We start from the raw sequence: 243967 nt of genomic DNA, 5'->3' as shown, positions 1-243967 counted from the left end.
AGTAACATCCAATAAATAGTGTGGAAATACTGATATCCCGTGTGAAGCCGGAGCGGGTCGCTAGTATACTATAAATGCGAATATCAGTCTGTCTGTCTGTCTAGCTTCGTGCTTGGCGATCGAAATAAAATTGGTAGGTATGCAGGTAGTCTACAGCCTGATCCGCCTGATGACTTTATCCGGAGTGGGAAGAAGTTCCCTCGGGACCAACCAAACCAATGAAATTTCAGAAAATTGATGATTTTAACACTCATATTACTAAATCATTATGAGTTAAAGAGAGAAATTGATTTGAGAGAAATTATGAATTTTATTATGAAATGTTAACTCTGTATTAAATAATATCATCAAAGGCAATTTTCATTTTATTTAAAAGATCTAAAGCTAAACTAAAAATACATTAACACAATTTGATGTGTCTTCAAACTGAAATAGAAGTCGAGCAATAAAATGATATAATGATAGTAATACAACGTCTGCGTGTTGAAACACTGAGCATCAATCACTAGCCTGATGAGCTGACTTCCGACGTCCTTTCACTGAACTATAGCACTTCATCGAAACATAAGTCGTATACATGTGACTGACTACTAACACCCTACTAATATTATAAATGCAAAAGTAACTCTGTCTGTTTGTCTGTCTGTTGTGCTTTCACGTCTAAACCACTGGACTGATTTTAATAAAATATGGTACAGAGATAGAGTTGTCCTTGAGAAAGAACATAGGATAGTTTTTATCCCGTTCTTTTGGAGAATTCTCTTGGAAACGCGATATAACCGAACTCGCGGGCGGAAGCTAGTAGCATATTTATTAAACTTTTTGTAAGCTTCTTAGTAGTGTCTGTCTACATGTGTTTGTATGTAATTTCTCTTTTCACGAGTTTCAAATGTTTGTCCACAGAGGCAGCATATTTTTAGTAGTAGGCACATAATATGTACTCATCTTATGTTCTCCTCTTATACATATATGTATTTCCCTTATGTAGTCTCTTATGAACTCATCTTATGAATCCTTTATAACTTGGTGGGAGAAATTAACAAAATGATTAATTTAATCTAACCCTTTCCATGATTTGATAAGCAATTTACGAATCGATTGTTTCAACATTATTATTTTTTTCTTTCTCATTAATAACATATTAAAATATGTCTTTACATAACACGCCTTCAAAAACTGTTAAAAAATTAATTGTTAGACATTTTGTAAGGCGCCTAGGCTAGACTGCAACTCTACTACATACTTAGTTGCACAACACGCTTGCAAGCAATTTGCCACACTTACACGATAAATAAATATATAACTTTTAGCAGATATAAAAACAGAAAGTTCAGTAAGTGTTACAGCATTTGGACATTTCATAAGGATTGAATTTTTAATTTCAGCACGCGATTTTGTTTGCTCATTTATAATTGTTTGGTTTAATTGGCTTTCAGCGTTCGAGTATGTTTTTGTGTTAAGTGTTTTCAAATGCGTTTTATACAAGTTCTTTCTAATCCTGTTTTTTTGTTACCTATTTGGATTTACGAACTCTGCAGAATTATTTACATGTGTAATTATAAGAATGTTCTAATTATTGGACTACCTACTAATTAAAGACATGGTAGACTCAAGTTTGAAGTCATAGGTAGGTAGTATTATTTGCATTAACAATACTGTATTTTCTTATTAATAAAATCAAGATTTATCATTTGAATCAAGATTTAAAAAATCCAACCAACGTACATATTTAGAGAGGATTACTGAAATAATTCACATCTACAATTATTTAAAAAGCTCTCCACATAAGCTTTACGAATCCACTATAAATCTTAATTAAGTGATTTCCATATTGTTTTGGTTTGCTAAAAATAAACCTGAGTTGCAGTTGCCGGTTGCTATCGGGAACCAATAAGTAAAATATATTGCTTGACATTTTTCAGAGAAACTGGAATTCCCATATACGGTATCAAGGGATTGTTTCCTGTAGTACCTATATGAATAAAGTTATAAATATTATTTTAATTTAATGTTTTTTTATTCAATAAACCTTTAATAATTCAGGTAATTAAAACATTTAAATAAAAAGTTCATTTATATGCTCAATAAATACCTCCTTGTTTTCACTATGTAGTAATCTAGCTATTTATCTACCGTCTATATCTTAACATTGCAGTGCGTATAGTTTAATTACTGTTGAGATAAAGCAGTTTGAAGTTGATATTATCATTAAATTCTCATCAAGACTGAACTTTTTATTCAATACAAACGAAAGAATACTGTATTAATAATGTTTTTAAATGTTGTACGACTGGGTTCCGTTAACCAAAATATTTTGTTTAGATTCAATTTTTCCTTTGCGAAACAAAATTCTAAAATTTTATCAAAACATAACTCTAGCTTATCATAACCTGCCTAGCCTTTTCCCAACTGTAATGGCATCTATCCAGCTGAGCGAATGCTTATCTGATCTCTTCAATCGAGTTACCCGGGCAACACGATACCTCCTTGTTAGACTAGTCGACGGACGTAGACTGCTAGCTAAAGGTTTTACTCCATTTCTCGAGAACCCTGACTGCAAATCGCAGTAACCAGAGGTCTTCCAGTTTACAAGGTAAGTGTTTTGGAGGTCACAAAAAAAGAAATACCTGAGTTTAGATTGGAACATTTTACTGCGGTTGTCGACCTTTTAAACAGCTTTAAAGGATATGAAAGGGAACTTCAGAAGTTGTATTTTTTCTTGTAATAATGATAAATGTTTTACTTGAAATCTTGGTGTATTTTCCATTTGTATTAGATTTTATATCAGAAAATATTGCTCTCATTTTAAGGATCTTCAATAGAGTAAGCTTGTTCGGTAAGTTTCTTAGATTTTAACAAAAGAAATGGCTCTAAAAACTTACTCACACAGTTTTTTATTCTATCATAGTTAAATTATTGGCGAGCTTTTATATACTTTGAGGCATATCTATTACTAAAGATACCGTAGTGCCTGTTCCGATAGAAACCAAATTACCTTTACACATAACTACTTCTACATAAACGCATTCACGTTGACGATAGCTAAAGGTCATGTAAATGTCAGATGAGAGTCAAATGCATGAGAAGACACGCATGTCAAATGCCAACTATACTCTTCCTTGGAGTGAAGAAATAACGAATATCATGGTAATTTAATACCAAGTATGGAAATTTTAAGCAGTATAAGTTTGCTTTTATAATTATAATTTGTATCGTGGATTGACAGTTGACAATCGGCTAGTTAGTGGGAAAGGAGACGTTCCATTTTGGTCGATTTTGATTCTAGGACACTAGTGAATTGAACAATTAATTGATATATCTCTCTCTATATATATATATATATATATCTCTCTATAGATATATATCTCTTATATTAATTGATATTTCTCTACAAATTACAGAGGCATTCGATATGGCATAGGTAACGGAGTGACTACGCTAAGCCCCATATGACCTTTGAACAAACTAGTTCATCTGTTGTCTATAAACGAACTTTAAGTGGACGGTCTACTTGTAAACACTACGAAGGTCTACTGTAAATCAAGCGGATTTAGGAACTTCAAACTCAAAACCTCTTGACCATCAAAATTTACAAAAGTCAGCCCCCAAAACGCCCAATTTTTATCTCTTGTAACAAAATGTTTACAAAATTATTTCAATTTTGACTCCCAGGTAAATCAAACTACACAAACTATGTATCAATCAAAAATTAAAAAGTCCAATATAACGTTATTTCAACTTAAAAATTCATAGTAGGCCTAACTTCATTACACGCTACACATACACAATTCTTTCTCACCTCGTTAAGCTACAAGTAGGGTGGCCAGTTCCCCGTAATATGCGACACATACTCACATACACATTGTGTTTAGTACATTACATTATAAAATATATCCTACGTGTAGTGAGAACTAATTTTTGAAAGTTCATTGTTCTAAGTTTGACACAGTTCCAAGTCGGTTCAAAACTAGTGAGAGGATGGGACTGTGACTAATTTAATAATTGTCTAGTAACATATTATGATGCATTTAATTAAGATGTATGTATGTTAATTAGGATTTTGTTTTCTCTTTGTCATTGTATGCGTGAGGTTGCGTAATCACAATAAAGAATGGCTAATTATTTACGTGTCTAGTTACTGAAAATAGTCATACTTAAGCACTAATTAGTCATTATGCATTTAAACAATTTTTTACTTTCCATATCTCCAATATCAAATTTAGTTGCAGTCTTATTGTCAGTTACTACATAAACTGGGCCCCGATTCTCCTAAGTTAATAATGTCAAAATCGAATAGAAATCGAATCGCAATATGATCGTAATAGCAGTTTTAACCATATCGGGCATTCTGCTACTAATAAAAGACCAATCGTATTCGATTGACATTTGATTGGTGTGCGATTGGTCTGCTATTTTGATGATTTTGGTCTATACGGTAGTTTGCTGTACAATCATTTTGCAATCGTAAATCATTTGCAGACAAAATGATTCATTATTGAATGACAGAAAAGGATAAAAACGTTTATTTCAAAGAAAAAATAGCGGAATGCCACATACGCTTCAATCGTAATCGAGTCGGGATTGGATCTCAGTCGAATCGAGTCGAACGTCAATCGAAGGTCGCTTAAGTAAAATTAGGAGAATCGGGCCCCAGATCTTAAAACTTCTACCGAAGTGTCTAGTGACGCGGTGGTTGACTGAAAGCTTAATCTGCAATTTCAGTGGCTCCTGTTTCTTCAATAATCAATATGAATATCACGTACAACGTCTGAGTTGCCCATGCTTTCAGAAACATGGAGGAACTCATCGTGACGAAGATGGTCACCTATCCATGGACCAACCGCGCCAAACATTGCTTTACTTTATAATTAGCGTTCGACCCGTGAGGCCGACAGCCAAGAATATCTGAATATACGTCTTCATGATCAGTTAAATACTCACTGTTATTTAAACAATCACACTTATGTGGTGACCCTAGTCCTGTTACGTAGACTTAGCTACGAAAGTTCTAGACTTATTAGACTAGAGATATTTACAGCTGGTTATCAACCTTTAGTTGTACATGATTAAGTGTTTACATTGGAATCGTCAAGGGAAGGTGACCCGTTGACGACCGTGTGAATACATTTTTCTTTATTATTATGTCAGAGGTTATAATTGTCTTATCAGTATATAATAAATGTAAAAGAAGCCGCTTGGCATTCACAGCTACAGCAATATCTATTTTCAGAAGATCTGGTATTATTAAGATCCCGAAAAGTATTGAAACTGTTTCTCAGAAAGTAGGTAGGTACATCTAGTTTTCTTCTCTATAAGTACAAGTACTTAAAGCATGGCCAGATATCTTTATTACAGTAAATTATTGCCCAGTGGGCAATTTACTTCTTGTCGGAAAAGAAATTACTCATTCCACGCACTTCTGTGATACGAACAGGAAAAGGTTATTTGCCATCATTGCAGTTTTAAGGGTCAAAATTAGCATGCAAGTCCATCGCCCTTTTAAAGGTTATTGCACTTCGAATTGTCTTATTAATAGCTTTATTAGCAGCCTATAACTGTATGTTGCGGATATGAGGGAAGATGATAATTTTTGCCGTAACAATTAGATACTTATCGATATTTAATTAAATTTGAGAATATATGCTCCTCCCATTGAGAGTGCCGCAAGGCAATATTCTTTGTCCAGTTCAATACCAAGTTTGTCACTGTTAAGGTAAACCAGTGTTAAAATTCTATCATTAATTTGTCAATTTGTCTACTTGAAGACTGAACCTATTTGAATAATACCTACCAATTAATACAGGCAGTTACTAGAGTATTCAGTAAAGTAAGTACATACTTTAAGAATAAGAGAAGATATTTTCACAGCTTATTGCATTGATAAAAAGCTAGGGTTTGCTGTTAGTGTATGAGCTTGCTGACGCCGCAAGTATGTATCCAAAGATGTTAGGTACTTAAAATTACATCAGGGAAGACAGAAAATAAAATCCAGTAGTTTTACTTAAAATGTATTTAACTTATTAAGTCTTAACGTACAACTATATTAGAATATCACTAGTTCTTAAGATCTCGCTTTGGGTGCGGGCGCCTCCTCGGAGTCCTTGTACCAGTCCTCACTGTTAACAAACAATAATACATTAGAATCAGATATATGTAGATAAGTATATTGCAATAATGAACCTCGCTTTACAGGAGTGGTTAAATTGTCTAACAACCTCAGACTCTGGCAAGAACTTGTAAGTAGCGTAATGAAAAAATATCACCGATTACCAACTGGAATGATGCATATCTAAATTACAATCGGAAATAGAACTACAAAATATAATAGTTTTTCTTATTTCATTTGAGTTATGTAGTAATAGGAATAAGTCTGGTTTATTACGTTTATCTTTATAACATCGAATTTCTAGAATACATATAGGAGAAAAATGAGTAGAGTACACTAATCAATGACATTATTGACAACCAGTATCAACCGCTCTCAAAATAAGTCACCAGCAAAACAAATGACAGTCAACTCACCATCCGCGCACGTTCTCAGGCGCGTCACATTTCTGCGACTCCTCATTGTAGACCTCACCAGTCTGGCAGCCAAGGTCACGGGGCTCCACGCCGTTCAGGCACACGTAGAACCTCTGGCAGTCGGTAGGGTGGGGGAACTTGGGGTGAGCGACGGCCTGGCCTTGAGCGTCGACTTGCTGCTGGACGGGGCATTGGAAGCCGTCCTTGGTCTTCTCTGTAATAGATGGGTGTAGGTTAGGATTTGGATAGATAGATCATTAAACATGAAACATGGCCGTGGCTATGGTCTAACTGGTCTTTATAACCAAGTTATGTTCTTTAGACTGGTAGACGAATTATTACCAACGCGTAGGTCAGTCGTTTGTAAGTTAAAGACAAGAAGAAAAAGATAGAGAGTTTGGAGAAAATTAAAATTTTTGATACTATCACTAGAAAGTTTAATTATTGTTAATGCAATACTTTGACTGAATCATTTTCGATCAAGCAGCCAAAAGGAGCAAATAATTTCCAACAATGTATTATTATCTCCCGATAGCAACGTCATAACTATCTCCAACTATTCTCTCACTACACCTAAATATACACCCAAAAAATCTTCTAGAATTTTTCAACTAGGTCAAGATACTCACTCTCCTGCTCCTGGCACCCTTGCCTGCCAGCAGAGTCGGGCCACACACAGGTGCCGGAGTACTCGTCGAAGTGCAGACCAGCGGTGCACTTGACCTCAGTGGCTTCACCCTCGATGCAGTTGAAGAAGATGTTGCAGACTGAGGGGTCGGGGTGAGCGAAGAAGCCGTTGCGGCGGGGGCACTGGCTGTTGGGCTTGGCGGGTTCTGTAATGAGAAAGGGGGATGAGTATGCGAATATAGGAAAAAGGAAGATGAGTATTAAAGGAATCTGTGTCTTTGAGACTAAAGTGTATCTTTCTAAATGTGGTCCTGGAGTTTCATGACGGTTATTGCTCATCAGATCTGATGCTTGAACCCTAAGAGCTTGAGAAACATTGTCTTCGAATTGCAGTTCAACATATTTGGATTTTAGAAAGAAATAGCCGTATCTGTGTTTCAAATGAATGTAAAAAGTGTTGAAGGCAGTCACATTTCACATGACCTATTGCATTTTAACTTATTCAGCAATAAATCATAGTTGCACATCCACATATAAAATTAAGAAAGATGCAGACAGATTGCTTAAGCCCAATGTTAACTACTTTTTGAAATTCGAATAATTTAAATAACTTGTATTATAATGTCTCTTTGAAAACGAATGAGTCGCTCTGTTGGTGATATTACAAAGTGGATATTGTGATCTGCAGAGTAACATAGCCCAAGAAAATTGTTACTGTATGCAATTATATCACTTTCTGTCTCAAAAATATTTTGGAAGTTACAAAAACGTAACTGCAGAAAATTTCATGCATACCACAAACCATATTGTAGGTTCCTATATCTCTTGAGAAAATATGTCAGCTCATTACCTAGTAAACGTCAAAGCGTCGGCCTTGAGTTCATAATAAAATGGTCATTTAACCTAGGAAATGACAATGGCATTACGTAGTGCAGGAAGTCGATTGGTTTTGGTCTTTCACTCGTTATGTCAAGAGTTCTACCGTTTGCAGCTATTTTTAATTATTTACGCTTATTATGTGAGTTAGGTACGGATTAATGTTTAGGTTTTTTAGTGTTTTTGCTGGCGATACTTTTCTTCGTAATTATTTATACTACAACTTTCTTGAACGATATTTTTATGGCATCGTTTTAAACAGAATATGGTTTTGTTGATGATTTAATTTATAATAAAACGAATTAATAATAAACTGTCTTCTTCGATCTAAGTCTAAATTAAATAATTTGCCATGGATAGCGAAAATGAAGTCTACTTTCACAATTTTAGACGTTCTCATTGTTTGCCTATTGTCGCAATTTTATCATAATTGATGAAATCTTAGACTTTTCGATATTTTAGGCACTTTCTATCTTCGTAATTTATATTTGTAAGAATACAATATAACTAAAGTTTAGTCTGATATTTATAAGAATAACAGTCTGTCGCCAAAGTTACTTAACATGACAGTCACGGACGTGTATGTTGCATTCCACCCATTTGAGTGAACTTTAAAACACATTCCTATGTAAATGTTATTACTTAGAATATGAGGAAAATCATTCAAATGTTACTACAGAATTTTAAAGAATAACGATGCTCTCGTCTACAAGGTTTTTATACTTTCTAGTTACTAAAGTAAAAACTTCTGATGGTTTTATCCATTTTAATATTAATAAGTTTTATGAACAAATGTACCAATTATTTACACTACGAAAGGTACACAATATAAAGGCATTAATATAATAAATAACAGCCAATCAACCAGCACATGATATTGAAATACCTTCTTATCAAACCCGGAGCTATTGCCTCATACCACAGACATATGAATGTCTAGAATAGTCTACCAGTTGGCCTAGAAAGTCAGCGGCGTGTCGCCACGACCTACCCGGTCAAAGGTAGACAGGTACCTTCACTTCATGAGAATTGTCGCAAGTGACCTCTTACTGACATTTGATCTAACATGCAGTTGGTTCACGTCTTTGGTTGTCATTTTTTCACTCTGTGGCTTTTGTGATTGATTTCCTAGAATATTTATAATATAGGTTCCGAGGATATTGGTCTTGCGGGTTGACTTCTATGAATGCAAAATAAGTAGGAATTTCATATTGCTTTTACATCCAGCCAATAAGTAGACAGCTTGGAAAACTTGATCCTTATCCTTATTTATTTTCACTCAGACCATTGTATTTGGTAATAATGTTGTTTCTGAGATAACGATAAATAGAAAACTATTGAAGAAGAACACATTTTTCTCCGACCACAAATAAAAATTGGGATAAGAGCCAGAGGGGGATGATTTATGGAAATATTTACGTGTTTCACGAGCACCACTGCTCTATAGACTATTAGATTACTTACGCAGCTCAGTCCTATCACCACAGTCTACATTGAAGGGCTGGTCGCACTTGTTAATCTTCCTGATGGTGGGATCGAACACGAGGCCATCGGGACACAGCTTGGTGGTGGCCACGCCGTCGACGCACTCGTAGAACTTGTCGCACTGAGTAGGGTCCTCATACTGTCCGTCCTTGTTGGGACATTTGAATTGTGCACCTGATGAGAAGGTGGGAATTAGTGGGGTCAAAATTTTGGCTGCATAAGTAGATGTTCAATTGTTTTTTTTTGTGGACGAAAAAATATCAATTTATAGCAAGTTTAAGTTTGAACATAGATATTGCATTTGTTTTAAAATTAATGTGCTCTGATATTAGGCGTGATTAATTAATTTAGCTATAAATTACTCAAACAGTAATCAAACTGTTATAAGGTAAGTTACCAGCTACTAAGTGTGTTTAATATTCCAAATAAACCTAGTAATTAGACTAAACGTGTAAAATTGCATCAGAAAAAACCGCTGACCCAGAACAATTAAAAAGTACTACGTCCATCACTATTAATACCTATATTACTTATTACTCGAAGCTATAATTTCATACTCATTAGCTGCTTAATTGCATTAGTTACAGAATCGTTCGGCCGAATCGATTAAACGATCCAGTTTAACAGGTTTTGCCGAAAAACGGACTACTTTATCAGTGAAAGCCGATTTAGGTAAAAAACGTGTTTTTCTTCTCAAGAGATACAGATCGATTTTTTTTCCTACTTATGTAATAAGTAGGTATACAATGTTATATAAGACGTGACACACATTCGACTGTTCTCGACACTTGTCCGATATGTAACGGCTACTGTTGTGATTGGTTTCTCGCTAGAGTTGTGCAAAACCTTTTTGCGGAGGTGTATCGATGTTTTTTTCTGGCCACTTTCATTTGTTATGATGTTAGCGAATACTTGAACGTTGAAGAGTTGTGAAATGTGGTAAATGAAATATCGAGCACGTGACTTTTATAAGACTTATTATGAAATTATTCATATAAATTACGTGAGTCTTATAAAATTCGAGTTTATAAAGACTAAGTCAGTAAAATAAATTAAAGGATGAGCAATGATTTCACATCACTAACTAGAAAAACATTAAGATTGACATTTTAGGAATATCAAGTTTTTTTGCAATTTAAATTAACTAAATGGTCAAGGCCGTAATACATTAACATAAGTTGTAATTTTGAATAGTTTTATTGGTACTATTTTACGGATTTTATAAGAATTAGAATTAATTACTAATTCAAGATAATGTGTCTAGGTCATCAAAAAATGGGAGGCAATGAATTTGTGGTAACTACGCTGAAATTAGAATTGACCTTTTCATCGAGTGTAGACTCGGCAGATCAAATACCGATTACCATAAGTTTTATTTCATCCATATTATCTCGGTAAAGAGTATTCTCAAAGAAAACCATATTTTTTATCTATTTTCACACACGTTATTATGAACAGGAATTTCGTCTTCAAAAAAAGCGGTTCCTCTCGGTAATTTGACTGCCGTTATTTTTCAAGTAATTTCTATTGTCTAAGTGATATTAAAGTAATTTCTATTGCTTAGACAAGGTGTAAATTCTCATGCTAAATCTTCTTTTCTTAGATCTTTCTCCCTGCTTTTACAGCATGTACCAATAAGTGTGTCACCAAGTGACCCAAGTCGCAAGTATTTTATAACAGCCTCCACGACCCGTGATCATGTAACGTGCACGACGCAATGTAAGTAATTGCATACTTACATGGGTAAACTAAGCACGGGATGCAAAACTCGTCTTTACTTAGTAGTAAAAGAGTTAGTGTATGACCCATTAAAAATGATATACGAGAAAAAAGGAAAATATTGTATAAAGTGGCCATCAGGAATTGAGACAACGAATTTAAGTTACATACGGGCAGGACTAAGGCAAAATTTATATTTACCAATTTAGAAGTACAACTACGTAACCTTTCTCATAAACTTTAAAATTTTCATTAGTTAGATTAAAATTGTCTTTTTACAGTATGAATTAAATATGTCTTATTTACGTGCCTTAGCAGTGGTACACACTACGCAACATGCTTCAAACAATAACTACAAAAGTGGCTCAATTATGAAGTACTCCATCTCTTTGAACCCTCTGACTACAACAAAATAATCTTACGCTAACCTTTATCAAACAAAATGGCATCCAATCTATCAATAGACGAACAAAAGCTCGCGTAATGTAACACATGATTATCGGCCGCGGCTGACGCAACGAGTGAAAGTCAGCCGCGACTTACGACATAGCTGCAGCGAGTGATGCAGCGGGGTCGCTATCATACTGACCCGATGGTGATGATTTTGTGCTGTCATAGATACATGTTGATTTTAACCGAGTTCCCAAATAGTAGTATGTTTAGTTATTTTTATTTTTGTTCGCACATGACTCTAATTATTTTAAGTTTGGATTTAGAGATGACTCTCTTGCTGAAAAGTATGTTTACTGCGACTTTATTTTGAGTTTAGTACGTGAGGTTGCAGATATATGAGGTTATAAAATGATTTCAGTTTCATTGCAGCTGAATATAAGCTTTTGCACTTGACCCAATTAAAAAGTAAAATAATAATATTTTATCACAAGGAAAGCTAAAATTTGAATGGCAAAATACAAACTAAAAGTTACCTACTTACATAGCAGATAAACAACTGACATTTGATAAGATTAAAGAATTATCGAAACAAGTTTTCCGTACCTATCCATCGAATTAACATTATTAATTGTATCAGTTGCTATGACAACTAATTTTGTTATTATTAATTTAAAAAACAATCAGTTCAAATAAATCTAAAGGCCCAATACCATTATTTATATTCCCTTTATTCATAAAGCCCTACAGCTAATTATAAGTCTTCGAAGATCCAAAAGAAAAGAGTAAAAGGAAAAACATAATAAATCTAAAAAACAGGTTCAGATTACATCGCGAGACCTAACCACGAATATAAATGATTTGTTATCCAATAAGAAAAAAAACAAGCGAAAATATATTTAAAATTGAAACACGGACGTAAGGAATCACGTTTTTCACAAGAAGTGACAGGCATACGAAAATAACTTGAGGCATATACTTATGTACCTACAAAAGTGGTATTATAAAGACATTCCGTTGAACAGGTTTGACTTTTATTTGCTCTTGCTTTATGGCCGTTTCCACTTTTATTAATCTTTGCTTTTCCATGTCAGTATTTTACTAGGTGATGAAAAAGATACTTTTGAACTTTAAATTAATTTCAAGTTAGGAGACATGATGATGATTTTGAAACATACATTTTCTTGTCATTCATACTTTTTTAAATGCATTTTTTTTTGCCTTTTGAATTATAAAATATTAGAATAGTTTTGTACAATATCATTAGAAATGGCACTACTACTGCTTAACATTAAACAATGATAATGACACAATTCACAATATTTCACTACAAATCATTATCATAATGAAGTCAATTCCGAAATATTATAATTATAAATGTATGTCTCTTTTTGACCTCGGGACTACAGAGTCCCGGATTTTTGGGAGGCGAACGTGGGGCCGAAGCCAACACGCTGAAGCCCTTTTGAGACAACTTTAATGAAATGATGACACAAAACCGACGATTATCCCTGTATACACTATAGAAATGTACCCAAGGACAATCCTCGGTTCTGTGCTAAACTATTGCTAACTATGGATGAAAACTACTTGGGCTATTATGATGGGATGCTAGTGGACTAGGAATGGGGAAACTACGGGAACTATGGCACCTGCCGATAACAATGTAATAAATACACGTAAAAATGGCAGGTGGAGACTCGCCAACTCACTTACTGGGCCCCCGGGAATCAGTCGCTAAATCGCAACAAGAGGGCAACAGGTACATGAGCGGCTGAGAAGGGTGAGGATACCTCGGCGGACTTTAAACGCAGATCACGCGCTCCCTGTGGGTCCAGCATCACCGGCCCACTCGCCACTTACCACGAGGCACCTACCCTCCGAGCATTGCTCTAGCGACTCCACTCTGACCGGCCGGTGAAGGCAAGCCAAGAGGCGGGAGACCTATCCCCCGTCATGCTTCACTCCGGCAAGCCGGAGATGGGGGACAGTATACTCTCCCTGGAGCACTCGGATATATAGCCCCGCGGGGTCGCTACTCCCCGTCATCCGCCTCAGATGCCCTGCGGTTATTATTATTAATCATGTGTATTAATTAATTACTTGAATAATTTGCTTTCACTAGCATTTATTTGATTTATTGCAATATTCATTCGCTAATAAACTTGGCAATAGGCATTAGATTCATGGTTCTATAATTTAATAGGCGATTCAATAAAGCCTTCATTAATAGATTTAAAGATGCGTTAAATTGGTTAACACATATTTGCAAATTCATAATTCCTTAACGTACTATAATCCGAAAGCTATGTATTAGGTACATTAAAAGGCATAACTAACTTACATTCAATTACTGAACCAAGTGGCATATAAATATGTTTTAACGATTAATCCTTCTCCGTGTGAGAGGAGGCCTGTGCCTAGCAGTGGGACGATAAAAAAAGGCTGTAACAGTACCTAACCAACAACATACCTAAGTAACAAAAGTTATTAAAACATAAAAAGTTTCAGTAGGTATACTCATATAAATTGAAACATAAATCCGCACTCTCTCCGCAATGTCGGTTACAAAACTCGATATTTGCGTAAATTTTAATATCTCCGGTGTCAACACAAGTCCATGCAATACTTTGTGGAAATTTCGCATAAACTTATTTTTACATCACGACTTTTTTGAAGTCGGTTAGATGAAGTGAATGTCAATGTCAAACACGAAACCATTGAATAGTTTATGTTAACGCAATTTTGTGTTTATTTTCATTTCGTTTTTTTTATTTCTGTTGAGTTTTCTTTGAATCCAAGGTTTTTTTATTGTTGATACTCATTAAAAGGTTATTGTGCTGAAAATTGTGACTTAAGTTATTGTAGTTAGGACTAAAATAACTCTGTAGCGCTTTTAAATAGTTATTGCTATTGTCTAGCATTTTCATTACACTTGAGGACAACAAAAGTTTTCTTTACCTTCATAAGATCGTCTAACATTAACATCAAGACAATGCAATCACCATTCAAAAAAAATTGCAACATTACCAAAAAAATTGGTTATCTATATGAGAGAAAATCTCTAAGATTAAAAAAAATAGAATCAGCAATCAATGATTTTTTTAGTTTATATTTAAATTATATTGAACCGAAAAACTACGATAAGAAAACGAATAGGTATGTACATTTCAAGGTCGTGGAAATTCGCCCTAATTACCAATAAGGAGAAATAGCAATTAATATTGACGTGTAAGTGATTGCAAGGCCTTAACGGACGACTTACTAATTGATTGCACATATCTTATGAATGCAGGCGGTTCGGCTAGCGGTATAACTAAACGGCTAGACGAATAGTGAGCCCGAAACTATGTACGTGATGTGAAATGTATTTGAATATTTTAATTTTAATGGGTTGTGGTATCTTATTATGGATTTGGTATTTGATGTGTAGAATATTAAAGTTGGGAGGCTATTTTATTGGTATTTAAAGGCCAGTTTTAAATGCTGTGGTCTCGTCTTGAAGATTTGCATTCTCATAGAATTAGTTCTGTTTAAGAAAATTTTAGTTGATGTAACATTAAAGTACTTAGAAAAAAGTATGTTTGGTTAAATTTATAAAAAATATCTTTGAAGTAGCAAAATATTTTTGAAAGAGTCTTAAAGAATATTTCATTCAAAAACATTATAAAATATTCTCATATAAATAAAAAATATCTCTCTGACCCAATCTGATTACGAACATTTTTATACCTATACATACTCTTTTCACAATACTCTAAATGGCAAAAACGTTTCAGTAACATAATAACGCTTACAATTAGCCGGGTCAACAGCTATTGGGTAATATCAATGCAATAGTTACATAGCTTTACTCAGTATTGTTACGTACACAAGGGACCTTAATTGCAGTATGTCAAGTAAATAGCTACTGTTACCAAGCCAATAATAGTAGAAAATTAGGTACTAGTCAATGTAGGGAACGCCGCTGAAATTATCGTTGAGAAACTACTGATAGAGATCGCTATTTCATTTCTAATTGCACTGAAATTTTGTTTGTAAGCTTGTGAAAAGGATGCAATAAACTGCTTTAAAAAGAAATAATTATTTTTTGTAGAATTGTAAAAAAATAATTAAAGTAGTGCGTCTAACAAAATGTGCAGTCGTTGATGTCTTTTGTATGGGTTGAAAGCGAAATATTTTTACAAAGCTTTTTGTCTTGACTACGTGGCTTTTAGGTTTGTGCTAGTTCCACATCCCTGATTAATCAGGTAATAAATAATATGAAAATAGTTTTAATTAGAATATTCACTCAATATTTTTATCACATTTTCATAATCAAACCAAGCTGCAATTTCTATTAATTCCAATAAAATAATTTAAACTTTTTTCACTGAAGCAAATTAATATTTTTTCTTCCACAATGAATATTTTACAAAGTCAACATATTGTCACATATATTTAAAACTTATAACTATTATACTTACTCGCTAGCGCGGTGACTGCTGTTAGTACGATGAACACTTTCATGATGGCCTTTTGATTACAAAATTATAAAAATACAATTATAAAAAAAAGTTTTTAATGACTAGATTGTGGTCCGACCCTAGCGGCGACCCTGGCGAGACTGACGAACTCGGGCGTCGCGCGCGCCTTTTCTTCGCGTGCTCACGCGCATGGAACCGGTAAGACTTAGGCGTGATTTAACAAATTCTTCTATTAGTGAAACAATAATAATTTGTTATAGCATTACGCGGTTGCATAGCCCCATCATCAGCTGATTATGTTGACTTAATTTCCGATGGAACCTATGGAATCTGCGGAATTGCAATGGTGCAACTCGGTCAAGCCTGGTAGTTTAATAATTATTTCTTTTTTATTCGCTGCTTGAAAAGAGTCCTTGAATGCACACTTATTACTTTTTCGCTCCTTTTAAATTCCAAAGAAGCCTTTGAAATGTATATAAAATCGTAAAAGGACTGGGTGCATGTCCATATTCAAGGTCTCGAGCAGATAGTTTGTACACCTATTAATCAGAAACTTATTATGTATGCTAAATACTTGCTTTATAGAATAAATTAATTATTTGCTAATTTCTATCTGTTCCAAGAATATAGATTTAGTATCCAAATATCGATTGATGGAGATATGAGAAGTGATTTTTATGGAATTATTGCAGACAGGACTATTCATAACTCTATCTTTCACCGTCAGTTAGTCCCCTACTCCTTATTTGCGAATATGGAATACCTATACTATTATGGTAGTTTTCGGGTATGGTAAATTCTTGGTTTAATAGTTTTAGAAATGTTGATATATTTTTAATGGTCATGAATTTGATTTGCTGATCGAGATAAAAGTGTTGTAAGTTCTCTGAATCATTCGGCAAAACATTTAACTGTGAGTTTTCCTTATTTTGTCCCCTACATAACCTTCAGATCTTTCATCAATGTAGTTAATATAATTTAAATAATATCTTTTTATGATTTAACTATTTTAATCTTGCCTCGGATCATCATTTTTACTTTTTATACACTTAGCCATAAGGTCAAAATGACATTAAGTATAGATATCTTATAGGCATATCCTCCTATATGAAACTTATTTTACTGGGCAGGATACCAAATGACAGAGAAACATTTGCGTTCTTATTATTTCTTGAATTGTAATTTTTATGAAGCAATTAGGCCAGGTTAAAGTTTAGGCTCCTTTAACCGCCAAGAAACGAGAATTGATTAAAGTTAATACCATAATACTACGTTCAAATATACCCTAACTTTTTACATAATAAAATTAATCTCTACTAATATTATAAATGCGAAAGTAACTCTGTATGTCTGTCTTAAGCTTTCACATCTAAACCACTGAACTGATTTTAATTAAACTTGGTACAGAGATAGAGTTAACCTTGAGAAAGAACATAGGGTAATACCGGACTTTTGAAGAGTTCTCTTGGAAACGCGATATAACAGAACGCGACGCGGGCGAAGCCGCGGGCTGAAGCTAGTATAACATAAATGCAATGTTTCAATAACCGCCATCGGCAAAATATAAGCTTTCATTTGCTATCAGTTAGATAAGTCTGCGTTTATGTAAATGTACCTACCTATATACCTACTGCGAGTATAGCCTGGGTGGAGTGACTCAGTCTTTATACAATGCTTTATTGTTTGCTATGCGTAATCGTAAATTACAAAATAGAACCAATGTCCTCTGATCTGGGGTTTAACCTCGTGATATAAACTTCAGGTTAAAGATATCGAAAACTTTATTTACGTAGGTATTCATAGGTAGGCACACAGATATAACTTACTGTGCATTTTAATGTTGAGATATTGTGCAGGGTTTTTTGAAGTTTCCTTTAGGATTACTTAAAAAATCAATCCAGTTTCACATAGGTCTTGAAAAAGGGTTTTTTGCTCAATGTGGTGAACACCATGAATACTTACAGTAAGAAACAACATAATCTTGGATCCTTACGGTCTTTTTTGTGACCCACATTTTACAAAGACATCCTTGGTAAACCAACTGATTCGAATGCATCAATAACCCAACTAAAATAGTTCAAAGTAAGCCGCTATTTAGTCTATTACATTACTATTCAGCTCATACAAAACTTACCCATGTTTCGGTAGTCTGACATTGTTTATACTCGTAATTATTAAAACTACCACGTCATCACGACCTGTGAAGTTACATGATATTTACGAGGTCTCCTTAGGTAGATTTAATATTCATGGTTGCTATTTGAGGTGTAGGCCATTATGTGCTTAGGCTGAGGATATTTTATCTATTTTATAAAAGAACCTATGCCGCATGCCGTTCGTCTAAGCTGCAATAACATGGCCCTCTACCACATTCACGGTACCCGGCGCACTTAGTGCGGTGTGTCCAATACATATCAGATATATTTCCCTTTTATTATTCTTCATGTTGTTCGAAATCTTATAAAAAAAATTAGTTACGTATTCAGGAAATGGCACGGTAGCCTTTGATCTGGTGACCTAATCATCTGTAGGTATCTATATAAACGACATCATGCAAGCATGCACAACATCAAATTCGTTGCAGAAAGCGCACCGATATCTTACCATACAATCATATACACGCAGCATAAAAGTATCAATAAATACATTATTCTTTGCAATACCTCGTACCACTTACGCCATACAGGAACATAATTAATATATAAAGTAATTCGAAAGAACTAGAGCACCTTTCGGCAAGTAACTGTTCAAGCCAAAAATCATTCTGCATGTTGATACGACACGCATTTCAATATGTTACCCTATTTTATTGACGTATGCAAGTTGCGTATGTGCTTTGTGTCAAGACGTACTGTCTTCTGTCAGTATTATAAAAGAGAAAATCTGTGGATAGAAATGGAGTTGTATTTGGAATCTTAAGAGATTTGAAGAGAAAACTTGTACAAAATCTTCAGATTGCAATTGTGTTGGTAGGTATATAATGGTATGCAAATAAATTACAGTGTAACCATTTATTTGATACACCACATCAAAAGGAATGTTATCAAAAATTTGTTATATGTGGATCTGTCTTTATTTTAGGCTTTAAGGAAAACCTCATCCAGAGCACGCTTTTAGAACATTTCCTATTTAAACGTGAGTCTTTTACTTCTTACGAATGAAGCATAACTACGAATACCTACCTAGCTAAACACCAAAGACTGTGCTTACATTACCTACTTTATGATAAGTAGTTAGGATCCTTTGTATCAATCAATGATTACAAAATCGTTCAGTAGACATGTTACAAGGCGAAAGTCTAAAAATATTTGCCTGGCTATAAATTCACGTGGCTAAAATCATTACATAATGCAGCTGACTTTTATGCTGCAGGCTCATTATCAGACAAAAATTAAATATCTCTCTCGATAGGCTTTCGGTTTCTGACTTCTAGATAGCTGTGTTTCTCTCGAAGTAATAAAAATACGTGTTCGTATATCCTGTCGTGCTCAGCATCAGATCTTGTGATTGAGTTATTTAAGATCCTAAAAATAATGTTAGACGTTCAAACTTAAATATTGACTGACCCAGCACAAATCAATAATTACCTTTGTGTCTGAAAAATAACAAATACTTACCTACTAGATTTAATATTGACCCGCCAAACTTACCTACCTATACATAGGTACGAATCGTTTCAGCCCTTTACCTACTATGTAGGCAAATTAGCAATAGTCTTCTAACAAATTAACATTAATAGCAGGAAACATTAAAAAACACTTCTGTAGTGTCCGTTTACATAACGAATACCCGTTTATTTTCGTGTCCATCCGTCCACTAAAACGTTACTAAATAATTAAGATGATAGAAACATCCGGGAACTATCGTAGTCACGATAATCGGCTACAGATACCTACAGTAGGTACCTAAGCTACATAATCAAAATGGCCCACGTTACGCGCTCTTGTACAAAAACAGTGGCTTGTATGCGTGCGCGCACTTTCGCACAATCTCCGACACGGTCCTAGAAGATCGCGTGACCTCGTAATGCCAGATTTTTGCTATCAGCTTGTTCCGATCATGAGGTGATAAGTGATCGGAGCTTGTTTTAGTCGAGTTAAGAAGGGGGGGAAGGGGGAAATGATGGTTGCAGCTGCGTGATTCTATTATAGTGATAATGACATGAGACAAATGTTTTTTTTGTGAAGCTACCATAATAGCTTCCTTCCTTAATATACAAGAATAGCATCGTCTAGATTAATCGCCAAGACAGTATACCTACTAAAAGGTTATAAAAATTTACGTTAGCGGAAGATGAAGAGGCGAGAAAGGAATTACGATTTATTTTTTAATTAAAATCCACCAGAGCAAAGGCGAGACAATTCATTCATTTGCCGCGTTGTCTTATTGTACAAGACGACAATTTGAATCGCTTTCTGAGATTATGACCATGCTTTATTTAAATTAGACGATTTGACCGATCAAACGCTAAGTTATCGTGATAGTTTGAACCTATCTCTTGAATATTAATGGATACCTATCCATCTATTATTTTATGAACCGGTCACTCTGTTAGGTAACAGATCGATTTTATCCGAGAAGAAAACCAGACAAACAGTGATGTATAGGTATCTTAGGAAGCTCCGCTCGAAAATAGTTAAGGTATTTGGAATTATAGGTACTAAAACTTTAAACGACACCGATGGCAATTCAAAAATATTTTGACATAACCAGAATACCATAATTACCTTTTAATGATCAATAGATACCTATTAGGTATAATCCATAATTCCTAATCACGTAAAAGAAACGACAATTACGCTGGAATTTCTGCTGACAATTAACCCTGCTGACACACACAATACAGGCCATACCATTGACATATTCTAGATATCACAGCTCGCACTAATACGGAACAAGCAATGTCGACAATCCAGATTGATAATTTCATCAGAACAACTTATTTGCATAAACGAAACCGGTCGTTCGACACGCAGATCGCGAGATAGATCTCAGACAATACGTGTGACAGACAATAGTTTTAAACTTTCACATTGTGACGTATCATAGTGGCATAGCAGTGCAATCGAATAATTACACGTTAGTCTCGCGTAGGTACAGGGCGTAGGCTGTGTGTGCCCATCTTAGAATTCCTGACTCAAGAATATGTGAGTAGGTATTGCCTGCACTTACGAGGTGTGGTAGGTATATACCTTATCTGATCTGCGCAATGAAAAGTTATTTGCATGTTATTCTAGTTCATCTGTATACAGGCAATAGCTGCATTTTTCTACCCTTCCTCGACGAGTAGGTACACAATGCTATATTTAAAAAAAAATGATAAAGCTCCCTACTCCGTTAATAAAATATCCAAAGAGAATGTCTATTAACTAATTCTAGCAAGTCTGTCATTTAGGTACCAAACGCAGATGAGTCTAGAGACGTTGCATAACCACGCATAACATCGACGGAGACGATTACCGAAAGGTCACAGCAAGCGCGGGAGTCGCACGAAACGGCGATAAAAATTAAACAAACAACGCTTTAAAATTCTCTAGTATTATTTTTATTATAAGATTCTGTAAAATTAAAACTCTGTAAGCATCGCAACATTGCACAAGATGTTTAAAAACAACATCGACTTATCTGTTCCCATTTGGTTTAAAAATTTGTACTTTTCATTTCTGGTTTGATCCATTGCTAGATATACGATACTCGACGAGCCAGTTCTCAGTTTGTTCAAGTCCACTTATTGATTAACATTCTATCTTTTATTTATCTATTAGAGATACCAACCATCTCAAAATACATACCTTCAACTCGCGCCGTGGAGTAAAAGTAACTAATAAAGTAGGCAGAGCGATAATTTGAAGACACCAAATTTTTTCGTGTGCTCGCATGCCTCATCTTTCAGCAAGTGTATTAGGTATATTTTAGACATTCCACGTCCACATAAAAGAGAAGTAGCTCTAACCTAATTCTGGCAGTTTTGATTTCACGAAATAAGTACCTATAATTTCTAAAATACACTACTTTATAGTAACTTACATACCTACTTGTGTGTGTTTTTAATAAAGCCTTCGATTGTGTAAAACATGACTCATGATGGCACGGAATAAGAAAAAAACAAGTGCGAATGATTGTCTTTCAACCAACTTCGCTTATGTAGGAGGCAAATATTGCTTAAAAGCTTAAATTGGCGGTGGGAGTGGAGCAAGATTGTATCTGACTGTTTTCTTAAAAGAGGTATGCCACAGGGTTGTGTGCTTGGCCCATTTTAAGGCATTTTTTTCTGTCCAGAGAACAGCACTACTCTAGTTAAGTATAAGGTTTGATATATTGCATTGTAACCCAACCCGACAAGGAATAGAACAACATTTGAGTAACTCTTATAATATTAAAGTCCTCTCGAATGTAAAAATATAAGGTAACAATATTCTAGCTATTAATTAATCTCTGACAGAAGCATAACTAACAACATCATCCCGCACCAGCCTTAAAGCTACTTCTTCTAATTGCTTATTCTTTATTATTAATTCACTGTTCTTTTTCTTCAGGTATCGTAACTTTTCCTTCAATAAAAATATACATTGCAGATTCTGTCCCAACTTCTCTTTATGAGTTTCATCTTGTCTTTGTTTCTTTGTTCGATGCGTATCTTTTATGTACCATATTCTTGTGTTCCCTTCTTTACCTTTCTGTGTCGTAGTAATTTTAAACATTGCTTTCTCGTTATATATGTTCGTGAACATTTGTAGTACGTCCATGTAGGTTTCTTTTGCAAGGGTTTCAATGTATTTTGGGAAGTGGGGCTGCACCATGTATTTGTCTATGTTGTATTTATGTACGTATTCGTGTTTGGTGTATATGTCACCAGATTTAGTTTGAGTAAGATCTGGGATAACTTGGCCTTCGCCATCAGCTTTACCGGCTTCTTGTGAGTTACTGCAATAAAAATAAAGTAGACTTCGTAAAATATGTTTCAGTTATTATTGGAGAAAAAAAAATCAAAATGTATGTATGTATTTTCAACTTACCCAGCCAACTCTTCCGCAGAAGTTTGAATTTCTTTATGCACACCTTCTTTAAGCCCAGCAATCAAATTATCATTCACAAGAAAACCCGTAACATTACCATCTTTCATATACACATCGAAAACCGGTAGCAATGAATGAGTAGTTCCAGAATTTTCTGCTGCCTGCACTGTAATATTTTGAGTACCATCATCATTTACTTCACCAGACACGTATTGTACATTTTCATTATTTTCTACAACTCCAGCAATATACTGTACTTGATTTTCTAATTCACCATCATGAACTTGACTTTCGTCTTCTACAGCTTGTTCCTGAGCTATTATTTGCATTTCAGTAAACTCCTCCATAGTTTGTTCGTCTTCTAAATACTCAGGCACTTCAGACTGACTTTCCTCTACCGCATCAGAAACAACTGTTTCATAAGCAATGTTATCAATATCATTTTCCTGGACTTCAGTCACTTGGCTGTCGTCAATACCTTCGCCGAACTCATTAGTAACGACTTCTTCATTGTTACTTTCGTCTGGGAAATATTCTATAGTATAACTATAATTTTCGTTATCACTTTGTACCAGTAATAGAGCGTCTTCTGGTAAATTCTCTATTGCTTCAATGTGCATAGTTTCTTCATTTTCAGTCCTGCTGATAAAACAATAAGAATAGAATTTACATTAAATTCATACGAGTTTGGTCATCAGATGCTTCGTGCATACGCAAGTGTTTTTATCATACGTTTTGACTGTTGCGCCACTAATGGCTATTTCAGACCAGAGATTATTTTTATATTTTCTTTATTTATGTCATGCATCAAGGCCTATAGAAAATATTACAATTTATCCATACTTTCTATAAACCTACCTGTTAGGTACACATTGATCTGCAATCCAGGTGCTTTCTTCTTCTTCAACAGACTCCTGCAAATGCTTTACACTCTCCATTGTTTCGTTACTGTCTGAATGTTCTTCTGTTTTAATTCTTTTCGATTTATCTTCATTTGTTTTTGATCCTGCAATTTAACAAAAAAATATATTATAAATCTGCACTAATAAAACTAAGGAGGAAAGACTTGATTGGTTTTTCTTTGACATGAATAGGTTCCCTAACTACTTGATCGATTTGAAAAATTCAGTCACAAATTATTCTTGAAAGCTACGTTTTCCCTGGTAAGCATAGGCTGTATTTTAACTGGGTTGCGGGAAGTAGTTCCCCTGAGACCCCGAGCGAAACCACAGTATACAATACATATAGAGAAGCACAATACAATGTTTTCTTTGTGAATGTTTTAAACATTAGTTCTGAGAAATATCTGATTGTGCTGTCACTTACGCCTTTTTAATGACGGAGTTCGCATAGCCTTTTCTGCGTTCTTTAACAGTAATTGATGCTTTTTCTTGCTTGTTCCCATTTCGTCCTCTCCATCTGAGATTATAATTCAAATATATATTAAAATTTGATTAATATAAAAACTACAAACGCTTATTTTATTCTTTCAGAATATGTTTTAATCTATTCTTCTAACAGAGTCTAACCACTTGTCTGAAGTGCACCATTAGGATAAAGGTATATAACAGTTTTACGAAATTAAATTGCATATTACTTACTATCTTCCTCTTCAATATACTCCTCATTATAGCCATACATTTCGTCAACAGCTGCAAAAATAATAATAATAAAATAATTGTTATTAAAAAAAATCATAATCAAATAATCCAAAATTGATCCATAAGTAATTAGTCTTACCTGCAATCTTTTGTTTCAACATATTCAACCTCTGTTCGGAAATATGTCTCTTTATATTTCTACTTTTCAGGTTCTTTTCCAAAGTATAGAAAAACGGGCGACTCATCGTGAAACCTGTCTCCATTTCGACGTACGATCTGATCTTCATTATGTCGACTTTCAGTTGAAGGAAATCTTTTATCTGAAGAACAAATAAATGTATGAAAATGATAAATAAGAATGAATGCAAGATTAAAGGCATTACTTCAGGCATTTGAGGGTCGAACAGTGTGGTTGCACCCAAAACAAATAATCTTAGGCCCAAGTTCACTGACAATATAAACATTTGTTTTTCTCCTAACAACTGTTTACTTTGAAAATTGAAGGTAAAAGTTGTTGGTGCACTTGGGCCTTAGATTATTTATGATAAAAACTTTACATTTCGTTAATGAATTTGGTGGTCAATTTTTTTTCGACATATACAGAAACAGGTCATAAAGAATCTTAAATATAAATTACCTCTTCCTTTACGTATGGTGGTAACCGACGACCATGCTGGAGCTTATAGAAATTGTCTAAAGACAATTCATGATCATGATGATTACATACATAGACTACAGTTAGTTCATCTTCATTGGGGAGGTGCCTTAATTTTATTTTGCAAGGACAATCAGTCTTCATGTTATTGCTGTTTCTAGAAATAAAGAAATGTAGTTAAACATGTTTCATGAATTTTTATGCAAAATTTGGATGCGATTTGGACTATGTAACTAAGTATTGGTAACAATTTATTTTTGATTATCTTTTTTCTTACAATTACTAGCATACAAGCGGTTATAGTTACCGGCACGAATCTTGAGCTCTGACCTACATCTTAGAAGTGATTTATTAGCAAAGAACTAATCCCGAGTGAGGGCTATGACGCGATCCACTGCGGGCCAATCACCGCTTTAGCCCCACCCCTGCGCCTCTTTTCATACCACAAAAGGGACCCAATAAATTACTTTTGCGCAGGTGAAGGTCAGGGCTCATGATTCGTGCAGATAACTATAAGATACTTATAATTTTTTGCAAGTTTTGATTTATTGAATTTCAACTGTGGATCCTTAGTGAAATACAAAATACCAGTACACAAACCTCTTTCTCAAACCCTTCTTCTTATACTTCTCCTTATTTCTTAAGTAAACACAATTGTACGTATAAGATTCCTGATCCGTGTTGGGCCTGCGTGAATCCGTACATCTATAGTAAAAGCACCATCTCTTAGCGTGCTCGTTCAAGTATTGAACAAAGTCATCGTGGGATTTGAACTTGTCACCCGGCTTCACTAGTTTATCATCTTCATGTAAAAATAAATCTTTGTGGTCCGTACAATATTCACTGTACGGCAGAAATACTACCGCTGAAAAGAGAAAATTGGGTTTATTTAATTTGTATAATAAACTCTGATCTAAAAATTCCATTGTAAGTAATAATTTTTTAAATTTAATTTTAAATTACCTTTCTTAGAATGAATTTTTGAAGAATCTTCATAACATCTAAAGCTACTGCTATTGGAGGACCCCGACATTTCTAAAAATCTGAAAACAAAATAAGTCCATATTAAAAAACTACACCAATTCAAACTCTTATGAGATTATAATTCTAACAAAATGTACAGCTAAGTGCTCAGTCGATTCTTTATGATTTTTTTACTCACACACTCGCACATTTTGTACAATGACAGACTAAACGCCTTAGAGGTTTCCTCACAGTCTACCTTTGGGTGGTGGAGAAATCACAGTTTAGGTGTTCATTTTAAAAATTATTCTATACCCTTGTTCTAGCAAAACCAAAACAACAAACATTGGACTAGAACGTTTTTAGAGATTAATACCTTCATAAACATTGTAAGAAAATACAACTTATAAACCTGACTTTGTGAAATAAATCTGCAATTTTTACAACCACATTCCAGAATGCGTCATTTAAGACTTAACTTTGCCTTCCATTGAATATTCCTACCCATTATATCTGGTACTTTACATGTATACTTACTTTATAATGATAATTACCTGGTGACAGGTTTCTCAAGGACAATAGTATTTTCAGCAGCTGAATAATTCCCTCCCTCAATAAAATCCACATTCATCGCGACAGCATCTGCAGGATCATCAAATAACAAGAAACTTAGTTAAAATGTTTATCATAACCCATTAACTAGAAATACTAAACATTGCATACTAATTTGGTACTTGAAACATCTAGCGTGCATAAGAAATTAAGATGGCCAAGGCCGCAAGATACGATTCCATTTAGAAAATACATTTCGTAAAAATACTATTTTGTAAACAATAAACAACTACTATAGCCGCCAATAACAAATAAATAAGAAACGATTGTGATCGAACTACTTGTGGAATTGGAAAGGTTACTTTTGCTCCCAAGATAAACTGCGTATGTCCACGCCCGACACCTACCCGAAAAAAGTCAATACCATTGACTGCTTTTCCTATAGTTGTATAATACAAAATACAAATGTAATTTAAATGCAAACTTAATCTAGTACACAATCACAGTGTTTTCTTTCACGCACTTTTGCTTTTCATCAATATTTTTTGACATCAGACATGAAAATGAAAGAGACGCGAATGATGACTTTGATTGGATTGACATGGGCTTGACAACACTTGACGTGCATGAGAATGCCAATAATTTGAATATTGAATACAAAAATATAAAAAAACTAGAAAACGGAGGTAGAGTTGGTATGCACGAGCTTTTTTTAGAATCTTATTGTGTGAATTATGATCTTGTGTGCTAACAGCTGCCATATGTAACATTATTTACGTAATATGTTTATTCATATATAGTCTGTTTTTTAATCTCGTAGACTAAATTGACACTTGCAAAATGTCAAACTTTCTAATAATTTTGCTAGCTCTGTGGTGCAGTGTTGTACTTACGATACCGGTTCGTTGAATCGTAACTTTTTACAATAAGTCATCCTGAAATAATGGGCTTATCCTTGATGATTACGCATGGCTTTGCGTGGTCAGATATCCCTGGCAGTTTGTAGCACGTCGTACAGCCATGTGTACGTACGTGAATTTTAAATATAAAACTTTGAATGAATATTAAATTCGTCTATTATAGATAAAAAGTTACGATTCAACGAACCGGTATCGTAAGTACAACACTGCACCACAGAGCTAGCAAAATTATTAGAAAGTTTGACATTTTGCAAGTGTCAATTTAGTCTACGAGATTAAAAAACAGACTATAGGTTAGGTGATGCCCACACGATGCGATAAAATCATTAGTAATGGCAAGACGTACTAGAACTACTTGCAAATGATAACAGCGAGATTTTTTACGCTCAGCTGTGAAAGCATGAAAATAAATTAGTGTATATTTGAAGAAAGCCTCAAATATATACCTAGTACATTTTGTTGCGTAACATGGCAATACAACACCTCAACATGTCTCGCAACATTTTTAATGAGATCATTTTATGTTAAAGTCTTTTTTATCGTCCCACTGCTGGGCCTGACTCCTCTCAAACGGAGAAGGAATATATGTACTTAAAGAAGAACAGACAAAAATGTGTGTTTTGTTAACGCTGTTTGTTGTGGAATTTTGCTGGGTAGGCACGCAATTCAGCCTATGTTAAAGCTTCAAAAAAATGTTCCTTTTGTGTTGGGGATATGAATTTTGAATCGCTAATAGCCGGATTAATAGAAACATTACACTATTTATACTGGTCAATCTGGCAAATTGTTTCATGATTTATTTTGAAGGTAAGCTAACATATTGAACCATAGTTGGAAGTTGCTATAACGCCCCATATTCATGGTAAACTATGTTAAGCAACATTGATGATGCATGAGCAATAAAGCTGTTGTTGGAAATTGATAGATACTATGCCCTGTATTATCAACTCCAACATGCAGTTGCTAGCATTGTGTTGATGTTTGTTAATAACAATTAATTTTTGGGTTTAATTTTATTGTATTTATGAGGTTTTCGACTAACCTTCGAACTCAATGTACGAACCATCGAACTCAGTCACCAGCTTGGGTAATTCAGGGCAACACCTAATCAAAAAGTCTATGAATGTCTATGAATTTTCCAAAGACCTCCGAAGATAAACGTCAAAATAACTGTCATCCAAAGTCAAAACAAGAAAAAAGAAAATAAACATGTGAACATCATGGCATTGTCGGCCACTTTCGTTGGGAGATAAATACTTAAGTCACAACATTTTGAAATCTCCAGTCCTAACCGTGAATCATGATAGTAGCTCTTCAGACTTTGGTTTTTTTCCGTGAATCGTTGCTGACTGCTTTAGACCGTATATTTCGGCCTTATTATAAGCACTTTACTTATGCCTTTACTGGAAGTGGGAATGGCGAGGAAGATGAGGATGGTGATGACCAGGTGTTCGCGGAGTTCGATGAGGAGAAGGGAGTTACATTTTTCCCGCCGATGTACGCACAGCGGTACGCCGCTGTAAGCGATTGTCTCATGGACGAACGGTGGTGTGGAAGGCTTGAGAAGGTATCACCGGGTTTTCTTTTACTGCTATTTAAAAGGTCTACTTCGCTGTTTTGTTCGCAGTAAAATTAAGATTAAATTATGGGGAATATAAAGCACCTTTTATGCTTGAAGAAGTTTCCCTGTCATTTATGTTTTACTAGAACTGGCTATGGTTCCTACATTTATACACTTTTTCAATTGGTTGTCTTAGGGCTTAAGTAAGATCTTGTCTACAGACAATAACAACCTTAGTTTTAGGGATTTTTCCTAAAATCGTAAGTTTGTTATGGGACCTTATATAGCCGAGCAAGTACTTCACATATTTTATAAAATAACAATAAAATAAAATATTTATTTACTAGCGAAAATTACAGATAGGTATATTTTAATTTGCTACTTTTGTTTATCTAAACTGGCAGTTACGTAGGTCCATAAAAAATCTGTTTCCAGGTAGTGGACTTTGGACACCATGACATGAGCTTCATCAAATACCTGAAGGAGGTGCCTGGCATTCGCTGCATTCTTGGAGTAGACATTGAGACTATTCCTCTTAGATGCTCCTCCGATCTGCTCGGAAGTGATGAGTATTCTCCGAAGAGGGAAAGTCCATTACAAGTTACCGTAAGATATTGTTTTAATATATTTTTTATTATTAAAGGGAAATTTTTGTCTGCTTTCTACAAGCCAATATAAGAAAATAGACATAGTACAGTTTAATTTTGATTAGATATGAAAGTCACCATCATCCCTTATCTCAATTTTGTCACTCGCAAATATGGATTGATAACTTAATTCCTCTTTTATACTTACACATTTTGCAACAATGAAACATTGTCAATGGATAAAAAAAAATACATGTTTCTAATTCCAGTTGTTCCAAGGAAACGCAGCAGATCCAGACTACAGGCTCATCGGCTGTGATGCAGTCATTGCCATTGAGATGATAGAACACATGCTTCCTCATGACCTCGATAGACTCGTCCACACAGTATTTGGTTTCATAAAACCCTGGATTGTTGTGTTCACTACACCCAATGCTGATTTCAATGTCCTGTTCAAAGCATTGGAGAAGAACGGACTAAGACGTTGGGATCATCTGTTTGAGTGGACTAGGGAACAGTTTCATGATTGGTAATATTTTATTAGTAGTTTAAATAACAGGCAAATACAATCATTGATTGTCTTGAACTCAAAAGGCAATTGTATTCAAGAGATCCCTTGTAACTTTGTTGCTGCAATATTATGAATGCTAGTTGTACACACAGAGGGTACAATATGGTAATTAAGAACAAAGTATTGTATTATGAAGGCAATTTTTTACAATGTCACATACAACTGCCTACAGTGATCAGTTAAGGCCCTATATTCATAGTAACCTTTTCTTTAGAAACAAAGTTGCACCTGTATGTTGCAGAGTTGATAAAGACTGTTAGCATGTTCTCTTTGAATGCAACATTCATCAACAATGTTGATCAACTGTTGCTATACAAAGGTTGTATTTGTATCCACAGGTGCAGCAACATAGTAGTGAGGTATCCTAACTACACGGTGACGTGCCAGGGTGTGGGTCCCGGCCCACCTGGGACTAAGCACTATGGCTGCTGCAGCCAGTTGTCGCTGTTCATATCCAAGAATTACCTTAAGCAGGCTGATTTACACCTTAACAGCTTGGCTTTAGTTACTAGTGAGTATATTTTAAATAAAAACCTAAACCTAGATAGTCTTATAAATATTAGCTTATGATAGGATGGCATGCCTGATGTAATAACAATCAAAATATGGAAATGTATGGCATTGGTTGCAAATGTTTAGACTTTTTATTTGCATGTGGTAAGTAAGCATAAGCTCACTCTGGATGCTGGTGACACTAATCGGGGCTAGTCAAGTAATCAACAATATTTATTTATTTAGTTTTAAAGAAAGCTTACAGACTAATTACACCAATTATTTAACAAAGTATATAAAATAATTGCTAATGACAAGCTTCCACATGTTAACATAATTATATTAAGTTCATATTTTTAACAAACGTGTTTCACTTGCTTCACTTTTACACTTAATTCAAGTAGGAATAGGAGAGGATATCATTATAGCTTTTAAGTTGTTGTAACATAAACAAATCAATTTTTGTTTACAGCTCCTACACCAAGTCCAAACAACTTCAGTGAAGTGTTTGGCGGCTGGGAAAGCTCGGAATCGACACGACATGATGTTGACTGTGGAACGGATCCAATGCCACAGAATGAGTAAGTGCTCTTTTACAATACACAGGCCCCTTCCCAAGTCTCAATTAAGTCCTTGTAGAACAAATTCCGATGCCATTCTCTTTAAATATTTTGGATTAATTGGAAGTAAGTTTCTAATGAATTCAAAATAAATACACTGAATTAAAGACATGTGTGTGACAGGTAGACATAAAGTGACTTTTAAAAAAGTTCCAGTGCCCAATCCCTGACCGAGATCATATACCCTGAAAAGCGATCCCACTTGACGTTAGTAATATCGTCTACTCTATCCAACTCTATGCCGTATTCCGAGCCTACATACTCTGTGGAGTCCTACACTTACCGTGATCAGACTCTGCAATGCAACCTCGATACAGAGATGGGGAAGAGTTTCATGATGTTCGATCATGAAAATTACTATGATGTGTTGGTGCCAAGGAGACGAGTCAGTCATAAGGTGTATGATATCGAAGACGTTTGTAGCAGGTTCTGACTGATTTTGTTGCTGTATGTCATCTTGGGTAGTGTAACTTTAGGTTTTGTGTAGATTTTTTAAACTGATTGTGGAGACTATGGTCTTTGAGTTCATCTGTATATTGTGTGTTGTTTATCGTCAATGCGATTATATTATCATCTGTTCATCATATACCTACATAAAATTAAAGTAGGTACGCAGTAAAATAGGTTTTCTCAGTTCACAGAATTCATGAACATCCTCAATAATCGTATTTCTTAGCTATAAGTTTCTATAATTTTTGGTACGCCCGCCCTTTGCCACTTCTATGCGTCTTGTTGGGAACAAGAAATGGTGAAATATCTCCCCATCCAATCCTGTTTTTTTTTTTTTATAATTAACACCAAGACCTATGTTCCAGGTTAAACTGCTCAACGATGCATATCAAAAAATTCTCAAAAACTACACAAAACTTGATGGCCAAGAACAGGTTCGACTCTTTGGTCCACACCCGGGAAGTGGTGAATGAGATCCGTCACCTCACCAAGGCTTTGAACTTCAATAAGTTCAGCCAAGCCGAGGACGGGTCTAATCTATGGTGTAACATCAATTGGGGAGATAATGCACCATATTGGAATGAGTATTACAAGACTGTTAGAGAGTATATCTATCCTTTTGAGGTAATTATTCTAGTCTATTTTTTTTATTAAGTCTGAAAGTGGCACTTTAACATTGATATATGTTTTTTTTTGCGAAGGGGAAATCCTTTTGGGGGGTATACTTTGAAGATGCTTAAATAGTTTTTTTACTATTTAAAATGAACGAGTTTCTCTTTTTTCGTGTTCTTGGCCCCTAAAGTAGGAGAGGTTCTAAACCCTGTTAAATTCTGTGGACTCTCTTACACATTTGGACCAAACAGATTTTTACCTATACGTTTGAATTTAGTTATATTCTTGAACAATGACTTGCAAATTCTATTAAAACTACTTTTACAAATAAAAAGGTCGACTACATAACAGCTAAACCTCTTTACAGACAAAATCCGAAGAGGTCCGCATCCTGGACTTGATATCGGAAGAGATCAACCGTATGATCGACACGCAGTATGACGAGGAGTTCTCAGTAGACGTCAACCGGCTCGAGATACCGATGTCGCATCTCATGAACGTTGTGCAGCACATCACTGATGATGTCGATAAGGTTCGGTGAGTATCGATATACTTAGCATTGAAATATACTAAGAAATGTTTATAACTTGGAATTTAATTTAGTGATTACTGAAAAGATAAAGATAGATAAAAATGTGAAAGTTCGTGCTGTTTTCGCAATAGCTTTCCTAATTTGTCTTCTCCAATTCGCTCTATCTGTGACATTGTTTATATACCTACTTTAGAACAAAATACATGCTAGTTTTTATCGTGGTGCCGTGGTGGTAAGTATGTATAACATTTAGGTGATAATAGAGGGCGCTAGGCAGCGTTACAAATGTACCTACGCCATTCTGTAAATTTTTCCCAATTGGACATTGAACCTTATACTTTAGAGATAAAGTTGAAAATCTATTAACTGGACAGATTGTAGTAGCTTGATGTACTTAACTTTTGTTCCAGGGACCTCCTCGAGTGGAACGGCTACGAGATAGTGAACGACGTGGTGATACACTCCCGCCTGGTCGTCGACACTACCTCCGTCGTCACACACGACGAGGACTGGCAGGACAACGATACCGCCTTCTCTGATGTAAATGAACCTGATTGAACTTTGTACTGTAGTCTTGTAACTATCATTGGTTCTTAGCAACTGAACCTAACACTCAGAGACATTTAATAGTTACTTAAGTCAGTGAAGGATGTCACTAAGGAGTGACTAAGTAATCATTAAATGTTTCTGAGTGCGGGGGTGATTGTAATGATTGATGAAACTGACCCTAGTCTTATTTTGTAAGTTGTTGGCATTTCATTGGTTCTTAGTAAGTGGGTGTACCTATAGCGATGAACCTGATTGGTCGATGTCCGGTAGTCTTGTATCTTTGCCAGCCTTTGATTCGTTCTTAGCACATTTTGTTTACATTGTTTTGTTCTCCATGGTTCTTAGCAACTGTGTGTTCTTACCAACTGTGTGTTCTTACATTGATGAACCTGATTAGAGTATGTAACTATATAAGACTACCAGTTCTCGTGGTCACTACGTTCGTGGTTATGACGAGGACTGGCAGGCCAACGATACCGCAACGATTTCTCTGATGTAAATGAACCTGATTGAACTATGTCATCTGCCATCTTAGTCTCATATTGTATGTTGACCTTTCATTGGTTCTACAGACCCACATTGTAGTACCATGAGACTGTCTGCCACATGACGGTCTGTCAACTGCATAAGTATTGTTTTGATGTATGTACTTTCATATATTCAATTTATACTGGAATTTTATTCCATTGCAGCCTTTACTTTTCCTTTAATGTGATTCCAATTGTTTTCTTCTTATAAACCCACCTTTAATTTTTTTTGAAGAGTTGATGTCATTTATCGTTGTAAGTCCAATTAGTTTATCAAATTAATATATGGTTTAGAGCTTATAACTGTTAAAATGATGATTTTGCGTTTACCTATGAATGATTAGTTTTAGTTACGGTAACATCTTAATTCTTAAGAATACACTTGATATTTAGTTTAGGTCTTACTTAATTACTTTAGGTTGTAAACATACCTTATATATTAAACTTTTATATTCATTCCAGCTTTTTATTAATCTCACATCCCAAAAAACGTGCGTGTAGGTAAAAACTTCTGTATTTATCCGAATATTTGCGTTAGGGTCAATCCCCACTGAAAGAGCAGCGGCCGGCAGCGGCCGTAAATGCAAGTGATTGAGCGCGAGCGCGGCGCCGCGCCGCGCCGCGCTCTTACATTTTCCGTGCTCTTACGGCCGCTGCCGGCCGCTGCTCTTTCAGTGGGAATTGACCCTTAGGGTCAACTTTCTGTTTATTTTTGCGATGTCTTATCATAATTTTATTTTACACTGGTGCATTATTTTGTATGTATAAGCTTGTATTTTCCATTCACAGTGGGATAACACAGAAGTTCATTCCACGTCAATGTCGGAAGGCAGCACAGTCGTACCGGATATTCCTGGTTTGAATTGTATTTTGTATTTCAATGTTAATTGCAATTCGACCGTTCCCTGTATTCTATCTATAGATAAGAATTTGATATTACTTGTATGGCGCAAAATTATGTCTCTAGTAAGCAAAATAACAGATATATAGAATAATGTATTTCGTAATTTCAGAATCATTCGTAAGTATATTTATTTTATTATCGATAATTTCATTGGTCATTTTCACGTGAAAAATCAGTCTCACGAATTTCTACATTTGGCAAAACGTAGAGAAGTCTACTTTGTTACATTATAGTTTATCATCACATTTGTTTGCCAAGTTATGTAGTGTTAAAGTAATTTATGTAATATCGCCATTGACCCTAAGCACCTTCGCTACCCAAAGGTCGCTGTCTCCGCCGCGCTCTCGACCAAAAAGTTCGTCACTTGCGCACAATGATATCAGGCGATGAAGACATTACCACAGAGTTGGACAGAGTTGTGTGCCGACTCATGAGATTGGCCTTACAGTCGAGTAGGGGGCGTCAGTCTGCCCCCCCTACTCGGTGGATGCAGTGCAAACTATTGGATTTGCTTACCCTTACTGAGAAGGCCATTGGACGACGGAAGAAGAGTATTATTGAGAGCAACCCTGTGAAGGCTATTAAGTTTGGTATGTGCTAGCCTTGGTAGTTAATCCTGCAGAGTAGACAGAAGTGTATATGTTATGTCTTGTGCTTTGTTTTCAGATAGCAAATCCCAAAGCATTCAGCTTGAGCAAGACAGTAGAGTGTGAGTCTTGATTGTAACTAATATATTGTGTTTTTTTTTAGTGCAATTGTTAGATAATGAAGTAATGAGCTTTAGTAGGTATCACACAAGCATATTTTTCTAATTCCAGAAACGAAATTGTTGGAAAATATCTTCATCTTATTCAGCCAATAGGTGAGTAATAAGAATTTGTTATACGTATAAGCTGTCTGTGCTTTTATTGTATAGGTAATTTGATAATTGAAGTAGTATTAAAATTATTGAGTGATGATTATTTTGCCAGAGAAAACGACGAACACTGAAGAGACTAACGGTCCACTGACAGATGTGGACATGGAAGACGAATTCTTGAGTACAACCAGTAATGAATTTTTGAAAGGCACGTACAAACAAATAAAATTTCGACTCTGAAAATGTTACTTGGTTATTCATTTTAGTAAAATTTTCTAGATTACGAATTAGTGGAAAGAATTTCACCGAGCTTAGTAATTCCTCAACCTGTACTGAGTACAGAGGATTTCCAAAATGCAGAGCCGCCAGTAGACGAAAACCCATTGGAAAGGACAAAAGCATGGCTAAATGAGGAGGTCGAAGAGGTTCCATACCCCAAACACGAAGTGAATTACGAGCACATTAGCTCTGGAGATACGGACCATAGCGTGGCCAATGCTAGACACAACCACAAGAAATCTGGCAAGAAACACAAAAAGAACATCAACAAAGATAGCAAAGAATCCGATATATTCAAGAAAACTCTAAGCAAAACTTCGAATAAGCTTAAAATTAAAGGTGATGATAAAAAGAAGAAAAATTCTAACACTCGAGTTACGAAAAAACTGCCGAAGAAGAAACCTAGTTTTAACAGTCTGGCTAAAAATACTGGCATTAAATATTCATCAGCAGACTGCGATAACTATGTTGGTTCGAAAATGAATAAGGAACAAAACTCCTTCAATGTGACGGCATCTAAACCGGTAACCATTGCCGACTTTAAAAGCTAGCTTTACACTTTCCTTTATACACCCTTTTTACCATACGTGATTGATTATGTTTGTAATTTTAGATTCCCAAAAGTTTAATAGAACTCTGTCATCCAGAGTTAAAAGCGGAGAAATGTATTGAGCCGTCACAAGTAACAAGTCCTGAGTCAGACAATGTTATAGTATCTACCATACCCAGTTGCAATATATCTGCCACTGAGGAGAGTTTCCTCGTCGACATCGTCATGCAAGACTTTGAGGAAACTATAGCTCTGCGTAGAACTATAGGAACCGACGCAGAAGACACCCCAGAAAATATCATATATAGTAAACTTGATACTCTGAGTAACGAACTTGACGTAAACTTATTTACGAAACATCAAGTAAGCACGGAAAATGTGCAGTCGCAAACAATTTTTCTTAACGGTACCTACAATTTATATTAAATAACTTTGTACTTGCCTTTGTATTCCAGACAGTTCTAAAGTGTAATAAAATTTATTGTTTAGATATTAATGAACCCAGTACATCAAAAGGAATTCGTCACAATATGAGCACTGATGTACAATGCGGTCCCGATACTCTTGTTGCTTATCCAATGCTGTCTGCCTCTACATCTTTAGTTAAGATGCCTCAGGTATTTTCAACAGGCATTAAAATACATGATGTAAGCGCTGAAACAAAAGTACAAGGAACTGATTTTGGTACTTCCACACAAGATAACAATAACGTTACAACTTTAACACCCAGATTAAGATCTGTTGGGATCAAGATAAAAGATTCTGACGTCAATATTTGCAGTCAAACAGAATGTTCTACGATGACTGCTACAGAGCCCGCGCCCCCAGTATCCCGAACTGCTACCCCAACACCAGAGAATAGTTGCAGCTCAGCTGTGAACAGTTTTGTGTCATCTCCTGAAACGAAACTATTAAAGCCGATATCGAGTACTTTGAAAATGGAAGATTCTGGGTCAGAATTGTACATGCCAAGTCTCGCCAGCTCGTCAAAAACGCTTTCACATTTCGTGACTACATCTAAAAACGATGTTTTATTGGAAACTTCTACCAGCAAGAAACTCGTGACTGATAAAATGAATACTGCTCCGAGTAAATCTGCTAAATGTGTTCGGCCCAAACTGTGCTGCGGAGGCGTTCATGTTCATAGTTTTAGAGATAAACAAGTATCAGAGGATATTGTCTATCAAGGAGAGTGGCAGCGACATAGGCCTAAGGCTTTTACACGAAAGAAGAGTTATAATTTTGCGTCGGTAAGGAAAGCCAATGAAGCAGCTATCAGAAAAGTTATAGTGAATTCAAAGGAGAAAAGAGTTTCATCCAAAGAAAAGATTTTCAAAAAAAGACAAGAAAAACAAATTGACTCAGACTCTACAGAAACGCAAACTACTAAGCCTTATAAAGTAAAACTAGAGAAAAATGTGGAGCAAATGAAGAAACCACATTCTTATAATGCGATCAACATTGAAAACAATGCTATGCGTATACCTAGGCCAATTAAAACAGTCACTAAGGTAATTAACGACCACAATATTTATGTAAGCAGTGTTATAATTCCTGATCAACTGTTTTGAAATGTTACAGGTCTCATCAAAAATCGTAATGAGGTAATATGTCTCCTTATTAGTGTGTCTTTTTAAAGTAACAAACAATGTAAAAATTACTTTTTTTTTTAGTTCGAAAAATGTAAAATCAACATATACGGTAAAAAAACCGGTAATAATACCTAACATTACAACAAAAAAGGATCACGATAAACCTCAAAAACTAAAGAAAAGTTATATACCTCTTTATTTAAAGAAGAATTCACAGATAGAAAAAGACAAACTCAATAAAAGCTTAGATTCCGCTTCAGAAGCTGTTAAAGCTGGTATAAAAAATATTCCTAGTAAAATTGCTCCTCTAGTAAGATCCAAAACAGAAGAGATTAGAAAGGATTTACTAAAATTTAGCGATGAAGTGCGCGAGAATATAAGTTACGTGGTTTTTCGTAATGATTTAGAAAATAAGATCGGGACACCAAATGAAAATAAAATTGGAACTCCTAGTGAACAGCCCAGCCATACTAAAAGTACATCTAAGCCGATAGACATTCCTAGACGTTCACGTAGTCCTCAGTCTTTAAACAGTTCTACTTGCTCTTCTCCAAACAGTATTGCTACTGTCAGGGCAGCCTCCACGCGATCTAAAAACCTGTCTAATAGGAGGCACTCTGCATCATCATCTTTTAAAAGCAATATGACTAATAGTGAGTCAGACAACCCCACACCTACCAAGACTAAGAAAATTATCAAAAGATGTAAAACTGTGAAAAAGTCTGAAAACAAAGATGTAGACAATAAAGAAAATATTCCAGAGACAACAAAAAACTTTATTAGTAGAGTTAAAGACAAATTATGTAAGTCACCGTTCTTAGGTAGGCACAAAAGTGCCTATATAGCAGAAATTAAAACTGAATGTTCGTCACCACAAAGCGCTTTCTCCCGAAAGTCACAACTACCCAACAAATCTAATGTCAAGATTTCTGTCCGGAAAGACGGAGAGGAGAGGCGAAGAACAAGTAGTCCAACAGTCTCGAAGAAGAAGTCGTTGAAATCTAACACGTCTTTAGCTCATGAATATCTTAACCAAAGCTTAGCACAATCCTACGATAGCTTGGATTCTACTAATTTGGTTCTAGTACTGGAACCTCAGCAAAACAGTGAAGATCTTGTTGGAACACAACACGTCTCTCAAATATTATCCACTGAGTGCACTATGACAAGCGATAAAATTGTTAAGGCTGAGTGGGCAAAAAGTTCGAGTTTACACAGCCATGCTAGCAGTGTTATTAATTCCATGAGGCAGATACTAGAAGACACGGTAGATCTCGTTGTCAGTCCGCGTGAAAGTGACACGCGACGTATAGATTCCAAAACAGTGATTTTAAGTAGAAATGATATTCATAGAGCTCATCTGGAGCAAATTGCAATACTAGAAGGTAAAGCAGCAGGGAAAACTGTCGAAACTTTAAACAGAAGTTTTCTGGAGAACGACATAGAAAATGCTTTGAATCGTACCTTCGATAATATCCTTGGCGACGAGTCCATGATCAGTTTAAAAGACACTAGGAGGACAGTTACAGATTTGGATTTACTTTCATTCAAATCTGTCACATCCGTGTCAAAGTTTTCAGAATACTATTTGGCTGATAACGAATTCAATACATCTCCATCGGTAGAGGAATTGCAACCGCAAAACTCTACTTCTGTACGGGATATTTTTGAACGGAAGGAACAGCATTTGACTCAGGTATGATGTGGTAATATTTCTTAGTTTTTAGTAGTATTGCAGTATATAAAATGCCGTGCTGATTTTCAGACTATTGCTGGTGCACTTGCAGTGCAAGCATTCAGTGGGTTTTCGCTTGACGTTGAGCCTGTGGCTGGCGATCAACCAGACCCAGTAGCTCTGATCGACTCTGAGACCGGTAGTCTTTGTCTGGATATAAATAGACAAGCCGTAAGTATTTTCAACGCATCCCGTCCTGCAAGTGAAATAATAAGCATGCCTGCATGCCATTTTATTATATCCGTTTCAGACATCAGAAGAATTATTTATATCTGGTAGATCATCTGACAGTTATGAGTCCTGTCTTATAGATGATGATGCCGTTGTACCTAATTGGTTATTTCAACTTATCAGTCAGCAACAGTCGGTATGTATTTCTATCAAATGCGTTTAAGCTTTTTTACCTCCATCCCTTATACCCTTTAAATTGTATGCTGAATGGAGTGCCTAGAACGTTCTCGTTTTTTTTTCAGGTACTCCATAAAGCATAACGAAATCTATAGCGTCTTGGCGACATCAGTTTCGGTCCTATCACATTTTATACTTGCTGTTACTATGTAGTATTTACTTTGCGTTAGAGCACTGTACACTACATTTTTTAGCTTTAATTAGGTGGAGGAAGATTCGCCGATCCTTGGGCCTGGAGCCGCACCGCCCGATGAGCCGATATATGATGCGAATGGGAACATCATAGAGCCATCCATTATCGGTGTCGGCGCCGGCGCAGGAGACGGCCGAGGCATACACAGTGACCACTCTCAGGATAGTTCGGGAAGAGGCACTTCGCTAAGTTCCAGTGACACCTCATCGGGACCGCAGAGTGAGGTCAGCGTAAGTAGCACGTTTGCTGTAAGTATTTTATAAGTTTAGTTATGTAGTAACCTACCTTACATATTTTTACGGTCCAATTTTGTTACTCAATTTAAATTCAACGATTATTATTATATTCTCATTTAATTTAATATTATAGGTATTATATCAAGTCAACATACAAAATTTCAGCCGGACAGACCTATTTAATTTCGAGGGCGCTTTCGTTCGCTGCGCTGTCATACATATATTCAATTCCTTTCAAACAAAAATCTATTCATCGTTATAGGAGCTATGAAGCTAAACACACGTATTTGTATACGACAAATACATCCCGTAATTTTCGTAGGAGGTTAATCGGTTAGGTACCAAGTGTTAAGATTTTCACGTAAGTATAACATTTTCTGGGCAGGCTATATTGATCGATCCTTCGGCGTTCACGGCCCAGTTCGAGCTGCTTGGGGATCCTATGGCCAGTTCTGCGATTGTGCAAGACGAAGCTCACCACTCTGCTCACTCGCATACCCATTACAGAATTGATGGTAAAGTATATTTTTGTAAATATACGATACTCGCATTATAATAACTGTAGATTTAGGATCCCACTACCGTTTGGTAGATTGCAGATGCGTGATAACTATAATCCTAAAAACGAATGCTACAGGCCTGTATTGCCCCCTTATGTATAAAATGCAAGTAGCAGTAAAACCTGCGATATTTTGCAAACACTTTTTAACGTTCTATGGTCTGTATTAAAAACCCATAAATAGTGATTTTAGACTTGAGGACAGCAGCACAATATTTACTCACACATTAAAAGGTCACATAACTGATGTATTTAATTTTTGACTTCACTAAAATCACATGATTGCCGATGTATCTTCTATGCTATATTCAAGCTACTAACACTTTGTTTGGGAGCGTAGTATTTTCTTCATTATGGCAAAACAAATACGTTGCGCGTATTGGACTGGAAGCCGATCCCATCATAGTGGGGAAAAGGTCTCGGAGGATGGAAATACATTGCGTTCTATTTTTTCCCACTGTCGTCGATATATATTATATGAATATTTCTCTTTCAGAAGACACCGGGACGTTGATCCCCACACGCGAAGTCCGGACAAGAACAAGGAACGGCGCTAGTGATGTAGACGCAGACGTGAGCTCCATCGATACGGACGTCCCGGATTCCTCTGATAACTGAACTCCTTACACTGTATGACATCGCTACGTAGAACAACCCTAGTTCAGATAAGAAATAATCTGGATCGGGTTTTGGGCAAGATGGTTTGGACTGGGTCAGAGAAAGTTAGCCTTATTTATTCGAAGTTCGAAGCCTGTTAGAAAGTCACCTCAACAAAATTCTCTATTTTATTCTATTTCTTCGATGACCATGTTTCGGATCATTTTGCACAGTTAGCACGTGCGAAATATCGTACAGTGTGTAGGGAATTAACTTGAAAGTTAGTGGTACTGGTTCATTTTGAGGCAACGGCCGAAATTTTACGTCATCTCGGAAATTATAGTTGAAATTGCCGCCTCGGCGCGTTGTAGATATTGGTGCTCTAATAAATTATTTGTAAACTCTATACTAGGTTTTTGATTTATTTGGTTTTTTTAACAACTATTAATGATAGACAATCGACGTTAGTTGATAGTGAACCACATCACACCGAATCCAACTATAAAAAGTCCGGCTAATATTTTACAGCTGCTAGACAGGTTCCGATGGGGCTTTCATTGATAGCTTGTTATGAGTAGTAAATTGAAGAATAAAATACTCAAAAAATATAAGCTACTGCATAATAAGGAACGACAGCAAATGTGTTAACAGCGCACGAATGCGTTCACGTAGTCGCTACAGGCTACGGACGTAGCGCGAAGCTACAGCGTAGTCAGTGCTACGGCGTAGCAAAAGTTTTGTAAAATACAAGTAATTTTTTAATTAAAATTTTGACAGTTTATCGTAGAATATGGAAGTGAGACTGAATTCTATGTTCAGAAACTATGTTAGATGGTTAAGTTTGACTTTAGAAAAGTATTTGGAAGGCAAATACATTCTAAAATCCCACTAGTAAAACACACATAATCGAGGAAATGTCTTTTTTGCATTTATTCATATTGTACAATCTTATAATATGATTCATTCTGCAAAATTTTACAGGCGAGCAAGAATTCATATATAAAACAGTAGCTCTTTCATATTGTACATAACCATTTTACCAGTATAGTGAAAACATGCGTATAGTTTTTTAGTTTTAGGATAATAAATTACTTAAATACTAATTTAAGTTTGGTTCTTTATTAATACAATATCATTAGGATTGCACTATCCTGTAAAGTTATTGGAACGTACCAAAAACATTCTATGGTGCTTCTCTCGACGCCGATGAACTTTCTATGCTAAATATACAATTATAATTATAACTTTTAATATAAAACATGATGTTCGTGAAGCGATTACACAGATACAAGGCAGGCATGACATCTTGGCTCAGACTTTCTCATCTCACTTCAGTAGTTGAATTGTTCGATAGATATAGGCGACGCGCACACGAGCTTATCATTAATATTCCGTCCAGGCTCAACACGTAATATTGCAAGTGACCGCTCGTCTGCCACGGCCTGCGCGAGGGAAGTGAGCTAAGAGAGTGTTTATATTAGTTACAATTTATTTATTAACAATTTTATTACACTTTGTTTATTATAGCTGCTGCTGTCATGTTAGTTCGTACATTATTTGTCTCTATTCGTTATGCTAATAGTTTGAACGTAAACCGCAGTGTTTGTCATTGAACTAGTCGTGAACACGGAACAATGGAACCCATTAGAACAATCGAAATGCCACTTATTTGTAGTAGTTTAGTAAGTATTACATCGAATATTCTCATTATTACTTTAAGGCAGTGAAACACCCAACTTAAATTCAAGGACAGTTGGGGACGAGATTACCTAGCTAACATTAACTAGTAACATATCACTAGACATTTTCACAGGCGACCTCTACACAACGGTCGCTTTATATTTTACAATATTTACACATCTTATACATGTATGTTAGTGTAACATCGTCGTAGAAATACGAGGGAGTCACAAACACCAAAGCGGGACGCACTCGGTACTAAATACCACTCAGTCATCGAAAGTCCATCGGCTTATTGTAGATATCATCCTAACACCCCGATTACAAATGACAAAACGAAAATACCCATACGTCTATACAATAACAATATAAATATTTCTCATGAGTCAATCTTGTCAAATAATAAAACTACATAGAAGAAATCTAACACTCTGAAATCGAGGGCAACAAGTTTATATTTTGTGAGACACGCATTCTTCGCGAACACTTTTTAAAAAACAATTTTTATTTATTTATTTGTTTTATTACGACTAGATTAGCATTGTAATTATAACATTAATAATATCAATTGTTCAAAACGATCGATTCACATATATATGTGTAGTTTTAAACGGAATTATGAAAACAGGCGTATTTATTAACAAAGTATAGGTATACTATAATAATGGACAATACTGCACAAAAATGACACGATTCCGCGTACCAGCGTAGACACTTTGTACTAGTAACTTTAACAGAGGTAAAATATAAAAGCTATCTTATAACCCGTTCCTGCCCTTCGCAACAAACAACAACGATCAAAATATTGAGGGTAGTAATATCCGATTCGACTAAAGGTATCTACTGTCAGACGTGCCGCGTGTTTGGAAACAACTTGCTTGTCCCGTCTTCGACATTGCCTTATTAACATTCCAACATTAGGTAGAAACACAATACAACTGTGGGTAAGTGCAAAAGTACTATCACTAACAAAACTGAAAAACATTAGAATATTATTTTATGCTTGCTTTTTAATATTCCATTTATTATGTAAACACTATTATTAAATGTCGCGCTAATCCCTCTAAACCGACTATCCTTAACAATAAACTGTTTATGCCAAACACGCGTCGTCCCTTAGAGAAATGAACAACACCCCTATGCAATCACACAGTTCTAATAATAATTCTCATTTTAACCTCATGTTATCACAGAAAATCATGTATTTACAATTTTGTCGTACTAAAGTAACCTACATCATGCTTTGCAACAAATGTGTTTGATGGTGTTGAACGATTTTCTCTCTGCTACCACTCTTGTACTGTTTTCAGTGACGACGTCACAAGTCTTTTAAAGTGAATTTTAAATTATTTGAACCGTATTAAAAGAGTTGTCGAATTATGTTTTCTAATTGTAAATACACCCTTGTGTATTTTTATATATTTTTCGATGTTTCAAGTACAACAGTCGCAGCAAAGATTACAGCTAACAAGTGACTAGTATGACAATGGCATGAAGTAGTATTAAGTGGGATTAGGACGAATATCGGATTTATAATATAAGGTACAGTCGTCGGCAGAATTGGTTTCACCGCTTTTGCATAGGTGTTGATCAAATGAACATGATACTTAATAAGTCAAATCTTTTTCTTAGCAATAGTTACTGTTTATTTATAATGTGTGTACACTAAAGTTGTAAACCAATTCTGATGTAGAGTGTACAAAATATATTTAGATTTTGTGCCTGGTGACAGTGTTTTGTTTCGCTCGAAATAACCGGCCATCGACAAGAGATTCCTTAAACTTATTAGGGACCGCTTATGCCGTGTCATGTGTTTCTCAATGAATATTTTAATCTATGAATAACCTACTTTTAACTCTTTAATTGAAAGTCACTCATATTTGAACTGTTGAGACTTACTTAGTTATAACTCATAACCTACTTTAATATCGCTAAAGTTAAAGGCAATTCATCAAAATGTCGATGACTGTATCATTTCTCAGTGGGAGTATCCTGTTTTTCCTTAGTATAATAATAATTATAGTCAACAAAACTTTGGCTCGTGTTTAATTTACATCCTAAATGTTACTTTGAGGTATATTCGAGAGTTAACTCACAAAGCAATAGGATACTCCCCCTGGGTACAAAACTGCGCGTCGATACTCGATACGATGCGAGTGCGTAGCTCTAGTGTCCCGTCGTAAAGCTTACTAACCAGGCGACAAAATCTTTAAACAATACTCAGTACACGATTTAACAATTTGGGTAATCATTTAATGCAGAAATATATTTTCAAAGTTTACACACAATTCATCTTTATTTAGTTTAATCGTATTTAAATTTAAATAACGTAGGTATAAAGCACTTGGGGGAAGGACAGCAAATTCAATAAAAAAATGTTTAATTATTTATTTAGTATATATTAACTAAGTAAAAATTATTCGCTATGTAAATATTTTATACAATACTAGTATTAATTTGTCTGACGATGAATCGCTAGTGTTCTCCCAACGTGTAAGTTGAATACGAAACGGCGTCGGGCGGGGTCGGGCCGCGGCGGCCCGCCCTCTCACCACGCGATATAACGTAGACAACACGTAGTGCAAATTTAATATAGAAAGTTTACTTTTACAATACAGACTAGTAATTTCATTTTATGTAAAAATCCTAGCGCAAACGAGTCGTCCGGCACCGTCTCATACCTCGATCGCCCTAACCGTAATACAAATCAAGGAGTAAAATTTTAGCGAATTAAAAATTAAATTTTCCAAAACTTCGTAAATACTAGAATTCGGAGGCGGGCCGCGGCGGGCCGGGAGCGACGTCCGAACCGCTGAGCAACGGGAGTCGTCTATGTACACACGGTCGCCGAGTATAAAACGAGATCGTTCGAGGCGCGGGGCGCTCGCGGGCGCGTCAGAAGGAGTGCGCGGAGGGCAGGCGGGGCGAGCGTCAGCACCAGTCGTCCTCGTCCGAGTCCGAGTGGCGCGCGCGCGGCTTGTAGCCGTTGGGCAGGCGCGGCGCCGGCGACGGCAGCGCGCGCGCGCCGCGGCCCAGCGCCAGCGCCGCCTCGTAGCTCAGCGGCGCCGGGCCCCACTCCGCGTCGTAGCCGCGCCCGCGTCTGCACACGCCCAGCGTTAAGCCATCCTCACACAGCACTTGTTTCGATGCTATATTGCATGCGGGGACGCCACAATACAGTCAAAACAAAACAACTACAATTTACTGAAAATTTATTAGCGTAAGCGGGAAGCGCTAAATACTCAGTTATTCTCTACATCACCCTTACCTGCGAGCTAGTGGTTAATTCCAGGTACTAATTGCCTAGATCAATCGGTCTGCGAAATCAACTCACGATGCAAACGAGCAACTGTTGCCACTGGTTGCTGGCTAAGGGTAATGCGAGATAGCTGCGATTTTAAATTATTTGGCAAAATATCTTTAGTAAATCTAAATCATCAATTAGGTTATTGAGTCTGTCGAAATGCGCCATCTAGCGTTAGTAGCAGAACTAATTAATTTACTTTAATTAACTAATAAAAATTCAAGCAACATAGCAGAGAAACAAGTCTTGTGTTTGGCTGGCGCTTTAAATAACTGCTCATAACTGGCAAAAATATCTGTGGACCTCGTTTCACCTATAGACTTATCTCCACTTTTCAGGTAGTCAGATATTTCCCCCGGGTTATTTCAAAATACGTACCTTTCTCTAGATCTATAATCTCGGTGTATCAGTCTTTCAACTTCTCGGCCGTACTCGTACTCATCGTGCTGGGGCTCCACCGGTTCTCTGACGGTGTGCCTTAGCGATAACTGGAACAATCACACCACATTCTATGTAATTAACCGTTAAGAGGAGTACCTTTGGTAATGTTAATTCTTCCCCAGTTGCATAGTCAGAGCGCCCACAATATCCTACCTAATGGGAAGAATACTTGATCATATTGCCATTGGAGTGTGAAATATTGATGAAAATATACTCACGTGTGAGGGGCTGTGGCTGATTCTGGTGAAGGGTGGCTGCTGCTTGACCTGTAGCGTGGACGGCTTGGTGGGCGTGGGGGGCAGCTGCCGGCCGCGGCCGCGCCGCGCGCCCTCGCGCTCCCACGACCGGTCGCGCCACTCCCGCCACTCGCGGTCCCGCTCCCGCTCACCTATCGGGGCCCAAACTGCTCTCTGAATCATTTGGCATTCTTCATCCCCATCAACGACCAATTACAAACAACCATAAATACAATCCAAAATAACAGGACGTTCGAATCAAATCAAGGAAAATAACAGGGGTCATAATCAAAGTATATACCTATTCAGATGAATAAACAGATGTGCAAACAATTTTCTCGTGGATTTCCACCATGCTCTCCGTCTACACTCGCGCCGCTTTCATACATCTACAGACGTGCAAAGCCGGATCGCATCAACACCAATTAACTAAATTTTGACACATTGCTATGCCAGCAAAGGGTCTTATGGGTCTAACAATTTTCAGTGTAAGCCAATAGTAATTTTGATTCAGACCCTTTGCTTTACAATCGATAACATTGAATATAAATATTGCGTAAGACTTGAAAACAGTTAAAGTAGAATGTTGATATTCTGTACTGTTTTCCATTTTCGAGTTTGAATAGATGTTACCTACATCTCCTAATTGGTGAAGCAAGTCTTGTAATGTTAACAATTTTAGTCGAGTTAAGAGCTTATTGATATAAGGTAGCATTACCGTGACGCTGTTCTTATGCCTAAGTAGTGTATGTCGGTACTCGCGGTACTGATAGGTGATGTTAGTGTGTGGTGTGAGGTCGCGAGTGTGGCGAGTGGCTCTCACCGTAGGTGTGGTGTGGCGGGCTGGGCGACCGCGAGGGCTGGCTCAGGCTGGTCGTGGGGTGCGGCGCCCTCCACTCCTTCCCTGCTGTCAGGAATACCTTCATGTACCTTCCACCACGGTTTACCCTAAGCCCGTCGGACTACCGACCTTATTTCCTTACTCACAAAGGTGACTCTAAAAGTTTTGGGTGTCTGTCAAACGTGGTTCAAAAATGTAAAGGTAGAATGGACACGGACTTGGATAGACAAGGATAGGTTGCTAGGTAGATTAGCTGTGTGTCCAAAGTTGTTAACTACAGTTGTAGGAGACTATAGCATAATACTTTGATACAATAGGTAAAGTTGTTCATTACAATATGAGAGAAACCTCTTTGATGTGACTATAGCACGCTACTGCAGAGAATACAAAAATAAATACAAAACCATTGTTAAGCCTTTGCATGCTGCATGATTTGTGATATCATTGAGTGCATGCGTCCGGCGCCTCCACTGCGAGGCGGCCATGATCAAAGCAGTTTATGTGCAAGGAGCAAATATGTTTTGGTTGGGCACCAATATTTTAGCATGCAGCAGGCAAATTAGTTTCAATCGTCATTTTTATACAGGCCAATTTATTTAAATTTAACATTATATAATGCTTCATTAGTGTACGTGGCGGCTCAATCTAATGCCAATCTGTAATGTACTTACATCTAATATTATGGCCTGGAGGATAAAATATTAATAATACCGCTAACAATTAGTTATGAGCATAATAAGGAGCAGTTATTAAATCATAGCTAATTAGCTACAGATATAATGTTACAACACTAGCCTTGTGAGAATATATAGCTAGATTTTACAATCTAATTATCTAATTTCATGAACTTATCAATTGGCAGTGTAACTGCTCGCTGATATCTTATAACTACAACTACGAAAAACATGATTAACTACAACTACTGTTTAAGCTAGACTTCCCATCTTCTCACAAAACTTTCAGAGTACCTTCATGAGAAGAAAAATGTTTGCAAAACTGTTTCAATCGGTTAATTGAAGCTAAATAAAAATATATTTGGATATTAACGTTAAATGTATTTGTATGAATAAATAATACTACAGGAGGAACATAAGAATAAATAGTTAATAGCATAATGTAGCTCGTTTGAATGCTGAATAATTATACAAGTAGGTAATATGATAAATATTTTTAAACGCCGAATTTACCTTAAGATTGCAATAGCGTTAAGGAATAAATAGTTGGCGATGGCAAATCTGTTGATATGCTACCAAATAAGTAGATAAACACACACTGTTAACTAAAATGAACATCTAAATAGCTAAGTTATCTAATTATATAAACACTTGAAGGTGTATCACCAGATTTGCCTGCATTACATACACAGGTCTGTAAGAATAAGTAGGTTACAGGGGCTTGTGTAGCGGAATACTGGAATGATCGCTTACCATGTGGGTGGTAGTAGTGGGGAGCTCTGTGCGTTCGCCCGTGTCTCTGGTGTTCATGCTTTACTATCTCGACGACGTTGCTGACGGTGTCTGAGAATCCGATATCGTGATGATAACCTCCGTAGTGGCCTCGTCTTCTTGGACTGGGCGTTCGTCTGTGAAATAACAACCTATTAGCAAAGTAAATTCAATAATGACAGGTTACCCATGCATGTTACTCATGCAACACCGAGAAAATCGGGGAGTGAAGTGGTTAGTCCTGAAGAATGTACATTCGGTTAGTAGAATATGCGTATGATAGCACATACCATTGTTCACTACGATAACTTTGAGATCAATGGACTCTTCTTCGATGACACTATAAACATAAAAAGGAAATAACAAACTGAACAGTAAAATAAACAAAAAATAACATAAGATGTTGGTGTTTATGTACCTTAAACTGGATGATCTCCCGTGGTGGTGACCATTCTGGTATGTGTGAGGAGCTTGTAACCGCCCCTCGTCCAACGACTCCATTGAGGCATGGTGTGATCCTTGTAGTTCCAGTACCTACAATTAATACTCCATCAAAATCCTTACTAGTGAAATAATCAAGCATTCAATCTTCAAGCTAATTTAATTTACGTATTGTTAGACTTACTGTCCCATATTTACAAAATTTTCTGATTGTTACAAAATATCAATGCATGCACACAAATGTGATAAACTTTGCATTCCATGCAACAGTCCGTGCTTGTGCAATATTATACTTTACTCTACTTACCCGTACTTTTTAATATCTAGTTGTTATTATATCTAGAAACATGCTAGGTTCAGTAATGCATGCAGAATGTAATCCGACAAGAGAAACGACATGTCCTGGTGTCATGTTAGATATTATGACTGTTATGTATGTTCATGTATTGATAGTGAAAGTGCTATGTCTAAGAAAACTTTGTAATAGTCATCCCTAATAAAAGAAGAGTCGTTAAAAACCATTCCCTATGAATTTCGAAGAAATAGAAAAGACAAAAGTACTACAAGATCGACATAAAACAATCATCTATTACTGAAATCGTTTACCTAAACATCAACAACCATCTGTAAACTTTAAATAGTACGATTAATACTTTCGAATGTACATCACATAAATTGATTAACTATGAGCCTAAGGCCCTAAGTTACTTTGTTACGACAATAATACCTAGAAAAACAGTTAATATTAATGGCTAATTTGTAACAACAAACATTATTATCGTATGGTTATTATCATGTTAGTAAACACCCAAAACAAAGCTCTCAACATAAAATTACAACATCGACTATCTATGACATAAGAAAATGCATCGATGTATAGTTGTACTAAAAGGGGGGTTCCCGTTTAGCGGATACACATATAACATCACATTTTCGACCAACATCACGTCTGGGTATAAGTCCAATTGTCACTTTAATCATAAATCGTTACAAAAATTTTGGTTTGTGATAATGATATTGGTGGGAACATCGATTGCACTAGACAATGGCTATCATGGCTCTGGCTGATCAGGTTTACAACAGTAATGATCGAGTCAATATAATCACCGTTTCACATAAGGTATTCACCTTTTTATTGTTCCTGTAACAAAAGAGAATCGTGATAAAGATAAGGTGATATTTGGATAAGTGACACTTTACTACTGGAACCTTTTTTAATTTAGTTCTACGTAGGTTCAAGATAAAAGTACTTGTAACTTTAATTGGCAATGGAAAATGATCGATTCTGAAAGTTACAATGACCTGGGGCCCGATTCTCCTAATTTTACTTAAGCGACCTTCGATTGACGTTCGACTCGATTCGACTGAGATCCAATCCCGACTCGATTACGATTGAACCGTATGTGGCATTCCGCTATTTTTTCTTTGAAATAAACGTGTTTATCCTTTTCTGTCATTCAATAATGAATCATTATGTCTGCAAATGATTTACGATTGCAAAATGATTGTACAGCAAACTACCGTAGGTATAGACCAAAATCATCAAAATAGCAGACCAATCGCACACCAATCAAATGTCAATCGAATACGATTGGTCTTTTATTAGTAGCAGAATGCCCGATATGGTTAAAACTGCTATTACGATCATATTGCGATTCGATTTCTATTAGATTTTGACATTATTAACTTAGGAGAATCGGGGCCCTGAAACATCAAGGGTCATGATGATAACGAAGGATCGGAGTAAAATTTTGACTTCCCCTTTTTCCGTGGCTGAGGATTTTATAAAGCAAAAACGAACTACTTTATTTAACAGGGGACCAGATAATTTATAAATAGGTACTAAGATCGAATGAAATCACTCTTTTTTGTTAGGATGAGGTCGATTTTTTGGGTATTAATTCTGACTTTCATAAAGTAACTAAGTACAACAGGCACTCACTTGAGCGATTTTCGGTTGCCGCGTCTGGCGAGGTTGGCCAGCAGATGCGGGTCGTCCGGATGGCCGTCAGCGTTGACGGGCCCTTCATGGCTGAGCGAGCCGGCCCGCGAGCCGGGCCCCAGCCCCGCCGCCACGTCCATCAAGCAGTTAAACAGTGACGCCTTCTACACACGCACCCCACGTCACGCATCCCCCCCACACACGCACACTTGCGCATGCTCATGTCACACAGCGACAAGCGCATAGGACTCAAGAGTCACTAACGGCTAAAGCCTACATGAGTTTGCGCAAACATCCCATACATCATGTCCATGCTGGAGTTCTCTTTAATAGTGTCATGTGTGTATCGTCTGTGTAAGAGATCCAACGAATGGACATACAACCGAATTGAGAATGTATATATTGTAGTGTAAGTGAGGTATTCGGCTACAGGTATCTGAGAAAACAACTATCACACGTTAGTTGTATTTGTAAGAGTAAATTTTGTTCAGTCCATGTCGGTAAAACCGTGAAAGAGCTGAAATTACAAAGCATCTTGTTTGGATATACGGGTGCTATATATAAAATCATGTGCGACAAAGTTGAAGCCAGAGGCAGAGGTTGCGAGTTCACGTTTGCATTTTATATTTCAGAAAAACGATACAATAGTCGAGTGACTAAGTATATTTTGTTCTCCAGCATGCGCAGACTTGAGAATAATGATTTTTATTTGAACAAATTCTTATGCTATAGTATAAAAATTACAGGAGGCAAATAAGAGCGTAGGTAGCAAGAAAGCGCAATATCTTAACGTTTCTTATATCACCAGGCTTCTAAGATGGTAAATATCGATTGAGCCAAAATGTAATCGAAAATCTTACGATATCAAAAGCGAAGAATGAAATAAATATCTGTCGAATAGTTTGAAACAGTTCACCATGCAGGCTACCGAAAACTGTATAAAATAAATGGATCACAGTAGACTAAAAATGCAATGTGAATATATTTAATATTTGTTTATAGGATGTAGCGAGAGGCAAAGGGGACGATATGACACACATTGGTAAGACAAACAGACTACGAACAGAGGATATTCTATCTACGAGACACGGTATCAAACATTGTAACACACACATTCGTTACACTACTACATATTTTGCAACTATAGGACAGGTTCATGTTGTGGTTTACAAAGCCCTGACGGACACTTGACAGACAAACGTGCCACATCTGCACAGGTTTGCCAAACTAATGTGTTATCAAGTGCGTCACTAGTACTAATTCTAAATTCTTTAATTAGTTCAATCTCTAAACTACAGTTTTTATTTGTTTGTTTATTTCTTGACCATCCATTTAGTCTATAGGCCATCGTGTATTATTTAATGTTCTTTATTAAAATATGTAAATTTATTTAAACACAATGCGAGAAGAAATTTATGATAAAGAAAAATATCTAGAATAGTGCAAGAAAAAAGTATTCAAAGTTTCGTTCCGTAAAATATTTTAATACTACCGGCTGAATGGCCGTAGGGCTATTCTCGTTGAATGCCTGAAAAGTAAACCACCAATGTAGTCGACTCGTTAAGAGTCGATTTCAACTAAAGTGTTTCTGTATTGTTGTACTCTTTGTTATACAGATATCTGTTTGTATGGGAGCCAATCACAAGTTATGTACTGAACACAGGAACAGAAGGTTACCGATACAATCGAAAAGTTTTTTTTATCTGGTTCTGTAAATGTTCACAACAATACAACCACAGGTAGACAACACAACCAACTCTATTGATCTAACTATAATGTTCCAAATTGTAATCTAATGTGGGGAATTATAGGGGGCCATCAACAAACACTACTTGTTAACGTGTAGTACCTACCCACTTAATAGTTACATTTGGCTCAAAGTGTACATATATACATACTGGCACAAGCCACACGAATTTACTCTGGCTTCATTTGGATCTACTAAAGTTACTATAGTTATATATTCATCAAAATTTTCATTATTATACATAAATACAAGTGTTGAAAACAAATTTACTCAGAGGTGCGTTACAGTGGTGGTTGTACTTACCGGCACACCGTTCTGCTTGAACCTTGTAGATCTCCAACTCTCGAGGATTAGAAGACCAGCGTATATCTTCCCGACGGTCAGTTTTCCAGCGTTGAGTACATCGTTTCGAGGCACCAGCAAGTCGAGCATCTTCTTCGCTTGTAATGGCCAAATGTGGGTTATTGTTTCCCTTAATTCCTCATCTGCTTGGTCCATTTCCTCGGCTACAAAAGATAAAAGTTTTAGCATAACGGTTTTTCTTTTGCTTTAAAATGACGCGACTCTCGGTTTATTCAGTAGGCGTATACTGGTGGCTTCGTTGTTAAAATGAAAATAGTTTTTAGGTAGTAATACTTACGAGATCTCATTTTGATGTTCAAGTTTTCTCGTATTAAGGCAAATAGTGTTGTTGTAAAATTAACTTTCCCCTCATCGTCTAGCGGCATATTCATTCTAATAAGCTTCTTATATGCTAGTCTATTTGGACATTTGTTACCAAACCCCAGAGGCGGATCCATATTCTTCAACATATCATACATTTCTGTATAATGGATCTTGCCCCTGAAATATGAAAAAGAGTCCTCAGTAATATAAGCCAACATATTTGTATGTTATTCACAGCTTTTGAAAAAGTATACTGACGTGGCGTTTGGGTCGTATTCTGCCCATATTCTAACAAATTCATCAAGATGATGTGCGCCGAGGATGGACGAATCCCTCGTTAGATAGTCAAAGTTATCCATAATAACGGCAACGAACAAATTCAACATCTGAAAACGAATCACAAGTTCAAAGACACATCAGTACTAGATGAGACATGTTGAAGAATTGATGGGTACTTACAAGAAACGAACAGAAGAATATAAAAGATACGAAGTAGGCGTAGGCGAGCGTACTTCCACATTCTTCGTTGGAGGCCTTTCCAGCTGCTATGTCGCACTTGGCGGGTTTGCGGCAAGCCAACATTATGTTGGGCCACGACTCGCCCGTAGCGCATCTAAACATACAGTGGCTCACAGAAACCGTGTCACGGGCGACAACCAATTAGAAAAATCTTATAAATGCAATGAAGAATACTATAGAAAGAACAGCATTTCCAGAATTAGTAGTATTAGTTGATTTTGTAATGATCAATTTATTGGAAAACAAAACATTCGATTTGCAACAAACTGTTCTACACGTTTCCACAACTAACAGTGAGAATGTGAGTGATGAAGTAACTCTTGAAAGTTGAAAGTGCATGCATGAGACGTGCTGATGATACACAAATGAAACTGTTCTAAAATACTCCCAGAACTCCATTGAGAAGCGTATTTGTGACTCTACGGGTTTTATTATTGTAACTAGATTGCTTTTGATTTCAATTGATTGGAGCAGTCTAAATGGTGTTTTGATAATGTTTGTATTTTCCTATGTTTGGGTATGTTTACGGTGGTATATCCTCAGGCTGGAGTAACTTGTATTCAATGTTCCTTACCTGAACAGTAGCATGAGTGCTTGAATGAAGCTTCGAAAATTGTTGTGTCTGTTCATGTCAGACTCTGGTGTTAATTCTATATTGCCAAACACCTGTGTCCAAGCAGATACAACACAGAAGGTCAGCTTTGTATGCAAATAATAACAGTAGCCCGAGTCCTATGCTTTCCCACAAAAATAAACACTCTACCTAATGACGTGTCTATCTATTACTAGCACTAGGGATACGACAAACGATATCAAACAAGGGTACCAAACTATCTAGAGATACAAACATAAGAAGCAATCTCAAAGTCAAGGACATCAATCAGGATATTGTCACCACTAAGGATCTTCTAAATCTACGTTCTGAATTTATGAATATACATATTGATGATGTTAGTATTGCCAATGAAATGATAGTAAGTACATATGTAACACTGATAGTAGAGACAGATTTTCGGCAGTGGCCGCAAGACTGAGTAACAGCTACGTCTTTGTACTCTCACCGAAATAGTAGCAAGAGTGCCGCCACGAAAGATTGGAAGTTGTTATGCCTGTTGATGGCATCATCTGGATCATATTGTATGTTTCCGAAAACCTGTCATTAGAAACTTATCAATACTGTTCTGTTTTTGTTCTTAATCCAATCTTATAATGTACTCACTACTCATAAGTATTATGAGTCTGTCTAAGATGAATTTTGTTAATTCATTTTAGACTGGCTTATCATAAGTAATTTTGAATTTGAGAAATTGTTCTACAGTACTAGATACGATTACATTTTGGAACATTTGGATTTAGGCATAAGGTTGACAATACTCGGAGTATCTAGAATTATTGTAATGTTTAACTATTTATTTATAACTAGGATTATTAAATGGACTAATTTACTCTAAACTTGACTATGTTGTTCTAGGTATGTAAAAAGAGGAATGCTAACAATTATCTGATACTAAACTGATATTGTACTAGCCCCTTATTAAATTATACTATTCTATATCAGGGGTGGAAAGACGACATTAACACAAAGGAAAAGGACTTGCGACATCATAATCGGGAGTCCAGTTCTAGCATTTACGCTAATGATACCAATACCTATGGCTATCTGACCCTAACTCTACTAACTATATGGAAAATAACTATAAAACTGTATCATGATCAAAACTAGATTCTCAAAATTTAATTACGTACTGTTAACAAAATCTATAAAATCTATTTTCAAGTAAAATACTGTAATACCCCCAAAAGTACCTATCGAACACATTATGTATATTATTATTATTCCTGTTGAGATTTAACATTAGAATCATTATTTAAAAATCAATTAATTAATAAAGATTAAGGAATTTCAAGTGAAGGATCAGGAGGATTCGCAACAGACCTGCATCCCAATGATGGCGTAGATGAAGAATAGCATCGCGATGAGAAGGCACACGTAGGGTAAGGCTTTGAAACTCTGCACGAAGGTCCAGAGTAGTATCCGAATAGTGTAGCCCTGTCGGAGCAGCTTGATCAGTCGCGCGGCTCGAAACAGGCGAAGGAAACCGACGTTGAATGTGTTCTCCTGTAATCGACACATACACATATACATACATGTCCCTATATTGTAAGACACGAACAAATTCATTCGATAACATCACACAATCAAAATGAATTGGTATTCCAAAACATGTTGGTACAAGCTGATAGTTTCAGCCAGGCATACTCGAACTAGTGTATGTATGTTAGGTTTATTAAGAACTAAAGACAACTTTTAAGTATAAATAAAATCTAGTCCATGATATAAGTTAGCTAGATAAACACGAAAACAAGGAACATAATTTATGTATAAATAATGAAGAGTACAAAAATATAAATGTAATGAATATAATAATTTTGTAAGCTACGTTTTTGTAAAGTTTTGAATTAGATTCAATACTTTTTCGCAATATAATAAATATGAAAAATCTAGCAGTATAAACGAGAAAAATCCAAATTATCTAAGGTTTTATGGAAATTAACACACAAAATGTACCTACATAAAATGAATTATTGTCATAATATCTAAAACAACCCCAAAAACAATTGGTCCCTAGCGAACAACGGTACGTAAGTTGTAACTACAAAACTTCTATAAATCCTAATTTTCTAAGAATATTGTCTAGCACTACTGATATTGGACCACTGTCCAATGTATGTACACACTTTGTCTAAACCATCGACCAAACCGTTACAAAAATCTAAGATTCCTAGCAATCAAATAGTTGATATGTTACCTGCTGACAGGATATGTCAGCACAGTTTTCAGCAAGGTCGGTCTGTAATCAGGATAGATCCTTTATCTTCACTTTCATCAAATCAAAAAAATACAAAAATTGCCAGCAGCAAAGAAGGATTCAGTAGGCAAAATGAAATTAGTAAGTGTAAGTATAGAAGCTGAGAAAGATATTAAAGACAGTTCACACGTTGATAATACTTACGCCAAACTCCATAATGAGGGCGTCAATAATACTTCCAATGACCGTAATGAAATCGAATGTATTCCAAGGGTCTTTGAAAAAATTCTGGAAACAGATCAACATGTGAGCATCAATCCTGCAGAAGTTCTAACAAAATTCATCAAAAGAATACAAAAGGGAAATTAGTATACAAATGTACACTTTCCATTCTGAGACTGTTTTAAGATCAAAGGACTTTATGAATAAGGAAAGGAATCAGGATATCTCTCTTGATTTTTTTAATCTATGCAAATACATAAAAATATGTTATTCATAAATCTAAGAAAAGTTAATGCATTTAAAAACCTATGTCATATTAAAAAAGCGTAATCTCTTAAATTCTCTATAAAAATGAATTCTAAATTGAAATACGTATATTCAAGTCAATATTGAATATTAATAGCTAGGCTAAATATTTATAAAATAATGATAGTGTATTGTGTTAGGCGCACACGATTATATTGCACATTCCATAATGCATTCGTATTATTTTAATACAGCACAAAGTTATACAATAATCTTACATGATTATAAGTACATTAGTTGCTCATTTTCACCTACAATTATTATCATTACATACCCATGGCTTCTAGCATATTAATAGAAATAAAGCTATCATCTTATCAAATGATAAAACAAGTTTTAGATTAATTAGTTAATATAAAAATTGAAAGTGTGTCAAATTCTTACCGTACACCCGAAGGCGATCAGCTTCAATACGGTCTCGAGAAGGAAGAAGGTCGTAAAGACGAGGTTCATGAATGTTAATATGTCCATGAGTAGTGGTGGAGCCTCGTGAAACTACCACAAAATCAATACCATTTTTTTAAACCTTAACTCAAAACATTATCAATTTAGTGAAAGCTAAATGCTAGATGAATAAACCCTCTCAAAATTTAAATTATTTTCACAAATATTTTCTAAAGTTTTCAATTTCTAGCATTTAACTTTGAATGATTAAAAATATTTTTATCTAGCCGATATTATCATCTAATAAAATGTTCTGTTATGTAACATCTTTTCATGTAGACGTGAGTGTGTCAGTATTTGTGTTATGTTTCTTTATTGTTGATGAGTATCATGTTCTTGAGATGTATTTGCGAAACATGTGGCAGAGAGGGTGCACGTGCTTCATGCTGTTCCCAATGTACATACATGCGATCAGGTGTTATGACGGACAACATTTAGTACAGGAAAATATCGTACAAAGAGTATACTGACCTCCGAAACCGCAGATCTCCGCCAAAGTAAAATAGTAGGTACTTACCTCAAGGTAACGATCGGCAAGTATTGTTAGTAAGTTCGGGAGAAAAACAACATTAGAACGCGTGTATTCACATACATTAGTGCCACATGCAGCAGGAGAAGAAGCCATGCTATACAATTATTGCAAATAAACCTTTACAATCATCATCGTCGTCAGAGAGAAACTAGTACTGGATACTTGGGAAGGGATAATAATTACACGGCTGGAAATAATCCCATACAGTCATGTAAATAGATAAAACAATCAAATTAATAGCAGAAAGAGTACATTTGTACCTATATCGTATTTATTTATATTCCATTTATGTAGTTGTACTATGTGTCGGTCGATACTTTGTGTTTGTGTACTTACTTTGACACCATAAGCGATGATTTTCAACACGGTTTCCACAGAAAACATTCCAGTAAACCCCATATTCGAATACTTGAGGACATCCGCGTAGATGTCATTTTGATTATAGTACTGCCATATTGTGATGAAGTGCCGGACGTTATGGATAAACCCATGGCAATGAAAATACATAATTGTTACTTTATAAATTACCTCATTTCAAGCAAGAATTAGTATTCTGTGATGTACAACATTGTATGGAATCAATGTAAGTTGTTAGATAAGTTATGTTACGGTTCATGTAACGGTCAACAGTTAGATATAGAAGGATAAATATATCAAGGGGATAAGTGACAAGAGTTTGGTGAGGATATGTGCAAAGATCATAGAAAACTGGATAAACATAAAATTAGAAAGGGTCATAGTGAAAATAAAGCTAATAATAACAGTTTAAAAATATTTAACCAAAACAATAATTTAGAACAAAACATAATAAAAACAAATAAAACTTAGTTGGGTAGAATAAATAAAAAATAGTGTTATAATTTAGACCACGTAATATAACCTCAGTATCTTTATAAAATTTTGTCTCAATTTGAAAAATGATCAATTTTGTCAATTTTCCAATAAATATACAAAGCAGCCCATAGCCACCAACAGATCACGCCTGGCAGTAGGCCATTCCACCAAGCATGCACAATATCCACATAAAGACAATTAGGAATAGGTCTTAAATAAGATCATGCAACACGAACAACATATATGGCCCATGCCACGTCCTATCTGTACCCAGAGATTGTTGTGCATTCACAAGCACGAATAACCGAATAAAATGTTTGGTGTATCTGTGCCATAAATGTGCTGGAAGGACAGGTATATCGTGCAGTAAACACCGATACATACATATTTAAGTAATAGCAAGCGAGGAGTAACAAAGGATTATCCAACGAAACACAGGACAAAATAAAATGATATTTGGCGGTAGGTACATTTGACGGGATAGGCTCGGTAATAATTTTAAATACGGCGCATTCCGATGCAGTGTATACTGACGCCGAATAAGTACAGTGATATCGTAAACACTTTGTATGTTGTGTGTATGTGTGTGTTGTGGTTTTTGATCGTCCTAAACTAGTAGGCAGTACTAATGTTGTGCCAATGATGTAGTTGTATCATGACGTCATCCAGGTATAGTTACGATTGTTTAACACTTAAGACAGACGTTTCACAACTAACAAATTAATAACTAAGGAGCTATCAGGTGCCAACAAATATTAGACGCTTAACGACAAGGTTATGTCTTAGTATATTTTGCCAAACTAGAGAGCTTGACTTATGATGAGCCCTCTAGAATGGTATGTGCAGGCTTCAGTGAACTCAGGAAGGATTGGTTGCTAATCTATGTCGTCACTTTCAGTGCCTCGTGAATCAGGCTAGGTTCTTCAGCAACTACCTTAATTAAGTGATCATTGTCTACTTTTCACATTTAGTGCTTCTTTTGTTACGTATGTTTTTGTATGATCACTTTTTGATAGTGTTTTGTACTTAAATATATTGTTACATTCTTTGAAATTATTAGTATTAAATTAGAACTTATATAACTTATGCTAGGACATTGAGAAGCGTCGGATACATACCTTCATCATGAGCAACAATGTGTTGAGGACGATGAGCGTCATGATGAAGTACTCGAAGGGCGTAGAGACAACTATTCTCCACACTTTGTACTTAAAACTCGCCCTTTTGCTTGGCATATACCTCTCGAGAGGTCGCGCTTCTATCGTGAAGTCTATACACGATTTCTGTGGACAAAAGTAATTCATTCCTACTGTATTTTTGTAGTATATGGTAGGTAAGTGTACTCTAGTAGGAATAACTCTTATAGTCAAGCTTTTTTTAAATCTTTACTTTTGGACTTTTTTATAAAGGGACTCTCAATAATTAGAGTCAAATTTGATTTAAAGTATGTATATTGAATGACAGTTAACTCACCTGATTCTTATCAATTTCACCATCCTGGAGCTCAGCTTCGCCCTGCTCTTGAAATGTGATAATTATCAGAGCTACGAATATGTTAACAAAGAAGAAAGGAAACACCACGAAGTAAACTATATAAAATATGGACATTTCTATTCGAAAATTTTGTATGGGTCCCCTGTCTTCGTAGGTGGCGGCCATTGAATTTTGTAATACTCTGCAAACAAACAATTGTGTTAATGTTAGGTTTTCTAATAAGCCAAAAAATATTGTCAAACTCAAATTCTAGTTGGAAAGTTCTAGTCAAAAAAGTATAAGAGTCTTGTTAGACGTATGCTTCTCTACCTGTCTCCGAGTTGGATTATTTTAAATTACAATACTGGAATATCTTATTTTGATAAAAACGTAATCACTTGTGGATATTTAATTTTTATTTATCTATGTCTAAAGGTAAATTTAAGTTAGAAAACATATTATTATCAGGTTATTGGGCTTAACAGATTAAGCTAAATTACTGTCAAGAGCTGCTTATATGCAGATATTTTTCAACGTATCACAATTAATCAGGATTATCAAGGCTAGTGGTCTTTCAAGCCTTAGTCTTGAACAAATATAAGAATTTAATCAAGTAAACTCACTGTGGCCACCCCTCCCCGGTCTGCACAGCGAACAGCGTAAGCATGGCCACGGCGACGTTGTCGTAATGGAAGGATTGCGTCGTCCACGTGCGCTGGTTGACTTTCGGCAGCAAGCTGTTTGACTCGTACACGAAATACGACCCTCTGAGAACATAATAAGGATTGTATTAGAATGTTTACTTTGAAGAGTGTGTGTAATGTGAAGTAAGTAAACAATGAGGGCGGACACATATGTTAAGACAGTTAAAATCATTATTGTAGTTTTTTCAAAGTAACTAATAGGGATATTGTATATTAAGGTAAAATAACTGACGGGTTGAAAATAATGGCAGAAATGAAAATGATTTAAAGATGAATGCTTATGTAGAAGAAGATGACACAGATATATGAAAGGAACATAAAATACTCAAAAACAATGATAATAATAAAACTTAATACTCACTGGCAGTCTTCAAAAGTATTCTTACTGATATCGTTGCAGTGAAAAAATTTACCATTAAAAAGTTGAACTGCAATTACAGCGAATATGAATTGAAACAATATGTACACAATGAGAATGTTGATGACATTTTTCAAAGAGTTCACAACACAGTCAAACACTGCTTTTAACTTTGGAACTCGTTTTATAGTTTTCAAAGGTCTGAGCACTCGTAACACTCTTAACGATTTTATTGTGGACAGATTCTGCCCCGCGCCCTTTTTCACGCCTCTGTAACAAGGAAAAATTATAATCAGTCATTGTTTATATGGTTTAAGAAAACTTAACTCTGGTAACAATGAAAACAATACTAATAGTAGTGTAAGTAATGAAGAAGTGTCCAGACATCGCTTAATTGGAACATCGAATGGCAAAGTTGACGTGGACAATGAAGTGTTCTAGACATCAATCGGAGCATCTAAAGACAACATCGATCTGCGAAAGGTTAGTAAATAAAAGGAGATGCAGCTGACGACGAAAAACCAGAAGAAGTGGCATATAGACTTGTTTGTTGTATGACTAACAAATATGACAATACTGACAAAAGAAAAGTTAACAAAACTACAGCTACAGTTCCAAACGTACCCGATCTCAAATCCGAAGCTGACAAGGGCGCATATAACGACGGCGGCATCCATGATGTTCCACAGGTCGCGCAGATAAGCGCCGGGGTGGAACAGGATGCCGAGGTCCACGATCTTCAGCAGCATCTCCACCGTGAACACGCCCGTGAACGCGTAATCGAAGTAGTTCAGGATTTTGTTCCTAGGGGTAGAATAAGAAAAGGATTAGAAGGAAAATTAGGAGTATTAGATGGTAGAATGGCAGTTGAAAAAAAAATATACAAAGAAAGGGTAAGAAGTCAAAAGAATGCTAAGTCAAGTAAAGAGAATTCGCTTCAAATTGTTGCGGGACTGATGAAATGGGATCTTCATGAAGCTAAGTCAGTCAAAAATAAAGTCTGATAGTTCTTAAGTAACAGATAAGCAAATAATAAAGTAGAACGTACCTGTCACTCTCTTCCACTACGGGGTCTTCAGCCGCTAAAGCCGCAGAACTCATACATATAACTACCATGATAAAAAAATCAAAATATCTTAAATTTACAACCCAGTGTGCGCCTCGCCTAATTCTGTAAAACAAACAAGTTCACCATTACAATAACACTATTTGATTTTCCAATAGCTTTCTGAGTATTCAGAGATTCTGCATTGGGAAATAGAACTGGTTATAATGTCGTCAACTTACGGATTAGTAGGTGACAAAATAAACATGGACGAATATGGCAGCATTGGTTTTGGTCCATCTGGTACCTCATCTTCATCTTCTTTTTTGGCCTCTTCTTTCTTTTTGTTCTGAAATGTTACAATTACAAATATTACTCTATGATCACATAAGTCTTTTCCATCTACATGATTTACACTACTTTCTATGTCTCTTACTCTGGCTCTATGAGAGTTCTTCAAAAATATCGAAGTAAAACTACACTAGTTTTGTTAACGATTTAATGATATTGTTACATGATGATGTTTTTTTTTTATTTAGCATATTAATGATCTTTATCATGATCTATTCAATGTACAAGTATATTTATAAGATGACATTGATAATAATTCACACTAGAAGTTTCACATTAAGATTAAAAGTAAAAACTAATACTTAAGCCATTACTGATGAATGTCGTGGTAAAACGTGCGTGTGAAATCAATTAGATTGAACATAAATTAAATATCTTAAAGTGAAAGGAAGAAGTGATCCCCAAGCCAGAAAGTAACCATGTATTGAAATCAATGAATCAGTATGTGATTTTTATGAATCGAGTAGCCACCTAGTTGAAGTTAACGTAAAAAGTCAAGTTGATGTTGACAACCATTAGCCATCTATAGATAAAGATCATAAAGATTTGATAAAAACACCTATGATGACATTCTGCTCACATAAGCGACATCGACCCGTCTAGCGTACTTAAAATGTTGTTGATATTGAGGTTATGAACGAACACACATAGGAAACAACAACACATCAGACAGCGTGCAAAGTCATGCAGTGTTAAGAGAAGCTGCAGAATGAGACTTTAGAAGAATTCAATGAGAACAGTGAAGGTATCAAAATATCAACAATATTTTAAGTCGTCGACACCAATACAATTTGAAGCATAGCTTTGCCAATGCCGAGTTCGTTTTACCTTCCTACTCGTCGGCGAAGAGGGACTTAGATCTACTCCCGGTGGAGAGCCGTCCACCGCGTGTAATGCACCCATCTCTTTCTCCAATTCCTAATTATCCGGAATAATGTATGAAATATGTACAAATTTCGTTCCAATCAACAGCTTAACCAATTAGGACAACCGCTTGAAAGTAAATGCTTGTGGAAGAGTGGTTGAACATGCTATGGCTTTGAAACTGTGATACTATCAACTAAACTCCAAAGCATCAGAGGATGAATACTAGGTACTAGAACAAATAGAAGCGGGTGCTTACTTGGAGCTGTTTCTCCTTGTCCTCCTCGACTTGTTCCTCTTCTGCCGCTGTCAATTCCTGTAAATACAGAGTTGCAACATTTACACGAAAAGCGGCGTCAGATTTACAAGAGCGCGATGACGTCAACATACATCAAATCGGCGAAAACCTCCTTTGTGACAAACATTCAAATAATTCTGCGTTATTTGATCTTGATGTAGGGACATATAAACAGATAAGTTCACGATTGACTGTGATTACTTATAGAGATGATGATGATGGTGGAAGATCAAGTAACGTAGAACTAAGAACAGTTCAACAAACGCACCTGGGCGTTAGCCAAGTTGTCGACAGCGATGGCAAGGAACACGTTCAGCAGCGTGTAGTTGCCAAACAAGACGAGGATGACGAAGTACAGAGAGTAGATCATGCCCCTCTGGATGCCGCCCTGAGACTGGATGCCATCATACATCACTTCGTTCCAATCTTCACCTGTTAGGATCTGGAATTGAGAAGATAGTTCGATTTTAATTTTGTAGTGAGTGTTAATTTGGTCTAAAATTTTATCGAACTCAACAGATCTCAAAACGGGAAGACAAATCAGAATAGTCAAGATAGAAAATAAGTGTTGACGTTTTTGATGTCCTGACTCATAACATATGTACAATATCATACTTTCTACATTTATTTTATAATATTTACATAGTATTTACATTAATTTTATAAATTAAAAATAAACTTATATGTACAACTTAAAACTAATACATTGCATCAAAAAATTGCTCCTCATCGCTGTCACATTGTAACTTTCTACATTGAACATTTAATAGTACATTACTTTGAACAGTAGGTATATAAAAATATATAATGACATACTTTCTACAATATAAAAGTTAAGACTAAGTAATTACCTGGAAGACAGTTAACAACGCGATAGGAAAGGTGTTGAAGTTGGTCGGCGGCGTGCCGTCCTCGAAGTTGAACTGTCCTCCAAACAGCTGCATGCCAAGCAGCGCGAAGATGAGGATGAACAGGAAGAGCAGGAACAGCAGCGAGATGATGGATCTCATTGAGTTGAGGAGAGAGATCACCAGGTTCCGAAGCGATGACCAGTACTTGGTGACCTGGAATTAATACACGATTAAAAATGTAGATTGTTGCAATCTCGATATTGATATATTTATCTTTTAGTAAATATTTTTTGTCGGTTAGATTTTCAGATTTTAGGGATACAATTATATTTAACCTACAGATTCCCTCTTAGATATTATTTCTACAATCATAATAAATGAAGAAAAATTTGGTCAGTCACTAGGCAAACTAATTTGCCAACGTATACGGTTTGTACACATTTATGATGGACATTTGAAAATAATAGAGAAGTGATTTTCGTACCTTGAATATCCTCAGCAGTCTTAGAGCTCTCAGGACAGATAGACCGAAGGAGCCTCCCTTGACCTCTGACCACACGACCTCGAAGATGGAGCCGGAGATGACCACGCAGTCGAACCGGTTGAAGGACGACTCGAAGTAAATTCGCGGCCCAAGCGCATACATCTTCACCCACATTTCCATCATGAACAACCCCAGGAACACAAATTCGGCATAGTCTGTGAACGACAAAAGTTTGATGAGTTTATTTATAATCATTATATTACCAAGTCCTTGAGAGACAACCTGAAACAACTTGTACGTCTTTAGATAATACTTCAGTAAATAAGGTTAATCAAGAGAGAATATCTGATATAAAACTTACATAAAAACGAAGTCAGCCACTTGGGTTGTCTATAATGCTCTACAGCGACGCATATCGTGTTGAAGAGCACCAAGACAATGACGAACCAGTAGAACCACTGGGTCTTCACTGTGTGCCTGATCCAAAACCGAAACCTCTTCTCAGCCCGCCAGAAGTCCGCAAACCTCCCGGCTGACCGAGCTTTGCTTTTTAGAAAACCTGTTGTAATTTCATATTTGTTAGCAAAAGTACAAACGTCGAAGTTGTCGTTGATCTTGCAATGTTACAATACTCTACTCTATTTCTCTTCACTTCCAATGATTATAATTTCTAGGTAACTTTTATTAATTACCACTTGTTAGAGGATTATTCATTGCATGACCAACGGCATTTTCATTAAACTAAAGGATTCGGGTTTAACATTCAGCTAATTGTTTATCAAGTCTAGCCATTACGCACATAACGATAGCAGTCCTACTGATGTAGTGTCACAAATTCACGACACAGATGCTCATGAGGTTCATAAGCTCGTTATTGATCGTTAAGTTTTATAACACGCAGTAATTGAACCGTATGGAAACGGCATCGAAATTCGATCGGGGTCGCCATCCGATACTTTGCTCGTATAAATCAGTAACCACCCTCTTCTGAGATAACTGTCACGATATCTCCAGAAATATATGTTACGTTCTATGGTAACTTTTTGGTGAAGCTCACGTTGTACAAGCTCTGGGCAGGGGTTTGGAAATAGCGGACCTAGAGGTAGAGGTAGAAGAGATAGCAGGGGGGAGGGATAAAAGGGGTCTGACGTCTGTACGGTCAAAAGATAATTTCAAATACGACAAGGCAATCATAAAAATTGCACCATTTGAACAATTTTGAGAAACACGTACAAACGTTGTCATTATAGATTACAGGTAGGGTTACTATTCCTAAATCTAAGACTAGTCTATTTTGACTACTGTAGAAGATGAAAAGGAATATTCTACCAGCATCACGTTTGATCCCATACCTTGCTTTTTCTTTGGAACTGTAAACAACCAACACACAAATAGAGTACGAATACGCAATGATAATGGATGAAAATGAAATAAAAGAGTTTGTTATTGACAAAATATCATGCAACATTCATGAATTTACAATAGTTACGTGAAAAGAATAGGATAACAATTTTAATGGTTACAAATGTGACTAATGTACGGAAAGTTAAAAGATACCTAACCACACTGTAAATATGTAACAGTATAAACAGGTAAAAGTAAACCAATATAAAGAAAATGAGGACATGCTGCTAAAATTTGACTGCTGTTTGAATTGAAAACGAATCTGTAGATTTAGTTGAAAATCTGATACAATATTTATCTGTAGGTATACACACAACACGACACACAGTATGTAACATTCATATGATGAGAAAGTGGTACTGACCGTCATCACCGCAGTCTTCATCTTGTTCTTCCTCTTCTGTATCTGTGCTTTTACTTTTACCAAGGTTTTTTAACTTCTTTTTGGCCGCTGCTCTTCTCCGTGCTATAGAACAAAATACATTAGGATTTGTAACACCACAACCACCTCATGTAACCACATAAGGCATTCTTAAGTGGATTTCAAAACCTAACTACCCGTAGATTTGCGTAAGAGAGACAGGAATTTTACTTTATTTGTAAGGGGCTATAATGTAGATAACCCTATGTCTAGTAAGCAAATTATCAGCTGCTGACAGAGTATTGAAATCCGTAGTTAGCGTATTAATATGCTTACCTTCTATTATGTGCATTTTTTCTTCCTCTGTTGTTCTTTCTTCTGCTAATATTACTTCCTCTGTAATCAAAATCAATTTATTAGTATTTTATTCGGCCTTATGTCCTTTATGTCCTTTGTACACTGTCTTGTCTTTTATTAAGTCTAGTTTTTCATATAATATTTGTGATTCAACCTTACCTGCTTTACAAATCCACTCAACGTAACCATTGAGTTCTCTCTCAAGTTGCTGCTGTCTTCTTAATTTAAGAAATTCTTGTCTATTTTCTACTTTCTCTCTTTCTTTAGCGAACTCACTGCAAACATATTACGTGTATATTGAACTACTCTAGCACTAATGAAATAATGGTATGCAATATTTCTTTCTGAAATATTTGGCACAATATGTCAGAAAATGATGAAACAAAAGTATTTCGAAAGAGCATAATTATAATACAATGCACAACACTCACTCATTTTAAGATTACTGCAGACTAGCAAACCTAGCAAGAACTTGACATACGTTTGTACATAGATATTTATTACTTTTTTTAGAAATAGTTAGACATAACTTTCATAAGAGTGGCTAAAATATCTACTATATTTTTGTTCAGTTCTAGCGTTACTTGAGCAAACACTTATCAATACTCAAAAGACCTGCTTCAGTTATCCAGTTGAGATACGCATTGAAGTCTGCATTGAACATTTGTCGAGCTCTTTCTTTTACGAACTGAGCTCTTCTTTCAACGCGCCCTCTTTCATTAGAAAACTCTCTGAATAATAATAATGATGAAAAGAATATAAAACAAAATATAAATGTGAATCAAATGTATGTAGTTGATGGGAATATTTAGAAGTGTTGAGACTTACCCGCTAAGGACACCGAGAACTAAGTTGAGCATAAAGAATGAACCCAATACTATGAGAGGCACAAAGTAAATCCAGTTGAACGCACTACCTAGCGCGTCATTTGTCTGTAATAAACATAAACTTTTAGTTGTACATGGACGTGTGTTGTGACAAAGATGGATAAAATGAGGAATGATTACATTAGAGAAGGTCTAAAAGTAGTACTAGTGACAGAAAAGATGAGGCAGAAGCGGTATGGGCAAGTAATAAGGAGTATAATACGTACAATAAAGAATATGTTAAGTATGACTGTAGATGGATGGGAGGAAGAGGAAGCCCAAAGAAAAGATGGAGGGATTAAATAAAAGATAGCATGAATAAGAAGGGAGTGAATATCATTATGACGAGTGACAGGGTAGAATGGAAGTGAAAAACAAATGCGATTGGGAATAGGGCAGGAAGAAGAAGATGAAGAGCAAGAGGTGAAGAGTCATACCCAATAGAGGATTGCGGTCCAGCCCTCCATGGTAATGCACTGGAAGACGGTGAGCATAGCGAAGCCGATGTTGTCGAAGGACGTGATGCCCCTGTTCGGCCCTTCCCACTTCTCTAAGCACGTGCTCTTCTCATAATCACACACGTTCGCGCCAAATGGTGCTAAACTCACGTTGTCCGCGTTACACGGCGTCGCACTATCGCCTTCATTTACTATTTCACCTGGGACATTGGAAAAATACAAATCATGTTACTAAATAGAACCTTTCAGAGGTATCTAAATCATACCTCTATGATCATGTAACAACTCCGACCAGACCATCGGAAACATTTTATAAACGAAGACAATTCGACTCTCGGTCGTTTCAAGTGACTTCTTTCTATTGTAAAATGTTTATGTAGCTATAAGTCTTCCACTGTGTGTTAAATATTTCATATCGATTTAAACTTAATCAAGTATCATAGAGAAGTACCTATATTATTATTTTCATTAATAAACAAATCCTACGTCATTTCACTCGTAAACTTGATAAAATCTACGATAAAATCAAATAGCCTACATTCTTAAAATGCAACGCAAAGTCTAGTTTCCGAAGGCAGTTGTAATTAACTTTTATAGTCAATAATTAAAACGTTGGAAAACTTTCCAACTGCTATATTACATTTTGAAGTTTGGTCGTTAATTTGAATTTTCACATGCAATGGTGTCGCCTGTTCGTGAGTTACTGACTGCATATTAGTGTTAGAAACTTTGCGTTACTTGAACTAGGTTACTTTTATTTATACAGACGATAAAGATATGTGTTTTATTTAACAAAAGTTGGTGAGCTGTACTTGTTTGTGATTTGGCGACTCGGCCACCACTGAGCGCTTAAGAGCACAGGCAAAGATAAAGACAAAGTGCATGTAGAATGTATGTACACACAAGTGCGGCTTAACCACTTATGTGAAATAGGATATGTGTACCGGGTTGTTTCCGCTGATTACTTTAATATTCAGATGCTTGTTCTCACAAAACAAGAGGAGATTTGGTTGAATACAACTATTTACACCCAAGAATAAAATATCGTATGTTATTGGGCCATCATTTGTTAAATTTATATAGTAACTATTGAGTAATCTGTGCTTAGGTATATTTTATAACTACTGGTGTGGTCATAACGATGAGGAGTTACCGTAAAACAAGTATCAATTAATTAAGAAAAAATATACTCACTAATATCTTCTAAATTATAACAAGTCTTATGCAGCGCCCCTGAGTAGAACTCGAGGCCGATGATAGCGAAGATGACTATCGCGAAAAGCACCAAGAGGCCGATCTGCAGCAACGGCGCCATCGCCTTTATGATGGACTTCAGTACCACTTGCAGACCTACACGGAAATGGCATTTATTGTAACAACGATAAGACTCAATATTGCATGGCTTGCCCTGTAATTTATAACCTTTTAGTTGTTAGAAGACTTTTGTAAGACAGTTTGAATTTAGAATAAGCATGACATGCATGAAAAGATTTGGAAATTGAGAGAATAGGAATGTCAATTCCTTGTTAGAAATAAAACTATTTGAATGAAATAATCTTGAAACAAAAGAAGCTTATAAGTTACTGAGTAGGTGATAACCTGTATGATATAAGTAAGAAATAAAAGTAATTTTGATATTAGTATCAGTTTTAGGAAGAAAAATATTAATTTTACAATTAATGAAAAAGAAGACGAAAATAATGATCGTTACTATTTTACCGAAATACACGTTTATAAATTACAGGGCAAAAACATGATAGGTTTTTAAAATGAAATTTTGAAGTAAAGGTTCTGATAGCATTTTATAGAATTACTTTTAATCTTTGACTGATGTCAATTAAATCAAATTAGGTAAAACAAGAGATAATTACCAAATTGTCGTTTATTTCTCGACGTTAGTTGCTATTTTTATCGATGATAAATAACATTAAGAGAAAGTTGTAACAAAGATACAGACAACAAGAAATAGATTTTCTGACTAAATGCCATATATCTAGAGATGAAAATCATTAACTAATTATTGAAAAGAGACATCGTAACAATGGTAACACAATATAAAATCAAAAACTTATCGTGCACAATGATAGAATTGTAGCATCATTTTATTTCAAAATGGCGGGAACGACTTTTTTTTCTAAGCGGCCAGTGAAGTGCCATTTTTATTCAGCCAACGAAAGAGGTTGGTGTTGTCTTATTCAGCCAGTATTTTTTTTAAATAAAATGATGCAACAGTGGGTCTAGTGGAACTACAATACGATTAACTAATCTATGAATGTTCTAGAACTCACTAGGAACGCCCGATACTAATTTAAGGGGCCTCAGCACCCTAATGGCACGCAAGGTCCTGAAGTCGACGTCGGCTGGCGCGATCGGCAGCTGCGTGATGATACTGCCAAACACATATCACTCGATACTATAGCTTGAACTAGCAACTAGCTGAGTAATAAATTACTACTGAAGACTGTGCTTTTTAGAACAAAAAAATATAAAAAAAAACCGTGATGTTAATAAAAATAAATTATAATGTCTGGATAACACGGATACAATGTGTGTTTTTTTCTGAGCATCAACTTTTTTTTAAGAACCCATAGACACAGTTTACCTAAAAGTAGGTTAGTGTACATTGGATAATTGCCTTACTCCTTGCTCTTTAATATAATTGAAACTGTGTTATCTTATTAGGGTTTTATCACCACGACGTGTGAACAAAAACATTATGACATGACTTCTATTAATAGTAAAATAATGGAAATAAAAAAAGTCAAAGCACAGCCTTAATTTTATGTAAAAAATAACTACAATCTAAATATCGTGTATCTAATTAGTTAGATTGTTATTTGCTAAGTAATCATGTTAATGTTACGCATTTTAATCTAAATACACCATATTTATTCACACCTAAAACCATTTCTTTATCTAATTTCTTACGTATTAGCTTTTATATTTGATGTAAACCTACACAATACACAAAATGTATAGCAAATCTTTACTATTATGCAACACGTAGCTTTAAAACATTAAACATTTTCAATAAATCACATATTAATTAAAATTCACACATTTTCTAATCTATGTTAAGTATGTCAATAAACAGTTCGAGAATACGACGCTACGTATTTTTACTAATAATATCAAAAATTCTATTGTCCATAACTAGCTGTAGTTCTACATTCAAAAAAGTTTCAAAATTCGAAAACATCTAGCGAGTAACGTCTATAACAAATAAGGTAGAGGTATTATGTGAACTTTTCGCCAATTACTGTGAATTACTTGGTATCCGCGAGACGAGCTTGAGCGGTCGGAGCACTCTGAACGAGCGCAGCATCCGCAGGTCAACGTCCACGTTGTATTCGGCGAATATCGTCATCGACCTAGTTTTTGTTATCGAATATTCAATAATGTCAACCCTTCTTTGTGTTCGACAGAACCTAGTGTCCTACGTTAGTGTCAACCAATTGTGTGGCCTAATAGTTTGTCAATGGTAATTTGTAGAATTTAGAGTAGTTTGTGGATTCACTGAAAGCAGCGTCGATGCTCCAAATAGTTTTTTACGTTTTATTTTGAGCTATCGAGGATGCTTTTTAGAGTGAACAATAATGTGACGAAGTGGAAGTTATGTAAATAATGTTTAGGTACTTATTCGTAAGATCTAGCCTTCCAAAATTAATTTTGCTGATATATCAATGTAATCAGAAAATGGCGTTTAGTATAAGTACAATCATTGTAGGTTAATTGATAATAGGAAATTTACAAATACCTACAACTTAACTACAAGGCACATAGATTATAAATATGGTATTGCTTACATGTACCCTTATGTAATTTCTTCCAATAAATTGAATTCAAAGATATAATTTTATTTAATTAAAAGGTAAAAAACATAACGCTGAAAACGCACAATGCAGCCATTTAGAAATCTGTTCATCTAGATTTAACATTTATTTACATAACTCCAAAAATACGTCTTAACGAGTAAAATTAACTCTAATTTCAATGACAAAAGTAAAAAAAGTGGACTCACCCAGTTACTACAACGAAAAAATCCATGATGTTCCAAACGTTCCTAAGATACGATCCCCTGTGTAAAACAAAACCTAAGGCTAAGATTTTTAACGAGGCTTCTACACAAAATATTCCTAAAAAGTACGCCTCGGTCTTTTCCTGTAACAAGAGAAAACAATGTTTAGTTCTATTATTAGGTACATCTATAACCGATCCCAATATTCAAACTATCTTTTGTTTTGATCACTAGAGATATGAATTTAGCATTACTTGTATGTGGGTAATGTCAAAATTAAATCTCTAGTGAGCAAATCACGTATGAATAGAATAATGGGAACCATTGATAGTGGTCTAGCTATGTTATATAAGCTTTAAAGTTTATTAGTTTTTGAAGTTACGTAGCAATTCGAAAATAAAACAAAAACGGAACTGGGCATAAAATCAACAGCTTATAGACATCGTTATGTTTAATTCTATGGGCATATTATGAGAATTGCAATGATAATTAGGCCCTGTTAATGTAATGTTTTGTGTATTTATTCCTTATTACAAATTTGAGTTCTGCGGTTATCTCGAGAGCTGCAGAAGCTGTTTTCTTTGCATTGTAATGTATTTTTTAGGACATAAGAGTACCTACTTCGATTTTTTTTACAAAAAAATATATATACAATATAGCATCAAGGCGGTTTGTGTGTGGATCATACAAACTTATATCAACAAATAAGGTAATCAAAAGACCTTCAATAGAAAAAAAATCGCTTAGAATTCATACATTTCATTAGGGAACTCATGTTGTGCTTACTTATTTGGTTTAGTAGAGCGAGGGTTTCGTCATAACCTAAATGAAAATATTCCTTATGGCTACGAAAATAAGGTTGAAATTACCAGATTCTGTGCTAAGATGGTCTTATCGCCGTTAGGCAAATGCTCCTCCAGCGCCAGCACCACGCAGTTGGCGATGATGGTAAGCAGCACCGCGTACTCGAAGGGCGGCCACTCGATGATGAACTTTGTGTACCTGGAAATAAAGTTCACCTTTCATTAGCATTAAAATTTGATGGACTGGGGGTCACGGTTGGTCAAACAAGTTATTGTTTTGAAAAAAAAAAATAAAGATAGGTCTAAATTATTTGATTTATTTGAAGAAAATCTATACTGTGGTGGAATACGACACTTAAATTAGATTCCACAATGAGAGGCAAATCTACCTATTAATTTTCATGCATAGATTTCGATTCATTTAACCGTTCGTTTGCCGGTAATAAGCCAACAGAAAAGCTATTGTGTCTCGCACATATTTTGAGCGGGTTAAACACGATTTAAACAACGTATAAAATATTCCCTACGATGATACAAAATTACCAAAGAAGCTCTAACTAATGACACGTAAATAATTTCCTCTAGTAAGCAAGGAGCCGGCGTTATAATACAAAATGTGATCGTATTACCGTCCGATTAGACACGATAATAAGCGCCGATCGACTAGTATGCGATCATTAGATAATGCAGTTAAGTATGAACGTTCCAACTTAATGGTGTGATGGGACGTGAAATTGTGCACTATATTTTATAGGGTGACAGTTTTTTGTTTTTGCTGGGAAATTATTTGAGGATCTTGAGAAGGGTTTTCAATATACTTCATAATAATAATAGTGTTTGGTTCTCCGATGTTTACGTTTTTTATCTTTTGGTAAAGGCATGGAGTTTTGAATCCGATTCTCAAACTACATAAACGCTTATCTATAAGTTCAATATACCTATATGGTCTATCATTAAAAATGAATCTGTGCTATGAGTTTTCGAAGGCTACCGTCGATGATAAACATAATACAGTAAACTATGGTAAGGTGTGAAAAGTTACAATACTTTAAAGGTTTCTTTCAATACTCTGTGAAACGTGCTTTTCGTGCTGTCCGTTTCGAACTTGGTCTTTCATGAAGGTATGAAACTTAACTACTTTATTATTTTGTGAGTATCTAGGTAACTATGGGAAAATGATACCTACATAAAATACAATTTAAATAAAAACGATACTCTAATATAGAATTGTATCACACCTACTGTTAATACTTGAGGTATTAATACTTGAGGTATTTCACCACCCAGTTTTACTTATAAAAATCCTGCCATTTTATTAACGTCTAATAACATTGAAACCAAATAACAAGGAACGGTTTTTCACCCTAATTAAGCTACATATAAATATTAGGGGTTAAAGTATGAAATTGCCGTTTTATTCTAGTAGGTTTTTGAATTGCCATAGAGTCTTCATGGTTTGAGGTTTTCGAATGGAACTTTTTTCACATGGTTTCTGTGATGTTCTTCTTTTAAAAAATGTGAAACATTTGATTATCGATGTTCAATTGTTTTTGTTATTCAACTTAAACAAGAAAGATGGATACTGCGAAAATTTGAGTAATTTTTGAATATGAGTTCCGACGCGGAAGTAAACGGCAGAAACAGCCCGCAATATCAATGCTGCATTTGAAGAGGTGTCTGCTAAAGAACGCGCCGTGCGATTTTGGATTAAACGCTTTCGTGGTGGAAACTTCGACTTGAAGAACGAGCCATGAGAAAGACCGCCTGACAGGTGATTAACGAGAAATTAAGAGAGACGGTGAACGCCGATCCTAGTCAAACTACCCAGATACCAGGCCGAACACCGAATAATGTTGAAAAAATTAGCAGTAAAACAGCCACGACTCATGAATCGACCTTCACCGCTATTGCTCCATGACAACGCGAGGCCTCATACAGCAAAATAAACCGTTTTAACTCTTCAGGAACTGCAGTTGGAAACTATTCGTCTTCCTCCATATTCGCCAGGCCTTCCTCTAACGGACGACCATTTTTTTTTGTGATTTGGACAATTATCTACGTCACAAGAAGTTTCTTCCCAGGAGGCAGAACAAAATTCTTTCACACTGTTTGTGCAGTCTAGATCCTCAGAGTTCTATCGTAAAGGCATAAATGACCTTCTTATTAGATGACCGCAATGTATAGATAATAATGGCAACTATTTTGATTAAATAAGTTTGTTAAAAATTTTAAAAAAATACAATTTAGGTTTTCAGTACAAATCGGCAATTTCATACTTTAACCCCTATTATATACTGGTTCCCTTGTCCTATATACATAATTTAAAGTTTCGATCATGAATTTCGTGACGACACGGAAATATTTGGAACGCAGCTGGTTTCAAAATTAAATGACTGATGTTTTTGAGGTTGAATGCCTTTAATGGAATTAAATCGATTCTTTGTTGTTTACGCTTTATTTTCTTTTGTGAATTATTGGGCACTTTTTTGAGGTAAATATTTGAGTTGTTAAAAAGCTGGTACAGTAATTATATTAACGATTACTAAAAACACATCTACGTATCATTACAGGATTAATCTATTGCTTTAGTGTTGGTTAACTTGTTAACAGATCAAAGATTATTTAAAATAGCCTATATTCAGGTGGCTTATGTATGACGCTTTGGTTAACTTTTTTCTTAGAATGCTATTTGACCAACTCGACTGGCTTTTTAATTGTTGTTCAGAAACAGCAGAACTTATTGAATATATCAATGAAAAACCGCATTGCCAATAATTCTACATTTACAAAAACAATGTAAACAACCATACAAAACACAAGCACCCCGCAATACAATCTCTTTTCGTTATCAAATTACAGGTACCTAGCGTAAGGCTCTAGTACAAAATGCATAAGAGGGCAAATACGGTGTGCGTTTAATATGTATAAGTGGAGGCAATAGCAACCCTCTCCCTGCTATATGCTAACTTCTGGCCAGATGTTGCGTAGGGTTAAGTCGTAATATGAACATGGTAGTGAATGCTTGCGGGTTGATTTAAGTTTTCCTCAGTACATAATGTTTTGATAAATTTTGGATTTAAAATTGTGTCATTTTTTGGTTGTGAGATGATGAAGATGTAGTGTTTCATATTTATTGTTTTGACCAATATCGTCATCAGTAAGTAGGTATCATTTTCTTAGGGTTTCCTGAGAGGATAACTTATTCATTATCAATTCATTGTCATCACACGTTCAACCTCAACATTTCATTCACAGTCCAAGCTTCAATTAAATTAACACAAACTAAACAATAATATTACACCAACATAATTATAGAAAAGTAAATAACACTAATAACAAACAACTAAATGAAAAGTTCCCGTCACTAAAAGTTTCCAATACCGAATGTATTTATTTGCGTTCCACATGGAAAGCGCGCCACGCATATCGAACGCCAAACTAGTCCCGTTGAATGACACCCAATTATCAACGCCTACATACCTATAAAAAAAAGTTGAAAAACTTTTTTCATTTTCACCCTTGTTTTCCGTGTACGTGACGGTTTTAAAATAACATTTTTTTTTTATTTACATGCTGCATCGTTGTGCGAAACATTCTATGATGGAATGCAGTTGATGTAGAAAACAGCGTAGATGTAGAATGTGTATAAATATGTAGGAAGAGAGTAGGGAAATAAATAGTTGCTTTGATGATGATGATAATGGTGACTATAATAGAAATTGTCGGTACTGCAAGAAATTGCAGCAGGAAGCTTGCAAATATTGAACTAATTACTCTCCTCATGTGATATGTACACAGGTGGTGTTAGTATTTGTGTTAGTCCGGTATTGTCATATTGTACTGCAATAACTTATTACAACGCAAGAATAGCTAATCTAACTACCTAAAACAATCAAGATTCAGGTTAGACTTCAAATCAATATTCTCCTCTCCTAAACTATTTCGGATCAACGCAGCAAAACTATCTCCTTATTTCACTGTTTCCTATCTAACCCATGCATCAGCCACAGGTTTTCATATACCTACACGTAACTAAGACTTAAACATTTTTAATCCCCTAAAACGAGCCACTGACTGAAAATTTACAAAAGCGCAGAGCATCAAGTTTTGATGAAGACGAATGGTCGTCTGATGACTGATTGACTTGAAACACATAATGACTTGATGTACATAATAAAAATAACTGTACAAATATTTTAACCTAACTTATATCTTGCAACAAATTGGTTTTCCGATTTAAAAATCTAGGTAAATACAATACAAAAAAAGTATACAAACCTCCGAATAGGATTTTCGTCGGCAAATATAAAGAGTGAGCTGGGCCCTGGAGTAGCGGGCTGGTGCGCGCCGCCCATGGTATCAGCTGGCGCCGCGCGAGCCTGCGCCCCCGCCGCCTCCTGCGCTGCCGCCAACCTGGAACGTGATAAGGCAACATAAGTCTTTTGAACCTCCTTTGATATGTGCGCTCCTGGTAGCTGGTGGATGACAGATTATGTTGTTAAAGAAAATCGGAGTCATTTTTGTGATAAGAATAGCACCGGTACGAGCCTAAAGGCTTTTGAAATATGCGCTCATGGTTTTTTTTAAGTGGTATGGTTAAAAAGAAATGCAACCCTACTGGCATTCTACTGGCACCTGCTTCAAAGTGCATACTTTAGGTTGGTACTAGGTGTAATTAGTATAGCATAAGGCGTTTTTCCGTCCGTGTTCTTCGAGTAGAGATCAAATTTCGTATATGTCATTTAAAAACGTGCGAGCTTTATATATCCATACGTTTAGTTTATTCGTTAGTTGTATTCCAGTCCGCAAATTTTTTGGCATTAAACATAGTAAACATACAATACGGTGCAAACTATAGGTAGATAAGGTATATAACACGATAAACGCAGCACCAAGGAAGTAAACTTTGCTTCCAAGCGAACCGAATTATTTAATCAAGAAGCTAGGTGTACTAGGCCAGCATAAGCTAGTACAATTATAATTTGGTACGATAGCGTGATACAATATCATTAAACAGTTCTGTGCATGACTGGGAAGGCTCGAGCGGTTAATGATATCATTATCAATTAAACTCCAATGTCGCGCTAAAATATGAAACTATGTTAAATTACAAAATTAATCGCTACGCTTTACGAATGTTTGGACGTTTCTTTGATAATAATTTACTGTTTTTGTTGCTGGAGTTTTCGGTTTTTAATATTTTTTGTTATGTTTGTATACTTACTATTTGTGATGGTCTGCAACTTAAACCGAAACTAGATGTGGTGCGAAATATAAAGAACGTTCGCCATATGAGTAGTTCTAAAATGAGGAAAGCTCAAATCTAAAAGAGGTCTAAGTATGTCAATTATCTATCTAGGTATAAGGTTCATATTTTAAAGCTGAAGACTTTGTAGGTAACTACTTATCTGATTTGATAGCTTTTTATTGAAGAATGGCATTTTATCTCTTTTTCCGCGAGACAGTTAATTACATAGCACATATGTACGTCAGACAGAACCAATAGTCATAATTAGTAGAACAAAAAAGTTCATTTAAAAAAGAGAAGCTAAATTAGAAAACCGCGGAAACAGAAACATATTCTTTACAATAGTAATTGTATTACGACTTGTACTGACACATAATATGTTACGTGTGGCGAATAGACATGCAAAATCTAGGTCAGTATGTACGTATATACATACATATGTATATGTATACACGTGACGGTAGAAAGGGGATGTTTCACTATATTAGATTAATTAATACGCTAGTTTTCGACTGTTATCAGGGCTGCCATCTAAGTTTGGGAGGAAAATAAACAATGATAGATAGTAAGGTAGTTCAACCTTTTAGATTAAATGGAGTCCGTATTAGTCTGTGTAGTACGTTGAAAGATTTATTTTTTTGCCTGTGAATAAGGAGCTCGTGCCTAAAAACAGCCAGATGAATCAGTTTATCATAAAGTTAAGTAACTAATATTACCTATATATTTTTACGGTGCATAGTTAAAACAAATTGTGTACGCATAACGCAACTACGAAAGACTGACTAGTATAACGAATCCTGTGAAACATTTGATCTGTGTTTACCACAAAAAGCTCGACTTTCTTTCAATATATCGTAAGTGTCCACTAAATATATCAAATCGTAATTTAATAATATTGAAAGGAAACTCAATTCTCTATACAGTTCCTGATTTTTTTTTATTGTCCCCCAAACTGGGAGTGCCAAGGGCCCAGTAGATGTGAGTAACCTCTTGACAGGTAAACTATAATATTTATTAAGAAAGTGATTTTATTTACGTCTGATTTTCAATAACTGTTCAGAATATAAATGACTTTTTCTGCATAATGAATAACAGTATTTGGAAGTCGGGTTCAAAATAAGAAATGATCGAATTATTCTGTAAGTTATTATTACGTACTGTTCGCTAACAAATGCTATTCACTCATCAATCGTATTAGCAGAGGCACAAAGTTGTGGAAAAACATCATAATACATGGAGATAAAGTTGTAAAAAAATAGTATGTATATTCCCAAATTAATAACACACTAAGCGAAGAATAGTGGGATAATCTTGATAAAACACGTGTGATACCTACTGAGCGGTAATAAAAAACAAAATATGTAGTAAGTAGTATTACGCTAGAATTTCTTTAAAGTAAATAAATAACATGGAAAAATACAACAATGAGCCAATCGGAAAAACATAGTAGGTACCACAACTAGTTATTAGTATTTTCATTTGAATAACGTAACGTCAGTAATTAATGGATTCCAAGTAAACCATAAGTTCACCTAATACCATATACTTTACCACCTACTTAGACATTTTTAATTGGAATAACAATTCGTGTGTGTAAACGTGGAAAAGATTTGAATAAATTAATTCTAGTGCATTTTGCCTCACGTCTAAGAATTTATGCTGTTTTATAAGTCACTATAATATTTTGGTTTTAATATCTGATGTTTTAGATTAGCAGCAGCTGCGTTGCTTTATGCAGTTTGTGATTTTAAGTATTTTAGTATCAATGAAAAAGTATGTATAGTAAAAGTAAGCCCCATCCACAGAAAGACCGCAGAAAGCACACTTTAACCCTGACTGCTATGTAACAAGCTCATCTTAAACGCTACATAAACGTAAAATACTTCAAACAATTTTAATACCAAAGGCATTAAAAATGTAAAGGTAAAAGATAAATCACACTCATTCGTACTTAACTTTATGAAAACTTAACACAATTTTGATGAAAGAACTGGCGGCACCCAAAAACCTTATGAACACAATAGAACGGGAGAGACGAGAGAGGGGGTCAGAGGGGGGTAAGAGGAGATAGGAGAGGGTTGGGGGGAGAGGTCGAGTGATCGGCCGCGGCTAAGGACATCGGCGCATCTTGCCCTTCGCTCGCCTCATTAGCTAGACCACTAGAGTTATTGTCGTCTGGATATGAGAAGGGGGGATGTAGGTCTTATGTTACTGGGCCGTCGTGTTAGCACAGCGGTAAAGTGTGTGCTTGCCATTTTGCTTGCTTTTGAACGTCTTTGTCTGAAGATGGCAGTTTTATGAACGAAGTGAGGAAACTTGGAGTCACAATAAAATGTTTGATAGATCAGGTTGAGAAAGTATGGAGTGTTTTGTCTGGGTACTAATAAGAATATTAAAATTCACTATCAGCGTCATACCTCGAGAATTTATGTTTGTCTAAACTCAAATTATCAGGCTCAAAGATAACAAATGGCTAGGCAAAAAATTTGGTGCCCTGTATGTAATGTTTGGCAGGTCTTAACGACGGCCTCAGATAACAAATCTTCTAACGGTCAAACAAAAATAAATATCACATGGTACTCTTAATTAGTATAAAGATAACGGCGAACCGTTACCTACAAGAAAGAAACTTCAATAGATCGCTATTGAAATTACGGTGTCAATTTATCTTTAGTAAACTACTACTACTAAGCACCAGCTTTCACCTAAAAAGAGCTGCATCCAAATCGGTGCATTAGATAAAAAACTACTGACACGGGCGTCACAAACATAGACACACATTTCATAGCGGTCAAACTTACAACATTACAGACCTCTTTTTGAGACGGGATACAAAACGAGACAACTTTTATTTTGAGACCTAGGGACTGTATGTAGATTACACATGAATTGTAATGATAGACATTAAAAGCTTGAAATTACCAGAATTTTAAAATAAACACACCACACACAATCAAACGGTTTCCGTAAATCCAAACAACATTTGTTAACACTTAATAAAATAAAAACAAAAGAACTTACGACATGTCGTCTGCACGTTCATCTGACAACTAGCACTTATCTAAAACTATAGCGTTGTTTACTTTTTCTAATCTTCTAATATTATTATTTACTGGTGATAATACGGAATGCCACAAAGTCTCGATCACTTAGCTATCGAATACTAACTGTCAACTGCTCGCGGTCTCAACTAAACGAATATTTATTGTTAACTACCTGCATTTATAAAATGAAAATAAAAAATAAAAATATTGACATGCGTTTTTTTATTATTTTAAGATTGAAAACGAAAATACCTAACCCACTATTGTATTATCTCATTGGTGTATCTTTTTGTTAAAGTAAAAAGAAGACTGGGTCTTGGAAGCATCACTTTTTGTTAAGTTTGTCTTAAAGTTGCGAGCTCACTAGATGGCGTCACTTTATAGCTTGGAAATTGGCTAGCTTTCGAAACCAAAACCGAAAAATTATTTAAAACATACCTATATATTTTTAATACGTAAGTCTCAATAGATAAATACAGCATTGCGTATAAATATATCATCAGTCACAAAAATAGTTACAACAATAATTTCTTCATAAATCGAGGTTAGTCTCGTATCCCAAATACCTATATAATGTCCCTAAGTAATGTTAACACATGGGTTTCTGTGCCAAGTTGTACACAATATTAAAGATAATACTTGGTTATGGCAAACAGCAGCCATGGTATCGCCAAGTTTCGTTTATTCAAGGATTTACAATGAGATATATTTGGCCACTTTCCATTTTGACCGAAACTCGGCAACGTTACATTTTGGCAAGTCGGTCACTTCATGTAATTGAATAATTTATGTTGTAACCGCATTGGGCAGTAAGAGAATCGGTCAATATGTTTATTGAGTTATTTTGTGGGTTTTCGTTTATTTAGCTGGTGGATTTGTACATATTTACTTATGTGCAGTAGAATTGTGTCTGCGCCATTGCGTATCCTTTTAATTTTAGTTTTTCGAAATATACTAAGGAAAAGAAGGTGTAGAGGAGACTTTCATCGAAACAATATTTTGTATTACAAAACCTAGTGAATGTTCTAAAATTCTTTGCTTTGTAAACTAAACTATAAAACCAGAAAAATAGCTAGCTAGCCAAACTAGGTTATAATAATGCGTGTTTGTAATTTCAATATAAAATAATGTTACATTTTGCGATTTGGACAGCATGTCAGATTGTCAGTTCGATGTCATATAATATCGAAATGTATATTTGGATAAACAATGTTTGCATACAATCCTGAATTAAATATAATGCATGATTTTGTTACTAGATTTCATATTTTGCTTTAAATCTATTGTAATAGGTAATACGAGTATATTTTTCATTGTTGGCGGATTAGACAGTCTTTTCAGTTTAAATACATTTCGCTAACTACATATTTTAACTATCCATATAGGTATCGAGCTAAAATGGACAAGCATGTAGCTATCAGGTGACAGAAGGCAACAAATCCTACACACGATTTTTTTGTAAAAATCACCAATGTCGAAAATCGAATCGAGTGCATTAGATACATGGCTGGTTTCATTAGCTACATCGAGGCACTTCTCTTAGATTTAATAACTTCTTTTACATAGAATATTCCAGAAACACAAATCCACACAATTTAACAAAACCGCCATATTTCTTTAGTCGCTGTACATTCACCCGGCACGACTGACATTCAAAAAAGCCCTTGTCTGTGCCCTTCGCTCTCAAAAATATCATAGACAACACATAAATTCGAACTGTCTCGTTGTGTGTTCAAGTGGTTGAAGTACGTCTGATGTAATCAAGGACTTAGAAATTGGAGGATTTCCAGGACAGACATACTTTATGGGTATTGTTGGCTGTATACATAGCACCTAAATACTGTATTTGTTTTCTATAATATAGGGCTAATGGAAGACTTTTCTTTAACTTTAATTCTACAGCATTATCATCATCCCGAGTCATTTCCAAAGTAAGCAAGTATTGGCTTCCAGTCTGACGGGATGGGCCCAGCAGGGCCAAGGCCTGCCGGGGCTGCGGGTTGTTCGAAAGAGATACCGCAGCCCTGGTACATAAAAGGCCTATGACGGAACTAGTGTTGCAAAAAAACCGTTTTTTTTCTAGTGTGAAAAAAAACCTTGAAAAAAAACCAGATAAAAAACAGTTTTTTTTCTGGGCCTTGTTTTTTTCAAGAGTATAATAACTCTTAAATTGTTAGGGCATTTACCGTTAAAGATTAATACTTAAGGTTACATAATAGAGTCTTAGGTTTATTCTTGAATCTACGGTACTTTTCTGATAAAACAGAACCAAATTTCATGAAAATATTGGCAACATTCATTTATATTAACTCAACGAAAGGGAAATTTTGAAAATTGAACTAAAAAGTAGGCTAGAAAAAAAACCAAATTTAGAAAAAAAACAACGATGCAAAGTTTTTTTTCATGTTTTTTTTCAATAAAGTGAAAAAAAACAAATCGTTTTTTTTCATTTTACATCACTAGACGGAACACGACGATTTTAGTCAGTAAGAGTCTGACACTCCCTCACCGCTGCTAACCCACAGCGGGAGGGGTCATTTGATGATTTTACGTCGATAAAAAAAAAAAGTCTGACGGGATAAAGCTGAGTACCAGTGTTTTACATGGAGCGACTGCCTACACTCCTGACATTCACAACCAGTTACCGGGGCAACCCGATACACTTTGACAATAAATCTACATCACTAGATTTGTCAATTAACTATTCAAGCATTTGATCTACTATTAACATTCCACATACAACGAAATTGCTTGGGATCATCACAGCATGCCTATTTCACTAGCCATGCTGCAAGGGGTCTGACAAAGTTTTACGAGCGGCCTGACGTCAACCCTCCTTGGGCATTCTATTTTAGGTGGTACATAATAAATGACTTACAATCTCCCATGACTATGACTACCCGTTTGACTTTACGTGTTTTGTCTTCACTGTGTGCACTAGATGTTAAATCTTTCAGATAAAATTTGGCAGTGCTCTTTTGGCAAAAATTAATTTTACGTTAATTACTCAATCCATAGTTGAGAAAGATTGGTTTTATAGCTGTCTGGAGACTAGACGATATGGCTGGAAAGGATGTAAATCGTGATATGACAAATATACATAGTAAATGTATAGAAAAAGAAAACATACTGGACGGAATTCAAGTAAAAATTTTGAGCGAGGCAGGGGGATTTACAAATGTGTAAAATACATTCAATGTTCTACTATCTAATGGATGTCTACATAATATGATGGACATTGTTCATGAAATATTGATTATGTATACAAACAGTATTACAACAGTGCTTTATTATTTTACTTATCTTTTGTTAAGTCATTGTCGAGGCTAATATCAGAATCATAGGCTAAAGCTTCATAGGTTTGATTCTGATTTATTTCATGTAGTGTTTACTGTAACATACACAAGTATTTATTGCTAGACAAAAAATAATTTTTCCTTATTCCTATTTTTCCTTCCTTCTAATCTCAATTTAAAATCAAGTATAAGGATACCTGATTCGCCAGTAAGTATAACTGTTGAAATTGATAAACATATTATTATCAACAAAAATGGTTCATATTGGAATACAAGGAAGTTCCGTTAACATGACTGATATTTCAAGTTCGAAACAAATGAAGCTTAAATTATTTCTTGATAAGTAATAAACGAGTAAATTAACGAAATTATTTAGTCACAGACATTTGTACCAACCACGAGTATCGTACAAAGTCAGTATTTTCGCACCAATACCGGCACCAGTTACACGAGTAATCAATCTTGTAAGCAAATTTCACAGGGGGGTCAATGAACTCAGTTAAGCTGGTGAACTTTCAATAAAACAATGTTTCTTGGTAACAAATACATTACGAGTAAAAGAACGTATTTAGGATACAGGTATTAAGAACATGTAAATTAGGATTAATTTGTTAGTCTATGAAATGGCTACTTTATGTAGCATGTGAAATTCTCAAAAATCGAAATCAACATCTTTATAAACCTACATATTTTATTACTAGCTTTTGCCCACAACTTCGTTCGCGTGGAATAGTGACTACCAGCAGATTTTTTATTTGACCAATAGATGGCGCTATATGTCCGGAAGAATTTTATTTATATTTTTTTTTGTAATAAAAACTATCCTATGTCCTTTCTCAAGTTTCAAACTATGTCTGTACCAAATTTCACACAAATCGGTTCAGTAGTTTAGGCGTGAAGAAAAGACAGACAGACAGACAGACAGAGTTACTTTCGCATTTATAATATTAGTTTGGATTTTAAGTTGGTCTACAGATGGAAATGGACTATTACCACTAGGTAAGTGGAGGGTAACAACTTTTTTGAAAGGAGATCAGACAGCTACAGATGTTATAAATACATACACAGACAATGTACTCTCAAAGTCTGATGAGACAGCAATCGGGCCCCGAATGAAAAAGAAAAACATAACTGCTTTGTTTCAAGTATTCAAAATCATTTACAACACTCGTACATGTGTATGATAAACTCTTGTGTACAGAGGATCTTATAGTAAAACACAAATGAAAATAAAGAAATCTCTAGAGTACAAGATTTTATGCTTTTGGAACACATTTTTCAAAAGTACGTGGTTGAGGAATTTTCAATTTACTCGGGACGCGGAAGCGAGGCAAAATATTGTTCTGAGATTAAATGCAACTGTATGAATTACAGTTGTTGTTCACTGCTGTAATATTTAGTACGCTACAGCTAGGCGGCTGCGTAAATGTGTAGGATTTCGTGATGAAAAGTAGGTACATAGGTACTGTCTGATAGTTGTTAAAATTGTGACTGTGTGTCTTTCACACCAAGACTAATTCACCGATGTAGCTAAATGTTTGGTAGCAAACAGCCAGAAAAAGGACATAGTTTACTTCTTGGTTACGCGGAGTGGTTGCTACGGAACGCGACATTATAATGCAAAAGCTGTTAAATAAAATAAAACATAAACCTTCTCAGCAGTCAGGTGAATAGTGCTACATAATAAATGCAAGAGAAAAATGCAAAAGCAGCATCCACTTCAGTTATATTATGTTTTCATCCAAGGAAACGCGATTAACTTTCGCGCCATCAAGCTAAGCGGCGCAACAAACTAAACGATGATGACAACAACAAACAAAAAACGTCTTTAACTCGAGAAAAATGACCTATCACACAGCGACACTGACAAATTATAATATTTCCTACACCATAGGGTTTTCCCAGCCCCCATTAACATAACAAGCGGGTGACCTCGAGGCCTACATTTATAAGCAAAAAATCTGGGAGTCTTCCAAGGCGCCGGTATATCTGGTTTTTTCGGAGATGGGACAGACGAGACGGCGCCCCTGTCCGACGCCCGGGCGCCGACGCGAACCGGGCCACCTCCCCCGAAGCGGAGCTTGAAACCCTGTTTCATTTTGGCTAGAGAACGGTTGAACCCGTTCGTTGAAGTTGAACTTTGTAAATGGTTGTGAACCGAATTCAGATATAATGTAATGCAAGATTATGGAGTGACACAGATGCAATATTAGATAGGAGGGATACAGTTTTCTTCTTTCTTTCTTTAAAAAGAGTAGTGGTTTTATTCAGATAAAAGTAAACGAGGTTACTTATTATTTATTGAAATAAGAGTTCATACGATTTTCCCACAAAAGAGATCGCAGTCCGGTATACATGTTAAAGTCACAAAAGAGTCCGCATGTTTATTTTAAAAAAATATACGTTCATTTTTCCGATTGCTCACCGAAATATTTTAAAATATTTCATATCGACAATCATTTAAATCGAATCGGGTGTTGTGAACTGCAGTATTCATTCTATTAATTAATGGATAGCATCGGCGTTTAATTGGTTGTTCAATTGCTCGAATAACGTGTGATGTCGATATTAATTGAGTGATGCGTATTAGTGGTGGACGTAATTAAATTACTTTATTGTGTATCAATACGTTACATTTAATAAATGGTTATAAACATTTGGATTTTACTGAAATGATCAGTGTTTATTAGTATTTAACAATCCACCTGCACACCGTCAAGGTACTGGTTATCTCTCTAATGACACTCCTTTGGACCACGGGAGTGTCACCAGCTAGCCAGGCTGTAATAATGTCCTGTTGTGGTGTCTAATTTTTTCTAAAAAACAGTAATAACGATTCAAAAACACCAAACTTCCGCTGTAATGATCTTTCAATCCTTCTCGAGGATTTTCGAAAATGTCATTCAACGAAGATTTGATATTTTATTCATAAGATTAATGGGATTATAGCTCACATGTTGGGAAACGAATCATAATACAAATACTTAACTTGCCAAGTCTTTATCTTATTATTCTATCTGTTTTATTCGAAATCATTCAATCATTATATGTGTAAATATTAATTACAGACAGTGTTTATTAAAGCTTAACGTATTAAAATATTGAAATTCAAAATTGGGTTGCGGTTTTACAATTACAAATTATATCACCAACGTATTTATTGAGTAAATGATAAATTCATATGTTGTGATAGTTGCTCTTTTCCTGACTGCTATAAAATATATACTATATTCCTAGGATATATTTTTAAAATTCAGCCATTAACGTATCCAGCTGAAAGAATGAGACTATAAAACGAATTTACGATATCGGATATACATACATATAAATGAATACATTTATACATTCGTAGAAACAGCGAACTTGTTTCCTAGAAGTGGCGGTAGCGTGGGCGTCGCGTTGCGACACGTCAGTCTGATAGGAGACGGTCAAATGTAACTTGAACTATAAACTTTGGCTTAGTAATGCTGTTTGTAGTTTTACAATTTAATACAACATCGATGAGGACACGTGTACAAGCTTTTGGTGTAAATTCTTACTAATATTATAAATGCAAAAGTCACTCAGTCTGTCTGTCACGACAAAAATACTGCAGCGATTCAAATGATTGTTACATAGAAAGGCGTGGGAAAAAGTATCCTTAAGATGCGGATGTAACTTTAGAGAATGGCTAGAACTGAACTAGAAAAGAATGGTCATGAGTCATGGAGACTCATGACATGATTTTATGTGGAAATCAGAACGTAAATGAAGTGCAGTCGCACTATCACATAGAAAACTGCAACTCACTATCAGTATTAATGAGTGTACTAGGGCACCATAGAATGCTGCCGCCCAAATCAAGTCTTTCTGAGGAGAGAACGGCGTTAATATTCTTTCGATATACCTTTATTTCTGTCACTTAGTAGAGAGTGAAAGTTTTCAAAACTTTCATTAGACACTAGTGTGTTACTAAATTATTAATACCATGAACCAGTTTACTATACCTACCTGTGAAAGACAACCCCAATACATTTGAGATAGGACTGTGATGCAGATGAATGTGACTTTTCTCCACAGGTATTTCGCTCCTTACTAATTACTAGCTACTTTAATTTTCTTATCAACAAACATATTTAACAACGAACACCCACATAATCCACACTTACACTAAACAATTCCATTTACTCCCATATTACTACATTACGCAACAATCAACTAGCTTTATCCTACGCGAATCAAAACAGGCAGGACCAATAGGACAGTGATGACGTCACAGCTATCATTGTCTGGAACCCAGCCAGTCGTCCTTCGGTCCTTGGGAGATGGCGACGGCGCGGCGCCATGGCGTTACGGCGGTTTCGAGGTCACCCCCCATTCCCGGGATAGGTACCGCATTCGAGTATCTACTAATGCGGGAAAGCGTGGGATTGAGTTGGCGTTTCTGCTCTGCGGATAGTTGTAGTTTGATTCATGGAAGTCTGATTTTGATGTGAATATGGGAAAGTTTTATTGTTGTTTTTGAATGAGATTTTGTATATTTTGTCTAGTAGACGATAGAAGTCAAGTGGCCTTTAGGACGAAAATTGTTAGTTATCATTTGCTAGAAATTATAAAATATTATAAGGCTTGGAGCATAATGACAAGAGTCGAACTCGTAATGTATGAAACTTGCTGAGTACGATTATCTTTGCTTGTTATTATTAATACGTGATATATAAAGATGCACTTTAAAATGATAATAGACCGTGGCTTATAAAAGCAGCTGAACGTTTTTCAAGCAATACAACACAAAATGTGTCGAGGTTTAACGCATAACCATGTAGTGTGAAAGTTTAATAACTAAGTTGAAGTACCGACTAACAACGAGGTGAATATCGGAACGATAAATGGTTTAAAATTAATCGCAATGTATCAAAACCAAACCACAAATAAAACAGGTTAGCACTGCTCGCATGAAATCAAACTAAACTCAATTAAAACTATTATTGAAAAACTCTCAAACGTATGAAATCGCTTAATTAACAACAACACAAAACTAAAAAGTGTTCCAAAACAGCGTTTTGCATTTGTTTTCTTTTTATTGGAAACTAACTTCTGCTAGCGGTTTCACCCGCGTCCAATGAAAACTTGTCCACGAACCCGGATAAAAAGGCCTATAACCTTCTTCGATAAATAGGCTATCTAACACTGAAATAATTTTTCCCCCTGAAATTAGCATGTTCAAGAAAAAAAACAAATTCCTCTGCTTTATAATGTACATTTGATATTTATAAAAATTGAGTCACCTTTCTTGGTAATTTTATAGGTTCAGAACGGGCTCAACTGTCCAACCCAAATGTTTAGATTTTCTTCAGACTATTTAGTAAGTGGTTTATGTCAAGTTTGGTTTATGTCAATTTTTGTAACCAAAATCTTTATACGTAGCGAAGCACCAACCAAGCCTCTAGTACCTACTAGTATAAATTCCCATTTCAATCGCACAGCTGACCAAACCGAATCGCATACCCAATTAACTCATTGTGTTACAAAATTACAAGGCAATCCGATGTGCATTGAGCTTCACAACCGCATTGATACACAGAGGTGACATGAAGCGTTAACCAGTTAGGCGTAAGTAACTCACTTACCATGGTTAACCAAATGTTTAGGCTTTACTTAGTTTAGTAGATTCATCGAAATCGGTCGACCGGTTCTTCATTTATCACATTTTTTGTAGCAAAATTGGGCACTTTATACGTAGTAGCGAAGCAGTACCGAGCCTCTAGTATTAGTATAGATTCACATTTTAGAATAGAATCGCATACCCAATTAACTCATTGTGTTACAAAATTACAAGGCAATCCGATGTGCATTGAGCTTCACAACCGCATTGATACACAGAGGTGTCTATGAAGCGTTAACCAGTTAGGCGTAAGTAACTCACTTACCATGGTTAACCGGGTTTCACGATGTATTTATAGACTCGGGGAGCGAGGCGTTTTAAATAAAGCCTGATACATGTTGGGTTATCGAATCGTTCAGAGGATTAATGTGGTATGTGTAGGTAATATAATTTGTGATTACCTGTGGTTAATAATTATTAACTTCAGTATTTGTTATAAACCGTATGGTTAATAAACCTGTTTTGATTGCAGGATGTTTTGTTTCTTTCTGATGCGTACACATAACGTTTAAACAGAAAATATATTCAGTTCAATCGCTATTTTTTACTAATTATTTCTTCACTTTCCATCCTTCTCCATGTGAGAAGAGGCCTGTGCCCAGCGGTGGGACGATTAAGATTCTGATTATTGTGATGATGAATATTTTCTTCAGAGACATTGTAGATAAATCTTTTAGTTTAGCTGTAGGTAACACAAATCGTCGAAGTGTAACAGGCTTGTAATATGAATCAATATAATTTATCAGATGTAGGCATAGTGCAACAGAATAAGGTTCTAAGGTAAGATGTAAACGTTTCTACACTAGTAGGTACATACAAATAGGATGGCGGTCTTAACCTAGAATTACAATGTTAATTTATGTAGTTAGTCTATTTTTAATCTGAGTTACGATTTGCATTCACGTTGTAACGTTATGGGGTAGCTTTTGTTTGTATTCATGTTGTATTGTATTTTCACTTCATGTTAAAAGTTGTTTTCAACTTTCCCTTATACAGGTTTGTATACAATTCAGAATTTATTTTTAATCTGAGTTACGATTTGCATTCACGTTGTAACGTTATGGGGTAGCTTTTGTTTGTATTCATGTTGTATTGTATTTTCACTTCATGTTAAAAGTTGTTTTCAACTTTCCCTTATACAGATTTGTATAAAATTCAGAATTAATTTTAAAGATTGATTGATATAGTAAATACGATTAAAAGTAATAAAATAACCATTTGAAAAATGCAAATGCCTTCATGATGTTTTTTAAGACTTCCTAGGATTGTTATGTACTAAGGATAGCAGCTCTGTTTACTAATGCTGAAAAAACTAATATTTAATTCGTACTGATGTTATGTATATTTAGGATTGCTTGCTATCTGTACTAGCATCTGTATCCATAGACATAGCTAGCAGATAGCTATGGCTTTATGAAGCCCATTCATGTGTAAGATCAAGTGACTTCTTTCTAATATACCTACCTACAAAGTAATCGATCGGTGCAAAAGCACAATTCGAAGTCTCGAGACTATGATGATAATTAAAATGTGGTTCTATTACCTACTTAAAATCTACAATACCTTTAAAAAATACGCAAATTTACCATCTTAATACACTAGTTCCCCAGCTAGAAATAATTATCCAAAGAAGTCTTAGAATTGAAGGCCAGAGTATATGAGGCGTTGCTGAAACCGGGGTCAGTGACCGCTTACCCAACGCGGAGCGAAAGACTACACGGCGCCAACTGGGTGAAGCAGCTCCATAATATGCGACAGCCAAGATCTAGTTTGTTTTAGCACTACGCTTTTGTATAGGTGAATAAGTTGATAATGAATATTTTCTTTAGTAACATACTCGTACTTTAGTAACAAAGAATACCATTGAGATGAGATGACCTTTTAAACAAAAAATATAGACAAAAAAAATATCTAGACTCAGAAATTTATCATTTATGTGTGTGTGTGTAAACAAAACAATAAAATATTTCGATGTAACAATGGAAATTTAATGTGATTTGATTGAGATATCGTAGCTAAAAGTGGCTTGGCATATGGAGACTGCGTAGCGGCTACGCTTTTCTAGCGTAGGTGTATAAAAAATATAGTTCGTTCACGAATGTCTTTGATAATGATGTTATTCAGTATCATTTGAAGGGAAGAAGCAAATAAGCACAGAGGTATTATATGCATGAACATAATATAATTTTAAAGCTGTAAATTATCTAAGTATGGTTTATACAAAACCAAAAGCCTGCTTTATCATACAAGCGGACCTAATCTTCAAACACAATATTAATCACGTAGGTACAATTATAACATTACCAGCCCAGGTAATGCAGTCTAAGCTCAGTCTAGACTGTGAGGCATCGCCATCGTTTGCATCGACTTCGCATTAAGCCCGCAACACTAACCACAGATAAACGTTTTGTTTTCCACCGTGTAGGTTCTATTGCAAGCAAACTGTGTTCGATGTTTAAAAAGTTAGGTTGTTTTGATTAGTTCTAGTTAGGTGATGCTGGCTGGTTAGACTAAAAGTGGTTTAGAAACTCTTTCGTATTTTTGATAAAAAACAAACTCAAATTTCGAACGTACAAAAAAAATGTTGAAAATTGACATGTATATTTTTTAATGCCTGAGAAGTAGGCATATACACTACTTATTATGATTTAAAAATACATGTAAACTACCAACAAGCAATTCGTATACAATTGTTGGCTATTGTTAGAAGTAGGATTCATAAAAACAATTTCAATTATGGATTTAATGACTATTTCCCAAAAAACCGTAGCTAATATTATCCATATTCTATATTTAACATAAAACGTCGTTAGTTTTACGTTAAGTTTCCATTAGTGAATGGCCTGGCATTGCCAGTCGACTTACTGGCGGTTGGCACGCCAGTCAGGCTTGTAAACACATCGACATGTAGGCAACAGCATCTACAATGCTAACTGGCGAATCACTGTGCGAATCGGAACGCTACTGTCAAAATAGTAGGTGATTACACTTTAGTTTTAATTTGTACGGAATGATTTTGACATTGGGTGAAAAATTTTAGATAGAAAATTTAACCTGTTTGACCTTCAGCGCCGAAATCACTATGAAATTTCGGTATTTTTTCAGTAACAACCTAAAACTAGATCGAGCTAACTTATCACAACTAATGAATACAACTTAAACAACCATCAAAAACTGCATTTCATTATAACTTTTAAACATTTGTTACGAAATACTAAAAACCTTATTAGCTAAAGCTATTCAACCAAAGAATTTGGTACCAGTAAGCTATGACCCACATTCATCACAGTGCAGTCAACAGCATAAAAACAACGTTCGAAATTCAAAATACTCGCTCTAAAAAACAAAAAAAAAACACCACTAGCAAACACGTCAATCACTGGACGAAAAATTCATAGACACACTGTCCATACAAACAGGTTTGATGGACAAAACGAGTCGCGACGAGGTATCGACGATCGTCGGATATGGGGCAATTTCCCGCCAAAAATGACCGCTACAGAGCTGCCAACGATACCGTCAGGTAAGGGAACCACCAATGACAGCGGGCCTGTCGGATGGCGGATTATAGAATCGCAATTCGAATTTATTTACATTTCGAATTTGGAACGAAGATGAGAATCGTTGCTGGTCGGTCTTTCTATATTCCATTTTTAATTTTGTCCTACTTTTCTTATTTTGTGACTTGATAACTAAAAGTGGGTCAAATTGCAGTGATTGCATTTTGTGTGACTACATACTTACAAAGTTCTAAGTAATCAGTAAAATGGAATGAATTGTTATTTGCTCTTGCACCACTTGCTTAACTACTTTTCGTACATACGAGTACAACAACAAAAAAGTTTCTATGCATTTATTTTGGCATGTATAATATAAGTAGGTAAGTACAAAACTTGCTGAACACTACGGTAACACTGCAATTGCAACACAGCTACTAACAATTAAACGAAACTCCTACGGTTTCACAAACCTACCGACCTATAAACCCGTTTCTATGCAACAACAAATACGATTTAACCCTTTAGTGGCGCTTCAGACCATCAGCTGTTCGCGCGTCACAGCTCCAAGTGTCAGACGACGCAAAGTGGATTACAGTGCTCAGCGGACTCGAGTGTCCATGTATGGACGTCATGCGGGATATTTACCCTCAACTTAATAATACTTGTGTATGCCATTGTACAGTGCAGTTTGAGGACATTCAAGGACTTTACAGCGTCATAGTACTTTATTGTAAGTCTGAATATTGCTGTTCGATGACGCAGCTTAAGAGTTACCGCGGAGCTGGCCCACGACGGAACACGACGGATTTTAGTCAGTAAGAGTCTGACACTCCCTCACCGCTGCTAACCCACAGCGGGAGGGGTCATTTGATGATTTTTGACGTCGTTAAAAAAATGATGTAGCTTTCATTTGGTATATAATCAAAAAAGTACTATACCAAAAGTATAAGAACATTGCCATAGAACTCGGCATTTCTTGATAGGTCCCTGTTGGTGGGTTACAGTGCTCAGCGGGCTCGAGTGTCCATGTATGTACGTCATGCGGGATATTTACTCTCAACTTAATAATACTTGTGTATGCCATTGTACAGTGCAGTTTGAGGACATTCAAGGACTTTACAGCGTCATAGTACTTTATTGTAAATCTGATTTACTGTTCGATGACGTAGCTTTCGAAAGAGTTACCGCGGCGCTGGTACATAAAAGGGCTACGACGGAACACGATGGTTTTTAGTCAGTAAGAGTCTGACACTCCCTCACCGCTGCTAACCCACAGCGGGAGGGGTCATTTGATGATTTTTGACGTCGTTAAAAATGACGTAGCTTTCATTTGTTATATGACCAACACTTTTCATAAGAAATACCAAGAGTATATGAACATTGCTATAGAAGTCGGCATTTCCTAATAGGTCCCTGTTGGTGGATTACAGTGATCAGCGGAGTCGAGTGTCCATGTATGGACGTCATAAGGGATATTTACTCTCAACTTAATAATACTTGTGTATGCCACTGTACAGTGCAGTTTGAGGACATTCAAGGACTATGACGTCATAGTACTTTATAGTCTTTGCATTGCTGTTCGATGACGTATCTTTCGAAAGAGTTACCGCGGCCCTGGTACATAAAAGGGCTACGACGGAACACGACGGTTTTTAGTCAGTAAGAGTCTGACACTCCCTCACCGCTGCTAACCCACAGCGGGAGGGGTCATTTGATGATTTTTGACGTCGTTAAAAATGACGTAGCTTTCATTTGTTCTATGACCAACACTTGTCATAAGAAAAAAGTACTGTATCAAGAGTATAAGAACATTGCCATAGAAGTCGGCATTTCTTGATAAGTCCCTGTTGGTGGATTACAGTGCTCAGCGGAGTCGAGTGTCCATGTATGGATGTCATGCGGGATATTTACTCTCAACTTAATAATACTTGTGTATGCCATTGTATAGTGCAGTTTGAGGACATTCAAGGACTTTACAACGTCATAGTAATTTGTAGTCTAGAATTACTGTTCGATGACGTAGCTTTCATTTGTTTTATGACGAACACTTGTGTTAGAAAAAAAGTACCATACCAAGAGTATAAGAACATTGCCAAAGAAGTCGGCATTTCCTGATAGGTATGGTATAAGGTACGTTTTTAATTTAATACTTGCTGAAGACCGCACTTGCCGACTGCGTGAAGGCAGCTAAACTACTGGTTTGTATGCATTTACATGAAACCGTTTTGGATCGAAGTGGCAGCAGAATGTGCAGTCACTCTCAGATATCTGACATCGGACATTGATAAAAGTGAAATACCAAAAGTATCTGTATATTAGCTTGTGTGAACTTTTTCCTTTGGAAATGAACCATTAATTTTGTGGACCCTTAACGTAAATGTCTGTATTGGAAAATTCTAAATTTTAACTCTAAGAAGAACAAATACTGCAGCTGATTCAAGTATCGCCTGACTGTAATGTGAACTAAATATACTACGTTAGTACAGTCACGTTACTTCATGAATGACCCTGTACTAAATTATACGAGTGGACGTATGCATAGTTGATTTTACATTTCTTTGGTATGGAACACAGCGTATTTGCTGATATTGACATAGTCATGTTCAGTTTCAATTGCCTTATAATTTGTGGCTGTGATTATTACAAAAAAAAATGCACACTATTCTATTTTTTTAAGGATTGATGGCAGATAGAAGATTAAGTAAAAAAACATGCCATATAAAATTGGGATGATGATGATTAATTTTTTTAATGTGTTACATACCTATGTATATGTATTTCATGAACGCTTTTTAGGGTATTCTTCATAATTATGATTATTGAACATACTGCTTTGTTATGCACTTTAATATTCTGTCAATGATCTAATTAATAGACTATCTGTGGGACAAAATTGCGAGACCGTTTAATTACATTAAAAATATATTTTATAATTTCCGTAACTGCAGCAGCTTTTAAGAGCCTTTGACTACTGACCTTTAAATAGAAGTTAAGTGCATTGATACTTAACCTTTTCAGTGGCTTCCACGTGTACTCGACAATTTGTAGTTCTAATAACCTAGAGAATACTCCAGTATTGTTAAATAAATATAAAAGACTTAAACGTAGGTAATTTTTAGAGAGGTTGTAGGTACTTATGAAAGAACTGCAACGAAATCAGGTACAGATGCACTTTGTGCGTACACATTAGTTTAATAGGATCTGACTGCAAAAGAGGACATAAGCCACACGTATTTTTTATTTTAAATGCACAAGAACTTAACTGTGAAAGTCAATGCTTAGTTACTAAAGCAGATGCTTGAAAATATTGTGTAGTGTGTAAGAAATACAACTACATAAACAAAAATGAAACATTCTCTTGTCATAATAAACTTGCAAAAAATAAACTAAATATAAACCGATGTACAATGACACCGGGTCAGTATTTATCGCGGTAAATAGGGCGGGTGTGACGAGTAACAACCATTACTTGCACGGTAACATAGAGAAGGCGTGGGCTGCACTTTGAGACTATAACTGTGTTATTTGATGTTAGACGATGTAAACAATGCCATTTTTAGGGCTCCACACCAATGGGTAAAACGGGATCCCATTACTCAGACTTCGCTATCCTTCTGTCTGTCCATCACCAAGCTTCACTCAAGACACCGTGATATATAGTGTTGTTTATCTTATATATATCTTTACAATAATATGGGATCAGTATTTAGCGCAGTAAATAGGGCGGGTGCGACAAGTCACAACCATTACTTGCACGGTTACATAGAGAAGGCGTGGGCTGCACTGTGTGGCTACAGTCGTGCTCCGATAACTGTCGCGTATAGAAGGGCGGTGTAAACAATGTCATTTATGCATTAGGAGTATACCTTGATATCTTTTTTTTAATTATATGTCTTTGTCACATAAACTTGCAAAATAAAACTAAATATAAACCGATGTACAATGGCATAGGGTCAGTATTTAGAGCGGTAAATAGGTTTGACAAGTCACAACCATTACTTGGTCGGTAACATAGAGAAGGCGTGGGCTGCACTGTGTGGCTACAGTTGTGCACCGATAACTGTCGGGTATAGAAGGGCGGTGTAAACATTGCAATTTTTGCATTAGGAGTATACCTTGATATCTTTTTTTTAATTATATGTCTTTGTCACATAAACTTGCAAAATAAAACTAAATATAAACCGATGTACAATGGCATAGGTCAGTATTTAGAGCGGTAAATAGGGCAGGTGTGACGAGTTACAACCATTACTTGTACGTTAATATAGAGAAGGCGTGGGCTGCACTGTGTGGCTACAGTTGTGCACCGATAACTGTCGCGTATGAAAGGGTGAAGTAAACAATGCAATTATTGCATTAGGAGTATACCTTGTGTTTACAATGCCTCGCAGACAGGGTTTTAGTCAAAGCGTCGAGTATTTCTTATAAGCTTTTAATCATAGTAAAAGTAATTAGTTAGAATAAAAAATAAATTAAAATACAATTTTTGCCTTCATGACATTTTTCAAGTGACAGCTTCTAAAACAAAAGTGCAGAACAAAAGAACAAAGAAGAAAAAAGTAAAAGAAGGTTTCATTTTCTGTCCAAGAAGTTTTGACGTTTAACATCCTCCCCCCCCTTGGGGACATGTTCCCCAAGGAGCTCATGGGAATCTAGTAGGGCTAGTCGAGAGACGGGCCTATGAATGACGCCGTTCTCTGTCTTGACGTCGACTACCCTGCAGCAGCGTCATTTCCAGGATAGAGCTTCTTAATGCGGCCCATAAGTCATTTCATGGGTGGTAGCTGGTCGTCCAACACGAAGACCAAGTTGCCGGCACGAACTGGCTGCTGTTCTTGCTGCCATTTTACACGCTGCTGTAGAGTGGCTAGATAGTCCTCTGCCCGACGAGACCAGAAGTGTTGCCGTAGGCGCTCAATAAGTTTGTACCGGTTGCTACCGATCTTCTCACTCACGGGTGATGGCAGCGAGGTTAACGGTCTACCCACAAGAAAGTGCCCAGGAGTAAGTGCGGAGAGATCAGATGGATCAGCTGACATTGCAGTACGCATACAGGACGCGATTCGTAATAGCCTCAATTTGTTCAAAGAGTGTAGATATCGAAAGTGCCAGGTGTCCGAGAACGACGTCACGGATAAAGCGAAGTGGAGAAAATAAGAAAAGCTGACCCCACCACTATGTGGGATGCATAGCAGGAAAGAGAGAGAGTGTAGATATCTCCTCGAAGATTGAACTAGAATTACCCGCTATACATTTTAAATGGAATTTGGCCGTTTTGACTCCGGCCTCCTAGATTCCCCCGGAATGCGGTGCATATGCGGGTGAGAATTTAAGTATGCCTTCTCCGCCCGCGTAGTCGCCAATCAAACGCTCATTTTCTCTGAACAGCCTATTCAGTTCTTATTAGCACCCACAAAGTTTTTAAGTTTTATCTCTGTGACACCTTAGCTAATAGTTCCAGTGAATTGTTCAACTCAGAACAAGTAAGTACACATTAAGTTTAGTATTCAGCCTATTAATGTTGTTTATAAATTTTAGTACATAAGCAAATATCCTTTGTAGTTTATATAATTTGGAGTAATTTTGAAATAGTACAACATCAGTAGTAATAGTTTGGATATTTAACTTATTATTATTTCAGGCAAGGTAGAAGTAGCTTTAAGTCGGGGCTTTAAGTTATCTTCAGGCTTGGTCAGAAATGAAAGACCATGCCACCCAAGAGCATTATTATAGAGAAGCCGTGGTCAAACGCACCTGGACGCCATATCAGCAGCATTTTGCTCAGATGATACATGGCGCCAAGCAATTTGTTCAATACGGTTACTTACATAAGTTTTAAGAGTTCTAGGTGGTGCTTTAACCACCCTAGAACTATAGTTGAAACTGTCCAAAATACTGAGCGTGAAATACTAAGGTTTCAAGAATGAAGAACTTTGGAATATAGTTTAGCACTAAGTAAAGCACGTAAAATTCCAAACGGGGAATTGTTTCAGCCTTTAAAGGAGCAACTGTAGTTTTAGCACATAACAAATTACATTTAATCTCACCTTAATTATTACTTGACTTTAGATAAATACATGCACGCTTCTTGTGAAGCATCAGAAAAGCAATGTACTTCTATATAAATAGGAGAATTACAGAAAATGTATCTAGGTATCTAAATCTGAGTGCAATATTCAGATTCTTTATAGAATTCTTTCCATGACCTTTTAATATCATTTGGGATTTCATCACTCCAGTCGATTTTAAGTAACCAAAGTTTCTGTAATAAGATTTTATGTAAAATAGTGCAAGTAAATAAGGGACCTAAGGGATCATCATCAATTTGATAATATAGAGCGTTTCGTTGTTTTAGGAGTAGATGTAGTTTCAACTGAATAGTGCAAAATGTCAAGGCTAGGTGACCATTTCAATCCTAAAACAGAAGATTCTTTACTGAAGTCCTGAGATAAGCCAGTAGTAGTTAAGTCGTCATAGTCTGATCCAGTGTATAGATCTTTATTAGAACACTCGGATGCGAGCTGCACAAAACACCTTGTGCTCAAGTTAGAATTAGTAGTAATAGAAGGAGTAGATCTCAAACCAGTCGGGCCAGACACGAGCCAACCCAGTTTAGATTTTTGCAGTGTAGGTTTATTTTTTCCTAATTTAACTTGTTTAGAATCGACAATTTCCCAGTAAACATCAGCACCTAGCAGTATGTCTATTTCAGAGGGTATAAAGTAGGTAGGATCTGCTAGGTTTATAGATTTAGGAAAGTTGAAGTTAGAGGAGTCAACAAATGTACTAGGCAATGTACCAGTAATCTGAGGCACAACAAGACATTTCACATTTGTCTGGAATAAGTTAATCCGCGATTTAAGTTTTATGTTACACATTTTATTAGTATTAGTCACTTTATTATTTATACCAGCAATTGATATGTTTGTATTGGAACAAGACAAATTCATTTTTCTCTGCAATCTTTCAGTAATGAATGACGATTGACTTCCATTGTCTAAGAGAGCTTTAACAGTATAATTCTCAGAAGATTGACTGTCAATTATATTGACTTGAGCAGTGCATAGCAGGATCTGCCCAGGTGTTGCCACAGAGTGTGACACAGGATTGCACAAACCAATAGTAGAAGTTACCTGGGAAGAACTAGCTTCTTGAGGAGGTGACGTTGCAGAAGTCTTGTCAACAGATGAGTTTGCCTTGTCAGTGTTAGACTGTGATCTATGTAGCAATAAATTGTGCTTTTTATTGCAGAATTTGCAAGAGTGATGCTTACAGTGAGTGGAGAAATGACCAGGACGCAGACAATTATGACAAAGCTTATGCTTGGAAACTTCATTAAATCTAGCATCTACAGACATATTCTTAAACTTTTCACATTTATATAGTAAATGATCTTGTGAACATACAACACATTTTTTATTATCATTTATGTTAGAAGAAACAAGTGACTTGGTTTGCTTAATATCTTTAGAATAATATTGTTTATCAGATTTATTAGTATTAGTAGTGTACTGCACGGTTTCTAAAACGTCAGCACGGTCTCTTAAAAAGGTATAGAATTCCTCAATTGTCGGAGCAGTGGTAATAGTATTCCTATGTTCCTCCCACTTGCGACTTGTGGCGCCATCTAGTTTTGATGCCATGATGTATACAAGTAAAACATCCCAGCGGGATTCAGGATCATTTAAAGAAGACAGGGCTCTAATATTTTTAGAGTAATAATCTATCATATAACGCAAAGATTTGTAATTTTCTTTAGTTATATTGTCGAAATTCAAAATAGCCTTTAGATGGTTATTAGTTATTATCCTTTTGTTATCGAAGCGTTCGGTCAGTATAGACCACGCCAATTTATAGTTGGTAGCCGTGAAATCAATAGACTTGATAACATTAGACGCTCCTGACACTAATGAAGAGCGAAGGTAATGAAACTTATTTATTTCAGAAATACTGTCATTATTGTTAATTAATGAATCAAAAGTGTCTCTGAATTCCATCCACTTCAAGTAGTCTCCATCAAAGGTAGGCAACTGAATGGTAGGCAATTTAATATTGTGACTATAGTGGCTATCCTGTTTATTACTTTGAGAGTTAGCTAAAGAATTATAGTTAGTATTTCCAGTAGGGCTAAGATCTTCGATTAACAATTGAGCTTTAGCAATATTAGAACAAAAGTCACTTTCTATCAAGTCATGTTCTTCTAACTGTGTGGGATCTAATTCTTCAATTTTAGTTTTTAATTCATCAAACTGTGTGAACAATTCTTTGAATTTTGTTAGTTTTATCTCGGTTTCAAGTATAATTTGTTTAGTAATGCTATCAGTTTCTATCAGTTTAACAGATTTTAAGTATTTATCAAATAAAGTTATTCTAGCCTTTATTGAACCCCGCTGCCGAATAAGAGCTTTTAATTCAGCAGACATAGTAGAAGCTTATAAGAACTGAACAGGCCGTCAAGAAATAAGTTATTCCAGTATTAGACACGGTATGTAAAGTAAAAGAAAGCAAAGTCAAACCGTGCTAGTCGCGCACAGGCAACGACTACGAACTTCAGTCAGCGACGCACGTGAGCAAAGAGGTCACACAGCACAAGATGCAGCAAGTATTTGCTGTAGCAAGCAAATAGAGATATCTAGCAGTAGCAGCGCATTTCACAGGAACCCAAGAAGTAGGTGTACACAGCGAATCTGAAAGATGCCAGGGTGCGTCCGTAAGCGAGGTGCAAGTAGAAGAAGTTCAAAGTAGGGGTTCAATTTTAGTTACATAGATTAAATAGATTGAGGCATTTCAATTAGAGGTTATCTGACTCCAAAGTTAATAGAACTAATATTGGGCGTACTTCCCTATGGCCAAACCGCGTCACTCACTACCACATTCCGTTATGAGCATGATAACGGCTGAGTCCGGTATGGTCATCACGCCACGGCCGCCGCCGCCACGCCGCCAAGTCTTGAGTTCGGCCGCGATCACGTCGGGGTCACCAATGTTTACAATGCCTCGCAGACAGGGTTTTAGTCAAAGCGTCGAGTATTTCTTATAAGCTTTTAATCATAGTAAAAGTAATTAGTTAGAATAAACAATAAATTAAAATACAATTTTTGCCTTCATGACATTTTTCAAGTGACAGCTTCTAAAACAAAAGTGCAGAACAAAAGAACAAAGAAGAAAAAAGTAAAAGAAGGTTTCATTTTCTGTCCAAGAAGTTTTGACGTTTAACACCTTGCTATATTATTCTCTTTATAAAAATATTGGCTATAGACTGCTCAACAGCAACTTTAGTAACAATTCCTACTAATATCATAAAACTACTATGGATATTTAAAAATCTTACTCCTTGTTATATAGTATATTTACCGCAGGAGGCTATATACATATATAGGCTACTTTTTATGCGGGTGCGTGGAGTTGTTCCCACATCACGATGAAACTGCTGACAGAAGCTAGTGCTTACATGAATGTTAAATTAATTTATTTTCAATAAATTACATTAACCTAATAAATTAATATGAAACCGTAATACAGTTTATATAATATCAGAGTTTGTATCCACGTGTTGATAGTTCAATGACCGCACAAGTACTAGATTTTAATTAATATACTATGTTGGTTTCAGGTTTTGAAAAAAAAACGTGTTTGTTTAAAATCCTACCAGCTAATGTTAGAAATACGAAAGTAATTCCCTCTGTTTGCCAGTAGCGCTTTCACGCAACAACGACTGAATCGTTTCAAATGAGATACACACATAGTCTAGAGCTTGAAAAAGGACAAAGATTACTTTTCATCCAGGTGAGGGAAGTATATCCCTGAAAACACGTGTGTAACTGCAGGGAACAGCTATATTTACTCTTTTTTTGGTCCAAATCTAACGATCAGAATTCTCAAATGTCAAATATAAAACACCAATAACTACATAAGAAATCATACATTCGTTTCGAATCCATATTAAGGTGATAAACTAGATATTTAACCGGCGAAAAATTACCTTTAAATGTGAAAGTTCACGTTTCTTGTGACATTTGATGTGGTAACTCCTCGGTTATGTAGTTATCCTTAATGGTGTTACTTGTGACATTTTCTGAGTATCAAAAAATGTATTAAACGTGCCAATCATTCATAGACTTGAATTTATTGGAGACTTGTTTTTTTTTCTGAGCCTGTTGGTAAAAGTAAGTAGTGTAGTTAGTTGACCACTTGATTTTCCACGATGTAGATACAATAGTGAAACAAACGGTGTATATCACATATAACTTACAGGTCAGGGAAGTTATTAAAGATATGGTAATATTGAGATTGTGCATATTTGTGTCAAAACTCCAGTGTCTGATCTAACATTCTGTTTTCTCTATGACACTAAAGCATTATCAGTGGCTAATTGAAATTTACTAGAATCTCAATACAATATTTTACTGTAGAGAATTTGCTTCAAATCTAGCGAGCCGTTTACGAAACCCTGAAAGCCTATAGCTAACTGAATTTTTAATCAGTAAACAGGTCAAATTTATACAGACCATGTATTATTTTAACAGGCTCAGCCATTTTGCGGTAAAATTGACCCAAACAAACACACATTCACTAAAGATTGACTAATACAGAGGTAGGTAGACAAGATTCCTCAAACAAAGTAAGTCATAGTATTAATAAGACAATTTACTGCTTCGAATCAAATAGAGTAGAAACTAAGTCGAATATAATGAAGCCATTTGATGAGAGCTGTAGTATTTTTTCCTATATTTTGACCATCATTATCATATTATAACTTTGGATAGCAGAGTTTGTTTAGAAATGTAGACTACTGAACCAATTTTTAGAACTATCTGATAAATTCAAAGAACTCTTTGACCATGAATTGTATAAACAAATTAAGAAAGAAGAGAAAATAATTAAGTTGTATACTGTAGCAAGCCGACAGCAAACATGACAATGCAGGGTAAGTCACTTCAGTATTTACCTATGCTTTTTATAGTTAACGCAAATACCATAATCACTATAGCTATTAAACATGTTTTCCATGTAGTACATACATACACGCATATAGTACACCTATAGGTGTATATGTATGTGTGTGTGTACAGAATTCAAGGCCACCAACGCAGGTCATTATCCGTCACATTAAAACTGTATCCAGTTTGGAATCGAAAACGACCGTGTAAAATGCGGTAATAAACGACTCCAAACCTTTTGACAATAAATCATTATTTTTCTAATTCTTGTATTAAAATCAGCTTTGGAATTAGCTATGAGAGGAATTGTGAGCCTGAGAGTATATATTGGGGAGTATGTAAAGTGAAATTCTAATACATTTCACCATTTCAATGTAAAATCAGTGAAATTTCAGGTAGCAAGCCACCACGTGTAGCCCGGGTGGTTGCGTTAAAATAAATATTAGTAGCGTATTTTGGAACGCAGCTTTCTACCGAGGCGGAGGCACGTGAGTGCGAGCGAGATAGCCCGAGATGGGATGACGGGAGAGAGCGAGATGACACGAGCTTATCCGATCGATAGCCGCAGCCGCAGAGTGCCGCGAGTGACGTCACGCGGTCGTCTCGTCATCTTTGACTCTGTTCAAAGAATTGTCACACTGTGTATTTTTGTATGAAACGCCATTAACTGTTCGATATGAAAATGGTTGTGTTATGGGAAATGTCCCATTGTGTTCTAGGTTTTGGAGAATTTAATGTCGGTAAAGTAAACATGGCATTACGTGAGCATGATTTCACTGAAAGATATGGAAAACTGAAATACGCGAAGGAATAGTATGGCATGATGTTCTGTACCAAAACAGCAGAAGTTTCCACATAAACGGTTCTAAGAAACCATCTTTCCTAATAGAACCATATTCAAAATAAAAAACCATTAAGCCTTGTAACAACATAATGAAACCAATTTTATTACCAAGCAAGCTGTAAGTTGCCAACGAAAGTGAATCGATGAAAATAACCCAACATAAATGAATTAATGGCTCCATGATTAATTTGTACGCTACGAACTCGTAGACAGTCTACGAACTACGAGCTACGAGCTACGGCGTAGCGTTTCACTTTCATGCAGAAAATAGCAAATAATAAAACTTTAGTTTTCAACGCATCTCGGTCAGGAAAATTAACTTGGAGGTAAAAATATAAAATGTAGACCAAACTGTACTATATTTTGTATGGGAATCGAATCCATGACCGTTATAGAAAGCGAAGGCTTCGTCATTACGTCATTTGGGTCATCTAGCATACGATAGTAGGTAGTTTAATGGTATGACAAGGTCGTAAGCTTTCTTTTGTATTGTACGCTTCGGAAATTAGATACAGGAAAGTAGTTAAACGATTTAATTAAAGTAAGCAAGGAATGTGCAGTAAACTTTTGATGGGCAATTTGTTTGTTAGAAGTGCGTTGTTGCAAGAGAAAAGATAAATAAGAATTCATTTATCCAAAACCTGTAAACAAGTACATACATACATGACATTACATGCAAAAACTATTATACTTAGCATTGTATAGTATGTACATATTTTTTCATACATAAATTCTCAACTGTTTTCCCTTACAAATATAGATCGAAAGTATTTGTAAGGATTGTCACAACGTCTATATGCCACAGCATGCACAAATATGGTTTTAGTTGCATAAGAATTCCTTAAGATCTCTCGCTCAAAAGCCTCTTCTAAGCTTGGTAAAATAGCTTACAGTTGACGTTTTTTTTTTAAATAAAATAAGTGGTAAGGTAATGCCCTTTTGTTGGTCAAGGAGATTGATGATCCTGATTTTTTCTATTTAAGGGATGCAAAAAAGTATATCAAACCTTGTGACCCATTTAAGAAATGACCTATACAATCGACTTAGCACATTCATGATACATACACATAATAGAGATTATGCCATAAGTTTAATTTTTAACCGCGTCCGGTCCGGACCGGTAAACCTCCTAAAGTACGCTAGAGGGCGCCCCGCACGCATTTTAATTGGTCCGTGTTAATATTATAGGCGATGTTATTCTGTAATTTTACTGGCTCGAATATTGTTAAGTGTTGGCCACTCATGTGGAAATTTTGTATTTTTTTTTGTGGAAATACTGCTTACTGCTGTTCACGCTTCGATGTCGTGTTTTAGTGTGAGGCAGTCATGCATATCGCTAATATTTGGGACTGAGTTAAAGTTTAAAGTTGTGACTATTAAAAAATGATAAAATGATTATTAATTTTCTATCAATAGATATCAGTTAGTCATCGTGAAATGTAATATAGTATTATTTGTAAACACACGTGTCAACATACCAGTAGAATTACACTAGGTGGTGTAATATTGGTGGTTCACACCAGGTTAGTTGATATAGCATTATATAGTTTATGCTAAAGAACATAATGGTAGGACTAAAGTGTGACAGAAATCCGGTAGTTTTACAGTTTCGTGTGAAACTGAACTCTTCATTACAAATGGAATAGAATTAATACAAATAGGTATATATAAACCTAATGGGGATTTTGAAAATGCCTTTATTGATATAATCCCACTGTTATTCATGAGTATCATGGGCTATATTTCATCCGGGTGCAGAAAGTAGTTCCTTTGGGACACGGATAACACTGATAGTTCTATATATAGAAATAAAATATCTACTTTATTTTAAGGTGCCAATTTCTACAGTACACTATTTACAACATTGTGCGTGCTCGCCCAACTTAGAAAGCTTTCTCAAGACAGGGGAGGTTTAAATGAGCAATGTTTATACAACGATTTCCTCGTTTTCGTGAATAAAAATATGAAGTACACGCAATCGCATGACGGAAGGCTACTTCAATATTTGGGCATTAAAAATATGAAAATATCGGATAACGAGGCACGTTCAGTGTTTTGTCAGGTGTAAAGTGAATTAGGGAAACGTTGGTCGAAGTTTCAGTTTTGGCACGATATAGATTTATTCATACATAGATATTGAGTAGATGAAGTTATGAAGACATTACATTTGCCGTTCACTGAATCAGATTAATTTGGACGCATTGGACGATTTCAAATGCGTTTTTAGTAACAGAACAACCTTTGATCTGTGTAAGTTTTTTTAGAGGATAATTTATCTGTAGCAAACTAATCTGTAGCTATTAATATTTCATTCAGCTTAAACCCAGTTTTCATGAAATTCCCTGTGCATTTATTCATTTGAAAAATAATAACTGTTACCACTTTTGTCTATATAAATATTAGCAAGCTATGCTTATAATTTGGAAAACCATGCAGACAAAAACCATGTCTGAGTTTGTTACAAGCTAATATTACACAACACAATATATTTAAAAATCCCATGGGTTGTAGTTATGCCCGCTACAAAGTCACTTTAAAGAATTAAATTGAAGTTGTGAGTAATTGTGTAAAAAACACAATATTGTATGACCTGCCACGCTTTTTATGTCAGGTTCTAATTTATTTAAAAAATTAATTGTTCCATCATGTGGTCTAGTGTGGAATTTGCTATGAAATATACTAAACGCTGTGAAATAAGTTTCATGAAAATTTTCGTTATTCTCGTAAATCTGCTATTGGGAAACAAGCAAGTAGTAGCTTTTCTGAAGCATTTTTGCACTTATCAAAAGTTACAATTTCGTCACTAAGCACCTTTTTTGAAAAGTATTAGATGACAAAATAAACAAACATAAAGTAAAGTTTTTGACTTTTTCATACTAGTTGCATGGTTCCAAATAATTGGCTTTATGGAGAAGAGCCGGCAAGAAACTTCAAATATGTTTTCAAGGACTCTAAAAACTTAAAACCTACGATAACAAACCTTGCACAAGTTTTTTAAACCCTGCATCACAATATCAGACATCACACAAACTGTGCCGTCATCAATCATAAACAAATGAATTCGCACAAACAATTGACGGGCAGTTGCGTCAACCACTCCCGATAGGAGCGCACTTTATGTACTAACTGCACTAATTAATAGATATTGACGCGAACATGACGGTTATTTCGACGTCAGTGGTCTGGTAATAAAATGTATGACTGTTTTATGTTGCTGTAAAATTAAGACCTTGTAGGAGTGGAGGTTTTTCATGGCAATTTGTTTGTGTATGAAGGTTTTATGATTGTTATGTCTAGGTGATCTAGCAAGCATAAACGTGGATGGATGTAAAGGGAAGAGGATGATCAAAGAAACGATGGATGGATTGTGTGAAAGACAGGTGTGTATCTAGAAACAATGTTACTTGTAGGAACGGCAAAAAGAGGAGTAGGTATGGAAGAAAAAGACATACTGCGCCTATTCAAAATACATTTGTGGCAAGAGGATGATGATGGCGATTTCGGTGTGATCTAGATTGTTATCACAAATCAGTAAACACGTGGTATAGTACATTATAGTATACATTCGTTTATATAGATTAAAAATATTTTATATGCGCTTGAGTCAACCTGCACAGCCCACATAAGACTTCGAATTCATTTGTTTTCATTCTGTATTTAAAACTTTTACTCTTAACAGTTCCGCCATGATATTCCCAGTTCAAAAACTGAGTCGACCGTTTATACTATAGAGTGTAGGAAAGGTCGACGTTCTGTAGTACATTTGCCGGCTGTTGTAGGTAAAGTATAGAAGGTTACAGCAGCGATCAATACTTTGCCAATAAATAGGCGAAGGCTGTTGCAGAATAGACAAAGACATCAGTGGGACAATTAAATCGTTGCAGCGTGTGGTCGTCATAATGTAATTAGGTGGGTACGGCCTTCGGGCTGTGAGCTTTGGGTTTTTGTGTTTGGTTCGTGGTGTAGCTGTTTTTTGATAAATTGTTTTTGTGGCAAAGATGGTAGAGGTTTGGTAAAAGTAGGAAGGTATTGCCTAAAATGTGTTCAAAATAAGTAAGCTAAATTAATTGTGATGTTACTTTTTCAAATTAAGTAAAGGTCCCCTTAATGATTTAGCACTAACGACCAAACTATGGGGTGTAATGGGGACAGTTTGTTTCACTGATACAATTCCAAAAAAAAATAGCCTTAACTACCATTGAATCCAAGTAAATAGAGTTTAAAATGCGGACTAAATTTTGATGTATAACGAAATATATATTACAATTTTGCATATCCCATACAAACGTTAGATATCTAAACCATATCCACACAAGAATTACAACATAACTAACCAATCACAACCGGGTATACGATTTCATTCACCGAACACAAGCTAAGCAATATTGGCGTATTGTTATGTTATTTGACTACAAGCCGCAGTCTCCCAATTCATGTCCAATGTTTGTATACTATATACCTATATCTGTCTACGATAGTCCCAGTGCAACAATTGCACAAAACTCTCTGAAGTGAATTGGCGAAGTACAAATGTTTGATACAATATTTGATCAAACGTTGGCCCTAGTTTGGGGTAGATGCGGCTGACTACGTGATGAATTGAGTTTGATCTTTAGAATAGGTTGTTGTTTTTGGTATAAGAATTAATGATTCTTATCAAAGGTTATTTAAAAGAATTAAACTATTTGAATACATGCTAACAAACAGTATGTAATGTAAGTGTGACAAATAAGTTCAGTGTGAAACTTTTGTAAACTACGAATGAAATTGATGGAAAGATGGCCTGATTTTCCTGTGCAATTCGACACATAGAGCACTTACCTGAACTTATGTAGTTTCAAATGTTGATATATCAACACTTTCGGGATGTTCATGTTTCGAACCGAATCTACTCTATCAACGTTTAGTGTGTATGCTCCTTCCATTTTATTAGTGTTTTTCTACTTGCAGCCTATCAACAAGAAAAACAACTGACTGTCAACCATGTTCACAGCACTACATTCCACGACTCTATAGGACGCTATGACAGTATCAGATGGAACGCTAGGCCGTTAGATAGATACATCTTTCGAGTGCTTCTACCATTTTACTAATGCTTACTTGCAACCTATAGACAACAAAACCAAATGACTATCATCAATGTTTGACACACTACTTTCCACGACTCTAGCGACGTATTCCACGACTCTAAAGGACCCCATGACACTATCAGATGTAACGCTAGGCATACATGTAACTAGATAGGTACATGTAACTAGGCTGTTGTCAAACAGACTTTAATTACTTAGCGCAATCAAGATGTCACTGCACGCTAGTGTTATTAGCGGATTAAACTGTCATAGGGGAGTGCAAAGCAGCTTGAATTTAGGGGAAAAAGTGGTCTGGGAATGGTAGTAGCAGAGGTAGAAGCAAGACCAAAGAATGTTTATTAAGTATGAGCTTTGAGCAGACATACACCTAGAATAAAAAATCCAGTCTACAGACGTCGACAAAGTGTTCGTCAATATTCCTATAAGAATTTGATAAATAAGCATACGTATGGAGATAATAAGAATCTCCCTTTTGGTTAAAACAACACCGAATTCAGACCGAATACTGAACTTGGTTGTGTTTAATGAATCTATTTCAAAAACATGAAATAGTCCTAAGTATCACATACTAGGACTTACTATAGACATGTACTGTCTACCTATTCAACTAGAAATGGCATAATGGTATAAATATACCATAAGTAACTTCTTTAAAACCCACGCAACGAGCCTCAACAGCTGAAAGTTCAGCCATTTAATTTAATCGATTCGTCTTACTAACACTTATAACTACTCAATTTCTTAATAGTAAAAAGTTATATACGAACGATCAATTGATCGATGACGTCACAGCTGCCGTTGCTGGTCACTTGTCTAAAACGTACGTGTTGGATTCAGTACCTAGTTCAAAACCTACATAGGTGCACATTATTATATATCCAACCTTAGAACTTTTTGCTTATCAGTATTTAAGAACGTTATTGAGAGCAAAATTAACACTTAAAAAATATCACGAAGGTACCTTTTTTTTTTTTTTTTTTATCGACGTAAAATCATCAAATGACCCCTCCCGCTGTGGGTTAGCAGCGGTGAGGGAGTGTCAGACTCTTACTGACTAAAATCGTCGTGTTCCGTCATAGGCCTTTTATGTACCAGGGCCGCGGTATCTCTTTCGAACAACCCGCAGCCCCGGCAGGCCTTGGCCCTGCTGGGCCCCGCTGGGGTTGCTGACATCTCTTTGAGGAGCGCGTGGAACAACGCGCGCCGTCGACACGGGTCTGTCGTCTAGAAAGACAGAGGGACGATGAGCCACCCGAACTCACCGCCCACAGACCCACGCCTACGGTGGCCGGGAGTCATCTCGCGACACCCGGCGCCCATGGTGTCTACCTGGTCCAGCGCGGCGGCCGGGATGAGAGGTGGTTTGGCTTTATGTTTTCTTGCAACTTTGAATAATGCATTTCATGTTAGAGTTAATCGTCTTATATAATATCTGATCTACATTTCCTGTTTTATGAAAGCTTCAAAATTAAACATGCTTACTTATGAAATTGTCTTTGATTCCTGTCCCTATAAATGTTTCGTTGACCATCACACCCCCAAATATGTGCTTTGATTCAATTGTTACCGTCTCAAACACGAAATTAACTATTCACAATCTCAAATATATCACACTTAACTAAAATAAACCAAAACTCCACTTCACTCGGACCCTATTCCGATCACCCGCTATATTCTCTCCCGCTGCATCAGTCGCGGATCCAAGTTTAATTGAAAGCGCAATTTATGCAAATAGAATCAGCCGCTAACTTAATACTCCTCCGGGTCATGTAATCCCGGATATCGCTCGATAATTGTTCTACGAGTGTCAGTTGTTTACATTAGAATAGGGGACTGTTAATGAGGATTTTTGAATCGTAGATTGGCTGTGAGTGAGCGCAAATTGTGGAGAATAGGGTTTTTTTCGAACTGAATCGGGCTGAAAAATGCTGAACGGGAGAAGTTACTATACTCGTACGTCAATAGTGAAATAGGTATTTTCTTTTTAGTTACGGCCTACGGCCGTTCTTTCGGTGTACAAAAACGATGGTCCAAATTGGCGGCTAAGACTGATGGTTTAAATTGGGATCTTAGTTCTGGGTTTAATGAGTAATCTAGTCAATTTACAAAAAAAATCATGAAACGAACTTTCTTGAAAGAGATAGAGGCGATGCTCAAAATTGCAACAAAAATAGCTTAGCTGATTTGAATACAGTCTAAATTACACACAAACAATATCGATATCCAGTATTCGAATGTAGCTTATCAATTGACTCCCAGTTGGTGACCAACAATCAGTGCATTGGTTCGCCGAGGACCGCACGAGTGTAAATCGATTGGTCAGTTAATATTGTCCTCAATCGGCGGTGTTGCGGCTTTATCGGATTATGTAGCCAGCTACAGTTGCGATGTAAGCAGAAAACGATTTTAAAGGTTTCAGGTTATGGTATATTTTTCAATAAAATGAATTTGTAGAAAAAAAAACCGACACAATGAAATTGAGTATTTTTTCGAACTGTATTTTAATTTTGCTGTGTGTAATAATTATATGAACAATATTGTAGTTTTATTTAAGTTACAAACTTGAAGAAGCAAATCTGACTTCCCGTAACCACTGCAAAAAAAATTCACAAGGCAACCGGAACCCACTAAGTTAACATGCTTTCCAGAGCACAGAGAAACAGACTGATGATAAAATTGGCCCATCCATGGACTAACCGCGACAAGCGTTGCTTAACCTCATGATCGATCGAGCTATTACTCAGGCAAAGCCAAAGCAAATCAGTAGTGGTCAATAAATGAAACGTCAAACGTCAACATACCATTATGGCAGGCTTATAGAGTCGTCATTACCGACTAATTGGAGCAAAGGCTACGGGCGTATTGTCTGCTCGCTCCATTACCTCTAAACAGAATACCCGAATAGATTTTAGTGCATTCGATTTTAGAGCGCCGGAGGTTATTAACGGGGAATTAGTATTGAAAATATGGGGTTTGGGAGGTGTGTTAATCGGTTCGTGTTTTGAAATTAGTGCTGACTACTCGTGTGGTCATGTAAATTGATTTTACATTCGTAGTTTGTCATTAATTATGGTTACTGGGTAACGCATTTTCAAAATTAATAGGGGCATCAAACGTGCATAAATGATATTGAAATTGTTTAAAAGAAAACTTTTTATACGTCTCTATTACGGCCATACTACTACTATTTTTCCCCTTTTTTAAACAGTAACCTTAAGAATCGTAACTACTGCATTTTCAAGAGCTACATCATAGCTCCAACCATTGTTATAAAAACACCACTGCAACAAATATCCCATGATCCTCGTTCTTCGATTCTATACATGTTTACACGGAAAAACAAACAAGTTCGAAGTAGGCCACCGTATAATAACCGGCCAGCATTTATTGCAAAAAAGCGGGTAGCTTGCGAATCATCGTTGCATAGGAAATATCCTCGTGTTTTCTATTCAGAACGACTATTATTCAGAAGTTTTGATATGTTTTCTTGATAAAACTTGCTATTGCTTGCTTTTAATTGTATTGTTTGGGTATTGTGATTATGAGTCCAGTTTTTTATTGCATTTGGAAAAGTAGCTTTTCGCAAGCAGTTAGAGTACTTATCTACGAGTATATGAGCGTGATATGAGAATATTTGACGATTCATAATGATTATTAGGCTATTTAGTAACTGAAACATTAAAATAAAAATCAACAGTCAAGATGGCTAAATGGCCCAGAGATAAATGGGTGATAAATGAAGTAGGTACCTAGATATTCTTCCTTTTGTATATAAACTATACAGTTAATGGCCGATTTCGGGGTAGCTTATCTTCTAATTTTTCATTAAAGCTCAGTAGATAAATGATTAAACCCGACAAATGTGCTCAGAAATTGACCATAAGTGTAAAACTTGAAAATATGTTAAAATAAATATGACCATGACCAATATTTTTCCGAATGTGACAGTGGTTTTAAATAGGTGAAAACGTGAGTCTTTTAACATATGGCATCTTACACCAAAATTAATATAAAAGTACTCGTGGGAATAAAACCACTGCTAAGACTAGTTTAATATGCCGTTTAAAATTATACTTACATTTATTCAATTCTATGTTTAGGAAAACGTTAAAAATTCAGTGTAGACAATAAATTAAATTATAAATAATTTCATTATTTGATCTAATTTTGACCACTTTTCAAAAACATATTTATTAGCTTAGCTGATCCTGTGGGCATCTACGTGCTTCAATTTATAATGAGATCCCTGAGAGTCCTATAGCAAATAAATGTTTTGAACTATGTCTCCAACACAATTAATTCCAATTAATCAATGTTTAATATCTTTTTAAACCTCAAAAACAAAATAGTATTATTCCTCTATTACAATATATCACGACATTGCAATTGATAAGGATGAAATCTTCGAAAATGATGTAAGTGCACGCTAACTTTGAAAGTTGAAGTTCGATAGTAAGTTCAAGAATACACTGATGATTGTTAAAGGTATCAGGATGAGTGTACAATATACTACAAATTATTGTTACTAGCACAGATTGAGATGCACACGCATTTTATACTGAGTAACCCGGTGCACTTGGTATACGCAATCTGTCAATCTACTGAAAATCGTGTAAAGTTTTTATAGTCATTAAGTTTTCCAAAATTTTCTATTTTATTGAACAATTTTCTAATTGTTTTGTTGCAACTTCTGCGCACAATGAAGAAACCATCAAATAAAATTACATATAATAAATCAATTTGTGAATAAGTTAGTTAATAAATAATGTAAGTTTGCAAAAAAATAAAGGTAAACAAAAATGTTACCTTTGCTCTCCAGAGGATCACTGTTGCACACAACGATCAATACAGGAATATCATTTCGATAGATCCTAGCCGTGATTTACGAACCTGATATACAGGATGTTTTGTAGAGCATTATCCTTAAACAAAACATATTTATTTGTACGGATAGAATTCTGACTTTGATGACAACTACCCAAAACAGAACTGAAACTGGTAATGTCAAAATAGTTCAAATTCGCAAATGCACTAAATAGCACCATGGGAGCCAATATAATTATAATGATACCAAAACCTCTCAGGAAATAGTTAGTCCTTTATCAATAATGTGTATGGACCTTCTCTGAAGATCGTGCTAAGATTTTCTCATACCAAGGAACGCGTTCAGTAACTTTTTTACTTTTCATATTAAAAACCCACTGAAGCTATTTTTGATATCTGTTGCAAACGACCCATGATTCAACTGACCCCAGCTCCCTCACAAACTCGACGCGTCCTATATACGCGCTGCTAATACAACAAAGCGTCCGACAATAACGGATACACACTCAGTAGAATACGCAATGATTGGTCACATCCCGTTATTTTCGCCCTGATTGTCACTACACGACCATTATCTCCTTACATTTTGTTCTAGATACTGGCTGTGTTTGTATCAATTCATCCTTGTTCGTGTAGGTGAGTCACAAGCTCAAAGGAGTATATAGGTTTTGTAAGGGAACTGACCGATGGTACAAGGTGCAACTGACCGATGTAAAATTTTACATGGCGAGCATATGTTAAATACTTAGTGTTACGTCGAAATCAGCGAATAAAGAGCCGGTTGATGCATGAATGCTCGTCGTGTAACATGTTACAATACACCTCTTAATGTCGTTCAGTACCTAGGTTAAGAAATAACTGCTTCTTTTCCATTCCCAAGTATAATATTTATTCCATTATTATATAATAATTAAGTTGCTCTTGTGGTAAAAAGTTAGAGATGTAAAAACTTTTCATTGCACACATATGGAGCTATATAGCTATCAAGCACCTAGTTTAATGAAAACATTAACGCAGAAAGGAAGATTATGTTGTGATAAGTGACTAACTCTACAAGGAAAAGAACTTCAATAGTGAGTATTACGTCAAAATGCTACCACATCATTCTCAATATTCCTTTAACAATATTTAACGATTGCAGATAAGTCACGGCTCACTTTTATTGAACAAAGCTTTGTCAATAACATTTCCGACAGCGCCATTAATAATGCTGTTAAATATTTCCTGTTAAAAGTAAAACAAAGTCGATTAAACATTTAAATTACTCGTACACTGCAGACCAAACAGCCGGTCGACAATTGAACTGATGACCTGATGGTTGGCAAACATTTTTTTTACAGATATTCTTGAAGCCAATCAAAGGTTTTTGATAGGCTGTTACAGCTAAATAGCAGATCTTTATAACTTGCGGACTACCATTAATCTATGTACCTACTGTTTTATGGGCTCAAACAAAATCCCAGCGGTTCCCACCAGAGCCAAGGCCTGCTGAGGCTGCGGGATGGTTCGAAAAAGTTACCGTGGCCCCGGTACATAAAAAAAAGAACATGATGGGTTTCAGTGAGTCAGTGGGAGTCAGTGGAAGACAGTGGGAGTCAGTGAGAGTCAGACACTCCCTCTTGCTGCTAACCCACAGTGGGTCATTTGATGATTTCATTTAAAAAAGCCCAATCAAACTATCGGCCGACTAAAAGTTTGCAGTGTGCAGGTCTTAATTAAAATAGTAATGTGGCCATTGTGCAGTTAATTACGATTTTCGTTTGTAATGTAGTTACAGGTGATTTATTGTTTCACCACTGAATGGGGATTGCACGAGTTCGGACGAAATTATTTAGGTCAATAGGGAAATAAGTTATTAGCCATGATTGTTTGTTTTGAAAACATTATTGTTATTTGTATTTGTATTATTTGTATTTGTGGTGGTTATATGGACAGTGAATGTTAATGAATTCGTGCATTGGGTTTGTGTGTAGTTCGGTTTGTCTAAACAGATTATTTTTGCTATTTTGTATTATTTATGTGGTTAGTCATATAAATTGAATGTACTGTTTTTTGTACACATGGAGAAGCTTTGGACACCTTTGCATTTTATTTCCTAGACGAAGTTATTTAAGGAATATATTGGTTTATTTTAGCCTAGGATGATAAAATAGAAATCACACATGAAAATTACCACTCATTGTTTTGTTTACTCTTATAAGTTGGTGCAATCATAATTTAGTCACGTCTATACAAACAATAAACGCTAATTTCAACTCCGTAAAATGCACTCAAAAAACAGCATGAACCCTATAGTGAGACCGATCAGTTATCGATGCCAAAATCGAGAACATAATCGATAAACCGCTAAACGAGCGTATCTCAACTTTGTCTACGAACAATATCGTATTTAACTGACCCAATTCGTAAAGGTTGCATCTTGTCCTAATTCCGCTGTGGGCTAAAATGTGACTCCACTGAGTTGCTTCCCAGTCGAGTCAGATCGCTGTTTGACAAGAATTTATTAAGTGCCAGTGTTTGAATATCTAAATTGTTTAAAATCTAGTAATACTAGATCGCGTAGTAGTTTCATGTATCTGCCAGTATCGCAGTTGCAGATTCGATTCCTTAATAAGTCAAACTTTTGTGTGCATGAAAATGGACGGTTGATTTAGTCTAGATTTTGCTGTGCTATTCACAAAAGAAAAGTATTTAAGTGCGTTTATCATTTATCTAGTACCCATTGTCCAAGCTCTGCTTAGTTTTGGGATAAATAACTTTGATAGTGGTGTAAGAATTTTTCAGATATTATTAGTTTTTAATACAGTTTATGTTTCTATGGGAATGTAAAACTTAGTTATCCGGTGCCCTTTCTGAAAGGGCAATCTTTTAGAAAGTAACAATAGCCTATATCTTACTCATTCACAGTTTTGAGAGAAACCAACGAAACAGTCAAGTGTTGTCTAATGTTATATACAAAGCTTTCATGTTTGACTTTTCCAAGAAAAATGCAGATTTTAAGAGTTTATTTCACTTATTATAAAGAAAGAGGATAAAATATGGCACATTTGTACATCAGATACCTTTTTGAGTATTTATGGTATGTAACATCAACTAGGTGAGACTAAAGACTATCAGACACACATTTTATATTATCACACCAAGACATCAACACTGACAGTCAGGCTACAAAAACAATAAAATTAACATACCTAACAAACGTTATAAACCGTTTAATGGTCACTACATACACAGTGAGTGGAATTTAACAGTCTATCGAAGAATATTTCAGTGATATTAATGGCATACATAGTAAGCAATGAAATTATGAACTTAGTGTTATTAGTGCTAGAAAGGAAATCGTCATAGTTTGTCCAGCCTTTATGCAGCATAAACATCATCATCTCCCGAGCCTTTTCCCTACTACGTTTGTTGGGTTCGGCTTTCAGTCTAAACGGAGGCAGCTGAGCACCAGTGTTTTACAAGGAGCAACTGTCTGTCTGACCACTTCAACCCAGTTACCCGGGAACCTAATTCCCCTAGGTAAGACAAATAATACTAACATGAATGACATAAAATGATGGTGTAAATACATTGGTAGTAACTACATGAGATATTTGAGCTGCACATTATTATGCATTAAAAAGAAAGTATGGTTCATTGACTTCTAGGGTACATTTTTCACCTTTGACTAGATTATATTCGAGGTAAAAATAGTCTACAAACCTTACCGAAACTGTTATAGATATTTGACAGGTTCTGTGGGCTTACAATCACCTATTTCATAACAAAACTAATGCCACAAGCAATGAATTTTCTCGCAAACGCACTGAAAAAGTGAAAACTGTAGTCTAAAAACATAATTACTTATCACTTAAATATTTAGGTTTAGGCTCTATATTTGCATGAAAAAAATGCTGAAAAACATGTTTTTGGTGTCTAATTTAGCCTGAAAACATACTGAAACCTGGTGTATTTCTATATAAAAGCATATCGAGTCGTCGCCCGTTCTCTTTTGGCAGCGTATTCTAACGCCATCTTTAGCCGAATCTTAGAAACGTTTTTCGGAGTGGCGTGAAGTTAGCTCTCCTTTATAATAAAGATTAGTACTATTAAAGGTATATAGATACGTATATCTTTAATATTCTAATGTGGAATGGTAATAGAGAATATATAACTACATGGAAATTACTTAATTTGACCTCATGATTGATGTTAAGCTATGTTTTTAAGTTACTGTCACAATTGCTATTGATTATTCTGTTGGGAAATATTTCATAGAAAACAACATTACATAGATAGGTAATATAATAAGTAGTATGTCCTATATAACAAATAACGTTGCAGGTGCCAGAATGATACCCTATCGTTATAACTTTCAGCTTAAATAAGGTGGAAAAGTATGAGACGGTGTTTATAATTAAATTAATTAGACGCTTAATGCTTGAATAATGACTACAGTATTGGCATAAAGCAAAGGCAAGCCCGACAAACACAACATTACGTATCGACGCAGACAATATTGTAAATACAAATACACTTCATCTACTGTTGTTTCGAAACATCTAAGTTATTGGCTTAGGGTGATAAAAACACCTACGCGGTATTCCTCGCGAAAATGGCACGCCACGAAGCCTTACAATGTATCACTCACCAGAGTTGGGGGCATGGGCGCGGCGCGACTCAGCACCCACCGCACTCCTTTAACTAAATCAATCCACGACTATTTACTGCTTCAATTCTCGCCATTTTCTTAATAAATCCACCGAACATTTAGCTAAAGAATTAAGAAGACGATCGCTCTAGCCGCCGCCGTTGTTGCTAGGTGCAGATCAATTGCCAACCCTTGTAGGTTACATGAATGAAACCTACACATTTTCGGTGCGTCATAGCTATCATATCGCTCGTACCCGACACGGACCTTCAGATACGCCACGATTGTATTAAAATTACTGAAAATTTGTAAACGTCTTCAAAATTCAGTCGATTGAATGTGAACGTGTAGTTTTGGATTTGGCACGTAAGAGGGGCGGAGGGTTAGTGTAGAGCCTGACGTGTCAGTGTCGTGTGTCGAGCGAGTGGCAGACGGCGGTGGCGGAAGGTCGGGGAAGCCGGCCCGTCGGCTGGGGCGCGAGCCCGGGCTCCGCTGACGTCAGCGACGGCTCGGCGCCGAGCGGCGGTGCTCACCACCGGCCTGCCAATTATTATTTTATGTACACGAACGGCGCGAAACAAAAGGCGGCGACGGCGGGGCGCGGGCGGAGAGCGCTCGCCGCAGGAGCGACTCCAGGCGCCATCTAGCGGGGCGCGCGGCGACCACTCGCGCCTACTCCTTTCGGTCTGCGGACGATCGAATTGAGACGAAACCTTTGCGCTGACCGACCCTCACTGGCTAGCCGGACTCCGGTAACACTGTCACTGATCGGGAATAGCGTGGAGCGTGGAAGGAGGCGGCAGTTACGCTGCGGGCCTGGGGGTCACGATTCGCAAAATGCGTTCACTGATGCGTACCGTCGTCAGAGCGTGGCTGCGTGTGATGGTGGCGGTCGGGTAGGCCATGCTGTCAGGCGGCGCGGGATAGGCGCGGGCCGGGCATGGCGGGCTCCTGCTCGACACTGCGGTGCGGGCGTCCGCGGCGCGCGCTGCACGCCACTGACCCGCGCACCGCCCGCGCCCGCCGCCGCCGCCGCCGCTGCGCGCGCACGCCCGCACCGCCGCCGGCCGCACCGCGCCGCCGAGCCTGCAGCCGCGTGCACCGGCACCACACCGCACACCGCCCACGCAACACAACACACGCTACCTATCGATTGTACACTTGGATTCTGCACCTTACGAAAGGTCGTCACTGTGCACCCTCACTCGGAGACAGATTGACAACTAGATAAACCCGACACGCAGACTGATTGACGTAACGACGTGGTTCTTCATTATTCGTGTTATTGGCCTCAAGTCATGGTCCAATTCGGAGTGCTTTATCATTTTCTTATTTTAGTAACATTGACCCTATTACAGGGTACGTTAAACGGTTATTCATCATCAACAAAACGCCTTCTAAATGCGAGTAGGTGCCTATAGGTAGGTATGGCGCTAGGTGTCGGTGTCTGAATCCAATTCTTTTGCAGCGAGACACTTCGTCGCCGCGTCGTCAAAATTTTACGACTTCGCTCGAGTGTGCTAACCCAAACAGATTCTATCTGACACAATGCGATGCAGGATTTCCTTCCTGCTAGCTACCGAGCACCTCATCATCTCATATACGATGTCTGTGCAGGATATCGAGGGTTATCTTATCAATGGCATACAGTGCTGGTACTCCTATATTGTAGCATGATTGATTGTTTTAATGATAGGGAGTGCATTTTCTATGTGTAGGTATGACAGAATTGATTTACAGTTATGTCCTGTCCTGTACATGGAGTACAGTGATCCTGTGTACTCAAAAATATGTTATGACAAAATAATAGTTTCATATTACGCAGTTCCAGCTAAAACGAGAACCTTTTGACCCATATTTTTGAAGTCTACACAGTCGGATTCCGCGATACCATATTCTGCTTATCTTGTTATTTTTAAGCGGCGCACGCTTACAATATCTCACGGTAGAATCATCTCGAAAAATCTTTGCATTTCCCCATTTCTGTATGCTTTGCCATGTTATGTAATACTAGTGATTTTCTATATTTTATGGCGGAATGCTTTCGGAGGGAGTTCCTAAGTTTTTGCAAAGAGAATTGTATGTAAGTAAATAGAATGGATGCAGATCAAACGTGCATGTTTTAGTAGATACATAAACCTTGGCTATTCTGATGGATTGTTTTGGAAATGCAACTCCACCATAAAAATAACCCCAAGCAAGTGCCAATTTTTTTGGCATTTCTAAAGGTAGCCATTTGAGTCCTCTTATTTGTTCGTAAAGATCCTGTCAAATAGCTTTGATTGTCCGAAGTGGCCACTATAGCCTCCACAAAAACTATGAACAGAACTCAACAACACATGCGTAAGGCTTCAAATGGCTAACTTCCGAAACGCAAAGTTCTTTTCTAAGAAAAGATTGGCCATTATTTAGCTCTAGTCACGTAATACATAGCACAATATTTATAAAGCTTTCTTCTACGAACAATGAAAATTAAATTGCTTCCAAGAAAGAGCTGTTCAGCTAAATGTCGAATAAAATCTGGATGATTCAGTGTGACTCAAAATTGCGTGTTTTTCGCTAAGCTAAAGGTATAAGGAGTTTCTGGAAAGTATAAAGCATATACTCACATCACACATAATAGCATTCAAGTCCTTGGATTAAACAATCACTTCTTTCTAGATAGTTTTGGGAGATAATGCCTGTGGATCGAAGATATTTCCAAAATGTACTGTAATGTGTGTATCGATAAAATAATCATGAACAATGCATTGAGTCCGCCTTTCTACATTGTAAAATATATGCAATAAGTATAATAAATAAATAAAAACTAAATAAATTATGAATTGCAAAAAAACACCCATGACCATCTTCTAATTTCCAGTCTGAAAAAGTCACTCTTTTCAATATGTCAATTTTTCAAAGATACTGGCCGTTATTAAAAAAAAATGGGTGTTATAAGAAGGTAAAGAACTACAGCATCTATAAATCGTGTCTTGTTCACACTACGGAACCATCATATACACCAAAAAAAAAACTTTATATAAAAACAATGTAACCAACTAATTTACAGTACATGTAGCAGTAACCATTCAAGCTGTCTGTATATCAGCAGATAATATTCAACTCAAGTTTACAAAGTTAGGTGACATTGTTTGCCTTCTCATCTCTGTTTAGTGCAATCTAATCATCTTGCACGTGGCTCGTGGCTCGGCTGGGTTACACTGCGGGACTAAACTGCAAGTCTTGTTACAGTTTGTGTGTAACTAGCTCAAGAATTACTTGCTTACATGTTATTCTCTAGTAAGAAAAATCATGGATAAATAAAATATTGGAAAGAAGCGTTAGTAAGCATATAGCTACATGTAGGTAGGGTTATAGTGAAAGATTATTTTCATTTTCAAGCGTTTCTTAGAAGAAGTATAAAGTCTAGATCTGAGATATGATTCTCAGCACCTGATTCTTAGCTACAAAGTAGTAAAACTATAAGTTTCAGTCTAGTGGGTGCTACTACTAGGCTCATGTTTATGACTGGCAAAAAAAGTAAATTATGTACAGACTGCCTTGCTTAATTATTCGGAGAGCAAAGATCAAATGTTTGAGTAAAACTTTTAAATTGTTAGAGGTCAATCATTTAATTCTTCCTACTCCTGGTTAGTGCAATCTAATCATCTTGCACGTGGCTCGTGGCTCGGCTGGGTTACACTGCGGGACTAACCTGCAAGCCTTGTTACAGTTTGTGTGTAACTAGCTCAAGAATTATTTGTTTACATGTTGTTTCGACACTCCCTTAGTGAGCACGTAGGTGCATGTGGGGAAGGTTAGAGTGAAAGGTTATTTTAATTTTGAAGTGTTTCTTCGTAGCGGTTCAAAATCTAGATCTGAAATATGATTGCCTTTACTAGCTAGCATATAATTAGAACATTCTGAAAATGGTAAAACTATGGGTTTGAGTGTAGGGTGACTGGCAAAATAATAATATAATACTGCTTTTCTAATACTTTTCAACAAGCGAATATAATAAATATCTGTGAAAAACTTTTTGAAAGAGATCAATCATTGTCATTTCTCTAGGTCTTGTACCGATATTACAACTAAATCAACTGCATCTGGTTAGACTGGTAGCTGGCTGGTAGCAGCTGATGATGATGTGCACAATGTAACAAACTACATAGTGTATTTTACAGAAAACTAAGACGAAAAACTATCAAATGTAATGTATTGAAACCCATGAAAAATGTGTAAAGTCATACATAATTTTACTACACAATAAACGTATCTTTGTTTCAATGAAACTCACGTCATACAAAGAGATTCTATATCTACATTTATTTTAAAATAATGTAACTCCATGAACGTTTTCCAAGTCACATACTAACGTATGTCCCCGTCTATTCCTTTTGCACGGAAGGATACGCAACTGAAACATTATAAATTATTCTCCTTATATTTTCTCAGGGTTCATTCGAAATATGATTTAAAATTACGCACTGGCTGCTTGGAATACAAGGATTTGAGTATTTCAAAGTTTTTAAATAAAATTAAGCTGGAGATTTTGTATCATGGTAACATGAGTTTCTTTGTTTTTGTTTTGAAGTTGGTGGAGTTTGATACCATCATCTGCCCAGCCTATTCTTGTGTACGTAAGAGTCTAGTTGGTAGTCAATTTGTGTACCTATGTAAAGCATTTTTTTAGTTTTTCTTGGTATATAAGCAAAAATGTCCATGTAGCAATCATCGTAATAAAAATTACTAGCCATGTACTCATTTCAGTCCATTTCATTATCAGAAAATCATAAGTACCCATGTTACAATGAGTCAACAATCCCGTTTCAGCAGGTGCATGTATCATCAATGGAACGCATGAAACAAAAAGAATGTATACTCTTAATCTACATTAAACATCAAAAGTTACACACAGGACGAAAGCATGATGTCAACACCTTGTCGCAGCATTGAATATTGTATGACTATGAAGATGTTAGGAAGCGCCAACTAGCCAGAAACAACTCTCTACGTCTTCCCAATCACTTCATTGGCCTAGTAATACTTGTGAGTCTACAAATCGTAGACCAATTCAAGTACTGGTATAGGAAATGTTTTTTTTTTTAGGTTCTGTATTTTTTAATCGTGAAGCGCTTTCGAAACTCTAGGAAAGAAAGTTTAGTTACTTGAGTTAAGTTTTATCCATATTTAAGTTGATATTGCATCAAGTTCATATTCATATTTACTTATTTGCATACCATAAAGTTATAAAGATGTTACAACGGGCTTAAAGCTAGGTACATATTATGGATTTATTTATAGTACATATTATACATATTCTGCAGCAACTGTAACAATTTCACGCACCCTGAAAAAAATCCAAAAAATATAAATAAACTCCATTTCTGTGACTAAAGGATATGAGATATAAGGATATGATTGACTTGATATAAGAGCCAGAATTCGAAGCCCACTTTATAGTACCTATTAGCTTAAATTAGTAAACGTTTAAATAAGTACAACCACAAAACCCAAAAATATAACAGATTGAGATATATTTTGATCAAAAACAAAACTTAGAGATGCATACTAAAACAATATTTGCAAACTCCCAGGTCCGATGCTGGCAACTTACAGCTATTAGGATGAAGCCATAAAAGTAGCGAGTGACTGAGCCATTCTATATGTATAGGTATATATATAGGTATCTACTAGAGCTCGTTGATACCTACTGTATATGAATGTAGTGTTGATCGGCCTGCTATTGTGTATTGGTGTCAGATCTTGCGTAATGTTGCATGGTTCAATTTATAGAACGGTGGGCAGTCTACTTACTTAGGTTTGTAGTGACAAATTCTTAAGCCTGGCTTCTTGCAGTCCTAAGTTTTTATGTAATTAAATTCATAATATTATGTTAACCTAAATAGGAATTTGCAAAAGCATCGCCTTTACCATAGTACGGGTATTTAAAATTGCAAATCAAATTTTTGTCTACTTATTGTAATCAAAAGGCAGTGATGGTAATTAGATCTCTATAATTTTCCTCTTTCATAACACTAGTTTACAAAATCAAACTTTTTGCCTGTTGCCGTGGATTTAATGGCTGGTAACATTCACTTATGTTTAGTTTTTATTAATTCTACCCGCAAAAATTTTTTTGTAGCTCGACTTTACTTGTTACTGACTTTCTCTTTTCTGAACCTTTTTCAGTCGCTAAAGTACGTATTTTATTGTAATTATACAAATATGTGAAGTTTTTACAACACGAGTAGTTCAAGGAGGCGTTGTTTGAACAATCCAAACCATGTTTGTTACTTAATATGTGGAGAATATGTGTTTGAGAAGAGTAGAAATATCATCAGAGACGCTTAAAAATACTTATTTTTTATATTTTGGAATGTTGTTAGATAAAAATGAAAAATCTTGGGCTCCTGATTGTGTTTGTAAGTCGTGCGTTGAATAATTAAGATTATGGAAAAGTGGTAAAAGAAGTACTTTTAAACTTAAAACACCAACTATTTGGAAAGAATCGAAAAATCATCTCGAAGACTCTTACTTTTGTAGCGTGAACATAAACAGCTTAAACACCAAAAATCGAGCTAAATGGCAAAACCGAAGTAGTACATGTGTTCAGCGTCCAGTGCAGCATTCACCTGAACTTTCAGAGAATAAAAATTATATTGAATTTTGAAAAAATATAATGAAAATTATGTTGAACTTGTCGAAGACCTGCTTTTACAATTAAGAGATATGGGATGCAATTTCAGCATAAACTCACTTCGTCTTCAGTCATCTGGACAGATTTCCGGAAAATTTAGGAGATATGAGCGAAGAGCAGGGAGAACGTATGTATCAAGATTAACGTGTCATGGAAGAACGTTATCAGGGTTTCTGGGATGTAAATATGATGTCTGACTATGCTGATACGCCATTTCCCAAAGTCTACACATAAGAGAAGAGCTTTAAAGCCAAGTTTTTTGGAACTTAACAATTAATATAATTTTTAAACAAATATTCTTTAAGGTAAATACACGTTTTTTCTCTTTAAACCGCACTTAGCTGAATCTCAAAAACTAGAGCTGATAAAAAAAAACTACTAATAGTTTTAAATATGGTTAAATATGAGTAGTCAACAACAGCTTAAAAAATCCCGGCAACAAATGTACTGTAAACTAGTGTAATACTACAACTGCACCCAAAACTACAGAAGTACGTAAACATTAATTTATACAAGAAAATAAAGCCTTAAACATACTTTACATCCTATATTAGTGCACGCTTCTTTACTGGCTCCCGATCCATGGCAGCAAAGAACCGTCCGAAGTTGTGTCGACCCACTTATACGTCGACAGGCTCGAATGTACGGCACGTGGATACACGACGCGTTTGAAAACTTATGGACATATAAAATGAATCTATTCCATGTATTTTAGACTAGCTATTCGACCGATTTTTTGAGGAAACTACGCATTCAAATCGAAATTTTTAATGAGAGTTTTTAATTTTTATTATTTATGCTTTTACACCGGCTGTCTTTTGAACATCTTTGGCAATTGTTATGGGTGGTTAGAAGCGACAAAAAGTTGGTCATATGATGAATTAGGAATTCTAAATGGGCAAAATTGGAAGCTTCCTAATTAGTAGCTAGAGCGTTCATTAGATCAAGAGGTTTTCCCCTACAACTAGTCAAATTGACACATCTTACGTTTTTAAATTCGGCGCATACCTATATAGTATGTAGTATGGATTGCATGATTCAACTTACATAGGTTTTAAGTAACTGAACGCGTGGGTGTAAAATAGTAATAACGACAGCATTTTTTTTCTTAGAAATTTTGTTTCATGTGAATTGAGTCAGCCTGTTGCAGTGGACGATTATGTTAAAGCCTTTTTGAAAACGATTCTTTTTATTTCAAAACGATTTCTGTTTATTGTTACTAATGGCTGCTTCATTACTCTTGTAAAAATATAAACTAGATTTAAAAAAAGCATGTGTCAATGAGGATGAAATAAGATGTTGGTGTAAATAGATCTTCGATCACCCAAATACTTATTTTATTGGTTTGTGCAGCAGGAAAATTCCCACTTAATTAAAATGTTCTTGTTGAACTGATCATTTTGGGTCATAAAACTAGCTGCGACCTGGAAGGGGGTCAACCAGGGCAGTTGCCCGGGCGCCAAGTTCAAGCTAGCATTATGCACTCGTTCGGATCTCTTTTAAAATATAGGACGCTGGGATACGTTACGGGTACGTTAGAAATCAAGAATAAGGCCATTACAAAATGATTAACGGGATAAATTAAAGAAAAAATACGCACCTCATTGTTGCACATTTTATCACATAAGTAAATATACCAAAAATACGTCATGCATTACTCGAAAGAAGGAGTAGTATATGCATATTGATGTACAGAATAGATAGACGCAGTTATTTACAATGTTATGCTGTTGATACCAGAATAACCTAGGTATACAAGGTCATCGTCTTCAATTATTGCAAAATATGACATTAGTCAATGGTTATCCATCACAGGGGAAGGCTTTAAGGGGAAACAGCTGTGATGTTGTTGTTTAAAACAATGTATGACATCATTCACGCTGAAACATTCACTGAAAGTGTAGTCAACAAGCTTTCGAAGAAATGTTGTGCATCACTAAATGACACTGGTTTGCAGAAACTAGTAATCAGTAACATTCTATGATTGACCTTTACGATATGAAAACATGTTTAATTACGGTGTATTTAGAATTGCTTTCTGATTCATACTAAAAATAATGATTAGTTATAAGTCGTGGTGGCCTAGTGGGCAAAGAACCAACCTCTCTAGGATGAGGGCGCGGGTTCGATTCCAGGTCAGGCAAGTACCAATGCAACTTTTCTAAGTTTGTATGTACTTTCTAAGTATATCTTAGACGCCAATGACTGTGTTTCGGATGGCACGTTAAACTGTAGGTCCCGGCTGTCATTGAACATCCTTGGCAGTCGTTACGGGTAGTCAGAAGCCAGTAAGTCTGACACCAGTCTAACCAAGGGGTATTGGGTTGCCCAGGTAACTGGGTTGAGGGGGTCAGATAGGGCAGTCGCTCCTTGTAAAGCTCTGGTACTCAGCTACATCCGGTTAGACTGGAAGCCGACCCCAACGTAGTTTGGGAAAAAGGCTCGGAGGATGATGACTAAAAATAATGATTAGATTACAGTATTTGCAATAAAATAAAATGTACCTAATCATTGAATTGCTAAGTACTGAACTAACCTGCATGGGCTTACTAGTACAGACAGAAAAACAAAAAATCGTATTAACCAAATACCTATTTAGGATCAGCGCAAAAGCCCAGGTACCTATTTGTTTGAAACAAAATGTCAATATTGCACAACATCCATGCAATCGCAAAAACGACACCAACCAAGACACCAATTCTACTTCATTCGATCGAAAAATTGCCCCTTTGGGGGCCTAAATCTCTTAGTTCCCCGGGGTACTTGACCAGGAACGGGCTAAAGTAGAGCGGGTCACCCGCGCACCGTCTGACGAGCCTTGCTTGCACGATTAAAAAGGGTCCCAGTTTACATTACATGGAGCTTGAAAGATTTTTCATTCAAAAAAGATGGGTTTGAATAAATCTGGTTGAGTGTTTATGAAGATTGCAGGCTGTTTCGTTGCAGCTAGGAAAAATGGTACATACTACTTCTATTGAAGATATTATATACCCAAGAAATTGCTGTAACTACTCTTTACAACAATATTAATTCGAAATCCATTTTGGTCTTTAACCGGTACACTGTTTAGAATGTCACTCGTGTACTTAAAAGTCTTATCATTTCACTGACCCTTTCCAATAATAATACTCTCTATTTTTGCTGCACATTTTCCTTTAATCACTACATCAAAACAGTAGTAATTCCACAGCACTCCAAAATGCAACAAAGCCCTTAAATCTCAGCAATTCATTTCATCTCCACTGCACGGACAAGTTATAACACTGCATACAAAACGCTCGATGTATTCAAAACACGAAAACAAAGTCGAAATAAACGTATAAATATTTGGCGCAGCCGTGTCCGCGTTTCAGAGATCCTTGTCCAGCGAATATTGCACTTTGCAAGCAAGCCTTTGTTCGTGTAGGCCGTATTGGACTGCTTTTTTAGGGTTCCGTACACGACGTTGCTTTGTTCTTATGCTGCGCAATCTTGGAGCCAAGTTTTGTTAGTGTTTTTAAAAGAGTCTTGGGAGGGGTTGCTTAGAGGAGTGGGAGTGAGAAATGGGTGTTAAGGTAGTGTGATCAAAGAATTTATATAAAGTTTAAAAAACTCTACTACAATATAGTACATAGCTACTTTAGACTCCTTACGAAACCAGGCTAAAGACACTCCATAAAACTTGGAATGGATCAAAGAAGACTTAATTTACATCAATTTAGGATACATATAAATATTATAAATGGTTATCGTATAGAGAAATTATTAAGTATAGAGAAATATACCTTCTTTTAATAGAATAAAAAGAATAGAATACTACTCGCACTTGACTGTTTTCTTCTTCCCTACCGTGCAGTGTCTTCGCATAAAGTATTTCAATGTATAGCCGGCACGTTGAAAGCGATACTTTTTATTAACCTACTTCATACCATTGTATATTTGTAGTTACAGAAGAAAATATTTGCACTTCAGTTTGTTTTTTGTTCAAGAAAATTACAATGACCCTATCTAATAAAATGGAGCCTTATATTTAGATTAAAAACCTTTATATTTAGTTCACAAATCTATTAAATACTTAAATACATACAACACAGCCTATTAGAATCAACAGTGAAAATTAATAATGATTTTTATAAGCTGATATTTGTATGTCAAGGAAAAATGTTCATTAATTATTGATTTGGTCCTTCGAGTAGAGTCTATTTTGATACGTTGAAGGGCAGGCTCTACTTAAAGAAAACACAAATAAAATCCAAAGACTGCACAAACTGAACATACTTTGATATAATGTTACAGAAAAATTGACTTTCGGAACGCAACTTCTAATAGGTATTCCGTTACATTAGCCAACAATCTGCCTAGCTTTTTCCCAACTATGTTGGAGTCGGCTTAAAGTATCCATGGATGCCGCTGAGCACCTATGTTTTAACAAGGAGCGTCTGCATATCTGACCTCCTCTACCCTGTTACCCGGGCAACACAATAGGTACTGTTGAACAAAGACAGGTTACATTAACCAACACAAAAACAAATGCAAGTTAATTCAAATGCATTCCATTGCAATTCTAACAAAAGATAAAGTTAAATGATTTAATAATGAGTCTTCGTAAAGTATGCGATAATGTAGGCACCGCTTTAAGTAGACGAGCTTGGCAAACATCGGACCATTTGTAATTCATAAGTGAGAAGGCGCCGGTGTAAATCATTATTATTTAGTATGCACGGATACTGGTCCGTGATAGGAATGTCCGTGGATCAGGGTGCATAAATGGAAGAAAATTAAGTGGTTATCATTAACTGTTTTATAATATTAGTGTAGATAAGATAATATTTATAGGCTATTATATTTGTGTGAATTCGTAAATAAACTGTTTAATAAGCGTAGCACTATAAGAAAAATGTGTCTGATTGGGGATGGATTTAATTATATGTACTTCATCCGCTCGTCACACGTCCTAGGTACCTAATACGAGTATACCTACTTGTGAAGGACATAATATAGGTAAGTAGAAATAATACTATTAATGTTTCAGTCCCTTCCTAACATATTCTACGGAATACAAACTTATGCAAAAAGCTTATATTTTTCAATTTAACACTACTTCAACTACAAAATTCCACTAAAAACTTTCGTTCCATCGATGGCAATGGCAATCCATTACGCCATGAGTTAGCAATTCTTCTACCATCCTGTGGGAACCCAAACAAGGGTTTATCACGCAAGACTGTGTACATATACTCCATTACGAAAATTGTTCATAATAATTAGCGAACAAACATCGGTGATACATATGTATGAGCAATTGTAAGTGTTATTGATATAAGTACTTCGAGGAAATGAGTTTTAATTAAAACATTTACTAACTATAGAGAGTACTGGTAAATGTTCAAGTGCATGAAGGTTCTGAACAGATTCAATTAAGATTAGCCCAAATCGTGCCAGATAAATAGCATTCATATTATGGTTAAATGAATTGATAGTGAGAGGAGGCCTGTGCCCAGCAGTGGGACGATAAAAAGGCTGTAACAGTAGCAGTAACAGAATTGATTAATGGTCAACGAAAAACGTTGTGTCTGTAAATACGAATCTGCCTTGAGTAACAGTACTTTTTAACGAAGGGAGGTTACAACCTGGATCCAACCTTCGCTTTCATCATATGTAGGTACAGCGCCTTCCATTAAGGTACCTGTATGTATATGTAACTTGTAATAATCATGTAATCATGTCTAATCATGTAAAAATTTGTGTTCTTTTTGGAAATAATAAAGATTTATTTATTTATATATTTATTTTATTTAATACCGGTTCATAATTTATTAACGTCAAAATAAGCTTTACATTTCTAGCACAACTTACTTCCTTTCATTGTCACCTTAACACGTTAGACTTTGATGCAGTAATTATTTACTTCAGTAACATTATAAAAACTTGTCATGTTGCAGATATGACGTTCTTTGCAACTTACAGTTATTAAATAAACTGAAATAATTGTAAAGCAATATTTAATACATTATACCTAATATTTGAGACCTCATGAAGCTCTCGTTAGGCGGCTGGATCAAGGGACTGATTCAGAAGGCAGAACTCCTTGATACGGCGTGTATTTTGAGGAGGTTTCTGTCTCTGGGGCCCTAATCACCGGTACCTTAGATGCTTTGCCCGATATCGGTGGCCACCTTTTTTTTAATGTTTTTTTTTTATATTTAAAAATGTAAACAATATGTTTTTAAACGAATAAAAGGAATAAACTATATCTGTAACCTCTTGAGGCTTTCCTTATGCGGCTGGATCAAGGGACTGATTCAGAAGGCAGATATCGGTGGGGACCTATTTTTTATATTTTTGTATTGAATGTTAAAAATGAAAATAATTATATTATAAAATAAATAAATGGAAACAAAATGTCTAGATAATCTCCTTATAATCTTAATCCGTCAAGAGTTTTGGAAAAATACTGGATGGAATAAAACCTTTAGTAAATAAAAGTAAATTTTATTGTGTTGATGATTAAGTAGGTTACAGTTAAATAGCTATATTATAGGTAAATCAATCAGTCTGTTTGGGCATACAATTATAACGCCTGGTCAGGCAGGTACATAATTGATTACTTATTAACAAATAACATCCAATAATTAATTGCTAATTATAAATTAATCTACCAATTGGAAACGGGTAATATTTCCGAGAGTTAAAAAAGCGTTTTTGAGATTTTCTTTGCCACATGTTCACGATTAACTATGAAACCGGAGGGAATCTACTAACTGTATAATATGTTATCTTATTACCCCAGGATGTGAACTTCTAACGCAATTTCCCGTCTATCACAGTTTGTAGAATGGAGGAACAATGCCATCCAATACTTTGCAACATATGAGTGCTATAGTAACCTTGTTAGGAACTGCATACAATAATTATAATATCAAATTCAATGAGTATATGTTGTTTAGATTCCTAAATCATACTAAAGTTTGATTTAAAAAAAACGTCGGAGAGCAAAGGCTAGCAAAGCATGTCCATTGACTTGTCAAATTCTGTTACTAATTATTAGGACAAATTGCTTAATACGGCTTTTATCAAGCATTAATTTATAAATAAATGCACTTTTTCAACAGTGTTCACATAAAAAAATATACACCTGAAATAAAAAAATAAACATACACATCCTCTCTATGTATATTGGCATTGATAAACAAACATAATTAATACAACAAATTAAAAAAAAAACAACCAACACCGATGACACGTACCCACTAACCTACAATACTAACAACATAAATAAACAAACGCGTTTTGCGTACAACAGACTGCAGCTTATTTACTAGCCGCCTGAATTCCACGAACATCCCTACCGATTCCCTACAAACGTTCACCCAGTTATTCAGGCCGTCAATCGCAAAGTTCAAGTACGGAAGGGGGATGCAGTGTCCTGCGGCGCCGGTTGACCTACTGACCGAGGTCGATGACCGGTGCATTGCAACCGTGGAAGTGTGCAACGTAGTAACGCGAGAGGGCGTTTGTACTCGCGTTTTTTTGTATCGTGTACGCTTTTTTGATTCGGGTTTTGCATTTTGGATTTTTATGGGGGTGAAAAGGATTTTTGATGTAATGAGTTTTGTTTTTATATTTTGCGAAAAATAGGTCATAGAAATTTCTGTGTGGATTTTTTATGTAAAACTGTGTTTTTTTTTACTTTTTCACAATTTTTTGCTTTTTTTACCGATTTTGGAAATAATTTGCCTAGCCTTTTCCGCCGTATAACGGGTCAGTTTTCTAAACTTATGCCGCTTAATAGTTTTAAGTAATTAGTTAATAGCAAATTTCAATTTAAAATGGTACAAAACGGATAAGCACTTCAAAAATTAAGAGCTAAAATTGAAAGCTGAAATTAATTAAAGATCTTAAGAGGAAATCGTAAACTATTATCAGGTCAAATGTAGTTTAAAAAGTTAAGTAGTGAAATAGGTCAGCAGCCGGCAACTGTAGCGTTGCAATCTTTGAACGTTCAACTTCTAACTTAACTTTGCTTAAAACGGTTCTATGTACCTTTTGCTAGTTGATTCTACTTAAGAGCTTGAGGTGAATCTTGGATGTAACAATGTTTGTAATCAATTAAAGAATAATTAATTAATTGGGTTATTGTTACAAATGACTAAGAAGTACAGTGTTCATATGATTACACAATTTGATATACAGCTGAAGGAATAAGGGTAGATTGATCGAGGGATTAAAACGCTATTTACCTAAACAATTCAATGTAAATCAAGTCATCATCCTTCTTTCAGCAGTTTCGTGGTTACGTGGTTTTATATTGCAATTTTTTTTTTAAATCAGCACATTAACTTCAGATCAAACTTTAATTCTTTACAATATTAGTGTGTAAATTATACATCACACACATCAGAGAGACGGACAGACAGCGAAAAGGACCAATTTTTTTTCGTTTTTGGTTTTTGAGCTTTTCTCAGATTGTAAATATGGGTTCAATTTAATATGTAAATATTGTTACTAACTTAGTTAAAAATATACCTAGGTACCATTTCTACATAACACAGTAAGATAGACAGGTATCACAAACAAGGGTGAATCAGACACACAGGCTCAGTAGATGCCGTGACCCGGCTCCGGTGCAATTGACCCACGAGGAAAGGTGTCAACCTCGAACAATGGACGGTTCTCACTAGATTCATGAGTTGCTAAGTAGCGTAGATATTATTCTGTTTAAATAGAGAGATAAATATAGTGAATTTTATAGATACAGCCCATTATCCCCTACATAACACAGATAGATAGACAGGCATCACAAACAAGGGTGCATCAGACTCACAGGCTCAGTAGATGCCGTGACCCGGCTCCGGTGCAATTGACCCACGAGGAAAGGTGTCAACCTCGAACAATGGACGGTTCACACTAGATACATGAGTCGCTAAGTAGCGTAGATATTATGTTGTTTAAATAGAGAGATAATAAAAATAGTGAACATTATAGATATTTGTGTAGGTACAAACCATTGCCCCTACATAACACAGATAGATAGACAAGCATCACAAACAAGACTCGCATCAGACTCACATGCTTAGTAGATGCCGTGACCCGGCTCCGGTGCAATTGACCCACGAGGAAAGGTGTCAACCTCGAACAATGGACGGTTCTCACTAGATACATGAGTCGCTAAGTAGCGAAGATATAATGTTGTGAAATTAGAAAGATAAACAGATATACAGAATTTGGAAAATGTGTTTAAGTTCAATCTGAGAGTCAGGAAGAAAAAAAGGAAATGATTATAGGTAACTTATGAAGGATTTAAAGTGGTTGTCAACAATCGTAAATTACATTAAAGAAATAAAAAAAAACACTTTCTTGTGTTTGAAATTATTTTTGACAATAGTTTTTTTGTGTCAATGACAGGCTAAACAGGTTTGAGGTGATTTGCTTTACAAATGAAATTAAAAAGCTTTCTTTTGCCTTCTGTTTCTTCAACAAAGATATCATACTTACACCTGTCAGAAAATAACACAGTACCCTTTTTTTGTGCAACGCAGTCAACTAACAACATATGCACTACGACTATATCCTATTAACATGCATATTCACACACGTACAGTACCACGCATATTGTGATTGTCAAGTACATCGGCCACACCTTAACATTAATGGGAGCTGCAGTGCGACTACTTAGCTGCGGCTTCGCTCCACTATTCACGAGATCGGGAGGTTGGCCGCATCTCTTTATGTGTTGTACTAGCTGTGGTATGTGTTTCAATGTTCGATAGACCAAATCTATACATATATTTGCAAAAGAAAGTACCTAGTATTAGTAACACAATTTGAGACTCAAGACAGGCTGAAACTACATATCTAAAAATTGGTGGGAAGGTACTTTGAAACAAATAGAATTACAGAGGATATTTTTCATCCCCAAATGGACACGGGAAGTAGTTGCTTAGGGTCATGGTTGTAGCAGCGGTCGGAAACTAAGTAGTGGTTAAAAAGTGGTCCTTCGTCCATCCGTATCTAAAAATTTACATGATTGAAACTCGTTCAGTTTTGTTCTATACAGTCACAAAAACAAAATCTAGTGCTATAAATGACTGCGAAAGTCTCATGATTCAAGTTATATTTTCTAGAACGCCAAACCAAAATTCCCATATCGGAAGAGAGAAAACTAGACATACATAACGTGTTTGCTTATTCCAACTGTCATGTACGAGTAAATATGTACAATGCGAAAAATGTGGAAATGCAAGTGCATCACATATGCTTCATCCTACACGAGTTTCAAAGGTTGCCCGGAAATGGATTGTGGGTAGTCGGTAGTGCTTGTAAGTAATTGGCTGTCACTAGGTAAGTGCAGGCGCAATCTTGTATAGATAGCTCTTTACTTTTGTAATATTTAGAAAGAGGTGAACTTAAATGATTTTATTAGTGCACCTTATAATAAAATGAAGTTTTCATGAAGAATGAAGGAGAAAATGATGGTTTTTTAAATGTGTACGTGAAGAAGGTAATAGACTATTCTGAAAAAAGGGAAAGCTCTTGTAAAGTGGTATAATTAAATGGGTAAAAAAAAGACAAGTCAAGAATTTTATTGTATACAATTACTCTATCGTAATTGGTGTAGTATTTATATAATGGTCTACAATCAACAATATAAAATACATACCAATTTATAAATGGATACTACAGAAATTGACAAGGAGTAACCTAAAAGCCACTTGGAAGACAAAAAATCAAATCTATAGATACACAGGCGAGAATCATTAACCCAAAACATCTATTTTGCTCATATTTTAATTACACCTATCAGACATGTAAAACCTTGCACCATGCTTCACCTACACTTTGAAAGCGTTCACATTACCCATTCACGCCGTAGTGCAAGCCATTTGCATTGAACGATCCTTTGAGCTCCCTGCAAGTATAGGGACTGACGCCTCCCTTGGTAACTATCGGTGTAAAGCTATTTCATTTAGCACCAATTATATATTGACTGTGTAAAGGAGCTGTTAGTGTATTTACATGAACTCAAGTATATGTATATAGAACAATTTTGGAGAAGTCGTGGGCTCCTAATGGGTAAAGAACCGAACCAACATTTCAAGTAAGAGTGTGCGGCTTCAAAGTCAGGCAAGTACCAATGCAACTTTTCTAAGTCTGTATGTACTTTCTAAGTATATTTTGGACACCAATGACTATGTTTCGGATTGCACGTTAAACTGAAGGTCCCGGCTGTCATTTACCGATTCACGCCGTGAGTGCAAGCCATTTGCATTGAACGATCCTTTGAGCTCCCTGCAAGTATAGGGAGTGACGCCTCCCTTGGTAACTATCGGTGTAAAGCTAGTTCATTTAGCGCCAATTATATATTGACTGTGTAAAGGAGCTGTTAGTGTATTTACATGGACTTATGTACGTTTCTCCTGCGTGGAATGGCTCAAAACTTTTGACACATTAGTAGAATAGTGGTTTTTGAAGCGATCCTGATGACATACCTACTTCACACAATGTTATGACCACATAATAGTACGACAACAGAATTATTACACTATACACTATTTAGGAAATCATTCTCTACCAGGAAGATCGAAGTTCTGACAAGTTTAAAGTGATCAATACAATTCATGGGGACAACGATAAAATTAAAGCGATACAAAAGATAAAGCTATCTACATTAATATGACATTAAAATTGAACTATCATGTTTTCAAATTTTATCTAACTGACAAGTCCTGACCAGCAAACAAGGCTGAAAAAAAAACATACATACAACGCCTGTTCACGCTTGCATGAAACGGTAAAGTGAAGGCATATAGGACAAACGGGCTTCGTTCGTACGGCTAGGAGAGGAAAATAATTTCACACGCCAAGTACAAAGCTGCCTCCACCATAAATTAAAAAGGGGATTTTCGGTCATGTCGACGTGTGCCTTTTATGTGCAGTTTTTTTATGCATGTTTTTGGACTGTACCTAAATGGTACGACGAGGTAGAAGTTAGATGTGTCATGTGAAGTAGGGATAAGGTTCAAAGACTTTGTCCATCAGAAGTGAGGCATTAAATAATCTGCTGTTTATGATACTGATGATTTTCAGTGAATTTTCTATACAGGCTTTGGTATACCTAAGTAGGATTCTTAGAGCCGCTATTACTTGTTCATCAATCAGGCGTTACTTAGCATATGTATTAGAGTAGGACTACATCCTGCATCCAAGCCTCTATTTATTGTCTCGCGGAATTAACACCAATATACTTTTCCTAAGATTTGTAAATCCTGATGTAAAGGACTCGAAAATTAAATGATCCTACGAAGACAAATCTACCACTTAACACCTCACGCGACTATCAACCGACTTTCACCCATAGTAACGTCACTCCCGTACATAACCTACCTACAACCAGTATGCACCGAGCAGTATGCATTTACACCCGGGGCCGCTCGCACAAAGCAAAAACTAGACGGCCTACAAAATGTAGTGTCGTCGTTATTTCGCGACTTCAATTATTTTAACGTTCATTTACTATGCAAACTGTTTTTTTTGTCGTCACCTAGTTTAAGTACGACATGAGTTTGTTGGGTTATATGTTAATTGATTATAATTTGTGGTGTTGCTGGTGATATAAAAAATGTAGAAGGGTATTGTAAGTTTTGCGTTGTCTTGCTGAATTACTGACAAGAGCTTAAATATATTTAGGATCTACCAGCCCATACGTTTAGGTACATAAAAATACAGCTCTTTTATTTTTCACAAAAGTGCAGTTTGTGGTGGTTGTACACACATAGTAATTCTTTTGTCCTTCGAGGCGGATATGTACCAAAGCCTTATTTGTTCATTTATTACTAAAACTTATCTACAACAAAAAAAAAATGACACATTATGTATTGACAGGATTTATAAACGGAGGTGTCACAAAAAGTAGAGTAGCTACATAGTTACATTGTTTCACAAGATTCAATTATTTTAAGTTCCGTGTTGTTTCGCGAACTCCTTCGTTATCGCCTCTTCGTAAAGGATTGCACTCGTTTATAGCTCTGCTGATTTGTGACAACACTAGCGTTATCTTCTTTTGTTTTCTTATTGTATTATATTGCTTGCGTTTCTCTGTTTGCGCTTTTTTATAAGAATTTTAATTGAGACTGCAGTTTTTATTTAGCCAGTTAAAATGCATTTGGTATAGAGACTATTTTAGGTGACGGAAGAGCAAAGTGTATTTTTGATTTGCGATATATAAAAACAAATTAAAACATGGTAAGCCTAGCTTAGCTGGATAACTACATAATATTGCAGCATAATGGATAAGTTTGTAAAATATTGTAGTAGTTACTTTTTATGGGGATTATGTGAACTGATCCTAGGTATGCGCGAATGCACATTAAATAATAATTATAATTTAAATTCTGAATTGTGTAGTTAACGCTTAGTAGACCACAAGTAAATAATAATAAATCAATTAATGAATTAGTTTAGTAAATTATCAGTGTCCCGGCTTTTGAAAATATCACCGATAGTATGTCCTATTGAAACACGATTTTGATTTTTGGAAAAGTAGAAAACCCATGTTAGATTACAATAATCTACCTTAATCCGAAAAAAGGCTCTACGAAGCATGATCATATTTCCCAGCTCTTACTTTATTTCCATACCAAACACTTGAAGACCAATATAAGTCAACTAAGGTTTAACTTTAGAAGCGTGACCAACGCCTTCCTCCCCTATAATAACAGTGAATTATGACGTAATAACACAATATAACCGATACATATACATTATACGTGTAAAATAAGTCCAATTAACGCGGTGCTAATCCCCGGTGTTTATGCCGTAAGCCGTGACTGCAGGTGCGTCGGACCGCCGGCCGACCGGTAATCCGGTGATTTACAGTGCTCCCGACAATTGTTGCTCGCTGCGGTGATTACTGAATACTGTGTAATGGTGACTTTTTATTATTAGTGATTTTGTTGTTTATATCGCAAGCCGTGACTGCAGGTGCGTCGGACCGCCGGCCGACCGGTAATCCGGTGATTTACAGTGCTCCCGACAATTGTTGCTCGTTTCGGTGATTACTGGATAATGGTGATTTTGTTATTAGTAAATTCTTTGTTTATTGTTTGACTATCATTGTCATCAAGTGTAAAGTAAGTTCAATTAACGCGGTGCTAATCCCCGGTGATTTACAGTACGCTTTACAATTTTATTGTTGCTCGTTGCGGTGATTAATAGGTACCGAATAGTGTTTTTTTTTCTATGTTACTAGTTTTTTGGGTCAATTATATGTATTATATAATGTTAAATAGTAACTAAGTAAGTAACGTTTTATAAAGACACTTCTCTCTGTTTGATTAAATTAAGTTTCATGGTAGTTGACGCTCCAAACTAATTTACTGGAAAAAATATCAACGAATGCCGAAGAACTTAAAAAAGTGTCGCTAAACGTTAACGTAAACCACAAACGCATTATTATTCAATGTTAAATATCTGAAAAATTCAAATAATTGTAAAGATCCGTACCTACTCAATGACTCGAATAGTATTTCAACATAACACAAACCAACTACAGCTACAAAAAAAACAAACACAATCATTATAACCGAGCTACTGCTTAGATTACATCGCGCCAACCGAACTTTTCACCTAATTACTTAGGCTGTATTAATATAGGGAAAGCGGCATAAAAATAGGTCATATATTGGCGAAAGAGTAAGAAGGAAAATAGTGCAACAAATTGTGGTATGGCGCCGTCTCGTTCTCCTCCGGAAATCAATAAATGGCATCTAGCCACGTGGGGCAGGAACGAAGTTTGCTCCATTTACACTAGCCCAACGTACCGAACGGACGACTTCGCGGGACTCCATTATTACAGAATTGAAACCGACCGTCTTCTGTTTTGGACTCGGAATGGAAATTGAATTTCCAATCGATAGCATCGAATGGAATACTTGAACGAATAGGCCTTTGTTGGTTGCGGTGGGCCGACGAATGTTGACTCGTTTTTGGATAGGTCATGTATTTTAGACATTTTGGTTAGATCACATAAGTCTATATAGGTAAATATAGTTTTAAGTAACACTACCTAAACATAATATATTTTTAAAATGTCAATCTTCATATTATTGAGCTGATCTATTCACGTTAAGAAGTCGCGTTACACGTTTCTTAAAACACGAAATTAGGCCAAGTATGTCAGACACGAGTCAAAGACATTTTCGCTCATTTTCCTTCAATATGAAACTAGCAGAGCCATCTATTGGGAGTGAACGTAAACGTAGAATAAGCGTAACCGTAGTAGCCTGTAGTTTTAGTAGCTCAAATGTCTCCTCTGTGGATCTATCATAAACGTAGCTAGATGTCTCTAGCGTCGCAGTGCCGTAGTTCCGAATTTTCCCGCATGAAAGGACGGGCGTCCATGTCGCAGGATAATTTTAGTTCCAAGTTTTCCCGTCATTGGTTTCAGAGCGCCAGATGGCGCTACAGGATAACTTTAAATAGCAGTTCGTGTTACTGCCGGTAGATGGCGTTGTTTTGTAATGTTGGTTCTTACTAAAGTTTTCGGCCTGACAAGCCTGAAATGGAGCTCAGTATCAAAACTGAAAGCTTCTCGGATGAACAGATAGAGGGCGACACACATTATATAAAGATAAAAAATATGAGTTGAAAGATAACTTTGTGATGTTCTTGTAAAAATAGTCTTTTTAAACCCTACCTATTTACATTTGGCTGTAATTGTAAAGATATTAAGAGGTGCCTTCTAAAAGGTTGTCTCTAGTAAATAAGAACCAAGATGTATCTATGTAGTCTCAGTCTAACATATCAAATGGTAATTTTAAAGCAACCCAGAACTTCGGCAAGGATTTAGCGAGAATTTAAATAATATTTTTATCCAGGGCCCTTGGCTAAAAATATTATTTCTTTGATTGCCAAACCCAAAGCGCTCATTAGGAGAAGAGCCGAAACTTGGTGAATTGTTTACATCTGCATAAAGTGGGTCAATTTATATTCTATTTATGTATTATTGATTTTCTTTTTGTTTGGGTTACTGTAAAATCGTGGCCTTTCGTTATTTTGAATGTGTATATTTAGATTTTTTTGGGTTAGCTGTCAAGTTGTCCGTCTTTAGGCATGCACCACGTTTAATTACATTGTCCTGTTGACCGACTTTTTAACCGACTTCCCAAAGAGGAGGAGGTTTTCAATTCGGACATTTTATCATTATTCGTTATTGGTGTATGTTGTATAACCGGAATTTCTCAACAAAATTATTAGAACCTCGACTAAGTTGGTTAGCTTAAATTCAATTACCGGTAACACCAAATTAGATCATCAAGTCTTGTTTTAACGTGTGAAATAGACACATAATAGTATAATTTGATTATAAGGGTAGTGTTAGACTGTGATCTATGACTTTGCCTTCTTAATTACTGTCGGACGCGCGTCTCTTTTGAAGCGATTTAGTTAATCTAATCAAACTCCACGCTCTGATTGGGTGATGCAATTGACATTTGTGTAACTCATACCTATAAACTCACTGATTTACAAATAAAGTGTCTAGGTTCAAGGTTCGTTGGTGTGACCTAGATAAAGTAGTTTACACTAATTTTATAACAGTTTTGGATTACATAGAGCTGTAAGCTTAATTGACGTTTCTCCTTTGTTTATTTTTGTTATTTCCTTTGCAGTAGCAAATCAAATCCAGTAAGATTTGAAAGGTTTACTATAAAGTTCTTTCAAAACAAGTTTTTTTTTTACAAAATACAGTTTTTTATACCGTTATTAAAATTTCCTCTCATACCTACGGACTACTCATACCTACTGTTTTGAATTTGAATTTACTTGTTTGCTTACGTTTTCTCTGAGTTTTAAAAAGAACCATATTAGGTGGTAATGTGGCACCCTTAGGTAAATAAATAAATAAAAAGGAACTTACATAATATCCCCCAGCTTGAGCCTGGTATGTATAAGCGCGCAGGTCTTGTGGTCTTGCGCAGCGAGCGCGGCGCGGCGCCGGCGCATGGGGCGGGGCGACGCCGGCGGCGAGTCGTCTGCGGCGGCCGCGCCTGCCGCGTATCGGCGCACGCCCGGCGAGCTGCCGCGCCGGCGCACGGACGCGTGCCGTCCGCCCACGCCGCCCAGCATCCTGTGGGAAAATGGAGAAAAATTGGTTAAGGTATTTTATTTTTTATCTTTTAGAAAATCTGTAGAAAGCTTTTTGTTCGTAGATGCTATGTAAAACCTTAGTTAATTTCCAACACATGGTTATTTTTCCGCTTTTTGCAGAATCTTACTCCCTGATAGGATTTTTGGAAGATTCCTATGTTGCTAAGCTACCTAAGTACTGTTTAAGAAGAGGTAAAAGTTGCGAGACTGTTGATAATTTAAAACTGTAAAGGTGAGTATAGACTACAACATTTACTTGTAACAGAACAACGAGCCGCTCTTTGAGATGTTCTAGTGTATCATCCTCTTATGAACAAAACGTCGAGCACGCTCGCCTGTTTGTTACAAACCAACGAGCATATTGGTGTAACATTTCGTGGAGCCAAGTGCGGGCGATGTGCGGTTGCGAGATGCGCGGAGAGGGACGAAAGATTGGTAAATGCACTCTCGCTGTGAGCATTTACCCGTAACATAACGCCGAGCATTCGCACGAACGTTACATTACATGGAAATGCTTTGGAGACTGAGCTTTTGCCTGTATTGTACTATTCGCTAGAATGTTACATTACACAGAAATGCTCCAGGAAATGTTGTAGTCTAATTATTATTTTAAATTCTTACAATTTTATCTTATTTCCAATTCCAATTCTTTAAATTGATAAAAACCCTCTGCAACTTCACAGATAATTAGAGTGCCTCCCAGCTTCAGTGGTCGGCTGTCTCCATCCACGGAAACCTACAAATATTCTAATTAAGGTGACCACAACTATCTTCGGGTTGCCAGGAACGGTGAAACTAATTTTACACTTTTTTATAAAACTAATGGAAGATTGAAGTATATTTATGAATTTATACAAAATAGGGTTTTTTACTAAGATCAAGCCCCAAAGGTGTCTTTGTTAATTAAGAAAAAAATATATGGGTATGTATGAACGTAAAATATTATAAGTATGTGCGTTAATTATATACGTAGCTACTTGACTGCCTAAACGTACATTTTAATGAAAATAAAGCGCGTAGGCAGAGCAACCATAACTTGTCACCTCAAAGCACCGCAGCTTCTCATTACACATTAATTTACAATATTCATTAAGATTCCCGAGACTAAACGAAGGTACTTTCATTAGTATCAAATAAGATGAGACACAGTTATTAAAATATGGGAAGATTCCGAATATTGTATGCGTGTGTCCCTACAGTATATATAGACTAATAAAGGACTTAGGTCCTTTTCAACCGATTGCGGAAAGTAGTGACATCCTGAAGCGTGGGTGAAACCGCAAAGAATATTAGTAATGCCATACTTTAAAATCTGTTTTTATTCGACGAATTTAAATATCAAACTTGTGATAATTCACTCAAAGTTCAACAACTTTACGTCAAGTGTTGTTATAACATTTAGAAATAGTTACACTAATTGCATATTCATTAGCGGTCAGACCTACACCCACATTACTAATTTTTAATAAGCTAGAATATTATTATAACTTTAGATTTATTATTAGATTTTGGGATTAAAGAACATCACTGCTGTGTGATGTATCCTGTAACCTAAAGTTACTAATTCATTATTCGAGTTCTTCCACCATATGTATTTATTTTTCTGTGAGATTATTTGGTGTTAACAAATTACTCTAAACACATTTAACCCACAATACTGTTCACATCAAAACACTTCAATCGCAATTCAATTACCGACACCTAAACATTTCATTCATCTGCAAGCAACAGGCAATACGTAATGAATCGCGGGAGAATCTCTCAAATCTCATATAAGGCAGTGATCCGAATCAACAGGTGGATCAATTTAGAGAGTTCTGCGGATCGCGGCTTAGTGTCAGACCCGCGGTCGCCAACTTTGTCCTTGGGTGGATGTGGGAATATGTGATGCATCTTTGTGAGGATATGGCGAATAAAAATCAAGGAGACTATATTTTTAATTTGTCTATGCTAATATTCTAAAGCAGAATTTGAAAAGATATGATAGTTTAAGAGAATCTATTTACTTTTTTCCGGCCTGTGAGTTATCCGAATCAACAGGTGGATCAATTTAGAGAGTTCTGCGGATAGCGGCTTAGTGTCAGACCCGCGGTCGCCAACTTTGTCTTTACTTGGAGGTGGGAATATGTGATGCATCTTTGTGAGGATATGGCGAATAAAAATCAAGGAGACTATATTTTTAATTTGTCTATGCTAATATTCTAAAGCAGAATTTGAAAAGATATGATAGTTTAAGAGAATCTATTTACTTTTTTCCGGCCTGTGAGTTATCCGAATCAACAGGTGGATCAATTTAGAGAGTTCTGCGGATAGCGGCTTAGTGTCAGAGTCGCGGTCGCCAACTTGCGTGAGAGATCCTTGAGTGGATAAACAATTCATTGCAGTAGTTATTCATTATGTCTGTGCTGATATTCTACAGCTGAACAGTTTGAAAAATATAGTGGTTTGAGATAATCTTTAAGTTTTAATCTGGGTGCATAAAAAAGACGTAACTGAAGGTGGAAGCTTGTTTAAATAAATGTATGATCCTCATTTTCGTTCTTTGTTTTTAAATTTTCCCCATTAAAGTGCTTTATTATGTATCGTGATGCCATTTACAAATATACATTACATATGCACACAACACCCAGTATTTTGAGAAAAATATACTTAAATTTTAATAATAGGTAAGTACTGAAAGGAGATCATTCATTTCGTACCCAAAACTGAAAGTGCCGGCCAGAGTAAAAAAATAGTCGATTCTTGTAGAGAATAATGCCCTGAACATTTTTTACTATTACAAGAATCGTCTACAATTAACCCCCCGGCTGCTATTTGACTTTGAAAATACCAAAAAATCCCACAATGTTTGGAGCATTACATTACGGCCCCAAACTGAGGAAGGAAGCTGCTGCCTTCAAAGGACTCCTACCCAACCTGGGAAGTCATCAAACCAGGGCCAGGGTAATTCTTTCGAACAATCCTGCAGCCCCGATAGGCTTTGTCCCGCAAAAATATCGTACGATTCTTGTCGAGGATGCCCTAACGATTTTTTACAATTATAAGGAACCTCTTCGGTTAACCCCCAGGCTGCTGCTTGAGTTTAAAGTGGGAGAACGGTGAATAAAAAATCTATACTTGAATGTTATGGCAAGTAACGTCCACAGTATTTTTTTAACCAACTTCCCAAAAAGGAGGAGGTTCTCAATTCGTCGGGATCTTTTTTTATGTATGTTCACCGACTACTCGAAGACGCCTGAACCGATTTGCAATTTAGTTTTTTTTTTTTTGATAGGGTATACCTTCCAGGTAGTCCCATAATCACCAGGTCAGGATCTGATGATGGAAACCCTGAGGAATCGAGGGCAACTTTCGAAAATGTAGGCGTGCATAGGTTAAAAACTTGACAATGAGGTGTACGTCTGATAACACTATGCAACAGTGAAGGTTTGGAGCTGACCTGATGATGGAGACGAGAGAAGGTGGAGGGAACTCGACAACTGAATATGTAAACTACCTCGTGTTTGGGCTTATATTATATTATTTGTATTGACGAGACCTTTGCAACTGTGAAGGTTTGGAGCTGACCTGATGATGGAGACCGGAGAAGGTCGAGGGAACTCGACAACTGAATATGTAAACTACTTCGTGTTTGGGCTTATATTATTCGTATTAATGAAAACATTCCACAAATGTGGATAGTGACAACTATGCTTGTCACTGAAAAGCCAAGAATAAAAAACTTAAAAAAAAAAAACACAGTGTCTAATGGATGTTCCTGAGTTTATACGCCACCGACTTCTAGGCCGATGCACCTAAGAATAGTTTTTTTTTTGCATTTCAGTGTTTTTGGGAGTCGGTTTTGTTTTTTTGTTAACTGACCGAACGTCTACGATTACGGTTTACCCTGCTACACTGATTAGCTCCGATTAGCCTCTTACTGATTTAAACCCACCATTTTCCATCTGACCATGAAGCCAGGCCGCGGTAACTCTTTCGAACAATCCCGCAGCCCCGGCATGTTTTGGCTCTGGTGGGCCACCTGGGGTTTGCTAACTCTATGAGGAGGGCGTAAACAATGCATGCCGACGACACATGTTGTCTCCAAGGAGACAGAGGGACTATGACCCACTCGAAATTCTATAGGGGCGAGGGGGAATGGGATGCCTTCGTCTCCTTCTGTGAAGCATGCCAGAGAAGGAGGCGGTGGAATAACTGAGAGTTCGCGCATCTCATCCCAGCCGCTGCCGTGGACGTGGAAGATACCACGCGCATCGTTTGTCGAGAAGAATCCCGGCACCATAGATGTCGGTCTGCGGGCGGTGAGTTTAGGAGGCTCATCGTCCCTCCGCCTCCTTGGAAACAACAGACCTGTGTCGGCGGCGAGCGTTGACCCAAGCCCTCCTCAAACAGTCAGCAAACCCAAATGGGGCCCGCCAGGGCTGCGGGATTGTTCGAAAGAGTTACCGCGGCCCTGGTACATTATCAGAAGGAACATGACAGGGTTTAAATCAGTAAGTTTCCTCGGAGTGCAGCAATAGGGTGGGGGGAGGGCATATCGTAGACGTTCAATTAGTTAAAAAAATACTGTGGACGTATTTGTCGTAACATTCAAGTATAGATTTTATATTCACTTTAAACTCTAATAGCAGTCTGGGGGTTAACGACGACGTTCCTTATAAAAGTAAAAAATCGTCAGGGCATCCTCGACAAGAATCCTACGATATTTTTAGCGGGGACAACGCCTATCGGGGCTGCGGGATTGTTCGAAAGAATTACCCCGGCCCTGGTTTCCCCATGATGGGTTTTAGTCAGTCTTCTTCTTTTAGTCAGTAAGAATCTGACTTCCCCACAGCGGGAGGGGGGTCGTTTGATGACTTCCCAGGTTGGGCAGGAGTCCTTTGAAGGCAGCGGCTACCTTTTCCAGTTTGGGGCCGTAATGTAATGCTCCAAAAATTGTGGGATTTTTTGCTATTTTCAAAGTCAAATAGCAGCCTGGGGGTTAATTGTAGACAATTCTTGTAGTAGTAAAAAATGTTCAGGGCATTATTCTCTACAAGAATCTACTATTTTTTTCTTCTGGCCGGCACTTTCATTTTTGGGTACAAAATGTTCGAGACTTGAATGATCTCCTTTACAGTTCAGATTTCTGATAACTTCTATCACTTATTCTATTTTTTAGTGTTACTGTATTTAATGTTGCTAAAATGACAGTTGTATGCCAAAAACAATACAGCACAACATCCTCTCCTAATTTCCTTAGTTTCTTAATACATATGTGTATCACCTCTATAAATTCTTTCATCAGTGTTGTCACTCTAACACGAAGTGGTGAGCCGGATCACGTCGTGTTAAGGATAACGCGAGCTTCGGCGACTGTCCTCTAATGATAGCGCAGTTACGTGCCCGAATAAAATTGGATTTTCTCGTGTATTGTTTGTGTCAATGTTTTGTTTGTAATAAATGCTTGAGTTGTATAGTACCTATGGAGTGGAAGATCTCTGCTAGTATTGAAGCTGGGAGTTGGTGAGGAGAAGGTTTTTAGGATAGTGGTTTCAATTCTGAAAGATTATGATTGTTAGCTGAATTTTATTTAAGTGTTCATTGTTTGATGAGCTATCAAGCTAAGTTATTACTCAAAGAGAATTTGAGTTTCCCAAATAGAAGTGTCATGTTATCATGATCACTTTTGGCTTTCAATCGCAATTATGAATTTGGGATTTTAAGTTTTAGAAGTACATTATGCCTCTCTTACATATCCTCTAAAAAAAGCTAAAAAAAATCGCACTTACATAGATGGACTAGTTCAAGCTTCGAGGGTCACAACTAGCTCTTAAAAAAATAACAGGGCCTTACTGTAAGGCCCTTACAGAACTTTTCGACCAAGGTCTTACAGTCATTTACACCAGCTAAAAGAACACATTAACTAACCAAAAGATATTCTAGTTTCATTATCTCTTAGGCGTCAATAAATTCTGTAGCCTATCGGATTGAAGTCGGGACTAATAGCGCCCTTAGGCTATGTACTTGATTTATACCGAGTCGGGATAAGCTGTTACTCGTGTTTTTCTCGTGTTACTAGGAAAACTTGCTAATTGGGTAATGGTTTATTTTTATTTATTTAGGGGAAGGATGAGGGAACGTAAACAACAAACTGATTATTATATTTTAAACTAGCTTTCGCTCGCGGCTTAGCCCACGTCGAGTTCGGTTATATCGCGTTTCCAAGATAACTCTTCAAAAGCTCGGGATGAAAATTACTTATCCTATGTCCTTTCTCAAGTTCAAAACTATGTCTGTACCAAATTTCACACAAATCGGTTCAGTAGTTAAGGCGTGAAGAAAAGTTAGATAGACAGAGCTACTTTCGCATTTATAAAATGTATTAGTTTGGATGCATTACTGTTTTTTTTTTTTATATTTTCTATGCCTATTCAATTATTTTAGTAAATTTTGTTTTTCCTGTCGACTTTAAATCAATTTATTCCGTTTTCAAAAACCAGGCATTGGAGTTAAGGACATAAAAAACAAAGTCTACAGTAAGTTCAAATTATCCTGTCAAACCTCATTAAACGAACGAAAACTTAATTAACAAAGAAAATAACAGCTCACACCAAAAATCAATTTCGAAAAGCATTTTATATGGAGCCTCTATAAAAACGGATCGTAAAACCATTAATTTCAATAAACACGGTAGGAAGGAAAATATTTACGACACGTCTATTAACGTGAAATGTAATATCTTGGCTTTATTGACGTCAACGTTATGTTATGTTACACTATTCATACATTTTGGGAACATTTTTTGTATTGGATGGACGAAAATCGTTAACCTTTTCGTGGTTTGATGAGTGATTTTTTCATGGTGGATTTTCTATCTACGATACTACTATTGTACTGGTTAATTTAAAGGTTTTCCTACTTTTTTTGAGTACATAAATACTTAAATGAATAGTTCAGAAGCATATTATTTGTTATAGTAAAGATAAATAAAATAATAACTTCTATCTTAACCTAACCGGTGCGGTTGCACTCGCATTCCATACTACCCAGTCTTTGCGCACCCGATAAAACTATCCTCAATAATGGGCTATGTAGTTTATGCTGTAAGTTTATTCTAATCAGTTCAGTCATTTTGTAGTGCACACAAACAAGGCATTAATATTATAAAATATTATATATATTTTATATTATAAAATATTATATATATTTTATAATATTAATGCCTATATATATATAAATATATATATATTCCCGTATATTCCTAAAACAAGATAAATGTCATCAAAACATAACTTCACCTCTGAAACTAAGTCTGAAATATTCATCAGAAGTTTTTCTATTAATTGCTCGGCAAGTTGAGCAACATTCGGAATAATAATAAGGGCTATTTGTTAGCACTAACGTTCCGTGAAGTTGGCAAATTGTTCCGAAGTTTTCTTCGCGGTCGGCAGTAAGTAATTGTATGAAAATTCTTATTTTTTTATCTTGTTTTGTGGTGCTGGAGAATCATGATTGAAACCAGGGTTAGATTTGTTAGTAAATACGTTCTTCAAAATATTAAATAAGTTCAATTCTTGAGATTTGTAAAAGATTTGCTTGAATGTAAATTAATTTTGTATTCAGTTAAATAGTTGTAATTAAATATGTACCTTTCCATTGGTATTTAATATCCAAAATATTCGCCCTTTTAATACATAATCCAGGCGTACAACTCTTAGATAAATTACAAAAAAAACATAGTAAATAGTGTCAAAAATGTTTCCATAACACTCTACAGCCTTTAATAAGGAGAAAATTCGGAAGAATCTATGTTACATTAAAAAATAAATAATTCTCTCAACAATAACTTTCTGTCAGCTCACTGGCTATAAATCGAAGCCTCGGAATTATTAACAAGTTACAACATGTGGGTAAGTTAACACATTAATATTCGAAAAAGATACGCCAAAGTTTTCTTTATCTTTTGGAAAGAGCTTTGACTTGCTGCTTTCAATATTGGTGTTTCTTTATTAAAGAAAATGTCAAGAATATATTCGATAATAAATCATGTTTAATAAAGTATCGCGAAATGTAAAAGGGAAGTTTATAAAGAAAAAATTAAGAGTAACGAATTGATATTGACTTTTGCTGCATATAGGTACATAATGTATATACTGTATGTATGTATCTATGTGTCGCTACAAAATCCACTAGTGTGAAAGCGCTTGTTTTAGTTTTATTCATTTCGAGCCGTTTACTCTCGGTTTTATTCGCGTCAGTGGAGAACTTTTTCCCGTAGCCGGATATTCCCAAGCGTTTCAGTAGTTTCGGGGCCTTTAAGGTACATACAAACAAACAAAAAATATTCCTCTGAAGAACTCCTGAAATTACCTTTTGCATTTATTTATTATAAAATATTCTGTTTCTACTATAAGATGTGACGGTTCCTGCCTGTCCTTTTGTATGGCAGTGAAGCGTGGCCTGTGCTTGAGCGGCACAAGCAGGAGCTGCGGGTCACGGAGATGAAAATGCTGCGCTGGATGTGTGGAGTTACGCGGAAAGACCGCGTTAGGAACTCGCGCATCCGCGGCAGCCTTCATGTCCGTGACATTGCAGACAAACTGCAAGAGTGTCGCTTACGCTGGTACGGACACGTTTTACGGAAACCGGCCACTTACGTGGGGAACAAATGTCTAGCCATGGCGCCTCCGCCCGGCCGGGGCAGACTGGGTAGACCCAGGAAATGCTGGCTTGACGTCGTAAGGGATGACATGCGTGCCAATGGACTAACCACCAGGGATGCCGAAGACCGAGCGAAGTGGAGGAGAAGAAGCAGGAAAGCGGACCCCGGGCCCGGAAGGGCAACCGGGACAACGCTAGGATGATGATGATGATGGTTCCATCAACTTTGTACCTACAATATGTAGATACCGTAGCTACTCAAGCAACGAAGTGAAGTTCGCAAGTTGAACCTAGTTTTAACCGCGTTTCGGCACTTAACCGAGAATAAGGAACTTAGCACTACTTCACAACCACTTAACTAGGCTGTTCTTGATAGTTTAGTTATATCTGCATACATTGTTAGTTGGGATATTTATTTGCCTATAGTACCTGCCTCTTGGTTTTAGCTGACATCAACAAAAAAAAGACTCTTTATTCGCTTGATTTTTTTCTTCTAAATCTCCAGTTAGTTCGTTTTTTCTCTAAGTCAAGGTGCTGCTGTTGAGTGTGCATATTGGTTTATCAAGTTCATTTTACATCCACTGCTCTTCAAATATCAGCATTATCAAAAATATAAAGAAAGCTGTCATCTGCCTCGCCTTTTCCTTACTATGCTGGGGTCGGCTTCCAGTCTAGCCGGGTGTAGCTGAGAACCAATATTCAACAAGGAGTCACTGCTTATCTGACCTCCTCAACCCAGTTACCACAGCAACCCAATACTCCTAGGTTGGACTGGTTGTCAGATTGACTGGCTTCTGACTATCCGAAATGACTGCCAAAGATGTTCAATGACAGCCTATGATATGAATGAAGCTATATCAAAGAATTTTGAAATTCAAAATTCAATGACCCAATTCCTTGAAATGCTATAGGGAACCAAATTATGGGTCATCGGGTTACAATGCCCAATTATATAATATTCAAAGGTAAATGTAAAGGAATGACAATAGATTTGCATAATTCGTGTTGGCATAGTTATTCATGGCTAAACAAAAGAGACACTATCTCGAATTGGCATAAACAAATAAGGGGCGGTTCAGTGGCTCTCAAAGTTTTGTGATGACCGTAATTTGTAGTAACTGATCGCATGAATTAAAATAAAACTCTTTGTTACTGCGTCCAATATTTATATTCAAAACTTAAAGAATCAAACATTAAGAGTGCAAACTGCAAACTTTTAGTCGGCTGACAGTTTGTTTAATGCTCATAAATCAGTACGAAGATGAATGATAGTACGCACATTACAAAGATCAGATATTTAGTAAAGGCTGTATTAGACCGACTAAAAATTTTTATTACAATCATTTTATTGCCAACCAACAGATGATCTGGGTTAAGCTCGACGTTGTACATAAACTGTCTCGATTCCTTGTATATATTTATGTTAAGTGTGCAATAAAGAATTAATAAAAATAAATGATCAACAGTCGGCCGACAACTTAGTCTGCAGTGTGCTATTTCATTACTATTAAAAGTGTTTCAGAAGAATACAGTACGCTGTCAGTTTTTATTTTCATTTCTATAAGGTCTTTTATTAATTTACCAAAAAATGAGATAATTTAATACTTCAACGTGAAAGGTTCAACATTTGAGAGTCGCTGTCCTATTTCCCAAGGAAAGGTCTAGAAAATAGGGTGGCTGTCGAATTGGATACGGACCCCTGCCCTGACAAGGGTCAAACTACTATTATGATTTCTGAAGACGGATTCAAAGATATTGGTTTGGACTGTTTTGTGATAAATATATGTACCTATTATTGTGAATCAGTTCCGTATGCGCAAAAAATATAAATGTAGGTGTACTAAGAAATGTTGAGAATCTTACTAATATTGTAAACTTGAAAATTGGACGTGTGTTTAGTGTTTTGCAAAAAACTACTGAGCTTGTTTTGATGAAACTTACAGTAAAAAAGTACTTTGGTTTATTTATTTATTTGGATCGCTATCAGAGGTTACACAATTACATTCAGTAAGTAGTTTTATTTCGAAAGCTATATAGGGTATTTTTTATCCGGGTGTTAAAAGTAGTTTCCTGCGTCCGCAGGCATAAAACTAAAATTGGAACACATAGTTTCAATCGGATGTTTAAAATAATTCCCCAACATTTCGGCAAAAAGGTGCAAAAGGCACATACTTACTGGGAACAAATTTTGGATCAGTTTTTAGCCGGCTTTACTATAAGGAGGAGGATTATCAATTCGGCATGTTCGAATAGATGGTGCATACGTATCGTATGTTCAAATATAAGCCTAAACTCAAGTTTTTACCCTTTGAACAAAATTGCTTAACAGATGCAAAATTTAAATTGTATATTAGTAATTCTAGTATTCTAATGAGTTTGCAGTGTAAGATTAATTAATTGAAGTATTGCATTTGCATAACAACACAAGTGTTTTACTTAGAAAGCGTAATGTTGTATTCAATTTGTGTAATGCTAATGTTAGAAATAAGTTTATTTCTCTAAGTATCTTTTGTTATTTAATTTACTTGTTATTTAAATACGTCCAGTGGTTAAGCACCAGTCTCCTAAGAGTTGATTCTACAAGCATGTAGCTATGAAGCTTGCGAAAGTCATATAATGTACATACTATTTATTTATTGGTTTGTCTACAATTGTTACACATAAATTAACATTAGTTATACAAGCACAGATGATTAAAAATAGCGTACTAAGTAGGTATACTAATATACTAAGTAGGTATCTATATCTTGATTGGTACTCAATATACCTATGAATATTTTGACAGGGACAATTCAAGATACAAGATACAAGATACAAGATACAAGATACAAGATACTTTATTTGTAAAAAACATGGGTGTACATATAGTTATGCAGGTTGTCATACAAGAAAATAAAGTTACCATTCATGTTTGGCCTCTTAGGCGTACAAATATTCAAAAAAAATAAAATTTAAAATAAGGAACATTCTTAAATTTTTTACTTACAATTAGGTTAAAAATATAATAAATAAGCTACTAGCAAAATTTAAAATAAAGAACATTCTTGAAATTTTACTTAAAATTAGGTTAAAAATATAATAAATAATCTATTAGCAAAACAGTCTTAAGTTTCAAGCAATTACTTTATCATTTAAGAATTCTGAGATATTGTAGTATGCTTTCTTTTCTAGGAATTTCTGCAGTCGTTTTTTAAATATTTTAGAATTTTCTTCCTTCCAACTTTTTGGCAGTTTATTGTATATAATGGGTGCCATACAGAATATACTTTTTCTCATTAATGCCGTGTTTGCACTTTGTGAGCAGAGGACAGTATTATCACGTCTACTTCGGCTAGATAATTCTTTAAAGCTTAAAAATAAATGTTTATTCTGTTTTACAAACATAGCAACTTCTAATATGTATAATGATGGCATCGTTAATATCTTATACTTTATAAAATAAGGTTTACATGAATCTGTTGGCTTAAGTCTAAACATGGATCGAACACATCTTTTTTGAGCTTTGAATGGTGCTTCCCTGTCAGTCGAATTGCCCCAGAAGATTATACCATATCTCAAGTGTGATGAAACTAAGCCGTGGTATGCTAGAAGAAGTGATTTAATATTGATTAAAGGTGCTAATTTATACAATGCATATGCTGAGCTACAAATTTTTTTGCTAAGTATTTCTACCTGGTCTTTCCAATTTAATTTAGCGTCAATTGTGATACCAAGAAATTTTGTAGTGGTGACTTCTTTTATGGTTTTGTTGTTATAAACTACTTTAGGGTTATTATCACTACGTGTACGTTGTTTAAAGTGCATTGCATTTGTTTTATTAAGATTAATTTTTAAATTGTTATTGTTAAGCCAATTAATTATTGTTGAAAGAGAATTATTAATATCGTTATCGTATGTTCCTTTATTGTTGCATTGAATTGTTACTGTGCTATCGTCGGCAAAAAGTGTAACGGGCTGATCGATGGATTTGGGCAGGTCATTAATATATATTATAAATAGTAGTGGCCCTAACACGCTACCCTGAGGAACCCCGTATTTCACTATGCGTGGCTCTGATTGAGAAGCTTCTTCAAACTTATTTTTAATCTTAATGAAGCTTATTTCGGTAATTTGCTTCCTTTCAGACAAATAAGATTTAATTAGTTGTAGAACATTGCCTCTAATTCCGTATGAGTACAATTTGTCTAACAGAATATCGTGTCTTACATGGTCAAATGCCTGGGTCATATCACAGAATATTGTGCAGACAGGATTAGACCTATCGACATTTGTTATGACTTTATACAGGAAATCGTATATAGCCATATTTATGGTGTGTTTTTCTCTAAACCCCTTTTGCTCATTGACGAGTATATTATTTTTTTCTATATACTTGCTTATTTCCTTGTATATATACTTTTCATAAATTTTTGAAATAATACTAACTAGTGATATTGGTCTATAACATTCTACGGCTTCCTCGTCGTCCTTTTTAAAGAGTGGTTTTACAATCGATATTTTAAGTGCATCAGGGAAAGTACCTGTGCTTATTGACAAATTTATAAGATGACTCAAGTGTACGCAAATTTCTGATGAGACGGATTTAATTATGTTAGTGGAAATTCCGTCATGGCCAACGCTGTTGGTGTTATTTAAGGATCGAATTATTTGCAAAACATCTTGTGGTATACAAGGAGGCATGAAGAATGATTTTTCACTATTATTAATTTGTGAAGAAGCTTTATTTCCAGATCCTTGTATTGGAATAACTTTTTCGATGAAATAATTGTTAAATACATTAGCGATTTTTTGGGGAGAAGTTATTATTTTATTGTTAAATTTAATTTTTGTAATATTTTGACGAGGAACAACGTGTTTTGAATTATTTATTATTTTCCAACTGGTTTTACATTTATTGCTGGAGGTATTTATTTTATGATTATTTTGTGCTTTTTGTGTTAGTTGCATTATTTTTTTGAATAGTTTTGAGTACTTTGTAAATATTATTTTATTACTCGCATTGGGATTTCTTCTATATTGCCACAAAAGATGGCGTTTCCTTTTACTACAAATTTTGACACCGCGTGATATCCAATTTGCCTTTTTTGTTGTGTAAGTAGTGACTATTTTCATAGGAAAACATAAATTATAAAACAATGTAAATGTTTCCATGAAGGAATTAAAAGCTAAATTTGAGTCATTTGTTTCGTATATATCTGAAAATGTTAAACATCGTAAATAATTTTTAAATTTATTAATGTATTCTTTATCGTAATCGCGTCGTCTAGAACGCCAGTATTTAATAGTACAGTGTTTTTGAACTGGTATTTTTATCAATTGTGCCGTATGATCCGAGAGTGCGAGCTCTAACACTTGTGCCTTACATGACTTATTTACATTATGTGCAATGTTATCGATACATGTTTGACTCTTTAGTCTAGTAGGTTGGTGAACAGATAATTTTAAATTGTAGTTCAGGAGTAGACATTCAAAGTCCCTAGTTTGATAAGTATTTTTTAGTATATTAATATTAAAATCTCCTGCTATAACAATATGTTTAAATGATTTGTTATTAAGCTCTTGCAAAAGTATATCTAGTTTTTCCATACATAAATTAAAATTAGTGTCTTTTGGAACTCGGTATAGGCAAACGACAGCTATCTTATAATTAATTATTTCTATAGCACAGCACTCAAAGACTCCGGTCTCAGACATTTTGTTAATTTGTTTCAGTTCTTTAAACTGCAGTCCCTTTCTAACTATTATGCAGGCACCTCCTCTTTTGCTGTTATCGCGGCTATAATATGCTGCGAGTTCATAGTTTGGTATGGTTAGGTAGTTCTCATAGCCCTTCATAATGAAATGTTCTGTAAGGCAGACAACATCCACGAATGTTCCTTCCGATTCCAGCTCTTCTAGGCAAACACTAATTGCATCAGATTTTGACAAAAGCCCAGCAATATTTTGATGCATTATATGTAGATATTTAGTTACGAAAAAATGTAGATGCATCCTCACTACATCTTCCGTCTTCAGATTGATTAATATTAGTTAATCTCTCGGTTTTCTCCTCTGAGTGAGTTTGGTTACTCATGAAAATGTTATTTATATCGTTTATAAATGCTTTGAGATCCTGGAAAATTATCTTTAATGCAGTATGGTTTATGTATCCAGTCTTACTGTTGAACATGCTGTAATCCACTTCAAGGTTCCTGTTGGAGTCTAGATAGTAGGCATGTTCATGAGTTATAATGTCCATGTAGAGCAAATTATTAAACGTTTCTATCCTCCAGTTGCGTAGGCTGTGTTGTCTTCTCCATGCGTAGTTGTATGTTGGGAAGCAAATAATTATGTTTGTATGTTTAATTTTTTCTAAAGTGTAGCGAATGTGCTGAACAATTTTAGTATATTCCTTCGTTGTTTTAAAGTCTTCTTGGCCGATTAAAATGACGCAGTAATCGTCATATGTGAAGTCAGATAACTTTGTATCAATTCCTTTAAGAAGCTGTTCTATATCTGCTCCCTGAGTGAGGTAGTGACATACTTGGTTATTCTCATTTTTAAGTTCGTTTTGGGCAGTAGCAAGAACGTTGTTATCTGTGCTGACAATACATATTCTATTCTTATTTTTCGGAGCTTTCTGAATTATTTCTGTTCTGTTTGCTATGTTTCTGGTACATGTTTTTTTAGCATTTTCTTCTTGTATCAAGCTGTCTTTGGGTGTCGTGTCAATATCTTGTATTTTTTCTGCTGTTATGGATTCAGTTTGCGATTTGTTCGTTTGAGATCTCTTGATTGTTTTATTCTTGGTACTATTATTATTCTGTTTGTTACGGGCTATACTGTTCTTGCTGGGTAATTCAATATCTTGAGCTTGTATAGTTGTTTGCGATGTCGTAGTAGATTTGTTTTCTTTAATAGTTTCTTCATCCACTCGGTCTGAGATGTATCGATGAGTTCTATCAGAGTTTACTAATTCGTTATTTATGTCTCTCAGTTCCTGATTTTCTTGGAGTAGTGTTTCTATTTTATGGTACGCACTGTTTAGTTCAATAGTGAGTTTGTTAATTTGGTCATTAAGTTCTGATATTTTGTCATGTTCGCTGCTAGCGACATCTTGAGATAGATCAGGTAAACTACTTGCGTCGTCAAATGTCGAGCTACTAGTCGAAGTTTTACTTTCATTCATCGTACCAGAAACTGGTTTCTTTCCTTTTCTCCGTAACGTTATATTTTCTAAGAAATTCATCTTGAAACAATATATTTAAATATTTCCAAAAAGACGATGTATGAACGTAGATTCGAACTCACGACTTGTCACTTGTGAGGTATTGACGTCGATAGCTAGGCTACCAGACCTGTCACAAGATCAGTCGAAATAACAGTTCTCTTGCGATTTTGAGTTTTATTTTTAAAAAATTGGTTCGTTATGACGCTATCGTTTTTAAAATATTTTTTCATTAACCGTTTTTTTTGTTTTCACTTTAAATTCACAACCAACATTTAGGATACATTTATATTCAAGTTATTATGGTTTTTACACTACACTTTAGTCTTTTTTTAATGTAATAAGGCAGATAAACTGTTATTTTATTGTTTTTGTTTGTAAACACAGCACTTTTCTGGTCTTTACTGTTTATATGGTTTTTTATTAAGTATCACTAGGTTTTTCGACGTAATAACACTTTCACTTGATATTTGGGCTAGGTTCTCAATATGTAACTGCTTTTTTATCTTCTAACTGGATGTTTACTATTTTTAAGAATAAATTTAATACAGAGCTTTTAGATTTAATACAGAATTAAAGAGCTAATTATAATAAAGTTAGCAATAAATGCTCTAGCTAAATAATTTCTTCAGTTTTAAACTTGAACAAACAAAACAGTTCTCACTACACCTCAACAAACAAGTTCTTACTAAAATAATATCAAAACTATTCCCGTGTTTATTCTATGAAATGACCGAGGAAAATTCCTTGCATTTCGACTTAAGACGACTTAAAATCACTTTGGTAGAAGCGCGACTCAAAAATAGGGCGCTCTATTCATGATGCTACCAAACACCAATGCTGAGACGCTTGCTTGCAACTTTGATGAGTTTCCACTGAATAAGATGGCGCCACCGTGCTGTGTTTAATAGTGTTATCTTGTAAATTAAATGTAAATAGAGAAGTACTGCCATTTAGGAAATTAATTAGTAGTTTTTTGTTTTATAAGCGGGAAATAGAGTCACCAATTAGTGACTTGAGTTCCAAATGAACTTGATTGAACTGTGTTGATAATGTGAAACTCTCTTTTGAAGATACATACTTGTTGATGTGTCATTGACCTCAAAAAAGTTCTTGAACTAACTCTTCGAAATAATTCAGCTTAGTACCTGGAACAATTAAAACAGTAATTAATTTAAAGATAAAAACCGGCCAAGTGCGAGTCGGACTCGTGCACGAAGGGTTCCGTAAATTACAGTTAAATCAACCTATCTCAAAAACTATAAGAGATACTTTGATCAAACCAAAAATCGTTGAAAGAGTTAATTAGCATGCATCACCTCTATTTTTTTTAGAATTTTATACCCCGTAGTTATAAAAATAGAGGGGGGGGGACATACTTTTTACGACTTTGAGAGCTGATATCTCAAAAACCGTTCACTTTAAGAAAAATGTTTTTTAGAAAACTTTATATCATTTTAAAAGACCTTTCCATTGATACCCCACACGGGTATGTACATCGAAAAAAAAAATTTCATCCCTCAGTTACATGTATGGGGGGCCCCACCCCCAATTCTTTTTTTTACTATTTAGTGTCATATTTTGTAGCGGTTCATACAACACATATTCCCATCAAATTTCATCACTGTAGTACTTATAGTTTCCGAGTAAATCGGCTGTGACAGACGGACAGACGGACAGACGGACAGACGGACATGACGAAACTATAAGGGTTCCGTTTTTGCCATTTTGGCTACGGAACCCTAAAAAATGTGACATCCATCTGTGTAATTTTAGTTAACTTATTACTCAATTTATCCATCGAACTATGTGAAGAAGGATTGTTCGAAATTGTTCGAAATTAATAAGTATACATAATATATTAACCTTTCCCCGAACATGAAAGTGGAAAACTAATATAATCAAGGAAACTTCGTCTGATATAAACAATTTGCAATAATAAAGCCACAGGTGTTATATCGACTTAATTAAAGAACAGAACAGCTCACTATAAATAATTTGAATATTATTAACTTCTCAATTTGTTGAGGTTTTAATTGTAACAAAATGCGACATTCTGTAATGATGAAAGCCTGTTATTGGAAAATGAATCTTATGTGTAACGCATAAAGTTGTTATTAGCAAGACTATGGTAGTTTTGTAAATCTACAATGGTTGAACTGACCTAAGTATGACTAACCATTGTATGTCCATGAATTCTAATATTATCATCAATCATCATGCATCGCTATTATTGCATAGAAAGCTTTTAGCAAACAAAAATAGACGCGATGTTGTTACAAATCACTACTGAACTACTAAACGGTCAAGGTAGATCAATGCAATCGAATTCATTAGGAACTAGGTGCCGAATTGTTTTTTTTTATTCGTTGTTTGTTATAGAAACTAAAACCATATATTTTACTTGACAACTCTCTGTCTCCGTCAAGGCTTTTCAACAATGTTAGTGTCAGCGACCAGATTGACCAAATGAAGCTGAGTGCTAGCGTTTTACATGGAGCTAGGGCATGTCGGACCTCATATCTTTGCGCCTCATTCACTCACGATATTCTTGGGTAGAAGATTTATTCGATTTAATTAATTCTGAAATATAACAAAATGATGCTATGTATTGTTAAATAAATAAATCCTTTACTATTTAGGTACTAACACGGTTGAAAGATATTTATTGGAGTTGATGAGCAAGTTTTCGGAATTTCAGTAATTACATGTAAAATTCTCAATTAAACATTCCTTTAAACTTTAATTACATTCCAAATGAAAGTAATAAGATCAGTTCAAAGCTTATTTGTTGGAAATTATCATCAAGTTTTACCATCCGCCTATCAACGCCTTAGGAAAATAATTAATTGACGATGAAACCAGCGCGCGTGAAATATATTGCGAAACGTTTTATGTTTTATGAGAAGAATCTTGTCAACTTACGGTGGTTTGATGTTATTATTTACGGTAAAATCACCTCGATCTAATTGCTCTTATATTATAATTTTTATTTATTCACAAATGGCTTTCATGTTGTTTGGGAACTCTGACTACTTTGACACGACCTGGCGTTTTCTCTGCTACGTCGCTCGCAAGTAGTAATCACGGTAATATATTTGAAAGGCATATTTACAAATATAATGTGTAGCAAAACTTGGCTAAGTTTTGGATTTAAATCGTAGCATATATTGTGTTTTCTAAAATATTGAAAAGTAGAACGTTTCAATTTTGTATTTACGATAAGGGCAGGACACACATTTTTACAGGACAAAGTAATAAATTGCTTTGATAGTTTCACAAGCTAACCATTTCAGTCTTCATATAAAGCACCTCACCCACATCATATTCCCATCGCTCCCGTGAAAGCAAGTAAGCAGTATCCTATCAGCTGATAATCTCAAACTGCAGAATCCTGATTTCCCTCAGGATGGAGCCGTATCCTTAGCAGAGCAAATACTCGCAATATTTTAGGAACAGACTCTATAAAGAAAACTATTTTCTTGTGATGTTCAGTGAAGGAAAAGTAATTATATCGACGACTTGTTTGTAAGAGATGCTGTCCATGCTTCAAGAAAATAAGTACTGGTGGAAAATACTGGAATGGAAAATACTTAATGCTTCTATTTATTTGTATCATAGTGTCGTGACTGTTAAAGCGCCAATCTCTCGAGTATGAATATGTTCAGTTCCAGGTTAAGCATGTCTCAATTTAAGTTTTCTAAGTTGGCATATACTTTCTGAGTTTATCTTTACAACTTCGTTAAATAGGAAGCAACAATTTTGCGGAGTATTGGTGCTTGTGTTTAAAATAACAAAGCATCTTCTCGACATCTCGCCTTAATTGAAATGAATTAAAATACTGGCGCAAAGCTGACGTTGTTTGCTAGTATGTATTTTATAAAACTCACTCTAACTGCCTAACAATCAAATTGGCGGTTATGCTTCAAAGACGGAACACTACCGAACCTAGTTCACAGTTAACAGTTATCACCCTAGTCAACCAAAGTAGTTAATAAAAACTGGAAAATCAGTTTTGAAACTAGATCAAAATTACATTAAGTGATGTCTGTAATTATAAACAAACCGTGGCCCTATTTCTGAATACCAAACGTTTATTCAGTTCACGAAACACACGGGAACAAACATACACCGATTATAACTGCATATTACATTTTGCCGCAAAACTTGTTCAAAGCGGTTCTCGACTGCTTTTAGTTTCCCAGAAATCATTATACCTACCTACGTTAAACCTACAGAGGATTTTCGAGTACATTTCAATGAATTTACTTTAAAGCAACAGCCACCGAAGTTGTTTCATTGCAGCATTCAACACAATTGGTCCATTTATGTTAAGTACAAGTGTTCCAAAGACCTGCTTTATATTTAATTTAAGAAAATGTGTTATACAATTGAAAAATATTCCATTCATGTCGTTTTATAGAGAATGTACGCAAATTATTAATTAACTAGCTTCTGCCTGAGGTATCCCCCAAGACCCGAGGAACCTTCTGTCCGAACTTACAAGACTATCCTGTATATGTACCAAATTACATTTGAATCGGTTCAATTGTTTTAGCGTGAAAGCATGATAGGCAGACTGAGTTATTTTCCCATTTATAATATCAGTAACCATAACAAACTCACTAAACCAGATTGCTCTCATTTTCTTTGCAAAATGAACACAATAAAAATAAGAAGCACTATAAAACTACTTCTCAACCTTTACTTTGGCACATAAACATCATGTTTCAGCAGGCAATTAATAGGTAGTTAAAGTAAAACTCATGATGAGATGAGCACTTTCATTTCGGTTTGGGTAACAACCCGAGTTGTGCTGCAAAGTTACTGTAAACTTCTGATTAAGAGAACTCTCAGCAAACCTAGGATTAACTAGGCTTTTTAGTAGCTTATATTTGGAAATAAATCGTGTCATTTTCATTATAGCTCTATAATAGGTTTAGCATTCTTTTCATTACTTGACGCTATTACTCAATTTTATTCATTATTTTTACTATCTCATAGACTTATATCAACACATTAATGTATTAATGAGCTATATTATATAACAAATTCATTTCTTTTCACCATAAAAACGCTCGAACTACAATTCATTGCAACCGTGTCCATTTTACATAAGCAAACAAGTATACAAATTAAAACCGGCATTTAAAACAACAATTGCAGATGTTGATACAAAAACATAATAAAACAAAACAAAACACGAGCAGAACTCACATTGTGTTTTATATTATTTTAAAAACAAGAATAAAACATAAAAAAAATATGTAATACACGTAGTTGTCACAACAGAGACAGGAACAAACGGTTTGCAATCATGCTCTCGGCGACTACAGCGAATGTACTGTAATTTTCACATGTGAAATATTATATGAGGATGTGTGAATCACATTTTATAAGTTGTTGTTACGTAGTATGGTGTACAAAAAGTATAAAAACTACAGTTATTTTCCTAAGGAAAATAAATGTTTTCATTTTAGCAGGTACAGAAGACGATGTCAGTTAATTAGTAGAAGATTCTAAGGCCTTCAAGAAGCAACTACATATCCTTGAAATAATGGCAACTAAAAAAAAACTCGATAACTTGGTCAAATTATAATCACTGTACTAACTGGAATACTCTACACATTTTATTCAGCCCGTTTATACCGTAAATAATATAAATAATTAGTCTTCAAATGCAAAGGTATTTTGGAAAATAAGGAAACACTATCCGAATTGCGACAAAAAACACGAAGTGACGTTTCAATTAACTCTTCGAAATAATCCTAGCAGCACAAAACCACGAACCTCGCCTTACAAAATAAAGTTAAACAACTTCCATATTGAAACGAAAAATCTAAGCCACCACTTGCAGACAAGCATTTATTCTCATGAATATATGTATGTTCACCCACTTGAGCAAACTGTTTGAAAATATACCTTTTGAATGGAATAATGTGTCCTGGAAATGTGCGGAGTTTTGGATTGTTTTCGAATAGTAATGTTGGTTGTATGCCTTGGGTAAAAAGTGGAGTATCTTTGTGCACCTATGTAAGTAGGCCAGACTGCACAATTGCATACAGTTTTGCTCGGATTTCTTTCGTTGATGCAGCTAGTACCGTTTGCTGTTCGAATGTTACAAGATTATATGTTGGACAGGTTTTATTCGAACTAACTTACAAGGTCATCTCATCTACCTAGCTTAGCTTGTTGGTTCTCAATCATAATTCATTAGAACACGGATGGGTCGTGCCAATCGTTTCTTAACCTTATGATCGAGCGACCTGTGGCTGTGACTTAGCCTGAGCTCCTTGTCACATCGGAATCTTTATCATCATCTCCCGAGCCTTTTCCCAAATATGTTGAGGTCGCAGTCGCATCCAGACTCACCAGGTACATCTGAGTGTGTTTGATAAGGACCGACCTCCTCAACTCAGTTACCCGGGCAACCCAATACCCCTTGGTAAAACTTATCACTTTATTTACCACATCGGATATAATTTTTTAATTTTCAATACGGAACCACACCACAAGATAATATTTTTTATCAATTCAGCATGTTTTCAGGTGCAGCGCTTGATTGTACGCTAGACTCGCCTTTTGTGAAAGCCCTTGATTTTGTGCTGAAAAATGATTGGACAGTTTCACGCAAAAAAATGCTGTAGAAGAGTAGATTGATTTTAGAGTAAAGCCTGTGAGATTGGTGATGCTACAAAAATACTGGTCTGTTCACTTCATGGTCCTACAGTATTTAGTGATGTGTTACGTGTACCTGTCCGTTCTTCGTTTACCAGACTGTATCACATGAACTGCGATAGTTAGAAAGTTGTTTTTACATTGATTACGTCATAACATACCATAACAATACATACTGAAAACTAGAATAATATAAGTATGTAGTTTAGAGGTTTTTTTTTAGTTATACAAAATTTGTGGCTAGATGGACTAAAACTATGCTCTATTTTTTTTCAATCATTAGATAATTTAAGTAATATAAAACCAGTACCAAAAAACATAGTTATAGCAGGCTTAAACAGACTTATTCAATCATACAATATCTAGGTATGTTTACCTTACTAAGGTCCCATCAAAATAGGTTTATAGGATTGTGCTGCCTAATCTAACCTAACCTTACTGAGATTAAAATTAAATACATAAGCTCTGCCAGAGTGGCTTCGTATATTACGTTCGAGTAGGCAATTTAGGTAACGTTAGTTTTGGTTATTTGTTATTGTAGGTAAAAATTAAGTATGTGTTGTTGGTTTTTTTTTTTGCTGTAGATATTTTAGGCTGAAGTACAAAAGTGATTTCTTCCGAAGTTTTAGGTAGTTGTATCTGGATTATACTGGTGATTTCTGTTGTAAAAAGGGGTGGCATTACTACAATGTGTTCATCTAGACGCCGGTTTACCTACTGAGGACTGTAGAACACATTTTTTTGCGCAGACTTTTTTAATCATGCCACACATTTGCCAGGTCGGGCAAGTACCAATGCAACTTTTCTAAGTTTGTAAGTACTTTCTAAGTATATCTTAGACACCAATGACTGTGTTTCGGATGGCACGTTAAACTGTAGGTCCCGGCTGTCATTGAACATCCTTGGCAGTCTGACACCAGTCTAACCAAGGGGTATTGGGTTGCCCGGGTAACTGGGTTGCGGGGGTCTGATAGGGCAGTCGCTCCTTGTAAAGCAGTGGTACTCAGCTACATCCGGTTAGGCTGGAAGCCGACCCCAACATAGTTGGGAAAAAGGCTTGGAGGATGAGGATGACTTTTTTAATCATGACATAATAACATTAATGTTTGCGGCCAGTGGACCAATAGACAACGAGTAGGTATTGATATGAAAAAGTTAGATCACAATAAAATACAAGAAGCTAAAGCAACCTTTATCTATAGAACCTCACTACAGAATATAAGTAACCTTCTCCTACAGCCATATACTTACCACATGACATCACAAAATGCAAATCAAAGGCGCAAGGTCAAAGCGAACGTCAGTCAGCAGGGCTCTCGACGGGGTTGTTGACCTTTCCTAACTACCAAGACTTATAAAAGAAATGTTTGCGATCATTATACCGTACTTGTGTATGAAAATGTTTGATGCATAGATTGGTTTCTTTGTCGCTTGATAATAATGTTTTTTTTTTAACTGCCTATGGCATAATATCGTCGTGTAGAGAAAGTGTGTTCGAATTTCAAATTCAAGTGTTCGATGAAAATTGAAATTAAATGTTCATTTGTTTTAACGTTATTGATGGCAAGACATAGCGTTCTATTTACTATTTTTGTAATCTGTACGTTTGTTTGCTTATCTATGTTTTAAAATAAAAATATTTGATTTGTTTTGAAATAAATGCTTGGTGTTCATAAATAAAATTAAAATTCATTTGTTTTATTTTATGTTGTAGAGCTGAAAATAATCTGGAAAAGGCTAGGCTGATGATGAGGTGAAAATACTCGCCAGTAAGTATAAAAGTTTAAAGTGTTATACTAACCTACTTATAATATTTTTGCTTACCCCTGTTCAAGGCCGTTCCTTTATTTTGTTTTTGTTACAGCCTTTTTATCGTCCCACTGCTGGGCACAGGCCTCCTCTCACACGGAGAAGGATTGAGCATTAATCACCAGGCTTGCTCAATGCCGGCTGGTGATTTCAGACTTATAGTCCAGGTTTCCTCAAGATGTTTTCCTTCGCCTTATTTATCAGCCATTGGTGTCCAAGATATACTTAGAAAGTACATACAAACTTAGAAAAGTTTCATTGGTACTTGCCTGACCCGGAATCGAACCCACGCACTAATAATTTAGAGTTGTCATTCCTCTATACTTACTTTTTTTATCTACCTACCTACTCCCCATCATATCAACAGATCTTACTCCTCATAACGACGGACATACCCTCTTAATTGGAGTACAGTGTAACTTGTTGGCCCATGATTGATCGAGAGCAAAACACGCTGGCAATATAGGAAGCCACGTAATAAGGTCAAATCCCCTAACTTAAGGTTATTGGTTTATAAATCAAATGCCTGAAGATTTATTGGTCTGTTGGTGTAAATCTTGATCTAGGCTTGACCTTTAATTTTGTGTTAGTTTCTTCTAGGAGTAGGTAGATTGTAAATGGGATTTTTGCGTTGATTTTAAATAAATAAATGTAAATATAAAGAGCTTGATTCTTTGAACGTGCCTGTCACTGAAACGTCTGGAACGATGACAAAAAATTGCTGTGTTTAATTTCGCATTAACCGGGTGTGCGAAGTAGTTACTATGGGAAACGAGTGAATTTGCTGGTGGAAGCTATACATGTAATACTTTTACATCCTAATAAATAAAGAAGTTGTAAGGTACTCGAATTGTATTAAAATGAAAATATCATACAAACATACACGCATATGTAGGTTCCTCCATAGAATACGTTTCTATCCCCAAACATTCGTTTCGCGTATCTGTGACAGTAACGCTATTGTCGACACACTATCTGCGGGACTCTTATCTAACACATTTATGTCAAGTTTTAGTTTAATATTTGTGTTATTATTTGGTATTTTATGTCATAAGATAGATATTGTACAATATAAGATAGGGAAATGACTCTGTGAAAAGGCTTTTATATTTGTGGTGATAAGATAGGAAGTAGAACGTAATACCTTAATCACATAGTATTTATATTATTTTGCATTATATTTAGAAAACTTATTCGAACAAAAATTATTATTATAAAACCAGCTTCCATCCGTAGTTTCAGGCACTTCTTGAGGGAATTATACTTCCCTAAACCAAATAGCCCATATATAATTCAGCTGTTCCTATAAGCTACTACACTGGAAAGTTGCATTAGAATCCATTCAATCAAACGCTTAAACTTTTCAAAGAATTGGTCTTATTTTCTAACCATTCTGATTTGTCCGCTGTCCGCTTATCACATATCCCACACGTCAGATGCACATTAGTGTCCTTATGTCAATGGTGCCGCTAACAGATTGTGCAGTCAGCAAGATAAACTGACTTACAGCTTTGTTTGTAACTAGCCGTTTGTGCTGAGAACACAGGGACACCTAGGGATAGCCTTCTAGTTTTGTTGGGAATGGGATTTGAAAACACAGGGAATTTTAATTATTATTTAGAAAACGTGACTTCATTTGTAAAGTGCTGATTATTTTCTTGCAAGCAAAGTCAGTTGGGTAAAGATTCCATCGAAATGCAGCAGAGAGGAACAGTTTAAACAAATGGAATTTCGTCATTTAAACATTTTGTTTCCGACCACTAAGTAGAATCCCTGAGAACAGAAAGTCATTATTATTGGTCATTAAAACATGTTTTATTACTTTATTTGTCTGGCACAAGTCTTATGCATTTGGGAAGATGGTTCAAGTCAACGCAACAGTTCGAGTAAGATAGTAGAAGATGCCAAACAGTTTATATTTGCCGTAACAAAAAATCACACAATCAAACCAAAGAAAATTATAACTCCACAACATTATGAATTAAAAATTAACCACAATAAATAGTCTATTAAAGCTTTCCACACGTTGTTATCGAGCTAAATCGATACTCCATTATTTTTACTCGATCCCTAGCGAGGAGCAACAGTTGTTCCTATTAGTCGCTTCTTGGAAAATAAAATGAGTGCCGTAGCTGGTTAACAAAGGAACAATAACATAGCTATTATGTTATTTTAATTTTTAGTAGTAGACAATAGTTACTGGTTGAATAGGTTTTTAAGATGAGATAAAATAATATTTATTTTGTAAATGTATTGGTTGAAATGATCACGTAAATTTTTGTTGAAAAGCGAGATGAAGTTGGTATGTCTACTCCTATCTAACTACCTTCTTTGGTGGGAAATCAAACTATCTCTCCCGCTTTGGGTGCAGCGTGAAGGAGTGTCAGACTCACCGAAAGCAACTCTTATGGGTCATAGTCTCTGTTAAAGTCAAAACATACATTACTACACCATGGATGAGCTCAAGTTGATCTTGTTAAACGATACGTTATTGTACAGCCAAAAATCACGATCACAAAAATTATATAAAATTTTAATAATGACCCAATTGCCTGGATCATAATGAATATCATCCAAGAATTAACCAGACTATAGTCAAACTAAGTAGAACTTTAGGAAACCGTGAATCTGAAAATCGTCACAACCCGACTAGTACCGCTGTGCTAACATTACCGTTATGCTAACATTTCTTTGTGAATAGTTCTCTTCAAACTGCTTGCGTTATTTAGATGCAAAGTTTTGTGGTTGCATTATTTAGTGCAGATAGTGTTCTTGTTTGTATGAGTGCAGGTGTGTCATGTTTGTGTGTTTAGTTTGAGAGTTAATAATCTTTATTTAAGATTAACTTCCACCCGTAATTTCACCCGCGCCCGAAGGCCTTAGACTGTCCCTATATTAAATATCATTCAAATCGGTTCAGAACTTTTGACACAAAAGCGCTTCAAACAGACAAACAAAGTTTCGCATTTGGAATATCAGTAAGGACTATGGTAGATTTTTAAGGGTACTAGCGAAACCACTAAAATACTGCAGAAACGACTTTCAACAGCCTATTTTCGTTCAATATAATAGAGCTGTTTTTTGAACATTCATTTGAATCGACAAGAGTACCTACTCTCATAAAAAAATTATAACTTCATTAAACATCATTCACTCATAATAAACAAGTAATATGAGCACTTAATTTTTATCTATCCGTCGCGGACACTTTAATAAACTTATCGTAACAATTTAAAACAATGTGCTACGAGCGCTACGGGCTACGAACGAGCTACGACATGCTACGAGGACATGCTACGAAATATGTTCATGACACGCTTTCATTGAAACTTGATTCCTTCAAACTTTAGTTTTAAAAGTTTGGTTAGCTGTGGTATTATGATGCTGTTGTGGACTTGAGGAAGTGAGGTAAGTATTCTTAATCTTAAGCAAACATGTGAAATTATATTAGTAGTTTCAGCTATATTTTGTCATTTTCTATACTAATATTATAAAGAGGAAAACTTTGTTTGTTTGTTTGGTTGTAATGGATAAATTCAAAAACTACTGGACCGTTTTTTTAATTCTTTCACCATTCGAAAGCTATATTATCCACGACTAACATAGGCTATATTTTATCCCGGTACGGGCAGTAGTTACCACGGGACGCAGGTAAAACCGCGGGAAAACGGCTAGTGCTTTATATTTTGAAGCTTGAACTTATCCACACTCAACTAATTTACAAACATAATCAAAAACAAAGACCATTATAACACATACCATGTACTAGAAGTGGCAACATAATAATAAATCTTAGTCGCAATATACCGCGATAGTAACAACATGGCTATTTATTACGCACCTACGCTTAATAATGTCTTATCTAGCACTAGTAAATAATGTTAATGTACGTTATATGCGAATTTATTTTAGACACCTGGTTTTGCAGGATTTTATTAGTTTTTAAGATGGATCCACAAAAGCAATATTTTCATGAATATTTTCAATAAATGAGCGGGCGAAACCACTAACGAGAGCTAATGCTGACTATGCATGTATGTAGACCCTGGCTTTTCGTGCATGTGAGAGGCCATCACAGACGTCGTTTCAGACGTCCACTTTTGACCAAAGGCTCACCATTTTGCTCGATCTTCAGCAACCCGTTTCCACTGTCCGAAGTACTTTATTGCACTCTTCATGAAAACTTTTCCCTTGAATAAGTTCAAAATCATGAGTTATTAAAGCAGCGAGAATTTAATCCTACATGAAAATCCACCATTTTATATAAATAAAACCGTTAACAATACATCACAACTCTTCACTTCTCCAATAAACCATCTCTCTTTAACAACCAAAATCAATATGGAAATTAAAACCATAGCCTTACCATTGCTGGTTACATACGACTATTTAATTCAAGCAGCCAAACCGACGCAGCAATGTACTAGCACATTGTATATTTACCCGTCAGTCAAAACGTCAGCGCTGGAACTTTGGCAATATAAATGTAAATTATCGGAGGTGAAGCCGATAGCATATATGTGGATGTAAACACTAGTTTAACGTGGTAGTCGAATATTTGGCTTTCAGATTCGTGAAAAAGTTGAATATTGTATGGTATGTTTTATTAAAAGCTTTTGTTTTTGGGAAATGTGACTATAACAGTACCTATTCATATCATTTCACATCGATATCAGAATAATATTCTTTAATAGAGTTATTATTGAATTATAGGTTTCCTACAATACGTATTAGGTAATTTTATATTGTTGTATAATTACATATTATTCAGTTATTTACGACCTGTTATTGAATATATTAATTCCTTCCCAATGCTTTGCCTTTTACGATTTTTACCGCATTTTTTTAAACATTCAGATATGGTACGCCAAACCACACATGAATAAGAACTTTTCTTTGATTTATTTATAAACAAACCAATCCGTCTGTGCAAAAATAAAACTCAAATTCTTTAGCGTATTTATAAAACTTTAGATTTCAAATAAATATTACGTTCCTCAGTTTACCAAACGATATCCGAAGAGTATTTCTAGGAAATTTCATTTGCATTCTAGGTACCTAGTTAGGTAAATATGGATGAAATTATCTCTCATATGATTTATCTCCGATTAATGTAAGAGAGCTTTTGAATCATCGTATCATTTAAATAGTTCCTAGAAATTGTACCTGGCATATTTATGTTTATAGGATTATTAATGAAACGCAATCCGTAGGTTGTAACTCTCGCAAATACTGGGTTTTATCAGTATGGCATTAACTTAATAGGTTTCCGAGATATATTTCAAATGAAACTCTAATTTAATTTTCTTTTGTTGAACCTAGTTTCCTAATTATGTGAGACTTTTATCAAATCTCAACTTCTAAAGAAATTCGTTAACGTGTTTGAGTGTTATGAGATTGGAATCTTCTCTAAATACATTCGTCATTTACATATCTAAGACTAACGTCTCTCTCACCTTTTCTCTTATATTATATTATATATTTTATATGATGTACACGTAAATGCACACCAAAACGAACAAGCCCCTTAATTCCACATATAATAATTCGAGATATTCGCAGCTGTTATGAATCTGATCACGTAAGGGCCCACAATATTGTCATACATCTCAAATTAACAAGGCGTCTGGTTAATGAAGTATTCTGCGATGCACGGTGTTGGCTCGCATGCCAGCCCACGCTTTAAGGTAAGACTGGCAATGAGCCAATGTAAAATGTACCCTAACGGTAGCAGTTAAAGTCCTTATTTGAATAACTGGTATTTTTAACCGGGTTCGAGCGGAGCAGAAATGTGAGCTATGACCTTTATTTTACATTTCCGTAGTACGTAGTCGATTGTTTTTTGTTTTTATATCAATCGGGGGTTTTTGCTTTGAGTGACAGATTGACAGCGTAGTAGCATTTTGTAATAATGAAAAAACAACCGGATAAGTACGAGTCGGACTCGCCCATCGATGTCGTTAGTAGACATACCTACTTGATACCTTTACTTTTACTGCGATACGATTCACCGAAAGACAGGGCTTGACAGACAGGAAGACTGTCAAGTAATATTAAAAGGTTAAGTAATTCAGTTTCACGTATTAATTCCCAAATATTAATCACATAGTTGTTTTAAAAAGTTTTGAATCCACTTAAATTGAATACTGGTACATACCGTTGCAAAACAATAAATTCACATTCAAAGATCAAATCAAATTACTACAAAGATCATTTTAGTTCCAATAAACAACAATGAAAGTATGCATTTCACAAGAAGAATAATGCAACAATATTCACAGCTAAATCTTAAAACAAAACAAATGCTAGTCGGAAAGGCAATTAGTAGAAGCTACCGGTGTATTCAGATCGTCAGTCAAGGCAGATAGCGAGCGTTGCGTTCGGGTTCAATGACGAGAGCTGTTAGAACTAATTGTGCAGGGCTACTATGTAAGAGATTATATTTTTAGTATTCAAAATCCATACTAATACTATAAATGAGAAAGTCTGTCTGGTTTTAAAGATAAGACTACTAAACTTATTAAGATAGGTACAGAGTCTTTCAAAAGCCTGTGAAAGGGGTTTTTGTTTCTTTGTTTGTATCCTAAAGGCTCAAAAATTGCTGAACCACTATTTCACTGCTTGGAAGATTTACTATTTTTGAGTGCCGGGAAGAAGTTCCCCGTCACACGGGTGAAACCCTAAGAAACATCCAGCATGATGTCTAAATAAGAATTTTGAGCAAAACATGCTCTGCGTTACCGCAAAGAAAACATTTTTGCCCTTTTTCTCTCAAGGAAAAAAAAGAAGTAAAAACAGTTTCACGGTACCTGTTCATTCATTCAGCAAAACCGAAATAGCATCGAATGGTTGATTGATCGTGCCATCCTTTTACTCGAACACTCGAAGATGAATAGGGTTCCCTTCACTTCACAAGATAACATTTTATTTCAGCAACTTACACATTTATCGATATTCCAACTTTTCGATACAGAAATAGAGTATCGATATAATATGTTATGCTAGACGATAGGTTTATGAGATATTCGTATTTGTGTATCTAAGAGTCAACACTGGGACTAAGATAAAAATAAAGTTATTGAATATTTTTATTTATATGTATTGAGAGTCTCAAGGGTAGAAGTGATATTGCTTTATAGTGTGGTATAAAAATAAGTTATGTATAATATGTAGTTATAAAAAAGCGTGTAAAAATAAATCCTGAAGATAAATAACATACGGTTTACAAAGTTTTTCAGTGAATATTATGGTTAAACTACAACTTTGTAGTCCTATCACGATCAGGTTTTTCAAGCTTTCTAAACTCATCTCTCGTCATTTCGCCCGCGGTTTCACCCGCGTCCGGTAGCCGGATGGTGACAAAAACTAAAACCTTTTCCCGGGTCTAAGTTACCTCCCCTCTAATTTTCAGCCAAATCGGTCAAGCCGTTTTCATGTTATGTCGTGACAACGGAAAGCGGGTTTCATTTTTATATAGATAGATAGGTTAAGTAAAACTAAATAAAATCGTTAATTTCATCTGCTGTTTTTCGTATGACACAAAATTTTATGATACACAAACACATACAACAAGATTCTCCATAAAGATTTTCTTCGTCCAATTTTTCAGGAAAATATCAATTACGAGAATTGTAGGTAGGTACATTTCGTTTCGTTCGACTGTTAACCCTATTCCGGCGCTCCTCACTGTTCCAGCTAGTTATCGAGGTTCGCTGCAGCGCTTGAAATGTGCACTCAACGGGTTTGATTTTATTCTGTTGCATGTTTCGTATGGTAGTAGTATTTTGTGAGAGGTCAATGAACTTTACGTTTAATTGAGGAAAAAGACCTGGATCTCGTATCACAATAGTCGTTATCATAATTACTATGAAAGGTATGCTTATCAATGCCTAACTAGTTCCTTCTTTTATGGGTGAAAAGTGTGTGAAAATTCGTTTAATAGTTTCAAAGTTAAACAATACCGAAGTTAAGAATGTCTCAGTTTTTTTAATGAAATTAACAAGCTCCTCAGCATTATTGACACTATTTATTTAAAAAAATTATAAATTTAAAAAAACCCCCGACTCAAAAAAAGTACGCAATAATTATGACAAAAGGTTAAAAACGCTAAACCCTATACAAAGCAAAAAATAACTTTTAACACTACGTAAACTAAATTTTGTCGTGTCGGGGGACCGCTCTAATTCATTACTTTAGATACGTGTTTTTTTTTTTAAACGAATTAATTAGGTAGGTATCATTAGATTTATGTAAGTATTTATGAAGGTAAAAAGCGGTCCCCCGACACGTCAAAATTTAGTTTACGTAGTGTTAAAAGTTATTTTTTGCTTTGTATAGGGTTTAGCGTTTTTAACCTTTTGTCATAATTATTGCGTACTTTTTTTGAGTCGGGGGTTTTTTTAAATTTATAATTTAATTTTATTTCATGCTTTTTAAAGGAGCTCCTTAATTTTTCCTTCTTTCATTTAATTTATTTTATCTTAAGATGGGGTCGCTAAATGCGATCTCGGCCAAAGGAAGCTGTTTAACAATCCTCATGACAAACTGGCTCTGGGAGAATTGCACAGATTGAGAAACAATAAAGATTAACCTTTGGACATTCTAGATTTTCAGCAAAAATGTAAATCGGTTTATCCGTTTCATTCCGGCATTCCAGGGTTTCATCCGCCACATCCCATTTCCAGCATCAGTTTCTAGTCAATCAGAAACATGAAGAGAACTCGTCAAGACAAATTCAACGAGCCCAAACTCGATGGGCTTACTAAAAGGCAGTTCAGGGTTACGTCTCCTATCTTCGTGCCCTAACAGCAGACCAGCTCAGTGGTTCCAAAAGACATTAGTGTTTCAAATTTCAGATCCCACATATACTTGCAAATTAACTGAGCGTGTAATATTCCTATCACATCTAGCAAACGAGCTGATGACCTTGAAGACCTGAACCGATTTCCACCAAACATAGCTAAGAACACTCCCGACTGACATACCTTTTAAACAAAAAAAAACGCATTACAATCGGATCATCCGTTTGGGAGCTACGATGCCACATACACACACACACACACACACACACACACAGACACGTCAAACTTATAACACCCCGTCGTTTTTGCGTCGGGGGTTAAAAAATGAATATTTATAGTAGTGTGAAATTCATCTATATCTTCATTTGACCAGACACAATACCCAAATGAAACGAAACCAAGCCAATCTTATTACCTACTTAGCACTCTAGCGGCTTAAAGCATTATAATCTGCACTAAGCCGCGTAGGCCGAAACATTAGCAACTATAATACCATTAAAGGCTAACATCATAACTGCAAGTACTCATTGGCTAATGTGTTCTATAAGGAAGAACAATTTCAAATTCAATTATGAAAACGCTTGATTATAATTAATAATTCACCGAATTTTCCACAACGGGTCTCTAAGCTTGAGGATTTTCCCTGTTTTTGGTGGAAAGTCAATTTGTTAAATTTTTCTTCAATCGTCGTTTATTTTTTGTGTCTTGTCCTCGTTATGAGGAAAAAATGATCAGTTTTTGTTTTATGTGAATTTAATTTTGTTATATGAACATATGTACGTACTTGGAACGATAATATTTGGCAGCTAGGCGAAATCGAACCTCATTAAAGTGGTATTACAACTATGTAATATTACACTTAACAATGATACTGTCTTAGCAAATGAAAACAGGATACTGAGAATAAACAATCATAAGAAAAGTTGACGCTTAAAACGGAACAAAATTAATTAGAAAACAAAACTTTAATACCTTACAAAATTAGACTACTTTAATATGCGAACATTTTCAATAACGTGTCAAGAAAGACAGGGCGTGGGCGACGCTTGAGCTGAGTAAATACCTTCAAGCCATTCCTACACGGGTTTCACTTCTAATAATATATATTTTCCTGATATAACCTTTTAGGAATACGATCCTTTATTGAAGTTATTGTTATTTATAGAAGTAATAACTGTTTTCTGCGGTTTCACTCTCATCCCGGGAAACCGACATCTAGCATGAGGATTCTAAGTATACTATTACCGTCTCTGTCATACCATCTACACCAATTTAGCTACATATAGCAATTTAGTTAATATACTAGGAATACAAAAAAATACTGTCTTTTGCATCTTTTATACTAGGTATAAATGCTACGCAAATAATAAAAAAAAAACATCACACGGGCCCAGACTTCACCAAAGTGAAAAAGTTTTTTAACCACGAGTAGAATTCTGTTATTCAAACATTACCCATTCCCCACCCTATTGTCTGAACCACAAGATGAAAAATATAATATCACTCTAATCACATCATTTGAAGACAGTTCACCACATATACGCAGCTTCCTAAATAAATACCGAACACCCGCAATTAGGGTGTAATTGCCCTCTCCCGAGAGTTAAGCCAAACACGTACGGAACCCAATAAGGTCAATAGACGCGTGGTTATCGCCACCCATTGTTCCTGTTCATCAAAAATTAATTAAGTATTTATTGGTGGGTTTGTTTCCTGTTTGTCACATTCTAACAGTGAGATTCCATCAGAATTGTTCGCATACGTTTTACCGAACATACGCATACTGTGTAGTAAATAAACTTTTTGCATATATTTATTTATTTATTTAATACTTCTGCACATTTTGTACAAGGGCGGACTTAACGCCTTAGGCCTTAATGTTTGCACGCAATCTGTTACTGTTTTCTAGATTGAGTAGACCAAAAGAAATATTTGTGTGCGTCACAGTGGCGTTCACTGATGGAATCTCACCTTCCTACATCTCGCGATGAATATCTAATATCCATCGCAGCTTTATTCAGCTTTATTCTCCATACCCAATTTAAAGTATGTATTTAACATACAATTTTAAGTATGTATGTTAAAAACTGCACACCCGCACCGACCGTTAACTGAGAAATTCTCAAAGTTGTCATACCTATAGCGAAGCAAGTAAACACTACTCGCTAAACACTGTTCCAAGTGCGCGTTGTAGTTTCCACAAAATACGGGTGAAACTGCTGTCCAAAGCTACTTCATAATATTAGGAAAGATTTGCTTTGGTCGCTCAATTTGTTGTGTGCAATCCTCGCGTGGAATGTCGGCTTTGAATTCAGCGTCTATTGGGATAAATATTTGTGCCTGTGTTCTGTGTTCAGTACCATTGTTGTTGGTTGTTCCGATTTACGATTGAAATACCAGTGCTTTGTTGTTGGACAAGAAGGTTCTATTGCTGTAAATGAAGAAAAAACTAGGTAGGTGACTTAGGAAAACCATATTTAAGATTATTGTTTCTTTCATTAATAACTTATGGATTAAGGCTTGACATGTAGTTTTCAATATACTGCTAGTAAATGATGACTAGTATAATTATGATTAAAGAGAGTTTTGATCATACTGTCAAAATTTATCGTAAGCAGGTACTTCAAAATCTCTTTAACCTAACACCCATTGTAATAAAATTGTGCTCTATATTTATTTTAGAATGTACATCTACCTGTTGCGTTTCCCGGGTCAATCTTCAGACGACAACCTAAACCCGACCTTGTAGTATTAAACTGTAGGTACAATTTTGAATGAAAGCTGAGAGACTGATAAAAATCTAAACGAAATGAAACATTGAGAGTAAATTCAATTTGGTGATGTGTTGAACGATATTACCGGCTTGACATTTACTTATAAATCTTTGTTATTTTATTCATGAAATAGATTATAGCGGTTGGAATAAAGAAATATGAAAATGATTGCTTTTATGAGCAGGCTTTCAGAGTACGACACTCCTGAGTTTTTACCCTACTGGCCTAGAAGGAGGGTTATGATTTTGAGTGTATCTATGGAGGCATACGTCAGAGCTTTGATTGCTTGTATGCATCATCATATCAATAGAAAATTAATTAGGTCTCGCGTATATCTGCGCCCTTGCATGCAACGGGTTAAGACGGCTTTATATAAATGAAAAATAGTTATTTGTTATACAAGAGTGCAAAGTTACTTTTTAACCGCGGGCTCAATTTTGAAGAACGAGCAAGCGAAGGACTCTAAAATTGAAACACGAGCGTAGCGAGTGTTTCAATAATTAGAATCCTGAGCGATAGCAAGGGAATCAAAAGAGCACAAGGTGAAAAATCTTTGCACTCGAGTGCAACACGTAACTTTTCATCCCACCTCATCGGAAATTACTAAATGCAAAAACAACAAAATGGCGCGCACATATGAGTATCAAATTAAAAAGTAGTACCTATTAAAGTTCATTTATTTGAAAACTCAGTTTAAAAATGAAACGAGGTTAAAAATCTATGTAAAAACAATAATAAAAATTACTTAATTAATTAAATAATTATTTTAAGCAGTATTTTATTTGTTTAATATGTATTTGTTTGAAAAGTCTTATCAAGATTGTCACAAACGGAGATTTGCACACGATGTTCTAAATTCAAATCACTTTGCCGCTCTAGAGGATAAAAACGACTTTTGCGCTCAGATATCAAAGGGTAAAACTACTCTTTCCGAGATGGTGGGATGAAAAATACTTAATTACAAGATTACTACTATACTCCCACCCATTTAACCATCAGCCATCACTATCATTTACCTTTACATAATTATGTCCTGTTCAAATCTAACCACGTTGTCCAGTTTGTTGATAGCCCGTTGCCATGGCAACGTGTCGGACCTTGGTTTATGATCGGCCATTTATTGTCATAAGTGTCAAAAGCTCTATAAAGCTGAACAAATGTGACGGGGAACGTAGAACTCATTTATCAAAGTTGTTGAAAGAGACAATATTATTTTTGAAATTATGCTTTAAGACTTGATGAAAGAAATTATGGCTTGAAAAAGTAATTGGAAGTTATGACCTGTAATACCTAAAGTTTTTTGTTTTTTTTTGACATAATTTTTATTGCTCTAGCTAGAAGTTAAGTTTGGTTTATCACTTAGATAAAGAGGAAAATGTTCACGGAGTGTAACACCTTTTAAATTGTTACGTACCTACTTAATTTCTTCTGTATGAGATTAGCCTAAATCTTATAGTGAGAAAAAAGGTGGTTATAAATAAGCAAAAGAATTTATTTTATATGAGATACCACTGAGTCACAAATAAATGAATGAGTAGACGAAGACCAGATATAATATTACTTTAATAGTTGTTAAGAATTTAATCAATTTAAATCTAATGGTTATATAAAATCATTTAAATTCCACTTAGATCTACTTCTAGCGCTCCGAACCTAGGCTTAACGCCGACTAAAATATATCTAATCTCCAATTCTCATTCCAACGACAGACAACAATATCGTTTGAAAACACTTAAAACAAAAATCCCAGGCATTTATGTGTCGTAAAAAATATTCCAAAATCAAAATAGCACGGCTGTAAATTATTTCTATCGATTGATTTACAGCTTTAAGATTTATATCTCTTTCCAAGGGGATATAAAACTGAAGAATTTAAATTGAAACAATGTGCGTCTAGAAAAAGTACTATTTAGATGTCCTTGACACTACTGCAAGTCTGGAGAGCAGGTGGTCCAAGGCGATGAAATGAAATGAAATCGTTTATTTTGCAAGTTGGACATTACATCACTTTAACACGTCATTTTAAGAACGCTGGGGTCGGCATTTCCTGACTGATCCCTGAGAAGAAACGCTGAAACAAACTCAAGAGTTTAGTCATACTACGTTTCTTTCTGCGCAATATAAAGTATGTATTTCGTTCTTCTAAATAAAATTATTTGTTTACTTTTCTAATCGGTTTAAAGTGTCAATAATTGTTTGAGCTTTTAAATTAAGCTTATCTAATCGCTCGTAGTAATACCTATAACACGAACACGTATGGTGTGTAAAACTCGTTAAGCAATTGTTTTATCATAATTAAACATGATACACGACACGTACATTAAATTTATTCATACTTGGCTGTCATTACAATATATTGTTCAAAGAAACCACAAATCTCCTTGTATTTTAGTAACTCGAACTTAAAATGACATACCAAGAATGACAAGTCATAATTTCCCAAATAAATGGTTACTTAATTAAGAGCAAATATTTTGATGTTCCTTTGCTTGCGCTTAACAAAAACTGGAACACTAATTAGCACGATAATTAACTTCAACATAAATACAATTCTCGTTTTGCGAGACAGCAAAATATAACAGCGTAGGTAATTGAATAAAACATCAAATCATTTTCTTCTACCTTATTCGCGTTCCTCCAAATACAATTGCTTATTCCTAATACAACGTTTTCCACTTAGTCCCCTCCCCTTATATTTTACCCATCAATGCGGGTGTTATGATTTTGATGTTGGGAACACTGGGTAACAACCATAAGGCGTTATTATTATGATTATATTGTTCCTCCTTTTATCTTAGACGCATAAGTGCCTGAGCCTGAGGTGGTACGTCTGAGAGGCGTTTAAGTGAAATGGATTTTACCTACTTCATTGGTTAAGGAAAATATTTTGGTATTAAATATTCCGTTATTTAGGATGAAGAAGTTCACTGACAAAAAGCTATTTAGGAATGTACTTTTTATCAGAAAAGTGACACCTGATACCATTGTTAGACAATGTCGGTATATAGTTAGTTTGTCACCAGATTTTTTTACTTTTTTTAGCAATTAGTTATATGCAGAAAAAAAAAACAAATAAAAGGATAGCTTCAAAAGTATATCACTCGCAGCCATCAAATTGCTCCTCTGAATTATAGGTAATTCCAGTTTCACAAAACAATCGAAACTAATAGTTTGTAGCTAGTTTCAACCACTTTCAGTAACTAATTTGTTACTATATGTACCTCTAGGTACCATCTACGTGCATTCATATTCACTCAAACATACAATACATTACTTACCTATACATACACACAATATCCCACAAACTCATTGCATTTCCAAACCACATCCGTTTCATGAACAAACTGATTCGGTAATTGTGAATCATATTTACAAAATATTCCAACGTATTTGGATTCCAATATTTGTTTCATTCCATATTTGCTTTCACTTCAATCCATTAACCGTAGCACAGATTTATTTTCGGTTAATAAATGGAATGGGCACTGTGTTAACAAAGTTAATTTTAGCGGTGTATCTTGAGGGAACTTGACGTATCCAGATAAATGACAAAACTTCATACTAGGTTTAGGTAAGTAATGCAATAGACAACGGTTTCCCATCTTTACATGTACTAACTTACTAAAAGTATTGAAAAAGCTATCTCATTATCACAACTGTGGTTTTCATAAATTGTTATAACTTTATAAATTAAATACATTATGAATATTTGCGAAAATACCACGGCTGAATGGAGAAGCCATTCTCACTATAATCTGAGTAGCCAACATCCAAAATAGGGCTCATTTCCATAGTTTTCTCAAAATTGATATTTATCAACAAATAAAGTAAGATTACTTAACAATTTTAGTTCTAAAACTTTGTTAGAGCCATTTTGTAGTTATTTTGGTATCGTTTTAGAAAAGTTTTTAAATATCAAATTAGTTTTGAACGACTAACTTTGTCATTTCGTCGGGATTTATCTTCTTCAAAGGAAAGCCAATCGTACTTTTCCAAATGAAATGTCTTTCTTGGAAAATGTAGTAGTATCAATACTAATTTTCATTTTGTTCTAGCTTTCAACAAATACTTTAAGTTTTCTCATATGATCACTGATTCTTATCATCTAAAAACATGTTAAGTATATGTGTAGTTTTATTATTGTGTTAAACGATTATAGTATTCCATAGTACAACAAGATACTTATTATTTCTTTCTTTTTCTAATCCACAACTGAATTTATAATTTTTCGCATTTCTCCACCAATGCGAAAGCGCTGTTAACTTTCAGGCCACAGCGACCCATTCGGTTATTAATATCAACGTACCTGTCTATAAATATTGTTGAGCACAGGATAAACAAACAAAATAAAACATCCTCCCCAAGCAAAGCCGAATATAATTCATCATATTCAAAATTACTTTTTGAAAATTACCTCAAAATGATATACTTTATCCAAATGTACATTCATAAATAATCCTTCGTTCACCGACCCATTTGAGCGCTGGAGACTGAACTGGATCCTTGAAGACCCCAAAATGGATTATAGAAGATCCCTCTAATCAAATTACATCTAACAAGAGCTTTTCCCGTTTTTTAATCTCCATAACTGAATGGTTTCGGAGGGCGTTGAAGATAATCGCGGTATTGCTCGCTTGGGGATTATTAAGTAATCAGGGGTAAAACAAGTGAATGTTTTAAGCGTTTTCGGTAAGGAGTTTGAAATTGTTTTAGATAGTTATTTGGTGAAATATTTTAATTAGAACCTTTTTCAGGGTTTTGTTTATAGTTTGAACAATACATATACCTACGTTATTGTGTGTCGACATTTTTCCAGACCGCATGTATGTATACACCTTGGTAAGACTGGTTTATCAGACTTTTTAGCTTTTGACTACTCGTAATGGTTGCTAAAGATGTTCAAATGACAGTTGGGGCCCAACGATAATGTGCCTTTCGAAACATGGGAAACAAGGGTTTCCCATCCACAGAGCGACCTCGTCAAGCGTCGCTTGACCCTATAATCGATCCTCCTCCGAGCCTTTTCCCAAACTATGTTGGGGTCGGCTTCCAGTCTAACCGGATTCAGCTGAGTACCAGTGCTTTACAAAAAGCGACTGCCTATCTGACCTCCTCAACCCAGTTACCCGGGCAACCCGATACCCCTTGGTTAGACTGGTGTCAGACTTATTGGCTTCTGACTACCCGTAACGACTGCCAAGGATGTTCAATGACAGCCGGGACCTACAGTTTAACGTGCCATCCGAAACACAGTCATTGGTGTCTAAGATATACTTAGAAAGTACATACAAACTTAGAAAAGTTGCATTGGTACTTGCCTGACCTGGAATCGAACCTGCGCCCTCATACTCGAGAGGTTGGTTCTTTGCCTACTAGGCCACTACGACCCTATAATCGATCCGTGCGGCTATTAATTAGCTTAAACCTTCTCAATACATCAAACGCTACGTTTAATCTCAATCTCAATAATTATATCCAGACTTGAAATAACGCTACAAAGCGAACACTACCTCTAAAGCACACAATACAATTACGCTTTCCTCTGAGACGGAGATTAGCGGTTACCTGGTTAGATTAGCCGACGATTCTGACTTCGCCTTTATGTATGGGCTTAATTACTTTACTACGTACAGTAGGCCGCACATCAGTGGTAACCGTCATGCACCTTAACTTAATAGTAATAAGTACGATTTTCCTATAAAACTGTTACCACTGGCCTGAAGTTGACTGTACCAAGTTTCCTAAGACAGCCTAGTGATGGCCGTGATATTATACGGTATTTACATAAATAATGCTCTGTAGCATGCAAAAATTAAATCAGTCATAAGATTAATGATTCGGACGCATTATTTTTTTTTGTGAAAATTTTGTTGGGTTCATTAATGAATTTTTGTGGATGGGAAGAAGGTGTATCAAATCTTTTTTGGTAGGTAATTATGAAACAAAGCTTTAAGAAACACAATAATAAAATTGAAACCATAACACAGTTGAACCGTGACCTAAACACTCAGAAATAGATGACACTCAAAAAATATTCCTATAAACACTTTTTAGCATGTCTACCTAATATTTATTTATTTCACTAAGATTCAAATTTAGCAATAATAACTCCAATAATTTTGTTTATATTTCTAGAAACCTTATAGAAAGTATAAGAAAAACATTGTATCGCGACGCTCAATGGCGCCGATCTAATAAATATGTTAATTCAAGATCATTTGCAGCAAGCTCATAAATAACGATTAAAATAGCATTAGAATCTCCAGCCATCCAGTCTTTGTTTAGGTCTAGAATTGCAGAACGTTCTGGCCTTTTCTTAGCATTACGATTAGATTGCAATAAACAGTTATTTTGATTAATTGTTTATTCTATTAAAACTATACTAATATTATTAAACAAAAGATTTGATTTGTTTGTTTGAACGCCCTAATCACTGGAAATACTCATGTTCAATTTGAAAATTGAATAATTGTTTCAGTGTTACATAGCTCTCTTATTGATGAAGTAGTAGTTAGAGTTCTCTGGGTAAGAACACAGTAGAAACCACTGGCGGAAGCTAGTTTGCGATAACAATATAAATTATCTCACTGATTTGCCTATCTTTGAAATATCCTCGAAATGGAATAAAAATAGTTTCCTGGGGAAGGACTCAGTACATTTTGTCTATATAACCATCAAAAAGGATGTACGTATTATGCGAAATTATCATTTCTATAAATTGTTGGCACTTATCAATCTCTAGGTTACGTAAAATACCCAATAAATCTAGATTATCTGAACGGCTTCATCATAAAATCATACTATGATGAACAGCACTATACAAACAATCCGTACTGATTGTTTCAAGCATAAACCCGGGCGCACAACGCGAGGACCACAAATTACCTTCACGCCATAAAACGAGCTATGAAACGGTCCCACAGAGGAAGGAAAGATAGCGGAAATACCACAAGGAAGGTAGGTCAGGCGCCGTCTTGTAGGAAAACTCACGTACTAGAGCTAAGGAAGCGCTTTGGTTAAAAAAATCAACTAGTCCAAATATTGGTCTTGATTAATTGGTGATTTTATTTTGAAAATAATGGGCGGGTTCCAATAAAAGCGTGAAGGGGGATCTAATCTTGTAACACTTAATCTAAATAATATAAGCATCCTCCTCTCTTCTACGTTGCCGTGACCTACAAGGTCCATACTATAATATTGTGTAACACCTTTTAAACATATGGAGTGCAATAAAAGTAAGTATTGAGTATCCCCCGAACACCAAAATTTTGGAGCGCTCTACTTTCTCAGGAGATTTTGCGTTATAACATCTCCGTTAGTTATTTTGTTCTCCATGAGCGGTCCCAATCCCAAGTGTTTACGGCACCCTTTACTATCATCCGAAATGATCGTCTGATGCAAACGTTCGTGTTGATGGCTGGTGTTGATTGAAGATCTTCTATGACAATTATGTCGGATTTATGTGGTTCGAAACCACTGGTGGTTTTAAGATTCGATTCATGCAGATCTTGTGAAAACAATTTTGCACATGGTTTCGATTAAAGAATGCGTGAAATATAGAAATGAATCATTTAGTTAGATGGTAATTAATTTTTTTTAAGTATTATTTAAGTAATTATTTTGCACGCCTGCTGCTTGCAGACAAAATAACATACACATCCGGGCTTTAAGATCTTACCTGAATAAATAATGAGTTTCTAGTAATTAAGCGATTGAAAACAGTTCAGAACGTTGGCCTTTTGTTTATTCTATGTAATGACAAATGTTAAAATTCTAATAAATAGGGTCGAAATGTTACTATTAGTATCAATTACACAATAATGATGAATGAAATACAATATTACATCTTACGGCACTTATTGTACTTAGAGTTCCAGCGATCAAATAAACAAAGGGAAGGTATCTATTACAATCAAGTGAACCTTCAGAGGTGTGAGAATTACTTCTCCAGTACCTGAGTATTAATGACGTACTTGAATAACACTTTGATGTTATTAAGATATAACCAATGCCTTCCCATACATGTTACTATTCACAGGAATGCAAAAAGAGGGTGATCATTTTTGTGACTTGATTTTAACATTAACAGCACTTTCACACTAGTGGTTTATAAGTCGAAGCAAAACTTATCGAATACGTGCGACACATTTCACGCGGAAAGTACTGTCCCACGGTTCCAGATGGTATCTTTCTATTGGTAGTTGTCAATTGGTTGCTATCCCTTAAAAACTGAGTGAGAAGAGCACTCTAATCTCTCACTCTAATCAGAATATAGCTACTATATATAGGTAAACTTCAAGACTGTCCGAGAGCGGCAGAAAAGTACATCGAGTTTGCTGTCAACCCACATGAACAGAAATGTATTGTCCAATAACTTAATCCGATTGCCGATACTCAGAAGTACATACGATACGTCACTAGGTAAAGGTACAATCGTCTACAAAAAGCACTCAGGGATTTTATGTATTGAAGAAAATATCCAATAAACTCACTGATGGATAAAATAGTAGCGTTACAAACTAGATTATGGGTTCAGGTAGAACAGTCTCGAATGTTCAGTAAATAATATTTTTCTAGAAATACGGCTAACTTGGCAATTTTACGGCTGCTGTATTGAAGGAGTTGCGCTGTAGTTCAGGGAATCGTTGATTTGAAGTATGATGTAAAAGTGGGTTGTGTTATTCAATAGTTCAGTTTCAAATAAATATAATTCGCTGAATTTTATAGAATATATAAAAACCTTAACCTAAGTCTCTAAAATGGGATATTTTATGGTATTTTCTTTACCAAAATGTAGTACAGATAAAAAAAAGAAAATCGTTTGTTTGTAGTCTAAATGATCCGAAACTGTAGGACACTATCTCCTAGTAACATGTTATGGTGTTCACGGGACGCGGGTGAAACAGCGAGAATCAGCTAGTTGAAAATAAAGCCATACTGCACGTGCAGTCTCTTAGAAGGTTCTTAAAAAAGTATATGGGATGTACGTTAAAAATGTAAGATACGGAATATGACATAAAGAAAGTGTACTTACTTACCATGGAGCACGAAATGAGTAAAGAAGGTGCCATAACGGAAAATCTACTAAGAAAGGAGCGTGACTAAATGCGGGTGCGCGGAGGACAAGGTACTTTACAGTCTTCGCCCTTATACGCATACTTTGGACCCGAAATGTTTTTCTAAAACCAAAAATCTTCGACATATGTATCAAAGAACCCGAACGCCTCGTTAGTTTACTCTTTACTGATCGTTTTAATCATGCCCACTTTACATATTTGACCTAGATGAAGGTGCCCGACCTACCTGCATTATGGCATCTCCGCTCATATTTCCTTATTCCGTGGTGATTACAGAGATACATTTTCATGTATATTTTTTTCTGTTGATACTCCTCGGTAAATATTGGTTTTGGTAACGGTAGGATAAGGTTTGTTTGTTTGTATTTACTTCTGAAGGTATGTTTACTCTGTGCCTTAGTATGAAGATGCTGATCTATATTAAGATATCGATTTGAGAAAGCTTTATACTTATGTGTATTTAATCTTGAAGTTCCTTATTTGTTTTGAATGGTTAAGCATGTCACGTTACATGGGAATTACTCTGCACACGCGAATTCTTCGCCAGGTTCTTTCGCCTTCCCCAATAAATGTGATATCTAAAACTGAAAAAAAAATTAAACAAGACCAGTAGTTTGAGATTAGCGCGTTCAAACGAACAAACATTTTGGCTTGAAAATATTAAGGGTAAAGAAAAAAAACTCTACAAAAAGGCTTCTGTTTTGCCACTAGATCTACTTTCATCACAATCGATTGATATCTATCAACACAGAAAATGAAGCTTAGCGCCTGAATTTCACCACCAAAACACCTCGAAATCCCCAAAAAACTGCAACCAACACAATTAGACCCAAATCCAAACTATGTCGGAACTGTCCAAACCGCACCTTCTCTAAATAACTCCAATTCAGTCACAGAAACAGAATCGCCCAATAAATCAATACTGAGTTTAATTAGTCTTAAACAAACGGTTCCAGGTCACTTGCTCTGTATTTGCAAACCCCCAAATTGTCTTTAAAATAAGTTCAATATGCTCGCATGTATTAGGTACGGATTGTTTGAAGAAGAATAGGAATTTATTTTGCGCCTTAAAAGGTTAAAAAAGAAAAACTTCATTCGGTATTTAAGATCTTCGTTTTTGCTATTATTGCAATGAAACTTTATAGGCTAGTTGCGCGGTTCCAAAAACTTTATGGAAATGTATAAATTACCAAGTTATTTGGAGTCTGTGCAACAATTTTTCCGGTTCCATTCCTCTCTGTCAGCCGTCATGCTAACATCCACCTTATTCACGTCACCATTCAGCCAATCAATCCATAGTTACCTTTGCCTATCTCTATCTACAGTCATACCAGGAATCATCAAAGCCGTATCCTCAATTGAGATATCTTACTATGTTGGGATACCTACAAATGGCTCGCTTACACTATGAAATTCTTAGCTGATAGTGAGTGTTGCTCTTACTAAAATAATAGTCACAAGAGAAGGTCTCTTATTTATCTATTTATTATATCTCTATTTTATTTATTTATTTTGGTTCACCAACGATTATTTACACTGATACGGCTAAAATAACATACATAATATAATGTTCCTAAATAACAGTGTAACGATCACTTATAGGTAAACTACGCACGCATTAAGAGAAAAACATGTTATGCACGCTGCGCTAATATTTTAACTTAAAATAAATCAAAAGGAAACGAGTTAATCTGGTAAATATTTGAGGAACGAGGTTTTTAGCTTTCCTATCCCATCAAAGTTTAAGTCGATTCGGCTCGGGCCTGTGGCTCATAAGACTAAGACATATTGCCATAAGCAATCAAATATTCAACACACAAAGAATAAACAATTCCAATAAAAATCACAATAGAAAGGAAAATAAAGCTTTAAAAGTTGATGTCAACTCAGTATTTATACTTCTAACATCCAACTAGTGTATAGAATTTTCAATAACTTCGTCTCAAGTGTATAAACTTCCATAGCGAAGTCGTAACTGGTACCCTGAGAGGTTGAAAGTCGGTAAACTTGTGGGCGGGGACTTAAAAACTTGTATAGAAGAAAATTTATTTTTCATAGCTGTAGGGTGTCGCTTTTTCTAGTGTTTGTTATGGAAGATGATTTATTACCTGGACGTGAAAACGTTTAGTAGGTAAGTATTTTTCTTTTACGTAAGTAATAATTGTTTATTTCTTTAAAGTATAAGTTGAATTTATCGTTTCATGGTGGACCTAGGTGAGGAAAATACGTCACAAAATGACGTCAGTTGGCTACTACGTTACATTATGTCTTCCAATGATGATTAAGAACGCTTTCACACTAGCGGATTCTGTATACCTCTACACTTAGATTTTTTACGCAAAAAACCTGTCGCATGGTTACAGGTGTCTCGTTTGAACGGGTAGCGTCAATTGTGTAAGAAACTCGGCGACGACGCGCGGATAATCCGCCACTATGAAAATGCTGTTCTAAATGACAATGGATTTGTTTTTGAAAAGTAACACTATTGATCGATTTTCATTTAAATTTTGATATACCTAACTGGACAAACTAATAACGAAAACATGGATGTAAATTCGTTTTTAAATGAAAAAGAAAATCCAGTGCTCATTCATGCAAGAAAAATCATGAAATCCCATTTTGCATTTCAATCCATACGTCGCAGTTTTGCTTGTATTTCCTTTTAAATTAAGCCGTGAACGGTTTTCTAGGAAATTTCAAAGCCTGAACATAGTCTATTGTTAGATACACATACGTATGTTTCTAAAAATAAATCTAGGTACATATGTGTTTCTCCTAGAGGTAGAACTACGGAGTGTCTAACCTGAGAGTTTCTAGGAACCAACCTCGGAATTATAAACAATAGATAGAGTATTGTTGTCTGTATTTCTACTGAAATTAAATTGTTGGTTTATAAATAAGGTTTCTATTTGCTAACAGTCTATTTAAAAATTAAATTGTGTATATGTATGTATGTAGTTCTGTGTGTTATCATTATCATCCGAATGGACTTTTCCCAACTATGTTCTAGTCAGCTTTCAGTCGAATTCTGTTGAGTACCGGTGTTTTATTTCTATCTGATCTCCTGAACCCAGTTACCCGGAAACTTTATGGACGAATTCTATCCTAATTATTTATCAATGTATCACCTAACGCATTTTTTTACACAGCTTCTAAAGCTATATAAGAGGTAATTTTCCATCAAAATGAACTCCCCTCTAAAAAATATCAGACGACTTTAACACAAGGAATCGAACCAAAACAAAAGCAAAAAAAAGTAACATTTTATCCCAGACAGAGAGCCCCTAAAAACAGTGTATGAGGCTACAAAAGATAGCTATTTATTCTTCATAAGCCTCAGATAGACACACAAAGGAGTACTTACATCTCTTTGACAATAACGAAACATAAAGACTCGAGTAACAATGGGGGATACACCCATTTTCGATCGACGAATACTGAAATATTGTCTGAAGGACTCAGTGTAAAGTGATACTGAGGAGTGTTTACTGGTAAATAGCGCTCCTACAATATTATGTTACAATACATTGATTGTTTCTGTATTAAATTATATGCTTAGTACTAAACAAGTATAAAATGCAGTATTTTATGTACCTAGGCATATAAAACATAGGTGCATAGCTTATTTGAGGATCTATGAAGCACAATGCCAATTTATAACCTTAAAAAATACAAAGTCATAATTTTGTTCATGCTGTCTATTCCTATTCCTATGCAGTATGCTGGACATAGTTTAACCATCTTCTTATATAAACATACCTTGTGAGAAAGCCTTTAGCACCAGTTTGAACTATTCCTTAACGTAAGCTAAAGATATTAAGATATAACTACAGCTACACCACATCTAAATCAAATACAATACCCCACCAACACACATACTGTTTCAAACACAAACAACGCAACAGATGAATCTCGCTGACGTCACAACTCCACGCATTTACCCGTGTATCCAATAAATCGTGACTTATTTATTACCGGCTCGCATCAACAGGTCCCCGGCTGTCGTGCACAAAACAGTTGACAGCTGTGCGCCCGACTTTAACTACTGAATGGATTATAATGAATCGGGATTGAGGTCGTTAAAGGATCCCTTTTCATAGGATATTTTTGGCTCTAAGTTTGTTTAAAACGGTAAGAGTGGTAACTTTAGAAAAAAACTGTAATCGACTTCAGTATGCGACTTTATTTTTGCGTCTCTTTCACCATATTTATAGAAAGCATGCGTGTTTGGTGATATATAAAACTCTTCAAGATTTATCTACGTGTGAAAATTATATCCGACGACCATCATATTAAAATCCCTCATTAAAATCACTGCTGCATTCTCCGTAGTAAAGCGGATAAACACGTGCTACCTGCTATAAAGAAATTAAAGTTTTTCATTCGACAAAAAGCAATAACCTGTAGCTACAACAATTAAGCTTAATATTACGTGTCCCAAAATAAACGTCCTATATAAAGCCGAAACACTGTCCGTATTTAAGAACAAACGCAATCTTTATGAGCCATCCAGCGTACTAAAGGAAGTCCGTAAGCCTTAATATAAAGACATCAAATTAAAGAAGCTTCTCATCAAAGGGAGGCATCACAAGTATTCCAACTAACGTAGCTTCTAACTTCTTTTTCATTTCTTCAAGGAAAATTAAACCTCGATTTTTCTAGGATAAAAAGGTACTATAGAAGAGTTTAAAAATTCTATGGTAATTGAAAATACTATTAAAGAGACTTTATTCGTATATGTAATTATGTGTTTTTTTATGTGATCATTAATGAAATCCTCCTAGCCATTTTGCGAAAATGGTGGCTGTTCTCATATAAGGAGGACATATTATTATAGTGCTCAAGCATATGCGCAGACACAGGTGCATTCACTATTCCTTCACTCTTACAGACCGATGGGATGGCAATCCGATTTCTAATAAATCATGTCAATAAGTTGCAGCATAACATGGTTCCGAATAACAAAATAAAACTCTTAACAATTCCAAGCAATGTCTCAGCGCGCTTTTTGCTGTTTATCTGTCCTCCCGTAATATGTCAAAAACTTTACCTATATCATCCTTCAACGCTCGTCTTCCTTAGACTTCCCCTCCCTTTCAATGCACCGTCGTCTCCATCACTCTTTGTCAAGCCACTATCATCGTAACAGTTGACAATAGTAAACAATTTTATTATTTTTGTACCGTACTATTTCATTTTTTTTCTGACATGGCTGTCATACTTTTTTGTCGTATCTATTTTTGTAGTTACACATAAATAAACTTGTCTTTGGTATAAATATGATTGTTTTTGTAAGCCCATTGTCACTGGCAAGAGCAAGATCAGTCCAATTATGGACAATAACTCTGTTATTCATATTTAGAAATGGAACTGTTTTTAAAACAATTGATTGATGACAAATCAAGGTTGATAGGTTTCCCGAAAATATCCACATAAATGTTAAAAAAGTTTTTATTTAATTGGCCGAATAGTTTAGCAACTGTAAATGAAGTTAGCCCTTAATCACTTCACACATTGATAAGCCTGACATTTGGGTGCAGTATAATCCTCGGTTTAGAACTGATTAAATGATAGCATCTACCCTTGTCACAAAGGTACAGTCGACTTCAGGTCAGTAGTAATAGTTTTATGGGAAAATCGTACTTATTACTGTTGAGTTAAGGTGCATGACAGTTACCACTAATGTGCGGTTCACTGTACTACTAAAAGTAAAATAATACGGCCGTTTTCCTTTCACCGTGGCTCCGAGTAATACTTCTTCATTAAGATTAATAGAGTAGTGTATGTTCTTCTATTATTGTGAAGTTATTGGTTATATAAATTGGGCTTGGCTCGAAATAAAAAGAGATTAGATAGTGGTCGAGTTTGGTCTTAAATTGGTGGGTGCTCGGATATAGAAATTATTGTGTATGAAAAAAAAAAAGGTATTCGACCTTGCACTATTACCATTAGCTTTGACTTTAAATTAAATTATTGACGCCAAAATGGCCTAAAAAAGATTCAATATATAGCTCAATATAACCACTTTTTCCTTGTTTTTCATTTGGTTAGAGTAGCGCAATGATACCCGGTGACATTTTTAGACATTACTCTTTTACCTACTGTTGCGGATAATGTACTTTATATTATATTTCTGCACGTATATGTAATGTATGTATATTTCCTTGAAGTCAAGGAAAACAACAATTATGTAATCCATAAGTGAAATATAGTATGATATTCTTCTAGATTATCTCACATAATTGTTGTTTTCCTTGAAGTCAAGGAAAACAACAATTATGTAATCCATAAGTGAAATATAGTATGATATTCTTCTAGATTATCTCACATAATTGTTGTTTTCCTTGAAGTCAAGGAAAACAACAATTATGTAATCCATAAGTGAAATATAGTATGATATTCTTCTAGATTATCTCAGTCCCATAATAATTTGCCATACCACGACCGCACTGTTCTAACCATACATTTAAATGCATTGAGCCTCTACAGGTTAAAGCCTCCTTACAGTAGGGAAGTAAAGATGATTCTTACAAAGCCATTACTTCAGCATGTTCTTTATAACTTTAATTAATATAAGTACTCTATTAATTCCTTGGTTCTTTCTTCTTCTTTTGTTCCTTCTTCAATACCGACTCATTATTTAACTATAACTATAAAACTTTTACAGCCAGTTTCTTCATCAAAAGTTAAAGCCAAAGTAAAAGTCAAAGTAATGTCTAAAGTAAAAGTAACGGTTAAATTCAATTTTTCTATGAATTTTGCTGTCACTTTAGCCTTGAAAAAACGAATTTGACCGTTACTTTAACTTTAGACATTACTTTAACTTTTGATGAAGAAACTGGCCGTTAGTCTAGTCTAGACTTTTGATTTTCTAGATTATATTTTTGTTTTCAGATTATGATGGTCGTAGATTGAACTGTCAGTTTACTATTTGTTTTAGACATAAATATGACTTTAATAGAAAGCTTTTTGGACAGATGAGGTTTAATAGGACATCTAATAACGTTTTTATTTTCCAGAGTAGCTAGAATCTATCTATCATCAATTTCATTTGAGACTTATCAATATGGTAGGTACGGTTTTTTTTTCAGCAATAAAAAAACAGCGCTCAGGCCTTCTTTGTATGAGGAGAAACCTGTGAGTAGGGCAATAGGGTCATCCGTAATGGCAAGAAAATACTCTACTGATCCTACCACATAAAAATATAAGTTTAAATGAAATATATAAATTACCTTTATTTTCCCTTCTAAACTGACTTAAAAACCTTCAAAGAATCACCACTATTATGGAAGCACAAAGGAAATCAAACATGGCGCCTACAATTTTATAATTCCTCTATTGTGTCTTCATTTACGGAACGCCTGTCCAACCGGCAGGGCCTTTGTTAACCGTCAATAAACTTCCTCATGCAAGCCATAGTTTTTTTGCAATTTTATTACAGCGTACCTGGTAGGAAAATTATTTCCTATAATCTGTTAGTTTTGTTAAAAAGATGAGTTCTTCTATTGAATGAAGTTTTTCCGTGATTTTCGCATCTTGAGGGGACTAATAAATTGCACTTTAACCATCTATGACTGAAAGCATTTAATCAGAAAGGAAGAATCACACTGAATTGTATTATAAAAGCAAAAGAGAGTATTTGTGCATTTTAATTACTTCAATTCTAGCAAACGGCTACGCAATTTTGATGAAACTTCGTATGCTAGTGGGTACAAAATTCCTGATGAAATATAATAATTAAAATATGAAGTAGTTCAAGCAAATTATAGATATTTCTTACGTACATGGGCAAACTAATGTTATTATTTTTAACACAACTTAATTTGGGCGAAGAAAATACCTCCGCACGCAATCTCATAGATGATTGATCGAATCACTAGCTAGATTTATTTAGCAAGTACCTACTAGTCAAAATGACACAAAGCAAGATATTTTTTACAAGCAATTTCTGTATAACAATTACTACATTTCCGTTTAGATATAAACTTTATAACAACAAAATTGGCGAACTGGAAGTTTAGATAGCATGCTCATGTGAATATGCGTTAACATGATAGCTTTGTTATAGGCATCCTCCCATTCTCTCTTTATTATAAACAAATAACTATTTCCATTAGAGAGGATTAACAAACCTACTATATTACACTGTGAATTAAAATTTTAGAGTTACTCGAAAGTTAATAATAGATTACTATTACATTATGATTAGATAGCAAACGTAAAAAATATGTCCTCTCATATCGAGACTTTCTACTGATAACCTATACCCGAGTCAGATAAATTCAATTTCAAGACGCTTAAAAACGCAAAAATTGCCCTGAAAGTGTTCAAACGATAACTTAGCATAATGCTTAGCAGAAATATCACTAATAATCTATTTACCTTATTCATTTAACGATCCGTCAGTTGATACCGACTGTAACAGATTTCCATTTAGCACGTAATTTTGATCCCGGTACAAACAAGCAAGCGATGCAAAATCGATACCCGGTCATCAACCGTCATTGAGCCATCGACCTTATTATTATTGTACATTATTACCACTGACACACATTGATTACATTGAGGACATTATTGTAAAATCAGAGTTAATTTTATTTAATAGCCGTAGAAAACTTCAGCAATGTGTTATTAAGGCTTACACTTATTTTTTGAACGTTGTTTACACATCTTGTTGTAAGAAATAGTTCAGACATACTTCGTAAAAAAATAAAGTTCTTATTGTCTACATTCATGAAGTACTAGCGCTCTTTCTTTCTTACTTTATCCTCATCTCTGTAGGTATATTGAAGAGTACTTTTAAATCCAAACCCCTTGCATTTTTGTGTAGGTAAATGTACGTGGATATTGTCTTTGTATGACTCGACGGCTCGGCCACTACTACGCGCTCCTGAACTTACGCTTACAAAGACATCGTGCATGTACCTTTATGTACGCACACAAGTATGTTTCACCCACTTTCGTGAGACAAAACATCTGTATTTCAACCTCGTTTAAACTTTAACGTGGGCTGGCCATATTAGCTGAAGAACCGATAACCGTTGGGGTAAACGAGTTCTAGAGTGGAGACCACGCCTCAGCAAACGTAGTGTAGGACGTCCTCAGGCACGGTGGAGTGATGACTTGCGCAAGACGGCTGGCAGGAGCTGGATGCGAGCAGCCGAAAATCGATCTCAGTGGCGTGCACTTAGAGAGGCCTATGTCCAGCTGTGGACTGCGATAGGCTGATGATGATGATGATGATAAAACTTAACTTTATATTTGATTCCACCAGCACTTAACAATCACTTATCCGCATTAAGTTATCAATCTTCAATTCAGGCGAGCACGTCAATTGTATAGATGCCAATTTGCATGATTAAGCCAACGTATCTTAGTAGGTAGGAACGTAAGCCATTTACTAACATTATGCATAGCAATTAAGACGATTAGTAGGCTTCGTAGCCTTGCTCAGGTAGGCTAGGAAGGCAGATATAATAAAGGTAAGTATCTGTAAGTGGAACTTACATTGTATCTGACTATGTTAAGACAAGATCACTGGCGATTATTTGTGTGATTCAAAGTAGAAGTGCTGGTGAGATGGTGGAAAACCTGGTATGATAAAATATACCTGGATTACGGGGCTGTTCAAAACAGAGGTGGGTTTTACTGGGCTGCGGGATTGTTAGAAAGAGTTACCGCGGCCCTGGTACGTAAAAGGTCTACGATGGAACACGACGGTTTTAAGTCAGTAAGAGTCTGACACTCCCTCACCGCTACTAACCCACAGCGGGAGGGGTCATTTGATGATATTTGACGTCGTTAAAAAAAGGTGGGTTTTGCTCAGTAGAAGTCTGTCAAATAAAAAATAAAAAAGAAAGGTAGGTAGGTTAAATCCAAGGTGATAATATATGTTTTCTTCTAAACTAAAACAGAAATAAAATTAGTTAAACATTAAAATACCTTATTTGAAAAATAATATTGAATGGTCGTGAAAGAAAAAGCATGATACAACCAAAACCAGAACACAAAATACCGATACATTTGCAAACTGATTTCCCAGCGGCTCAAACCACTGAATATAAACAGGAATTCGGTTAGTCATGCATGAATCTCAACAAAACAATACTGCGCCTAACTATAATTAGGTACACTCAATAGCAAAACCATGTCACAAGGATGACCGAGGACTATTGTAATTTCTACCAAAGAATTAAACTGTGTTCTCATCTCCATCATCTAGACACACGGCAGTGTGTCCGCCAAGTTCGAGCAAAAAAGGCGACACACCGGCCGTGGGTTATATTACACGAACCATTTCGGGCCAAATTCGACCCCCCTGTAACTCAAAATCTATTTTATTTACGCATATCAAATTTCTAGTATCTGTTGAGACCCCCTCACTTATCCAAAATACAAAATTTCATTACCTAATATACCTATTGTAGGTCTTGAGATATTGACGTCAGAAAATCGCTATTTTTACTATACACTCACTGACTGATTCACTGATTCACTGACTCACTCATCAAAAACCTAGACCACTTCCAATGGTCGTATTGACTTGAAATTTGGCATGGAGGTAGGTCTTTATGTCAAGGTAAAGGGAAAAATCTGAAAATGGCCAAGTGTGAGTCGGTTTCAAAATAATGAAGGTGTTTTATACCCGGTGTAAATTTATACCCCTAAGGAACTAAAACGAACTAAATTTATCTATATTTATATAATATATCTTCGAATGGTACAAAGGTTTGTATTTAGTCAAAGTAAAGTAAAAATCTGAAAACGGCCAAGTGTGAATCACTTTCAAAAATAACGAATGTGTAACTTTGATCCACGAACATAATATATGATAACATGTCATGTCAGTCAGTTGGTAAATCTAGTCATAGTTAATCTAGTTCATTTCTTTGTAAGAAACATAGTGCATATTAAAAAATCTAAAAGATAGTATAAATGAGACATTTCTTTAACTAACTTCATCATAAGAAAAAAATAAAATAAACAACCTTACAAAAATAAATGAAATCCCACCCAAAACAAAAATGTGAAAGACTGCCAAGTTCGATAATATGGGAATGCTTCGCCTATAAAAGAAGTGAGATCTGAATAAGTACCAAGTTCCATACACATACCTCAGTTAAAAATAGTTACTTTTTAATGATGATTACCTGGCAAGTTTTAATAGAAAATTAAATAAATGATTCATTGCGTTTAGTAGGTTTATAACAAGGTGTATGAAAACTTGCCAAGTAACATCATTAAAAAGTAACTATTTTTAACTGAGGTATGTGTATGGAACTTGGTACTTATTCAGATCTCACTTCTTTTATAGGCGAAGCATTCCCATATTATCGAACTTGGCAGTCTTTCACATTTTTGTTTTGGGTGGGTAATCTTTACATAACCTTTCTTATAAAAACCACATATCGTCATATAGTCGTAGAACAAACACGGCTCTGTAACTTTACAGCTAGTCGCATCAAAATTTTTGTTTTAGAAACCGGTGATCCGCTAAGCTTAGAAATCAAATCCGCCAATATCTGAGTTATTTTAAATAATACAAAAAAAAATTGGCTAATAAAGCACATGCAAAAATTTAAAAGTATGAAAAAAGTTGTTAAACCCCAAATTAAAAAAAAATATAAAGAAACAAAAATCGTTGTTCTACAACTGTAAAAATTTCATCATTGGTAAATGGTACCTTATTTCATTATACCAAGTAGGTAGTATGTACCAAGTGTGTAGTAGTAGTAATAAATAATAATAAGTCAAAGTTTACTCACAGTTAGTAGTAAGTATCCCAAGATATGCAGAAAATACACTAAAATAACATATTAGGAAGCAGTGCCTGATTTGGAAACTGCACATGCAACATAACAAACACACATGTAACTAACAAGCCTTGTTACCATTCTATATTATTATAAATTGTAAAGCGGAGCACGCTAGCGTACCGGAATCCTTGGGAATTTACTTAAATAAAAATGTTCATGAACTTTTCAACTTATGTTTATTTTTAAGGCTCGTTTGCAGAATTGACAAACGAATAATCCTACTTCCTACTAATAATATAGATAGATAAATCCCGGATTAACAAATAGGCTACTTTTTATCAACACACCAGGCTGGCGAAGCCGCGAGCGGAAGCTAGTACAGCTATAAATTGCTGTCCGACCAGTATTAAAATAAAACTATTGGTATAAAACCTTTACGGTATCCACATAAATACTAAGTTCATGAACATCAGTACAACAACAAAAGCAGGTATTTTATACTTATATCCTATTAAAATCCAACGCATTATTGACCATTGCTCTAAGGGTAGGTACATACAATCAAAATCTTTGAATATCGAGTCCCGGTGATTTGGTACGGGAGGCAATGCCTTTTGTGTCCGGCTCGTCACGTGCCGGACCGGGATCGATTCTCGAGTATCTTTGTTAAAAATTGAAAGGAATAATAGTTAGATTTTTTCTGTATTGTTGTGTTTACTACCTTTCGTCCTTTTGTGTGATGGAGGTACTTTTGGGTGGTAAATTGTGAAATTGGGGCACATTTTTTTTAACGAGTTTTTGATTTTAATTCTTGTACATTTTGTAAGAGGATGCGTATTTAATTTTCTGAAAATATATATCCTGCAAACAATTTTTTTGTTATCAGAGAGCGATCAATAAGTTCTTAAGTATAATCCGAGTGTTTGTTATGATACCTTTATGGCTATCATCTACTTTGATAATTTCTTCCCAAAAACTGAGTATATTTTAATATAGACAATTTCTTCAATAGATTTTTAACCTTGTAACAAAATGATAATATTTTAAATAAACATATCCCAAGGTAAAAATCTCCTTAACCTCGGAAGACCTATTCGAGAACCATAAGGCAACTCGGTGGACCAACTGAATCTAACTTATTTAATCTGCGCCTGGACTAAGTTTAATGAAATAAACAGCAATCACTGAGTCCATCTCATGCTGGTTCCAACAAGATCTGCATCGCTGCTATTTGTCGTTTCTGAGGTAATTTGAAAGTATAATATATATATAAGTATAAATATTTGAGTTTAACTTTAAATAGATGTTGAAATTTTTGTTGTAATTTTAAGCACAAATGGTATATTTGGTCATCGCTGAAAACCAGCGCCGCGACTCTGTCTCGCATACGGTCGCTGCATATGCTGAGCGAGGGCCATTTCACGTGATTGTGACGCATATTTTCCTTTTACCATATTCTTCTTTTTTTCTATTTTATTAATGTTTTGTTTTTTTTTATTATTTTTGTGTGCTTTTATAAATATTCGTTTTTATTTGTGCGTCATGAACGCGAATAAACGTTTTACGTACTTGACAAAAAGTATGTACTTGACAAATTAATCCTCCAGCAAGATATTGCGATGATTTTCAATTGTATCGAATAAATTATTTCTATAAAGCTGATTTCCACTTATAGCAACTTATTAAAAACACACAGGTAATGTATATGGATCTCCCTATTCATACGGCATTAACAGCCGTGCCGCTCTCACGTTCCGTTTATTAAAATACTTTCAATAAAACGTTTCAATCTACGCGATGGATGCATAAAGGCTGCGGATATTGAACGATATGGTTGCACCTCTCGAATGCCAAAGGTTACCGAGGCTGTCACGGCATATAACTGGTATATGAACGTATGTAAATTTACCTATGTACACCGAAGAGTGTGTTCGTATAAAATGCGCCAATTCTTTTTGAGCACTTTTTATCTTTCCATCTAAGTATCAAGCCCTTTAAGGTATAGGTAATGAATATCCATTCTTCTATTCAATTCAGTGAATTCTTCAATTGAATTATTCAATGAACTTTACGATTCAATCAAAAACAGTTTTTGTGCTCTGTCCACGTTTATGGTGTCCGAAATACCCACGATAAATTGTTTCATAGCCCCAAGACTCGATTGAGAGGGATTTAACGTGATCGAATCTTTGTGACAGAACCTCCATAAATAGGTACTCAATTTCGATCTTTGAAAATTATTTTTATGTTGTTATGATTATTGCAATATGAATCATATAATAGCAAATAACCAACCACTAATAAAATCTATGACTAACTGACGATAGAAATCTGAACTCCAACCTCACCAATCACTAAACACCAAACTCAATTACTAATAAATCAATTCGTCTCAAAGACTAAACTTGGAGCCACAATCAAATATTTAAACTAAGTCGGAAGTGCGCGTACATTGCGGAGTCTCTTGGCAATATCGCTCCATCACATGCTCACCAATCCTCGGTGAACACATAGCTCATTTACAAACTCGCTGCAGCCGAGTCTAGACGTAAGCTTCCGTGTAGTTACCAGACTTACAAAGCTTAAGCTTCATATTAGTCCCCGCTCGCAGACAGACGAAACGGGTACTAACATCCCGAGAGGGGCGGTGGGTTAAGGGGGAGGGGTGGGAAGGCAGCCCGGGCAACAGGTGCCCAGAGCGTTGCCAAGCAGCCCCCCTACTAAATCAAACTTCAACAATATCACCGTTTACAATTTCCCCCTACATTGAACCGCGCAGCCGAGCGTACGCAATCGCAGTTTAAAATCAAAATCAAAATCAAAATCTTTTTATTTCACATAGGCCTTTGCAGGCACCTATGAAACGTCACATTAGTTGCACGGTTCCAAAAAGTTGGTCTCATGGAGAAGAACCGGCAAGAAACTCCATAGACACTCTTTTTAAAAAGTAATATAGTCACAGTACAAACAGTCTATTACATAACAATAGTAAGCTCACAGAATTATACAATGCAAGAAAGTTAAACTGTAAATCTATACAATGCAAAGGGAGAAGAAAAAGTCGTTTAATTGCCAGGGAAGCCACACATGGAGAGATGAGTTATCGCCATATAATATCTTTATCGTCAACAAAGTCTTGAATTTTATAATAAGCTTTTTTAATTAGGGTGGATTTTAAAGTGTTCTTAAATTTTATATCCGTGAGATCGGTTACACACTTAGGCAGCTTGTTGTAAAAACGGACACAATTCCCTAAAAACGATTTATTCGATTTCGTTAATCTGAATCTCGGAACTACTAGCTTGTGTTTGTTTCTTGTATTAATGGAATGTATATCACTTTTAACACTAAATTGATTTAAGTTTTTGCGTACGAACATTATATTTTCTAGTATATAAAGAGAAGGTAGTGTCAGTATGTCAATTTCTTTAAATAATTCTCTTAATGACTCGCGAGGGCCGAGGCCATAAATTGCACGAACTGCCCTTTTCTGGAGAACGAAGATTGAGTTTACGTCAGCCGCTGCCCCCCACAGTAAAATGCCATAGGACATAATGCAATGGAAGTAAGCGAAATACACGAGCCTAGCAGTAGCAACGTCAGTAATCTGTCTTATTTTTCTGACTGCATAAGCTGCGGAACTCAGCCTCTTTGACAGTGCTGAGATGTGGGCACCCCATTGCAATTTAGAGTCAATGGTGATGCCCAGGAAGACGGTTTGACTAATAACATCTAGTTTATTATCGTCCAGAACGATATTGAGCCCTACTGGTGTTACATTAGGTAAAGAGAATTTAATGCATTTCGTTTTGGAAGAATTAAGAAGCAAGTTATTCGCGGCAAACCACTTGCTCAGAGTAACCAAGCTATCGTTTACGTCTATAGGACTAGATTCCTTTCTGTTAATTTTGAAGACAAGGGAAGTGTCATCAGCAAATAAAATAATATCAGAGATCACAGACATCATATACGGGAGATCATTTATGTAAGCTAAGAATAAAAAGGGACCTAAAATTGAGCCCTGCGGCACGCCCATTTTTACTAATGACCCAGATGAAGTTGAGCCACTTACGTCCACTACTTGCTGTCTATTTGACAGATAAGAAAGGACGAGCGCGAGAGCTTTACCACGAATTCCGTAGTGGTTCAGCTTACAAATGAGAGTGTCATGGTCAACGCAATCGAACGCCTTAGAAAGGTCGCAGAAAATGCCCACAGCATCCCGCGAATCTTCCCAGGCGTTTAAGATTTGGGTGATCAATCTTGCACTTGCGTCAGTGGTAGACCTACCCTTTGTAAAGCCGTACTGACGGTCATGAAATATGTTGTTTAAATTAAAATGTCTTAACATCTGATCGAGCATGATCCTTTCGAAGATTTTGCTAAAGGCTGGAAGGATTGAAATAGGTCTGTAGTTGGAAGGGTTCTTCTTACAGCCTGATTTAAAGATAGGAACAATTTTGCTGAGTTTCATCAAGTCAGGGAAGATACCGTTGTCAATGCAAAGGTTAAAAATTTCACTAAGTATTGGGGCAACACTCTCAATAATGGAATTAATGACTGTGACAGAAAAGCCCCATAAGTCCTCAGTCTTTTTTAGATTTAAAGACTTGAATGCTCTTTTGATCGTGTAATCAGAGACATATTTAAATTGGAAGTCAGGTATATTTCTACTGAAGTTCTGTCGAAGTAACGTCTCAGCTAATATTGAAGATGAATTAAGGGACTTGGTAACCTCTACAGGAATGTTTGAAAAAAAGGTGTCAAAAGCATTGGCAACCTCTACCTTATCTGAGATAACAGCATTATCAATAACTAACCGCGGGTCAGCATCCCGCATTTTAGTTTGGCCGGTTTCAACATTTATAATATTCCAGACTGTTTTAATTTTATTGTCTGATTTGGCTATTTTATTACTAATTGATTTCGACTTAGCCAAAATACATACCCTTTTAAATATCTTCGAGTAGTTCCTTACATAGTCATGAAAAGTTGGATCAGAAGTCAATGACCTTTCGTGGTACAAGTTATATAGGACATCCCTGCTTATCCTAATCCCTTTAGTAGACCATTCACTGAATTTAAATTTCTGAGTGATTTTAATAGTTTTTTTCGGACATGACTTATTAAGTTCCTGGCAGAGTGTATTAAATAAATGTTTAAATAGTTTATTTGGTTCTTTACAGTCCATGTTAATAGAATTTAATTTATCAGAAGTATTATCTTGAAATGTTTGCAAAGTTTTTGTTCAATGGTCTAAAAGTAATTATCTTATTTAATGAATTTATTTTATTAGTTTTAAAACTAACAAGCTGACCTTTGTGGTCCGACCGTACACCAGATATTAAGGAAGAATATTCGATATTACTGTTATTTGTAAATATATTATCAATACAGGTACTAGAAGTAGCCGTAATTCTAGTGGGATCATTAAATAAATAATTAAGATTAAATGAATTAAATAACGCTAAAAGGTTACATTTATCAGATGATTCAGTGAGAAGATCTATGTTAAAATCACCACAAATATAGACTAATTTATTACTTTTAATAACTTTTGAGAGAATATCCTCCATATGAACGAGAAATAAAGAAAAATTTGATGCTGGTGGTCTATAAACGCATAATATTATATGGCTTTCTATCTCTGCACATGCTACTTCGCAGACGCGATCAACAGAGCCAGAGGTAATGTCTAATCTATTTTAAATTTTAAATTACTCTTAGATAAAATTATTGTACCTCCACCCTCAGCTGAAACTCTGTTAAACACACTGGCAACCACAAAATTATTTACATTAAATGACATTTTATCAGGCTTTAACCATGTCTCACAAAGACATATTATATCAATAGAATATTTATCAATTAATAATTCAATATCTAAAATTTTGCCAGAAAAGCGGTTTATGTTCTGATGAAAGAGTATAAGGTTACTACAATGCTTTTCTATTGTCTCAGGAGCTAGTTTAAACATTCAATCACCGTATTGTTAGGTAAACTAGACAATACTGATTCGTCGCTTATCCTAGGTTTTGTCATATTTTTATCTATGACACTGTTAATATTATATGCTAACAAAGAAGCAATCACATCTTTATATTTATTAGGGAAATACATACATTCCCTTGTTAAATAAAAATCACTAACAAACTTGTTAGTGTCAAAAAACAATAATTTGTCGCTATGACAACATGTCAAAGTGTACAATAAATTGTTCAAACTATGAACATACTTATTTTGTTTGTCTGAAGAGCAATCTGAATATGGTAATGCACAAAGTATAATATTTTTCAGATCGAGTTTTATTAAGGCATTGATACCATTTGCAATGTCACTTTTCGTTAAATCAAGACTATCACCTATTAAAATAATTAATGTGGAGTCAGCATCGAACTGAGTATTAATTATGTTTTTTATTATATAATTGAAATGTAAATCAGGGTAGCAGTGACTAGTTACAATGTGTGATTTAGAGAGTGAGTGTTGAATGTAGGAGCCTATACCTTTACCAAACCTGTCTGTGAATAAAATTGAATTAAATTGCTTGATGTTAGAGGAGCCCTCAACGGACTGAGGGGGTTCTGGCAGATTAGCTGCAAGCCGGGGTTCAGGCAGTGTGTCAGGTTGTGTACAGTTGGAGGAGAGACTGTTGACCAATGCCTCATACTTCTCTGCACTATATTTCACCAGGTCCACTAGCTCACCGGCCTGTTGCAAGCGGGCACTTAGTTCCTTTTGACAATCCTCATATTTACTGAAGATGTATGAAAGCAATTTTTCTTTGACGGTTAGCTGATCGTGTAACTGCTGTATGTCCAGGTCATAGGTAGCTCTGCACTGTTCAAGTTCCAGGGAACAAGAATTTAACTGCTGTACTAGATTCACACGTTCTCTCCTAAGGTGCATACAGTTGATCATCTTATTCTGTTTCCTTACAGTACGGTACTTCCTGATAATTTTTTTACATTTAATGTATTTCTTGAGTTTATTTTTACTTAAAACCAATGGACATTGCATTATGGTAACATCCCCTGTCAAATCTATAATTTCAGCCGAGCTGCACGCTGCTGTGGAGCTTGATACCAACTCAGTGAACAGGTTGAGGGTCTCGGATGTCTGATCCCTAGCTTTGGCAGACTCGTACAAAGATATTGTCTTGTAGGCCTCACATAACTCGAGCTCTAGGTCAGTTATACGCTTCAATGTAAGATGGTGCGTTTCACTGCATTCATGTAATGATGACACCGTTTGCTGAAGGTGGTTGTGTTGGTCGAGGAGGTCCATGTGCTGGATATGCAGCTCAGCCAGGTCATTCTTCAAAACAGTGTTTTTGTCAACAACGTTCTTAACTTCCACCTCGCTGTCTTCCCTCTCCTGCAGCAGCTGGTTGCAAAGTTTTTTGGAGGACTCCAGATCCTTCAGGGTGGCTCTCAGCTTGTCTTCTAAGTCTTTGATAGCTGTGGCTCTGCGGGTCGTCATTTTGTTGATACTTTCTCAATTTAATCTGAAATGTGAAAGTATACAGCTAAGTGGCTGAAAACTGTCTTTTAGGACAAAATCAGGGGGTGATCATAAGTACCTATAACTGCAATGAAAATTAGAATTGAGTAAAACGAAAAAGATTAATAATTAAAACAAACAGAAGGAAAAATATAAAGTAAACATGGTAGGGTGATTTAAAAACAAATAAAAAGTTTAATAGATTATTGAGATATATAAATATGTATCACTATACTACTATAATTAAAGATAATAAGTTACTTATAAAACAATATAGAAAAACTGACTAGGAAATTTAGTTGTAAGAATAAATTTGCAGGGACAGAAATGTAAACAATAGATTACATATATTTGATTTGAGTTTGAAATAAGGTTAATATGAAAAGGATGTTATAAAGTAGCTTTGTGTAGTAGATTTTGTAGTGAATGTGTGTCTGGGGCGAACGTTAACGTCGTCGATTCTGCTTCCACAATATTGTCAAGCAGAAGGAGACAGTAACTGAGCCGATGTGTGTGTATGGACGTTGCTCATAACAATGAGCAGTGTATTATGTATTGTTTAGTGTACAAACACAGGGACACATTAATATAATACAAGTAAAACACAATACTCCCCAGTTTATTTGAAGATTTCAAATCCGTCCGTTTGACAGCTGGTTCACCGAGTAATGTTTTTTCCAAAATTTACGACAAAAACACATGAACTACACTATAAGCAACACTTGTTTAAGTTATTTCACAATAATAAATGAATTTTAAGCTAGATTTTCACACTAATATATATTTTTAGAAATAATATTACGGCGAGCCGTTTTTTCACGACTTATCACCGGTGTTGCCCTCCCAAAAAAAAAAATTTATTCACAAGGAGCATTGGATAGTGTTCATCGCGGAACTATTGCTTTCCCTTTGAGCAATTTGGGGAATGGCCGTCGTTGTAATAAATGTACCCTGCAATGTTGTGCAAATTAACAAATGTTGTAAATGCAATGGAGAGCTTATTACGATGCAATATTAAAATCTCGGATTCTGACGCTCGCTTGGAACTAATTATTGTTTGTTTAATGGCCGCTAATTTGCTGTAATGAATTAATTTTCAAAGCAAGATTTTATGAAAGACATCATTTTCTTGGATAATTAAAATGTTATTTAAGACATTATTAAACCTTAATTTAATTTTACAAAATTTACATTAAGGTGGTAACAAGTCAAGAAAAATATTTTGAAAAGGCAAGGTTTGCTAGTTTGTTATTAAAATATAAACTAACCAAACTCAATAAATAAACTTCTGTAAACTACTTATAACTTGAAACCACAACAAAAACACAAGTTAAAGTTTTTGTCCTACTAAGTAACGGGGCTAAGTGAGCTGCTTTATTTATGCAAAATCAATATGTCAAGACATAAGTACATAGTACATCGGACATCATTCTACTAGGAAATGTCAATCCGAACGTAAACGAAACAAGCCATTTTAAACCTTATCTCTGTTTATATAATTGCGAAAATGCAATGCCACGGTATTAAACCTCATGTAATGTCTGCTTTTAAGTCGGTCGCATTGGTTCAAATTAATTATTTGCATACTTTTCAAATGCCAGTTTTAAATGTACCATAGACTTGAATACACAACTTCAAACTTTTTTGATCTTAACATGTTACTGGCATTATTACAGCACATATAAAAAAGTAAAACAAAAGAATGTCATTCAATTTTAAAATTCATATATGGAACTACAGAATTTGTAAAGAATAAAAAATAAACAAAAAACTACTCTCAGCTCTCAAAGCTCAGTCAAAGGCTTCATGAAGTAAGTTCGACGGATGCTTTTGTCGGAAAGCTCTGAAAAGGGTCACACTCGAACTTTAACAACGGGAAAATAATTCGGGGAAAATTGGACAGGCTTACGGACGATACGTATTGTGAACGTATAACGTTTTCATATGAATTTCATGTAGGTTGTGCCCAGTGTAATAATAATATTGAATTCGTAATATCGATAAAAAGATTATGTAAGGTAGCACGTCTGTCATGCTGTTAATTAATTGTAATCTTCTGTCTGCATGTGTTTTTTGTGAGCTCAATATAGATTGAAATCACTTTTAGGGAGAGTTTGATGACACAAGTTATCTACCAAATCAATTAGTGATTGCATTTTGCAATCGACTACTGGCAGATAGGTTTTGTTTTCAAACAGCTTCAACTATCCGTTTCACCTGCGCCCCGTGGATACAATTTCGCGCACACGGATAAAAAAGTACCCTAATAGCCTTCCTCAGTAAATAGGCTATCTAACACTGGAAGATTTTTCAAACCGAACTTGTAGTTTCTTACACTACTTATAAATCTAAGAGTTGTAACCGGTTAAAACTAACTGTAACTGGATTGAACTAGGTGTAGCCGCATTTCGGGTATTAGCTACATATACATAGTAAGTAAATAAAGATTTAGTTTCGGTACACAATGAACCCTGTTTGCTTTACGTAGGTAGAATACACTGATGGATTGCGGGGCATTTTGATGGATCCTTTGTTGGTACATAAGAATAGAGTAGACACTACATTTTCAGTGTACAGTGAAAGATATGTTTGGACTAGATTATAAAATTACAGTTGTGTATGTTTAAGTAATTTTACGGTTTGCCTAATAGTAAGCAATCATTATCTCCTCTGGACCACTTAAAATGCTTTGCAAGCTTTTATTTTGAAAAAAGGGCAGGGACTTTGGGAACTAAGAAACATTGATTCTTTTATGTCAATGACCACATTTGACATGAAATTCTGTATTCGATAAACCAAGAGTCGGTTTTTTAATAAAAAAACACCAATGACGATCATATGATAGCTTCTACTTACCCCTATAACAGAATTACCGTACGATACGAGTTAACCTTAATCTAACTTAGCATTTAAGTAAAGTGGAGGTAGCGATTAATTTATTGCGCTGTCACCGTGTAACTTTGACGTTAAATTGACAGTCATGCTGACTCACATTGACGGGGCTTTCGCACTAAGAAGTAAAGGGGAGAATGACTAGTAAATACTTAGTGTAAATTATGATATTAATTGTTACGAATGTTATGTTAATCGGTTAATAGCGTTAATTCGTATGATCATAATGATATGCCTCATTTTTGCCCATACCTCGCCAGTTAAAGGGCACGTAAAACGGAATTGGGGAATTGAAAAAAATATCTCGCCTCTTTGTACTTATGTACAGAGGAAAGATTTGATTCTTTGTTCGTTTGAATTGAAAAGGCTCCGGAACTACTTAACCGATTGAAAACCGATTCTCAGGTGACGCGGGTGAAACTGCATGTTACAGCAAGTTATTCATGGAGCAATTTTAAAAATAACCCGTAACTCAAACCTAATAGTCCAAAATCAAGTTTCCCGTAACCAATGAATTTTACCTTAAATTAAAACGAAACGTTACCCAGTATCGGTCCAATAGAAACCACTAATCGATAAGTAATTTCTCTTAGGCACTGGCATGACAAAGGCATGCGACCTCTGTGCGACCAGTTGGCAGTAGACAAACCTTGGCGGGTCACACACTGCCACACACTGTAGCGTGAAGATCAACTCTTTGTTACCATATAGGTGTATGTCTTTCATATGACCTGAAGTGTTTTTTATACAAGCCAGATAAATATTTAATACACAAGATCTAATGTGGTGTAATACATCAAAAACAATAATTTATATAAATTATTAGACCTATATATATCTATGCACTGATGGTGTACATCTTTTTTTTTAAAGGAAATTTCAAACGACCCATCCCGCTGTGAGAGTAGCGTGAGGGAGTGACTCTTGCTGAAAATCAGCGCTGAGGTTTTTGTCCTGTACAGGGTCTCAGCATTATGCTGAGCAAGGGCCGTTTCACGTGGGGTGTGACACATATTTTCCACTAGTTTTTTAATTGTAATTCGTCTTTTCTTGTGATATTTATAACGACTGTTATTCTCTTTTTAATATTATTTTTGTTTATTTATTGTAAGGCTGTGTCACACGCGTGCGTGAATAAACGTTATTTCTTTCTTTCTTCTTTCTTTCTTACTGACTAAAACCCACCATGTTCCTTCTTAAGCACTTTATGAACCTGGACAATCCCGCAGCCATGGTGTTTATCTACCAGTGTTAATTAAAACAGAAAAAAAAATATGGCACATAGGTACGCAACTCGTGAAGTCGTAATAAACTAAGACAAAAACACTTCACACACTTATGTCACAGCGTGTGTCTAAATATATACCTATATGAAACCAATATGCTACACAGTACATATGTATCTCCTTACACCATCGTTCTGATGAAATATTAAATAAAGGCGTTCATGTCAGCGGTGGTCGGCCAGAGTAATTGACACACCAATGAGGGTAGTGCCAATAGTGTCAATGAAGAGCTTCTACGTGTAATAACGGAGTCGTGTTTATTTACTTTATTATCAACGTTGAAAGGGTGGGTCTTGTATTAAAACTGATGTTCTACTTCTTGGAGGTAGAAGTTATTTGATGGCATGTATGGCGTAGTGGTGTCAGTATGACGAGTGACAGGGAAAATGGAAGACGATGACATATTGCGATGACCCCAAATTAAATTTGAACAAGACCGGAGGAAGAAGAAGAGTATGGCGTAGTGGTAAGTCGCAGTTTTGAACTCGAAAAGAACATCTTAAGTTGTTGCGGGTCTGAATATTATGTGGAAGTAAGATTTGATAATACATAACATACTTGCAAAAAATATTATATATGGCAAATATCTGCTCATGATTGACGAAAAATACGAAATAGAGGCTAAAGTTGTTGTCAAAGTTTAGGTGGTTGTTTAGGTGTCCCCTTGATGGTGTACATTCCAGTTATTAAAATTATTGTGTGATAGAAATATTTTATAAAAAATAGAACATTGCACTGGACACAGTAATTTAATAGCAAAACAAAATGTACAGAGCTAATGCAATTTTAAATGAAGCACAGTGTGTTGACCACGGGCGCGTCACCGCCACAGAGCAGAGCTCGACCAGAGGTTCCAAATTGAGTTAAAAGCGTATAACGGCACTAATACCGGCAACTTTGTTACAAATTGTTTATTATTTTAGTTAACTACAAAATTTATTTTTTCGTTAAATGGTTTGATGGATTGACTTAGGATAAAAACGTTTAACCGTCGATGACATTAGCACATACTTAGAAAACTAAGAGCAGCCTATAAAAAATCGAGTCACTAGCTTCCAAATAAAAAAGCACCACACTAAAAAAAAAATAAGTTAGGTGTTTAATCATCAACTTCATATCTACAAAAAATTACACGAATTATGACGTTTGACGAAGGCATAGTGTTAGGTTATCCACAAGAAATAGTGAGTATAATCAATTCAGATTAGTAATAAAATTGATCGCCATCTGATAGCCTGTAAAACTCACACTTCTAAGCAGGTTTTCATATACCTATTAGGGAACAATTTTAGACCTAGGCTGTTTAAAAATCCATTACGCAACTTCTAAAATGAGCGACGCCTAATGCTTGTTCTGTGTAAACATTTGTTGATGCTATATAAGCCGTCGGTTTAACTTTATGACAGCTGTCGACCTGCTATTATGAAAATGTCTTCACGGGAAATCAATAGGCATGGAATAACTTGGTAATTGTTTCGAAAAGTCGTTAAATTAGTGGTGACGTGCAAATGTTTTCTATATGTTTTCCATAGTTTGAAATAGCTATTCCCGTCCCAAGGGTGCTTCTTCCCGCACCCGGATAGAAAATAGCTTATGTCTTTTCTCAGGCTCTAAGCTACGTATGGATCAAACACTAAAATCGATGCAGAAGCCTTAGGGAAAGACAGAAAGACCAACGAAGTTCCTTTTAATCGTATGCGGGAAGTGGTTCCCGAGAGATTTGAATGGAACAGCTAGTGGTAACATATTTTTTATAACACACGTCATGTACGTACAGTCAACTTCAGATCAGTGGTAACAGTTTTATTGGAAAATCGTACTTATTACAATTGAGTTAAGGTGCATGACAGTTACCACTGATGTGCGGTCTACCGTACCAGGATATAAGATGAAAAAGTATTTATTATTCAATCGATTACTGACAAAAATGATTACAAGCCGTTACACTGTTTGAAATATAACTAAATCTGACTGAAGTTTCAAAGTAATTGCAATAGAAAAATACATCGAGAACTGACTGTTTCTCATCTGGCGGAAGATATAAATGTCGGCGAAAGGAAACGGATCTCTTTGATGTGTACAGGTGATATATGGTCATTGGTCTAATAACTTACCTAAATGAATTTGCAGGATGTATACAATTTTGTTGCAAGTGCTAATCTGAAGAAATGATTTTGTCATCGTCAAAGACAAATGAAGATCGGTTATCAATTTTAAATGTGGAATGATTGTAGCCAACTGTCAAAATGGGTTATTTACTTTTTATAAAAAAAGAACATTCGTTTAGAACTTTTTTGACATGTAGTTCTTTCGATATTTTTTTTGTTCAGAGGTAGATTTATGATGTTAATTTTAACTATTTTGGAAGGACCTTTTTGGCTGAAAATTTCCAAAATACACAAATAAGCTTTCCAATTTAATCGACCAGCATTAATCCACACGACCGTATACTTTACATACTACATAACCTTTTCCATACAAACTGAAATAAACAAAACACTACATATTTACCCACCAGACCAGAAAAGCTTACCTAATTTGATTCCAAGTGATAATAACGAGATTAAAAAAAGAAAATTCCATGAATTCTTTGAAAAATAACGTAACACGACGGACGGACAACAGGTAGTAGGTAATAACATTACTGAGAAAGTTTCAAACTCCCTCGCTGTTCAGAATAATCTGTCTGACCAGCGCTTGTTATTATACTAAAGTGAACAGTTTCAATTCTATAGGATTTTTTTTGCTTTGTATTGAAATTGAATTGAATTGGATTAAAGAATTGGTTATCTTTTTATATTACTGAAAAATTGATCCATTTGATCTAGACAAGTTTTTTTGTCTACGCTATTGAATTGGGCTCGGTATCACTCAATAGCGACAGGGAGGAATTTCGAAGCGTTTAATAAAAAATCTTTGACTTATTTACTACATATCGATAGTGACGTTAACTTATGAAAACAAACTATTCCCAAACAAACAAGACACAAATTCCATACAAAGTACTTCATACACCAAATAGGCAATACATTGCATTCAACAAACACATACTCCGAAGCCCATACTCAAATAAACATGCACCTACCTAGTACATTGAATACAAGTCGTAGGTATCTATCAAACGAATTTCTGTGAAGCCTGCCATATGCCAGTGCTAGTATCAAAGGCGTATCGTTGAGCAAATACCGGGCCTCGCAGTCAGCCTGGCTTACTAGTTAGAGAAGTCGGGGTTGAGGTGCGTTTGTACCTGAGTTGTGGGAAGCGAAATAAGAGAAAAAAAACAATGATTATAGGAGCTCTTGTTCTGGGTCTGAGTAGCTTATATGAAAAATTATTTTCATATTATAAAATAAGTCTTTGGTCGGGTATGATGTATTATGTATGTTTGATCACGAAAACCTCGAGAATACATATTATAGATACAGCAATCATAAGGAAGGGTTTATAGTTATGTATTCCCCGGTTGCAATGAAAATCTAAAAAAAAACGCAGAATGTAAATCAACTCATTAAATGCCTGTCCAAAAAATCTTAGCTCCAAAATAATTCCTTTAGGAATTATTTTTCTGGAAAGTAAAGATGGCTCAGCCGACTTCATAAATCTCTATCTCTCTTCATAAGTCTATTTCTCCGCTTAGACTGCATCCTTCCTTATCTTTACTGTAAATATAACTATTCATTTGTGAACGCAGCCTTAACACAGATACTACAGGTAGGCCACTCAGGTTGCATTTCACCGACCGATGTGGTTAGCCTAGTGGCGTAATTTTATTATGTTACTCTTTGATTCTGATGCCTGTCTGACTGTAGGTTGCATGTCTATGGAAATGGATTCAGAGTAATGTTTCTAAGCTAATGCGGACTAGACCTCATTCTTCACTAGGTGGTGCCTGGCTCGAGGGAACAACTTCCCTCACCCGGATAGAAATAATATCTTCTCTCAAGCTCCAGACTTTTCACATACCATCGGCTATGCACTTTTGGAGTGGTAAACCTAAATGGCCGGTTTCTGAAAACAACCTGAATTTTTCAGTCAGAAATGTAGATCCACAGTATATTTTACTCCCATACATGTTAGAAACATGAATCAACCAATACGTCAGATATAATAAAACGTCATGTCCATAATAGTTAATGTTCTGTGACGCGAGATAATGAGGATTGAGTGTTGACTTAATGTACATAATTATAAACTTGCATATATTATGTATGGTAAACTAGTTTGATGTTCTATTGTCTGAGTGCCCTTGACTAACCCTTAATTAAAGAAAGATAGTAAGTATAAGGTGATTAGTACCTATTATTATAGGGGTTATTATTGATTATATAAAAGAGTAGGTATGTGTAGGGGAGCTAAGATATAATAAAACAACTCAAAATTATAAAAATATTAACTTCGATTTTTTTAAGATTAATCAATAAAATAACGAATCTAAGTGAGTTTTTTAGGAATTAAATAGTTGAAGAACATAATATATTTATTTTAAAACACTTTTACTGTTACGGCCTTATTATCGTCCCACTGCTGGAGACTGCGTCTCACACGGAGAAGGATTAAGCATTAATCACCACGCTTGCTCAATGCGGGTTGGTGATTTCAGACTATATAGTCCAGATTTCCTCAAAACACAGTTTCGACAAATTCATCTTCATTTTGAAAAAGACAAACATCCAAACGTGTTGTCCCAAAAAAAGTTTCACCAACTTCTGTAACTTATTTAAATTACACAAAGTTTTCCAAGTGATTCGGTTGTTTGCGTTCAATTTATAAAAGTTTACAAATTCATCAAACATTTTGAATTTAAATATTAATGAATGTTTTGAAATTTATTTTTATCCTTCGTTACATAAACAAGGGAAGGAGAACTTACCTTAGAAAATATATTAAGACTTTTACTAACTTACAATTAGACTTTATTTAGATAGATCAAGTGATACTTAATTCGCATAGAAGCTTGAGTTCCATGAATGTTCTTAGTAATCATATCTAAGTTAGCAATAATAATAATTATGACATTAATGACAGCTGTCACATTGTTAGTAATTCGAACTTAGCAGTAATTTGGAGGCCCTAGAGTAAATTCAAATAAGGCGTCACACGTGCCATAGTTGCATATTCATGAACTTATGTAAAATTAACTACAGTAGTGATAACAATGTTGCAACATGTTTTGATAGATTTAAATATTATTTTAAATCAGACTGACTTTCATTTCACCCAGCGATTAATCATTTTCATTCAACGTGCCAATGCCGCGGTAAGGGCCTCCCCCTTGAACTATCAGGTGACAACGATGAGGAACATTTTTTAGAGCTTGTTAGTACATATTGTTTTGTGTCTTATACTTTCAATATTAATATAATTTGAATAAATAAACACATAACATAATGATAAAATATCTTCAACTTAAATGTAAGTACATTGAAAGCAGTTAGTGAAATATAAACTACCACTGTATACACATAAAAGTATACTCTCCACATAAGTAACTAAACGAGCGGAACTCCGTCCCTTTGGTCAGCAACTCAGCATTCACGTAACACAAATAATATAGTAGTTAGTTATAATGTACCGCGTGTAAATAGCACAGTCGCTTTGACTGCGAGCACTAATTAAATCTAGATTCAGGATAACTTTATTAATAAAACTAGACTAGATAAAAAGTATGAGGAAATGTAGTTAATTGGTTGTTTGTTTGTCTGTGAGTTTGTTTTCTGGTTTTACCTTTACAAAGTAATTATCTGTCTAGCGATTTCACGTTACCTTTGGATTCAGCTAATTTCAGCATTTTACATGGAGCGACTGCCTATCAAACCCACTCTTCTTCGAACCTTATGAAAATACAAAACTAAAAGTCTTTATTCTAATTAATAAAACAAGAATATCATGAAAATGTTTTACATTCATATTAAATCTTTATAAATACGAGTATCTACGTATGTCAACTGTTTTTTCATACATAAAACCATTGCAAGTTTAATAAAAGCTTTCATAAACGAGAGCTTTACACAATATTTTTACATGAAAATACATGAATGCAAAATCTTAGCATAAGTACATTCAACGAACGAAAACAAAGTGCAGGTACATTTAATACGTTCATTCAAAATGAGTCGGAGTCAGCCTGACTCCAAGGTAATTGAGCGTCAGTCAAATTATAATTAACTCGTAGGTAATTAGCGGGGTTTCCTTGCAACCCTTTTAGTTACATTGTTGGTTAAGACAGGATAAAACGAAAAAATATAAGCGCTAAGATTTTATCCTGAGGCGAAATTTTAAACGGCTTTAAAATTAATTTTCAACTACAATAAAGGTAGTTCTTGTAAGTAATCTATTGGTAAAGTAATTTTCGTTTATTAGGCAACAAAGGCGTAAATCCTCTCTATTATGTAAGATAATTTCTCACGTTTATCAAAGTGGAATTGCTTGTATTACAAAGTACCTAAACTTCAAATTAAATACCCTTTAATAGGCCGATTAAGTTCGGTAGAAATATAGGTAATTCCACAATTATTGAAATGAAATAACCATCTAAATAATACTGGTAACAGAACGTCGACTTTATTTTCTATACTAAGTTACACCCTTCGATTTACCTATATCACCACTATATTATAATGTTCTATTTCATATCGGAATATAGATTAACAAAAAAAAGAGTCTATGACCGTTGAAAAAAAAATAAAAAAGGCAAAACCAAACAGATCGCAGTCAGTTCAAAGCCAGATGTCACGGCGGACGGCTAATTTTACAGTCCAATGATGCAAGCCCGCGGTCATCAATGCGGTTATAGACTCGTGCAATGTCCTCGGATAGACCACCACGGCATACAGTTACAAGGATTGATTCAGGATTGCGGTAGAATTGGTGTTTTACTTGAAGGTTATGGTGATCGGAGGTGATGAAGTTGGACAAACGTTAAACGGTAATTTATTTTTGTCTAAACAGGGGTTTATGTTTTACATAATGAGTAATCTGACCCTTAAATGTATTGCCTGAAGTAGCGTATTAAAAAAAAAACACATTAAATAAATATCAACGTTATAACATTAAATTACCAATAAATCATCTCTGCTAACCTAAAAACAATTTGACGAACAAATCAATTAATAGTTTGATCAATCAATTTCAAGTTCAAAAAATGATAAAAATAAAATCAACGTTCAATATTCTCAGAAAAAAAGCCCAACCAATTATTGAAAAAGTAAAGAATTGCCTTTCTAACGAAATTCTCTGAAAATATCGTCTGTAGGGAGCCTTTACGAAAAAATTATATTCTTAAAAGGGTGAAAATAGCTTTGCATGCTCCACTGAGCAACGGGCTTTCGGCTTTCACAATGGATACCTGAGCAAAATTGTGTGAAGCTGAACATTCTATCGGCTTAATGATTCAATACATTGTGCTCTATCAATAACTTTTGTGACGAACATTGTCATACTTTTTGTACACTAACGGCAGACTTCTAAAAGATATCTATCTCTTGAATTGGTTACCGGAATTACGGCCACTTCTAATATTCTATCTGTCTGTGGTTCTATGGTGTGAGATAGGATTTAAAATTTTGATATTACTTCCATGGGGCTAATGTCAAAATTCTATCTCTGACCAGAGATATAAGTTATTGAAATCCGTAGCACCTCGATAGAAAGAAAAGACGTAAGTTATAGTAGCTGGAGAACTTATTCGAAAGTCTTGATCATAAAAACACCAATCTAATGTCTTGTACTAATCTGGCCCACGTTTTAATCATAGCACTCAAAAATATAACTGCTATTTTGTACACAATTTAGTAAAAATTACAACATATCGCATGTTATCGGTAGTGGTTATTTTTTTTGTTTTACTAGGTATCTATGGTATCTATGATATCTATGGTATCTATGGTATGGTAGGTTTATCTATGTAATTAACCACTTTCTTAGAAAAAAATATGACTCCGTTTATAACATATTCTTAAATATTTAATTCATACGTAAACCTCAACAATCTATTGTGTTGTAATATGAAACAGAGCGGATACAAGCTTCAATGGCAACCATACTCAACCGTAAACAAAAGGTAGTTTGATACGACTCATGTGGGTCGCAAGTCGGCTCACTACGCCATAGAACTGTAAGACATTATCACAACAATGTGACTGGTATTCAAAGCAAGTTAATCATGTATACGTCTATATTTAGTTGCTCACATGTTAACTGTATGGGAATTTGATAGCATTGATAATGATGACAGGAGATAGGGTAATTCAAACACGTATAGGATTTACTCATTAAGAATAGTGTAACATTATATTGGCAGCCCTAATGATGATATGTGTATAGTTCTAACGATGTATTTTAGTAAGTTTTCAATAACTGAAAGAAAGAAAATACATTTACTAGAACACGAGTTGGAATAATGAGTTGGAATAAACGAAATTTCCCTCGCTCAGCGTAATGCGGCGACCGCATGAGACAAGTATCGGCGCTGATTTTCAGCAAGAGCCTAAGTTTTGCACTATATAAATTTATATTCCGTGTTACCTTATGTGGCTCCAATAATAAATAATACCTAATTATGGCGTCCACGGCCGATTTCGGCCACAGCGGCAGTTCTCATTTAAGGAGATCAACCAACTGTGCAGGACATATTATAGTGCACAAGCATTTGCGCAAACACAGGTGCACTCCCTATTCCTTCACTCTCATAACCCGATGGGAAAACCAACCAACCCAAAACTCACTATCGTACATTTAACCATAAACACAACATAGGTCTCTTATTTAATTCAATGATTCAATTACGAATTACACATAGTCGTGAATTATTATTACAATACAGCTCATTATTACTTTGTTACACGTCGTTTTGATGAAAGGTACCTACCGAGAAACACTCAACTCGTGTTAAGATTTTTCGTTCTAATTATTATTGAAGTGATAATTTTTGTATAAAAACTCAAATAAAACTCAATAGGCTCGCGTTTGACGGCTATGTCAACTTCTTCTTCTTTCGTGTCGATGACATGTCTTATAGTGAGACTACACTTTGTCAACTGATATAATCAAACAATTTCATAATTCTATTTCGTTTTGAATACTGAAAACTTTCCTTATGCTTTGTAAGTAATATTAACGTAGATACTCTAAACGAGAAAAAGGTACCTATAAATAATATTTATCAATTCAGGCAACCAGATTCCATATTAAGCACGGCTTAAATCAGGATTATCCTCGATATTATTTTCTTTTTTGTTGTCACAAGAGAGAAAAAAATACTGGTGTATTTTATCGCGGAACTTTCTTTATTACTTACCTACGTTACTAGCTAGAGATTTGAATTGTTAACATAATTATACCTCAAGATAATAAACTTAATTCAAGTTCCAGTACCTACAAAATTAATGTCTAGCTGACTAGTAACCCGCAATGAGTTCTCTTAAACTACATATATAAGAAAACTTCATATCGCTTGTGTATGTGGTTAACCAGACCCTTGTATACTTATATAAAATATTCAAATATACCTTCGTAATACATGACACATATACAGACAAAAAACCCTATGACCACGGAATAGGTTTATTTATTACATCGGTGGCTTCAAAAGAAATTGTGTCCATTTCTGGCGAAAATCATATCAATTTCGTGAAGCGTAAGCGGGTCCGTATGAAATGTAGTACGATGCACGATCCGTTTGACGAGCGCGTAATACCCACGGCACTTGCCCTCCATGCCATTCGGATTACTGTGATCCCAGGATTATACGGGGAAGTACGTGACTTCGTTACGTTTTTGGAACAAAACAACACTGTTGTAATGCATTTAATGTTACATTTACAGCTTTAGACGGCCGTAACGGTATGAAAAACAAACAAATTCCAACTCGAACACATCAATCAATACCTACAAGTTACAAAGAGAGCTAAATTAATTCGAAATCCAATATTGGACATTTAAAATAAACTCACCTTTAATTTACTAAAGGTAAAATACAAACAGAATACGCGAGACGGAATATTCAATTTCGTTTTCTGATTTAAATTAACGTACTTCTCTTTGCTCTGATGAAGATAATATTTCAGTCGAGTCGGTGAGCAGACGCAAATATGCATTCATCATAAACTGCTCACGCTTCAGTTATAAAAATCCAAGGAAAAAGTAATGGCAGATGCGATTAACGACTAGATTCAATAAAAACTCACTTTACATACGAATTTATGCCTCCATTGTTAAAACAGCTAACACTTTGGAAAAACTCAACCCTTTTTATACTGTTACTATTTTTTTACACCCCACACATTTGGCACAAGTTTGCTCGCATAATATGGCTTTTTCAACAACTGGTTTAGGGTTGTCCCTTCACAGAATATATTAGAGACTTTAGTGAAACTTAAAACTAAACTTCGGGCTATTATTTTAGGTTTGAAGCTACAATACGAGTCCATAAGACATCAAACGATTTCCAAGTTTTGGTTTACCTTTCCTGAACTAACAGAGTATATTTCCCAAGCTAAGCTATTAATACAGAGTTATAGTACTACTAAATAATAATAAAAAAGGGATGCACTTGTTATTTTAATAATTTTCATAGAATAATAGGTTCATCCCTATTTATAAGCAGCAAGAGTCGAATGCGAAATCAGCGGTACTTGAATGAAGGACCCAAGAGACCGCGGGGGCGTGCCTCTTCGCCCCACTTTGTCAAACTACGACCCAATATGATTTATCACGGAACCTGTATACCTCATACAGTTTGTGATCCCTAGTGATTCAGGGGTCAGTGACAGATGGACTGACGTGGAATCTAATCTCATTGTGGTGTGAGGATACGGACTTATTTGCTTAACAGAACCGAACGTTGAACGAGTTTTTGTAGGGGGAAACTTGAAGTTTTTTTTGGGTCCTATAAAGGTGGCACGTAATACATTATTTGGCTGTATATAAAATATATAGATACAGGTTTTATGGTAAAATAAAAACTTTAAAAGTAAAAATAATGATCTCATTTGCAAAGGCCACAGCAAAGCTTTATGTTTTGTCGTTTTAAGCTCGTCACCAGCTGTTATCGGTTAACCATAGCCACTAGATTTATTTACTTTTACATTTAAACACTATACACACTAATAATAATCATTAAAAATAAGTGTTGGTCAGCAACGAAAGCCACATTTAATAAATCGGAAGGTTTGGGTACAAAACATTGCGCGAATGGTTGTATGGGTATATATAAAAAACCCAAGAGAAAATTAGTAGATACTACAGATTTATACACACATTATATCAACACATCCTTATTTTGATCATATCAGCAAAATAAAACTACTTTCACACAATTTCCTTTGTCACCAAGACCACGTAAAATACCTTATATTTCCGCTTAACCAACACCTGAAGACAAAGGGATTAACCATAATGGATGGGATCATCGATTGGTACAGGTGGCCCTGTCATTACTACAATTATCAATTAGTAGCTTTGCCTAGTAATTATGGCATGCCCTTGTGGATTTAATGAGGCGTTGTAAGTTCAACGTTGCTTTGTATTTCTTCGTATTACTGTCATTCGTCATACTGACGTATCGATTTATAGGTAAAGTTTGTAGATAAAAAATATACATTATTTACTCAATGTTTTGCATGAATATTAACGCATACGCTAGCGTATAGCTATGGCTGTTAATATTCTCAGCCCGTTGATTGGTGAAATGATACAGAGCACTGGTTATAAAGAGAGTAGAAACTTTAGGATACTGACAAATTAATATTCGGATGACAAGAATGACGTATCTTCAAAGATATGTCAGACAGATAAGAAACACCTAATAATATAACTGAAAGAATAGGTGATTGTAAGTAGGTACAACATCATTTCACAACCATCTTACAATATAAAACCATTTTCTCTACATCACACATTCAATACCTTTCCAATACATAACATCTTCCTAACACAAAAATTCAAAAACACAAAGGAGACATGTCGTCAATAAAAAGCGGCTCATGCTTGTCGCCCGCGACACGTATGCAACAAAACGTTTCATACAAAATGTCGCGAGGCACGTCCTGACAATTTACATCGACTGGCTCGCAAGACACGGGGAAATTCGTCATAACACCCGATTCAAATATCTAAGAATATCTGTTGTCGATCGAAATTCAATCCTAAATGTGGAGTTGTAAAGTTCATTTTTGTTTGGTCGAGAGATATTATTAATCCCGTATTTCAACTGAACGGAAAAGCAGTTGTTAATAGAAACGAATTCATGTTTCTGAATTTGCGAATGTCTTAATTAGTTTTCACTAGAAAATCAATTGATGCAGCAGAATTATTGCAATGTACCTATACGTAGTTTACTTCATGCCAAAAACATGCATCAAACAGTTCCAACAGCAAATAAGATAGAAATTACATTCAACCTCAATACAAACAAATCCTATTTGCAGCGCGGAGATGAAAGCTCATAATTACCGATTCCAATCCAATAATTACTGTTAGGTACCTAATCAATGTGATGTCATATAAGCATACATATGTACCTACTCACAGTTGCGTTTGTGTACGTATCAATGTACCTTTGACATGTTTCGAAGCTAGATATTGAACGCTTGCAACTGTAAGTCCTTTTGAACTAAGCTGCGTACTTGGGTTGCTTCGGGTATATGCTTTAAAGCTCCTTGTGAGAGCATCGAAAGTTAAAGTAAGGCTTTATGATAAAGGCGTAAGAATATATCCTTGTACTTACAGCCTTTTATATAAAAATAGTAACAAAGACATTTACTAATTACAGTTTTGTATTCCTTTACTTAAGTCATCATTAAATAAAAAAACTTTCTATTTGTTTATTATTAAGTACTTTTTATTTATGTAAATTTTATGTAACATAATCAAACATATATTACATAGGCGGAATATTTAATTTTGAATTAAAAAAACCAAGCCATTTCATTTTAACTCAGCTCACTTACAGCGCTCATTTATAAACGTACATGGGTAAGAGCCTACAAATAAATAAGTTTAAAATATTTATTCACAGTACGTATTTTCTTCATTTATTTCGATCTCGTTCCGATGATGAGATGTCTAGCTTTCAACAAGATAATAAGATAATTCTTGTAAGAGCTTAGCTGTTTCTCAGTAAATTGACGCCAACTGAATTCAATTTTCATGAGCAAAGATTTCAAGTGACTAGAAATAGAATTTCTTTACTAAATTAAATTATCAAATTGACTTTTATCTGGATTGTTAATATGTATGAACTATCTGTTCTCTACGGTTAAAACCTTGCGCGCCCCAAAGGGACTGTTTCCCGTACCTGAATAAAAAAGTGGACTGTATACCTTTAATTTATATCGTTTTAACTGTTTTTGCGCGAATCAATAAAATCAATTTTTACTTGTATAGTATACTGGCTTTCTTAGATCGGATTTAAATACAATTTCATTGTCCGGTAAAAAGGCAAGACGTAGTGAAGTTTGATGGAAAAATTGCAGACTTAACAACTTCCTAGACCTTCTTTAATCAAGTAGTGTCCTGAGTCCTTGTTCGAGATCGATGACACCACAATTTTAAGTCTAAGGAATATTTTTAATACCAGAGATTCGACCTTATTGTTTAAAAAGCTCTTACAAACGCATCTAACAAAGAGTATTTGGCTATTTGATTTATTTATTTTGTAACTATGTAACTACCTCGTTCTAAACAGTTTATTAAATAAAGATCAATATAGCGTTATATTTTCTTGAGGTCCATGATACCGCACTCCCTAATGACTTCCCTATACTTATATTTTTTTCAATCAAACGGGAACCCGAATATTAAAAAAAAAAACATTGAAGAAAGGAAATAAATTATCTTGATCGACGGGCTGTCCTTCAGTAAACCGTCTTAATCTTGGTGCTGATCCAAGAAATGTGTTTAACTGGATCTGATGAAATTGAAAAGGTTTATCTCTCTTTTAGTGCAGCTCTGTAAAAGGGTATCAATCCAAGGTGTGTCCCATTGCGTTTGCAATTTGAAAGTCCGTGCCAACTGCAAACTTTTAGTCGGCCGATAGTTTGTTTGGGTTCATAAATTAGCATGGAAATTATTGGTAGTTCGCATTATAACAATGATCAGGTGTTTGACCGGTATCATTAAACGTGTTAAGTTAAAAAAAATATATCAAAATATAAGCTGATTTATTGTTAACTATATTTATTTAAACCCGTTTGTATTTCACCAAAAATAAATAAAGTACACAGTATTTTAATTAATTAGTTTTGTTGAAACTTTTTTGTGTACACCTCTGAAAAAATATTTCCGTTGCTTGTCAAAATGTGTAAACAGAGACGAAATTAAATGCTGTTTTATTATTTAAACCAATTTTCTAGCAGCATTATTTTATTACAATTCCCGAACAGCGAACAATCCATTACACGGGACGCTCAATTGTTTTAACGCGTCAAAACGCGAATTCGAAGTTGTTAAACCTTGTTTCCTTTCCAAGACTAATTACTTACACACATGGGACACCTTGTAATCTGATTTCGTCGGATTACGCTTAAATTATGAAGAGCATAAGGGTCAATTTAGCTTGCACGTCGCTTGAGGCGTTTTTCCTCTAATTCGTAGGGCGTTTAATGAAGCAAGGCTTTCGTTTTCGCCACCGACACGGGTCTATGACGGCTGTGAATATTAAATTGCAATTGTAAATTCGTGTTTTGATTATACAATTTAATTGTTTTTTTTTTGGGATTTTAATTGGATGGTGAATTTTTAGGGGGCGACAATTTGGGTGGTGGCCAAAGTTTTCAGTTTCCATAAAAAAAAACAGTAATACTAGATTCATTGATGCGCAATATATTTGCATGCTTATTAAAGCATCCAAAATATAATTTTAAAAAGTTGATTTCCTAGTCTATCAAGTATCAAAATAACATTTAAAAAATCATATATTTGTTATTTTCACAAGGTCCCACGCATGTTTTCACACGACTGCACGATATAGCTCTTAGAACATAAAACTTATCAACTTCACCGACGCGTGCAAATGTAGTGTGAGCGCATCATTTACGAGCATTAACGGCGAAAACACACTACCATCGCATGTTTGTAATGAGCATGTTGAACATGATACTAGTTGTAAAATGTTGTAAGTCAGAAAAAAGGAAATTTTAATTGTTCTGATGTTGAAGAAATCTTTTGTGGTGATAAAGTTAGGAATACATATATTATTATACATCAATTAAAATGGGTAAAAGGGTAAAGGTAAGGTAGCTTCACGTACTCCATGTTTGCTTAAAAAACACGATTCATATTCTGACCTGTTATGCGTGTATGTTAGTATTCTATAATCTGTGCTTATATTTACAATGGCTATATTTAAAACGCTTGCATTGATAAAATACCTAAATTAAAGTTTAACATTTTATCTTTCCAAAAGCACTTTTGAGTTAAAATGTATGTTTTATCTAAAAGGGATTAGATATTATTTGTACTTTAAACTTTAACTCTCAAAATTAAATATACCTTCTTAGTGTAGAAATACAAAATTAAGTTAACGTCGTCTACATTTGTCAAAGTTACATAATCATTTAGCAGTAAGCCCTAAATGAGAGTCTCATAATTACGAACCCGAGCTGAACGTATGCTCTTCGCTTATTCCTTTTATTTTTTTCGTATTTCATTATACGGAAAAATTTAAACCTCAGACTTGTGCTACAGTTAAATCAAGATTTTTCTGACGTGAAATATAGTGGAAAAAATAACTGGAATTAAATTTAGAAATATTTCATGACTCTCTGTTATCAATTAACATCTTAAAATTCATACTATTTTCCGTCTAATAAGCAATAATACACCTACACGCTGACTCAAGAATGAATCACGCGCATATTAACTTAAGCTACGCCCGTAGCTTGCTACAACCTTGCTACGACTCTACTACGCCGTAGCAAGATGCTACGCAATCACAATAATCATTAAAAGTACTTTTCTTTAAAACAAACACTAAAGTTACGTTTTAAATGCTAGCTGCTGACTGCAATTGCCTAACATACAAGGTGTTGATTTGCATCTGTGCCATACTTCAGGAAATAATCGATTGGAATTACAATAGACGGGAAATTGTTAATATGCACTGCTATTTTTGTCATTGTAATGTCGGATTGTATGTATTTCAAAAGTAATCCAATTTTATGAATGATGAATAATCGTTGCGTATGCTTTGTGTTTGCGTTTGTGTGTGGGCGCAGCACGGTTTTAAGGCCAGTAACACACGCACCAAGTTTAAATACGGCTAGATGACATTGACGGCATTCCGAAAAAAAAAGAAATTACGTTCCAATTTTTTTGTTGATTTATGTCGAGAATCATTTGCATAGTTAAGTCCTTGAATATGGCACGGATGCAAATCAACAGCTTGTATATGCCGCGACTGTGTGAAATCGGCCGCAGATGCACTGCGTTTTGGATCTAAGCAGCAGCATATGCAGTCGCTCTCAGATATAGACGGATTTCACGCAGTCGCTGCTAGTCCGGTCGGCAGTTGCAATCATTCAAAAGTTACCTTTACGAGAGCTTTCAAACTTTACAGCCCATAAAGTACATTCAGTGTTGATTTATTACTATTCTCCTGGCAATAGTGCTTTGTCGCCTTTTTCTCTAACACAACGAGCAATATGCCCCAGAGATTGTATCGAAGTAGGCTTCAGTTGAATTTCAATAGGTACGTTCGATATCTGACGGCGGGCCGTATAAATTACTCAACAGGTAGGAATGTCTCTGTGAATTGTTGCGTTTATTGTGATTTTTTAAGGGGACTTATTTTTATAGATTTTAAGGAATATCTTCCGTTTGATTTGTTATGATTAAATGAATTTTGAATGAATTTATTGATTCGATTTTTTCAACTTTATTATAAATCTTCAGTAAAACTATTTGAACTTAGTTGGTTAACGATTTTATTATATAGATTTGGCATTATGATAAAGTTTTAGCATTTTTTTGGCATCAGTTATTATAAATAAGAATTACTGCAAATGCAGTTTTTACAAAAAAAAAAAAAACAAACATTCGAATTGAGGACCTCCTGCTTTGGGAAGTCGGTAATATGTCGTGCAGTATGTTTTTATTTCACCATATGAACACAAATACCATACACATAAACCATATTATTATTCCAACATCTTTGAAATGCGAAGTACATAACATAACATACAAAAACTTGGTAACACGCATGTCATAACGACTGACGTATATTGAAACACGACGTGATCACATTTCGGGAACGCGCATCAAAATGACGGCTATGCTGTTACCTTTTTATTGTCATTACGTGTAAGAGGCATTGAATTTAAGAGTATGCTTTTATAAGAATGTAAGATGTTTTAATAGGTTTTTTTAAAATTAGTTGTGTTTAAAAAATATGTTTATTTTTTATTTTTAAATTAGTGAAGCTTATAAATATTGTTAATACAGATTCATTAATCTTATGCATATTTATACACTGTCAATAATCTCAAGTTTATGAATGAAACTAACTTCCAACAGTGAGAGTGACGTACATATATTGAAACACGACGTGATCACATTTCGGGAACGCGCATCAAAATGACGGCTATGCTGTTACCTTTTTATTGTCATTACGTGTAAGAGGCATTGAATTTAAGAGTATACTTTTTAAGGAATGTAAAGTGTTTTAATAGGTTTTTTTAAATTAATTGTGTTTAAAAAAACATGTTAAAATATATATTTTTTTATTTTGAAATTCGGTGAAGCTTATAAACATTTTTAAAACAGGTCTATTAGTCTAATCCATATTTATACACTATCAATAATCTCCCGTTTATGAATAAAACTAGCTTCCAACAGTGAGAGTAATATATAACGCGCATCAAAATGAAGGCTATGCTGTTACCTTTTTATTGTCATTACGTGTAAGAGGTATTAAATTTGCTTGTATACTTTTTGAAGAATATAAGGTGTTTTAAAGTTTTTTTTTAATTGTGTTTAAAAAATCGTGTTTTTTTTTTTAATTTTGAAATTCAGTGAAGCTTATAAAGATTTTTAATACAGGTTCATTAGTCTTATTCATATTTATACACTGTCAATAATCTCCCGTTTATGAATAAAACTAGTTTCCAACAGTGAGAGTGACATACATATATTGAAACACGACGTGATCACATTTCGGGAACGCGCATCAAAATGACGGCTATGCTGTTACCTTTTTATTGTCATTACGTGTACCCTCGCTAAGTATGTAAATGTTAAGAGATATTGAATTTAAGAGTATGCTTTTAGAAGAATGTAAGGTGTTTTAATAGGTTTTGGAGATTAATTCAGTAAAAAAAATGTGTCAATTTTTAATAAAAAAATCTTTTTATCAATTTTTAAATCGGTGAATTTTATAAACCGTTTTACTAAATGTAATACCGCGGACTTTTCTTCCTGACCACTGGTAATTTTTTGTGTTAAAAATCCTACGGCGCTATTCGAAGAAATCTCTTTATCGATTTAATCTTCTAAAAAGGATAATATCGTACATTTAAGATCATTCAGGAAAAGCAAGGAAGTGTTTTTTAGAAGAGCCTAGTGATGGTCAGGCAGGGGTGTCCGCGTCAGTACATCAAATGTGTATATCTTTATAAACTGACAAATATGAAGAAAATGATATACGAAAGTACATTTCAGTGACGTTTAACGCTTCATTTTACGAATATATCAGCTTCTGTTTACAAATGACATCACTGTTCTAAGACGGACATAATTCTAGCCAGATTGCTCAAGTTGCGGTAGGTATTGATCAAGAGTTACAAATAGCTACATATTGTGCGCTACTGACGTCTAACGTGACTGCATCAAAGACGCAACATCATACAAAGATATTACACACACACACACACACACACGCATGTAAGCCAGATTACTTAGGACCTACATGTACATATGTATAGATAGTGAAGAGTCATTGTCTGTATCTGTGTGTGTTAGATTGATATATTAAAATGTGTTCATGTCTTGGAGCGTTTTCAAATTGGAATATGAATATAATAATATGTTAGTGCATTATATTGTAACTACACAATTAGTGTAGTAATTGCAGTTTCGTAGAATAATTAATTGGGATAATTTGGATCTACTCGATACTGTTGTGTTATTGAACGTAAATTGTTATTCCAATAAATGCATCATAATTTTGGGCGTGCTAATTGTGGCAATGACTTTTAAATATGTAACATCTGAAATAATACCGAGTCTCTGAAAATAAAGATTCTTATTCTTTCTGGTATCAATAAAAATATATTATTAAATGCCGACAGCAGAATATTGTTGAGTTTCAACGACAATGTATAATGTAATATATTTATTCCATTTAACCGTATCTATATAAATTAATAAATAAATACTACTATTCACTCCGCTCTATACCTTCACATACAATACAGTTTCGCAGAATTGATAATGCATTGCATTGGGTTCCTGAAATAGCCAGCTATGCCGTTGTATGCGTGTACATAAATGTCTTTGTTGTTCGTCATTTGAGCTATAACATATTCAATACATACTAACACAAGATATACCTACATATACATAGAGGTATGTACTTACAGGGTTCCTCAGTACTAATGTTTAAAACAAGATGTTTCGGCACGTCTGCCTGCCTGTTTATCTATTTACTGGCTCAAAAACTGCATAGGTTTTCAAGTAGGTAGTTTTCACGAACAGATAAAATGATTCATGGGGTTAATTTAAACACATCCTAAAAATATCGGGTTAACTACATTTCATGAAGCTTTTGTATTTACCTATTTTTGTATTATTTTATCATTGCAGCATAAATACATCTACATCTTCAAATTACTATAAAAAAGGGAATACACAAGACTAAAGGTCAAATAAAACATAATTAGGTATGTTTATTACAATACTCCAAGGACCAAATTACACCTGAGTCTGAAATCCTATATCCCCAAATAACGGTACCGTACCGTACCGTACGTCAAACTGAATACAGTTAGTTACCGGCACAAACGGAGATGACAGCATGATTACTGGCAAAATTAGCAACATGAACCTTCAGTACATACTGAACTGTGTTCCTGTATTATCAAGTGCCAATAATAGGTAGCTGAAATGGGAATTTTTGGACCTAGATTTCAGTGAGAAATTTTTGGAGATGAAGTAGATACGAGGTTTTCTATACAGTGGAGATTGTATGAGCATAGGTAACTTAAGTCTGCGTCGGTATAAATGATTTTCAATCAAATTAAATTACTTTATTGTAACTCGATAATAACGACTCGGAATAGAATTATAATTATAGGTAACTCGAAAAGAATCAATTAAAAAGTCTTGTACCTATTAACTTCATGGTTTTTCAAGGTCCTGATGTATTAATATCGCTGAATAAAATTATATATTAATTCACATTTCTACGATTAGACTTAGAAGTAGGTATGTAGTATGCAAACTAATCAATGATGATTGAATCATCAGTGTCGATCAAACCAAAACTTAAAACGACGCAACTCACAAACTTTGCTCCACAAATACAGACTCTACACCACACAAAATAAGAGATACAATCCAATCTCACCTGTCGTGCGAGTGGTGAAGCGGCGTAAGGCGCGGCCGATCGCCGTCGTCAACTTAGCACCATGCTGACTGCGAGCGGCGCGCGCGCACCGCGGCACCGTCACTACACTGCACTTAGGAAACTTTGCACATTTTTCTTATTATATACACTAATTTGCACTCGCATTTATTTGATCACTGCACTTTTTTGTACCTGGAAAAGAAGATGGTGGTTAGTATATTGATTTCTGACACTTACGCGAATATTAGACATTTAAATAAATAAAACTGTCTGCAAGTGACCATGGATGCTGTAAAGAATCCGAAACGTCGGGATAGTTCTATTTACATGATGGTTAGTGTTCAGCTCAGCAAGAAATCTAAAGACCGAGGTGTCTCCAGGACTTAAATGTGCAAAGGTTTAACATTATTAACTTACCAAATATAACATATACATCCTACTAATATTATAAACGCGAAAGTTTGTATGTATGGATGTATGGATGTATGGATGTATGGATGTTTGTTACTCTTTCACGCAAAAACTACTGAATGGATTTTAATGAAACTTTACAATAATATAGCTAATACATCAGAATAAGACGTAGGCTACAATTTGTAAACATATTGTTCGAAATACTAAACCTGCGCAGACGAAGTCGCGGGCACCAGCTAGTACTTATATAATATTCGATGTCAGGGAATGCTTAATATATTCCATTTTCGATGTGGTTTACCGTGGATTATTTATTTTATTCTAGAAAAAAATGAGGTTTAAATAGCATAATTCCAATGAAAATCGCTGCAAAATACATCAATACAATTATACAAAGTAAAAGCTTTTAAAAGCAAAATGTTTTAATACAACATAATGCACTGTGAAATATGAACGCAGCACTTTATGAACGCAAATAATTGGAATACACAAAATTCCATGTAAAACCAGAATAAAAAAAAAACATTAATTATTTTTCAGGACCGTTTGTTTTCGATACATTTTAATTTGCAGTAACATCGAGTGTACTTCAGTAGGCAAATTCACATGAGTGATCGTGAAAAAGGACGGACGAACCCACTGTAAATATTCATTGGAAAACTCGACAAAAGTACAATGAATATGTATTCTTAAAATAACGAACGGACATTTGTTTTTTCTTTGCGACTTCGCCCCGTGAATGTAGAATATATATCATGCGTTAGGTACAGAATTCATGAATCAGGTGATAGTAATTTTGTTCGTACATACCTACAGTCAACAAAAAACGTAACTATGACAGCAGTACATCTTGTACACAAACATACCACAGATATAAAAATCAACATCTACATAAGGCTAGGTAGGTACTTAAGTCTGCCTACTCATATTGCTTTTATGTAACACGTAAAACAAATGAGTACTACCGAGCTTAATCCACGCCTGTGGTCCGCAAATCACAAAAACTCATTATTCCCAATCTATTTCGATCTTCCTTTACTAAATATAGCCCGTGACGACACACAATACTGGTCAGATAATACTGGCGTTATCTAGGGCTATCTATATCTATGGTGAGTACCTACTATAAACCTGGAAGTCGAAATGGTTCATGTCATCACGTGAGTGAGTACTCATATCAAGTTTATGGACTTCGTTTATAGTCTTAAAGCGAGATAACAATCGAGTTTGATGTCGGTAGTAGGCCTTCGGGAAAATCAATAGATGCATAAAGCCGAAATGAAATGACTCGCTGTGAATGTTACGTGAGAATCGTGTAGGTGTGTTGGATTACTAATTTTACAACTGTATTTTATGTTGAAACGGGAAAATGTTATTGTTTGATTTGAACATATTTTACCATCCCAAGAAACTGGCACTGATGATAAACTACTTAAAAGGTCCCAAAATGTTATAAAATGTTAAAGCTACGTTTTTTAAGACCATTTAGGTAGCCATAAATATGCTAGCGATTTGCACATCCATTCACGGCAAACTACACGTCACTGAATAATGCCGTTATATGAAAAAAATACCATAAAAATACAGACAATACAACGCATTGTCTAATTAACTACAAACCTACAAAAAATACACAAAATCTAAACGAAATCCGATCGAACAAAATCAGCCAATAATACAGTCATTGTGCAAAAATGTTTGGCCCATAAAACTGGTTTACAGTTGAAAACTATGTAAGATCACACGGTTGGACGCTCGCCAACCGGAATCCGTCGTAAAACGGATATCACGTTCAAACCAACAGGTCTTTCTATACTAGATGTGAAATTCACCTGTGAAATTGAAACTGTGTTGGAAGATGGGTAACTAAAGTTATAAGTATGGCTAATCATGGTGAAAATTATTGTGATCCCCATTTTAGTATCTATATTGCTCCCCAAAATAAAAAAAATCAAGAGAAGAGAGAGCGGGCTAATCATTTTGAGCTATTCAAAACCCAGTTAAAGTTTTAGTACCAAAAGGTAGATAGATAGATAGAATATTCTTTATTGTACACCAAACATAGACAAGGACATTATAAACAAATATGTGTGAGTACAATAGGCGGTCTAATCGCTCAAAAGCAATCTCTCCAATAAAAAGGTACTCCAATAGGTATTTTATTAGTTAATTGGTAACTATCACGGATCGCTATAGTGTAATCCATATTCAATGAAACTAAATTATTTACCTAAATCCAGCAGCAATTATATAATATACCTACTTTAGTCGAAAATAACTGTCGTCAGCCAAAAGATATGTTTATTTTGTCCACCCATCTTATCGTTCAAATCGATTACTCGTGAATGCTTTTGTTCCGATTCAATTCTCGTAAAAAAACAGAACACATATGTATGTACCTATTAATGGACATATAGGTACTACATGTGCGCTGCACTTTGATTTTACGTAAAAGCTTTCAAGCCTGCCGCCGGTTTTAATTTTCCCCGTGGAAATTCGTTCACTGAATTTTTTGACAACCCGGAAGGATACAATTTTAATTTTATTTATGAATATGTAGGTACCTAATGTGATGGAATCTACCGGAATTCTCCAAATTATTTTGTGTCTAATTTTTACCGATTAAAATGCGATAAATTGTTTTGCAATTATATACATAAGAATGTTTAAGATAGATAGATAGATTATTATTTATTGTACACAAAAAAATTAACAATCACAAAACACAAATAAAACAGTACAATTGACGGTCTTATCGCTAATTAGGGATTACTTCCAGACACCCACAGCTATACAATGTTAAAAACCCTACGTATCCTACAGCAACGCCTTGCCCTTTCGAGAAAGAACCGGCGAAATATTTTATGTAGATATGTCACCTAAAAGATCACATCTCAATGTAAATAAAAGAACATACGTCATACATATTTTTTATAAAATATAGGGGCGTCTATAATTTTAAATGTGAAGCGAGATGAGAACTAACAAGGTGCGAGGCATTACCGTACCTAACGACTGCACGTCACGACACTAATAGGCAGGGAGCTCGACACCATTTGTATAGTCATAATTAAATATGAAGAAAAAATCTTGGAAGATTCTAAGTATGATCATGTGAATAAAAAAAGTACTTAACTGTTGGAAAAACTACATATATAACTAAACTTGTTTTCAATGTGATTTTGTTTACACAAAAAAAGAAAGTTCGGTGATTTTAAAATAAATAATTTATGGAAGTGGTAATTTTTCATCATCTGCCTTTTTCCCAACTAGTTTGGGTCGGCTTCCAGTCTAACAGGATGCAACTGAATACCAGTGTTTTACAAGGAGCGACTGTCTGACGTGCACTTGGAGAGGCCTGTGTCCAGCAGTGGACTGCGATAGGCTGACGATGATGATGATGACTGTCTGACCTCCTCCACCCAGCTACCCGGGTAACCCAATACCCCCTACTGACCCTAGACTGGTTGTCAGACCTACTGGTTTCGGACTACCCGTAACGACTGCCAAAGATAGCTGATGAAATGATAGCAGCAACCTACAGTTTATCATGCCTTTCAAAACAAAAATATTTACGTAGACACCATATACATATTGAATTTTTTCAACTCTATTTTTTCAATAAGTATATAATAAGTACATAGAAACATTGTATGTTGCTAGCTCCTAAACCACAAGGTAGTGTAAGAGACAGCTATGTCGACAACGCCACTTGGAGAGCAATTTTCAGATGATCGCGCGATCGCTCCGAATTAATGAACATGGAAGATGGAAATTCATTCAAAAGGTATAAAATACTTTTAGAAACTTCGTTGGAACTGAGTGTAATAATATTTTCGTTTTCAAAGTTAAGGATACTGGAATATTAGCTGGTATTTTTGTTTTATTATCGGTTCTGAATATTTATTGGTGGATGAATTGATATTTGATTATTCTTAGTACTTTCTTAAGAGTACGATGTGGGTTATTGATGTAAAACTTCGTTATGAAAAATAATATTTGTATTTAATTAATAAGCATCGATAACAAATCATGATTAGAAACTTAATGAATAACTGTCATATTTGAGTAGTTAGATTACCTAATAAAATTATGTAAATTGTAGTGTTCTGTGACTTTTTAAGACTAAAGAGAGTGATTGTAAGTAGACTTAGTATTTGGGAAATATGAGCCAAAACGTGACTTAATGATCAGAATGATATATCATTATCATAGTTGTTACATTCTATATTTGATATTTGTGGTTTTACCAATAAATGGAATGAGAATATTAGGCAAATATTATATTTGTTTCCCAGAATTGGTTTCAAATTTCCTGTTCCAAAGTTATAATTTCGATTTAAAATGTTTGCCAAATCAAAACGTGACTACCCCCAGTTTGTAATGTTTAACTTTTTAACAACCTAAGTATCGTTTAAAGGGGAACTTTTGGTTAAAGTAACTGCCCCAGGGAATGGCCGACCAAAGGTTAAGCTGTGTTTAGCACAGTTGCAGTCTACAGAAATGCAATCATATACTATGAAGTAAAAGCTGTCTAGGTACCTATACAAATATTATAAAGCTGCAGAGTTTGTTCGTTTGCTTGGTTGAACCAGCCAATCTCAGTAACTACTGATCCGATTTGAAAAGTTCTTTCAATGTTAGGTATCAAGAAAGAATATAGGCTATTTGAGCCGAGTTTGTCAAGAAGTTCCTACATGACGTAGGTGAAAGGTGTATTTTTGTCATATCTCACAATAATTCCCATAGTGCAAGCACTCTATAGATAATATTTATCACCATGTTATAGCATTTCACGGCGTGTACACATAGTGTAACCACGGTTTATTAATGTACTTGCGTCACTAACAGATTTCAGTGTATACTTTAGATAAAGCCTTCATTCGGACTTATCATTGAGTGCCTATATGTATGTATGTAGTTATATATATTGCTGGTCATTCGTATTAGAAAAAAACTGGAATGAAAATAATACAATAAAATAGGAAACTCCTTATTTATAGCTACTGCTTATATTTTACGATTCCTAAAAATTCCGAGTTTTACATTAAATTTTACCTGACTCAGATTTCATATAAATAAGAAAATAGATATTTATAATACCTGCACTTTTCGGTATTGGTAGCTCAAGTGACGAGATTTTCTTGACTCCAAAGACTGTACTTCAGCTGCTCAGTTCTTTATTTCCAATCTAAGCGAAATTTTAGTTATTTAATTTATATCTTTGGCGAAAAGCCGACGTATCCAGAATAAATGCATGTAATACTGCGCCAACATTGCAAGTACTCGATCACAATCGCAATATTGCAATATGCATTACTATATGTTTGGTGTCAAGTGCATATTAATCACAATGAGTGCCCATATCTTTGTACTAGCTTTAAAATAACACGCTCATTTTAATTGACTGCATGCTATGGAAAGTTGCCACTCCACCATACGATTGAAGTATTCTTTTTGTTTACTGAATTGTACAATGAAAAGAAGTTAGATTTTTGGAACTACTAATTTTAATATGGAGTGTTTTGGTAAGAGTTCTCTGAAATTGATTTGATTTGTAACAAGCAATTATCATCTGCTTAGACTTTTTCCAACTATGTTGGGGTCGGCTTCCAGTCAAACCGTTTGCAGCTGAGTCCCAATGTTTTACAAGAAGCGATTGCATATTTGACCTCCAAAACCCAGTTTCCCAGGCAATACATCTAGGTTAGAGATATGTCAGATTTATTATATGTCCAATTCATTTTTAAGCCCCACATATAAATATGCAATATCTTCAAACCAAATTCATTTCCATGGCTTCTTTCTAAATTCCGTTATTATAGCCTGTGGAAGTGCAATAATACGGTTCAAGCTTGTAATACACAAAGTCATTCCAATAGTACAAAACAATTTCACACTTTACTGTTAGTACCACAACGACTACAAAGATTAGCACCTCATAACCATTAAAAAGGTCGTGTAGCTTTTAATAGAGCTTTTTGAAGTAAAAAAAAATAATAACTGGCCATATTCGCTTTGTGTTTTAAAAAGTAAATGCAGCTTTTAGTACTTTATGTAACACATAGAGGCATTTTTCCATATGTAACACTTCAAAGCAAAACAAGTAGGTATTTCTAAACGACTTCATTAGTTACCAAATTAGAGCAATCGAGTACCAGCGATGGGACATACTTAGCATTATTATTTCAAATCCATTACAACAATAGTTTAGATATATAGTATCTATCTACCCTTCTCTTTTTTCGTCCCTTTGTTAGAGTACCTAGTTTAGAATTTTTTGCTGTTTTGATTATTGCTTGGTGTGCACTGGCATTCATTTTCACAAAGCGCGTATAAATTATATTGAGGTACCTAAGATCTTTTCGCGAAAAACCAAAATAAAGACAAATGCAATAACAGAATAATTTATAATATAGATGGCGCTGAAAATAATTTCCCATCCGGAAACAAAGGACTGAGTTTTTTATTTACTAACAGAGTCCTGTAAATAAAACAGAAATGATTATTTATGTAACCTAAGTGCTATTTCAGAGACGTATTAATGTTATACTGGTTGTAGGCCATGGTTTTACCCGCTTCCCGAAGGTACCACTGAACCGGTACCCCGAAGTGAAACTATAGCGCCATGTACCTACCTATTGTAGACTTTTTTGTAATGATTGTTTATCGTCGCTTAGATATAGTACTGTGCCTAATTAATGATGTTTAAGTTAATTGCTAAACAGTTTTCGATACAAAATATTCTTGCCTTGTAGTATAAAAAAAAATATGCACTAACACTATTTTTTTCATTTATTTCATTAACAAAATTCCTAATCAATTATTAAAAAAAAAGACTTAGTTTAAACTATCTACTAATTAGTTATCCAAATGCTCGTTGGTACCCCGCCCCACCCGTTGCACTATCAAATTGAATTCACTCAGATGCGTGGGTGAAGACTGTAGAATATTGTACTATTGCAAGGTATATAAGATATTATATAAATAGTGAGTAAAGGTCAGCTAAGGTAATGTGAAAATATATTGAAATGGTGGGTAACTACCTACTCACCATCCAACATAATTATATCATATGAAAAGCTCGATTAGAAATATGGAAAGTTTATAAAATAATAAAGGGTTTTGCTATTGCTAATAAACATAACACTTTATAAACTATGCAAAAATTCAATAACAAATTAACTCTGCCTCTAAATAGTTTCTTATTCGGTTTTAATTTTTCAAGGGACAACTAAGAATAAAATTATCTCAATTCTCTTTGTCATTAATGCAAAAACTACGTTTTTAAATTATAAAAAATCTGAAATCAAATGCCAGCTTAACAAAGAACTCGATGCATATAAAGCTCAATAAAATATTTACCTATGATATTCCACTGAATCCTTATCCAAAAAAACTCACACAACACTGGCCACTACACAAAAAAACTAGCCACTGCACTAAAAAGGTCCAATTCTAGAACCAAAAAAAAAGAAACAACGTTCTCAATTCAAAAGTCCCGCCATTACGGATTGCATCGCATGATGACAAGGTAACGCGTTTGGCAACCTCACGTCAACAGGTCGCGTACCACACTGATGTCTGCCGCCCGCAGCGTCCCGTCCGCGCTGGCGCCAAAAATAATACTCTCAGAAGGACATCGGAGGTTTCCAATGACCCTGTTGCTATTGGAAAATGGCTTTCTCTAGACCAACCTGCCAGTTCTTGTAAATCGCATTGATTGGTACGTGACTTGACTGAGGGATTTAGGGGGATGTTTTGAAAAGTCGTTCATTGTTTTCGGGAATCCAGTTAGATTTTCCTGTGTCGATCAATTTATTGTGTAGTTTCTGCAAATTAAATTAGATTGTATTGCATTCGTTTTATTAACAAAGAACTTAGTATTGTTTGAATTTAAAAAAAAATAGCTATCAATAGTTCCTTATTGTATCTACACAAAATTCTGGAAACATTGATATTGATAATTGAAACAAGTAATTAAGTAAACGATGATACAGTGTAAAAATTATAGTATTCAACGTTAAAGAAAGCTCAATTATCTGTTAGGAAATTGAAAGCTATTTGAAATTACATTGAACTAATGGAATTGTCACCTACCGGAAAAAAAAGATCTAGCAATCCACAAAGTATGTATAATAGTTTTCTGCTTGGTCTAATGTTATGGTATTAGTCATCAACATGTGATCAAGCCAAAATAACAACTTATGAAAAAAAACCTCCTTTTTTTTCGGATTCCATTTTTGAAAAAATCCTGTCCACTAAGCTTTTTGTCTTCATTTTCGAAATAGACCTCAATAAAGGAGTTTGTATATCAACAAAATCTTGAGTAACATTACTCTTGTTTTAGCCATGGTGTTGAATGTTTAAGTATTGTATGGTAAAACA

The 243967-nt window shown here is 35.4% G+C and overlaps 4 protein-coding genes across 9 annotated transcripts; 1 reads left to right on the top strand and 3 right to left on the bottom strand.

The window, feature by feature from the left end:
• Window positions 1-5995: 5995 nt before the first annotated feature.
• LOC110379163 (protein obstructor-E) lies at window positions 5996-16244 on the bottom strand. The gene is made up of 5 exons (XM_021338690.3): window positions 16086-16244; window positions 9490-9684; window positions 7152-7355; window positions 6523-6736; window positions 5996-6116 (listed from the first exon to the last, which is right to left on the bottom strand). The coding sequence occupies exons 1-5, from the start codon at window positions 16126-16128 to the stop codon at window positions 6062-6064; spliced, it is 711 nt and encodes a 236-aa protein (XP_021194365.1). The 5' UTR covers window positions 16129-16244; the 3' UTR covers window positions 5996-6061.
• A 5363-nt stretch (window positions 16245-21607) lies between these two features.
• LOC110379167 (uncharacterized) lies at window positions 21608-27559 on the bottom strand. 6 transcript variants are annotated; one of them, XM_021338697.3, is made up of 11 exons: window positions 27396-27559; window positions 26875-26962; window positions 26321-26400; window positions 25958-26222; window positions 25340-25514; window positions 24842-25022; window positions 24703-24753; window positions 24428-24520; window positions 23960-24107; window positions 23102-23740; window positions 21608-23009 (listed from the first exon to the last, which is right to left on the bottom strand). In XM_021338697.3, exons 1-11 carry the CDS (start codon window positions 27406-27408, stop codon window positions 22514-22516), a joined length of 2229 nt encoding a protein of 742 aa, XP_021194372.3. In that variant the 5' UTR covers window positions 27409-27559; the 3' UTR covers window positions 21608-22513. The 6 variants fall into 6 exon arrangements, with proteins under 6 accessions (XP_021194372.3, XP_021194373.3, XP_021194371.3 ...); XM_021338698.3 differs by having other exon boundaries at window positions 23102-23743; window positions 25340-25508; window positions 27396-27553; XM_021338696.3 differs by having other exon boundaries at window positions 23102-23743; window positions 27396-27549.
• Window positions 27560-28919: 1360 nt separating this feature from the next.
• LOC110379170 (uncharacterized) lies at window positions 28920-42611 on the top strand. Its single transcript, XM_064034999.1, has 24 exons — window positions 28920-29359; window positions 29789-29959; window positions 30210-30469; window positions 30850-31022; window positions 31476-31584; window positions 31774-32049; window positions 32439-32697; window positions 33053-33222; window positions 33628-33757; window positions 35083-35149; window positions 35521-35787; window positions 35864-35906; window positions 36016-36059; window positions 36169-36264; window positions 36336-36859; window positions 36949-37291; window positions 37375-38396; window positions 38467-38489; window positions 38559-40173; window positions 40243-40383; window positions 40463-40579; window positions 40825-41037; window positions 41435-41564; window positions 42105-42611. The coding sequence occupies exons 1-24, from the start codon at window positions 29093-29095 to the stop codon at window positions 42224-42226; spliced, it is 6582 nt and encodes a 2193-aa protein (XP_063891069.1). The 5' UTR covers window positions 28920-29092; the 3' UTR covers window positions 42227-42611.
• Window positions 42612-43110: 499 nt separating this feature from the next.
• Window positions 43111-243119, bottom strand: Cac (cacophony). Its single transcript, XM_064034849.1, is given in 44 exon segments — window positions 43111-46882; window positions 46884-46985; window positions 47568-47677; window positions 47849-48033; window positions 48690-48773; window positions 50135-50289; window positions 50571-50686; window positions 51701-51734; window positions 52536-52699; window positions 54028-54063; window positions 54586-54788; window positions 54923-55125; window positions 55207-55334; window positions 55408-55561; window positions 56042-56133; window positions 57404-57586; window positions 58482-58565; window positions 60118-60228; window positions 61734-61898; window positions 62089-62290; window positions 62712-62855; window positions 63154-63420; window positions 63775-63954; window positions 64199-64321; window positions 64438-64544; window positions 65375-65464; window positions 65670-65726; window positions 65977-66150; window positions 66560-66772; window positions 67044-67258; window positions 67405-67602; window positions 68812-68913; window positions 69145-69204; window positions 69325-69440; window positions 69994-70097; window positions 70469-70689; window positions 71684-71839; window positions 72778-72878; window positions 74511-74650; window positions 75377-75509; window positions 79589-79723; window positions 145950-146159; window positions 235166-235357; window positions 242945-243119. Coding segments are annotated over 42 exon segments (6078 nt in total). The 5' UTR covers window position 146159; window positions 235166-235357; window positions 242945-243119; the 3' UTR covers window positions 43111-46560.
• Between the last annotated feature and the right edge of the window lie 848 nt (window positions 243120-243967).

The sequence above is a fragment of the Helicoverpa armigera genome, chromosome 5, assembly GCF_030705265.1.
Source record: "Helicoverpa armigera isolate CAAS_96S chromosome 5, ASM3070526v1, whole genome shotgun sequence".
Lineage (NCBI taxonomy): Eukaryota > Metazoa > Arthropoda > Insecta > Lepidoptera > Noctuidae > Helicoverpa > Helicoverpa armigera.
Note: the sequence above shows the minus strand (reverse complement) of the source record. Positions and strands in the feature narration are given on the sequence as shown.

Coding starts and splice junctions, on each gene's coding strand:
- LOC110379163 (XM_021338690.3), bottom strand. CDS start 16,128: ATGAAAGTGTTCATCGTACTAACAGCAGTCACCGCGCTAGCGA. Junction 9,685..16,085: donor AGCAGTCACCGCGCTAGCGA/GTAAGTATAATA, acceptor CCTTCTCATCAG/GTGCACAATTCAAATGTCCC. Junction 6,117..6,522: donor CCTGAGAACGTGCGCGGATG/GTGAGTTGACTG, acceptor GTTTGTTAACAG/TGAGGACTGGTACAAGGACT.
- LOC110379167 (XM_021338696.3), bottom strand. Junction 26,401..26,874: donor CTTGAGAAACCTGTCACCAG/GTAATTATCATT, acceptor TTTTGTTTTCAG/ATTTTTAGAAATGTCGGGGT. Junction 23,744..23,959: donor GATCAATGTGTACCTAACAG/GTAGGTTTATAG, acceptor TTGTTTTATCAG/CAGGACTGAAAATGAAGAAA.
- LOC110379170 (XM_064034999.1), top strand. CDS start 29,093: ATGATAGTAGCTCTTCAGACTTTGGTTTTTTTCCGTGAATCGTTGCTG. Junction 31,585..31,773: donor GATCCAATGCCACAGAATGA/GTAAGTGCTCTT, acceptor CTTTTAAAAAAG/TTCCAGTGCCCAATCCCTGA. Junction 33,223..33,627: donor GATGATGTCGATAAGGTTCG/GTGAGTATCGAT, acceptor CTTTTGTTCCAG/GGACCTCCTCGAGTGGAACG.